The following is a 288,358-nucleotide window of genomic DNA, read 5'->3' as shown; positions in this document are numbered from 1 at the left end:
CCGAGAAGGAACTCAACCAATGTTTGCTCAGTGAATGTGCTGTGAACCCCTCAGACTGAGGATGAGGAGGGGCTGGGGTGACTAGAACTTCGGAGCTGTTGGAGGCTGGGGTCTTCGGGCACCCACGTGCCTGGAGGCTTGCCGGAGGGTCCTTGGAATGGAGGCTTCCTCTCTAATGCTTTTCCAACAGGCGGGGACCCAAGAGTGGGTAACGAAATCACTTCAGGGATTCACAACCAGAACAGCCTTTTAAGTGAAATGGACTAGAAGAGACCAGAGCTCATCCTTGGGAGAGGGTGACTTTCATTTCCTAAAACTTGTCTCAGCTCTGTGTGTGTGGTGTGTCTGTGTGTGTGTGGTGTGTCTGTGTGTGTGTGTATGTATGTACACCAGGCTTTCATATAAAATGCATTTTTTATTGTAGGTCCCAGTCAAAAAGGTTTGGAAAAACGCTGTTTTACTAATAGGCAGAAGACATTATGGAAAGAGCCTCGGCTTTTGAGGAAGTCTAAGGCTCAAATCCTGACTCAGACACTTACTAGCTGAGTGTCCTTGGGGAAGTTACTTGGTCTCTCTGACCTTCAGTTTCCTCATCTGCAAAATGGGGGTAAAGTAAGGTAATGTATGTTCGCTCAGCACCTGGCACAATCAAGGCAGGTGGTTTTAACCTTTTCCTTTTTTTTTTTTTTTTTAAGTCTCAGACCCATTTAGGAATCTGATGAAGGACCCTTAGCCCTGAAAAAAGAGGCTGTGCACAAAACATGACCCTACCCCCCAAACTCCTCCCTCCCCAAGAGCACTCACACAGTGGAGCTGCGATGACTCCTAGTGGACAGGCCCTGCTCGGCCCTCACCAGTCGCTGGTAGGAGATTCCTGTGGCCAAAAGAACAAACACAAAGAAACAGTTCACGGACTTACCTGTTCCTTCAGCAGCCATGGTCCTGCACCTCGCAGGAGCCTGGCACTGGAGAATCTGGCTGGGAGTTCCCGGATGAGGGTCAGGAGAAGGGGCAGATTAGGCCCATTGCCACCAGGGTCTTTAACAGTCTGATTCCCAGGCCCCACCCGCCCTGCAAAGCTTCACTCTTCAGAGACTGCGGGGCAGGGCCCCCTGGGAGGAGATGGAGGCCCCTGAAGCGGCCGGGTCTCCTGCTATCCAGCTGGTCCTGGTTCTGTCCCTGCAGACCCGGGCCCGGGTGCCCTCCTGCAGTGGGTGTGCCAGGCACCCCTCAGCTCAGCCTCAGCTCCGGCCAGCCCCCAGCCTCCCCCTCGGCCTCCCGGCCCCGCTTCCCACATGCTCTCGGGGGCCCCTCAGGGGCCCATGGTCCTGCCTGGCGCTGTCCCTCTCTAGGGCTGACCCTCTGCACCAAAGACCCCCTCCCCGCCTTCCCTTCTGGCCTCATCCACCTCTCTGTCACCTCTGATTCAAATGCGCTGAGAAGAAACTAGCCAAAGTTTTCCCTTTTTCCCTGCAACTTGACTCAATTCTGTGGCTGGAAAAGCACGTATTCAGTTCTGCGTCAACTACGGTGAGGCTGTCACACAATAGCTCGCGCTGCTCACTGATGAGGCTGGGATTCAGGGGGGCAGGCAGCCTCCTTGTTAGAGCTTGGACATCGTCACAGGGGCCCTGCCGGGTGTGGACCGGGGTGTGAGCTGGGAGCAGCAAGGCAGCCCCTCGGAGGAGTCAAAGCCAAGACTGGGGTTAGAGACGGCTGTAAACAGAAGGGCCGTGACTGTTGTTTAGTAAATGGCCGAACATTTCCAATTTGTAGTATTTCAACTTAGGGCCGAATTGCTTTGCTTTGGGGGCCTTTCATTTGGTGTGACTTCCATGTAACTGTCACATGTTTAGATGTTAATGTTACGTCTATTTTGACAGGAAAAGTCCCGGAAACAGGGATTACTATCAGGACCCAGGACGCCATCTGGTGGCCGCTCACAGACATGAGAGAGAAAAGTCCCCTCGTTGCCCCTTCAACGCCCAACAAAGTGCTGCAGGAGTGTCCCCCGCACCCCAGGTCTCCCTGCCCCCCAATCTCCCCGACCCCCAAAACACACAGAGAGAAAAGTCTTCTCTTGACCCGTCCACACTTTTCTTTTACCATCTAATGTTGTTAACGGGTAACCCACGCCCTGCTGACCAGCTGCCGGCCCCGCCCACACTCCCGGGGGTACAGTTGACCACTTTCTCCTTGAAACCTGCTCTTCCCTTTAGTCTCCATGACGAGGAACATTCTCTAACATCCTCTATCTCTCCACCTGCGTATCTTAGGATGCTTTAATGGTCTCATTTGGGGATTATGGCATCATTAGCGCTGGGAGCTGCTGTTCGCTTGATTTTGTCCTATTTTTTTTTAACTTGAAATATAGTTGGTTTACAATGTGGTGTTAGTTTCAGGTGTACAGCAAAGTGATTTGGATTCTTTTCCATTATAGGCTATTACAAGATACTGAATATAGTTCCATGTGCTACACAGTAGATCCTTGTTGTTTATTTTATACATAGTAGTTTGTATCTGCTAACTCCAAACTCCTAATTTATCCCTCCCCATCCCCCTCCCCTTTGGTAACCATAAGTTTGTTTTCTATGTCTGTGGGTCCGTTTCTGTTTTGTAAATAAGTTCATTTGTATCATTTTTTTAGATTCCACATATAAGTAATATCATGTGATATTGGTCTTTGTCTGACTTCACTTGGTATGATAATCTCTAGGTGCACTCACGTTGCTGCAAATGGCATTATTTCATTCTTTTTTATAGCTGAGTAATATTCCAGTGTGTGTGTGTGTGTGTGTGTGTGTGTGTGTGTGTGTATCACATCTTCTTTAGCCATTCATCTGCTGATGGACACTTGGGTTGCTTCCGTGTCTTGGCTACTGTAAATAGAGCTGCTATGAACGCAGTCCTACTTTTGACAAGGAGGCTCAGAGACCTTATGTAACCTGTCCAAGGTCATCAGCTAATAAGTGACAAAGCACAGGTCTTTGTTATCCGAAAGCCCATGTTCCTTCTCTCACATTTGACTTTATAGCTAAAGCAAGAATCATCAAACTTTTCTGAGTCTTGGTTGCCTCACGCACAAAATGGGAGTAATGTTGCTTTTCCCTCTTACTCCACAGGGCTGTGGTCTGGGTGAGATACAATCATGGAGCTTTGGGTGCTTTGAAAACTGCAGAGTGACTCACACATATGATGCTCACTGTCTCCTCTCAGGATGACAGACCAATTCTCTGCAGACAAGTATTATGGTCTGCACAGCTGGGTGGGCATAGAGTAAATACTCAACAAACATACGGGCTGAACCCAAGAGGGGTGTGGTGGGCAGGACCCGGAAGCACTGACGTGAGGTTTCCTGCCACCCCCAGATGGAGGCAGTAGGCGACCCTACTTGGGGTGGAGTCAGGAAGAAGGGGGAGGCCCTCAGGCTTGATAACCTGCCCGCTTCCTCTGCCACCCAGCCACATCAAAGTGGGATAAACTGTTTCCCTCATCTCCATGGCAACTGCCTCCCCAAGGCTCCATGGGTGGAGGGCCCAGCTCCCCAGGCCCCTTGTCATCTTCTCCCTGTGACCTTGCCAAAATCCATCTATTAAGCGAATACCACCCCAAACCCTACTGTCCCCAGCAATGGGAAATCAATATAGGCCAGCATTCATCCTCACAAACTGCTGACAGGGAGACATTCTTATACTCCCATTTTACAGATGAGGAAACTGAGGTTCCTATGATGTTAAGTGTCTTGCCAAAGGCCCCACAGCCCCAGGATTTGAAACGGCGATGGGCTAGTCCAAAGTACTGGTAACCACCAAGTGATTCAGCCCCAGCCTCTCCCCAAGAGCTTGTCGCCCGGGCCTCCATTCCCACCCCTCTCCCTTCCTCCTGTTGCCTCTCTCAGCTGGGGTTACTGGGGATGGAGCTACTCAGCAACAAGGCAAAACTATTACCACGTGCCTTTACAAAAATCACACCAAAGCACTTCCTAACTAGCCCACTTAAGGGTTATGTAAAAGGAGCTAATTTGCTTTAATTTACTACTTGCTATTCATGAGGTCTCAGGTTCTGTGAAGTTAGAGGTTCACTTGTGGATGTGAGATGAGTAATTTTTGCTCACTATAAAGGATAACTTCAAAGGTTTTTTCTCCCCTGTATGATGTTTTATTCCCCCATATAATGTTAACTAATTTTGTATCTAATTCTGCCATCTTTTTGTGGCTTAGATGAGAAATTTATTTCAGTTTCTCATACCCTCCTTTAAACTAGCCCTCCCACCTTGCTGGTCCCCTCAGTAACGAACTGAATGCGTTTTGACACAGGCTCGCTATACATTTGTATGAGTGCTAGGTTTTTTTTAAAAACTGTTTGAAAATGACTCTCTGACACAAGAAAGAGCTAATGGTTTCCTATTTCGGTTCTGCTTTCCCTGGAAGAGGCGGCGTTCCTGGCCTGAGCAGCCTGGCCTGAGCGTCCCCCTCCAGGCATTTGCTTCGGTCCCCAGCATACCTGAGCCCTCACATGGTCCCAGGGGCAAGGTCCAGGGGAAGACCCTCAGCAGTGAATGACCAGGGTGCCAGCAGCCCTCCCTGCTCTGAGTCCAAGGATCCTCACTCCATTTCCATCTCCAGTTGTTGCTCTGCCTGACTCTTTTCCCCCAAGCCTAGAACCCCACATCCCCGAGTCCGGGCCTCCCCACAGCCCGCATCTGCCCCTTGGTCCCACATCTGCTCACTGGGGGCTGCTCAGAGCTGAGTTCCTGCTCAGCTGCCCACAAAAACATCTCAAGGCATAGCGTGCATCCAGCTGAGGGGAGACAGCTGGTTCCACTTGAAACTGGGAAGCGGTCCCCCTGCACGCAGGTGACAGACAGCCCTCCCCCAGGACAACCTCGCCTTTACCCATTTCGAAGTAAACTCATTTAGATCTTTGGTAGAGACTGAAGGTCCTGCCAAGGCATTTGCATTTTAAATCCTTTCTGTCTCATTATAAAAAGGAAGAAAAGCTTTGCGTTCTTGTTAAAGGAATTCTGGTCACCAGCAAGAAGCCCAGAAGTGATCTAGATCTGTTTGTTTTGGGGGGTGGGTAGAAGGGAGCAAGGGAATGAAAGAGATTAAATTGGTTTGTTCATTTAGGGTGCCTTGGAAAGCTAGGTTGCCTGACTTGTCTATTCACCATGTGCCTCAGCACCTTTCCTAGTCCAACCCCTTCTCCTGAAGGCCTTCCTGATTTCTTAATTCTTCCACCCAAGTCTCTACCAGGAGGTAAGGTCCATGTAATGGGTGGACTTTGGCTACCCTAGCCTGTGCCTGTTCAGCTCTTCGTAACAACGGACAGCTGACTGGCTGGGGGAAGACAGATCAGCTGATTGGTTAGGCAGTTGATTGGTTGGGAGACAACAGATCAGCTGATTGGTTGGGCAGACAAATCAGATGATCAGTTGGGGAAGGAAGTCATAAGCCTCTCCAAAGGAATTTTCATATAAAGCTTCAGTCCTGCGCTTTCTAGGGCCCCTGAATTATTAGGGAATAAGATTTGGTACTTCTGTCCTGTGTGTATTTAATGCACATGATGAGACTTAGACACTCCCAATACTAAACAGGGTCTGGTGCATATACAGATTTAAAAGAAAAAAAAAAAAAACCGGGATTACAACATACTTAGTACTCGGCGTGGGGGTGGGGGGCTGCTTTTTTTTTTTTGCAGTACGCGGGCCTCTCACTGCTGTGGCCTCTCCCGTTGCGGAGCACAGGCTCCGGACGCGCAGGCTCAGCGGCCATGGCTCACGGGCCCAACCGCTCTGCGGCATGTGGGATCTTCCCGGACCGGGGCACGAACCTGTGTCCCCTGCATCGGCAGGCGGACTCTCAACCACTGCGCCACCAGGGAAGCCCCGGGCCTGCTTTTTTACTCAACACATTACTCAACATCTTTTCATCTCAGTAACCTTATTTTTATGATCTCATTTTTAATAAGTGAGGCGGATTCCACCAAATGACTTTGCTACGATATATTCAACTATGTACAATATTTAAGTTTTTTGGAATTGGCTGATTATTAAAAAGAATGCAGCAATGAACATTCTTGTAGCTAGGCTCATGTAACCTATTTTTCTTCCATTACTTTTATGGTCTTTTTTTTTTTAATTTTATGGTCTTGATTTCCACACTTAAACATTTAATCCGTCTGAAATTTATTTTTATGTTTGCAATAGAACTCAATTTTTTTTTTGAGATAGAATTTTAAACCCTTCCTTTTTTTTGGTCTGTCAATTATCTTGATTACCATTTATAAAATGACAATTGTTTACATCACTGATTTGAGGATGCTGCTTTGTCATATAATACATTTTTATACATTTAATCTGTCCCTTGCTATTTTATTTAGTTCCATTAATTTTCTATTCTTATACCAACAGTGTACTATTTTAATAACTATAGCCTTACAGTACTTTTAAAGACCTAGTAGAGAACTATCCCATTCTTACTCTTCCTTAAGCATACATAAGTACATAATAAATCCTACTGTAGAGCATTTATTCTGTCCAATAGACTTTATTTTGTTAAATTTTAAAAAATATTATTGGTATTTTTGACTGCAGTTACTTTTATTTCCATAATACCTGATGTTATTACAATATTGATTCAATCCAGCAATGTCTCTTAAACTTTTTATCCTTCAGTAAAGTTTGTTTTCTCTATGTAGGTTATTCACATTTCTTTATCTTATATTTTTAGTTGCTATTGTAAATTGTTTTTTTCCACATTATGTTTTCTTACTGGTTGATGCTATTATATAAGAAAGCTCTTAGCTACCTGATTACTAGTCTGACAGTGCTTTGGGTTATTCTCTTAGTCTTGACAGATAAGCAGTTGTTTGATCTCTATGTAATTAAAATTTTATCTTCCTGAAAGAGCAAATATTCTCTCTTTCTTTCTTTTTTTTCATGGGCAAAATACCTACAAGCACGAAGAGGAAGATTACTGACTTAATAATGGAAATGCGGCTAGTGGGTTGTTACCTTATTAAGGACCCTTCCATATATTAATAGTTTCCACATATTAGAGGGGCTTTGAATATCAGGAATGGATGTTGAATTTTTTTTTCATTTTTTTTTACCTTAAATATTTTTATTTGGAATGGATGGAAGTTGAATTTTATCAAACATTTCAGAGGCATCTACTGGGATGTTTGTGTGACTTTATTCCTTTGAGCTACTGATGTGATGAATTACTCTAATATGGGGCCACCTCTCAGTAAATCATACTTGATTGTGTTTTTCTGGCTCTACAATCGTTTTGTTAGACCTCATTTTCGTGTCTGCTATAGCACCTGCAATTTCTCAGGAACCACTTTTCAGAATCCACATATGGAAACTTGGACAGTACCTGGCCCTTTGCCCACACTTGTCGTGGTGTCCATCTACCTGTTTATTCCTGGTACCAGCCACCTTCCCCGGCCAGAACTGAGTCCATTCACACATGCATTCCCCTACGTGTTCCGGGGTAAAGAGAACAAACAAGGGCCTCTTGTCAACACTGTGTGGGCTTCTCTGTCTGACCTGGGCAGCCTCAGAGACCCCCTGGCTAACCAGAGCAGAGGTACAGGCCAGGAGGTGGGGTCTCCTTGCCCTGAACCCCTGCTCAGATACCCCTAAGAGTTCCTCCTTGAGTTACTCGGGTGTTTGCTGCCTTCAGCCAGCTGATGCTGATGCAGACATGGAGCACTAGAACCACGAAAAGGGACTCCAGGCTTGTGAAGCAGGCCACGGGCAGAGACGAGCTGGACGATATGAAGTGAGGGGGGTCATAGCCAAAGCCCAGTTTCAGAAAAGCTGGAAACCTCCTGACCGCATGGTCCCTGCCCCACGTGCGTGCCACCTCAACACTTACCTGGGGCCTTCAGTTCAGCATCAATGAAGGTGAGCAGTTCCTGGCAGATGCTACAGTAAGGAACGGGCCAGGTCAGGAATCGGTGGTAGGTTTTGGCTGCTTTCAGAAGGAGATCTGAGTCTGGTGGGAAGTGCGGAGTCTGGGATGGAGAGGGAGCGGCAAAGCAGAGAGGTCTGGGTGAGAGAAAGCTCACTGATATTCCAGAGCAGACCCTGCTCCTTTCTGGAATGTTCCACAAAGGGCACACTTTTCCTGGCAGCAGTGTGTCCCAGGACGAGGGCAGGCCGAATTGAAAGTTACCCACGGGAAGTGAGTTACAGATGGGCAAGATGGTGCCCAAGGATGTCTCTACTACAGGGGCCTTGTTTTCACCAAACCTAACAATTTACCAAATACACAAGAGGGCCTCTCTGAAAAGCTGTCACCTTGGAGGTTATCCTAAATGGTGCCACTGCTGCCACTCCTTTTGAGGAATGGTCTTCAACGCCTAAACTGCCTTTATTTAAATATCCTCACGAGAGGCCAATGTTTATTCTTTGAAGTGGACTGACTCAGTGTACTTGGAGTCATTTGATGCCACCGGTCTGGTGAACAGGGGGTGACGGCACTGGGGGAAACTGACCACTGCGGTACAAAAGGAGGTGGACGTCCCATGTCTTTAACAGAATCTCTCCTGTGGTTTGTGAAAGGGCTGTGACCGCATCCCCTCCGTGGGTGCCCAGATACTCCAGGCATGATGGCGTCCACGTGGAGTTACTGGAGGCCTCTCAAATGGCTCATCGGAAGCCATCAGAGGGGGTGACACCCACCTGAAGTGTCACTGGTGGACAGTTTCTCTCTCTGTGTGTTTATCCTCTGAGCTGTGAGGGCTCTGCCCGCTCCATGGAGGCTGTTCTTCCCTCTCCTCCCCAACCTCCCCCAGCCTGGCCCAGCCGGGAACTTACACAGAGGACAGTGGAATAGAAGAGCAGGGCCAGGGGGGCGAGGAGGTCATAGGTGCCCTTCTCTTGGACCTGTGTGGGGGACAGGAGGGGGGCAGGCTCATCACAGGTGCACAAGCGAGCACTGCTCTCTTCTCGATTCCTTTCTTTTCTTTTTCTTTTTTAAGTGAAAAGTAATATAATCACAAGACAAACATTTAGAAAATAGAAGTAAAAAAAAAAAAACCCCACGATATCCCCCTTCCAAACTCAGCCACAACTAATATTTCAGTGTACTTCTCCTTACACCATTTTTCTCTGTGTATTTTCCTCTGCAAAGTTGTAATCATTGGGTGCATATTTTTATGCTTCATGTCTTTTACGTGTAATATGATAAATGGATTTGTTTTGCTACATCATCTCTAAGACCATATTTTTCCCCCTCCTAGTTATACATTTATCTATTATTTGTATTGTAAATATGTTTTCCAGTTTGTTGTTGGTCTTTGAATTTTACGGATTGTTTTTTTATGTACATAAGTTACAAGTGTTAGCTTTTTCCTTTATGGATTTTCACTTTTGCATGCAAGGTTCATGTAAATATTCATATATGTTTTTTGTTCTTCTCTTGGAAGCTTCATTTTCTTAAATTTAAACCTTTAATCCATCTAGAGTTCTGTATAATATGAATTTGGAATCTCACTCCATAGTTTTGGAAACGTTTAATCAATTTTCCCTAAACCATTTAATAAATTTTAATGATGCAATTTTTTTTTTTTTTTCCGGCTCTGCGGGCTTGCAGGATCTTAGTTCCCCAACCAGGGACAGAACCCGGGCCCCAGCATTGAAAGTGCCGAGTCCTAACCACTAGACCACCAGGGAATTCCCCGCAATTTTTTAATATATTAAATTTTGTTTCTACCCTTGGATACTATCCATCATTTTTATTACCTATATAATACTCCTTCTGGTAGATCTCCATAATTTATTAGCTTTAGACACTTGAGATTATTTTCTTGCATTTTAAGTGCCTGTGCAGTGAAAATCTTTGTGCACACTCCTTTTTCTATAATTTGGATTATTTATCTTGGATAGAGCTCAAGAAGCGCAATGAGTGGATACCAGACTGTAAACATATTTATGATCTTCGAAATGTATCGCCAAATTGCTTTCCAAAATAATTTTGCCATTTATAATACTGTGTATGTATCAAAGTGCCATTTCACTACACCCTTCCCTGCATTGGTTATTATAATGTTTTTGCGAATTTGCTAGGCAAAAGCTGTGTCATTATGGTTTTCATTTACATTTATTTTACTATAACTGAAGCAACATTTTCCATATTGTTTAAAAGTTCTATTTATTCTTTTGTGAATCATCTCTTTGATAGAGCTCACCCACCACACCACAAACAAGCATGTATAGACACAATTTAGAATTCTTTGGTCAAAATACTAGTGGTCTCCCAACCTATTCTGGAATTCATGGGTGTTGAAGAAGCAGAGAAAGCCCCACCACCTCTGCTGTGCCTGGTGACGGCAGCAGGATCAAATAGAATTCTCCTTCATGGTCCTGAATAGACCATGTGTCCAGTACACTTGCTGCTTGGCCCCTTCTATAAAACCCTCCCCTGTTGCTATACAGTAGTTGTTCCTTTATATTTGGGTTGATAAGATAAGCACTTCAGAGGTGGTTTAGCTCTTCTGAGTTGGTCTCCTTGTGATCAGGGTATAAAAGCACCAGGTAAATGGTGGTGCCAGAATTGAAACCTTGGGTGTCTTGATAAACCAAGACTTTTTTCTTAGAGGTAAAGGGACAGCTGAGAAAGACGTGTGTTTTCCAACTCAGTCATGTATTTAAAAATAAAAAATAAAACATCTTTAGGGACTCGTGTCTGTTCTGGAACCCCAGCCCAAATCAGGTTTGTTTTCTTGTTTTTTATTTTTATTTTTTTTTGGCCACGCGGCATGCGGGATCTTAGTTCCCCGACCAGGGAGCGAACCCACGCCCCCGGCAGTGGAAGTGCGGAGTCCTGACCACTGGACCGCCAGGGAAGTCCCCCAGATCAGCTTTAAACACACTCTTCTTCTGAGTCATAAAAGCCTGTTTACTGAACTGTTAGAGGAGGTCTCGGTTTACCTCTCCAATCAGTTTTCTCTTTTGCATCTTTGTTCTTCTGCATCTTTTGGGGGAAAGGAATTCGGTAGCGCGTCCTCCCTCCCTTGTAGTCGACACCTTGACTTACAGGCAATGTCTGTCTTAAGAAGCAGCTTAAACTGGGGACCCTGGCTCACCCAGCACATGTTCATAGCAAAAGGACCACGCCCCTTCCTGAGGCCTTCAATCCACAAACACCACCGAAGCAGAGAACTCAGGCTGCCAGTGCCTCCACCAAGCCCCCCTGGTGGTCCAGACACCCCAGAACTGACATTCTGTGGGGACCTATTTCTCGACTCTGTGAGGCTGATCCCAGCACTGCCCTTCTAACCCAGGCCGAGCCCTCACCTCGCGGGTTTTCTGCAGGATCTGCTCCAGGAGGATAAGGAAGTGGCCTGGATCCCTGCTGACCAGCTCCTGCAGGCTCCAGCAGTTGAGACACAGCCCAGCTGCAAAGGGAGGGAGAGGCCAGGGGTCAGTTGTGGGTTGGAGGGAAGTGGCAATTCCTGGGGCTGCACTGGGGCCTTCGCTTCTGAAGTCAGAGTCTCCGGAAATTCTGGATCAACACACTCGACCCTATTATGCCCCATCAAGATAATGATAAGTTGCTTCTTCCTGCATAGACAGGAGGCTCAAGAGACACAGAGGGGGGCTGGGATCTCCCTCAGAAGCCAAGGACTGGCCACGACTCTGCTCCCTGTGGCTCTGGAGAGCACCAGCTTTCCCACATCCTCCGAGATGCAGGGAAGGGGCACAGAAGCAGAGATCGCCACCCCAGGACACAAGGCTGAGTCTGCAACAGCCATGGGACCTCCCGGAACTGCTGGGCAGTGGAGCCCGGGAAAGGGAAGCGCCATTCATTTCTATTTTGAAAGCTATGAGGAGCACTTTGTCACTCTGTAACTTCCCCAGACTTTCTTATTTTGTCAATCTCTGCTTCCCTGCAGTCAGCATGGGTAAACTCCCCCTAATTAAAGGGGCAGTCACAGAGGTCTGTGGTCTCTCTGTGTGTGTGTGTGTGTGTGTGTGTGATGGGGAATGAGAACAGTGGGGGTGGAAGTGGCCCCCTCATGTGCACGAGCTCCTTCTGAAGTGCTGCAGGCCCCAAGCAGTGTGTTCATAGGGTCACAGGTTTTAGTGAAATTTGCTATAGTCAGATATTTTTGTATTCTTTGACTTGATGGCCCCTCAATTCTAGAAGCTTAGTCTCATTAAAACCTGGGTAGGAGGCCAGAAGGAAGAAAACTGCCATTTAGTGACCACCTACTATGTACCTCTAAGGTACCAGGCCTTTCACACATCACCTCCATTGAATCTCCCATCCCCCACCTCGGGAAGGTGGTTCCTGCTGTTATTATTCTCATTTTACAGGCAAGGCAGGTGAGTCCTGAGAGGCTAAGGGACTTGCACAAGTTCCTACAGCCAGTGAGAGACAGTTTTAAGTCAGATCCGCTTAATTCCAGAGGCCAAGGAAAGCCTCTGAGAGGAGGTGACATTTGAGTTGAGACCTGAATGAGAAGGAGCCAGCTCTGTGTAGTTCTGAGGGAAGAATTCTAGGCAGCAAGTGCAAAGGTCCCGAGGTAGGAAGGAACCAGTTTTGTTCAAGGAGCATGGGTATCTATCTCGTGGGGTAGTTAGGGAGGCAAGTGAGATGCGGAAAATCTTTATGAGCATAAGGAGTTATTAAATTAATCTCTAGCCTTGGAGACAACTGCCCCAGCCTGCAGATATGCCTGTTTCTCAGTCCTGGGGATCATGGAACATGGAGGCCTCCTATTCCCTGAAGTTCTGCTGAGATTCTCCATTGTTCTATGGGGAAGAGGAGGATGGGGCTGTGGAGAAAACTAGAAACCAGGAAAACAGGAGAATTCTGGGGAGAACTGTCTATAAATATCCAGCTGCTCTTTTGAAATCAGCAGTGTGACATTTTTAAGCTGGTCCAATACCTTCTTCAGGGAGCTAAGCTTCTAGCACATGAGGAGGATGAGGAAGGCAGCATGGGGGAAAGGAGAAACTGCCACCCACCGAGGGCAACTCTCCATCAGGTGCTGTGCTGAGCACCTGCCCAAGTGAGGTCCGCGGAGTCACACACACAGGGTTGGAACCAGAACCTGCCAGTTCTGTGCCTGAACCAGTGCTCATCACAGCCCCTGAAGCTCCCTTGGGCCCCAGATGCGCCTCCCCGGCTCCCTGGGACCTACCTGACCAGGAGGTGGAGCGGCGGCTGAGGCTGAGCCCGTGCAAGCAGCGCTCCAGGGCGTGCTGGATGCGGTCCTCCGTGCACGTCGTGGCCCCTGGCTGCATCCTGAGTCATCGCCTGCATGGGTGACAGACGCTGGTCAGTCTGGAGAACCCCGGACTCGAGAAGCACATGGCCTAGCAGGGCAGCTGGCAGAGACAGTGGGCACTCCCAGCCGGTGCCATCAGCCAGCTGCCTCCAGGGCTGGACCCACTCCTGGGCTACTGGCAGTGCCGCTCAGAACGGCAGGACGGGGCACGCCTGTGGCCCAGCAGCACAGGCTACGGGAAGTGAGGGGTGGCAGGGGGAGTGGAGAGGTGCGGCCCTCCCCCACCTCCCCGCCCCCCACCCCTGGCAGGGGTGAGTGGCTGCAACAGCCCAGGGAGTGCCCGTGGCGTGACCAGACCCCAGTGCTGGGCAGGAGGACCTCAAAGGAAAAATCAGGATCACGTGGGGGACTTTCTCTGAATTTCCAGGCCTGCGTGCCCCACCCCTCAGGGATGGCCAGGGAGCCTGTTCCTGCTGACAAGGTCACAGAGCTCCCGCCAGTGTGCCGGGGGCTCTGATGCTCGGGCCCGGCAGGGGCTGCCTTCACACATGCCACACCTCCACTCCACCACACCCTCTGCTTGGGTGCCCAGGCCACAGGCCCCTGGTCCTTTTCTGCCCTCACCTCCACTTTGGCCATTTTTCTTTGCTGTCTCTGAGGCTTAGCAATGTTACCAGTTATTCAAAGACCTTGCTTGGCTTGGTCTTTCAAAGAACTCCCTTCTGGGAATTCCTCTGGGAACTCCCTGGCGGTCCAGTGGTTAGAGGACTCCACGCTCTCACTGCCGAGGGCCCGGGTTCAATCCCTGACTGGGGAACTGAAATCCCACAAGCCACGCGGCACAGCCAAAAAAAAAAAGAGAGAGAACCCCCTTCCTCCCCCCGTCCTACTGAGGAGAGAGCAGGGGTGTTTAGCTCAGGCTGGAGGGCTGCTGAGGAGGAGATCTAAGAAGGGGTTTTAGCACCAGGTGGGGAAACATGCCAAGGGCCACATTCTGAAAGCCTCCAGCAGGGCCAGCCCAGCTTCACAGTGATGTGTCAGGGATCCTGGGTCCCTCAGGAAGCTGTGACAGGTAGTGCAGTGCAGCAAATAAGCCTGGCCTCTGGCATCAACAGACTTGGATTCGAATCTCAACTCTGGTATTTGATAGCCATGCAAATGGGCAATTTCTTTAAACTTTTCTGAACCTCAGTTTACTGATCTATAAAATGGGTGTGACGATGGTGCTAACCCCCCAGGGCTGCTGGGAAGATTAAATGCCACAGTGGATGCACTGAGCGAGCTTTCAAGACACGAAAGCTGGGACTTCCCTGGTGGCACAGTAGTTAAGAATCCGCCTGCCAATGCAGGGGACACGGGTTCGAGCCCTGGTCCAGGAAGATCCCACATGCCGCGGAGCAGCTAAGCCCATGAGCCACAACTACTAAGCCTGCACTCTAGAGCCTGTGAGCCACAACTACTGAAGCCCACGCGCTTAGAGCCCATGCTCCGCAACAAGAGAAGCCTCCGCAATCAGAAGCCCGCGCACTGCAACGAAAAGTAGCCCCTGCTCACCGCAACTAGAGAAAGCCCGCGCGCAGCAATGAGGACCCAACGCAGCCAAAAATAAATAAATTTAATAAATTTAAAAAAAGAAAAAAAGACACGAAACCTCTCCTGTTACAGTCTTTGCCACAAGCCCACTTTCCCTTGGGAATTTCACTGCATTCACCCCGTGCAGGCAGACCCCCATGGCTGGCTGGTCAGGCCAGGTCATAGAAGGAAGTCGAGGAAGCAGTGGTCCAGCTCTGTGGAACAGGGGATGGACCAGGAAACCACAAGCAGAAGCACAGAGCTCAGAGCTGAGCCATGCAAACGACATGCAAAGAGCTAGGAAATCCTACCCCGGACCCAGTAGGCAAAACCTCCTACTTCCCCAGCCAGGGAGGAACCAGGCACCCAGAGAAACAGAAGCCCTTTGTGAGCTGCCCAGCATTACTTCACTTCGGTGATATCCCTGGGATGGCACGGGGGTGGGCACACGGAAAGCAGCGCACATGCGTTCATTCTTCCATGGATTTGCTAACCCCTTACTATGTGCCAGGCACTAACGACACAGCAGTGAATGAAGCAGGTGTGCCCCGTGGTAGGAGACAGAGACGGGGAACGATCTAACAGACAAAGAAAGAGGTCACGGCAGAGAGGGATATACGCTGAGAAGAAAGTGATGGTGCTGGGAGGGGGCCAAGTGGGGGGGCCCCCTCCAGGTCATTGGGAGGTCAGGAGAGCCTCTCAGAAGGGACATTTTAGCTGGATGAGGAGGCCAGGAGAGAAGTGAGGGGGAAGGAAGAATGTTCCAGAAAGAGGAGGTAGCAGGTGCAAAGGTCTGGGTGCAGGAATGGACCTGCCAAGGGCTGAGACCTGGAGCACAGGGCCCAGGACAGACCAGCCCCCCAGACCACCTACCCTCCTGCGGCTGAGGTGGCAGACTGAGATCAGAAAAACTTTCACTGGTGAGTCAGGACCATGGACCTTGGGTGTTTCCATGAGTGGCACCTGGATGTCCAAAGACGTCCTTGGGCCCTTCTAGGGCAACTTTCATGGTCACCTTAGGGCCTTTTGTGGGTCAACTCTTTGTGTGCAGTCCAGACGGGGGGTCTGTGGACCCTGAGCCACACCAGGCAGACATCAGGCCCCTCCTCCCTGGGTGTGCCGGTGCCCAGCACGCATGTGTGTCCCTGGGCGTGAACACTCAGGATGTGGCCTCGCCCTTCTGCCTGCAGTGGCCACCCAAGTGCAAGACCCTCTTGAGCTCGGTCCTGTGCAGGCTCAGGGCTGACGGCACCCACTGGAGGAGCTAGAAGACCAGGCACCTTCAAAAGGATGAGTTTAGAGCGTGAGTGGCTGGCCCAGACGTCATCAGCAGGCCTTGGTCCCCACAGGTTGATTCATCCCCGATCAGCCCCCGGGGCGGTGCTCGGAGGAGGAGGTGAGACCCAGAGAGCCTAAGGGTCAGCCCCGGGTCTGGGTGGGGCTGGGAGAATCAAGGCCAGAAAAAATCGACTAGGATATAAAGCAGGACTTCCGAAATCCCAAATGGCAGGTGAGGCACAACTCTTAAGCACAGAAGGTGCTCAATGACCCACCTGCTAAAGTGCTAAGAGTCACAGTGAGCTGTCAGGGCGGGGGGCCGGCAACCACGCTGGGGGGCTTGCCGGGAAGTAAGCGTTCACAACAGGTACAGCTGCCCACTCCGCGACCCCCGTCAATACAAGAGGACCGGGAAGAGAGGAGGGCTTGTCGACCATTCCAGAGGGTCCTCCTTTCTCTCCCCAAGGCCAAGGGCAGAGGGGCTTAAAAACAATCCCTTATTCAGATGGGACACCTGCCAGGAAGGGATGCTGCCATTTTGTTCTCAGCTCACTCTCTATCCAGCCAGCAAACGTACTTCTGGGCTACTTGGGAGCCATGGGAGGGCTAAGAGGAGCGGAAGGGGCGGCTGGGAGGCTCCCTGCTGGGTAAGGCAAAGATGTGAGCTCCTTGCGGAAGGGTGGAGGTGGCGGTAGATACTTGGATGAAAAGCTAGACTTGAGCTGTTTTGTTCATTCTTCACCGGGAGGGCCCCCAGCCGGGTGAGGGAAACGTAGCAGGAAGAGGCTGAAGGTTGGACCACCTTTGGGGGAAGCTGGAGGGAGCGTGGGCACTCTGTGGCACAGAGAGGTTAAACAACTTGCCTAAGGTCACACAGCTAGGAGGCGGCAACGCAGGGAGTCCGGCTCTGCCTGCCGCTCGGCACAGTCAGATGCAGTTACTGGGAGACAAATAAAACTAATTCATGTTTCTACCCCAGCGAGTGCAGTCTCAGTTAACTAACTTAATCAGGAGCCCTGCATTCCCAGTTGCTGGGAATCTTGAGCCCGCCATGTCTGTCTACGCCAGCTGGCCACTGCAGCCCTGCCTCCTCCAGAAAGAGGACCAGGGCCCACAGAAGCAACAATCTAGGCTGGACTGGGCGATGACCATGGTGGTTTGAGGGGCCCAGTCATTCTCTAGCTCAGAGCGAGGGCTGAACCCCGTGAACTAGGTTTAAAGATTCCTCTGCCCAGTCTCTGCTGCGACAGACAAGTTGGCTGTGTCACAAAGCAGGAATGAGTCACCCTGCCCTATTGTGTCGCAGTGTAACTGATACAAAGGCAAGATGCAAAGGCACATCCTCAGCCGACGTCACTTCTGCTGCAGCCCTCTCCTTAGAGCAGTGTCCTGGGGCCGCTGCGAGCAGCCTGCACAGGCTAAAGGCTGCTCCCCAGCACCCACCCCAATGCCCGTGGCCCACGCATCCTCCCTTCTCTGGGCCCCGAGCAACATTCCCATTTCCTGGCCTCAGTGTCCTCTGCTGTTCATTGGAGATGATCAAGACCTTATCCTCGGGCACTGGGCAGAGTTCCCGGTGTGCCCCCACCTCCCTGGCATCCTGAGGCCATCTAGAGCTTGCCCTGGGTCTTCAGAGAGGCTGGACTTGCCCAAGGCGCTGGGCCGTGGGAGCCGAGGGATGGGAGCCTGGCCGGGGAGCCTCAGCTGAGCTGTCCTGGGGGTAAAGCCAGCACCCCGTGGCTCGCCACCTGGCCCTCTGGCACACTCATTTCTGTTTGATGAGTCAGTCATCAGCTGCTTCTGGTGACTTGTCAGCAGAACCCCCGTGGCTTTGGGGCGGAGATGAATGGGGAAGAGGTGGCACCTCTCCCTCCCCAAGGAGGATGCCTTTTCTCAAAGCCTTGGTGGGCAAGGCCTGGTTTCCCCTGGCATCCCCCTCCCAACCCCCACTGCCACCTTACTAAAAGGAGCTCGAGTTGTGAAATTCCAGCTGCTGCCAGGAATGGGAATGCCCCCCGCCACAGTGGGGTAGTGTTGAGACATTCCACAACGGGGCCTGCTGCCACCTCCAACTTCCTCCTCTGAGCCAGTAAGGATGAGCCCTTACTGGGGACCCTGAACAGGACAGTGAGTCCTGGAGCTGGAGGGGGAGGGGGTTGGGGGAAGGGGGTGCCCAAGGGCAGAGGGAGACCGCCTCTTCACACGTTGACATGACCTGTGATGCAAGACAGGAGTTATCTCCCCTTCTGGTCAGGGCTAGTCAGAGGGGCAGGGCCTGCCTGGGTCCAGCTTCCTGATGCAGCCCCCCATGCAGCTGGGAAGAAAGCTTCTTTTCTTGGGGGACTTAGTGCAAAACGGCAGAACTGGAGGGTCCACATCTCCTAGGGAGGGAAGTATGGGCCAGGGTCTGGCAGCACCCCACACTGCTTCCCTGGTGTTCTGGAATATTCCAGGCCCATGCTTTGAAGACTCAGTCCCACAGGTGGACATAAGAGAAGCACTAAGGCATGTGGTCCCACGCTGACCCCACTCGCTTCAGTCCTGGGTCCCTCCTCCCTCTCCCCCTTCCTTTTGTCCTCCCTTCTCGGTCACCACTCTCCTCCTCGTAAGGCAGAATCTCTTCTACAAACTAATTTTTAAAATTTTCATTTCTAATACAGGAAGGATACACCAGAAACCAAAGAGACTGGGGTGAGATGGAGGGAGGGTAAGGGAAGGAGATGGGGGGTGAGGAGGAACAGCACTTTTCTGGGGATACCTTCATATATGGCTTTTTTTTTTTTTTTTCGGTACGCGGGCCTCTCAGTGTTGTGGCCTCTCCCGTTGTGGAGCACAGGCTCCGGACGTGCAGGCTCAGCGACCACGGCTCACGGGCCCAGTCGCTCCGCGGCATGCGGGATCTTTCCGGACCGGGGCACGAACCCATGTCCCCTGCATCGGCAGGCGGACTCTCAACCACTGCGCCACCAGGGAAGCCTCATATATGGCTTTGACTCTTAGAACCACAGCAATATTTTACATATCCCAAATGAAATAAATAAATCGACCAGGATATGGGGAGGTACGGGGGACAAAAATGGGAAACAAACAACAAATTGACTGTACTATAAATGATTAGCATAACCGCATTGAAAGGAATGGGGAATACAGGAACTGCCTTGAGTAACTTTGGAACGTAGGATTTTCACTGGATACTGTAAGGCTAAAGACAAAAAGAACCACATACAAATACTGTGCTCTAGTTACTAAATCTGTTTCTTATAGGGATGTGGGTTAAAAATCCTGCAACTTCTTCATGTGTATGCTAGGACTGAACAAATAAGTAAACAGATCACAGATAATGAGAGCCAGTTTCTCACTGTTGGAGAAAGAAGTTACAGATAAGGAAAAGGGAGAAGTCTAGACTGAACCACCTTATGGTGTTGGACTGGAATTGGAGAAATCAGTATCAACGCATGGTTTTTCATGCATATTCAGATAGATACATACAGAAGTGAAAAAAAGATGTGTGTGAGCTTGGATTAATATGCATACATATATTTTCTAGCTCTGTCTGCGGAGAGAGCCTAGAAACAACGACTTCCCAGTAACGATGAGCACACCTAGTGCCCAGACCCTCGTTTCTAAATATCATTCTCCAATCAAAGGAACCAGGGCTCCTTAGAGAAATGGCTGATTCTAGGACTGGGACAGGAAATATAGAAGTTAAACCTGAAGACCTGGAACATCTTGTAGAGTCAAAAAATAAGTCAGTACTTGAAAAAGGATGGGGAATGTCAAAAAGACATGGGGGCTTCCCTGGTGGTGCAGTGGTTGGGGCTCCGCCTGCCGATGCAGGGGACGTGGGTTCGTGCCCCGGTCCAGGAGGATTCCGCATGCCGCGGAGCGGCTGGGCCCGTGAGCCATGGCTGCTGGGCCTGTGCGTCCGGAGCCTGTGCTCTGCAACGGGAGAGGCCACAAAAGTGAGAGGCCCGCGTACCGCAGGGGAAAAAAAAAAAAAAAGACATGGGAGCCAGCTTAAAGGAGCTTCCAATGGCCAAAGCCAGGACAATTTGAACAACTCAATAATGAAAGTGTTGGATTATAATTCATAGGATAAAATAAATACCCATGAGTCTACACTAATGTCATAAATAATAAACTAAAAAAAAGTAAATGGAGGGAAAGGGACAGGTCTTCCTTGCAAAAGAATTCCAATTAGTAAATGCGGGAGGAATGAGAGAAATACAAAATGACCATTAGACAAACACCACGGTAATAATTATTGCAGGCAAGATCCACCAGTGGATGTTAAAATCTGTGGGTGAAAATCTGAGAGAAAATGAGAGATTTCATGGTCTCAGAGTATTTCCCCCAAGAAACTGATCAATTACAAAACAACAACAACAACAACAACAATAACTTCACAGTGGAGAAATCCAGCACTGCCTTAACTTCATGACCAAACTTAATAGCACCAATAATAAGACATATCAACATCACATATCCCCTGATATCCTGATATGCTGCACTGAATGGGACATAATATCACTTCTGTGGGATTCTTGCCAAAAATTCCTAACCACACAATCTAATCATGAGAAATCATTCAAAACTGAATGGAGAGAAATTCTATAAAATAACTCACCGGTAACTCACCAAAGAGTCAAGGTCATAAAAAATAAGGCAAGACTGAGGAACTGTCACAGACTGGAGACTAAGAAGACTCAAAAACTAAATGCAACGTGGGATCCTGGACTGGATTCTGGAACTGAAAGGGGAGGTTAGGGGGCTACTGGCTAAACTCTAAATAAGGATTTGTACCAATGATCATTTCCTGGTTTGGATAATTGTACAATGTCATATAAATTGTTAACATTAGGGGAAGCTTGATGAAGGGTATATACCTGGATCTATATAACCCTTCATATAGTTACATAGCCTTATATACCCTTTCTGTATCTTTCCAGGTGGTTATCCAAAGTTTCACTGCCCTTCATGAACTTGATTTAATTGTTATTTAATGAAGAGTCACAGTTCCTAATTACTGGTGGGTGGACCAGTACAGAGCTGGCTGCCTCAAAATCCCCTAACCCCATGTTCCTAAACTGGGGGTGAGAATCTCTGGGGCTTTCAGAGGGCCTCTGAGGGCCTTCTGGAAGAACGCTTAAACTGTATTTTCATTTTGATGGCAATCTAGGAAAAGTTAGTAGTTAATATATTCTGGAATATCTTGATAACACTATGACCAAATGTTACCATAAAATGTTGATGTATTTGCGTCTATCACCAATTTGGTGTCCCCTAAAAGGACAGGGCATGCCAGGTGTGTTCCTGGGGTCTGCGAGAGCTGAAGGTTGAGCAGAATGAGTTAATAAGTGGAAAATGTTTAGAATAGTGCCTGGTACATAATAAGCATTCAATAAATGCTATCTATTAGCTATCGGGGTGCCTTCTTAATGTATACATTTCAACTCCAGGTGGCTTTGAGATCAGGCCAAGAAATAAAACACTCCCTGGATGACTCTGATGCATAGTAGCGTTTTCTATTTTACAAATACACTCACACCCATATCCCCACCACACACATGCTAGACTATACACTAGACTATAAGACTAGGAAAGCACCTTAGAGACCATCTAGTACAACTCTCCCATTCTACAGATAGGAAAATGGAGGCTCCAAGCAATGAAGGACTTGTTCAGATTAGAAAGTGGCAAATCTCATATGATCCAGCAATCCCTCTCCTGGGCATATATCCAGACAAAACCATAATTTGAAAAGATACATGCACCCATATGTTCATAGCAGCACTATTTACAATAGCCAAGACATGGAAACAACCTAAATGTCCATCGATGGATGAATGAATAAAGAAGATGTGTATATATACAATGGAATTTACTCAGTCATAAAAAAGAATGAAGTCATGCTATTTGCAGCAACATGGATGGACCTAGAGATTATCATACTAAGTGAAGTAAGTCAGAAAGAGAAAGACAAATATCATACGATATCACTTATATGTGGAATCTAAACAGATTCACAGATATAGAGAATAGATTTGTGGTTGCCAAGGGGGAAGGTAGTGGGGGAGGGATGGATTGGGAGTTTGGAATCAACAGATGCAAACTAATCTATATGGAATGGACAAGCAACAAGGTCTTACTGTACAGCACAGGGAACTATATTCAATATCCTGTAATAAGCCATAATGGAAAGGAATATGAAAAAGAATATATATATGCATAACTGAATCACTTTGCTATACAGCAGAAATTAGCACAACATTGTAAATCAACTATATTTCAATAAAATAAATTTTTAAAAAAGAAAGTGGTAAATCTATAACTAGAATCTGAGTCTAGAACCCCAGGACAGTCATGGCACCCTCTGGCTTGGGTGAGAATCAGACACCACGGCCTGGCAGTGAGTGACCTCAGCTCCTCTCCTCAAGATTAATTTTAAATACTTTTTCAAATTTCTTCCAGAGTTTTTGGGTTGTGTAGGTATTCAACTTCTTCACATGTCATCTTTGTAAATTTAGGTTTTCTGACAGTATCATTCGAATCAGATTTTTAAATTTCTTAGCAAGAATCTGGATCTAGAACTCCTATATAATTTTTTTAGATATTTATTTATTTTATTGATCTATTTTGGCTGAGCCAGGTCTTAGTTGTGGCACGCGGGATCTTTAGTTGCGGCATGTGGACTTCTTAGTTGCGGCATGCATGTGGGATCTAGTTTCCAGACCAGGGTTCGAACCCAGGCCCCCTGCATTGGGAGTGTGGAGTCTTACCCACTGGGCCACCAGGGAAGTCCCTAGAATTCCTATATACTTCTTTAAGTTATTTTTTAATCTGTGATTTTAGCCCCTCTCTTAATCTGAATGTTGTAACATTACGTCTTCTTTTAAAATACAGATAAAATATTTGTATTTGTGTTAAATATTTTTACGCTGCATTACAATTCCTGAAATGATTATTTTTTTTTGAAATTTACAGTAAACATCATAACTATAATAATAATAGTTTTTTCTGGACAGTGGTTTTAAGTTTCATTTATTTCATTGCTTGCTGTTTTGTACCATGTCATCCCTATTTAAGAGTTCTTTATTTTAATTCATTTCTTGTTTAGCCAGGGTATTTCGAGTAACTCCAAGAACAGTGTGAGGGTGAAGTACTTTCTGAGACTTTATGTGTCCTGTGTTATTCATGGAGGCTCACTATGAATTACAGCTTTGCCAATTACAGATTTGGCATAATTCATCATTTTTCCACCCTCAAAATGTTTATAGAAAGCCAAAATAATCCACTGAAAAATGGCTCTCACAAAGAAGAGAATTAGGTAAGGTGGCTGGATGCAAATTAAAATAGAAATTAATATCGTTCAGTCATACAGACGAAAAACAGAAATGGTGTTGGAAAAAAAAAGACCCACATACATAACAACAAAAGAATAAAAGAAGAGAAAATAAACTTTTAAAATCTGCAGGATTTTAATGAAATAAAACTTTTGAGGGACACAAAGGAAGGCAAATAAATGGAAATACACACCCTGTTGGTAGACAGGCAGATTCAATACCATAAAGAATTAATTCAAAATGAATCAGAGACCTAAACATAAAGAGCTTAACCTACAAAACTCAGAAGAAAACAGGAGGAAAGCTTCATCACATTAGATTTGTCAATGATTTCTTGGAAAAGACACCAAAGCACAGACAAAAAAAGAAAAAATAGATAAACTTGACTACATCAAAATTTAAAACTGCATTGAAGGAAACAATCAAGAGAGTGAAAAGGCAACCTACAGAAAGGGAGAAAATATTTGCAGATCATATGTCTGACAAGGAGGTAATATCCAAAATATATAAAGAACTCCTACAACTCAACAACAACAAAGAAACCCAATTAAAAAATAGTCAAAGGGCTTCCTTGGTGGCACAGTGGTTGAGAATCTGTCTGTGGGGACATGGGTTCAAGCCCTGGTCTGGGAAGATCCCACATGCCGTGGAGCAACTAAGCCCGTGCGCCACAACTACTGAGCCTGCAGTCTAGAGCCCGTGAGCCACAACCACCGAAGCCCACACACTTAGATCCCATGCTCCACAACAAGAGAAGCCACTGCAATGAGAAGCCCGCACACCACAATGGAGAGTAGCCTTGCTCACTGCAACTAGGGAAAGCCTGCTAGCAGCAACAAAGACCCAATGCAGCCAAAAATAAATAAACAAATAAATTTATTTAAAAAAAAAAAAAGGTCAAAGTGGGACTTCCCTGGTGGTCCAGTGGCTAAGACTCTGCACCCCCGATGCAGGGGGCCCGGGTTTGATCCCTGGTCAGGGAACTAGATCCCACACACCGCAACTAAAAGACCCTGCATGCCACAACTAAAGACCCCCCGTGCCGCAACTAAAGAAACCGTGTGTTGCAACTAGGACCCACTGCAGGCAAATAAAAAGAAAAATGGTCAAAGGACTTGAATAAGCATTTCTCCACAAAGATATATAATTGGCCAATAAGCACATAAAAAGATGCTTAACAGCTCTAATCATTAGGGAAATGCACATCAAAACCACAGTGAGGTACCACTGCACACACATTAGCATGGCTATTATGAAAAACAAAATAAAACAGAAATAAGTGTTAGTGAGGATGTGAAGAAAATGGAACACTTGTGCACTGCTGGTGGGAATGTAAAATGGGGCAGCCACTGTGGAAAACAGTCTGGTGATTCCTCAAAATATTAAAAACAGAGTTACCACATGATCCAGCAACTCCACTTCTTGGCATATACCCAAAAGGATTGAAAGCAGAGACCTGAACATATTTTTATACACCCATGTTCACTGCAGCATTCACAATAGCCAAAACGTAGAAGCAACCCAAGTGTCCACCGTCAGATGAGTGGATAAACAAAATGTGGTCTATACATACAATGGGATATTATTCAGCCTTTAAAATGAAAGAAGCCCTGTTACATGCTCCAACATGGATGAATCTTGAGGACATTATGCTAAGTGACATAAGCCAGTCACAAAAAGACAAATATTGTATGATTTCACTTCTATGAGGTACCCAAAGTAGTCAAATTCATAGAGACAGAAAGCTGAATGGTGTTGCCAGGTTTTGGCGGAGAAGGGAACGGGGAGTTGTTTAATGGTACAGAGTCTTAGTTTTACAAGATGAAAAGAGTTCTGTAGGTTAGTTGCATAACAATGTGAAAAACAACACTACTGAACTGTACACTTAAAAACAGTTAAGGGGCTTCCCTGGTGGCGCAGTGGTTGAGGGTCCGCCTGCCGATGCGGGGGACGCGGGTTCGTGCCCTGGTCCGGGAAGATCCCACATGCCGCGGAGCGGCTCGGCCCGTGAGCCATGGCCGCTGGGCCTGCGCGTCCGGAGCCTGTGCTCCGCGGCGGGAGAGGCCACAACAGTGAGAGGCCCGCGTACCACAAAAAAAAAAAAAAAAGAAAAGAAAAAAAACAAACAGTTAAGATGGTAAACTTTATGTCATAGGTATTTTACCTCAATTTTTAAAAAGAGTAAAAAACAAAAGAAGAAGAATTAATCAACATCTCTGTGATATTACATAGGAATGTCAATTCTCTATCAGTTTCAGCCTAGAGAACGGGAGGTAAGGAAAGAGGACAGACTGCCTAGTACAGGGCGGCCGGTCCATGTCAGGTCCTGGGCTGGGGACTTCCACTTGATTGTCTAGTTTTGCTTTTTTTTTAATAGATTTATTTTATTTATTTACTTTTTTTTTTGTGGCCGCATTGGGTCTTTGTTGCTGTGTGCGGGCTTTCTCTAGTTGCAGCGAGCAGGGGCTACTCTTCGTTGCGGTGTGAGGGGTTCTCATAGCGGTGGCTTCTCTTGTTTTAGAGCACGGGCCCTAGGTGCGCAGGCTCAGTAGTTGTGGCGCACGGGCTTAGCTGCTCCGCAGCATGTGGGATCTTCCTGGACCAGGGCTCGAACCCGTGTCCCCTGCATTGGCAGGCAGATTCTCAACCACTGTGCCACTAGGGAAGCCCCTGACTGTCTAGTTTCATGATCATAATGACCCCATGGCATATTCACAGTTGTGTACAATTCCTGCAGTTCAGGGAGGGTGTGCCATTTATTTGGCCAAATTCCTGTGGTCATAGTTCTTATGGCCTGAGCTGGAAGCACATCCTAAGTTGGCCTGACTCCCAAAGCCCACATTCTCACCTACACCATGTTCATAGGAAGTTATCTCTACTGTGTTCTAGACACCCAAAAGGCTGAGTACGCGGTTTCACCTCGGTGTTATCATTTGAGGCTTCCCGGGAAGACACCTTGCACAAAAATTGCCTCAGTCCTCACTGTCAGTGATTCAATCTCCCCGGGTTAGGGTGGCTCACTTCCTCTGTCCTAGCTTATTTTTCAAGATATAATATTCCTGGAGGGACGTTTAACTAACAAACAGGTCTGTGACGGCAGTGACAGTGGCTAGTGGGCAGTGGAACGACTCTAGCGCCAGGAGAGGTAGGACATGTGCAAAGGTGGGTGGTGATGGCGTGGGACAGTAGGGAGCAGATGAAGCAGACGTGTGGAAAAGGGGAAGGAGAAAGATGCTAACACGTATGCATGTTAGATTGAAAGACAACGGGAGGCATCATGTTGCCTTTGTATGTAATAATTATAATAACAGCAGCTAATGCTAATTGAGGGCTTACTATGTGCCAGGCACTGTCTAGGTGCTTTCTATGAATTACCTCATTCAACCCATATGAGGTAGATACTCTCTTATCTCCATTTTCCCATTTTACAGATGAGAAGACTGAGGCACAGAGCATTCTCTCAGCTGGTTAAGTGAGGCATGTCCTTTCTTGGCAGGACCTAGGCAATTTATCTTCTCTGTGTACATAAAGGAAACCATAATGGAGCCAGAGATGGGCAAAATGAAATTACTGCCAAGATGGGGAACCAGAGAAAGACTGTAAGAATTTACCAAGATATAAACTCCAGGCAGCAACCAAATTCTATGGGCCCCTGGGCCAAACCCCCACACCTGGCACTGGAGGCTGTTTAATCTCGCCACCTTTCAAATTTAGAGCCTGTCTTGTTTGCCAGCAAATGCTCACGGAGTAATAAAGCAGCAAATGAATGCAAATGTAGAAACTCCAGAAAGGCCAATTACACATATACTGGCAGCTTTCTGATTTTTTTGGATGTGGAAAAAGGTTGTGGTTCTGACAAACTGCATTCCTTATAGCTGCTCACTTTCTGCAGAATCATTTCCAGTTTGTGAGACAGACAAGAATATTTCATAGTTTTGGGCAAAGAAGATTTTATGGAGCACTGAGACTTCCAGATAGATGCTTTGCCATTGGAATAAATTTGAGACAGACTGTCTAATTCATGATCTCTGACCTTGACTATCGTTTCCTCCCTCCCAGAGTGGAGACCGTTCACCATCCATCTTCCCTCCATTAATCCAACAGCAGGTGATTGTTCTCAGACACCAGCATGTCCATCTTCTTTAGTCTCTTTTTCACTCTCTTTCAGCTCTTGCCCAGTTATATAAGAAAAATCTCTCGCCTTCTCTCTCTCTCTGTCCCATTCATGAATACCATTTATTAGCTCTGGCCAGGCTATGATGAGGTGCCCCAACCCCTCCCCCAACCGTAGACAGTGTCTGAGAAAGCCAAGTTGGGAGCCAGGCGTTCCATGCATGCTGGCAGTGATAAGCCCCCTTCCACCTTGCAGTCTCAACGGAGACCACTGGGATGCCTGGATGTCCAGCCCCACCAGACGGTAAAGAGCACTTCCCCCACTCTGGGGTGGTGTCAGAGGAAGTGTAGTGAGAGTCAGGGCTTTCACTGGTGCCCAGCAGTAATGAGGTCACTTCCTCTACTCCATGGTGTCAATGTAATGAGGCACTCCTGTGCCTCCCAGCCAGGGAGGTATCGGTGGAGGCCTAGTGTGAAGCCAGAATTCCCACTCCATCCACCCAGCAGTAATAAGGAGCATCTCCTCAGTATCAGTGGAAGCTGAGAATGGAACCTGGATTTACACCCTCACCTGGCAGTAAAAGGGCAGTTCCCCCTCCCCACCCGCTGCCCCACTCTCCCTTTCAGGGACGTGTTGGAGAAGCTCAGCAAAGCAGAGGTTTAAATAAGATCCAGAGCCTTAAAACTCTTGTAATAAATACCCCAAATGTCCAGATTTCAATAGAAAATAACTAGTCATATCAAGAATAAGGAAGATCTTAAACTGAATGAAAAAATGCAATCAGTAGATGCCAACACCAAAATGACAGATGGTTAAAAATATCTGAAAAAGACTTTCAAGCAACCATTATTTAAAATGCTTCAATGAATGACTATAGACACATGAAAACTAGAAAAGTCTCAGCAAAGAAATAGAAGACACAAATAAGTACCAAATGGAAATTTTAGAACTGAAAAATATAACAACTGAAATAAAAAATTCAGTGGATGAGTTCAACAGCAGAATGGAGGGGATAGGACTTCCCTGGTGGCACAGTGGTCAAGAATCCGCCTGCCAATGCAGGGGACACGGGTTTGATCCCTGGTCTGGGAAGACTCCACATGCTGCGGAGCAACTAAGCCCATGTGCCACAACTACTGAGCCCATGTGCCGCAACTACTGAGACTGTATGCTGCAACTACCGAAGCCTTCATGCCTAGAGCCTGTGCTCTGCAACAAGAGAAGCCCCAAGCCTGCATGCAGCAACAAAGATCCAACGCAGCCAAAAATAATAAATTTTTAAAAGAATTTAAAAAAAAAAGAATGGAGGGCACAGAGGAGAGAATCAATGAACTTGAACACACAACAATAACATTATCCAATCTGAACAACAGAGAGAGAATCAAATGAAGAAAAATGAACAGAGCCTCAAGGAAATGTGGGGCTATAACAAATAGGTTTAACGTGCGTGTCATCTGAGTCCCACTGAGAGAAGACAGAGCTAAAAAAACTACTCAAAGAAATAATGGCTGGAAATTTGGCAAAATGCATAAAACTACAGATTCAAGAAGTTGTATGAATCCCAAACAAAATAAAGCCAAGAAATACACACCAAGATACATCATAGTCAAACTTATAAAAACTAAAGACAAAGGAAAAATCTTGAAAGCAGCAAGAGAGGAACAACATCTTCTCTTAGACAAAAAATAATTCAAATAACAGTGGATTCTTTATCAGAATTCATGAAGGCCAAAAGGAATGGAACAGCATTTTTCCAAGTGCTGAAAGAAAAGAACTGTCAACCTAGAATCCTATATCCAGTGCAAATACCTTTCAGGAATGAAGGGGAAACCAAAACGTTCCCAGATGAAGACAAACCAGGAGAATTTGTAGCCAGCATACCTACTCTAAAAGAATGGCTGAAGGAAATTCTCTAAACAGAAAGAAGATGATAAAAGAAAAATATCTTGCAATATCAGGATTGAAGAAAGAACGTGGCAAGCAAAAATCTGGGTAAATACAATAGACTTCCCTTGAGTTTTCTAAATTATGTTTGATGGTTGAATAACAACTTATAACACTTGTCTCATATAATTCTAAATGTGTGCAGACAATAAATAAATAAATAAATAAATAAATAAATGCAGAGTAAATATTTAAAACAATTTTATAATAAATGGGAAAAAGGTAAAGGGGCCTAAAAAGAAGTAAGGTTTCTATACTTTAACAGAACTGGTAAAATTATGACATAAGTAAACTGTGATAAGTTATGTATATAAAATGTAATATCTAGAGCAACCACTAAAAAAGCTATTAAGAGATACATATAGAAACATTATAGATAAATCAAAATGATTTCTCAAAAAAAGTTCAAGTAATCTATAGAAAGGCATGGGAAAAACCCAGAAACAACAACAAAAACACAGAAAAAAACCCCACGAAACAAATAATAAAATAGCAGACTTAAGCCCTAACATATCAATAATTACATTAAATTTAATTGGGCTAAATATACCAATTAAAAGACAGAGATTGGTAGTGGATTACGAATCATGACTCAACTATTTGTTGTCTATCGTAAACTCACTTCCAGATATAATGATACAGACAAGTTGAAAGTAGTAAATAGGTAAAGATATATCATTTAAACGTTTATCAAAAGGAAGCAGAAGTGGCTATATTAATATTAGATAAAGCAGACTTCAGAGGAAAGAAAATTACCACAGACAGAGAGGAGTGTTATATAATGACAGAAAGGTCAATCCACCGAGAAGACACAGCAATCCTAAACATGCTTTCATCAAACAACAGAGTTACAAAATCTGTGAAGGAAAAAATGATAAAATGGAAAGGAGAGATTGACAAATCCATATACTTAGAGACTTCAACATCCCTCTCTCAACAACTGATAGAACAACCACATAGAAACTCAATAACACAATCAACCAACAGGATCTAATCAATTTATAGAACATTCCACCCAACAACAGCAAAATATACATTCTTTTCAATTATCCATGGAACCTATACCAAGACAGACAATATCCTGGGCCATAAAACCAACCTCAACACATTTAAAAGAACTGAAATAGTACAGAGTATGTTCTATGACCACAATGAAATCAAACTAGAAAGCAGTAACAGAACTATACCAGGAAAATCTCCAAACACTTGAAAACGAAACACACATCTAAATAGTCCATAGATCAGAGAGGAAGTCTCAAGGGAAATCCAAAAATTCATTGAACAGAATGAAAATGGATATACAACATATCAAAATTTGTGGGACACGGCTAAAGCAGTTCTGAGAGGGAAATCTACAGCAGTAAATACATACATTAGAACTAACATATGGCCAAGCAACTGCACTCCTGCACATTTGTCTCAGAGAAATGAAAACTTATGTTCACACAAAAACCTGCACGTGCATGTTTACAGCAGCTTTGCACATAATATCCCCAAACTGGAAACAACCCACATGTCCTTTAGTGAGTGAACAGTTAAACAAATGATGGCACATCTATACCATGGAACACTATTCAGCGATAAAAAGGAAACAATCACTGATACACACAAAAACCTGGATGCATTTCCAGAAAATTATGCTGAATCAAAAAGCCAAAGATTATCTAATGTATGATTCCAATTATGTAATATTTTTAAATGACAAAATTATAGAATGGCCACAGCCTGGGAGAAAATATTCACAATCCATATATCTGATAAATGACTTATATTCCAGAATTGAACAAATAAGTACAGACACTTCACAAAAGATATCCAAATGGTCAATAAACACATGAAAATATGTTTATCATTATTAGTCATCAGGAAAATGCAGATTTCAAATCACAATGAGATTATACTATATTAGAATACCTAAAAGTAAAATGATTAACACTACCAAATTGGTGAGGATATAGGGCAACCATACATTATTGGTGTAACTACTCTGAAAATCAGCTTGGCAGGTTCATAAAGTTAACAAATACCTACCATTTTGACCCAATAATTCCACCTCTTTACCCCAAATAAATGAAAACACGTGTCGACAAAAAAACTTGTGCAAAAATGTTCATGGAAGTTTTATTCATAATAGCCCCAAGCCGGAAACCACCCAATCCATGAATAGGTGAGTGAATAAACCTATTTGGTGTATTCATATAATCCATTACTACTAGGTGATGGAAGGAATTAAAAAGAGCAAACTATGAATGTGTGTAACAACATGGATGAATACCAAAAACGTGTTGTGCAAATAAGCTGGACCCCCCAAAAAATAGATACTCTATGGTACCATTTACAAGAAGTTCTAGAACAGGCAAAACTAATCTATGGTGAAATAAATCAGAATGGTAGTTGTCCCTGGAATGTACAAGGAGAGACGACCAGGAATGGGCATGAGAGAACTTTCTGGGATGATGGAAATATTCTATATCTTGATAGGAGTTACAAGGTTACATATTTTCCGTAACCCATCAAACTGTACAATAAAACTTGTGCATTTCACTGTATGTAAACCATACCCCAATAAAAATGTGTTTTTAAAGACTCACATAATACATAAGTGTATAGAATAAACCTTGAAAGTTTTTCTTAGCCTGACCATCTACCTGCACCCCACTTTCCCTTTTCAAACACACACACTCTCCACTCAGTTTGGCCTGTTATCCTTCCAGTCTTGTTAATGCATTTACATGCCTATGTAACATACCCCATCCCTCCCCCCACACACATTTTTTTCTTACACACACAGCATCAGAGCATAGATGTTGTTCTATAAAAAATTGCCTCTGAAAAAGCACATCTGACTGTCATTACCTCCCTGCCTCTTAAAGCTTTCTAATGGTTTTCCCTTGCCTTAGGACAAAGTTCGACCCCCTAACCCTGCTAATAAGTCACCGGGAAGTCCGGGCCCTTCCTCCCTGGCCAGTCTCACACCCCTACCTTCCTTGTCCATTAGAGACTTCTTCCTGCCTGTGCTCCCTCGGCCTGAAACATTTCCACCATCCTCCTGCTTTTGATCTGGCTCTTTTTTTTTTTTAACTGTATCTTTTTTTTTCCCTCCTTAGAGATTCTTTTTTTTTTTTTAACTGAAGACTTACAATGTTGCATTACTTACAAGTGCACAGCAAAGTGATTCAATTATACATACATATATATCTATTCTTTTTCAGATTCTTTTCCATTACAATATGGCTCTTAGGCTGTTAATACACATTCTTTTGGTCCCTTCTTTAGGGAAGGCATCCAGACTCCCAGGCTGGGTTGGGTGCCCACCCCCTCCCACTCTGCTTCGCCTTCGCCTGCGCTGTAACTGTTTCCTCCGCTGGACTTTCAGCTCTGACGACAGTGGCTCGTCCACTATGCACACTGTTCCAACCCCAGCGCCTGGCGCAAGAGCCAGGCGGAGTCTCCCTGGACAGTTAGGTGAGTTTGCAAATGTGCTACAACCCAAAGCCCCACCCAAATGTGTAGCCATGACGCTGTGACCCTATGAGCAACAGGGGATATTCCTCAGGCCTCGAGGGGAAATCACATCTCTTGTAACTTCTCAATGAGTCAGTCATGTGAGGGACGTGTTGATCGAGTAATTCTAGCCACCCACGGTGTGGGGCAAGTTGCCTTGGAGACCTGCTTCCTCCTGTATGTCTTCTGCCAGAGGCCGAAGGGAGAGATTCAGGCCAGAACCCAAGCTTTCCAGGAGCTGTTCCCCAGGCCACAGGGTACAAATACAGGACAATTTATGGTGCTATTAATTTATTTCTTTCTGGACATTGTTCCCTCCCCTGGCTCTGTCCCCATGCTAATAAAGCAACCACCTTGGGGAAAGTTCGTGGCAGGAAAGTTTAAAACTCTGAGCTCCTGGACAGTTCCTGGCAGAATAGGTGGGGCTCAGAGCCAGATTTCAGCTGATGTAAGAAGATAAAGAAATGGTTATTTTTTTCTTCTTTTTTTTTTTTTTTTGCGGTACGCGGGCCTCTCACTGTTGTGGCCTCTCCCGCCGCGGAGCACAGGTTCCGGACGTGCAGGCTCAGCGGCCATGGCTCACGGGCCCAGCCGCTCCGCGGCATGTGGGATCTTCCCGGACCGGGGCATGAACCCATGTCCCCTGCATCGGCAGGTGGACTCTCAACCACTGCGCCACCAGGGAAGCCCTTTTATTCTTCTTTTTATGAAGTTTAACTTTCTTAGAACAGTTGTAGGTTTACAGAAAAATTGAACAGAAAGTACAGAGAGTTCCCATACACACCCCTGCCCCCCTTCCCCCCCAACCCAGGATTTCCCCTATTATTAATATCTTCCATTAGTGTGGTATGTTTGTCACAATTTATGAACCTCTATTGATACAATAGTATTAACTAAAGTTCACAGTTTGCATTAAGGTTCACTCTTTTTTTTTTTTTTTTTTTTTTGCGGTACGCGGGCCTCTCACCATTGTGGCCTCTCCCGTTGTGGAGCACAGGCTCCGGACGCGCAGGCTCAGCGGCCATGGCTCACGGGCCCAGCCGCTCCGCAGCATGTGGGATCCTCCCGGACCGGGGCACGAACCCGTGTCCCCTGCATCGGCAGGCGGACTCTCAACCACTGCGCCACCAGGGAAGCCCTAAGGTTCACTCTTTGTGTTGTACATTCTATGGGTTTTGCCAAACACAAAAATGTCATGTATCTACCATTATAATATCATACAGAATCGTTTCATTGCCCTAGAAATCCCCAATGCTCTCATCCCTTCCCCTCCCTCCACCCCTTAACAACCACTGGTCTTTTTACTGTCTCTACAGTTTTGCCTTTTCCAGAATGTCACGCAGTTGGTATTTTACATTATGTAGACTTTTCAGACTGGCTTCTTTTACATAGTAATATGCATCTGAGGCTCCTCCATGTCTTTTCATGGCTTCATAGCTCATTTCTTTCTATTGCTAAAGGATATTCCATTCTGTGGATGTACCCTGGTTTGTCTACCCATTCACCTACATCTTGGACATCTTGGTTGCTTCCAATTTTTGGCAATCAGAATATAGCTGTTATAAACATTCATGTGCAGGTTTGTAGGTGGACATAAGTTTTCAACTCATTTGGGTAAATATCTAGAAGCACGACTGAAAGACTTAGCTTTCTAAGTCTTAACTTTCTAAGAAACTGCCAAACTGTCTTCCAAAGTAGCTGTGCTATTTTGCATTCCTACCAGAAATGAGTCAGAGTCCCTTTTGCTCCACATCCTTGTCAGCATTTGGTGCTGTCAGTTTTTTGGATTCTAGCCATTCTAATAGGTATATACTGCTATCTCCTTATTGTTTTAACTTCCAGTCCCCTAATGATCTATGATGTCGAGCATCTTTTTATATGCTTATTTGTCATCTGTTTATCTTCTTCGGTGAGCAGTTCAGATTTTTTGCCTACTTTTTAAATGGGTTATTTATTTTCTTTTGTTGAGTTTTAAGAATTCTTTGTATATTTTGGGGCCTCCCTGGTGGCGCAGTGGTTGAGAGTCCGCCTGCCGATGCAGGGGATACGGGTTCGTGCCCCGGTCTGGGAGGATCCCATATGCCGCGGAGCGGCTGGGCCCGTGAGCCATGGCTGCTGAGCCTGTGCGTCCGGAGCCTGTGCTCCACAACGGGAGAGGCCACAACAGTGAGAGGCCCGCGTACCACAAAAAAAAAAAAAAAAAAGAATTCTTTGTATATTTTGGACATAAGTCCTTTATCAGATAAACATTTTGCAAATACTTCACTGTTTTTAATTTTAATGAAGTCCAACTCATCAAATTTTTCTTTCATGTGTCATGCTTTTGGTATTATATCTAAACACTCATTGCCAAGGTCATCTAGGTTTTCTCTTGTTATCGTCTAGGAGTTTTATAGTTTTGTATTTTGCCTTTAGGTATATGATCCATTTTGAGTTAATTTTTTGGAAAAGTTTAAGGTATGTATATAGATTCTTTTTTTTTTCCTTTTGTATGTGGATGTCCAATTGTTCCAGCACCATTTGTTTAAAAACTATCCTTTCTCCATTGAATTGCCTTTGTTCCTTTGTCAAAAATCAGTTGATTATATTTGCGTGGGTCTATCTCTGGACTCTCTATTCTGTTTCATTGATCTGTTTGCCTGTTCTTTCTACCTGTATCACACTGTTTTAGTTATTGTAGCTTTAGAGTAAGTCTTTTAGTCAGGTAGTTCAGTTCTCCTACTTTGTTCTTTTTCTTCTATACTGTGTTGGCTATTCTGGGTCTTTTGCCTTTCCATATAAACTTTAGAATCAGTAATTTGTTGGAATTTTGATTGGAATGGCATTTAACCTATAGATCAAGTTGGGAAGAACTGGCATATTGAGTCTGCCTATCCATGAACATGGAATATCTTTCCATTTATTTAGATGTTTCCTTACTTCATTCATCAGAGTGTTATAGTTTTCCTCATGTAGATCTTGTGCAAAATTTTTTGGTGCTAATGTAAATAGTGTTGTATTTTTAATTCCAAATTCCCATAGCTCATTGCTGGTACATAGGAAAACAATAGATTTCTTTGAATAAATCTTGTATCCTGCAACCTTCCCATAATAGCTTATTAGTTCCAAGAGTTTCTTAATTCTTTGGGATTTTCTACATGGGCAATCATGTCATGTGTAAACAAAGACAGTTCTATTTCTTCCTTTCCAATCTGTGTAGCTTTCATTCCCCCCCCCCCCTTTTTTGTCTTATTGCATTAGCTATGACTTCTAGTACAATGCTGAATAGGAGGAATAAGAGGGGACAGCCTTACCTCATTCCTAATCTTAGGGAGAAAGCATCTAGTTTTTCACCATTAAGTATGATGCTAGCTGTAGGGTTTTTGTAGATGTTCTTCACCTAGTTGAGGACATTCCCCCTCTATTCCTAGTTTGCTAAGAGAACTTATCATGAATGGGTGTTAGATTTTGTCAAATACTTTTTCTGTATCTACTGATGATCTACTGATGATATGATTTTTCTTCTTTAGCCTATCAATGTAATGAATTACATTAACTGATCTTCACATGTGGAACCAGCCTGCATACCAGGAATAAATCCCACTTAATAATAGTATATAATTTACATAACATAAAATTCATCATTTTGGGACTTCCCTGGTGGTCCAGTGGCTAAGTATCCATGCTCCCAATGCAGTGGGCCCAGGTTCAATCCCTGGTCAGGGAACTAGATCCCACATGCCACGACTAAGACCTGGTGCAGCCAAATAAATAAATAAATAAAATAAAACATTAAAAAAAATTCATCATTTTGAAGGGCACACTTCAGTGGTTTTTAGCATATTCATGATATTGTATGCCCATCAACACGACCTAAATCGAGAACATTTTTAACACCGCAAAAAGAAACCTCATACCTATTAGCAGTCACTCCCCATTCTCCTTCCCCCATCATCTGAAAGCCACTAATCCACTCTCTGTTTCTATGAATTTTCTTATTCTAGACGTTTCATAGAAATGTAATCATACAGTATGTGGTCTTTGGCATCTGGCTTTTTTCACTTAGCATGTTTTCTAGGTGCATCCATGTTGTAGCATGTAACAGTACTTATTCCTTTTTATGACTCAATAATATTTCATTGCATGGACGTGGTTATTTCTTAAATACTTCAATTTATGGACCAAGATTCACACTGGATACCTGGGGGCTAGCTGCTTCCAGTCCAGAGCAAAAGAAAAAGATGACAGGCATTATCCAGGTATACAGTTTTCCCTTCTGTATGAGGGATAGTAAGAAATGAACTTAGCTTGGAGTTTCCTCTGTAATAAAAAAGAATCCTGGGGCTTCCCTGGTGGCGCAGTGGCTGAGAGTCCGCCTGCCGATGCAGGGGACGTGGGTTCGTGCCCCGGTCCGGGAAGATCTGTGAGCGTGTGAGCCATGGCCGCTGAGCCTGTGCGTCTGGAGCCTGTGCTCCACAGTGGGAGGGGCCACAGCAGTGAGAGGCCCGCGTACCGCAAAAAAAAAAAAAAAAAAAAAAAGAATCCTGCTTGAGTCTCATGGGCTTGAATAAACCACTGTCACTACCCCCAGCTACTACCCACCATGGTTCCCAATGCCTGCCCGGCACTTGCACATGGAACAGTCCTTCAAGATAGACCTTCTTTTATCTCTATATACAATAAGGAAACTATAGGTCTGAGAGGTAAAGCCACTTTCTCAGGGTCTGCAGCAAGGATGCCAACTCAGGTCTGCCTAACACCAAAGCCCTCCTCAGCTGTCAGGTAACACCTAGAATTTTTTTACCTAAATGCTCCAATAGTGGGTATCCTTAACCTCATTATGCCCTAGACCCACTGGAGAAGTCTACAGACCCCCTCGTTCAGAATAATGTTTTAAACGCACAAAATAAAATGCATGGGACTGCAGAGGAAATTAATTACACTGAAATATAATTATCAGTTGTTTTCAGTAATCAGACTTTCAACATGGTAATATCTGTTCTTCTCATTACACGTTAAATAACAAAATGCAGCAGTGGGTCTAATCATTAGCATCACTTTGAAGTAATAAAAGGCATAAGTGATGTTTGTAGTACATAGAACAACTGCAAAGTGATAGGAAAACATCTGGATTTCTACTGGTGATCAGTTCACAGGTGCTACTAATAATGTAACTGGTTTGTTGCCTACGTTGTTCATGGCAGGAAACACTCAACTTCAGTTAGAGGTGGGTGACAATAAAGATGTCACATCTTTCCCAGCCAAGCTCACAGACCCTTGGGTGAGAGTCTCTGCTCCCCAGAAGCTGTGGGACCAGGAGGAATGGGAATGTGGGCAGGAGAAGAGGGAGGGGCCACGCCTCCTGCCCCTGCCCCACCCTCCCAGAACCTGTTGCTGCCCTGGATGTTGAGTCCCTGTGTGATGAGGGGTTGCCTTCCCACCCACTCTCCGCCCCTAGCCCAGAATTCCTCAAAACCACTTCTTTTCTGGGAAGCTCCCTAAACAGTGTTTCAGTTTCTTGGGCTGGTTCCCATCTTAGTCTCTGTCTTACCACTCGTATCTCTCTCCGGACAGTTTAATGCCTTTTTCAAACATCGCCCCTGGGAGGTTTGGGGAGTTTCTCATCTCTCATATAACATTTCTCATATGACTTCAGAAGGGCAGCCCCTAAGCTCGGTTCCCCCTGGAGAGGGGGAGGCCCCTGCTGCAGGCGTGGTGCAGAGGCACTGGGTGAGAGCCCAGGGCAAAGCCCAGCCAGGGGGGCTCCCTGGGCAGAGAGGCCTCGTCTCGTGGGGCTGCCTGCGGAGCGGAGAACAGTGGTTAAGCCACAGAACCTCTCCGGACCTCAGTTTCTCCATCCATAAAATGGGAAACGGGCCTCTCCATCATGATACCTTATGGGGTGGGGAACAGACAGCAAGAAGGCTCGAGTACACCCCCAAGCCAAGCACCGGGCATGCTCAGAGCTCACCCCTGACAAGATGAGACCCAGGAAAAACTCGCCAAGGGACACCAAGAAGCAGCAGCACTTTCTGGCACTTTAACCAATGCTCAATGCACAAAATGACCACAGGCCCCACCCCTGCATTTCTGAGACACAGCCAGGGAGGGGATGATCTGGGGCAAGGCCAGAGCCAGACCCAGACCTCCTCACCCCGTCCCGTCCCGTCCCTCCTCTTTAATCAAGGCATCCAACCTGGGGCCCCTGGAGAGTCCCCTCCAGGCCTCTGTGTCCCCAGAGAGATAAAGTGACTTCCGAGGACACCTCCAGCTCCAGTCTGACCCAGGAGGGATGAAGGATTTCCCAGCCCAGCCACATTGCCCCCGTGTGTCAGCAGCAGGAAGCTGCCCCAGCAGGTCCCGGTGGGCAGAGACCACTCTGCTTCCTGTCTAACCACCGTGACAAAGGTGGGGGACGGAGGAGAAGGGCAGGTGCGGGGAAGCCAGACTCCCCAGAAGCACGTGCCCGAAGTTACATACATCACCGAGATGCGGCACCTGTGTCCGTGGTTCCCTAGACCTGACTCGTCCCCGTAGCAGTGACTGGGGGTGGGGTGGAGGGTGGCGGCAGAGGGCGAGAGGGAGAGAGAAAGAGGATGCACAGGATGGGGAGGAATGTCGAGGAGGAGGCCTGGAGAGCCGGGTGGAGCATAAATGCCCTTAAAACGTCCTGAGACTGAGACGGATGAAAGCGGTTCGAAAACAAAAACAGAAAAGGCAGAATGTACACCAGCAGCCCCAATGTTTCCTGTTTTTCTAACAAATCACCAATGACTTCCAAGAAAAGCAAGCTGTGCTGCGCTCGGCCCCGGGCACAGCCGCAGAATTTGCACATCTGGCTGTGCTTCGAGAATGGTACCCGGGCACAGGATGTGGCAGAGCCACCCGAAAGGTCGCAGCTCGAGGACACTCGGAAGCGGAACGCTGCCTGGGAAACAGGGAAGCAGAAGATCCGTGGGGCTCAGAGGACCCTTTCGGAGGATGCACGTGGATGGGCTGCTCCCACGCAGGTCTGAATCCTTGAGAACTTCCGGTCAGGAGCATGTGGGGCGTTCCAGGGAGCAGACAACTCGAGAGCCGCAGGCTGCCATCCCTCCCCCACCCCTGCAGAGATCCCACTGAGCCCCACCAGAAACACCTCCCTCACCCCTTCCCCCCCCCGGAGGCAGGGCTGGGAAGGAGGCTACCAGTAGGGGCTGTGGATGGAGGAGGGGGGGCAGAAGTGCCCCCGCCTCCCTCTGCCTTCAGCCTTCACTCCTACTTGGCTGCTACTCCAGTGGGTAGACCCAATTCTCAGGTCGACACCATACACATACATATTTTGCTGAACCATTTGAAAGTAAGGTGCAGGTTGCGGATATCATGACAAATGAGCAGATATCAGCAAGTTCCTATGGTTCAAGCTAAGATTTTAGCATGCATCCCTTAAGGACAAGGACGTTCTCCGACCTGAGACCATTATCAGACTGAGCAAAAGAAAGACAGTTACACAGGTTCGTCTGCTCTGCCCCAGGGGTGTGTATACCCCTGCAGACCACCTGCTCTGTGCCTGACTACCCACCACCCCGGCGCCTTGGGGAGCCTCATCCGCCCAGGGGCTAAGAAGTGGGAGGAGGACGGCTGCCGGTCCTAGCAACCCTCTTACACTGGGAGTTTACGCTGGACAGGGTACAAAGCAGACATGTGAAAATCCACCACAGCCCAGTGACAACACAAAACGAGAATTCCTCCCCAGGGAAATAGAAGGCACATCCTAAGGTTGTATTTTCCAAAGATGGCCACAACATCTCCCATCCCACGGCCTCTTCTACAATGCAGCCTTGCCACTTCCCCAAGCAAGAGGTGGAATCTAATTCCCTCCCCTTAAACCTGGGCAGGCTTGTGACTGCTTCAACCGATAGATGACGGTGGAGGTGACACTGTGTGGCTTCCCAAGCTGTGCCATGAAGGTGATGCAGCTACTGCCTCAAGTACTAGAAGACTTGCACTTGGAGCTCTGAGTCATTGTGTAAGAAATCTAATTACCCATTTGGGGTCGCCATGATATGAGGAAGCCCAAGCCACATGGAGTGGCCACTTTGCAGGCACTCTGATATAGAGTTCCAGGCCCCAGCTGTTCAGGTCTTCCCAGCTGAGGCCTCAGACATCGCTGAACACAGACAAGCCATCCCCATTGTACCCTGCCCAAATTCCTGGCCCACAGAATCCATGAGCATATTAAAATGGTTAGAGTCTTCTACCACTCTGTTTTGGAGTAGTTTGTTACAAGCAATAGTATCTGGAATATACATATCCAGTGTAGACCCCACACCCTGACAGAGACCAGGCGACATGACCAGAAGCCACCCGACCATGTGTTCAGAAGAGCCCAGATGGGACAGCTAGAAAGCAAGCTACTCAGAGATGGGTGCAAGCCACCAGGCAACTAAGATGATCACAGCAATTCAGAGACGAAAGGGTCCTTAATGGTGTCCAACCTAAACTCACTTACTCAAATAGAAACTTCTCTTATGGAGTATATATGACCACAAGATACTTTGCTGGATGCTGTGGTAGATACAAATATGACTGATACACTGTCCTTCGTTTCAGATACTGAGTGACACTGACACCAGCATGGTGGCTGCCACATTCTATGGACTAGAATGACCAGGGCAACATGCCAGGCACACACCTGCCTCAGGACCTTTACACCTGCTGTTTGTTCCCTCTGACTGCAGTGCTGTGCTCCCAGGTGTCTGCTTGGCTAACTCCCTCACTATTTCTGGTCTTTATGTTACGCTCTTAACGCAATCTTCTGGTAAACCTCTGGCACCTGCTGCTTTATTTTTCCACCTCTCTTTTTTTTTTTTGCGGTACGCGGGCCTCTCACTGTTATGGCCTCTCCCGTTGCAGAGCACAGGCTCCGGACGCGCAAGTTCAGCGGCCATGGCTCACGGGCCCAGCCGCTCCGCGGCATGTGGGATCTTCCCGGACCGGGGCACGAACCCGTGTCCCCTGCATTGGCAGGCGGACTCTCAACCACTGCGCCACCAGGGAAGCCCTTTCCGCCTCTCTTATCACCAGCTGACACACTACTCATGTTACTTATTATATAAATAATAAACGATAACGTGCTTATTGTCTGTCTCTCTCCTCCAGCTCCATCAGAATGTCATTCCATGAGGACTTGGAAGAGTGCCTGGCACATATTTGCTGGATGAATGAACAAATAATGAATGAATAAGTGAATGACCAAGAGGTTTGAAGAAAGAAAACAGAAGAGAGAAGCACGTGGGATCGCACACTAGCTTGACTGAGATGAGGATGCTGCTTTCCTCGTATGAATCACAGAACTGAGCCACTGCAAGGCTAGGGATGGCCGCGTGCTTCACCTGGACGGCAGCTGGATGTCTCCTTAGAGACTTAGGTTAAAACCAGGCCACCTGAGAAAGCCTTGCTCCTCTGATCATCTCATCTCCTGGAAGGGCAAGGAAGCAAAGAGGAAAACTACTATTCCATCTTGTGGCTTTAATTCTGACCGAGAATAACGGAAGGTTTGTAAAATAGCAGTGAGGGGAAAACAGGGGGAAATGACCACCTCATCTCAAAGTTTGGACTAATCCCAGAAGAAAATGCTAGACAGTCAGACCCCCGTCTTAGACGCTAAGGAAGCAGACTCCTAAGAGGCCAGGAATCGGAGAGGATGGCTTAGCAGGGAGAGAAACTCAGAAAATTAAATTCTGAAGGCAAGCTACAGAGTCTCATGAAAGAGAAAAGAGGGGGGATGTCAGGGACCAGCGTGACTTCGTGGGGTGTGTGTGAAAGTGGGACGTGAGGTTCCCAAGAAAAATCACAAAAGAGTGACAGTGAGCACGTCACAAAAGGGAGGATTGAGAAAAACACAGAAGACGTCAAAAAGGGCCCACAGAGTTATGTCAGAGCCTAAACCTGGAGAGATTAGGCTAGCCACTCAGGAAAGATGGGGGCACAGTTACAGATGCAGGAGAGAAAGCAGAACTGCTCCGTGGCTATTTCCTCCATCTTTTTTCTCAAGGAGAACAGTTATCCTACCAGGAAGGATGGATCAAAGATGGTTTATGTAGTCAACAGCAAACATGTACTGAGTGTCTGTTATCTGAGGGTCTTACTAGGTACTGGCGGGGGGTGGGTCCAGAAATCTCAAGGAGTTCATGGTCAGAGGGGAAGATGGGCTTCTGAAGGTCACCAAGCAATGTGGTAGGACCACCAACAAGAAAAAAAAATATGAAAAAGACAGATCACCCAATAGAAAAATGGCCAAAAGACTTGAATAGACCCTTCACAGAAGAGGATCTCCAAGTGGCCGATAAACATGCCAAGGTGCTCAATTTCATCAGTCACCAGGCAAATGCAAATTCAAACCACGATGCGATGCTACTAGACATGCACCAGAATGGCTGAAAGGAAAAAGATGGAGAACGCTGTGCGGATGTGAAGCACCTGGACCCCCATGACTGCAGGTGGGGTGTGAATTGGTCCAGCCACTTTCCACATGGAAATCCGTGTAGCGGTACCCACCACAGCACAACCTACCCCATGACACAGCAATTCCACCCCCGGGTACACGCTCAAAAGACATGCACCAGAAAGTTCAGAGCAGCACCATTCAAAATAGCCTCCAACTAGACCCTCCCCAATGGGCGAGGCATCCCGGCAGAGGTTAACAGGGGACAGGTACGATGGAGGGGGGACAAGGTCAATTAGCAAGGCTTCTCCAAGAAGGTAACTCCCGAGATAAGTCTAAAGGAAGAAGCTGCCCTGGGATTCGGGCACGGGGGTGGGGAAATGGACAGAGGCAAGAGATGTGAGACAGCTTGGTTCCTGCAGGGAACGACCAGGCATTCAGAACTACTGGAGGATAAAGCATGACACGGGCATTGGGAGATGAAGATGCCCGGGCTGGGGTGTCAGACTGAGAATGGCCTTACATGCCGAGTGAAGTGCTTAAGGGTTTACTCCAGGGCCCTGTGGAGCTATTGCAAAATTTTCAATGGGTGAGTGTCACACTGGCCTTGGGAATTAGATGATCACACCAGCAAGGGAGTCGGGGGAGCCTGGGAGGAGAAGGGTCCGCCGACACAGAGGGCTCTGAAGTCAAATAGGGAGCCCGCTGCTTAAAATGAGTTGAGGATTGCAGATGAATATAAATACCTCTCAGAGTCATAAAGAAACTTGAGGTTGTGAAAGGGAACTGCTACCAATAATCTCTGAAGGATCAGAGAAAATGAAAGATGTATGAGACAAAGACGGAGGGTGAGAAAGACAGAGAAAGACGGGGACAAACCCCAGAAGAGGTTGTCCCAATTTTGGAAAACTTTAAAAAAGGTAGAATCTTGGGGCTTCCCTGGTGGCGCAGTGGTTGAGAGTCCGCCTGCCGATGCAGGGGACGCGGGTTCATGCCTCAGTCCGGGACGATCCCACATGCCGCGGAGCGGCTGGGCCCGTGAGCCATGGCCGCTGAGCCTGCGCGTCTGGAGCCTGTGCTCCGCAACGGGAGAGGCCACGGCAGTGAGAGGACTGTGTACCGCAAAAAAAAAAAAAGAGAGAGCCAAGCGTCTTCATCTGGGGGTCACCTCTCCTAAAATGCCGGAGAACTCTGCTTTTGATCCTTTAGAGCATGCCATGGTAAAAATTGTGGTAAAATATAAATAACATAAAATTGACCATTTTAACCATTTCAAAATATACAGCTCGGTGGCATTAAGTACATTTACATTGTTGTGTGACCATCACCACCATCACGTCCAGAACTTTTTCATCTTCCCAAACTGAAATTCTGTCCCCATTAAACACTAGTTTCCCACTTCACTCTTTCCCCAGCCTCTGATAACCACCATTCCACTTTCTGTCCCTACGAGTGTGACTACACTAGGTACCTCACAGAAGTCGAATCAGACAATACCGTCTTTTTGTGACGGGCTTATTTCACTTAGCATACTCTCCTCAAGGTTCATCCATATTATAACATATATCAGAACTGCATTCCTTACTGAGGCTAAATACTATTCCATTGTACGTACAGATCCTATTTTGTTTACTCATTTGTCTGTAGATAGACATTTGGGCTGACTCCACCTTTTGGTATAGGATGCCATTTTTTATTAACGGTTTTCAATAGGGCTTAGGAGGTAGGCTACTGCACAATGGAAGGGATAAAGAACTGTTACATGACAGTGGAGATTCAGAAAGATCTCAAACTAGTAAAGTTCAAATGTGGATGAGACTCATAACTGTCTTTCCATATCCATTCTCCCTTCTTCTATAGTAATATAATTTTTTTGAAAATTTAGATTATATTTCCCAGATTCTCTTGTAGTTAAGTGTGGCCATCTGATTACCTTCTGGCCAATGGAATATAAGTAGACGTTGATAAGTGTAATTTCCAAATCATGCTTTTAAAAGGAATAAGCATGCTGCCTTCTTCCTCCTTCTTCCTCTTGCTAGCTAGAATGCAGATCTGATGGCAACTGCTAGAGTAGCCATCATGCACCGTGAGATGAAAGCTACATGTTGAGGAAGACAAAAACAAGATAGAAGGAGCATAGGTTCCCAGCCTATGAAGTTGTCATGTAAAGTCTGGACCACTTATGCTCAGATAGTTACATGAAGGAGAAATAAAGCTCTATCTTGTTTAAGCCACTACCATTTTGGGTCTCTCCGAAATAACAAACACCAATATACTAACTAATATTTCAGTCAACACTGAGTTATCTAAGATGCAAAATTATGTTTTTGTTTGTCCATCACTGTGTCATTTAGATACAGCGGGTGGGATTTTCCTCAAATTTGTAGACTATGTTTTATGGTCTGACCTTAAATAGAGACTACATGATGTACCCAAAATTCCCTTGTAAAGCTGAAGTCATGCTCTAGAGAAGCAGCATACATTTCCCATATGGTGTGCCCACCTCTGTGTATCCCGCTCTGTGGGGAGCAGCAGTGACTGAGTTATTTAAAGGTCAGACATTCTTCAGAGCAAACTGGATTAACTGGTCAGCACTGAAGCAATTCAGGTTGAGAGGGTACTGTTTTGGTAAATGAATTAGAGATAATCTTTTATGGGTTGATAAGAAGGTACCATGAGAATAAAGTATGGGTATTACAAAACTCTTCCTCCCTAGACAAGATCAAATAATTTAGTGAAAAATTATGTCCTCCAAATGAAACTATGGAGATAATAAAAAGATCAGTGATTTCCTGGGGGAGGGGGAGCGGGGGAGATGAACAGACAAAGCCCAGAGGAATTTTAGGGTACTGACAATACTCTGTATAATATTATAATGATAGATATATGCCATTATACATTTATAAAACCCATAGGATGTATAATAGCAAGAGTGAACCCTAAGGTAAACTATGGACTTTGGAAGATTATGATGTATCAATGTAGGCTCATTCTTTATGGTTCCCAGGGGGAAAGTGTGTGGGGGGGTAGGGATAGACTGGGAGTTTGGGATTGACATGTACACACTGCTATACTTAAAACAGATAACCAACAAGGACCTGCTGCATAGCATAGGGAACTCAGCTCAATATTCTGTAATAACCTAAATGGGAAAAGAATTTGAAAGAGAATGGATACTTGTGTGGGTATAACTGAATCACTTTGCTGTACACCTGTAACTAACACATCATTGTCAATCAACTATACTCCAATATAAAATAAAAGTTTTTTAAAAAATGTAGGTTCATGCTTGGTTAAAAAAAAAAAAAGTGCCATTCCAGTGAGTGATGTTGATAATGGGAGAGGCTATGCATGTGCAGAAATCTCTGTACCTTCCTCTCAGTTTTGTTGTAACCCTACAGTTGCTCTAAAAAATTAACTCTTTAATTAAAAAAATAATAATGTTCCCACCTCCATCTACTGAGCAGGTCTTAGGAGTAATGCAGTCAATGGGAAGTAATCTCATCTTCAGAAGCACTGGATGGGGTTGGGGGAGGAGGGGCAATGGGACTCTCTGAGAGGACTGAGCTCTGGACCCAACCATGAGGTCAACCCAACCCCTCCAACATTCCCTCTACAGGAGCCTTGACGGGAACCCAGTAGGGATGAGGGCTGGCGCAAGAAGGGGCATTCTCAGCCGCTACACCCATCTCAGGGAGAATGTGGGACAGTGATAGCACCTGGGCCGGGGAGGGAGGATAAGGGGAATGGGAAGTTGGTGGTATTTCCTTCTGCATCCATGGCATCCAGTACTTGGCCCAGTATTGAGGGCTTGCTTCTGTCAATTCCCACACGTCCCCGCCATCTTGTTTTTCCAGCTGACTCAGGTGCCTTCTAGAACGACCTCCTCTCCCAACCCCGGAACAGCTCACATGCCTTGGACCTGAGTTCTGTAGCCTCACTCGTTCAGAAATGTGTCTTCCTGATGCCACACAAGGCTAGTCCCTGCTCAACTCAACTTCTCACCTCCCTTCTCAACCCCAGCCCTCAGGCCAACCTCTGCCACTTTCAAGTAGGAGGTTTGAGTATCAGATTCTTCAAGGGCTGTGCCCTTATTGTTTTCTTCCTTTGCACTTTACAACAAACCTCCCTACACAAACCAGGATTATCGCACCATGACCGGCAGGCTAATGTGTTGGTGGCACAGGTGTCCCTTGCACCTCTGCCCTGTGGGGGGAGGGGCAGCTCACGTTCTGCATCTTTTTTCTAATGGGTTCAGAGAAAGAGTTCACCACAGAAAACAATCTCAGGTCCTCAGAAGTCATGTAAAGAGGGTGAGCCCCATCTTTGGATCACCCACTCACTAGAGAGAGAACTTGGGAGTATTCCTGTCCCCAGAGCCAAGAGATCATGAGGCACGTTCCCAGACCTTTCCAGGTGCTTATGTTGGAAACTAGAGACAGCCAGGGGCCCTGGACACAGGCCTGTGTTCTTGTGGGTGCCATGCCGGTTGGTTCCAGGTTGGTGGGTGGGCCAGTCTCAGCCCATTTCTCAGGTGGGCACAGAGAGGCGCATCACTCTCCACCTTGGATGAACTCGGAAGTAGAATGGAAAGCTTCTCTCTCCTGGGGAGGCCTTTCCACGACTCTCTCCTTCCCCCAGAAGGCCTTCTTTCCTCCCCAAAGCATAACTCCCTTCCAAAAAAAAAAAAAAAAAAAAAAAAGGAAAGGAAAAAGAAGCTCATCCCTGCTTTGGAGTGACCGAAGGGAATCACTTTTCACTCTGATGGGCTGCACATTAGACTAGCAGGGCCACGATTGTTAACAATGCTTTAGAAGCTGTAAAGGGCAATGTGCAAATTAATAATAATTATCAGTCATCCTTAATTTTCTCCCAGTTTAAAAACTTGACCTCGTTCCACTTCACCCTTGGCGTATTCCAGGGTCAGCACGGCCAGGCGCCCCCTGGGATGTCTGAAGAATCCTCAGAAATCCTCCAAGCATTTCATTGCCCGACTCCCCTTAAGACACAGCTCCTGATTGCCCCACAGCCTGCCTGGTAGGCTGACAGGAAGCCCCTCTGCCTTGTAAACACCATGTTGCAAACAGACACTTCCCTAGGCTCGTGTAAGGCGGGGTCACCAGCCTGGGAGTGGCTTGTCCCCGGGCAGCTCCCCAGGGCTTCCCAGCTCCCTGACTTAGAGAGCTGCTGCCTTGAATCTGAGTAACTTGGAGGGTGGGACAGACGTTCCCAAGGAGGCAGGGCTTAGCAGCTGGAGTTTGCCAGGGGCTCCGGGGTCTGAAGCCCCCCAGAGGAGGACATCTGCCTTGTCCCGCCCGTACTGGAGTGCAAAGACACAGGGCTTTGCCCCTTCAGATGCCCACAGAATCCAGGGAGATGCCTGGAGGGTGCATCCCCAGAGGATGACTGAACCCCACAAAGATCTCAGACACCCAATCATTAGCCACCAGGGCTGACCCAGGCCTCCTCTGTACTGGCTGATGTACCAGGCAATCATTCATTCACCAGACACGAACTGAGCACCACCAGATGCTGGCCCTGCGGTGGGGAGCTGGCACTGAACAGGATGGTTGGGAAGTTTTCCTCATGAGGAGGGGGATGCGAGAGGTAAGAACACCCATCAGGTCTTGGGGGACCTGAGTCAGGCAGTCTGGCTGGAGGAGAGGGTGTGGATTCATGGAGAAGATACGAAGACAGGACTCAGCTTTGAAACTAGAACACAAGACCTTGGACTTTGGACTTTCCCTAGGAGGCGGGTGGCACCAAAGGCTTCTGAGTATGGTGACGAAGGGGTTTCTTTAGAAGAATCTCCTGGGGAAGCAAGGAAGAGAGCAGGGCCCGGAAGGCCCATGAGCAGGCCTACGGTGACGGTGACGAAAGCTGAGTGGGGTGGCCGGGAGGACTATGGGGAAATGAGAAGAAGCGAGCACCCCGGGGGAAAGGAAGCGCCATCAAGGCTGGCTGGAGAGTGGAGACAGGAAGAGGGAGGAAGGACTCAGAGGTGACTGCAACATCTCCAGACCAGGAGTCTGGTTTCACTAGAGACCCCCAAATGGGGAAGTCTGGAGAGGAAGCCTGCTCTGTGGATGAAGAGTTGGGCTGTGGGCGTGTGCTGATGTTGAAATGGTGAAAATGACCAGCATGGGCTTGGAGACAAGGGTCTGGGGTGAGGGAGCTAAGCACATCCAGGGCTGGCAAGAAGAGAAATGTGCAGAGGAACGCCAGGAGGTGCACACGGTGAGGAAGAGGCTCTAGGAAGGGGTGCTGGGCAGCAAATGCTACGGAAACTGCAGAGAGAGATGCAATTGGGAGGAGGCCATTGGAATCTGCCATTACAAGGCCACCAATGACCTCAGAGGAAGCCATCCAGTAGAGAAGCCTGGGCAGATGGAGGCAGGGCACCACCGTGAGCAGGAGGACTTTAGTCTCTGTGAGTCTCGCCATGACATGGGTACCATGAAGGAAGGAGCGGGTCCCCTCTCTGCTCAGCCCATCAGGGCAGCTCCTACTGATGTACTCTTGGACAGCAGACTTTGAAAACTCATGGGGTGTCAGAATATAGAGCCCATTGATCCAAGAGGGAACAGGCTCAGAGAGACAAGGAGGTGAGTGGGGGACAGCTAGGATGAGACAGCTCATCTTCTATCCCCATCCTGGAGCCTGAACATCACACCACAGCCCCCGTGTTCTCTTAAGCACATTAACAGGCCAAGGAGAGCTCTGAGTTTTGGGTTTTCTCAAAATGAAACTCCCAAGATGTCAGTACAGAAGTGAATGCAAGATGCAAAGGCCCACAAAACGTTGGCTCGAAAACCCCAAGAACAAGAGGCCGTTAATTCCCAGTGCAACCTGGTTGGGTAGGTTGGTCCTGAGAGTTTATCTGCGACAGCCACACAGGAAGGTGACTCTGAAGTAGTCTACTTCACCAGGTGTTGGAAGGAGTCAAGAACAAGAGACCCCCACCACCATCACAAAAGCCCCTTCTCCAGCACAGGATATGGGCAAGCATCCTGGTGTCCACTCATGATTCCAGGGTCTCACCATGGACGGCTCTGGTTTTCTAACCACCAACAGGCTCCTGCTCTGGGGAAACGGGCTGTGAAGTAGGGCTGTGGGATTCGTAAGGGAACTGCCCAGCTTTGGGATCTGTTTATTCAAGGCCATTGAATTTCTTAAATTCAAATTATGTTCTCAGAACAACCAATTTTTCTACAGCCAGTATGACACAGCCACTGTGATTTGGAGAACTACCAACTCTTAGAAATGACGTGATCTCAGTCTCCATTCTCATGGCTTTAGTTTCTACATCTGACAGGTATTTTCCCTGAATACTTCTCCCAATGGGGAACTCACTACCACAAGGCCGCCCATTCCATTGTTAATCTGGTCTGACTTTCTCCAAGATCTTCCTTGTGGCGAGCTGAGGTCTATTTCCTTATAATTTCCCTTCATTAGTCCCTTTTCCTTCTTGGAGAATGACCTCCACAGGGCAGGTCTTCACCTTTTCCAAAGGATGTTGCCCTTCAAACATCTAAAGATAGATATGACTTCTCCCTTACATCCTCTTCTTAGAGAAAAACATCTCTCCATCTGTAAACATTTTGTATTATGCCATCACTATCTTGGTTACCTTTCTCCGGGTATAAGGTGGTTTATCTGCATCCCCACTAAACGCAGCACCTGGCCTTGAACTGCTCTCCAGATGGATGGAAGCATCTAAGAGTGGAAATGGGCCTTCCCTTAGCCAAAGGGGGCAGAGAAAGTTGGGACTCTTGGGAATTACTGGCTGACTGTTGGAGGCCCAAGAATCAAAGATGACTCTCAGGTTCCAACTTGGGAGCACTGAGGTGCTAGGTGTGTACGTGGGAGGACTGAGGAAGAGAGAAAAGGAGAGGAAGGCTTGGGGGCTGGGAAACCAAGAATCCAGCAGTGGAAGACCTCAGACCAGAGTTGTTCTCCCAGCTTCCAAGGAACAGATCATTCCCAGCTCTACAAGCTATCCGCAGGGTGCAGGACAAGATGAAATGCCTCCAAACCCAGCACGTCACAAAACCAGTGCATCACAACCTGACAACGGCAGTACAGGAAAGGAAAATATAGGCCGACCTTACTTGCGAGCATAGATGCAAAAATCCTAAAGGGAATCGCAGCAAATCAAACCTAGCACTGTACTGAAAGAACAAAACACCTTGACCAAGTAGAGTTTATTCCAGAAGTGCAAGCAGAACAGAAGGAAGTTAATAATATAACATGTCATGCAAATCTATCTCAAAGTGAAAGAATACAAGAGTTTCCTAGTAGATGCTTCAAGTTGTAGTTGACAAACCTAACTTCCATTCATGCTTTAACAAATCCTTAGAAATGAGGAATTGAAGAAAACTTCCTTCACACGTGACACTTGACTTCAAGGCATCGGCTCTTAAAGAGCTGTGACCACATCAGTGAAAGAAAGCCTCAGGCTCACGCCGGTCCCTGGGCACGCGGGAGGCCATGAGAATATATACGGCAAAAATAGCAGCAGTGGCCGCCTCTCTGCTTCCTGGACAGTGTCTATTTGTGCGAATAGGCACAAACACGCACCTTCTCTGGTCTCATGGTCTCTGGCTTCTCTGGAGCCTTTAATCTAGCTCCCTGGTTGGGGGGCAGATCAGAGGGCTTCTTCTAAGGACACCACTAGCCAAAGTAATGTTCTTTAACCATCTTGGAAACGGACTGAATTCAAGACTTGACAATAAACCCAGAAAGCATGCATGTGGCTTGGGACCGGTCCCTGCACGGAGCCCCGAGATCACCCCAGGGGGTCACCAGTGGCCTCCTCTGCAGCCTGCATGTGTTCACTACCCATCATCACCCCACCTTGCCTCTGACAACAGCTGACTCCTGCGTGGAGCTGTGCTGGGTGTTAGCCAAAGAAATCAGTGAAGAGAAAGTCCTGTTTTCTAGAACAGAGGCTATTCACCTGGGTTCCGTGGTGGACAGCAGAGGTCTAAGAAGACCCTGAGGTTTTCTGCAAAACTTTGCAAGAGCGTGTGTGTGTGCACACGTGTGCCTTTTGCCAGGGGGCTAGGGGGTGGAGGAGATGATCTATCACTTTATCAGTTTTTCAAAGAGGCCCGTTATTGAGAAAGGGTTCGAAACTCTTCCATAAGAGCTGCAGGTGTGGATGTGATCTCCCCCAGAAAATGCACTGAGGAGGTGGGTGGCCTCAGCTCGGCTGCATGGAAATGGCTGTGGGGAGAACTGCCTGACACGAGTCAAAACCACCAAGCCATTCAGGAACAAATGCTCAGACCCAAAAGCCAGAGGTACGTCCGCAGAGACCTCGTGGTCTTGGGAAGAAAACTTGGGATGAAGAAGAAGGATGTGAAGGCTGAAGAGGTGACTTCTTAGAGAATACACAAAATCAGGGTTGCTTAACCCTGCAAGGACAGCAGCTCCAAGACAGACAAAATGAAGGGCCAGTGGACTACGCGGTGGTTTTCTGTGGATGGGCAAAAGAAAAGCACAAATGCAGGGGACTCCTGCGGGGAGCCCCGGCAGCAGCAACGAAACACGTTCTCTGGCGATGATCAGTGCAAAGGAAAAGGGAGGCGCCCCCTAACAGGGCTTATGGCCTTAATGTCGTGAAGCCAGACCTTGGAACATGGGGGAGGGGCAAGGAAGGAGGAGATGGGGCACAGGGGATGAGCCCCTGGTCTATGCCAGAGTTATCTCACCTGGTTCTCGCAGGAGAGGAGGACCCCACGCCCCACAGAGATGCCGAAGGGAATACCTGAGAGGGTGCACCCAAAGGGCGCTTAGCATGTGTCTGCTCAGTGTTAGGAATTATTTTTCTTAGCATTGCTATTTTCTTCTATTTCGTATCTCTCAAGTCTCAACTCGAATGTGACTTCTTCAGGGAAGCCTCTCCTTAACCCCCAAACTATACTGGGCTCCCTTTCTGTACTCTCAGAGGACCCCATCATTGTCACAATTGTTATTACGTGATATGTGTCTAGTGTCCTGCCCACTAGACTAATTTCCACGAGGGGAGGAACATTATCTGTCGCCCTCAGGATCCTCAGAGCCCAGCACATGCCTGGCACCCGGAAGGTGCTCCGTGCAGAAGTGCTAAGCCAAGGAACGACACGTTGGAGGTGAGGAAGGGGCTGTGGAAACCATCTCTTGTGCACTTGGAGGGAGACAGGGAAACTGACACCCAGAGACGTACACGGACTCACCCAGGGTCACAGGGCTGGGAGCGGAGGAGTCGGGCAGGAACGAGGTCCCTTGACTCCACAAGAGGCAGAAGCTGCCTTTAGTCATCACAGCTCAGCCCTGCCCCCCACGAGGAAACCACACAGACTCATTTGCCTAGGTCAACAACAACAGCAGCAAGACTGGAGGACACGAAAATGAAAAGTGCACCACTCCCTCCGGACCCCACCCTCTGCCCCTCACACCACCCTGTACTCGCATCCTCCACTGTTGCTACGCGGGGATTTCTCACCTGAGAGATCCCGGGGAGAGATCCTGCGGTGGTGATGGTTGAACAGCCAGGCTGAGCATCAGGTGGCTCTGGTGAGCCAGCCACCAAGTCACTGGTCAGACCCTGCAGGCCAGACGGGCCAGTGCTCTGGTAGGACATGAAAGGCACGGTGAGGACGGAAGGATAGGGTGGCCAGTGCTATGGAGTGAGGAGGGGACTGGGAAAGACTTTAAAGATGATGAGGTTGGAGCTGGGCATCCAAGGATGAATTCACGGTCCACTGGGCAGGCAGAGGAAGGGAAGGGCAACATGGAGGGAAGGAAGAACACGTGCAAAGGTACAGAGGTTTGCCCGAGCTTCAGGAGGTGAAGCAGGCAGGGTGAGCTGGGCTGGGGGGCAGGGGGCCTTGCTAGCCACGCTAAGGGTTACGGACCTCCTCCAGAGGGCAAGAGTAGCTCTGAAGGATCTGCAGCTGAAAAGCGACTTGCTCAGATTGGTTGCCTTACATCACTGTGGCAACAGGAGAGAGGCTGGACTGGGAGTTGGGGAAGGCTGGAGGCAGGCGTCTCCCACTGAGGACAAACTCTAAAGCTCAAGGCCATGTGCCCCAACTGCTAGACCCGCTAGACACAAGAAGGAGCCAGTGTCTGCTCTGTGCCACCAGGCACCCACTTTTTCCCATTCATCGGCCGGCCCCCACCCTCCAATCGCATGCACCTTGCTACAGCTATACCTCGCGTATCCGGAAGTCACTTAGCTGATAACCCAACTATCCATAACCTCCCAGCCACTAGCCTGGAAGCAAACAGAAAAGACCTGGAGACGGCCACGATTCAGGCCCCCAAAGTCATGCCCTACAAGCCACGATCTCCACAGGCACAGACAGGCTGCCACTTGGGCTGGGTCATCTCTGGTCATCAGCCCAGCTCTGGTGCTTCCTAGCAGTGCGGTCTCGGCCCCCAGTTTCCCCCCCACATGAAATAAAGATAACAGCTGTAGCGACCTCAGAGTGTGGCTGTGAAGATTAAAGGAAATGGAGAAGTACTTAGCCCACTGCCCAACACCATGAAATTATAGCTAAAGGGGGAAAGGACAAAAAGAAAGATGATAGAAGTTCTGCCCCGAGCAGACCCAAGGTACAATATGGCAGGTAGAACCATTTGATATTTTCAAGAAATTATTAAATCACATACCGTGTGCTAGATTTACAAAGGCAAGCAACACATTTTACAAAGATTTCCTTTAAAACTGGATATCATGGGGCTTCCCTGGTGGCACAGTGGTTGAGAGTCCGCCTGCCGATGCAGGGGACACGGGTTCGTGCCCTGGTCCGGGAAGATCCCACATGCCGTGGAGCGGCTGGGCCCGTGAGCCATGGCCGCTGAGCCTGCGCGTCCGGAGCCTGTGCTCCACAACGGGAGAGGCCACAACAGTGAGAGGTCTGTGTAACACAAAAAAACCCCACAAAAACTGGATATCATGAAAGGTTTTGGTGTTTAGAAGGTAGAGCTACTGGAAAAGGTAATGTGTGCAAATTCACTTACAAGAATGACATAATTCTGTGTGTACCTGTGTACATCAAAAGCATCCCCCCATATCTGTAAAACACACATCGTGTTTAACAGAATTGAATAAGATGCCATCAGTTGGACCTAAAGACTGTCATACAGAGTGAAGTAAGTCAGAAAGAGAAAAACAAACACCGTATGCTAAGACATATATATGGAATCTAAAAAAAAAAAGAAAGAAAAAAAAAGATCAGAAGAATCTAGGGGCAAGATGGGAATAAAGACACAGACCTACTAGAGAATGGACTTGAGGATACAGGGAGGGGGAAGGGTAAGCTGGGACAAAGTGAGAGAGTGGCATGGACATATATACACTACCAAATGTAAAATAGATAGCTAGTGGGAAGCAGCCGCAGAGCACAGGGAGATCAGCTTGGTGCTCTGTGACCACCTAGAGGGTTGGGATAGGGAGGGTGGGAGGGAGGGAGATGCAAGAGGGAAGAGATATGGGGACATATGTATATGTATAACTGATTCACTTTGTTATAGAGCAGAAACTAACACACCATTGTAAAGCAATTATACTCCAATAAAGATGTTAAAAAATTAAATCACTTTTTCGACTATAGGACTTCTCACAGACTCTAGTGTGCTAACGTGCTTGATAAATCTCTAAGGAAGAAATAGGGTTTCCTATTTCATGAACTTTTAGACAGGAGTCCTCTTCTTTTTTGTGGAACATCTTGCAGGACAGATGGAACAGTTTTAGAAACTCTGATTTAGTAAATAAAAAAAAAGATGCCATCAATTGTAAGATGCACCATTATTTTGTGTGCCATTAAGGAAGAAATATTGCTGCCTATTATAATGGTAAAATACCATTGATGGTAAGATGCATCTTGATTTCAGAATTGTTAAAAAAAAGCGAAAATATGTACATCTTCAAATTGATGGAATATCCTAATATGTAATATATGTTTGCTGTGGGAGTGTCTCATCTTGCCTTTGGGCAGAAGTCAGATGTAGTCTTTCCTTTGTCCGCCTCCCACCCCATCTATGCCAGAAGCTTAAAACTCAAACTTCACACCTCTCCCTTGAGCTGCTGGCGACCACCCTATCTTGCCCCTCCAGAAGCTTCCTCTCTTAAGAAGCTGATCCAGGCTTTCAGCCCACCCACAGACAAGCACCAGACAAGCCTTCTGGTTCATAGAGGTCCCACAGGGCTGGCCAGCTCGGCTTCTTGGGATGAGCCTCTCTGAACTAAGACCAAGTCAACACTATTTGAGTGCTTGTCTGAACCCAAGCTGGGGCCTCCAACGCTGGGCTGCCCAGGCAAAGGCGACTGGTTCTCCTTCTCCCACTTCTCAGCCAGTAAACTTGTGATCAACCACTAACCTGGGACTACGGAGCAGCCTCCAGTGTGGAGCCTCCCCATCACGACCCTTCCAGTAACCCCAAGCATGCTTTTCACCCAGTTAGCTTCCACTTGATTCTTCTCGAAAGAAACGAAAAGGGGTGCATGGGAGGGAGGGAGGGACAGGGAGGGGAGGCAGAAGGTCTTCTTCCACTACAGCTTGTGGAGAGAAGATAATTTGTCATCCCTCACCTAAGAGATTGGCAGGGGTCTTAAAACCCCAATGAGGCCCAGCATACAAAGACCCTGAGCTGTCCCTACCCAGCGTCCCAGCTAGTTATTCTCCAGAAAGCAGAGGAGGGTATCCTGAAGCAGGAAGAGAGAGCTGGACCGTTTGAAACTGTCTTCTCTGTCTTCCTGGACCCACACCGCGGTGGCCACACTGAGGAAGCAGGTAAGCACAAGACGTCCACTCCCTTGTTCTGCAAACACGCAGGGAGCGGCTCCCTGTGCCAGCCGGGCCCGGCTGGGGCCCCCCGGCCTCCTTTCCACACCACACAGGGTTCCCAAGCTACGGCACCAGCCCCATCACTTCAGGAGCTTATTCAAATTTTAGAAAAACACAGATTCCAGGCCCCACCCTTGGAAAGCTGTGCTGTAGGGGGTGCCTGGAGAATGTGTGTTTTAACAAGTGCTGGGAACCAGTGCCCTACTGGGTGGTCCCAGGCCAGGAGGAAGGGCGGTGTGGAGGAGAAGACAGAACGACCACACAGGCAGGAAGAGAAGGGGATCCAGACAGGACCCTGGAGGCAGACCTGGCCTACTTATGGCCCGCATTTCGCCTAAACCCTCTCCTCTCTGCAGGAGGCTTGTAACTCACTTGATACCACATCCTGCTGCTTTCATCTCGCCTTCCTTTTCCCTCTGAACAATCTCCTTCCTCCTACTGACCTGAACTTCTTGCTTATTTACCCCAGGCCTGGGATAGGCCAGCACGCACGCCCACGCGCACACACATGCACACACGCACACAGAGTCACACAGGGACACCCGGGGTGTAAACACGAATCCGCTGACAGCAGCCACTGTCTGGGGACCCGCGCTCGCTAGAGGTCCTGGTGGCTAAGGACCCCTTCTGCCAAGGCTCACCGAGAGAGCTCTCAGACGGGAGGGCAGACTCTTTGACCCCACGACAAAGGGCGGCCTTAAAAGAGGCAGCAGAAGGCTGTGGCCACGCTCGGACCGCACAGACACGGCCAGCAGTGGCTACTTAGATAAGGATGGACAGTCGCCGAAACGCCCTTCTATCTCCGGGATTACTGGGCACGCGTCTATGCGGATCCCGTCCCCGGCAGTGGACCCTATTCACGGAGCCAGAAGACAGCAGGCTCTGTCCAGCCCACCCGCTGCAGCTGATGCTCTGAGGGCGCACGGCTCCCCGACGGTCCGTGGGCAACTCTGTCTCGGCCTCGGGCCCCCACGCGTGCCCTCCGCGCCCCCGCGCCCCGGCCACACACCTGCAGTCCCCGCTGGGCGCCGAGCCCCTCTCCAGCGGCGACTCCCTGCGACTCCGGGTACGGTCGGGACCACCACGCCCGAGCAGGAGACGCGCGCGGTGAGTCCCAGCATCTATCCGGGCTCCGCTCCGACGGCGGGCTGGGGGCGGGGCCACGCCGGGGCCGGGCCTGCTCGGGACGGGAGCGGGGCGGGGCTGGCCGCCCAGCCGGCCTCTAGCGCCACCTGGTGGCCGGGCAGCGTAGGCGAGGCGCCGGCCTGACCCAAGCGTCCTCGGAGTCTGGCCCGAGCCCGCCGCGCGCCTGAGAAGCAGCCCCAGCTCTGAGCCCGTCTGCCCTCGGAAGGAACAGCCCTGGCAGGGGGCGGGCACGGCAGAAGGGACGTCAGCAACGAGCACCAGCGACCCCCCAGGAATGAGGTGAGGTGAGCCCGGGGGAGCGGAAGCGCGGCTTTGGCCGGGGCTGGATGGGTGGGCGGAGCAGGAGAGGGGCCTGGGGTGAGGGCTTCGGGGAAGGAGGAGAAAGGGGAAGCTCCGACGAGCTGCTTCCTTCTCTCACTGCGACCGAGCGCCCCCACTTCCTCCTCCTACTTCTATTTTCTTGGGGTGTTGTTAACATTTAAAATGTCTGCACCCCTGCTGTGCAGACGGGTGCCGTGACCCTCACCCTTCGACAGAAACCTTCCTAGAAATACCAGCCGATCCAGACTTTGCGCACTGCTGCTCCAGCCTCTGGTCTGACTTTCTCTTCTTCCACCACCAGTGGCTGTGACTTCAGCCATTTCTCGGCTCCTGAAGGCGGGTTGGGGTAGTCTCCAGAGTCGAGGCCCTTTTCTGGCCGCCCCCTTTCTCCCCACAGGCCACGCGGCAGATGTAGTTTTACCGGAGCTGGGAGAACTCTTCGTGGGATCCCGGAAGTCACTGCACTACCCTGTGCCTCCGTTTTCTCATTGCAAACTGGGAATGAGAAGGTTGGCTACTGTGCTGACAGCCCTGGAAACGAAAGAATCGCAGTTTATGTCAGAGTTTGCAAAGGGCAAGGCTGGAATTTCCATTTCCACTCTTGAAAGGGACTCTGTGTCACAATATCTGTTAGAGGCGTTCAAAATCGGCCACAAGATCAGCCGTTATTGTTGGTCAAAAGCCACAGCCCTACCTGAGGCGTTGAGAGATGTGAACGCCAATGATTTTTCTTTTCCTGACTCGCTAAATACCAAGAAAAAGCAACTTCCCCAAAAACATAGAAACAGAAAGTACTCTTGGACGAACGCAGAGAATTGATTCCAGCCTACAGTTAGAGATGGGAAGGCGCCCAGAACCATCTAGTACTTCTACTCCTCATCCACCACCCGGACCTTCACACCCACCATTTTACAAATAAGGAACCAGAGCCACAAAGGCTGTGAGAGGATGTGCCCGAGGTCATACGACTTGAGAAGGGTGGCCAAGGACTCTGGTCTCCCTTGTCCTTACTTTTTCCACCACAAAACAAGGAGAAGGGGGAAGATGGAGACAGCCCAGACATGGCCAAGTAGGGAAGAAGGGGTAGAACGGCTCTGGAAGCAGGAACTGAGTAGTGAGAATGACATGGCGTGTGCCAGATTGACGTGGTGGATTCTGAGAGCACTTTGAAAGCTACAGAGAGTGCTAGAGAAGTTATGGCATCCTTGCCTTCTTCCATGTCTTTGGTGTTCCTAAAACTGAAGGTGGAGGAAAGCCGAAACAGAGGTGCCCATTAAGGTTCACTACCAGGGAGCTGAGCATCCCATGAAGACCACTTGGTCCCATCCCACATCAAAAGTGGACATTCTCTTTCTCCACCAGCAGGTGTGACCCAGGTGTTAAGCTTGCCTGTTATCCACCCCCACCCCACCCCTACTGTCCCACTCAGCTCCACCTGTGTCTCCCTGTCCCAAGAGGGCAGACCAACTGGGAAATATAATCAGCACCTGACACCTATTATCCAGGACTTAGAACTACAGCCACCCAGGACTGGAGCAGGGGTCAGACACTCAAATGTCTCCAAGAGGCAAACAGCTCAGACTCAGGGACAGAACTGGGGAGATGTTGTTCACTTACTAGATTACGGCATTTCACGATAGTATTGTTGATGCTCTGTGCCTCCTGAAACAAACCCTATTGACATTTCAGTCCTTTTTTTTTTCTTTCTTCCAGTTCAGTAAGGTTTTCTTTCCCCTACACATCTTTTCCATATTCTTCTTATGAGTTTTTTATCTGGTGGCATCTCACATTGTATCCTTTCAACAGGCACACTTTGTGTATTAAACATTATAGGAATATTCTTCACTTCTGCCAAGAAATATGCATGCTCCCATGTCTCCCGAAGCACATCCCCCTCTTGGCCCCTTTTATTTTTCCACATTTGCTAGAGACATGATTACAAGGCATATTTCACTTTTACGCAATTCTGTTATAAGAAAAACTACTGCACAAATACAGAACATAGCAACCGACCCTTGACCTTGATGTCTGGGGACAATACAGTATGGAGACAATAGGGTGTGGAAAGGATGCAAATGAGGAGACCTCTGAAAAGCACCCCCCACTGAGGGGGGCAACTTCAGCTCACTGTGATCATGTGAGAATGCAGGGCTAGTGTGATCAGATTTTATAATTTGTAAAGAGAAACCAAAAACTGGAACTCTTAATATGAAATCTCCTGATTTTTAAATGCTGGAAACTAATTCAAAACAGTATTTTAAACTGCTTTGCAGGCCAAACCAGACATGACCTACTGACTTTCAGTTTGTGACATCTGTTCTATATTATACAGGTGGGAGCTGCACCAGCAAGACCTGAGTTATTCCCGTTAGTGTGAGCTAATTTGTTCCTACTGGCTCAGGAGATACAGTTTACACAAGGGGCCAGCACAGGGGGCTGTCAATGTTAAGAGTTTATTAATATTGTTCATCATATGAATAGGACAGAGGAGAAAAACCATATAATTATCCTAATGTGATGCGACCTGATGAAAACTCTTAGTGACTGGGAGTAAAAAGACTTTTTAAAGATGATAAATGTATTTATTCCAATTCAACAGACAGTGTGATACCTAGTGATGACCTGGAATGGATAATATAGTCCTTAATAACAGGCAATCCTATGAAAACGAGGAGCAAAACAAGAATGTCACACTGTGAATAGTGTCAACCATATTCTGAAATTCAAGAAAAAACAATGAGAAGAAAAATAAATGAGACATAAACATGGGAAGGAAGAGTCAAGCTTACTATTACTTACAAGAGATATGATTGTCTAGCTGAGAAATACTGGCTAATGGACTGAGGAACATTTAGAACTTATGGGAGAGCAGAGTAAAGTAGCTGGGCACAAAAATAAATATAAGACTTTCAGTAGTTTTCTGTACACAGCATTGACCAAATCGAAAAGAGAGCTCATTCATCCCAGCAGCAAAAAAGCCTGAGAATAGGAAATTCAAGGGACCCATAATAGCCCAAACAATCTTGAAAAAGAAGAAAAAAGTTGGAGGACTCAAGCTCCCTGATTTCAAAACTTAACACAAAGCTACAGATATATATCAGTGGAATAAAATTGTGAGTCTGGAAATAAACTCTCACATTTACAATCAATATTTGATGAGGGTGCCAAAACAATTCAAAGGGGGAAAGAATTGTTTTTTCAAAAATGCAAAGCAATTGGATACCCATATCCAAAAAAAAAAAGAAAGAAAGAAAAAAAAGCAAAGAATGAAAGAAAGAGAAAGAAACTGAATTCCTACTTCACACTTCACGTGGAAATTAACTCAAAAGGAATCAAAGACCTAAATGTAAGAGTTAAAACTATAAAACTCTTATAAGAAAACATAGGTGTAAATCTTCATGACGTTGGACCAGGCAATGGTTTTTAAGATATGACATCAAAAACACAAACAACCAAAGAAAAAAACAGATAAGGTGGACATCATCAAAATTTAAAACTTTTGTGCTTCAAGGACACCATCAAGAAACAAAAGACAGGAACTTCCCTGGTGGCGCAGTGGATAAGACTCCCTGCTCCCAATACAGGGGGCCGAGGTTAGATCCCTGGTCAGGGAACTAGATCCCACATGCATGCCACAACTAAGAGTCCACATGCCACAACTAAGGAGCCCATGTGCCGTAACTAAGGAGCTGGTGAGCCACAACTAAGGAGCGCTGGAGCTGCAACTAAGGAGCCTGCCTGCTGCAACTAAGACCTGGTGCAACCAAATAAATAACTAAATAAATATTTTTTTAAAAAAAGAAACAAAAGACAACCCACAGAATAGGAGAAAAATTTTTGCAAATCATATATATGATAAGAGACTTTAATCTAGAATATATAAAGAACTCCTATAAATCAATAATTAAAAAAAACAATTGAAAAATGAGCAACAGATAAGAATAGATATTCTCCAAAGAAGATATATAAATGACCAACAAGCATGTAAAAAATTGCTCAACATTATTAGTCATCAGAGAAAGGCAAATCAAAGCCACAGTGGAAATACCACTTCACACCCATCAAAAAGAAAGACTATAACAAATGTTGACAGGAATGTGGAGAATTTGGAACCCTCATGCATACACTGCTGGTGGGAATGTAAAATGGTGCAGATGCTTTGGAAAACAGTCTCACAATTCCTCAAAAGGTAAGCTACCATATGATCCAGCAATTCCACTCCTGGGTGTATACCAAAGGAAAGTGAAAACATGCACATGAAAATGTATGTACAAATATCTATAGCAGCATTATTTATTAGCCAAAAGGTGGAAACAACACAAATGTCTATCAACTGATGAATGGATAAATAAAATGTTGCATATTCACAAAGTGGAATATTATTTGACCATAAAGAGATGAGCCTTGAAAACATTATGCTAGGTGAAAGAAGCCAGTTACAAAGGAGCACATTCTGAATGATTTCATTTATATGAAATGTTCAGAATAGGCAAATCCATGGAGACAAATCAAATTGGTGGATGCCTAGCACAGGGATATTGGAGGAAAATGAGGGAGTGAATGCTAATGGGTATGGGATTTCTTTGTTGTGGTGGGAAAATGTTTAAAAATTGACTGCAATGATGATTGTGCAACTCTGAATATACTAAAAACTATTTAATTGTACACTTTAAATGGGTGAATTGTATGGTATGTGAATTATATCTCAATAAAGCTGTTACTTTTTTAAAACTATAGACTTTATTATGGGATACAAAAGAAGCCTTGATTAACAGAAAAACATTTTATGTTCTGGGATTGGAAAATGATACTATAAAAGATATCCATTCTTACCCGACGGAGTATATAAACGTAAAACAGTTCCAATCAAAACAAAGCTTTTGGTGGGAAGAGGAGAAGGAGATTGACAAAATGACTTCACATTTCATCATGAAGAATAATTGTGTGAGAATAGCCAAGAAACTTTCTCAAAAGTTCATTCTTGAGGGAGGAGTTGCCATCTGAGATATGAAGATGTCCCATGTACCACAGAATGAAAGAGATTACATTTCTAGGAATCAGTCTCACAAAAATTCTTGTATATGAGAAAGAGAGAGAGTGTGTGTGTGCACACGCACCTGTGTGTGTACATACATACATAGGCTTCTAGATAAAAATTGGCAGACAGTACTGATAAAGGAAATAGTTCCTCCCTTTTTAATAATACAGAAATACTGGTCAAAATCTACAGCAAAAAATTTAACTACAAAGCCAAACTAAAAACCAATAAAGTGACATCTCCCAGATGAACTGATGCAGGAAGTAAAGAGATCAATGGGGCCAAATTGATCAGTTAGAAACAAGCACAAGTATCTGAATGAATTTAATATATGATAAAGAAGATAGGATCATTTATCCAATAAATCAGCTAGGACGACTAATTAAACATTAGGAGAAAAAAGGCAAGTGTGGTTTTTGCCTCAAATCTTATACCTCCCCCCAGTCCTAATTAAAGATCCATATGTAAAAGTTAAAACAAGGGAAGTCCAGAAGAAAAAAAGGAAATGTATATATATCGTTGGAATTGTAGCTGGCCTTTTAAAAGTGTGATGCCAAAATCAGAAATTATGAAGGAAAATATTGATTTGCATATAGAAAAATAACTTCTGTACGTGAAAAATCACATAAACATTAAATTAAAAGGCAAATGATATACTAGGGCAAAATGTTTGCAGCGAGTATAAAGCATACCACCCTAAATGTAAAATACATTTTTTACATTAAAAAATTACATACCCCAAATAAAAGTGGTCTGAGCAGATTAGACAATTCACCAAAGATACACAAGTAGCTGTAAGCATGTGAAAAATGTTTAACTTTATAAGGAAAAAATGTAAATTTAAACAATGAGATATAAACTTCCATCTGACAACCAGGCACAGATAAGAGAAATTATATTACCCAGAGTTTTCAAACATTTGGAGACCCCAAATTCTCATAAACTTTCACTGTTAAGTATAAATTTGGTATTGAAACATATTAAAGTACATGTACTCTAAAGAGTATTCAGTAATTCTGCTTGTAGGATTTTATCTGAAGAAAAAAATAATTCATTCTTGTATGCCCAGGAATATTAATCATCAGTTTGCTTATAATTATAAGTGATAAATTATAAGCAAAATTAATGTTTAAAAATAGGGAATTCGTTTTAAATATGATTAATTTTACAATAGTAAAATATTGTGAGCAATTAAATAATAGTATTATAGAAAAATAATGACATGAAAAGCTGTCCATGAAATATTAAGTTTAAAATGTAGTTTCAAAATAGTATATAACTTTTTGACCTAAAGATTACATTTCTGGGAATCAGTCTCACAAAAATTCTTTTATATGAGAGGGAGAGAGAGAGAGAGAGAGAGAGAATGTGTGTGTGTATGTGTGTACATACATATGTAGGCTTCTAGATAAAAATGGCAGACAGTACTGCCATTTAGGAAATACTTCCTCCCTTTTTAATAATACAGAAATACTGGGTAAGGACTTCCCTGGTGGCACAGTAGTTAAGAATCCGCCTGCCAATGCAGGGGACACGGGTTCGATCCCTGGTCCGGGAAGATCCCACATGCCATGGAGCAACTAAGCCCGTGAGCCACAACTACAGAGCCTTCACTCTAGAGCCTGCGAGCCACAACTACTGAGCCCGCATGCCACAACTACTGAAGCCCGCAAACCTAGAGCCTGAGTTCCGCAATGAGAGAAGCCACGACAATGAGAGGCCCACGTGCAGCAACAAAGAGTAGCCCTTGCTTGCCACAGCTAGAGAAAGCCCGCATGCAGCAACAAAGACCCAATGCAGCCAAAAATAAATAAATAATTTAAAAAAATTTTTAAAAAAATACTGGGTAAAGTCTAACAGCAAACAATTTAAATACAAAGCCAAACTAAAAACCAATAAAATGAAATCTCCCAGATGGACAAACATACAAACAAAACAAAAGAAAACAAAATAGAATTCACACACACTACAAGAAACAGCAAGAAAGAGGAAAAAAGAAACATAGAGAAAGTGAGACAAATAGAAACCAAGCTAAAATGGTAGAAACAAGTTAAAAGATATCAGTAACCATAACAAATGTAACTGGAACAAGGTGACTATTAACAGTCAGAGACTGTTGGATTGGATGAAATAAAATCCAGTTACTTGCAGCTTATATTAATATCTGAGGTATGAAGACACCAAGGTTGAAAGTAAAAGGATGAAAAAAGAAATACCAAGCAAATACTAACTAAAAGAAAGGTGGTTAGTTGTCTTAAATTCAGATTAAAATAGACTTAAGTATTATTAGAGTAATACATTCTGGTCGTTTCATTCACCAACAGATAAATCTAAACCTGTACAAAACTAATCTTAAAAATCTAAATAATATATAAAACAGTAGTTAATTCAGTCTCATGGAGAAATTGAGAAATGTACCATCATTGTGGGAGATTTCAGCAAGCCTCTCTGAGTTATTACTACTTCAAAAGATAAAATGTAATAAAGCTGTAGAAGATTTGATCAAAAACAAACTGGATTTGATGAACACAGAACCCTGCACTCAATAATTTAAAAATGACATTCTTCTCAAGCACACATGCAGCAATGACTAAAATCATCACATGCAAGACCACAAAGCAAGTCTTCACAAATTTCAAAGAATTGATGTCATGCAGACCACATTCCCAGACCACAGTGCCATTAAGTTAGATATCAACAACAAAGACAGTTTAAAATTACCATAAACCTTGATATTTCTGAATAGCCCTTTGGTCAGAAAAAAAATCACAATGGAAAATTTTTTTTAACATTTAGAACTGAATGATAATAGAAAATATTACATATCAAAACTTGTGGGATACAGTAAAAGTGGTAAATAGAAGGAAATTTATAGTAAATGCTAATCTGAAAAGAAGAAAGGCTGAAATTAATTAGCTAAGTTTCTAAGAAGTTATAAAAAGGATAATAGAATAAGTCCCCACCCTGCCCCTAAAAAGAGAGATAAAAATAAAAGCCAAAATCAAATAGAAAACAGGGAGAACCAAATAAAACCAAAAGATGGTTCTTTGAAAAGACAAACACACATCTGGCAAGATAGATAAGAAATAGAAAGCACAGGAAAATAATATTAGGATTGTAAAAGGAGATGTAACTACAGACACAGTGAAGGTTATGAAAATTATAATATGATACAATTGTTCAATAACTTCATGCTAATGCATTTTAAAACTTAGATGAAATGGGAATTTTTTTCCTAGAAAAAGTAATAAAACCAACTTAAGAAGAAATAGAACGCCTACAATTCCGTAATTTATTAAAACATTGAAGCAGTAATCTAAAATCTTTTCACAAAAACAATCTCAGACCCAGGTGATTTTACAGGTGAGTTCTAGCAAACTTCCAAGGAATAGTTCATTCCAAATGTATACCGACTGTTTCAGACAACTGAAGAAGAAGGAATAGTCCCCAAGTCATTTTATAAGGGCACCATAACCTTGATATCCCAACTCAATAAAGATAGTAGAAAGAACAAAAATTACAGGCCAATTTTATTTGTGAATCTAGATGCAGAGATATTAGGAGGCTGAAAATGACTATGTATTATGACCACTTGGATTTATCCCAGGAATTGCAAGGGTAATTTGACACTAGAAAATTCTGTGGTGTCATTCATGATCTAAACAGTGTAAAAGGAGAAACATTGTGTAATTATCCGATTGGATACTGAGAAGGCATTTGGTAAAATTCTCAATTTATGGGGAAAAAAAAAAAGGTCTTAGAAAACTAGGAGTAGAACTTCCTTAACCTGAAATAAGGTATCTATCAAATACGTATAATAAACAAACAGTTTTAATAAGAAAATATTGGAAGCATCCTCTTTAAAATCAGGCAGAAGCTACAACATAGATGAACCTTGAAAACTTTATTCTAAGTGAAAGAAACCATTTACAAAGGACCCCATATTGTGTGATCCTATTTATATGAAATGTTCAGAATGGGCAAATTCATAGAGACAGAAAATAGTAAATTGGTGGTTACTTAAGGGTAGGATGGTTGGGAAAATGGGAATTGACTGCTGATGGGTATGGGGTTTCTCTTTTGGGGTGATGAAAATGTCTATTTTAGTAATGGTTGCACCACTGTGAATATACAAAAAAACATTTAGCTGTATACTTTAAATAGGTGAGTTGTATAGCATGTGAACTTTATCTCAGTAAAGCTGGGGGGTTTTTTGGGGGGTTTTTTTTTGGCGATATGTGGGCCTCTCATTGTTGTGGCCTCTCCCGCTGCGGAGCACAGGCTCCGGATGCACAGGCTCAGCGGCCATGGCTCACGGGCCCAGCTGCTCCGCGGCATGTGGGATCTTCGCGGACAGGGGCAAGAACCTGTGTCCCCTGCATCGGCAGGCGGACTCTCCACCACTGCACCACCAGAGAAGCCCTAAAGCTGTTTTTGAAAGAGTAGTTAATGAGTTATCGGATGTTGCCAAGAAGAGTAAATTTGAAATAAAAACATCTGGATTCAGAAAAAAAAGAATCAGGTATAGATAAGCAACAGGGATATACTGTATAGCACAGGGAATTGTACCCATTATTTTGTAATAACCTATAATGGAATATAATCTGCAAAACATGGACCCTTTTGGCAGCCCAATGAAGCCTATGGACCCTATTTCAGGATAATGTTTGAAGTGCATAAAATAAAACACATAGGACTCAAAAGAAAACAATTATATTGTATTACAGCTTCAATATAAATAAAAACAAATTGGAAATCTGATAACATATGTGCTTCCTTATTAATGTGCTAAATAACATGCTCCAGGGACAGAGATAATAGCTGGCATAATTTCAAAGTAGTGATAAATGTAAATGATATTTCTGCAACAACTGTAATGTTATCTGCAACAACTGTAATGTGATATAAAAATACCTGTTAATTTATTGGTGATAAAGTCACAGTTTCTGTTTATTGGCACCCCTGTGGTTTGTTGCATACATCCATTATTGAAGGAAATGCTTGATTTCAGTTGGCAGTGATTGAAAATGAAGATGTATATTTTTCCCCTCTAGATTCAGCAACTCCAGGTTAAGAACCCTGAAGTGTGAATGGAGACTTACTCCCACTAGAGGGTGCTGTTATTTTAGAAAGAGGAGTTTATGCCTTTAGCTGAGGGAGAGTATAAACTACCCATGACAGAGTCTCCTGCCCTTTTCTCTGCCCAGACCTCACAGCCTCAGACCACCTCCTCCTCGCCTTCCACCCACCTCCAAACCCTCACAGGCACACTGTGTTGACAGTGGAGGTATAACTCTTGGTGTAATTGTCTGTGACATACACAGAGGCTTCCTGGGCATGAACCACCTGCCAGCCAGCACTCAGAGGGGTTTGCCAACACAGTGGGTGCCACTCAAGGCTGCCTGGGTCTAGGTCCTTGGCTGTACTGATAGTCCTGACTCCAGGCCAGCAGGGCCAAAAAATAACCCGTAGGAATATCACAGTCTCTGGTTCCAGTGCCAGCTGCTCAGGCCCTGCCATCTATCCATCTGTGGCTGGTGGGGTGCCAGGCCTCACAGGGGCAGCATCTGATGAAATCTAAGGAGGACCAGTAGCCTTCTAAGTGCTTTCTGTGTAACATGTCATTTAATCCACTAACAACCTTAAAAAGTCAGTACTATTATTATCTCCACTTTAGAGATGAGGAAATGGACATCCAGAGGCTAAATAACTTGCCTAGATTCAAATGTTAGGTACATGGCAGGGCTAGGGTTTCTAAACCAGGTGGGCTGGGGTCTGTTCCTTAACTACTCACACTGCCTCTCAAATGATTTCAAAGCAGATAAAGTCAAGATAAGGACTTTCCTCAAAAAACATAAACTTAGAGTGTTTATCACCACTATATCTGCCTTACAAGAAATGCTAAAAGGAGTTCTTTAAGTCAAAACAAAAGGACACTAATTGGTAACATGAGAACATGTGAAAATATATAACTCACTGGTAAAATAAATAGTCAGATTCAGGATACTCTAATACTGTAATATGGTGGTGTGTTAACCACTTAATTCTAGTATAAAGGTTAAAGGATAAAAGTATTTAAGATACTGTGGCTACAATACTTTGTTAATGAATACAGAATATTACAATATGTAAATGAGGAAATCGAAAACTAAAATGGGGAGAGGGAAGTAAAAGGGTAGAGTTTTTGTATGCATTTAAAGGTAAATTGTTAACAGCTTAAAATAGACAGCTATATCTGTAAGATGTTTCAAGTAAGCCTCAAGGTAACCACAAAACAAAATCCTATAGTAGATGCATGCAAGATAAAGAGAAGGAAATCAAAGTATACCACTCCAAAAAAATCATCAATTCACAAGGGAAGACAGCAAGAAAGGAAGAAGAACAAAAGACCTACAAAACAGCCAGAAAACAATTAACAAGATGGCAATAGTAAGTCCTTACCTATCAATAATTACTTTAAATATAAATGGATTAAATTCTCTAATCAAAAGGAATAGAGTGGCTGGATGGATTAAAAAAAAAACCAGACTCTATTCTGCCTATAAGGGACTCACTTCTGCTTTAAGGACACGCATAAGCTCAAAGTGCAGGGATGGAGAAAGATATTTCATGCAAATGGAAACCAAAAGAGAGCAGGGGTAGTCATACTTATATCAGACAAAATGGATTTTAAGTCAAAAACTGTAACAAGAGACAAAGAAGATCATTATATAATAACAAAGAAGTCAATTCATCAAGAGGATTTAACAATTGTAAATATATGTGCACCCAACATCAGAGCACCTAAGTATGTTAAGTAAATATTAACAGACCTGAAAGGAGTAGTAGGAAAGAATACAATAATAGTAGGGGACTTCAGTACCCCACTTTCAACAATGGATCAATCATCCAGACAGAAAATCGGTAAGGAAACATTGGACTTGAGCTATACTTTAAACCAAATAGACCTAACAGTCATATACAGAACATTCCATTCAACAGCAGCAGAATGCAAATTCTTCTCAAGTACACATAAAACATTCTTCAGGATGTTATGTTACAAAACAAGACTTACCAAATTTTAAAAGACTGATATCATACCAAGTATCATTTCCAACTACAGTGGTATGAAACTAGAAATTAGTAACAGAAAGAAAACTGGAAAACTCACAGATATGTGGAAATTAAACAGCACACTCCTGAACAATCAGTGGGTCATGATAAAATCAAAAGGGAAATAAAAAATTAAAAAATATTGAAACAAATGAAAATGGAAACACAACCTGCCAAAAGTGATGGGATGCAGCAAAAGCAGTGATAAGAGGGAAGTTTATCGTGATAAATGCCTACATTTTATAAAAGCTCAAATAAACAGCCTAACTTTACAAACTAAGCCCAAAGTAATCAGAAGGAAGGAGACAGCAAAAATCAGAGTAGAGATAAATAAATTAAATAGGAAAGCAATAGAAAAGATCAACAAAACTAAGAGTTATTTTTTTAAAAAGATAAACAATACTGCTTAGTTAGACTTACCAAGAAAAAAAAGAGAGAGGACTCAAAATTATAAATGAAAGATGAGACATTACAGTTGATACTGCAGAAATACAAAGGCTCATAAGAGACTATGATGAACAAATTGGACAGCCTAGAATTCATAAATAAATTTCTAGAAACATACAACCTACCAAGTCTGAATCATGAAGAAGTAGAAAATCTGAACAGACCAATAACTAGTAAGGAGATTTAAGCAATAATTGAAAACCTCCCAACAAAGAAAAACCTAGGACCAGATGGCTTCATGGGTGAATTCTACCAAACATTTAAGGAAGAATTAATGCCAGTCCTTCTCAAACTCATTTTACAAGGCCAGCATTACCTTAATACCAAATCCAGACAGGGATACTACAAGAAAAGAAAGAAATTGAAGAAAACACAAATAAATGGAAAGATATCCTGTGTTCACGGATCGGAAAAGTTAATATTGTTTAAATATCCATAATACCTAAAGCCATCTATAGATTCAGTGCAATCCCTATCAAAATACCAATGGCATTTTTCACAGAAATAGAAAAAAAATACTAAAATTCTTATGGACCTGCAAAAAACTCCGAATAGCAAAAGCAATCTTGAGAAAGGAGAATGAAGCTGGAGGCATCACACTTCCTGATCTCAAAATGTATTACAAAGGTATAATAATCAAAACAGTATGGTACTGGCATAAAAACAGACACGTGGATGAATGAAACAGAGAGCTCAGAAATAAACACACACACATATGGTCAACTACTATTTGACAAGGGAGCCAAGAATAATCAATAAGGAAAGGATAGTTTCTTCAATAATAGTGCTGGAAAAGCTGGATATTCACATGCAAAAGAATGAAATTGGACTCCTATCTTACACTACACACAAAAAATAACTCCAAATGGATTAAAGACTTAAACATAAGACCTGATACCATACAACTCCTAGAAGAAAACATAGAGGAAAGCTCCTTGACATCAGTCTTGGATTTTTGGAAATTTTGGGATGATTTTTTAGATATGACATTAAAAGTATAAACACCAAAAGCAAAAATCAACAAGTGGGACTACATCAAACTAAAAAGCCCAGCAAAAGAAACAACAACAACAACAAAAATAAAGGACAACCTACAAAATGGGACAAAATATTTGCAAACCACCCATCTTTAAACGGGCTAATGTCCAAAATATCCAAGGAACTCATACAACTCAATAGCAATAAACAAACAATCAGATTTTTTAAATGCACAGAAGACTTGAATAGACATTTCTCCAGAGAAGACATATAAATAAATGGCCAACAGCTATATGAAAAGGTGTTCAACATCACTAATCATAAGGTAAACGCAAATCAAAACCACAGTGAGATGGCACCCCTCATCTGTCAGAATGGCTACTGTCAAAGAGACAAGAGATAACAAATGGAGAGAATGTGGAGAAAAGGCAACCCTGGCGTAATGTTGGTGGAAATTTAAATTGGTACAGCCACTATGGAAAACAGTATTCAAAAAATTAGAAATAAAAGTACTATATGAGGGGTGGGGGCAATGAGGAGATTTTGTCTAAGGGTACAAACTTTCAATATATGATAAATGTATTCCGGGAATCTAAGGTAGGGCAAGGTGACTATAGTTCTCAATACTTTATCGTATACTTGAAAGTTGTTAGGAGAGCAGAGCTTTAATTTTCTCATCATAACAACAACAATAATAGCAACAAAATGGTAATTGTGCGAGATGAAGGATGTGTTAACTAACCTTATTGTGATTAAGTATTTCATGATGTACATGTATCAGATCATCACATTGTACACCTTAAACTTACACAATGTTGTATGTCAATTATATCTCAATAAAGCTGTGGGGAAATTAATTTTTTTTAAAAAAGATACAACTCGGGCTTCCCTGGTGGCGCAGTGGTTGAGAGTCCACCTGCTGATGCAGGGGACACGGGTTCATGCCCCGGTCTGGGAAGATCCCACATGCCGTGGAGTGGCTGGGCCCGTGAGCCATGGCTGCTGAGCCTGCACGTCCGGAGCCTGTGCTCCACAACGGGAGAGGCCACAACAGTGAGAAGTCCGCGTACCGCAAAAAAAAAAGATACAACTCTTAGAGAAAAACGTAGGAAAAACACTTTGACATAAACCACAGCAAGATCTTTTTTGACCCACCTCCTAGAGTAACGGAAATAAAAACAAAAATAAACAAATGGGACTTAAAAGCTTTTGCACAGCGAAGGAAACCATAAACAAGACAAAAAGACAACCCTCAGAATGGGAGAAAATATTTGCTAATGAAACAACAGAAAAAGGATTAATCTCCAAAATATACAAACAGCTCATGGCGCTCAATATCAAAAAAACAATTCAGTTAAAAAATGGGCGGAAGACCTAAATAGACATTTCACCAAGAAAGACACACAGGTGGCCAAGAGGCACATGAAAAGATGCTCAATGTCACTAATTATTAGAGAAGTGCAAATCAAAACTACAATGAGGTATCACCTCACGCCAGTGAGAATGGCCATTATCAAAAAATCTAGAAACAATAAATGCTGGAAAGGGTGTGGTGAAAAGGGAACCCTCCTGCACTGTTGGTGGGAATGTAAATTGATACAGTCACTATGGAGAACAGTATGGAGGTTCCTTAAAAAACTAAAAATAGAACTACCATATGACCCAGCAATCCCACTACTGGGCATATACCCTGAGAAAACCATAATTCAAAAAGAGACATGCACCACAATGTTCATTGCGGCACTATTTACAATAGCCAGGACATGGAAGCAACCTAAGTGTCCATCGACAGATGAATGGATAAAAATGTGGCACATATATATAATGGAATATTACTCAGCCATAAAAAGAAACAAAATTGAGTTATTTGTAGTGAGGTGGATGGACCTAGAGTCTGTCATACAGAGTGAAGTAAGTCAGAAAGAGAGAAACAAATACCATATGCTAACACATATATATGGAATCTAAAAAAAAAATGGTACTGATGAACCTATTTGCAAGGCAGGAATAAAGAGATAGACATAGAAAATGGACTTGAGGACATGGGGTGGGAGGGTGAAGCTGGGGTGAAGTGAGAATAGCATCGACATACGTACACTACCGAATGTAAAATAGTTGGCTGGTGGGAAGCAGCAGCATAGCACAGGGAGACTGGCTGTGTGCTTTGCTATGACCTAGAGGGGTGGGATAGGGAGGGTGGGAGGGAGGCTCAAGAGGGAGGCGTTATGGGCTTCCCTGGTGGGGCAGTGGTTGAGAGTCCGCCTGCCGATGCAGGGGACACGGGTTCGTGCCCCGGTCTGGGAAGATCCCACATGCCGCGGAGCGGCTGGGCCCGTGAGCCATGGCCGCTGAGCCTGCGCATCCGGAGCCTGTGCTCCGCATCGGGAGAGGCCACAACAGTGAGGCCCGTGTACCGCAAAAAAGAGGGAGGGGATATGGAGACATATGTATGCATATGGCTGATTCGCTTTGTTGTGCAACAGAAACTAACGCAGTATGGTGAAGTAATTATACTCCAATAAAGATCTATTTTTTTTAAAAAGGTACAGTTTTCTGAGTCTAAATGCTGGCTCTGCCACTTTGTAGTTGTGGGACTTTGGGATAATTACTTAACCTCTCTATACCTCAGTGTCCTCCTTTGTGTAATGGGGCTGACAATACCTTATTTCATAGCATTGTGGGCATTAGAAGAACTAATCCCTGTAAAGTTCTTAGAACAGGCTGGGCGCATAGTGAATGATCCATAAGTGTTGGCTATTGTTATGATTTTCTGACCACTCCAACCTGCTGTCTGACTTCAGGCCTTCACCTGGGCTGTTTCCGCCACTGGGAAGGCTCTTCCCCTCTCTCTTCACCTGGCTAACACCTTCTCATCCCTCAGGTTTCAACATGATGTCACCTCCTCCGTGATGCCCCAGTCCCCAGTCCCCTGTCCCACCCCAGCCTTTGTGATATACTCCTTCACATGGCTCCTGTATTACTTGTAATGCTCATCTCAGCTGCAATCACATAGCTGTTTGTGTTATTGTTTACTGAATGCCTATCTTGTCCCCCTAGACTGTACATCTTAGGAGGACAGGAACTGTGTCTGCCAGGTTCCCACTGCACCCAGAATGCCTGGCATACAGGAGGTGGTCACCGAATGTCTGGTCACTGGACACACCATGAAGGCTTATGGCTGCAGGTGCACGGATGCCTCAGTGAGAAGCCATCTGGACTGTTTTCTGCAGAGCAGAAATACACAGAGTTACAGGCTTCTGACAGTTTCGTTTGATGATGGGAAGGCTTCTGGGCCCTTCAGCTGCCCTTTTAAGACCAGAGAGCCTGGGAGGGAATTCTTGAGGCGTCAAAACCTGTGTCGTAGATGACCAGCTGGCCCCGACACATCAATCGACAGGAGTGATGGAATGTGTACGGAAAGATGCAGCTGCCCTGCTCAGGAGAGATCCAGTCTTGCTTTGCTAAACCAGCTGAATTCCAGGAATACCAGCAGGGGGATTGGGTCATGTCTTACCTGCCTCTTGAGACAAACAAGCTGAAAGTTGGGGTGGGGAGGCGGGGGCTGGTGCCATAGCTGCCGAGAGAAAGGAAGGGCCAGGTGCAAGGACCGGAAAATGCCCCATAGCAGGTGGAGGTGGACGTAATTAATGGAGCTAGTGAGCAAGCCTGTACATGCCAGTATGTCAAAATCTTGTCCCCAGGAGCCCTGGGCTTGCTGGCCCCATCCCTGAGAAAGCAGAGCAAGAATAGCTTGAGATTGACATGCCAAGCAAATGTACAGCAGGAAATTCTCCTAAGCCAGGGGTTTGCTCAGAGGCCCTGGCCCCTGTGGCTAAAATCAGGATTATGTCTCTGCTGATTTACTTCCCAGCTGGGTTTTAGGAAAAGCCTCAAACCACTGGGTTGTGCCCGAGATTGGCAGGCGAGACCAACCTCCCTCCTCAGGCCTCCTCTTCCTGGACAAAGAAGGGAGACACTCAGAGGAAAGAGCTGCATCCCACAGCCTCCCTCTCTCTGGAACCCCCTTCGAGTCCCCACTCTGGTCCCAGACAAGTGTGTTTGTGTAGACTAGGGAAAAGCCAATGCCTTTTACAAGTTGAGCCCTAAGCAGATCGAGGGCTAGCTTTGCTAGAAATGCCCAAAGCAATTTTGACCCTGGACCAGTGGTTCTCAGTGGAGATGCTATTGTTCAATTGAAAATTTGTGGTGAAGTGGTTTTGGCTGTCACAGTGATGGGGGACACTACTACTGTTTAGTAGTCAGAAACCAGAGGTGCAGACATCTGCACTGCACACTGGGGACAATCACAACATAACTTCCCGTACAACTTTTTTTTTTTTTTTCCGGTACGCGGGCCTCTCACTGCCGTGGCCTCTCCCGTTGCGGAGCACAGGCTCTCGGACGCGCAGGCTCAGCGGCCATGGCTCACGGGCCCAGCTGCTCCGCGGCACGTGGGATCCTCCCAGACCGGGGCACGAACCTGCATCGCCTGCATTGGCAGGCGGACTCTCAACCACTGCGCCACCAGGGAAGCCCCGTACAACTTTTAAATGTCCCACTGGACATTCATAAAGACGAAAAAACATCTGTGCCCCGAGCCTAATTTTATTTTGTCTATGAACGCAAAGGATTTGTTTTGTTTTGTCTTGATTCACAATTTTAACACACATCAACATTTCCAGGAAGGCAACTTGACCCACAACTGCTGACCACTATGGAAAATCACGTTGCCCAGGGCAACGCCACTCAAGGTGTTTGAACCACCAGAGCAATACACCCCTATCAGGGACCATTTGTTCCCACGGTCTTCTTGGTAGTTCTATTCAGAGCATTTGCCCATTGAAATGCAGTTATTTGACTCTACCTGACTTTCTTTTTCTTTCTTCCTTATATTACCATCAGGGCATGGTATTGACACAGAGGAGAAATTATGTGTGTTATTTGTATTGTCTATAAATTTCATTTCAGGATGATAAGGGGGACTGTTACCAGATATGTGTAATAAAAAGGAGGAGGATGCTGTGGGAAAACACACACGGGCCTCACCGCCTCGGTTGGATGGCAGCACCTGAGCTGGTACGGATCCAACATTTTACCCAGACCATGCATTTTATTTGTACACATGCGCTGGTTTCTCTGGATAGGAGAGAACTTTTTTCCAGTGAGTGGCACCGATTAGAGAAATTTGCCGCACTGTAGGTGATATTACTATGTATAGTTCACAGATGGAACTGCAACCGCAGCTCTCCTTGCATGGTTTATCAAAGTCCAGAGTTAACCGTGCAAGGGACCCAGGGGGCCACTTTGGTTGTCCGAAGTGGTGCGATTGCGCCACCTAGTGGGCCATAGGAAAGTAGCAGGTCTGTGCTTGACCCTGCCGATGGATAACAATAATACCCCAGTAGTATCATCAGCTAGCACTTATGATAGCCTACCACGTGCTATCATTTTACATATATTAACTCATTTAATCCTACCATAATCCTAATGAAATAGGCACTGTTATCCCCATTGTGCACAGGGGGAAACTGAGGAACAGGGAAGGTAAGTCAATTGACTATGTCGGGTAGCTAGTGAGAGGCAGGGCTGGGATTTGAACCCTGGAGGCCTGGCTCTACAGTTGCTACTTTTTTTTTTTAAATTTATTATTTTTGGCTGCATTGGATCTTCGTTGATGCTTGCGGGCTTTCTCTAGCTGCAGTGAGCGGGGGCTACTCTTCGTTGCGGTGCGCAGGCTTCTCTTGTTGTAGTTGTGGAGCACGGGCTCTAGGCACGTGGGCTCAGTAGCTGTGGCGCACGAGCTTAGTTGCTCCGCAGCATGCGGAATCTTCCAGGACCAGGGCTTGAACCCATTTCCCCCGCATTGGCAGGCACATTCTTAACCACTGCGCCACCAGGGAAGCCCTACAGTTGCTACTCTTAATTACTGTGCTATGGCCTTGCAAGTGACTGCTCTCTTGGGAGACCCTAATCTGAGAGTCAGACTACTGAGTCTGCAGGGCTATTTGCAGCCATTTGGAGGATTTCCAAAAGAGAGGAAGAAGAGTAGAAAGTTAATACCAGAAAAGTCTTGCCTTTGTATGGGTCATGGAAATCTTGGTGCATAAGTGTGAAGAGGGTGCTTCACTCCTTGGGCAGATAGTAGGGCTCTGAATCCCCCAATTATACTGTAAGCTTCATGAGAACACAGACACGGTAAGTATTTTGTAATATAACATCTGTATTGAGATACAATTCACATACCATAAAATTCATCCGTTTAAAGTGTACAATACAATGCTTTTAGTGTATTCACAGAGTTGTGTAACCATCACCACAATCAATTTTTATCCCCAAAAGAAAGCCCACTCCCATTAACACTCCCCCCAACCCCCAGCCCCAGGCAATCACAAATCTATTTTGTGCCTCTATGGATTTGCCTATTCTAGACATTTCATAGTAAATGGAACCATATAATATGTCACCTTTGGTGACATTACTTTCATTTGGCATACTGTCTTCAAGGTTCATCAATGTTGTCGCATGTATTAGTACTTCATTCTTTTAATGGCTGAATAATATTGTATTATATGGATATGCAACATTTTATTTGTCCATTCATCAGTTGATGAACATTTGGATTGTTTCCACTTTGGGGCTACTGTGAATAATGCTACTATGAATATTTGTGTACAGGTTTCTGTGTGGACATATGTTTTCATTTCTCTTGAGTATATACCTGGGAGTTGAATTGCTGGATCCTATGGTAACTGTCTGTTTAACCTTTTGAGGAACTGCCAGACTTTTCCAATGGCTGCACCATTTTTTTCCATTCCCACCAGGAATGCATGAGGGTTCCAGTTTCTCCACATCCTTGCCCACACTTGTCATTATCTGTCTTTTCTTTTATAGCATCCTAGTTGGTGTGAAGTGGTAGCTCACTGTGGTAGGGCCATTGCTTTTTAGACTCCCAGGTCGTTGAAGCTGGATGGGACCACAGCAATCATGTAGCCCAATTTGTTCATTTTACAGGTGACACAGTGAATGTGAAGAGAGAAGGGACTAACCCTAGGGCACAATTAGTAAAGAAGGCAGTAATACAGCTCATATATTTTTTTTCTTTTAAGAAAGTAAACTAAAGCCAGCTGGACCCCCAAAGATGAAAGGCTCTGAATGATGTTATTCTCTAAAACCTAGGAGAAATTTCTGCAACTATAAAAATCAGAAGATGATGAATCGGTTTCAGTTGTGTGAGAAATTAATCAAAATAAGCAACTCAGGAATGAGGAAGACGTTTACATAAAATAACGAAGACAGAAAACCTGAGTTAACTATTAATGCAGTTTGAAATCTCAACAAATGTCAAAAAATAATTTTTGAAAGAGAAGACACATGATGTAAAATTTTAATAATGGCCTGAAGCTAGAATCGCAGTTTATGCCTGCAAACGTGCGCCCTGCAGCGGCGGTGAGGTCGGCGGAGGGTCTCCAGGTGCCGGCCGCGCGCGTGAACTCGCCCCCCTGAGCTCGGAGGAGGCACCGGGAGAGAGGGTTACTCTCTGCGCGTCCCGGGCCGACCCCTGCTTCTCGCCTGCTGAAGGTGGAGTTCCTTCAACCTTCCCTCGGGTCCTCTTAAACTTTTGTTTCAGGAGTGTGAATATCACATTTCCCTAGTTTTAAGTGGCGACAGTTCTCTATTTTATCGCTTCAGTCATTTCAGCGGTGACTGGGGGAGGCGTGTCACTCGCCATCTTGGATCAAGGGCGAGAGGACCAGTTTCGCGCGGACTTAAGGCGCGTCCTGGCGTGATGACAGTGGGGACCGAATCGGAAGTCCTCGGACAAGACTTCTCAGTCCTCGCCTCTCCCTCCCCCACCCTCAGCATCCGGCCAAAGAGAGATTCCTCCATCCACCAAAGCTGGAGTGGGTAGGATGGGTGCCTTCCTCTTGAGCATCCTTGGGTCCCAAATCACACCCATCCTGTTCTCCGCTGGAGCGGGCGCGGCGGGGCGCCGAGTGGGAGCGAGCGGCTGGGCTCTGCCCGGGGCGGGGTGGGGAGCAGGGAGCCGCGAGGGCCCGGCCGGCTTGACACCACCTGGCGGAGTCTCGGGGAGGAGTCTTAAAGGCGCGCGCTCTCCGCGCCCAGCGCACTCCAGCTGGAGCCGCCGAGAGCTCGCCTCCCTCTCCCGCCCGGCGCCTCGGGAGGTAAGTGCGGTCCGCCGAGCTGCAGTCGGGGCCCGGTGGCGTGGCCCGGGCCTCCGCGCTCGGGAAGCTTCGGCCGGGGTCACGGTGGCCGGGCGGCACCCAAGTTGTTTGAAGGCCTCGGAGGGCAGCTGGAGCGGCGAGCGCCTGGTAGGGGACGGAGGGGCGGCCGCGGGCCGGGGACGTCTGGGGGCGGCCGTCCCTGGCGATGATGCCGGAGAGTTACCGGCGCGCGGCGCACGTTCCAGCCTCGGCCCCGCGCCCCGCTCACTTGGCGCGCTCCGGCCGCGCCCCCGGCGAGCCCAGCCCGCTGGAGCCGCCACCCCCGCTCCGCGCCTTGCCGCACGCCCGGGGCCCCGGCAGCCCGCTCGCCCCGCGGTCGCGCCCGGTCACGCCGGCAGGTCGCGCTCGGCGGCCGGCCAAGCCCTCCCCGGCCCCGCCGCGCCCGCGCCCGCGCCCCGGGCCACCCCGCCCGGCCTCTCGGCGCTTCGCCCCTCGCCTTCCCCAGCTCCAGTCGCTCGCTATTTTCACACCTCCCGGTGCCCCGGCCCCGAAGCCTGATTCAGTGCTTAGTAATTAATTTGGCGTTTCAGAATGGTCAGCGGGCTGGATAATGGGCGCATTCATCCCCCGGGCTAATCTGAACAGAGGTGGGAAGAAAGGCTTTCACAGACAGAAAATGCCATTCGCTGAGCGCTCAAAGGGGCTGTCACTCCCTGAATAAATCGCCGCCGCGCCCGCCGGCTCCTCTGGCCATTTCCATACAGCCCGGCCCGCGCCGCGGACCCGCCGGCCTCGGCCTCGGCTCCCGGGAATCACTCACTCGACTGCCTTCGAAGGGAAAGTCGAGCGAGAGCGAGACCCAGGCGGGGCCCTAGGGGAAACGGGGAAGCAGGGGGTTCGGGTTAAGGCCGCAGGGGACAAAGAGCTTGATTAGAAAATCAAATGCTAAACTAGAAGGAGGCGCAGCTAATCCGAGGCGCGGACGTTGGAGCTGAGCTGGGAGAGCGTCCGTCCCAAACCCCGAGGTTCGCAAAAGAGGACCCGCGGCCCAGAGCCGTCCGCGGCTGCCTGACGTCACACAGCAAGCTTCTGGATCCCAAATTGCAAATGGAATCCAGTGCACAAGCCGAGATCGTAGAGACAGGGCCCGCTGGTGCAGTCCTGACCCTCACCAGACGTTTGATTCCGGGTTCCCCGCGACAACAGCTCTTCGCCTGCGGGGCTAGGGACGTGACACCGTGCCCTCCGCCGCCTCCAGCTTGCCACTCCTAATGGGACCCTAGGGTCTGCCCCGGAGCATCAGCTGAGCGGGTGACGGTGGCTTTATCCTCTGACCCCGAGTCGCCCCGGCGAATGTTGAGCACAAACGTCTGCTGGCTCTGAAAACTGGGGCCTCCCCCTGGCGGCGCCCCTTTCCCTCCTGCGAAGGAGGGTCATGCGCTGCAGACGCAGCCCTAACCGCGACGACGGCGCCCCGACGGCGCCCCCAGCCCGGCTGCAGAGCCTCGGGGTGGGCAGGGTGGACTTGGCTCTCTCCAGGGTGAAGCTCCTGGCGCTTGATTTTCCTGCGGTGGGGGGACTCACCGCGCGTCCAGCTCGCGGGGCCGATTTGGCCCTGGGCCCTTCCGCCTAGTGGGACCTTCCCGTCGGGGGAAGAGAAGGAGCTCTGGCCCTAAGGTCCAACCTCAGCGGGGTTGAGAGGCTGGAACAACAAGGGAAGTAGCTGGCGGGAAGAGACGTTTCTAGAATGGCCAGATGGGTGTCTGGGATCGAATCCCGGCCACTCACCAACTTCTGAGCAGTCCCTCCTCCCTTCTGAGTCTCAGTTTCCTTGTCTGCAAAGCAAGGATGAAATGAGATCACACTTGGCTCCAAGTGTAGGGCCCTCGGTGGAAGGATTCCACACACCACTCACAGCCCACCAGCAGCACGCTCCCCGGGCACCTCCCCAAGTATTCACCAGCACCTCTCCTTGGGGTTTAAGGACTCCCTCGATTTTTTCTCAGGCTGCTCTCACCTATGCTGCTTCTGGGTTCTGGTAGCCAACTCTCCTTGAAACCACACATTCTAAGAGCTGGAAGGGGCCTTTCAAAGATTCTCGGGCCATTGTACAGATGGGGATACTGAGACCCAAAGTGGCTGGCAGGTGTCATCCAGCTAGTCAGTCAGAGGACTTGAACTGGTGAGGATTTTCATGCAGAGGAGTGAATCTCAAACCCTGAGCATCAGGTCCCCCATCCCCACCCCCAAGCTTCTGTAGGCCATGGGGAGGGGCCCAGAAATCTACATTTTCCACGAGCTTCCCAAAGCCTTTCCACGCTGGTGGGACAGAAACTATATCTAGGGAAATCCAGCCCAAACTGGGCTCTTTCCTCAGCAGCCCTTTCCCTCCCAGGACCACAGTCCCCCCCACCCCCTGCTTTCTGTGGCTCATATTTGCTGGGCAGAACAGCCTTTACTGTCTCCCACCCCCACTGGAGGCCAGTGGTGGGTGGGGTGTACCTCTAGGAGATGCCTCGGGATCCCCTGAATGTGCAGCCTAGGCGGCGTCAGCTGCAGGGAAGCTGAGGACCCCGCCAGACGAGGAATGGTCCAAGTGGGCTGCGGGCTGACTGGGCGTTGGACCCCCAATCCTAGGGGCTCCTCTAACCAACGTGCTTTCACAGCTGGACCCAACTCTGTGCACGGCAGGCCCCACACAGACAGTACCAATGTGCCCAGAGGCACCCCCTTAGCCAGGCAAACCCGGCCCACGCCAGGGCCAGAGCAGCCCGTCCTGAGCCGTCTGCAGCTGTGCCAGCAATAACCCAGGTGCGAGCCGTAGCCCAGAACAGCCGACACCTGCCCTTCACCAGGCTGGGGCTCAGAGGAGAGAAGGTGTGAAGGGGCACAGGGGGAAGGCCTGGAAGAGTGGAAGAAAGTGGGGGGCGGGGCGGGGGAGAAGCTGTTAGGAACAGAGGGGGACCGGGGAGGGGACGGGTCCCTATTTATGTAAGCCATTTGTAGCTGCGGATTGTAAAACTGGTCAGGATTCTCTGGAGTAATTCATAGTGTTTGGACAAGACAAACATTGTTCTGCTTTAAACAAACCTCCAGAAAGGTCAGGCTGGTTCATCCCTGCGCTGCGAGTTGCTGAGACTATCCAGATGATGAGAAAATCAGATCCTAGCCGAGGGGGCCCAGGCAGAAGGCAGCCGCCTCCTGAGCCCTTTGGATCCAGGGTGAGGGCACCCAGCCCAGGGAGGGTCCTTGGCTCCGGCTGCAGAGGCCTGGCTCCCACTCTGCAGCCAGGAGACGTGGGGTGTGTGTGTTGTGTTGTGTGTGTGTGTGTGTGTGTGTCACAGGTTAGGGTATGTCGACGATGCCAGGATCATCTGAGTTCTTGAGCAAGGCCAACGTGACCTGCAGTGTGAATCTTCTTCATGTGGGTGGAGAGTTACTGGGAATCAAAGGCTCATGGAGAGAGAATTCGATCCTCTGACACCAAGAAGTCTCCGCTCCTTCCCCAGGGACACCCTGTGTGGGCCCCTCGGTGTTCATTTAGCAAACATTTCTTGAGTGTCCACTATGTACCAAGCTCTGTGCTAGGTGTTGGGCAAATAGTAGTGAGCAAGAAAGATGTTACCCCCAGTCGTGGAGCCTACAGTCTGCCTTTCCCTCCCTCCCCCATCTTCCCCAAGAAGAGAAACTTCTCACAATTTCCCTTCTAGCCTCTCCACCACCACCATCGCCTCAACAAGCTCCCTGGCTGAGACCCAGCAGACCAGTTCCCAGGCCAGGCCTGGCAGCGAGCAGAGCGTTCTGTAAATGGGAGCTGCCATCCTGATCGTGATTACGACTGTGGTCGTGACGATGGCTGTGGTTGTGATTATGGCTGTGACTGTGATTATGGTTGTGATTACGACTGTGGTTGCTGTTATGAGACTCCACTCTTGAGGGATCTACCTTGACCCCAAGCTGAAGTGGATACTTTTTATTGATACTTATTATTCATGCTTGTTGACTTATTATGAATATTAATTGGTAATTAGGAAAGGATTATTGATGTGCATTAACACCAAAGTCCAGTCTTTCTGTAGTGCTAGTTGTTGCCGTCCTGTACATGAGCTTCTGTTGCCCGGGGCAGTTTGTCATCCTCTCAAGAGGGTAGCATCCCTGTCGTAACCATGGTGATGGTGGAGGCACTGGGTTAACTGGTTCCACAGGACTTTATGAAAATTATATTTGTCTAGGGCTTTGGACACTTCAGGGTCTTTTGTATATGCTTTGATATCTATGGAAGAGATGGAAGGAAGGAAGGAAGGAAAGAAGGAAGGAAAGGGACAAATAATTTGACCATCCACATTTTTCAGAAGAGGAAGTCAAAGCTCAGAGGGGTGAAATGACTTGCCCACTGTCAGTTCAGGCTGCTATAAACAGAACAACATAGACTGGCTGGCTAGAGCAACAGATGTTCATTTCTCCCAGTTCTGGAGGCTGGGAAGTCCAAGATCAAGGTGCCGGCCAATTTGGTTACTGGTGAGGGCTCTCTTCTTGGTTTGCAGATGGCTGCCTTCTTGCTGTGTCCTCACATGGGGGAGAAACAAAAAAATTTTTGTAATTAAATTTAATTAAAAAAATTTAGATATAATTGACATGTCACATTATATTAGTTTCGTGTCTCTTTTATAAGGACACTAATCCTATCATGAGAGCCCCATCTTCATGACCTAATTACCTCCCAAAGGCCCCACCTCCAAATACTATCACATTCGGCATTAGGGCTTCAAATGAATTTGGGGGGAGGGACACAACCATTCAGTCCCTAGCAACCACTGTCACAGAGGTGTGAAGGTCAGGAAGTGTGTATGCTTGGAGCACAATCCAAGCCTGCACCACCCTACCGCCTACCAAAGCAGCTCCTGGCAAACAGATCTAGGGACCTGGGATCCCTGGGAGGCCTCATAAGCCAGGTGCTCAGCCAGAGGCAAGGAGGTAGCTCCCTAGGCTAGGTCATGTCCATCCAGCCTTGTGCCTAGTTTCTGGCATCGTTCTGGGGGCTAGCATGGTGGTACTCCCTGCCTGATGGTAGCATCGGTGGAGGAGAAGTCACCTCCTTCCCTGCCACTCCTACTTTCCTGTAATACCTTATTTTAGTTCAATAATCCATGCACTTACTCAATCTGTTTGGAATCAATAGTCCATGTCTGTTTTCTTCCCGCACCGCCTCTTGGAATTAGTCCCCTAAGTTTTCTCCCTGTGTGACGTGTAGACCAGTAATACCTCATTTTACTGACATGTGGGGAAAACAAGGTGTTCCACGTAATTGACTTTTGCAGATAACAGAAGCTTACTCCTTGAAGCATAGAAACTTTTTTTGGTAATCATTTCCCCCTCCAAAATCATGAATTTTTTGTCACTTCCCTGGTGGTCCAGTGGTTAAGACTCTGTGCATCCAATGCAGGGGGCGCCAGTTCCATCCCTGACTGGGGAACTAATATCCCATGTGCGCAGAACAGCCAAAAAACAAACAAAACAAAATCATGATTTTTTTCCCACCTAATTTAGCAGAACTGAATTTAGCAGGTGTTCCCTAGGTGTGGTTGAAGGGGTAACCCAGGATCCATTCTGAGGAGTCATTCAGAAGACGTCTTTTGGAGTATCGGCTCCTGGGCAATTCACTCAGCCTCCCTGCCTCAGTCTCCTTACTTGTAAACAGGGGAGCACTGGACGGATGCTCTCTACGAGCTGCTCCCACACTTTCCTAACTCCACTGGGCTCTCAGACAGTAATGCCCTTGGTAAGTTGGGTGGTTGCAAGACCTGCCCTGACCCCTGGGTGGTGGCTGGGATGAATTCTACTGTCAGCTGTCACTTCTCAGTGTGTCAGTGTCCCCCAGTCACCCATTCCCCTAGGATCCTGGTCTGTGGCTCTCTGTGACCCTGGAAAAACAGAAGATGCCTGACCTCATAAACACTTCTAAGTGAAGAACTCTGGCTTCCCTCCAGACTGAAATCCCCGGATATCATGGCAACTCTTCTCTCAAAGGCCCGGGAGACTATTAACTTGCTTCTGGACTGCATTCTGAATTGTAAAGGGATGCTGCAACCCTGGCCTCCAGAAAGGGGGGTTTATGCTACCTTAATACAAACGGCAAGCACCTGGCAAGCTTATGTTGGAGGCACTGAACTCAGCCTTGCAGGCGGTAAAGAACAGGGCGATGTGGTCACACAGCCCATGGGAAGAAGACCCAAAGGAAGACTTCAGGAATGTTTCAAAACCCCACTGTTAGCGCTCCCTCTTTTTGTTCCTTTCATTTAACCCAAGCTCGCCTTTTAAGGTTTGCAAGAGACCCGCTGAATCCTGGCATTCCTAGGATTTAGTGGTGTATTAGTTCCTATGGCCACTGTACCAAATTCCCACGAACTTTGGTGGCTTAAAACAACAGAAATTTATTCTCTCACAGTTCTGGAGGCCGGAAATTTGAAATCAGTATCACTGGATTAAAATCAAGGGCTGTGGTTTCTCCAGAGGCTCTGGAGGAGAATCAGTTCCTTGCTTCTTTCAGCTCCTGGTAGCTGCCAATATTCCTTGGCTTGTGGCCACATCACTCTAATTTCTGCCTCTGTCTTCACGTGGCCTTCCCTCTTCTACTGTTTCGGATCTCCCGTTCCCTCCCCCTTATAAGGACGTGTGATGGCATTTAGGGCCCATCCAGAAAATCCACCGTGATCTTCCCATCTCAAGATCCTTACCTTAATCACATCTGCAAAGACCCCTTTTTGCCACATAAGGTAACACTCAAATGTTCCAGGAATTAAGAGATAGATATCTTGGGGGGTGGGGAACATTTTTCAGCCTACTGCGGTTGGTCACATCAATTGTCCATAATTTTGTGCTTTGATTAATTTTAATGAATCTGTAGTGCACTCCTATTCTGTGCCAGGCAGTCTGTTAAACACTGGGGATTCAAAGGGAAAAGACACAGTTCCTGTCTCAAGAAGCTCACGGATTCTTCAGGGAAACAATATGATATTAAGAGCCATAGGAAAAGCCTCCAAGGCCTTGGAGGTACCCAGAATTCATCATTAAGGGTTCAGATTCCTTATCAAAGTCTACAAGGCTCTGCATACTCTGGCCTGTATGGACCTCTCTGACCTTACCTCCCACCACTCCCCATCTCACTCACCAAGCCCCCACCAAACTGACCTTCTTCCTGTTCCTTACACAAGTCAAGCTCTGCCTCAGGACCTTTGCACTTGCCGTTTCCGTTCCCTGGAACGCATGGTCCCCCTGTCCCCCCACCATATCCCCAAAGCTCCCTTCATCAGTTAACTCAGCTCTACTGGATCCTTCTCAGAGAGCCCCCCACCCCCAAGAACCTTGTCTAAAATCCACCTCCTCTCCTGGCACTCTGTCACCTCCTTTGCTTTATTTGTGTTCCTAGCTCTTATCACCACCTCCACAAGCATTTTGAGATGTGATGACCAGAACTTCCCAGAAGATCCTAAACCCAAATGCATCCTGTTCTTATTGCCCGTTGTCTTACTTTTTTGGCCTTAGTAAGACATTGAGCTAAATTTCAAGTGGATCAGGATGGGGCTGGGGTAGGGCTTCTTCTAGGAGGAATTTGTAAATGAAAAGAGCCATTTTTCATCTGTCACAATGACATGTGTGTGTGTGTGGGGGGTGGAATGTGACCGAGTGGCATTTAGTGGACAGGAGTCAGGGATGCTGAATGACTATTCTGCCCCAAATGCCAACAGCACCTCTGCGGAGAAACTGTCTTAAGGAAAGAGTTTGTATTTAGTCCTAAAATAGTATTTTTCAATTGTACTTGATAACCTTTCACCCTAGAAGAGTATTTCAAATTATTTCTCCCCCAATACATCACCTTCTGCTAAACCTGTCTGTGTCCCACGAACCACCTGCACAACTTCTAGAGATCCTGCAATTCACCGTCTTCCTCCTAATGTCACTCCAGGCCCACCTCTACATTTGCTGGTTTCACTGAGGGGACACCCTCCTTCAGATTTTGTGTAAATGTTCAGTGAGCCAAGCCCCAACTCTGGGCTCAGAGGTCCCCCACAATTTTCCCCACCCAGAGAATCATCCTTTTATTTGCACCCTTTGTTTCCTTCCTCCAAGACCAGTCTTCCACCCATGACAAAGCTTCCCCAGACGGTGACCCATTTTCTTTATTGTAATAGTGTTCAGGGTGGGACCTTGACAAAAGCTTTGTGCAAATGAAAATAAATTACATCTGCTGGTTCCCCTTATCCACAGGCATTTTTCACCCCTTCAAAGAGCTCTGGTAGATTAAAGGATTTGGTGGATTTGGGGTTTGTATGGGTTTCTCTGCCCAACTCTGGAATCCTCAGCCAAGAAGCCGGCAGTAGGGGAGGGCCTGAGCGAAGATGCAGTTAAACAGCACTGACGCAATGGACAAACCCCCCAGGAAACCTACATACTATACCCGCTTGCTCTTACATGCTCTAAAACCCTTTCCAGAACAGTCGCATCTCCTGACATTCCTATCGAGGAACCTGGGATCCCTTGAGCAATCTCCATGAGGCTGATCAGGGGAGCTGGGCTCTCAAAGCCTCGAAATGAGAGGAGGCCCCTAAACTCTTCCGGGGTGAGTGATCTGAGGATTATGAGTAGTAAAAAAAACCAAAAAAATCCCAAACACCCTCAACCATCATATATTGAGCATCTACTCTGCCAGCTTCTTTCTTTTTACAGGTGCATCTTTCTAATCACCCTGTCAAGCCTATAAGGTAAGTGTGATGACCCCCATTTCACCGTGAGAAAACTGATGGGTTTCCTCCTCGATGGCTGAAGCAACTTGCTCAGGGTCACACAATTAAGTTTTGAATTGGAATCAAGGTTTGTCGAAGTCAAGTTCTTTCTGTTTCCGAAAGTAACACAATCAATCCAGACTCCATTGAACCTTCTGGGGAGGCCAGGTGCCTGCATCAATTTCCTCTGCTGCTACAATTTCCAGTCTATGTTGGAAGTCCTGGGAACCACTTCATTTACTGTGTGTTCTCTTAACTGGACCAGGTGTGCTCAGAAGCACAGTCAAGCCAGGTCACAGCTCATACTTCTGGTAGACCTGGATCCCCTGTCTAGAGATGGCTGAGACCCATTTGTATCAGATAATGTCAGCCAAGCCCGTCTTGCCCCCAGGTGCTGACTAAGAGCTCCAAATCCTGGAACCAGACCATTTCAGTTCAAATCCCTGCTCTTCTATTCATCAGTGATATGAGCTTCAGCAAATTACTTTCCTTAGTCTCAGTTTCCTCCTCTGTAAAATGGAGCTAATAATATCCCTATCTTATAAGGTTCTTACAAGGATTATGAGTTCATGACTGACAAAGTGCTCAGAAGAGGGCTTGGCACACAGCAAGCCTTATATAAATATTTGACTTCAGAAGTAAAACCCTCACGCAGTGGTTGAGAGTCCGCCTGCCGATGCAGGGGACACGGGTTCGTGCCCCGGTCCGGGAAGATCCCACATGTCGCGGAGCGGCTGGGCCCATGAGCCATGGCCGCTGAGCCTGTGCGTCCGGAGCCTGTGCTCCGCAACAGGAGAGGCCACAGCAGTGAGAGGCCCACGTACCGCAAAAGAAAAAAAAAAAAAAAAAAAAAAAGAAGTAAAACCCTCAGTCATGCCCAAGGTGAAGGTCCCTCAGGTCATCTCATTTCTCCAAAGCCCGGACTCTCTTCCTGTCCTCCTTCCTTGCAAACCATTAGCCTGTGCCATCTGGTGCCCGCCCCCCCCATTATGGGATGTTCCCTCCCCTGCATCCTCACCCTGTTCACTGGTTGTCCCCAATCCCCAAGCCGCCTTCATGCTTACCCCCAAGCCTGGCCCTCCCCTGAGGCCCCACTCACGCTGTTCAGTGGGGCTGTTCTTCACCCACACCACACACACCCAGTGCCCAGGCAGGGGGAGCTGTTTTCCTCTTCAATCCCCATTATTCTTTCCATCTTCATGAAAACGATGGCAACCCCTGCTCCTTTAAGGCCAGAACCACACAGTTGTTCCCCCATCCACATCTCATCCATGCCATCTCCTCCCCATTGAGGTCACTCTTCTCTTTCTTTGAAGAGGTTGATGCCGAAAGCTCGGCCTCTGTGCACTGGTGCCGAATCGAATCTCAGAGACAGAGTTCTGGGTGAAGTAGAAAAGAATAGCTTTATTGCTTTGCCAGGCAAAGGGGGACATAGCGGGTTCGTGCCCTTCAAGAACTGTGTGTCCCAACCGGGGGAATATGGTGGGGTTACTGGTTCAAGGGTGGGGTTACTGATAAGGATCAGGCTCTGTGCAGGGCCTGTATTCCTTTAATCTGGCCTCAGGTAATCTGATCTCTGAAGAATGCTTCATCAAGTAGTTAGCGTCTTCCATTTGTTGGGGGTTTAGTTCTGCAAAAGAGCGAAGATATTGTTATGTGTATCCCTTGAGGCAAAACCAGGAACCTGTCCCAAGGCTGCACTATTTTTTCTTGACTGCTACCCCCTTGTCTCTGCATCCCCTCCCTTCCCTGATTAGCAACTGTTTGAACCTGCCCTTTGAAACTCAGAGGTCATGGAGGCTGAACAGAAAGGCTCTCGTGCCCAGGAGCCCCATAGGGTGCTGCTCGGTTTCAAGATCAGCATCTGGGTCAGCAAGCCCAGATGCTGGTCCTGAGGATCTTTTAACCCTGGTGGGCAGGCCATCTGGTCAACCTCCCCATCTTCAGACACCTCCCCCTCTGCTTCCCAGCAGAAACCCTCCTCTTGCCCTTGGCGGGTCTTGTCATCACCCACAGTTCAGCTTTGTTCCACCTCTGGAATCCTCGGTGCAGGCATCCAGTTTGGGACCATGGTCTCCTCAGTTATTCCCACCTCATCACTTCTATCTTTCTGACCCTCTAGACCAGCTCTGTCTAACAGAACTTTCTGTGATGATGGGAAATGATCTTTTTTTTTAATTAAAAAAATTTTTTTTGTCCACACAGAACATGGGATCTTAGTTCCCTGACCAGGGATTGAACCTGTGCCCCCTGCATTGGAAGCATGGAGTCTTAACCTCTGGACCACCAGGGACATCCCAATGGAAAAGTTCTTTACTGGCGCTGTCCAAGTCAGGGGCAACGGAGGAACTTAGCTTTACATTTTATTGAATTTTTACTCATTCAAGCTGAAATGGAACATGTGACATGTAGTTATTGGCTACTGTCTTGAACAGCATGGGCTCTGGACCCCGGCCTCTCTGTTTCTTCTCCCATCAGTGGCCTGTCGTCACCACCTTATCTCTTGAGCTTTGTCTCCATGGTCCATCACATCAGCCACATTGCCCCTCTGTCCCACCTCCTGGAAAAAACATTCAACTCTGGATTAATCCAACGGTTCTGCTTTCTCCAGGTCTACACAGGGGCCGCTGAGCACTGCTGGGGCATGACTTTGCTGGGTGGCATTCTCTCTCGTAGATGGTCACCAACTGCAGTAGGTCTTTGAATTCTGCCCAGCAAGCATTATCCCCTTCTCCATAATGACCCAGTCAAGACGTCCTGCCTTTCCAAATCTGCTCCCTCGCTCTCAGCGGGTGGCATTACTTCCTATTCTTTTGTAACAAGAGATGCTTTCGGACCACCTGACCAAGGCTAGTTTTATCCGTCTTCAACCTCCTTTGGCTTCCTATCAACATTTAGGCATGTTCAAATAGCCTTATCTTATAAACAACAATAAAAAAATCCCAACCTTCCCTCAATCCCATGTCACCTTCCAATCACCCTATCTCTTTCCTGCCACTTGTTTTCACACTTCTGGAAAGTTGTCTACCCTTGCTATCTCCACTTTCTCACCTCCCGTTCACTCTATAACCTGGGGCGGTCTGGCTTCTGTCCCCACCACTCCTCTGCCACTACCAGGCAAGGTCACCAAGGACTTCCTTGTAGTTCAATCCAAAGTACTCGTTCAGATCTTATCTTGACCTTGAAGGCATGCGACACCGCTCACTGCCCCTCCTTCCTTGGAACTTGCCTGTTGTTGTCTAGGACGCCTGAGTCTCCTCGTTTTCTCCCTCCTACTCTGGCTACTTCTAAGTTTTCATGAAACGGCCACATTCTTGTCTCCCTAAGGCGATCCTCAGGCTTCCCACGTAAGGCTTGGTGCCAAGAACGCGGGCCCCGCCTCCTGATTGCATTCCTAGCCCAAACACCTGGGAATGTGTTTTCTCACCCAAGAGCCTCACTGTTGTGTTTTGAAACACCAGTCTGTACTGTGAATCCCACAACTCAGAGCCTGACACGCCTTTTTGGGTGTGTATTTATAACCCCCACTTTGAGAAGCTCTCACCACACTTGGACATCTGTTTTTTTGCATTTGTCCCCTCAAAGGGCAGTATGCTATAGGGACACCGACGAATTAGAAGGCGTCAGGAGAGGCTGCAGAGTGGTTGGCAAAGTGTCCTGCAAGAACTCATTAAAAGAACCTGGGGGTGGGGAGGCTTCCCTGGTGGTGCAGTGGTTGAGAGTCTGCCTGCCGATGCGGGGGACGCGGGTTCGTGCCCCAGTCCGGGAGGATCTCAAATGCCGCGGAGTGGCTGGGCCCGTGAGCCATGGCCGCTGAATCTGCGCATCCGGAGCCTGTGTTCCGCAACGGGAGAGGCCACAGCAGTGAGAGGCCCACGTACTGCAAAAAAAAAAAAAAAAAAAGAACTGGGGGACTTCTCTGGTGGTCCAGTGGTTAAGACTCCACACTTCCACTGCAGAGGGCACGGGTTCGATCCCTGGTTGGGGAACAAAGATCCCGCATGCCACACGGTGTGGCCAAAAAAAAAAAGAACTGGGAACATTTTACCTAGAAGAAAGAAAACTGAGGGATGATAGATGGCTGATTTCCAACATTTGAAGAGGTGAAGAGTTAGAGCCTTGGTCAAGGCGGCTGTGTGGAATTGGAATGGAACCAACTGTACAAGTGGCAGGGAGGAGGGTTTTCCCAGAACGTTGTGGACCTCCACGATGCAAGGTGACAGTCCTACCCACCAGGATCCACCGCGGAAGATAAGCTTAGACCTAAGTGATCACAATAAAAGTGGAAAGTGCCCCACCTTGCATACACGCATGCTTCCTGAAGACCACTGACCTAAGCTCAGCTGGCGAGGTGCACCCCAGGGAGGATAATTTCGAACTTGCTGCCACACAAGGTCCATCAAAAACTCTGGGACAGAAACAACATAGCAAGAAGAAGGCTTCAGAACGCTGGGCAATCCAGTCTTGAAGATACTCCAAAATAGACCAAGTTGGGTGGGCAGTGAGTGGGGTACCCCAATGTACCTCTTTCAGACCCATCCTTGTCAGGGTGTCTTCCTGACTTGTGTTTTGTTGCGATGCCATTGGCTTACATTATGGCCCATCACAGAAACTCTCCGAGAGCTTCAGGGATGGTGAGGATGTTTGCTTGTTACCTCACACTGTGTTCTCTTTATGAGGCCCCCCAGGAGAAATTCCTGTCTGATTTTAGTACCAAGAGTAGGAATTCTCTTGAGTAATAGGTCTGTTTTTATCTCATGGACACTTGAAATTGTGTAACTGACATAGTCTCCTTTTCCCTTTGGCTGTGGGAAAGCTTAGGGACAAATTTGTGGCCCACTCCCAGAAGATGAATAGGGCATCCCAGGGACTGTTTTACCTTTATTCCCATCTCTACTTTGCCTTCCCTCTTGGATTTTCTTCTCTTAGCTCTCCTTATTTTACTGTACACAATCAAGAACAGACAAGCAAAAATAAACAAAAATCACCAGTAATCTCACTATCCAGAGATACCCACAATTAGCAATGTTGTCTTTTTATGCTTATTTAAAAAAAAATAAAAATGAGAGTATACTGTGCCTAGTGTTTTTTGGGGGGCATAGTGTTTTGTAATTTCCTTTTTTCATTTTATAATATGTCACAAACGTCTTTCCATGTGATTAAATGTTCTTCTTTAAATAACTTGAAATTTCTATGAAAAGCTAGCAATTTAATACTACCAATTAACATTTCTACATCCCCTTACTGTGTGCCTGGCTTTATGTACATTCACATATAAATTTATATGACAGTACACCCATGTAGATGATCTAAGTACAATATTTATGTACACATATTCTAAGCTATAATATTCATATGTGTTAACTCATTGATGCTCACAACCCAGTGAGATAGAGATTGTTGTCACCCTTTTACAAATGAGGAAACCAAGGCACAGAAAGATGCAAAACTTGCCAAGGTCACACTCTGGCTCCAAAGCCTGTGCTCCTTAACTGCTGTGTTGCCTTTCAGTATGCCATTGGGATTTCACAGTCCACAGGGTTAAACATTAAAAAAAAAAACAAAAACATTTATCTCCTTCCACCTCACTTTCTAATTTATGTTATTTTGCCTTGTTTTAAGTGCCTTGTAAGTCACCTGAAATCCCCCTCTGCCACAAGGCAAGGCATAAATAAACAGTGTAGAGAATGGTACATGGCACAAGAAGGCAAAGTTAAAATGTTACCCCAGGGTAGGGGATGAGTCCAGGCTGTCCTGCAATGGAGTGGATTTCTTTCTTTGAGCTGCGGTGAACTCCCATCCCTGGAAGTTCACCGCAGCCCAAGGGTGCAGTGAACTTGGGTGGCTGTCTCTCAGGGAGGCTGGGGAAGGCCGAGGTCCAAAGAGACTGAGCTGGGCCAGACTAGCCCTGAGGCCCCTTCTTAGATTCCCAGAGTTTATGAGAATACCAGTAAGACAAAATGAGGCACTCAATGGAGTGAGTGCAGCAAGTCAGCTGTTGGGCCAGAACCAGGACCCTGGGCTTTCAAGCCAGGTCTATTACTAGCTCACTCATCTAAAAGTAACAACCGCAATTCAGTTCCAAACTCTCAGCCCTGTGTATTCTTTCCCCAAAGTGCTTTGGCTGCTGCTGCAAGATGGTCAAAGGATGCTATTACTGTCCTCCCCCCTTTCGTTAAGGTGGCAGAGAAGGAGGCAAGGAGAAGCTGGGTGGCCCCGAGGATGCCCCATGAGACTCGAATTGGGTGGGATTATCCATTTGACAAATGTGGAGAGGAAGGAGCCAAGTTTCTATGCCTGAATTTGATGTTTACTAGCTGGCAGATCTTAGGCAAGTTTCACCTCCTGAGACCTCAGTTTCCTCATCTGCAAAATGAAGCTTAATACCTACTCTGCAAAGCTGTTGTGGTCTCCCACAAGATAGTATGGGCCACAGCACCCTTAAACACTGAGCCAGTAAGTACCTACAGGGCTGCCTCTGGATCTGGGGAGGGCTAGGCTGCCCCCAGCCTGAGCCTGACAGAGCCGTGTGGGAGGGGCGTTGGCCAGTGCCCAGGTGCTGTCCCGCTTTTTTCCCTCTTCACCCTCCAGCCCACCACAGCTCCCCGGGCAGGAAAAGGGCCGCTTTCCCGACAGATAGGCCCACCGCACGGTGACAACTGTGGGGGTGGAGGGGGGCGGGGGAGCAGCTCTTTCTCTCCGGACCCCAGGGGCTTCGGGCGGGAGGGGTGAGCCAGCGGAGGCTCCATCTTCCTCGGCTCTTCCTTACGATCCCGGGCTGTCTGCCCACGGGGCACGGCCCTGTGCGCGGTGCCACCGGGGCCATCAGTCCGGGTTAGAGGAAGGCCCGACCCCGGCGCAGCAAAGAAAACAAACACAGATGTGTTTGCCTGGGACCAAGAGGGAGTAAATCGCCCCCTCCCCCCGGCCTGCGCGCTCCCCCGGGCGTGGGGCCGGCGGAAACCTGCGGGGCTCGCCGCGCAGCGCGGGGCCGGGGCTACGCGGACAGACCGCGGCCGGCCCCTCCTCCCTCCGCGGGGTGCGCGCCGGGCCCAGCCCCCTCTCCGGGGTTTCCCCGGGCGCTCTCCTTGCTTTCCCTTTGTCTCCGCTTCTCCTTCTCGGGCGCCCCGGTTCCCACCCGCTCGTGTCCTCGCTCTCTCCGGGTCCCGGGCCGCTTCCCTTTAACTTTCTTCTTTCCCGGGGTTAAAACTTTGCTAGCGAGCGGGCGGCTGCTCGCCGACGTTATTGGCCGGCGCCCCGCCCGGCGGCCCCGCCCCCCGCCCCCGCGCTCCCCTCCGCCCCCCACTCCCTGCGCGAGTGGCGGCGGCGGCGGCGGCGGAGCCTTCGGGGGCGTGCGTGCGTGTGTGAGTGCGCGCCAGCCAGCGGGAGTGTGTGTGCGCCCCGGGCGCGGGCTGGGCGGCACTCGCACCGCGGCGGGAGCGCCGGGAGCCGGGCGGCCGCGTCGTCACTCGGGCGGGAGAGGCGGCGGCGGCGGCCGGACCGGGGCTGGGGCAGCGGCGGCCGCGCCGGGCATGGAGCTGGCAAGCCCGCGCTGAGGCAGGGCGCTCCTGCTAGCAGCCAGCGAGAGGCTCTCCGCCGTCCGGCGCGCGGGCTCCCCGGCCGGGGCCGGGCAAACTTTTCTTTCTCTTTTGCCCTCTCCTGAGGTAAAGTCCCGAACGTGGACTCGCCGGCGGGGGTGCGATCTGGGCCAGCTGAACGGGACCCTGGGCTGCGGGAGGAGGGGGCGCGGGCCGTGCGGGCTCGGGGGGGCCCACGAGCTGTCCTGCATCCGAGTTTGGGGTGCTGGCCGGCCGGCCGCGGACGGACGCGGGCCGGACCCTCGGGCGACGTGGAGGCGGCGGCGGGGAAGCCGAGCGATGGCCCGCGGCCCCGGCTCGCCGCCGGCCGGGAAAGAGAGGCGCGGGTGGTGCGGGCTTGGGGCCCCCGGATTCGCCTGCCCCCCCGGGACGCGGGGGAGCGAGGCGGGAGTTCGTTCGGCCGCGGGCTTGGTGCGGGGGAAGCCGGGCATTCGCCCGCGTCCCCGCTCGCCGCCCCGCCGGGGGGTGGAGGGCGCGGGGCGGCCTGGCTGAGCGCGGCTCCCCTCTCTCCGCAGGCGCCTTCTGCGGCGGGCGGACCGACTCCTCGGCGCGGCGGGGCCGGGGCAGGCTGGACGCAGCATGATGCGCGCAGTGTGGGAGGCGCTGGCGGCGCTGGCGGCGGTGGCGTGCCTGGTGGGCGCGGTGCGCGGCGGGCCCGGGCTCAGCATGTTCGCCGGCCAGGCGGCGCAGCCCGACCCCTGCTCGGACGAGAACGGCCACCCGCGCCGCTGCATCCCGGACTTTGTCAACGCGGCCTTCGGCAAAGACGTGCGCGTGTCCAGCACCTGCGGCCGGCCCGCCGGGCGCTACTGCGTGGTGAGCGAGCGCGGCGAGGAGCGGCTGCGCTCCTGCCACCTCTGCAACGCGTCGGACCCCAAGAAGGCGCACCCGCCCGCCTTCCTCACGGATCTGAACAACCCGCACAACCTGACGTGCTGGCAGTCCGAGAACTACCTGCAGTTCCCGCACAACGTCACGCTCACGCTGTCTCTCGGCAAGAAGTTCGAGGTGACCTATGTGAGCCTGCAGTTCTGCTCGCCACGGCCCGAGTCCATGGCCATCTACAAGTCCATGGACTACGGGCGCACGTGGGTGCCCTTCCAGTTCTACTCCACTCAGTGCCGCAAGATGTACAACCGGCCGCACCGTGCGCCCATCACCAAGCAGAACGAGCAGGAGGCCGTGTGCACCGACTCGCACACCGACATGCGCCCGCTCTCGGGCGGCCTCATCGCCTTCAGCACGCTGGACGGGCGGCCCTCGGCGCACGACTTCGACAACTCGCCCGTGCTGCAAGACTGGGTCACGGCCACCGACATCCGCGTGGCCTTCAGCCGCCTGCACACGTTCGGCGACGAGAACGAGGACGACTCAGAGCTGGCGCGCGACTCGTACTTCTACGCCGTGTCCGACCTGCAGGTGGGCGGCCGCTGCAAGTGCAATGGCCACGCGGCCCGCTGCGTGCGCGACCGCGACGACAGCTTGGTGTGCGACTGCAGGCACAACACGGCCGGCCCGGAGTGCGACCGCTGCAAGCCCTTCCACTACGACCGGCCCTGGCAGCGCGCCACAGCCCGCGAGGCCAACGAGTGCGTGGGTGAGTGGGGCGCCGCGGGGACGCGGGCGGCGGGCGGGGACCCGGGCGGCTGCTCCCGGGCCTCGCAACCGAAGGTTCCCGAGGATCGCCCGCTTCGTGGATGTGGTGGGGATGGTGGGAGGCGCGTACCTGGAAATCCTGCACCGCGGAGCGCAGAGAGCTCGTCCGCTCGCGCTCGTGGCGCCGGCCGTGGGCGCTCGGGTTTGCGTTCACTGTGCTGTGCGAAGCCAAGATGCGAGGAGAGGGCTTTGCCGAAAATTTGCCGACCGGTCCTCCAACCCCAGATCCAAAGGCACACACTCTTTGCCTTCCCCTCAGTTTGGCGGGACCCTGGCGTCCACCTCCGCCCCACCCCCCCTCCCCTAGGGCTGCAGCTGCGCGCGCTGTTGGCGACCCCGGCCCGGTTCCCGGGAAGTTCCAGCTCCACGACCACAAATCCCTTGGGAGATGGCAAAGGGATTTGCAGTTTGGGGCCAATTCGGTACACGACGACTATCACTCCTGCGTCCTCCATTTATCTTTTATGGTTTGAAAATAGATACATTTTTTTCTTTTGGACAGCGTGTTTGTGTTAGCAAAAGAATGATGTGATTTAAATTAATTACTATCTACAGATTACAAAAGAGAGTTCACTAATTATTTTAAGCTAATTCAATTCCGCTCCAAAAAAGAAGTATACCAGATTTTTTTTGTTGTTGTTATAGTCAGGGTTCGGTGAAATTAAACAGTTCCGAATTAACTAAGGGTCCAGATTCTCGATTTCATGGGGTTTCAGTTCCTGAAAGAGAAATCTGACAAAACCAGCACTGGTGGATACTGTTGGGTCGGAAATGAGGCTTTAAAAAAAAAAAAAAAAAAAAAGGATCCGTTCTGTTTTTGAATCATACGACTTTGCTGCTGTAGAAACTCTGAGGCATCAGTTTCTCCCCAGGAGGACAAAAAAAAAAAAAAAAAAAGGAGGGGAAAGGTAGTAAGACCATACTCTGCTTTTCCAGTATGAGATGTAAATGCCCTGTTGGGTGTTCATCTTTCGTGGAATATAGATGTTTCCTCCCCCTCCCCCCAGCTCCACACAGCCGGTGTGAGTCTCTTCAGTTGCTTCGGCCTCTGAGGCACATTACAAAGTTTGCTGGTCCCCACAAACACACGTTTTGAGGTCTGGTTCTGATTAATTGTGTCATGTTGTTGTCGAATAGTTTGTGCCTCATGACTGTGGATGTAGACTTTTGGAATGGAAAACATGTTTTGGAGAAGCCCGGTCGGCACTGAGGCCCAGGCAGGCGTCCTGGTCTGAAGAGGGCTGTTCTCCTGTTGCGTGGCAGGGCCTCCATCTTTGCACTCCAAGTGTACGCTTTTGCAGACCTAACTGGCCTTCCCCCTCCTTTAAGGGACGGAACTGGTTGCCTGTTGGAAGAGACTTTTCAGGATTCGGTGGCGAGATAGTGGTTACACCCCGGCTTAGTCGTCTTGGAGAATTAAAACTCCTTTGATCTGCTCCATTCCTTCAGAACTGTTGGTTTTTCCCATTTCTTCTCCCCTTTCCTCTTTTCTTTTCTTCCTTTTGTGCGTAAAAACCTTTTATTGACATTTAAAAGGCCTCCCAGGGTTTTGCTATCAGTTTTAGTATGTATGTGCATATGAAAGATAACTTCTCATTGTCACCAGCAGGATCTGATTGGAAAAAACACAAGTGAATACATTGAGGCAGATAAACTGGCTATGAAGGTAGCATTTTACTGGCTTGAAGATTCCTCTTAGCAGGGGTGGTATTGTTCAGATACCACCCACCCCCATCTCTCCCTGTCAGTTTATGTAACCCGCAGTTGTTATAACAATGGCCATGTACTTGAAATAATTTCTATAGTCGAGGATTTTGTCTTTTGACCAAAGCACTAACTCTGTGCACAAATTGGATTGGCCGGGGTTTTTTTTTTTTAAAACCAAATTGAGCAATCAACATATTAACTAACGTAATTAGTAAGCCTTTTTGTTCAAAAAGTTTAATTAGGCCTAATAAGTACATAATCTACATGACAAATAATCGGCTAGCAATATTTTCTGGTTTTTACTGAAGTTATTTTAATTCTCAGTAGTTAAAGTATCTTTAAATCTTGCCAATTATTCAGTCATCTCATAAAAGCCAAGCCAATTCAACGATGTTAAAGTTATTTATAGTTTCCTTTTTGAATAGATGTTCTGATACCTTGTAGATATAGCCTCGGGAATGTCAGGTTGAAGTTCCCATAAAGTCTTAATTGAAGTCTTAGTGATTTTTCCATCATTCCGCAAAAGAGAAAGCCAGCAAAGACAATTTAGAAGTGATTTACAATTAAAGGTCGAGCTTTTTATGAAAAGGCCCTGAAGTGGAGATATGTGAATGAATTAGTATTTGACAGGTGTTCTGAGACACTACAGGGCACTGTGCTAGGAAAAAGCATTAATGAATCCTTCAAACACTAACTTTTGTACTCTCAGCGGCTCAGATTTTTTTCCCCAACATAATCCCATCTTGTGAATTTCACACTGTTGACATATTAAGTCAAGCTACCCAGATTATTTACAACTAAGGCAAAGTATATTTTTAATTCTCAAAATGAGTTTTGATTAAAAATGAAGCATTATCACTGTCTTTGCCTTTCTAAAATAATGAGACATGACATAATAAAGTGGCATCGTTCCCTAGGTTAACCCTCTCATCCCCGCTCCCTCCCCCAGTCCTAAAACTTGGGAAAAAATCGATATTATTATTTGACTAAATGGTTCTACACAGGGCTGAGGTGCTTTCGGTTTACTAAGAAATGCATACATCCTATCGGTTTTCTTTGGTCCAGCTTTCTTTTTGGGGTTGTTTCAAGGTTAAGTTCTCTATGGAATAAACATGAACTTTTGTAAGGTCCAATTTTATTTTAAATGCAATTTTGGACTTCTTCCGGAGAAGAAAAAACCCAAAACAATATGAAAGAGAAGACTATGTATAACGTTACGGCCTCGACAGCTCTCCGTGGAATAACTAAATACTTTCTTCCGCCCATATGTATCAGCAGTGTTCACATGCTCTTATACACATGTGCATTTATATTCATTGTGTAAAGAAGCATCCATGCATGGTGGTGGGGAGTGTACGTTCAAGAGAAAATGCATGAACAGTTTTAAACCACCTGGGTTGCTAGGCCCTTTTACCCCTCTTCCTTTTTTTTTTTAAAGAGCATCTGAAGACCATATTGTGTTTCATAAATTATTGACATCAGTTTTAATCAGTGTCCCCCTGACGTCGGAGCTGTGTTAGTATTTAGTGCCTGATGAAGCATGCTGTTTAATCTTACTGTGGGGATGTCAGCATGAACCCCTGCCTGGTTTGTGACAGGGTGAGCTTATGAAAACTCGTTTTGCGACTCACTCTATGGCTTTGCGTTGCCCAGCTGAAACCCAAAACCCACACAAAAGACGTCTCTGCAAGATGAGCACCGTGCTGGGCTGGCCTCCTATGGTCATGGGTACCTGCAACATAATGCTCGTAATTGTTTAAACATGGCTTTGGGAAGGGGTTCCTCAGGCTGTAAATGGCTCTGGTGCTTGGGCCTACCATCACCTTCCCCGGCAGGAGAGGGAGGTTATATGGGAGGCGTTGCCCTGAGAAATCTAATGCCCCGATAAAGACTCTTGCAAAATCAGAAGGCTAAAATGATTTGCTGCTCAGTCTGGTACATAGGGATAGATAAGTGAATGCTTTTATACTCCTAGTAATTATTGTAATTATTGTCATAATAATTACATAATGTAATAATAATGTTAGTTATGATTAACCCTTGAGGGCTTATTTTTTGCCAAACACTCAGATTAATTTAGTCATTTAATCACTGTGACTATGCTAATCATAGGCCCTATTATTGTCCTTATTTTACAGAGGAGGAAACCATAACCGAGAGATATTAAATGGTTTACCCAAAGCCATATAGCTAGTAGGTGGTGGAGCTAAGACTCCAGTCAGATGCTTTATGCCTGGTTTTATTGCATCCTCTGTGCTGCCTCCCCATAGAACGGATGGATGGATAAATGAACGGCAGTTACATGTACAGGCCGACCTAAGAGATATTGTGGGTTCAGTTCCAGACCACGGCAATAAGGCAAGTCACACGAATTTCTCGGTTTCCCAGTGCCTATAAAAGTTGTTCAAACCATACTGTAGTCTGTCAAGTGTGCAATAGCATTATGTCTAAAAAAATGTACATACCTTAATTAAAAAATACTTCATTGCTAACAAATGCTAACCATCGTCTGAGCCTTCTGAGAGTCATAGAAGTAACATGAGAGATCACCGATGACAGATCACCATAGCACACATAATAATAAGGAAAAAGTTTGAAATATTGCAAAGAATTACCAAAATGTGACACAGAGGTATGAAGTGAGCAAATGCTGTTGCAAAAACAGCACCAATAGACCTGCTCGAGGCTGGGTTGCCTCACACCTTCAAGTTGTAAGAAACACAATATCTGCGAAGTTCAGTAAAGCAAAGTGCAGTAAAGTGAGGTCTTCCGGTAGAGGAGAATTCGAGGAGAATAGTCAGAACAGCCTATTATTTAGCAAGCTTGATACCTCTTGCTAGAATTGGAGGTGTGTTGTATTGCATGACGTTATGCCATATGATATCATATATCATACTCATATTTATTATGTTCATACATACTTAAATATGAAATTGTATATAAGAAGTCGTCCTTGATTGTAGCCATCAGGCCTAGTGGGAGCTGGGAGTTTTTAGGAATGTAAGTGAAGAGGGTTTAAGCACCTTTGTGTGGGTTCTCAGCGTGCACAGGTGTTGCTGATGGCCAAGTCTTTGTTTCTTTTCTTTTCTTTTTTTTTACTTTTTGGCCGCACCCTTCCTTTCTTTTCTTTTTTTTACTTTTTGGCCGCGCCGAGCAGCATGTGGGATCTTAGTTCCGAACCAGGGATCGAACCTGCACGGGAAGCGCGGAGTCTAAACCACTGGACCTCCAGGGAAGTCCTGGCCAAGTCTTTCTTGATTTCAGGGCCCATGATCCCTCTCAAAGGTGGTGGAACAGAGCTCGTAATCAGAAAATCCTTTCTAAGAAGCCCTTCTCCTTTGTCCCTAGTGTTCAGTATCCCGTTGTTTCTCTGGAACACACTGAAAAAAGTCTAGGAAGTGGCTAGGGAGTGTTGTTGTTAAAGAGGGGGGTTTAGTGGCGTATCCTGGTTGCCGGCGTGGTGCTGGTAGGTGCCGGGCATGTGTGTCAGCGGCACAGGACTGTCATTTATCGCTGTTGGCCCCATGGCAGCTGGAGTGAGGGTCTCTGCTGGGGTCCTCATTAGCACCTGGTGGGCCCGGAGGCTGCTCCCCGCTCTACCCCGAGAAGCCAGACAGAGCCGTGTCAAGGTGCACCTTCTGGGGTGCGTCTGTGCCTTTCCAAGGCTTTGCCAAGGTCTCCTTTGGCCCTGCCCAGACTTCTCCCTGACTTCCTTCTCCTGTAGAAAAATGAGATCCTCGGAAAAGTATTTGAGACTTCATGGCCAGAGTAAACATTGGAAAGGCAGTGGGTTGAAATTCAGATGTTCCCTGGAAGGAATCCCCTCATTTTCTGCTCACAGCTGGTATCGATATTTCCTTCTTGAGATGAGTTGTGCTTTTCATTAAGTAAATTTTTTGTCTTGGGATTAAACCAACATTGTATTCTTAATAGACTTTTATGTTTACACTTCAAAAGTCCACTGGGTTGTTATTCGTGTTATCTTGATGGCTTCCACAGCGTCTGCTATGCACACTGGCCTCACCAAAATAAATGGCTCTCTAGGGAACTGGATTATAAAACGGTCTTATCTGTCGATGCTCTAGTACGGGTATTTTTGTGAGCCAGTATTTTTTTTTTCTTCCTTTCAGAAGTGATAATCATACCTTGGGTTTCTGCAGTGCCTTTCATTAGAGGAAGACTGGAGGTCTCGGAGAGCTTTTGAAATGCTCAGGTTTTAAGCCTAATACTTGCAGAGTGGCCTACAGCATTTTGCCTGTCATCTGGAAAGACACACATCAGCCCTTGTGGTCTCCGAAGCCTCGGAAGATGTGGCGTTGGTTTGGGTGGCCCAGGAGTTAGAATGCCTGTCCGGGGGGGTGTTGGGTTGCATCCTGAAGGCAGACCACAAACCCCTACTAAGTGCCAGGCATCGTACTAGGTGCTTTACATGTGCCTTATGTCAGTGAATCAGATTTCCATGAAGGAAACCTTTCGAAACCCGATGTCACTGCCACCAAAGGGCAGTTTTTACACAAACAAAACTGAATGTAGACGGGGTACATCTTGGCTCATTCAGTGACGCTGTTGCATACACAGAGAGCAGGGGGTATCAGTGGCACTTGTTTCGGGGGCTGATCACATAAAATCCATGTCCTATTTTAACCATCTCCGAGGGATGGTTCCGAACGATGCCTGAAATCATTGAGCTGCCTGCAACAGTCCTTGGACACAGGGCTGTTTGCCTCCACGCTGTCTGCTGTCTTGAGGTTTGATGTGTACAGCACGTGAGGAGTTCAGGATCGCATTTCTGTGGTCTTATTCCAAAAATGTAGCTCTATTATAAACTCAGAATTAGATTTTCATTTGCCTTTGGAACGTTATATAATTTATGTGAATTTCCCCTAAGTCAGAAGGCAGAGACCCATTCCACTTGTCAGTTCCTTGCCTGTAGAGATAATACTTCCTTCCCATCCCCAGCTCCTGGGAGACCTTGGCTGGGTGTGTGTTCAGCCCTGACTATATTATTTTGTGCCAGTTCTACTCTCTGACAGAGAGAAGGGACTGTGGTCATGGGATGGATAAGTGAAATGCCTCTTGTCTGAGCCTTTTCCAACATTTAAGCGCCTGCCCCAAGCCTCCTTTGCGATGGATGTTTCTATCTGCTGCATCCACTGGCATTCAGAGAACAAGGGAAGATGTCATCAAGGGGACGGGTGTACCAGTAGTTCAGAAGTAGTGCCAAGGGATGGAGAAGTGTGCTCTCCCTTTGCCTCTGGCGGGGTCATTCCTGGAGATCCTGAGTCTTCTGCCATCAGGGTCATTGTATTAGCTAGAGGTAAGGTTAATCACATTGCAGTGCGTTTGTGCATATAAAGACAATCCAGAAGGAAGATTTCCTTGTAGGTATGGCGGGCTTCTAGGTTATTTGAAGGGGTGAGTTTTTCAGAGTTCAAAGTAAATTTGTTGGGTGAGAACCTTGAAAGGTAGAAAGTAACACTGAGAGAAACAGAAAGGTCACTATATCAACTGATAATCAATGAATCCTCCCAACTCAGCCTAGAAGGAGGCTCTAGAAGTCTGTCTCTTTGGGGGATTCAGGACTAGCCTATGTAAGATGTGTGAGGTATCAGCCTTCTGTGCAGGTGGTCCAGTTTTAGTTGAGGGCCCATTCATGCCCGTTCCTGGCTGGTGCTATGGCTAGATTTTCTAAATTTTCCCCAGTCCTTTACTGCCTCCAGATAAGAGAGATTTTTGGTTGTCATGTCCAATTTTTCACACATTCCAGAGGCTCCACACCAAAGTTAGACAATCTGTAGGACCACAGGCACCTTTAAAGGGGCTGGGTTTGAATAAATGAGTCTTAGGTAACAAGGAAATAAGGTAGATTCTCTTTTAGTTTACTGAGCACCAATATGTTGCATTACGTTCCATATTTGATGGCACATCCCAAAGGAATGGACACTTCCCGCTGCCTGATTATGGTTGTTGGGGCTTCTGATTTTGTCTGTTCCTGCTTGGAGTGGCTGTGGTGAGTACTTGGCAAATGCATCACCCCTTCCCAATTCTGAAACCAGGGCAGACATCACTAATCAATCACAGCACTCTTTTTCTCCTAAGTCCAGAAATAGTCTTAGGGTATTAGACTCCTTTTCAATATAATACCCTAGGCAGCCGTTACTCCTTAGAGTTAGCCTAGGAGATAAAAACTAAGACAGTTTTGGTCCCGGGAGACCTTCCCCTGCTCCCCCAGCCTGCAGGCAGAGAAGTACACTGTAAGTGGACGTTTCTGGAGCAATCAGTGGTCAGGTGACTCTGTTGGGTCTGGGGATGTAAAGCAGTGGGAAGTGATGCCCTCACCACAGGTGGGATGCAGTCTCATCGGGCCTGAGGCTGTTCCCACCCGAGAAGTCAGGCCCTGGACCCCACACCAGGTCTGCGTGGCATCGGGAGACAGAACTCTACACAGGCAAGGGCTCTGCTTACATTTGGGCTGACACAGAAAGTGCCGAACAATAACAGCGCCAGTCCCAGCATGAAAAAGGAAACACATTGTGTTTACAGATACGGAGCTTGGCCTCTGAAACAAGAAAGTACCTTTGGATCGGGTGCCCCAGGGCAGGGCTGTTGGACAGCGGCGCCCCTGCTCTGAGCCCTGCGGCCAACACGTTTCCTCTCCCCTCAGCCAGACCTCAGAGGTGGGCACGTTGATCGAAGCCAGCTCTTTCTTCCCAGACCCAGCCCTGTCTCACTCCACAGCTCAGACCTGGGGAGAATTCATTGTGAGAAAGTGCTCGACCTGCCCAGCTGCCACGAGGAAGGAAATTGCTTCTCACTCCAATCCACAGAAACCCATCGTGCTTAAACCAGGAGTGGGGGCAGATCTGCCATCATTGCTACCCAGACATGCCAGGGGAGAATGGGACTGGACATCCTCTGCATTTCTCACCCTAGTTTGTTGTTGGAACCGAGGTGAGGGAGATGTTTCTTGTTTTATTTTATTTTATTTGTTTTTTTGTATTTTGGCCACGCCGTGCGGCACGCGGGATGGTTCCCCAACCAGGGCTCAAACCTGGGCCTCTGCAGTGAAAGTGCCAAATCCTAACCACTAGGCCACCAGGGAATTCCCTGTTTCTTGTTTTAAATCGAAGGTGTCTGCAGAAGAATGTGACCCACGTTGAAGTGAAAAGCAAGTTCTGATTTTCCTGCTGCATGGAAATGGTTCAGTTCTAAAATCAAGATCAGAGAGCACAGCGTTCTACTTAATAATATATGAAATACCAAGATGTGTGTATAATTAGGCATTATGGTTGAGAGAACCCACCTCCAGCTTCAGACTGCTTGGGTTGAAGTCCTGGCTCCACCCCCGCAGTGTGACCTTGGGCGTGTTTTTGAAATTCTCTGTGCTTTCAATGCCTTCTGTGCCCTGGGGGGCTCCACTGAAGACCACGCTGGTATATGGGGTACAGTGCCGAGTGAGAGGGGCCCTTGCATTGTGCTAGGGAGGGGGCTCAGAAGAGGGGCATAAGAAGGAGACCCCCGAGGCAGGGTGCTCCTTCTAGACTAGGGGCTTTCTTTTTTCTTGTTACTTTTTAAAAAAAATTTTTAATTGAAGCATAGTTGCTATACAATATTATATAAGTTACAGGTGTACGTATAGTGAGTCACAATTTTAAAGGTTATATTCCATTTGTAGTTATTATAAAATATTGGCTATATTCCCCATGTCGTACAAGATCTCCTTGTAGCTTATTTTATAACTAATAATTTGTACCTCTTAATCCCTCACCTCTAAATTGCCCCTTCCCTTCCCTCTCCCTACTGGTAACCACTAGTTTGTTCTCTATACCTGTGAGCCTGCTTTGTTTTGTTTTGTTTGGTTTCGTTATATTCACTAGTTGGTTGTATTTTTTTAGATTCCACGTATAAGGGATCTCATACAGTATTTGTCTTTCTCTGTCTGGCTTATTTCACTTAGCATGATGCCCTCCAGGTCCATCCATGTTGCTGCAAATGGCAAAATTTCATTCTTTTCTATGGCTGAGTAATATTCCATTGTATGTATACATATATTTATTCATTCATCTGGTGATGGACACTTAGTTTGCTTCCATACCTTGGCAATTGTAGATAATGCTGCTATGAACATTGGGGTGCATGTATCTTTTTGAATTAGTGTTTTTGTTTTTTTTGGATATATACCCGGAGTGGCATTCCTGAGTTATTGGGTAGTTCTATTTTTAGTTTTTTGAGAAACCTCTATACTGTTTTCTACAGTGACTGCACCAATTTACATTCCCACCAACAGTGTACAAGGGTTCCCTTTTCTCCACATCCTCGCCAACACTTGTTATTTGTGTTCTTTTTGATGATAACCATTCTGACAGGTGTGAGGTGATAGCTTATTGTGGTTTTGATTTGCATTTCCCTGATGATTAGCGCTGTTGAGCATCTTTTCATGTACCTGTTGGCCATCTGCATTTCCTCTTTGGAAAAATTAGACTTGGGGTTTTTTTTTTTTTTTTTTGCCGTACGCGGGCCTCTCACTGTTGTGGCCTCTCCTCTTGCGGAGCACAGGCTCCAGACGCGCAGGCTCAGCGGCCATAGCTCATGGGCCCAGCCGCTCCGCGGCATGTGGGAACCTCCCGCACCGGGGCACGAACCCGTGTCCCCTGCATCGGCAGGTGGACTCTCAAGCACTGCGCCACCAGGGAAGCCCAGACTTGGGGCTTTTTATCAGCACCCTCACTACTGCCATGCTCTCTTCTAAACATTCTGCAAATATTATCTTGTTTAGTCCTCATAACAGCCTTATGAGGTGGGTTCTATTATGAGTATAATTAAGTCAATTTCTTCACTGAAGTATAACATAATGTATAGAAAAGCACACGAATGCTTAGTGCACAGGTCAAAACTTTTCATGATGTAGACACACCTGCATAACCAGCACCCCAGATGCTGCCCTGAGTGCCCCTCCAGTCACCACGCCCCTTACCCACCATGTGTTGAATTGACTGTTTTTGAACTTCATGTAAATGGAATCATATTCTGGCTGCTTTGGCTCAGTAGTACATTTGTGGTATTTATCCATGGGTAGTAGTAGTTTTATTCGTTTTCATTGCTATGCTGTAGTGTTCCATGATACCCATGTATAAATTTATTTGTTCCATTTATGGTGGATATTTGGGTTGTTTCCACATTTTAGCTATTAAAAATAGTGCTGCCGTGGCTGTACTTACTCATGTCTTTTGATGCCTATTTGAATGCATTTCTGTTGGGGATGTGTCCAGAAGTGGAATCTCGTGTCCTAGGGTAGGTATCCGTTCAGCTCTAGTACATTGTGTTTATCTGTTGGTCACACGTTTTGTAGAAAGCGGTTGTACACATTTACATGTATACACCATTTTACAGGTGAAGAAATGGGGGCACACACAGGGTACATGTCTTGCCCAGGGTCTCATAGCCAGCAGTGGTGGAGTTGGGGTTAGAATCTAGGCAGTGTGGTTCTGGCGTCTTGTTTTCCACCACTGTGCCTGGCTGCCTCTCTCTTTCACCTGTATATACCCTGTCAAAGAAAACTGTTAATACTGGGGGCAAAGGTGACTTTGGGTCAGTCCCTTCACTTGTCTGGGCCTTGGTTTTCTCTTCTGTAAAATGAGGGGTTGGGCCACGAAGACCGTCTTGAGCACTCACATTTCTGTGCCCCAGTGGACACACCTCCTTCCTGAGGACTTTTCCCAGATACGTTACCCACCCCTTCCATTCCCATCTCCACCAGAGGCAGCTCTACAGTGTGAGCAATGTTATTTCCCACCACCTCCATTCCATTGGGATGCCCTCAGGAGACTGCGCAGGCTCTGATTGGAGGACTCACTTGGGCCTGCCCTTCAAGACTTCCTGGAATTTCCTCATCTTTCACTCACCAGCTTTTACACCAGGGAGCGGGAGACATGGGACCTTTGTTCCATCTTTGCCCTCTGGCATGTCAGCCACCCAGCCTTCTCTCTTCAGTCATGCGTGTTCAGCTGAATGAGTGTTCACAAAATCAACTCACTTGTGTAACTAGCTCAGCCATCAAGAAATTAGATATTTCCAGAAGGCCTCCTTATGCCTTTCACACCACCACTGCATTGTGTAGCCACCATCTTGACTGCTAACACCATAGATTCCGTTTTGCCTGTTCTTGAACTTCACATCCATGAAATCAGACTGTGTGTTCTCTTCAATACCTGCCTTCTTTTGCTCAGCAATATTTCCTAATAAGTAGCCTTAATCATAACTTACCCTCTAGTCCTTTTTAGTTTGATGGATGAGCGCAATTTCTTGGAGGTACTGATCCTTATGCTTGTTTTGTCGGCTCACCTTTGCTCATGGTGAATGACTTTCCTCATGTGTTTGGCACTGACTGTGAGCTTTTCTTTATTTGGGATTTTGTGGAATTCCCACGGGTCTCCGTTCTGGAAATGTCCCTTCTGAGTGATTTTGCATTTGATTTTGCCAGACATCCTGGAGGTATCATTGGCTTGGGACTGCTTTTTCCATTAATTAATTATCTCAGAAATTCCTCTATCAAATGAGGAGTATGTATTTGGCCTCCAATCATTTTCAGACCTGCGGTTTCATTTTCTCACTGAAGTCTCTTTCTTCCTTTACTCAGGAGTTTTGGGGGACTTCCCTGGCGGTCCAGTGGTTAAGAAGCCGCCTCCCAATGCACGGGATATAGGTTCGATCCCTGGTTGGGGAACTAAGATCCCACATGCCGCGGGGCAGCTAAGCCCACGCACCACAACTACAGAGCCCACGTGTGTGGGAGCCCGCACGCCACAACTAGAGAAGCCTGTGTGCTGCAGTGAAGATCCTGTGTGCTGCAACTAAGACCCGACACAGCCAAAAAAAAAAAAAAAAAAAAAAAAAAATTTTGGGTAGAGACACATTTTGCTGTCAGATTTTTAGTCCCCTTTTCACTTAGGGTGCATTTGGAAGGTCCAGGCTTTTGACACCTGGATTACTGACCCTAACGGGTCTCCCTGCCTCTATCCTTGTCCCCCAAGCTTCCAGTCTGTTCTTACTGGTAGTTCCCTCTGCCCAGATATCCCAGTGGATGGCTTCCCTGTCTCCTTCAAATCTTTGGTCAGCTGTCATTCCTCAGTGCAGCCTGACTATCCTATTTAATGATCCTAAAATAGCCCCCTCATCCATGTCTGTCTGTCTCTTTCAAACACACACACACACACACACACACACACACACTTATACTTCTCATCACCTTTATCCTGCTCTACTTTCTCCTTTCTTCCCCCCACAATGCTTATCTCCTTCTGACATACTACTGGGTTGGCCAAAAAGTTTGTTTGGTTTTTTCTGTAAGATCTTACGAAAAAACCAAACGAACTTCTTGGCCAGCCCAATATTTAATTTAGTTATCTATTGTGTTTATTAACTATCTTCGCATCCTGCCACTTGCTCTGTTCTAAGGCACTTGTTGATTTACATAAGGGCAGGAATCCTTGTCTCTTGTTCACAGGGAGCCTGGCATATAGTAGGTGCTCATTAAATATGGTGAAGAAAAAGAATGCAGGGCCTCCTTTCTAACTCCTGGCCTTTTAAGACCCAAGGTCTCATCTGATGTGTGCAGGTGTTAAAAACTCAAGCCCAAAGCCATTAAGGCCTGTCTCCAGGTCTGATAGCCAGTCTTCCTTTCCCCTTATCTCTCTCCTCCTTCCCTTCCCTCCTTACTCACAAACACCCCATGGTTCCTCTAGCACTTGGGTATTTCCTTTTATTGCTTGTGAGATATACCATGCATTACATATTCTTAAAAATTATTTTCATCTAGTATTTCTGCAGTGGTCGGGCTTCTGCATTAGCTCAGTATACCTTGTTGCCAGAACTCAAAGTCCTATATTTTAATCTTTGTCCACCTGGAATTAATTGCGACATACGGTGTGAGGTAAGGATCCCTTTTTTTTTTAAGAAGATGTTGGGGGTAGGAGTTCATTAATTAATTAATTTATTTTTGCTGTGTTGGATCTTCGTTTCTGTGTGAGGGCTTTCTCTAGTTGTGGCAAGCGGGGGCCACTCTTCATCGTGGTGTGCAGGCCTCTCACTATCGCGGCCTCTCTTGTTGCAGAGCACAGGCTCCAGACGCGCAGACTCGGTAGTTGTGGCTCACGGGCCCAGTTGCTCCGCGGCATGTGGGATCCTCCCAGACCAGGGCTCGAACCTGCGTCCCCTGCATTAGCAGGCAGACTCTCAACCACTGCGCCACCAGGGAAGCCCAGGATCCCTTTTTTTTTTAGCAAACATTTAGCCAGTTATTCAATGACAGTTACTGAAAAAAAATTATTCTCAGCCATTTGAGATGCCATATTATTAAATGCTTAAGTATTATATAAACTTGGATCTATTTTCTAGATTTCCCACTTTGTTTCACTGATCTGTTTTCCTTCCACTGCCTATCTGTTTGGATAGTGCATTTCATTTCTGGTGTGCTCAGCATTTACTCATTTATTCTTTTTCATTTGTTCTTTTTGGTTATTCTCATTGCTATTCTTATGTATTTATGTATGTATGCATGCATGTATAGGCTTTAGATGAGTTTATCAAGTTTCAATACAAACGCCATTGGTAATTTGGTGGCACTGTAGTTAAAATGAAGTTGGTGATAGTTGATAACTTTTTTTTTTGCCACACCGCGCGGCATGCAGGATCTTAGTTCCCTGACCAGGGATCGAACCCGTGCCCCCTGCAGTGGAAGCACGGAGTCTTAACCACTGGACCACCAGGGAAATCTCTACATTTTAAAAATTGCAACCGTAATCAACATGATTGTTGTACTTAATGATTTCATTATTTAAATGTCTCCGTTAGGGTTGTTAGGATACCAAAAGGGTAGGATGTTAAGTCTAAATAAAATCATAGATTGAGTGTCTTCTGGATAAATTTTTAAAACAGTATTAGTTGAAATTCAATAAATTGCACATATTTAAGGAATGTAATTTGGAAAGTTTGACGTATGTATTTACCTATGAAACCATAACCACAGTCAAGATAAAGAACATATCCATCAGCCTCAAATGTTTCCTAATGCTCCTGGGTAATTCCTTGCATACCTTCTGCTGTTTCTATCACTGTGCTTTCTATCATTTTATATTAGTTTGCTTTTTCTAGAGTTTTATATAAATGGACTAATATGGTATGTATTTTTTTGTCTGGTTTTCTTCAGTTTTCATGATTATTTTGAGACTTATCCTTGATGTTATGTACCTCAATAGTTCACTCCTTTTTACTGCTGGATAGTAGTCCATTGTATGGAAATACCAAAACTCATCTATTCATCTGCTGATAGACATTGGGTTGTTTCCAGTTTTTGGCTTTTACAAGTAAAGCAGCCATGAACATTCTTGTACACATTTTTGCACAGACATATGCTTTCATCTCTCTTGAGTAAGTACCTAGGAGCAGAATGACTGTGTGATATGGTAGTATATGTTTAACTTTTTAAGAAACTGCCAAACTGTTTTCCAAAATGGTTGTACCACTTTACATTCATACCAGCAGTGTGTGAGCATTCCAGTGTCTCCAACTGCAGTTCCTCAGCGGCATTTGATACGGTCAGTCTTTTTTAATTTTAGCCATCTCAGTGGTTATAGAGTAGATAACCTTTACAATTTTAAGTCTTATAATCCAGAAGCATTGAACATTTTCATTTATTCATGTCTTCTTTTATGCCTTTCTGTAGCGTATATAAATTTCTTTATATTAGCCTTATACTTTTTTTTTTTTTTTTTGTGGTACGCGGGCCTCTCATTGCTGTGGCCTCTCCCGTTGCGGAGCACAGGCTCCGGACACGCAGGCTCAGCGGCCATGGCTCACGGGCCCAGCCGCTCCGTGGCATGTGGGATCTTCCCGGACCGGGGCACGAACCCGTGTCCCCTGCATCGGCAGGCGGACTCTCAACCACTGCGCCACCAGGGAAGCCCTAGCCTTATACTTTTTAACAGAAAATTTATTTCTGTGTATTTATAATTTTTATTACTATTATGAAAGGAATTTTTTCCTTTCTCATTTTATTTTCTAACAATATTGCTGACATATAGGAAAGTTGTTGATTTTTATATAAGTATTTTGCAACCTGCAATTTTACTGAACTCTTTTAAAATGAATTCTCATAGTTTTTCCATTCATTCTCTTCTCTCAAATTTCTTTCATATTCAGTTATAGCCCACAAATCATGAATATTTTAGCTCTTTCCACTGCTTGGACTTTTATTTTTCTTGTTTTATTGCATTGGATAGAACTTCAAAGTAATGGTATATAATAATGGTAAGATACACCCTTGTGTTGATCCTGACTTGAGTGAGGATGTTTCTAGAGTTTCATCATTATGTTGTTTGTTACTAGTTTCAGATAGATCTTTATTGTGCTCAACAGAATGACCTCTATTCTTGGTTTACTGGGAGGTTTGCTCCTTTTTGTTGTTTTAAATCAAGAATGTGTGGAATGTTAACCCTTTAGATATCAATCAAAATGATCATATAATATTTCCCCTTCATTATATTAAATAATGAATTACATTAATTGTTTTATAAAATTTTTAATAGCTTTATTGAAATATAATTTACATACTATACAAGTTACCATTTAACACATACAATTCAGTGGTTTTTAGTGTGTTTATAAAGTGGTGCAACCATCACTAAAATTAATCCCAGAACATTTTTGTCATCACCAGAAGAAACCTTGTACCCATAGCAGTCACTTTCGATTCCCTCCCTCTTACCATTGTCCCAGCCCTAAGCGACCACTAGTCTACTTTTGATCTCTATGGATTTGTCTATTCTGTACATTTCATATAAATAGAATCATACAATATGTGGCCTTTTGTGACTGACTGATTTCAACGAGCATAATGTTTTCATGGTTCATTCATGTTATAGCATGTGTCAGTACTTCAGTCCTTTTTATGGCTGAATAATATTTCAGTGTATAGATATGTCACATTTTATTTATTCCTTCTTCAGTTAGTGGACATTTGGATTGTTTCCACCTTTTGACTACTAGGAATAATGCTCCTATGAACATTGATGTACAGGTTTTTGTATGAATATGCATTTTCATTTCTCTTGTGTATGTACGGAGGAGTGGAAATGCTGGGTCATATGGTAACTCTATATTTAACTTTTGAAGGAACTGTCAGACTGTTTACCAAAGCAGCTATTCCATTTTACATTCTTACCTGTAATGTATGAAGATTCCAATTTCCCCACATCTTCATCTATGCTTACACTCTTTCTTTTTGATTATAGCTGTTCTGGTGAGTGTGAGGTGCTATCTCATTGTGGTTTTGTGATTTTCTAAATTGGAACTATTCTAGCATTCGTGGAATAAAGTTTATTTGGTTATGTATTATTCTTTGCTAATATTTTATTTTTGATTTTTGTATCTGTTCAAAAGTGTAATTTGTTTGAACTTTTTTCTCCATATATTGCCTTTTGTATCAGGGCTGTTCTGACCTTATAAAATGAAGTGAGAAGTTTCTATTCTCTTCTATGCTGTGGAATCATTTAAGTAGTGCGAGAAATAACTGTTCCTTGAAGATTTGCTAGAATTAGCCCATCTGGGCCCTGTGCCATTTTTGGAAAGAGTTATTTGATAACCATTTCAGTTTCTTCCATGCTTATATGTTTATTCAGGAATTTTTCAACTGCTTTCTGAGTCAAATCTGGTAATTTATTTTCCAAGAAAATGATGATTTACCCAGATTTTCATTTTTTAAGCATAGTTGTATATAGTAATCACTAAAAATGTTTTTTAAAACTTTCATATATGGCTATGTCACCGTTCTAATTTCTAATAATGAAATATTTATTCTCACTCTCTCTTTGCCTAGATTTCTTTGTTTGACATTTTTGAAAATGATGATAATAATACTTGATAATATCCGTTGAACACTCACTGTGTGCCAGGCCCTGTGCTGAGTACTTTGTATGCACTGTCTAATGTTCAGAATCTTGACAACTTTGTGAGTTGAGTACTATTATTCACATTTACAGGTGGTTAAGAAGTTCAGACATTTAACTTGCCTGATGTCACACAGTTACAAAGCCCAGAGTTGTAATTCAAACAGGATTTCTCTACTATTCTCAGTCAGAGCTCTTATATGCTATTTTAGTCTGCCACTTACTTTTTTTTCTTTTCTTTTTTTTTTTTTTTGCGGTATGCGGGCCTGTCACCGTTGTGGCCTCTCCCATTGCAGAGCACAGGCTCCGGAGGCGCAGGCTCAGCGGCCATGGCTTACGGGCCCAGCCGTTCCTCGGCATGTGGGATCTTCCCGGACCGGGGCACGAACCTGTGTCCCCTGCATCGGCAGGCGGACTCTCAACCACTGCGCCACCAGGGAAGCCCTGCCACTTACTTTTTAATGTTTTTTTTAAATTGTTTCTAATTTCTGTTTTATCTTTATTAATTTCTTATTTAGGCTTTTGTGGTCCTACTAATATTTTTAGTTGAATGCTCAGTTCAACTAATATCGTTATTTTTTTCTTATTCCTATTTAGCAGTACAACAATTTAGGCAATGACTTTTCATTTCTATAGTAGCTTTGACCACTTACCCTTGGTTTTGATTTGTACTGCTCTCATTGTCACTATTTTTCCAGTGACTGTGTCATTGTAGTTGTGATACTCTTTTTGTTTCTGGAGTTATTTATGAATTGGCTTTTCATTTCCAGGGTATTAAGTCCTCAAAATATGTATTTTGTTATTAATGTCCAATTTCATTTTATTGCAACTAATAAAATTTTTGTTTTGTTTCATTTTTAAATAATCTCATGTGTGTACCTAAGGTCACTTCTGTTGCTATTCCATGGGAACTGGAAGAGAACTCTGTTTTTAGGGTACAGAGTTCAATATATTTATTAAAATCGATCTTACTGATTATATTCTTCAGATACTCTGTATCCTTGTTTTATTTGTGCCTACTTGGAGCAAAAAGACAATATTAGTGGGAGACTGACATACCACTCTAAGTGTTTAACAAATTAAGTGACAAAGTCATCCAAACTTTTAAAAATTAAGAGGTGGGCAAAGCCATATAAGGCTTTGAACACAAAGTAAAAGCAGGGGTCACAAAATAGTATCTGAAATGTAGAGTTCTGAGCAGAATGCATTAATAAGGTAAAGCTGGTTGTTTTATACTGATATCAGAAAAACTGCACCATATCATGAACTTGAATGGAAATCACCTGGGCCTTGGTTTCGGTGGTGAAAAGAGATGATTTTTCAGCAGATGATTCCTAGTCCCTTCCAGCGCTCTCATTCCATGAGGACGGTTTGGGGTTCCCTCCTCAGTGGTGCCAGGAAAGGAATTAACCGGGAGTTAATGACTAGAAGCAAAGAATAGAACAGGATGATTCCTAGTTGAGACTGGAGCAGTTTGAGCTGACAGCTGGGGCTGGGTTTATTGCTTTGGCTCATTCCTGTCTTTACAGGAGCATCTGCCTCATTGCCTCTTGGCCTGGCAAAGGAGATGTGCTAAAATAGAAATCAGTCTGCAAGGACAAGATGGTGAGGCCACAAGGACTCCCTGACATGGGGTGCCACCTCCTGTAATGAAATATGACCCTGATGGCTGGGTTTGGCTCTGGAATATGCCCCCTTCCCCCACCCCCCGGGAGCTCTCAGCTCTAGGAAAGAGCATTTCCATAGACAGCTACCTGCAGGAACGGGCAGGTTACCCAGCTCCATGCCTGCCTCTGTGTTCCCTCATCCTCTTGCCAAGAGATGATTAATTCATTGAACAAAGAGGGGAAGGTGAAGAGAGGCATGTGTTTCACAGGATACCAGGACCATGAGAAAGGCTGAAAATTAATGAGTTAAGTATCTAATTTAAGAAGTTAGGGAAAAATGAATAGAATAAGCCAGAACAAAGTGGGGGTGGGGAGGAGATTAAAAACAAGAGCAGAAGTCAATGAACTAGAAAACAGATATTCAACAGAGAGAACCAAAGCCAAAAGTTGGTTGTTTGGGAAGACTAATAAAATAAACAAATATCTGGAAAGATTGGTAGAGGGGAAAAAAGAGAAGGCACAAATAAACAACATTAGGAACGAAAAAGAGGCATAACTAGAGATCTGGCAGAGGCAAAAAAAAATAAGGTAATACTATGAACAACTTTATGCTAATAAATTTTAAAAGTGTAACCTCTAGCATCTTGATCCAAACCCTTGAAGTATTTCTCATAGAATTGTAACTAGACGACCTACATCACAGTCTTCTATGGAACCAAATCAAAAACAGATAAAATAGACTTCATCAGAATTTGAAACTTGTGCTGCAAAGGACACCATCAGGAAAATGAAAAGACAACCCACAGTATGGGAGAAAATATTTGCAAATCAACTCTCTGAAAAGGGTCCAGAATATATAAAGAATATAATATATAAAGAAATCTTAGAACTCAACAACAAAAAGGCAAAATAAATTTAAAAACAGGCAAAGCACTTGAATAGATATTTCTTCAAAGAAGATATACATACACATGGCCAATAAGCACATGAAAAGATATCAACATCATTGGCCATCAGAGAAATATAAATCAATACCACTTCACACCCACTTGGGTGGCTAGAATCAAAAAAAGAATAACAAGTGTTGAAAAGAATGTGAAGAAATTGGAACTCTCATGCATACACTGCTGGTGGGAATGTAAAGTGATGTAGCTGCTTTAGAAAATAGCCTGAAAAGGTTAAACATATGAGTTACCATACAACCCAACAATTCCACTCCTAGGTATATACTCAAGAGAAATAAAAATACGGATCCACACAAAAGACTGTACACAAATGTTCACAGCAGCATTATTCATAATAGCCAAAAAGTGGAAATAACCCAAATATCCATCAACTGATGAATGGATAAAGTTTGGTATACCCACACAAAGCAATATTACTCAGCCATGTGAAGGAATGGAGTACTGATACATGCTTAAACATGGATATACCTTGAAAACTTCATGATAATTGAAAGCCAGTCATAGAAGACCACATACTGTATGATTCTCCTTATATGAAATGTCCAGGATAAGCAAATCCATATAGGAAGCAGATTAGTGGTTGCCAGAAATTGAAGGGAGGGGTGAGTGGGGAGTGCCTGTTAAATGGGTGTGGGGTTCTTGTTGGGGTGATGAAAATGTTCTAGAATTAGATAATGGTGATGTACAACCTTGTGAATTGTACACTTTGAAAGGGTAAATTGTACAGTATGGGAATGATTGATATATATATATATATATATATATATATTTTTTTTTTTTTTTTTTTCGATATGCAGGCCTCTCACTGCTGTGGCCTCTCCCGTTGCGGATCACAGGCTCCGGACGCGCAGGCTCAGCGGCCATGGCTCACAGGCCCAGCCGCCCCGTGGCATGTGGGATCTTCCCGGACCGGGGCACGAACCCATGTCCCCTGCATCGGCAGGCGGACTCTCAACCACTGCGCCACCAGGGAAGCCCGGGAATGATATTTTTATTTTTAAAAACTTGTGTGGAGTGGGAATGTTTATTAAAATGTATATTTCCAAGCATTTCTCTGGATTAATGAAGTCACATCTCTGGGTGTAGGGTCTAGAAATCTGCAATACTTTAGCTGAAACCAGTGCACAGGGAGGTTTAAGAATCACTGTCCACTTTTACTTTTAGTAGAATTCCCATTAATAAATGTAAAAAAGAGTGATGGAAATAGAAAATCACTCCTTGGGAAAAAAAATCCCTGTAATAGTCATAGAGAATCACAATGTCTGCTACAGTTACTGAGTGAAAGTATGATGAGACATAGAAAATTTACATAGTGTCAAAGTATCTCTCCACAATCTTAAAAGGAAAAACAGTAACTGTATAGTGAAGAAATCGGGCAGACATCACTTTAACCAAGTTATCAGAACTAAGAGAACCAATAATGGGACAGACTGACATCATGTGTCACCCAATACACACTGAGAGGGAGACAGCATTGCTTCCATGGGATCTTGCTAAAAATATGTAACCTGAATTTCATCCTGAAGAAACATCAAATAATCCCGAACGAGAGCCATTCTACAACGTAACTGGCCAGTACTCTTCAAGTGTATCAAGGTTGGGCTTCCCTGGTGGCGCAGGGGTTGAGAGTCCGCCTGCCGATGCGGGGGACACGGGTTCGTGCCCCGGTGCGGGAGGATCCCACATGCCGCGGAGCGGCTGGGCCTGTGAGCCATGGCCGCTGAGCCTGCACGTCTGGAGCCTGTGCTCCGCAATGGGAGAGGCCACAACAGTGAGAGGCCCACGCAGAGTATCAGGGTCATTAAGGACAGAGCAAGACTGGAGGACTGTCATATGCTGGAGGAGAAAAAGAAGACAGGAGACCTAAATGCAATGTCCGGTGCTGGATCAGATCCATCCTGGACCAGAAAAGGACATTAGTGGGGCAGTTGGTGAAGTTTGAATAAAGTTTATAGATTAGGTTTCAGTTTCCTGGTTTTGATCATTATGGGACGGGTATGTAAGAAATTAACATTTGGGGGAGCCAGGTAAAGGGGACACAGGAATTCTTTGCACTGTTTTACAACTTTTTTGTAAGTCTAGAATTAATTCAAATTGAGAAATTAACAAGAAACCACCATCCTGGAGTGTCATGATTCTCAGTTTGAAAGGCATTGGTGTAGCAGGAAGATTTCTGGCTTTGGAATCAGACAGGCCTCAGCTGAATACCCTTACCATCACCTGCCATCTAGATCTTGAGCCTCTCAGCGTCAGCCTGTCATCTGAGAAATGGGATTAATCACGTCTGTGCCCTAGGATTGTTGGAGGGTTCAATGAAAGGATGTAAGCAAAATACTAAGTACGGCCCCAGCCTGTATCAGCTGCTCAGGAAATGCCAGCCCTCCCCCGCGGTTCAGAGTGATTCTCCCACCCAATCAGCCTCAAGTCCTTCTCTGGACTTGGAGCGAGAGAATCGTTCCTCTGGGTTGGGCTGTTTGGCCGGGCAGGGAGTCTAAGCACCCTGGCTGGGCACCTGAGAAAAGGTGTATCACGGGAGGAGGCTGGGGGTTTGACCAGGGTTGAGATGGGGAAGGAGTCGGCCTGGGGAGCTTTCTCACAGGCTCCCCTTGGCAGGCTGCTTAAAGTTACACCAACTTCAAACACAAAGGGTTTTCAGACACAAAGGAAGGCTCAACCTGGCCAGTGCCAGGCCTGGCTTGGCATTCGAATTTAGAAATCCAAGTCCTCAGAGCTCACAGACAGGCCAGGCCAATCCCAGTAGCTCTGTCCCCACTCCAGGAATGCCAAGAACCTTCCAGAGAGCTCCCCTTCCAGGCCTGCTCCCATCATTGACCCCCGGTCCAAATTAATTAGAGTAAAGTAAGAGCTGGTTCCCTGCAGGCGTTTATTCTGCTGACAGCTGAGACCCGGCCACAGGCCCAAAGGTGGTGCCCCTTCCACCTGCCTCCATCTCTGACTCTCCCCACTTTGCAGCATGTGGGTGGGTTGTGCTGGCGTGGTTTTCTTAATGGCTTATTTTAAAATAAAACAAAGCAGGTCGTGTTAGTTTCCCATTGGGTCGGGAACTTTGGGTAGTTTTTCAGTCCCTGTTTTTACATAGAATCCTCCGTGGTCTGTCACTTGGGTCCCCCACCGGTGAGCCAGAGTTAAAGGCACGATCAGAGAACATTGGAAGGACTGAGGACATTTTAAATGTGCTCTCCCTGTGACCCGGCAATTCCACCTCTCTATGCCCACCCTAGAGAAACACACAAGGGCACAGAAAGGTACCTGCAAGTGTTTGTCCCAGATTTATCTAGATCTGCATCTCTCTGTGTCTATCATATCTATCTTTCTATCATCTATCCATCTATCTATCATCTATCTTTATTATTTTAATCTCTATATATCTATTGTATATATCTAATCTAGATCTATTTCTTCCTTCCTTCCTTCCCTCCCTCCCTCCCTTCCTCCCTTCCTTTCTTTATGTCTGTTTCTACATACACACACAGAGACAGAGAGAGAGAACACAGCCTGAATGTCTATCAGTAAGGAAATAGCTAAATAAACTGGTCTATTCACACCCTAGAATATAATGCTGTGGGTAAAATCATAAATGTATGCATGCGCCCAGGGACAGGACTGCATAATATACAGTATGATACCACTTAGGTATCAAAACAAGATCCTGCCTCACCCGTCTCTGAAGTGTGGGTACCTCCTCCTCCTCCTCTGTCTAGCCCTGTCATAGCTCTGGCGCTTTTGGAATAGCACTGGTTTCAGGAAATTTGTGACTTAATTGAGTTTGTTGTTATTATGTGGATTATTAATTTCATTTATTAAATTAATGAAGAACCAGGCCCAGAGTTGATTCTTTCTTGGTGCTGAACTGGACAATGTCATTGGTGAACTGCAGCCTGTGGGCCTGTTGCCTGTTTTGTCAATAAATTCTCATTGGAACACAGCTACGCTCATTGCTTACAAGTTGTCTGTGGCTGCTTTCGGGACAACAGCAGAGTTGAGTAGTTGCAGCAGAGACCCTGCAGCCCGCCAAGCCTCAAATAGTTATTATCTGGCCCTTTCACAGAGAAAGTTTGTTGAACCTCATCCTAAACCCTTATCCCAGACCACCCCATTTCTTCCACGACCTGGGGGATATTGAAAGGAATTGGCCCTTCCCGCTGCCGCTGTGTAACTCAGTGGGGTTTGGAAGAGCTGTTTGTAAAAGCCCAGACTAATGGACACTTTATTATGAATTAATCGTTACAAAAGTCACTGCCTCCCCTCGCCTCTCCAGCACACACAGCCCTGCAGCAACGCCTTATCCAGTGTAGGTCCTCAGTGGGCATTAGCTATAGGGACTTCTGAAATGCACTGTTTCCTAGGTAGCCCCCTGAAGCAGACTCGATCCCTCCCCCAAGGACAGGCCTTTGGCTGTTATCTTTGTGTCCTCAGGGCCCAGCAGGATGCTGGCACATAGCGGGTGCTTAATAAATTTATAGTGGATAAATTATCAATGAAAAGTGTTAAAAAAAATAGTCATCTTCAGTCTCTGGCCCCTGGGGTGGCCTATTCTGAGTGCATTCAGCAGAAATTAAGGAAATCTGTTCCCCTAAATGAAATGACCAAGCAAATGGCTCACAGGGCTAGTGCTTCCTGGGTAAAAAAGAAGCGTTTTGCCTCCTCTCCCTGGGGGCAGATGAAGGTGGAAGCAGGCCCATCTTGCCATGAATGCCTTGGCCCCCCCAGGTCCAGGACACACAGGCCATCATGTTCTTCAAGGCTGCGGCCATGCTTTCTCTAGGGACCTGTGGTCACCTGCTTGCTTTAGCAGGGATCTCCATCAGGCACCTGACATCCTGATGTTTTAGGCCGGATATAGAAAATGTGAGGCTGCCATGAGAAAGGGGAACCCCGCTGGATGGGAGCTAAGGGACTGACCACGAACGAGTCTCTCTCCCCAAGAAGCTAGCAACTGGGGTAGTCTTTTCAGAAGGGTGTTTGTCCGATTCCCAGGCTACTTTCAACAGCAGGGTGGTTATCTAGAACAATGTGCCCCACAGAGTGACGTCCCTGATGAGCTGACATGTCAACTTCGGAGGAGTCACTTACTCAGACCTCTCCGGAGCCTGGAGACACTGCTACGTGTGCCTCCCGCCCAGGTCTGTCCCACCTGCCTCGCGGGGACATGGCTTCTGCGTTCTCTTGGAACAGGGATGGAGGGCACAGTAAGGGGGCGGCGAGAGAAGGATTAACCCCTCCCCCCCGTTTGTTCTATAATGAGGATATTCATCTTGCCTTGTGGTGGGGGGGGTCTTTCATTGGGATGAAAAAGTTTCCTGTGCAGTATTTATCAAAAGAAAGCGGAGGAGAGAGAAATTCTTTGGAACTAGAGTGGGAGAAGGAGAATACACGCTGAATATCTGAAATGAGAGCACCAGCAGGGTTTGGCGAGGGAGGAGGGAGATTCTGTCAAGTGGCTGGGGATTCGGGGGCTGCGTTTCATTCCAAGCGGCGGGCCCGGCCTCGAGGCAGCAGCTCACGGCCCCCTTCCCCAGGGACCACCTCCAGCCGGGCAGCACACAAGAGCTTTGGGATGCTAATGGCCCTTTAGGAATGCTAAATGGAGCATTTCGGTCTCCACGAAGGGGCAAAATGAGCGGAGAAAGAAATTTTAGTTTTGAAGTTTCCTTGGGGGAGGACCAGACAGTGAGGGTTTAAATGGACAGCGTACAAGTTTGATCTGTGCTGTGAAAAACGAAGAATCAAGGGCACGTGTCCTCTTGGCAGCATCGTGGTTGGGTTAAGTGAGTACCAATGCGGATCAGCAGAGGCTGGATCCGAGTTTGCTGGGTATCAGCTAAGGACCACTGGGTGGGTGCCCGCCTGATCTGAGGCCCTTCTCCTTGCCTCGCTGCATTCATGCAGCCAGTCCCCCATGCATGCACATGTTCTTTCTGCCCATTCCCTCACTTATTCATTTTCTCATTCACTCATCTGCTCATTCATTCATCTGGCCAATGATTAGTTGCTGAACGCTGTGTCCAGGTATAACAGGGAAGACCTAAATCGGACTCCACGATGGATCTGTTTCCTTGACTTTAACCTTTGCTTTTCATTGCTTTTGTTATTAAAATCATACATAATGGCAGGGAACCCTGCCCCTCTGCTGTACCGCTCTGACCCTGACCACCTGTGGATGGCTGCAAGAAAGAAGAAATTAACACTTACTCTCATCGAGGCTGGTCATTCCAGGAGATGTTTTGCAAGACCGATGGCCCTTCTACTTTACTTCCTCACCGCCTCTCCCTCTCTAACTCTGTAAAAGAAACTGGCATCCAGACCCCGATAAGATGGTTTTTTGGAGACACTAGTCTGCCATCTTCTTGGGTCTGTCGGCTTTCCGAATAAACTCGTCTTCCTTGCCTCAGCAGCTTGTCTCCGATTCATTGGCCTGTCGTGCGGCAAACAGAGCGAGCTTGGACTCGGTAACACAGGCAGTTCTGAAGGCTGCAAAAACCACAGTGGACAAGCAGGGTCTCTGCTCTCGTGAAGTGAATGGTCTATGGGAGAGGCAGACGGTAAAGAAGTAAATGATAGGAGATCATGGCAGGGAGTGCGTGGAGGGCGGCGCCTGGGGAGGCCTCCAGAGCAGGAGCCTTTGAGCTGAGACCTGAGTAAGAGGAGGCAGCCTTGCGGAGATTGGCGGTAAGAGAAGAGAGAATTCGGGCAGGAACTTGCCATGTTTGAGGAGCAGAGAAAAGACCAGTGGGAAGGAAGGGGGTGGGGTGGGAGATGAAGGCAGGAGAGCTGCCATCAGATGGGCTTTGCGGTCAGAAGCCTGGAGTTTATTCTGAGGACTGTGGGAAGCTCTTGGAGGGTTTCAGGTAGCTGCTGGGGGAGAAGGAGGGCAAAGGAGAAGCAGGGAAGGGACCTGGGCTGGACAGTCCGATGGCTCTGAACCAGGGGCTGCTCAGCCTGAGGTGGAGAGTGGAGGGGGGGCAAGTGATGCCGGGGCCGGCGTGGGGCCAAGGAAGGGCATTCTCGTGGCTCGGGGCACCGTCCAGAGGAGGAGTGAGGCCATTAGCCCAGCTCATCGGGAACATGCTCGTGATGACGGAGTTTGAAACAGGCGAGCACTTAACCCAGCTTGCCTAGGCTCTGCCCAGAGTCCAGAAATAGGATTCCCACCCCATGAGAAGCAGCTGCTGGGGCCAGAGCCCGCAGGGCACACTTGGTAGGAGCAGTTATCAAGCATTGATGGAGCCTCTTGCTGAAAGTGAAGGTCAGGGTGATCCCACCTGCAGATCCAGCCCACAGCCCCGTCCAACTCTCTCTTCACACCTCAGCCCCTGTTTCTATCAGACACCCCCTGCCCTACAGGGCACCTGCATGGGCCAGTAGGGAGGGGCTCAGGGTGCTTCGTGGAGCCTCAGAATGTAACTTGGACAGGTTCTCTTCATTGGCCTTTCATCAGTTTCAGTGTGGGGCACCTGGGAGAAAGAAACTGCTCAGCTGCACTTCCCTGGCGGTCCAGTGGTTAAGACTCTGCTTCAAATGCAGAGGCCCCGGGGTTCGATCCCTGGTTGGGGAACTAGGATCCCACATGCTGTGTGGCGTGGCCAAAAACAAACAAAAAAATGCACAGTTCTCGATGAGATGTGGGAATACTCGGAACGCCTCTGCTCTTGGCCAGATGGTTGTTAAGGAGTTAGCCTGGTCCTAGTGCCCTGGGACCCTCTCTGAGGTCAGTGAGGATGCTTTGACCCTTTGGGTCACTCGTGACATCAGGAAAGCATGCTTCAGGCAGGTGAGGAGCGTGGAGGGTAGACGGGAGGCCGGGAGAGCTCGCAGCAGGAAGGCTGGGATCCAGGAGAGGGGGCAGGCTGGCCTGGGTCAGCGGCAGAAGGGGTGGGAAGGAAGAGTTGTGGTCTTTAGAAGAGGAACTGCTAGGATTTGGGGCCAGTCCAGTATCAAGGATGGAGAAGCTGGCAAGACAGTCCAGAGAACTCGGACAGAGCAGGGTGCTTGCTGCGGCCGTCAAGCAAAGACCCTCTGAGATATGATAGGTTTTGCCTTCTTTCCCCACCTGCTTTTGGCCGTGCTGAGCGGCCTGTGGGATCTCAGTTCCCTGACCAGGGGTTGAACCCAGGCCCTCGGCAGTGAAATGGCAGAGTCCTAACCACTGGACCTACCAGAGAATTTCCCAGGATTCTTTCTTCATACAAAGTCTCATGTGGAAACACAGTGTGGAAACCGTGTAAAAGTTGAGCTGCACTGGTTGAAGGAGGTGTTGGTGAAGGGGGGGCTGGGGTGTATCATTTTCATTTCCCCTCCCCCGCCATTCCGCCCTCCCAAAGGACCGAAGGACGTGTAGGGCCCTGGGGGATACAGTTTGTAAAGTGTGGCCCGCCCGGGAGCAACTTATACAACCGTTTAATTTTGACCTCACTGAATTTGCTGCGTAAACAGCAGGCCCTGGGGTATGTTGGCTGAAATAATTTCATCACTTGATCCTCGATTTGACGTGTGACTGGTTTGATTGCGCACAGATCCCTGGCGACCCTCGAGTCTGTTTCCTAGTGATTTCCCAGGGATATCACTGTCTTGCTTGCTCTTTGCTTTTCTTGTCGGGGTAGGATCTGCTTTCCAGGGGTAGTAGTGTGACCTGTCCGCCTCTTTCTGGGTGACCCATTTTCACTCTTCTTAACACATCTTCCTGCCTTCATTGATTTCTTGGGTATTTTCCATTCCAGAATACTTGGCCTGCTGTTCCTTCCTTGTTTTTACAGTTCACCTGCTGATTGCAGTTTACAAAACATCTCCACGAAGCCATCAGGTGGACAGGCAGGCTCAGGACCAACTTGCCATGATCAGGTTTGAGAGGACCTATGTAGGAAAATTTTCTGGAAAATTACACACGGCCCCTTTAAGTGCAACACTTTTAATTTCATCTTAATCATTTTGAATAACAGTCTTTCTGAAATGCATCTTATACTCATCTGCCTTCTTGGACAGAGGCCCCCCAAGCATAATCTAGCTTTTCTTTTTTTTTTCTTTTCTTTTTTTTTTTTTTGCGGTACGCGGGCCTCTCACTGTTGTGGCCTCTCCCGTTGCGGAGCACAGGCTCCGGACGTGCAGGCTCAGCAGCCATGGCTCACAGGCCCAGCCGCTCCGTGGCACGTGGGATCTTCCCGGACCAGGGCACGAATCCGTGTCCCCTGCATCGGCAGGCCGACTCTCAACCACTGCGCCACCAGGGAAGCCCAATCTAGCTTTTCATAATGACTCAAGTCATCTGCACAGATGTCGTTTATTGCTTTATGTTGAATGCAGTGTACAGAAGCGTGTTGGACCCTAAAAGGTCCTGGATGGCCAAGTCTGTTATGTGTGTATGTATGTATGTATGGCTGCGTTGGGTCTTCGTTGCTGCGCGTTCTGTAGTTGAGAGCGGGGGCTACTATTCATTGCAGTGCGTAGGCCTCTCATTGCGGTGGCCTCTCTTGTTGCAGAGCACAGGCTCTAGGGCACACGGGCTTCAGTAGTTGCGGCACATGGGCTCAGTAGTTGTGGCTTACAGGCTTCCGAGTGCAGGCTCAGTAGTTGTGGCACATGGGCTTAGTTGCTCCGCAGCATGTGGGATCTTCCCAGACCAGGGCTCGAACTCGTGTCTCCTGCATTGGCAGGCGGATTCTTAACCACTGCGCCACCAGGGAAGCCCTGGATGGCCAAGTCTTAAGAGTTAGCGTTGTATGTTAAAAGCCTCACTTTTCTGATCCATAAAATGGGTATATTTATACCTGACTTACAGGATTTTTGTGAGGATTAGAGCCCGTATAGGATACTTGACCCATGGTAGGCACTCAAAAAAAAAAAAAAAGAAACATAGCTTAAAAAAAAAGGATAAAGAATGGCAACAGGGACTTCCCTGGTGGCACAGTGGTTAAGAATCCACCTGCCAATGCAGGGGACACTGGTTCGAGCCCTGGTCTGGGAAGATCCCACATACAGTGGAGCAACTAAGGCCTCGCACCACAACTACTGAGCCTGTGCTCTAGAGCCTATGCTCCGCAACAAGAGAAGCCCGTGCACGCAATAAGAGTAGCCCCCACTTGCCACAAGTAGAGAAAGCCCGCGTGCAGCAACGAAGACCCAACGTAGCCAAAAATAAAATAAATAAATTTATTAAATAAAAAGAAAAGAATGGCAAGAGATGCTAAGGAGGCTAGATGTTTTCCGTTGTGAAAACCAACTTACTGGTTTTCCATTTTACTGTGTTTGACCTGATTTTGGTTTTTGAGCCCCAGGTATCAGGAACCCCACCCCAATCCCAAAGTGTTTGTCTTTAAGGAGTTGAGGGCAAGTGAATGTGAGAGAGGTTGATGGTGTAGTGGCTTAAGAGCCCACACTTTGGAGTCTGACTGCCTGAGTTCTAATCCTGGCTGTGTCACTTCCTGGATGTGTGGCTTTGAGCAGGTTTCTTAATTTCTCTGTGTCTCAGTTTACCCATCTGAAAAATGGGGATAACAGTAGTACCTACCTGGCAGGGCTATTATGAGCATTAAATTTGGTAATACACATAAAGCAGTTATCAAAGCACTTGGCACATAGTAAGGCCTCGGTATTATCATTCATTGTAATGCCTGCCTACTATGTGGTAATGCCTATCTACTATGTGGTAATGCCTACCTACTATGTGGCGGGCCCAGGCCCCACTGGGTAGAATATGAAGGTGTCTGAGGCATTGTTCCTGCCCACAAATAACCCTGGGGGAAACGGAGCCGGTCCGGATTGAGGAACTCATGCAGGTATCTCAAACGATAAACAGAATTACCATGCAACCCAGCAATTCCATTCCTAGGTCTGTACCCCAAAGTATTGAAAGCAGGGAATCAAACAGAATCATATACACTGAAGTTTATAACATTATTCACTATAGCCAAAAAGGAGGAAACAACCCAAATGTCCATTAGTGGATAAATGGATAAACACAATGTGGTGTGTATATATATATATATATATATATATATATATATATATATATATATATATAAATAAATATATATAATGGAAAGTTATTCAACCACAGAAAAGAATGAAGTCTCGGGCTTCCTTGGTGGCGCAGTGGTTGAGAGTCCGCCTGCCGATGCAGGGGACATGCGTTCGCGCCCCGGTCTGGGAAGATCCCACATGCCGCAGAGTGGCTGGGCCCATGAGCCATGGCCGCTAAGCCTGCGCGTCCGGAGCCTGTGCTCCGCAACGGGAGAGGCCACAACAGTGAGAGGCCTGCATACCGCAAAAAAAAAAAAAAAAAAAAAAAAGAATGAAGTCTTGACACACGCTGTAATGTGGATTGAACCACAAACATTCCGCTAAGTGAAAGAAACCAGATACAAAAGGTCACATATTATATGATTACATTTATGAGAAATATCCATAGAGACAGAAAGCAGATTAGTGGTTGCCAGGGGCTGGAGGGAGGGAGGGTAAAATGGGAAGTGACTGCTTAATGGGTATGGGGTCTCCTTTGGGCGTGTTGAAAATGTTTGGAACTAGACAGAGGTGATGGTTGTACAATATTGCGAACGTTCCAAATGCCACTGAATTGTATACTTTAAGTGGTTCATTATATATTATATGAATTACACCTCAATTAAAAAAAGATTCATGCAGATGGGAAGACCCCAGAAGATAAGTCCAAACCTCCAGGGATGTGTGCCACTCAGTGAGTGTGCCTGTGAGCACTGAGGCCCAGGGAGGGGAGTGAGTGGCAGGGTGGCAGAATGACATTGGTCAGAGGAAACAGGACACACTGCACTCAGAGTGCATGTGTGTCAATGTGTATGTGTATATTTATATAAAATACTAGCCATTCGGATCAGGGTAGGATAAATAAGGAAAAACTATATTTTAATGCGGAAGATGTCAATTGAAAAAAATGCACAACCTGAAAGTTGAGAATTATGTTTTTTTTTCGGTGGACTGTCTAAGGATTTAAGCCCAGAAGACATCCTCTCAGATAGTTCTGAGTGACTGGTCCAAAGAGGTAAAGGAAGACTCAGGATATATAGGAGTTTTTGCAAAAGAAACCCCAAACAAACTGGTAGTCGGAACATCAAAAGATAACTGCTAATTAAAGAAAAACAGACACCTGAAGTTAATGAATTTAGCACTTTTCTATGCACGGGAAGATGCAAGAGTCTGGGCTCATTGAAATCATTCCTTTGATATGCACCTTAACCATCTAGGGCCAGTATTTTGTTTTTTAAAAATAATTAATTAATTTATTTATTTATTTATTTTTGGCTGCGTCGGGTCTTTGTTGCTGTGCGCTGGCTTTCTCTAGTTGCGGCGAGCGGGGGCTACTCTTCGCTGTGGTGCGCGGGCTTCTCCTTGCGGTGGCTTCTCTTGTTGCGGAGCACAGGCTCTAGGTGCGCGGGCTTCAGTAGTTGCGGCACGCAGGCTCGGTAGTTGTGGCTCGCGGGCTCTAGAGCGCAGGCTCAGTAGTTGTGGCATGCGGGCTTAGTTGCTCCGCGGCATGTGGGATCTTCCCGGACCAGGGCTCGAACCCACGTCCCCTGCGTTGGCAGGCGGATTCTTAACCACTGCGCCACCAGGGAAGTCCCCAGTCTGCTGTTTTTCTCCAGTCTGAATCCCCTCATGGTGCACAGTCAGAATGGGGCAGGTGGCTGCAGTGCCTGATGGCTTGATAGCCGCAACATCCTTTGTTTACTGATATGGCAGGTAACATTCTTTTTCCACAGTTTGTTAACTGCCAAGTGAATGGTACCAACAATGGGCTTCAGGACACGTGCCACCGACAACATAGGGTGTCACAGTGCTTTTTTTTTTTTTTTTAAACTCGTCTACTCTTGGATACTTCTCAGTTTTGTTTTGTTTTTAATATTTATTTATTTAGGCTGCACCGGGTCTTAGTTGGCACGCAGGCTTCTTAGTTGTGGCATGCGGGCTCCTTAGTGGTGGCACACATGCGGGCTCTAGTTCCCCGACCAGGGATCGAACCCAGGCCCTCTGCATTGGGAGCATGGAGTCTTACCCACTGGACCACCAGGGAAGTCCCATCACAGTGCTCTTTGCAGGACCCCAGGTTGCTCATCTGTTTTGTTGTCAGCTAGCCAGCCTTCAAGTGGGGTAGTCAGGAGCGGGCAACAAAGGTTTCAGAGAAAGTCATATTCAAAGCATAAAATGGAGAAAATTTATTTGCCACTAATTACTCTGCTGCATTTACCTTAATTGAATCACCTTAGGTTGCTTTGCACTGAGGAAAGACCACCCGGGCCAACCAGGAGAGCCTCCCAGTTCTCAGGGAAGTGGAGAAGGCCTGGGAGAAGCCCTGGGAGGGCTCAGTCTGGGTGACTGAGTTCCCTTTCCTCGAACATGGAAGACTTGAGTGGCAGTGGGAGAATGGGCTGTGGAAGGTGGCGGATTCTAGGCAGGTGAGTGCGGTGAATGGTGATGGCCCCAAGGGAAAAGGTGGAGCTGGCAGTTTCAGGGAACATCCAGTCAGTGAGAGAGTCCAGCTAGCACCTAGGCTGGGAGTGGGAGAGCAGTAGGGCTGGAGCAGAGAGGTGGCAACAGGCAAGATGGTGCAAGATGGAGGCCAGGTTAAGGAATGTGGGATTTACCTGGGCAAGTGGTTGTCACGTGTCAGCAGGCATCAGAGTCACGGATGGCTGGAGCCCTCCCCAGGATTCTGTAGGTCTGGGGTGGGGCCTCAGAATTTGCATTTCTAACAAGCTCCCAGATGATGCTGGTGCTGTTGGTCTGGGTACCGCACTTAGAGAACCAATGACAGGCAGTGTGGAACCAGGACCCATTGTTAGTAGGGGATAAACTTGGGAACCACTGGTGACCACTGGGTATGGCTGTGAGAGCAGTAACTTGTTAAATCAGGTGGTTTTCCTGCTCAATCAATCTCAAGTCTCAGTAGATCTTTAGCCCCCATATGTTCAACCTGCTAATGAAAAAAATCTTCGAGGTCACTGTTATATTTTGACAACCACAGACTTTCTTGGTATGAAGTTTCCCCAACTCCACATTAGGGGCTCTAGCCTCACAAGAGATTTTTTTTTTTTTTTTTTTTTGCGGTACGCGGGCCTCTCACTGTTGCAGCCTCTCCCGTTGCGGAGCCCAGGCTCCAGTCACGCAGGCTCAGCGGCCATGGTTCACGGGCCCAGCCGCTCCGTGGCATGTGGGATCTTCCCGGACCAGGGCACGAACCCGTGTCCCCAGCATTGGCAGGCGGACTCTCAACCACTGCGCCACCAGGGAAGCCCCTCACGAGAGATTTTTATGTCCCTTCCAGGGCTGGAGAAGCAGTCTAGAAAAATGTTGTTTCTGTGCTTAAAGTGCTGAGACATTTGAACTCAGATCCTTTCTGGAAATGTCAGTGATTATTGGGTCAGAATGTTTCTCGAACTTTGGACACATTTTTAAGACCCCCAGCCCCCACCCAATATCCTCCTACAGAAATACAGCTTCTCCAGGTGTGCATCTAACGCTTGCTTCTTTGCAGCCAGCCGAGTCTGTAGCTAAGGGAAAAAGCCCTCCTACCCTTGGTTTCAAAAGGTTTTGAAATGCTAATTCGTAGCCCTGAAATATTCTGACAGCCTTATTCAGGGCCATCAGGCACCTTGATTTCTTACAGTAGTATGAAAGGTAAATTGCTGCTACCCAAGAAGTCACCCTGCTTTTCATGAGAAAGCTCAGGAAAATAGCACATAAAATTATGTGCAGGCATTACATTTCAGGTATCACGTGATGAGGATATCTGACACCCAGTATATCCGTAGGTTTGACAGTGTCAACTCATAGTAGAAATCTAATAGATTTGCCAGCATTGCCTTTCTGTTAGAAAAAAGATACAGGGTTGTGACGAACATTTTCAGAATTTGTTCCACGCCTATCTAAAATCCAAAAGCACATCTTTTTGAACTTCTACTTTTCTATTTCAACTGAGAAATTCTGTTCCAGAGATGAGGCTATCAGGGCCTTTTTTTGTTTTAAAGGAAAGACTCTAATTTTCATGCATCCTGTAGCCTTTTATAGATGTCATTAATGCCTTTTATAGATGTCATTAATGCCTTTTAAAGCTTTTAGATATTTTGCCACAAAAAGTACAAAATGGTGTTTCTTCATGGTCCAAGCTCAAAGGCGGGATTTAGTCCACAATCTAAAGGTTCCATGCTTTGCTGTGAAGGAAGTTAGCCTGTGTGTTTAGTGGAGTAAAGACTCTCTCTATATATATATTTTTAATATTTATTTATTTATTTGGCCGCGCTGGGTCTTAGTTGATGCATGTGGGATCTAGTTCCCTGACCAGCGTTCGAACCCGAGCCCCCGGCATTGGGAGCGTGGAGTCTTACCCACTGGACCACCAGGGAAGTCCCAAGAATCTCTTTTAGCCAAGACTGAAGGAGCCATTGTCATAGCCCAGTGCTGATGGGAATGAGAGAAATCCATCTGGTCACTTTGCCCAGGGGTTTCCAGTATGATTTTTGTATTTTTTTTTCAGTCATTAATGGGATGTAATACAGAGCATCCTGAGTTACAAGACCCCTCATTTGGCTGTTTCTTGTTCAGGATCTAGTGGGTAGTTGTGGTTTGTTGCTGCCCTCGGTTGAGTAGGAAAGAAGGGTTATATTGTCTTGTAGGGTTGTAGAAACCAAGTCATTGGGGAGGAAAATGAGTGTACTGAGTAAATAGTCCTATTTACCTTGCTGATTACAGTAATGGGTTAGGGATGTTTGCATATAAATCCATGCATGCATCCATGCATCTGTGGATCCACGCATCCACCCGTTTCCTGCCTAGCCTTCTCTCCCGGCTACTCCTCCTCTAACTGTCCTCCACGTCTAGGAGTTCACCCCAGAGTTCTCTCCTCTCTGTGTGCTACGCGTTCTCTCTATAGGTGACCTCCTCCTTTCTCTTGGCTTTACAGCAAGCCATGTAAAGCCTCTCAGTTTTACCTCTCTGGCCTGGCTTCTCTTCCAAGCTCCAAACCCCACCACCCCTTTTTCTCACCTCCACTTGGCTATCTAATAGGGATCTCAGGTTGTGCAGACTACATAGGAGAGTTATCCTCAGTTCTCAATTCCTGGGAATTCCCTGGTAGTCCAGTGGTTAGGACTTCGTGGTATCACTGCCCAGGGCCCGGGTTCAATCCCTGGTTGGGGAACTAAGATCCCATAAGCCGCGAGGTACAGCAAAAAAAAGAAAAAAAGAGAAAAATCTCAATTCCTCTTTCTCTCTCACCCCACACCCTCCAGTCAAGTCAGCGCTGAGTCTGATCAGTACTTTCCAAAATATTTCTAAGCCGTGTATTTCATGTCATCTCTCAGGCTATGCCCAAAGCCTCTTCCTTGTTCTCCTGCTTCCTCTCCTGTCCTGGTTCGATCCATTTCTACAACTGCAGCAGGGAAAATGTGAACCCCCTGCTTTAACCCCTGAGTGGCTGCCGTGGCACTGCCATTCAGACCCCTTCCCTGCTGGTGTGATGCCAGCCTGCGTCTGCTTGTGCCCTCCCCTCACTGCAGCCATGCTGGCCTCCCGTCTTTAGACTCGCTGAGCTCCAGCCTGCCATTTTCTCTCTCCCTTTGGCTGTTTTTTCTTATTCCTTGGATTTCAGCTCAAATGCCTTACTCAGAGAGGCCTTCCCTGACCCCCACGCACCCAGATTGTCAGGGTGTCTCGTTTTCACCATCTGAAATTATCTCATTTTCATATTTGTTCATTTGATGCCTGTCTCCTGACACTAGACTGAAAGTGCCATCAGGGCAGCCGCTGAGTCTACTTTGAGGTCTCTGTGTCCTCGTCCTGGGACTAGGCCTGGGTGCAGCGTGTGAGCTCAGTAAAAATCTGCGCTAACCGAAGGAAGGAAGGTGTGAATGGCCATTAGCAGGACGCTGCGCTGGGCGCCTGCCAACGTGTGGATTGTGCCCAAGTGCTAGGGAAGTATGTGGGCATTTAAACACTTTATTATTTACTGCCAAGTTCCAAGAAAGGCATGAGAGCTGGATTTAAACAAATCATGACAATATACACAGTTGACCATAAATGCACAAACTTCTCATTTATCATGTTGCTAATCCCAGCTTCCCTGCTCAGTTATCTACCTTTAGCCTGAGATGATGTACATTCGTCTGTGTCTGGAGAAAGGGAGAAAATATATACCTGTAGAGGAATGCAGTAAAACAGACACCTTAATGTGGATGTATGCATGAGACCTTAAAAACGGGTAAAATGCTGTAAGATATTTTATTGTCTGATTAAGAAAATCGCTTGTTGTATTAAAGACATCACAAGCTTGCACTGATGTTGGTTGCATTCCATGTAGCTCAAACAGAGGAAATGCAATAGCAGATATTCAGAATCGTTGAATCGAACCCATGCATCGTAAGTCAATAGTCTGGAGAATGGAGTGTTGGCAGGGTTGCAGATGGACATGGCAGTGACTCTTAGGGTTTTCATTATAATAAAGACGTTTGTTAGCGGAGTAAGGCACGTTCGAGTGAATCACATGCTGCGTGCATTCATTCACACACCCACTGTGCACTGGCACACTGCCATCTGAGTTGCCTTCTTCTAAGATTCTGATTCTCCATCCCAGTCTTTTACAGAATCACGTCCAAAGTCTTTTGTGTGGAATTGGAAGCCCTTTCCAGTCTTTCCCAAATGCCCATCTTTCTAACTTCATTAGCTACCTCCTGTGTCCCACTGGGCTTGCGCTGCACAGGCCCCCTCGGTCCTGGGTCTGGAGTTCTTCCAGGCGGCTCCGCCTGGCTAGCCCTTCAACAGGAGAGATGCGGGAGGGGGAAGAACGTGATGTCCGTGGCTCCTCAGCCAGGATGCTCCTGCCCAGGTGCTAGATCCTCTGGTGCAAACCCACTCACTTGCTTGCCTCCATGGAGCTCAGATTATGTCTCCCAGCACAAAATCTTTTTTTTTTTTTAACATCTTTATTGGAGTATAATTGCTTTACAATGTTGTGTTACTTTCTGCTGTAAAACAAAGTAAATCAGCTATACGTATACATATATCCCCATATCCCCTCCCTCTTGTGTCTCCCTCCCACACTCCCTATCCCACCCCTCTAGGTGGTCACAAAGCACCGAGTTGATCTCCCGTGTGATGCAGCTTCTTCCCACTAGCTATCTGTTTTACATGTGGTAGTGTATATATGTCCATGCCACTCTCTCACTTTGTTCCAGCTTACCCTTCCCACTCCCCGTGTCCTCAAGTCCATTCTCTACGTCTGCGTCTTTATTCCTGTCCTGCCCCTACGTTCGTCAGAACCTTTTTTTTTTTTTTAGATTCCATATATATGTGTTAGCATACGGTATTTGTTTTTCTCTTCCTGACTTACTTCACTCAGTATGACAGACTCTAGGTCCATCCACCTCACTACAAATAACTCAATTTAGTTTCTTTTTATGGCTGAATAATATTCCATTGTATATATGTGCCACCTCTTCTTTATCCATTCATCTGTCGATGGACACTTAGGTTGCTTCCATGTCCTGGCTATTGTAAATAGAGCTGCAATGAACATTGTGGTACATGACTCTTTTTGAATTATGGTTTCTCAGGGTATATGCCCAGGAGTGGGATTGCTGGGTCATATGGTAGTTCTATTTTTAGTTTTTTAAGGAACCTCCATACTGTTCTCCATAGTGGCTGTATCAACTTACATTCCCACCCATAGTGCAAGAGGGTTCCCTTTTCTCCACACCGTCTCCAGCATTTATTGTTTGTAGATTTTTGATGATGGCCATTCTGACCGGTGTGAGGTGATACCTTATTGTAGTTTTGATTTGCATTTCTCTAATGATTAGTGATGTTGAGCAGTTTCATGTGTTTGTTGGCAATCTGTATATCTTCTTTGGAGAAATGTTTATTTAGGTCTTCTGACCATTTTTGGAGTGGGTTGTTTGTTTTTTTTGATGTTGAGCTGCATGAGCTGCTTGTATATTTTGGAGATTAATCCTTTGTCAGTTGCTTCATTTGCAAATATTTTCTCCCATTCTGAGGGTTGTCTTTTCATCTTGTTGATGGTTTCCTTTGCTGTGCAAAAGCTTTTAAGTTTCATTAGGTCCCATTTGTTTACTTTTGTTTTTATTTCCATTTCTCTAGCAGGTTGGTCAAAAAGGATCTTGCTGTGATTATGTCATAGAGTGTTCTGCTTTTGTTTTCCTCTAAGAGTTTTATAGTGTCTGGCCTTACATTTAGGTCTTTAATCCGTTTTGAGTTTATCTTTGTGTATGGTGTTAAGGAGTGTTCTAATTTCATTCTTTTACATGTCCCTGTCCAGTTTTCCCAGCACCACTTATTGAAGAGGCTGTCTTTTCTCCACTGTATATTCTTGCCTCCTTTATCAAATATAAGGTGACCATATGTGCATGGGTTTATCTCTGGGCTTTCTATCCTATTCCATTGATCTATATTTTTGTTTTTGTGCCAGTACCATACTGTCTTGATTACTGTAGCTTTGTAGTACAGTTTGAAGTCGGGGAGCCTGATCCCTCCAGCTTTTTCTTTCTCAAGATTGCTTTGGCTATTCGGGGTCTTTTGTGTTTCCATACAAATTGTGAATTTTTTTGTTCTGGTTCTGTGAAAAATGCCATTGGTAGTTTTGATAGGGATTGCACTGAATCTGTAGATGGCTTTGGGTAATATAGGCATTTTCACAACGTTGATTCTTCCAATCCAAGAACATGGTATATCTCTCCATCTGTTTGTATCATCTTTAATTTCCTTCATGTGTCTTGTAGTTTTCTGCATACAGGTCTTCTGTCTCCTTAGGTAGGTTTATTCCTAGGTATTTTATTCTTTTTGTTGCAGTGGTAAATGGGAGTGTTTCCTTAATTTCTCTTTCCGATTTTTCATCGTTAGTGTATAGGAATGCAAGAGATTTCTGTGCATTAATTTTGTATCCTGCTACTTTACCAAATTCATTGATTAGCTCTAATAGTTTTCTGGTAGTATCTTTAGGATTCTCTGTGTATAGTATCATGTCATCTGTAAACAGTGACAGTTTTTCTTCTTTTCTGATTTGAATTCCTTTTATTTCTTTTGCTTCTGTGATTGCTGTGGCTAAAACTTCCAAAACTATGTTGAATAATAGTGGTGAGAGTGGGCAGCCTTGTCTTGTTCCTGATCTTAGTGGAAGTGGTTTCAGTGCTTCACCATTGAGAATGATGTTGGCTGTGGGTTTGTCATATGTGGCCTTTATTATGTTGAGGTAAGTTCCCTCTATACCTACTTTCTGGAGGGTTTTCATCATAAATGGGTGTTGAATTTTTTGAAAGCTTTTTCTGCATCTGTTGACATTATCATGTGGTTTTTCTCCTTCAGTTTGTTAATATGGTGTATCACATTGATTGATTTGCGTATATTGAAGAATCCTTGCATTCCTGGGATAAACCCCACTTGATGATGGTGTATGATCGTTTTAATGTGCTGTTGGATTCTGTTTGCTCGTATTTTGTTGAGGATTTTTGCATCTATGTTCCTCAGTGATATTGGCCTGTAGTTTTCTTTTTTTGTGACATCTTTGTGTGGTTTTGGTATCAGGGTGATGGTGGCCTCATAGAATGAGTTTGGGAGTGTTCCTCCCTCTGCTATATTTTGGAAGAGTTTGAGAAGGATAGGTGTTAGCTCTTCTCTAAATGTTTGATAAAATTCGCCTGTGAAGCCATCTGGTCCTGGGCTTTTGTTTCTTGGAAGATTTTTTTTTTTAACATCTTTATTGGAGTATAATTGCTTTACAATGGTGTGTTAGTTTCTGCTTTATAACAAAGTGAATCAATTATACATATACATATGTTCCCATATCTCTTCCCTCTTGCGTCTCCCTCCCTCCCACCCTCCCTATCCCACCCCTCTAAGTGGTCACAAAGCACCGAGCTGATCTCCCTGTGCTATGAGGCTGCTTCCCACTAGCTATCTATTTTATGTTTGGTAGTGTATATATGTCCATGCCACTCTCTCACTTTGTCCCAGCTTACCCTTCCCCCTCCCTGTATCCTCAAGTCCATTCTCTAGTAGGTCTGTGTCTTTATTCCCGTCTTGCCCCTAGGTTCTTCATGACCTTTTTTTTTTTTCTTAGATTCCATATATATGTGTTAGCATACGGTATTTGTTTTTCTCTTTCTGACTTACTGCACTCTGTATGACAGACTCTAGGTCTATCCACCTCACTACAAGTAACTCAATTTCATTTCTTTTTATGGCTGAGTAATATTCCATTGTATATATGTGCCACATCTTCTTTATCCATTCATCTGTTGATGGACACTTAGGTCTTGGAAGATTTTTAATCAGTTTCAGTTTCAGTGCTTGTGATTGGTCTGTTTATATTTTCTATTTCTTCTTGATTCAGTCTTGGAAGGTTTTGCTTTTCTAAGAATTTGTCCATTTCTTCCAGGTTGTCTATTTTATTGGTGTATAGTTGCTTGTAGTAATCTCTCATGAAACTTTGTATTACTGCACTGTCAGTTGTTCTCTTTTTTCATTTCTATTTCTGTTGATTTGAGTCTTTTCCCTTTTTTTTTTGCTGAGTCTGGCTAACGGTTTATCAATTTTGTATATCTTCTCAAAGAACCAGCTTTTAGTTTTACTGATCTTTGCTATTGTTTCCTTCATTTCTTTTTCATTTATTTCTGACCTGATTTTTATGATTTCTTTCCTTCTGCTAACTTTGTTTTTTTTTGTTGTTGTTGTTCTTTCTCTAATTGCTTTAGGTGTACAGTTAGGTTGTTTATTTGAGATTTTTCTTGTTTCTTGAAGCAGGGTTGTATTGCTATAAACTTCCTTCTTAGAACTGCTTTTGCTGCATCCCACAGGTTTTGGGTCGTCGTGTTTTCTTTTTTTTAAATAAATTTATTTTATTTATTTATTCTTGGCTGTGCTGGGTCTTCGTTGCTGTGTGCGGGGTTTCTCTAGTTGCGGTGAGCGGGGGCTACTCTTCGTTGTGGTGCACAGGCTTCTCATTGCAGTGACCTCTCTTGTTGTGGAGCACAGGCTCTAGGAGCATGGGCTTCAGTAGTTGTGGCACGCAGGCTCATTAGTTGTGGCTCACGGCTCTAGAGCACAGGCTCAGTAGTTGTGGCGCACATGCTTCATTGCTCTGCAGCATGTGGGATCTTCCTTGACCAGGGCTCGAACCTGTGTCCCCTACATTGGCAGGCAGATTCTTAACCACTGAGCCACCAAGGAAGCCCCATGTGTTTCATTGTCATTTGTTTCTAGGTATTTTTTTATTTCCTCTTTGATTTCTTCAATGATCTGTTGGTTATTTAGTAGTGTATTGTTTAGCCTCCAGGTGTTTGTATTTTTTACAGTTTTTTTCTTGTAATTGATATATAGTCTCATAGCATTGTGGTTGGGAAAGATACTCGATACAATTTCAATTTTCTTAAATTTACCGAGGCTTGATTTCTGACCCAAGATATGGTCTATCCTGGAGAATGTTCCATGAGCACTTGAGAAGAAAGTGTATTCTGTTGTTTTTGGATGGAATGTCCTATAAATATCAATTAAGTCCATCTTGTTTAATGTGTCATTTAAAGCTTGTGTTTCCTTATTTATTTTCATTTTGGATGATCTGTCCACTGGGGAAAGTGGGGTGTTAAAGTCCCCTACTGTTATTGTGTTACCGTCCATTTCCCCTTTTATGGCTGTTAGCATTTGCCTTATGTGTTGAGGTGCTCCCATGTTGGGTGCATAAATATTTAGAATTGTTATATCTTCTTCTTGGATTGATCCCTTGATCATTATATAGTGTCCTTCTTTGTCTCTTGTAATAGTCTTTATTTTAAAGTCTATTTTGTCCGATATGAGAATTGCTACTCCAGCTTTCTTTTGATTTCCACTTGCATGGAATATCTTTTTCCATCCCCTCACTTTCAGTCTGTATGTGCCCCTAGGTCTGAAGTGGGTGTCTTGTAGACAGCATATATACAGGTCTTGTTTTTGTATCCATTCAGCCAGTCTATGTCATTTGGTTGGAGCATTTAATCCTTTTACCTGTAAGGTAATTATCTATATGTATGTTCCTATTCCCATTTCCTTAATTGTTTTGGGTTTGTTATTGTAGGTCTTTTCCTTCTCTTGTGTTTCCTGCCTAGAGAAGTGCCTTTAGCATTTGTTGTAAAGCTGGTTTGGTGGTGCTGAATTCTCTAGCTTTTGCTTGTCTGTAAAAGTTTTAATTTCTCCATTGAATGTGAATGAGATCCTTGCTGGGTAGAGTAATCTTGGTTGTAGGTTTTTCCCTTTCATCACTTTAAATATGTCCTGCCACTCCCTTCTGGCTTGCAGAGTTTATGCTGAAAGATCAGCTGTTAACCTTATGGGGATTCCCTTGTGTGTTATTTGTTGCTTTTCCCTTGCTGCTTTTAATATTTTTTCTTTGTATTTAATTTTTGATAGTTTTATTAATATGTGTCTTGGCATATTTCTCCTTGGATTTATCCTGTATGGGACTCTCTGCGTTTCCTGGACTTGATTGACTATTTCCTTTCCCATATTAGGGTCATTTTCAACTATAATCTCTTCAAATATTTTCTCAGTCCCTTTCTTTTTCTCTTCTTCTTCTGGAACCCTTATAATTTGAATGTTGGTGCATTTAATGTTGTCCCAGAGGTCTCTGAGACTGTCCTCAATTCTTTTTTTTTTTTTTTTTTGCGGTACGCGGGCCTCTTACTGTTGTGGCCTCTCCCATTGCGGAGCACAGGCTCCGGACGTGCAGGCTCAGTGGCCATGGCTCACGGGCCCAGCTGCTCCGTGGCATGTGGAATCTTCCCGGACCGGGGCATGAACCCGTGTCTCCTGCATCGGCAGGCGGACTCTCAACCACTGTGCCACCAGGGAAGCCCTGTCCTCAATTCTTTTCATTCTTTTTTCTTTATTCTGCTCTGTGGTAGTTATTTCCACTATTTATCTTCCTGGTCACTTATCCGTTCTTCTGCCTCAGTTATTCTGCTATTGATTCCTTCTAGAGAATTTTGAATTTCATTTATTGTGTTGTTCATCATTGTTTGTTTGCTCTTTAGTTCTTCTAGTTCCTTGTTAAATGTTTCTTGTATTTTCTCCATTCTGTTTCCAAGATTTTGGATCATCTTTACTATCATTACTCTGAATTCTTTTTCAGGTAGACTGCCTATTTCCGCTTCATTTGTTTGGTCTGGTGGGTTTTTATCTTGCTCCTTCATCTGCTGTGTATTTCTCTGTCTTCTCACTTTGCTTAACTTACTGTGTTTGGACCCTCCTTTTTGCAGGCTGCAGGTTCGTAGTTCCTGTTGTTTTTGGTGTCTGCCCCCAGTGGGTATGGTTGGTTCAGTGGGTTGTGTAGGCTTCCTGGTGGAGGGGACTGGTGCCTGTGTTCTGGTGGATGAGGCTGGATCTTGTCTTTCTGGTGGGCAGGACCGCGTCCAGTGGTGTGTTTTGGGGTGTCTGTAGCCTTATTATGATTTTAGGCAGCCTTCTCTGCTAATGGGTGGGGTTGTGTTCCTGTCTTGCTAGTTGTTTGGCATGGGGTGTCCAGCACTGGAGCTTGCTGGTCGTTGAGTGGAGTTGGGTCTTAGCCTTGAGACGGAGATCTCTGGGAGACCTTTCACCGTTTGATATTATGTGGGGCTGGGAGGTCTCTGGTGGACCAATGTCCTGAACTCGGCTCTCCCACCTCAGAGGCTCAGGCCTGACACCTGGCCAGAGCACCAAGACCCTGTCAGCTACACGGCTCAAGGTGACTGTGGAGATTTAATCTGCTGCTCCTGAGGCTGCTGGGAGAGATTTCCCTTTCTCTTCTTTGTTCGCACAGCTCCTGGGGTTCAGCTTTGGATTTGGCCCCGCCTCTGCGGGTAGGTCGCCCTCTGGTGTCCTTTGGGAAGTCTGAGGTCTTCTGCCAGCGTTCAGTAGGTGTTCTGTAGGAGTTGTTCCACATGTAGATGTATTTCTGATGTATTTGTGGGGAGGAAGGTGATCTCCACGTCTTACCTCTCTGCCATCTTGAAGGTCCTCCTCCCAGCGCAAAGTCTTAGTGTTTCATTGGAGACACGTAATAAAGGCATATTGGTTGGATAAAGGCCAAGGTAAAAAGGGATTGATGAGCTTATGTTAATACCTCTGGTGTGAATAGAGTCAGATTTATTCCCTAGTTAAGGCCTTTTTCTTTTTTTTTTTTTTGCGGTACGCAGGCCTCTCACTGCTGTGGCCTCTCCGCTGCGGAGCACAGGCTCCGGACGCACAGGCCCAGTGGCCATGGCTCACGGGTAAGGCCTTTTTTAATAGGCCTTTTCTTACTCTAGAGCCTTGGGAAAGAACAGTGTGTCAACCTCAAGTTTTCAGAGGGTGATCTGAGATGCAGGAAGGGGGAGTGGCTGTTTTCCAGATCACGTGGCTGCAATACAGACAGATGCCTAGTTCTCTCTCTGGCTGATGCCCCACATGTGGACAAGTACCCACCTCTCCGTGACTAGAGGCGTAAGCGAGTCTGCCTTTCAGAGTAGGACACTGACTTTTCCTATCTTCAGAAACAGCCTCTGACAACAAGGTCCTGCTGTGGAGCACAGGGAACTATAGTCGATACCCTGTGATAAACCATAATGGAAAAGAATATGAAAAAGAATGGATATATATGTATAACTGAATCACTTTGCTGTACAGCAGAAATTAACACAACATTGAAAATCAACTATACTTCAATAAAACAAATAAACAAACAGCCTCTGGCTTCCCAGCCTGGCTTCTTCCACTGCTTGCGAAGACCCTATACCAAGAGCTCCACGTTGATGGATTTCACAATCCTTTAGGAATTTTAGGCTGCTGACACTTTTTTCAACTGTTAAATTTGAACCTCTTAGACGCCAAAACCTCACTTCCTCTCCCAGGAAATTTCCTATTAAAACGTTTGAAAGGGGTATTCAACTAGGTTATAGTTATGGGAATTTTTTAAAAAGTGAGTGGAGAAATCTAGAAAAGAGTGGATATATGTATACGTATGACTAATTCGCTTTGCTGTACAGCAAGAAACTAACAGAACATTGTAAAGCAACTATATTCCAATAAAAATCACTTTAAAAAAATAAAATGGGGGCTTCCCTGGTGGCGCAGTGGTTGAGAGTACGCCTGCCGATGCAGGGGACACGGGTTCGTGCCCCGGTCCGGGAAGATCCCACGTGCCGCGGAGCGGCTGGGCCCGTGAGTCATGGCCGCTGAGCCTGCACGTCCGGAGCCTGTGCTCCGCAATGGGAGAAGCCACAACAGTGAGAGGCCCGCATACCGCAAAAATAAATAAATAAATAAATAAATAAATAAAATGGGATAATAATATGGACAAAAAAAAAAGAGTGGAAATTAAGTTTTTGGGACATTTCTTTCTGGTCTTCTTGAAAGATAAGTTGAATTTCCACTTTACTGGCTTGTTACTCCAAAGCAGAAGAATGAACATTCTTTTTCTTTCATATTTCATAATTAAAAAGCCCTCAGCAGACTCTGCATATAAACTGTTTTGGTTTGAGTATGGATTAATCACTTTCACTTTGTTACAAACAAAATAATGGAGCCAAGGAGGTCATTTCCTTTTTGAGAAGAGTTTGAATCTTCTGCGTGGCATCCTTCCTGAAACTTCTCACGTTCTCCTTGTTGGAGGTCTTGCCTTGACTGCATCTCAGGAACCTAGCTTCTTGTCACCAACAGGGATTTGGGGACAGAAGGACCAAAAGGCATCTTTTTTTTTTTTGGCTGCACTGTGCAGCATGTGGAACTTCCCCGACCAGGGATCGAACCCACACCCTCTGCAGTGGAAGTGCAGAGTCTTAACCACTGGATCACCAGGGGATTCCCCAAAAGGCATCTTGAAGTCAGAATGTCTATAATGGAAAAGAATCTGAAAACGAATATGTATGTATATACATATATACGTATATACGTATATATATATATATATACACACATATATATAACTGAATCACTTTGCTGTACGCTTGAAACTAACACAACATTGTAAATTAACTATACTTCAATAAAAATGAATAAAATAATTTTTTTAAGTATGAAATAAAAAAATTATTAAAGGAAAATACTACTCTTAATTACTAGCATGAATTCAATCCCCCCCAAATATTAAGGATAGTGACAAAAATCACTTATGTAGTAATGAGGCTTAATGTGTTGCTTGTAACAGATGAACATTGATTCTTTTTTCTTTTGTGGAATATTAATAAACATATTAACAGGAAAAATAAATGCATGAACTCTCGAAAAGCCAAAATAATTCAGGTATTAGCTCTTAAGCTGGAACCAATTTGTAAAAATGCCAGTAACTGCAGGAAAAGAGTAAGCCTAAGATAGGTACTAGAGGTTGAATATTTTGGTTTTCTTTACAGATGGTCATAAATAAATTACTTAACATAGAATAAAAAAAAGAATGTCTAAGAATCCAAGCAGAAGTATTGCATGAGGCTCCCAGTTACTCCTGAGGAAGAAAGACTGGTGAGGTTGACCCCTGCAACGTTAAGAAAATGTTTGAAGTTTGCTCCCTTATTTATGGCCCTAATATGTTCCACCATTGCCTCCCTGGCCGAGTGCACCAAGACCCTGTGTCATGCCACCGGCAAAATGGACCATCCTCCTGGGAAGGGATTGGTGGGTAACCCAGACAGAAGCCGGCAGCCTTTCGGGAGAAAAGAGTGAGCTAGTCTAGCTATGTTCCCACACACGTGGTCGAGAGCTTTTATGGCCAGAGCACATGGGGAATGTTATACTTGCATCTTCTTAGTAGGCTGTGTGGTCTCGTGGGCTTAGAGGTGGGATTTCTCTGCCAGAATGTCTAGGCTTGAACCTTACTTGTGTCACGTACTAGCTCTGTGATGTTGGGCCAGTGTCTCAGCTTTGCTGTGGCTCAGGTTCTCCTTCTATCTATTGGAGGTGATAGTAATGCCCCCCTCAGATGGTTGCTGTGAGTTAAGTGAGTTACTGCTTGGGACAGTATTTGGTTCACAGCGGGCGTTCAATAAATGTTGGCCGTGAGACTTCTGGGTGGATTTTACTTGAGCCGTTGGCTAGGACGACTCAGAAAATTTCGTCTGTGGTGGTTTCCCCCCTTCCAGAAAGGAGGTTTTGTCTTAACTCACTTCACTCTTTAGAGAGGTCACAGAGACAGGGGGATTGACACACTGCAATCCCGGCCCCTTTAGCCTGACCCCCTGAAACTTTGGAAAAGTGCCTTGTGATGAAAAGTTGGAATTAGAGCCTAAATCTCTTACCTCCTCATCCAGTGTGTTTACCACTGATCTGAGCTGCCACGGATTTGGAGCTCACTTTTAAGAGAAAGGTGCTTTGTGTATCACTTTGTGGAGGCTAGACCCACCATTGGGGCCTCGCAAGACTTCTGGGATGCCCTGTTTCAAAATGTTCCTGCTGTATGTGACAGCCACACTGCTTCCCCTGAGAGCTCTCCTGTGATCCCCTGCTTACCCCGCACCCCACAGACCTCAGCTCCTCCAACCTCTTGGAACTTTCCGTATGGAGAGAATTGCCACAAACCACTATGGCTGTAGGGCTCATGAACCCAGCTCTTTTCCACCTCCGTCAGCTGCCTGAAGGAGTCTGCTCTCGGGGGACACAGATCTCATTTTGATGTGACAGGGATTGACTGAACACTGATACCCTTGGACGGAGTGATTTTTCTTTAGTATTTCTCAAGCATGTGAAGAGCAGTCACTGGAACCGCCACATTAAGCTCCGGATGTGGTCCAAGGTTTGCTCTAAGCCTGTTTTGATCACTTTTCTAATATAGTGATATCTTCACGTTCTCACTAATTAGACTTCGTAATCCCTCTGTTCTACTCTGTCTGACCTTTATCTTAAATTAAAATTTTTCTGTGAGGTGGGAAAACAAACAAAGCCCCTTTGAGGTGCCTGCGAAGACAAAAATGTATTAAAATGAATGATAGTTTCTATGTCCGGCACTGTCATACCTCACAGAGGCCCAAAGACTTTGCTTAGCCCCGACTCTCGGTCTAAGGATGTGCCCACCTGCTTGCCAGGGCGGAGGGAGACCCCCATGCATGCCCTCCAGCCAGCAGCCTGGTGTGGAGGTTTGGGGGCGATGCGGCAGTCACACGGGGGCCGATTTCACTTGTGTTGTTTTCCCTACACCCTTGAAAGGGACATAAACTGCAAACATATGTCTCCAAAGTCACGTCTGGGCCTTGTTTCCCTCCAGAATTCCTGAGACACTCTGAGTCCCGGCTTGAAATCTGAATGGATACTGAGGTTTGACCAAGTGGTGGGGTGTGAGAGGTCGCCTTATGTGGTCCCTCTGTGTCACAGCCCCTAGAAGAGGTTGCCATTTCAGCATCCTCCCTGAGGAGAGATCAGAGAACCTGGAGAGGCCTCGGGGGTGGGCGTGTGTGTGGTCTGAGCAGACAGGCAACCCTGAAAGATGGGAAGGAAGCCAGGGCAGACCCGGAGCTGTGTGCCATTCACCCAGCCAAGGTCTGTGTCTCTTGGCCCCAAGGGGAGCACCTTTCCATGTGACCCGTCACTTCCTGGGTGTCTGCACCCTCACCCCAGCTTTCCAGCTCTCCAGCCTCACACCAGCCACCTCCCAGTGGCCCTGGAGCCTGGGTTCTTTGCTGTTTTTTCAAGCTAGCACCACACCCTTGGACTGTCTGCCAAGAAGGACCATTGTTCATGAGAATTCCTTGCGAGTTCCAGCTAACCCTTAGATGCACTGTTCTGGGGTTGGGCCCTGTGTTATTCCTTGTCTTTTCTAAGCCCCTCTCTTCCTGACTTACCTTCTCCGCAACGTGGCATCTCATCAAGCCTCCTTTTGTTGTCCGAAAAGCTTTAAGAGGCAGGCAGGGGTGTGGAGGTGAAGCCCTCCAGGGAAACCTAGAGTGGCTGCTTGACCTGGGCTCCACAGCAGCTCTGCAGTCAGGCAGAGAAGGGTGTCAGGTAGTTTCAGGGGACGGGTCGGTGCGGAGCACCACGGAATGAGTGGCAGGGGTGGTGGTGTGGGAACAAGAGGAAGGTTAGGAGTGAAAACCAATCTTTCCCCCTCCCAGAATTGAGCTGATTAACCTGTAGAAATGGAGGCCCTGCCAAGCCCAACTTCCCTGTTTCCAGAAACCTTGACACAGAGGCCCCGTTTCTGGCAGAAGCCCGTCCTCATCAGAGGAACCAGCAAAGCAGCTGCTGTGATTTTCTTTTTCCTCTCATTTCTGGCAATCCCGAGTGGGACTGTTTACTTTTTTCTTCCCCTTTCCTTCCCCACCCTCCCATAGCAGGGAGTTGGTTCTGGTTAATGTTGAAGATCATAACATGATTACCCCAAAGTCTCATGAAATTAAATCACTTTTCTTCAAAGAGAAAGGGGTGGGGGGACCGTCTGGCTGGTAGGCCAGCGAGGGACGAGCGGATATTGAAAGCAGGCTGGCAGCGGCGCTTTGCTCGGGAGGCCGGGCGAGGAGGAGCCTGCAGTGGCCGTGCACAGGGCCCGGCTCTGCAAACAGTGGCCTGGAGGGGCCAGCTCTCCCACCTGGGTCCCCGGCACCTGCCTCCCGAGTGCAGGGAATGGGGGCGGGAGAGGCCGAAGGAGCCTGCGGGCTGGTTCAGAGAGCTGAACCCAAGAGTGAGTCATCTGGGAAGAAATTGAACTCTTAAAGCAAGCCCCCATGAGGCTTCTCCATCACCTCCTGCCCTGGGAGTTCATTAGATCAGGGCACGGATTTGAGGGCAGCTTTCCCACCGGGATAGCCTGGGATGGAAATCTCAGTCTTCTCAAGGAAGGTGCTGATGTCCCATTGGTGTTAGGCTGGGGGCACGTATGTGTCTTTCCTTGGGTTAGATTTTCACAGACTCGTGACACTTTAGGGGTGGAGAGGATGCTCCAGATTATCCAGCATCTGACCTCGCACTCACTGCAGGAATCCCCTTTGCATTTAACCCCAACGAGGGACGCTCAGGCTTTGCTTCATCCCCTCCAGTGGTGTGTGTGTGCCCTCTTCCGAGGCCAGTTCTTGGAGAGAGATTCTGGGAATTGCACCTGTTGGTTCGGGTGTGCCTTCCGGGAACATGGGGCTCAGTGGTCCAGGGTGATCAGGGGCTGACACCAAGTAGGTGCTTGGCAAGTCGGTGCTTGCCGTGAACGTGGCCGTGGCCTTGTCTTCTGTGTGCCAGCCTGTTGGGGTTCTCAGTTTTCCTTGGTGCACTGGGTTCAGCTTCCTCACTCCCCACCCTGGCTGTTTTCCTAAGCTGGTTCTCCCTTATTTTTCATCGGTCTTGCAAGGGAAACAGGAAAGAGGGAAGCCATTTGGAAACAGGACCTGGAAGACTCCTGATTCATGTTGCCAGGGGCCCAGGACCCTGAGTTCTTTGTTCGGGGACAGTGACCAGCCCGAGAGGCCCAGGAATCGGTGGAAATGTTGAGTGAAGACTTCAGGAGATTGGTCTGCTGGCACCGAGAGCCAAAGGGCAACGATTAGGCACCAAGTTGAGCATCAGAGAGAAGGCAGTGGTGCCGGCTGCTCGCTCATTGTGGTGCTGTGGTGCTGGCAGTGGTGCCGGCTGCTCGTGGCATTGACGTTGAACCAGCACAGGAAGGAAGGAGGCTGGCGACGGTGGTGCCATGTAAGTTCAGCAGTTGCATTTTTCAGAAGGAATAGGGATGGACCTCGGCCAGCTCACTCCGGTTGGAGCTTGGGCCTGTGACTCATTCCCATCAAGGGTCACCGAGTGTCTCTCTGCGCGCGGCCTTGGGCTGAACCCCTCACCTGGCCGGCCTTCTCAAAAATGTGTCATTCTTTACGAGGCCGAGCCGTGGAGCTGGTGAGTGGGTGTGTACATCAGTGGAAATTCATCTCCAGTGCTGGAAAAACAACTCCAAGTTCATGACTCGTTGGCCTCAGAGGTGTGACTGTTAAGGAGGGAGCCGACTTTTTTGTTTTGCACCAAACAGAACTGAGCTGACAGGTCCAGAGGAGTGTCCTGTCCACTGGAGTGGTCCCCCCAGGAGGAGTCACACTTCTTCCACTGGCCCGGAGAGCCGTTGATCGGCCCCGTGGGGCAAAGCCAGTTTCGCACCTTTATAGTCACAGTTAGTCCTTATCCAACAGCAGCATCACCCAAGCTTGGTCCCTGAGCCCGTTCACTAGATTTGACACCCAAAGCTCGGGGCTGGATGTGAAAATGCTGTCCAGATCCCGGGGTTGAAGCTGCTGCCACCTGGGTTACTCAGAAGCCCCGAGGGCAGCTCCCTAAGACAAGTGTTGGAATAAATGAGCAGTCCCCACTCTGTCTCCCCCAGCCTCCAAGGGTCTTACTCAAAGGAATGTGTGATTGTAGAATCTTCCAGCTTGTTAAAAAGGCCTCACCGTGTTGTGGTCGGGCCCAGTTGGCTTGTGTACCAAGAATCACATTGAGGGGCAGTGTAGCACAGTGATTAAGGATGTGGACTCTGGAGCTGGACGGCCTGAGTTCACATCCCAGCCCCATCACTTAACGATGGTCATGACCTTGGGCAAGTTATCTCCTCTCTCTGTGCCCTAGTGTTTCCATCATATAAAATGAGGCTCTGTAGGAGGCCTATCTGGTTGGTATTAGGATGAGTTGGCCTTGGTAGGTGACTCAGAGTTCTCGGGTTGAAGTTAGGGAGACCCCATGGGCTGGGCCATCCCTCAACCCCAGAGTAGCCCTCAAGGTGATGCCAGCAAATCCTGGGGCCCCTGAAGGTATTTTAGAAACTGCTGGTCAAAGAGATGAAATGATTCCCAGGGTCACTCAGCTGGCCTCACTCACGGGAGCTGATGGGGGCACCTGACACTGTGGATGATGCCTGACCCCACTGTGTGCTTTTTTTTTTTGCGGTATGCGGGCCTCTCACTGTTGTGGCCTCTCCCGTTGCGGAGCACAGGCTCCGGGCATGCAGGCTCAGCGGCCGTGGCTCACGGGCCCAGCCGCTCCGCGGCATGTGGGATCTTCCCGGACCGGGGCACAAACCCACGTCCCCTGCATCGGCAGGCGGACTCTCAACCACTGTGCCACCAGGGAAGCCCCGCACTGTGTGCTTTGATTCTCGTGAGGGCCACATCGTCCATGAATGAAAGGGGTCCTTCATATCAAAGTGGAATGGAATCAGCCCCGGTGAGAAGCCTGCAGAGTCCCCTGTCCACCCCACCTCACGTGCACATGCACCGGCCTCAGCTGGGAATTCCTTTCAGGCATAGTGATGGGAGTGCTCAGACCCATCCCCTTTACTTTAGACTAGTTCACAGTTACTCATCCTTCAGCGCATCTAACAAATAGAGTCCAAAGTGAATACACAGCACTGTGCGTTTTGTGCTATTATTGGTGATTCAAGTGATTTTTTTAGGGTATTTTGACAATCAGTTATTTTCATCTCCTGTGTGACTTTATCAACCACCTGCCACCATCCAGGGCAGGGCTTCCCTAAGCTAGGGCTCAGGTGTCGTGGCTTCACACTGTCAGAGGTGCTTTCTTGCTGGGGAATGAGGCTCGCCTGCATTTGTTCTAGGAGATCCGGTGTGGACCCATCATATTTTCCCGAACGGTGGTGATTTCAAGTACCCGAGTCAGAGTTTTGTGTCCCAGGTGTGGGTCTCAGCGTTTTGCTCACATTGCATAGCACTCGGGTGGGGGGCAGGCGGCATTTTTGAAGCTGAAACGCTGGCCACACTGCTGCTTCTCCCCCTCTTTCCTGGAAATGCTGCCTGCTCTGTTCTGCAGTAGGCAATGATCAGACAGTTGGGTGAACAGAGGATCGGCGGTGTTATCATTTTCTTTCCTGTTTTGGGCATCTTGGAATTAACAAAGGGAGAGACAAGAGGAAAGAACTGATAACAGCTGGAGATAAATTGTCTCCGAAATGTGGGCAACCAGCCCCAACTCTTGAGTTGGAAACGGGAAAAAAAAAAAAAAGAACAGAAGTGGAAGAAATGATGTAGATTTTGGCCAGGAAGGGGCACAAGGTTTGGCCTCCATGCTGTGTGAGGAGCAGGCCCAGGAGAACATAAGTTCAGATGCATTCGCGGTGACGGGGAGGGCATCCAGAGGCAACAAGGTACTGGAGGTGGAGCACTGGGCTGGGAGTCAGAAGACTTGGTTTCTGACTCAGGCCATACCACCAGCTCATGTTAGCATTTTGAGCAGGTCACTTCACCCTTCTGAGCCTCAGGGGCCTCACCTGTGAGATGGAGATAAGAACCACCAGCTCCTTCATGAGGGAGAAGACGAAGACGACGCACTTTATTTTTAAGGTGTTATGTGAATACTAGTAATAATAATGACAGTGTATCTGGTAGAAACAAAGTGGGGAAAGGCTGGACAGATGAGCTTTAACGGCCAGTAAAATATCCAGGAAGATTGGGAAGATGGCGGAGGGGTCATTGGAGGAAATCTAAGGCAGAAGGAATGATGTATGAACCACCCATTTCTCTGGTCTTAGACAAGTCATCCAAACCCTCCCCCATACAGGAGAGCGGGTGTGGCAGGGCTGCGGCAGCCCCGCCATGGGCTGTAGGTGGTTAATATTTGTGGAGGCTTTTGGGGCCCTGGGCTTCGTGTGAGGAGTGTGGAAGTCATCCCAAGGAAGATGTTTTCCATAACAGGTTTTATTATCATTACTCAACTCCGCATGCCCATCCCCAGACAGTGGTTAGGCTCTCTTTGTCAACACTCAGTATTCTGTTTGTACTTTTGCCCTTCCCTCCCTCCCTCCCTTCCTGTTTCCCTGTGAACCCTTTCTTGGGGGTACATAGAAACTGACTTAGGAGGTCTGGGGTACATCCAGCTGGAAAGAAATTACACATCTAGGGATGCTTCTGGTGGCTTCTGTGGTCTTAATGGCTCCCCAGCGTTCCCACTGCCACACACCAGCCTCAGGCCCTGGGAGAGGAGACCCGCCACCCAAAGCAGGGCCTGAAATGGCAAAGCAGCTCGTGAAATCCTTTGTGCTGCTGGAAGTGAGGTCCTGATGGAAGGGCCTCCCCTGCAGGCCCCCACCGCCTTGCTGGGGCTGCTCACTCCTGCTGAAGGATGGTGGGGCTAGCAGGGGCCCGGGGGTGAGCCAAGGGCGACTGGGCGCCCCCGCCTCCTCCTCCCCCTCCCCACCCCGGCCGCCTCTTCAGTGTCTGAGACGCTTCTCCTCGAGCTCTGGTCCTGTTCCAAGGCCTCCGAAGAGTGCCCCGCATAGTGAGGCTGGCTGGGGAGCGTGGCTTCTCCCACCGTGTTCATGGCTGCAGGGTAAGCAGTGTTTCTTTTTCCATGAACACCATCCCCTTCCCCTCACACCTTCTAGCTGCTTCTGGGTGGTGAAGGAGTGGTTCCCCCAGGCAGCCATGACCCCTGGATCTAACTGAGGAATCCAGTGACCTTGATGACTAAACCAGGTGGCCCTGCTTGACCTCTCCGACCCCTTTGAAACTCCCCACCCTTGGCCTCATGACCACGGTCTCTCCCCACACCCCTGCTCAGGCCTGTCTCTCTCCCTCCTTGTCGCCCTCGTTCCTTAACCCCTGGGTGTGTCCTGAGGTCAGTCCTGCTTCCCACCTAGCCCTCCATACTTCTTATTGCAAAGACTCCATTTATCCTTAGAGCTGAGACAGAAATGGTTCCAAATTATCCATCCATGTTCTGGCCTCTCTTGAAACATAAGAAATTGCTATCTTGAACTTAGAACATTTGAGATCTCATCCATAAACCAAAACGTACTTCCTCTGTGGTCTTCTCCATTTTTGCCAACCAGAGTCACCCAGGAGCCCCATCTTGGTCTTTGACCCCTCAAGCAATCCCCTGATCTTGTTGATTATCTCTTTGTAATGTCCCATCTGCACCTGTTCCTCTCCCCTCACACTGCCATCACCCAAGCTCTGTTTACCGGACATGTGACTACCCCTCCCCCAGCTAGTCTCTTTACCTGCCCCCCCCGGCATCCCACCCCCTGCATCCCACCAAATCCCCCGGGCCCCACATCCACACTCACAGTCATAAAGCACCTCCTTCCATCACGAGACATCAACGAGGAAGCAGACGTGCTGGCACAGAGTTCTAGGGCTCAGCCTGCTTTTCTCAACGTTTTTACTCCTTTGAGGAGAAGATGGATGACAGGCTGGTAAAGTTATGAATGGCAGGAAGCCGGGGTGTTGGGGGTGGGATGGCCATAGGGGAAGTCCTTTAATGTCCCACAGTGGAAGGCAGGAGTTGGCTGGATAATCAAGTAAGTCAGATAAACTTTTAAATATTTGATTTTAACTTCAGACCTGTAAATGTACGTCCATTTGCCAAGCTTTTGATGCGAGGCCAAGACGTTTTCTTTGAGGGTGCGTCTGCTGGTCCTGCGTTCTTTCTGGCGTGGACGTTGCCCGTGGTACCTCGTCTCCAGTTTCATTAAAGTGAAGGCATGCCTCAGAGAAGCTTGTGCAGTTATCTGAGTTCAGCATCTCCTGTTTTTTTATAACTGCTCCCCAGTCTTTTCCAAATATCTCCTCCACAGCTCAGTTGACAGCACTTCTCTTGTAAATGTAGCAGCTTACTTTTGGTGAGTCTTTCCAGTTGAGCTGTTCTCGGCCCTTCTCATGCTGTTTTCAGTGGGCGGGGAACCTGCACATCTGGCCGGTGAGAACCAGGCCACCGTGAGCGGCACTCACCTTGCCGTGGACGCTGGTTGGAGGCTACGCTGGCGAGTGCACTGAGTCGAGATGGGTCATGAGAGGTTTTCTGTTTTCTGTTTGGATGACAACCAACTGAGACAACCTGCTCAGATGGAACATCTGGGGGATAAATCTGAAGTCTTTGCCATGGGTCTAAAAAATTCTTTGCCATAGGTCTAAAAAATGAATGGCATCATTACATTGTGAGGGATACTTATGTTATCAGGGAGACTTAAGTATTTTAGTTGAAGGAAAGGTTGATGTGAGTCACCCATGGGATGTGGCTGCCCAAGGAAGCTAATGTAATCTTCGATCACTGGCCGTCTCCCCAGTACCTGTTCATCCCTCTTCCTCTCTGTACAGCCATGCAGCCCTGGGGAGATTGTCCATGATTTGTCTGATCCAATCTGGGTGACTCCATCCTTCTTGGTACATAATCCATCAACACAAAAAATTGCCCTGCCTGTAGGAATTGGTTCAGGAATGTACAGGTGATCTGGTTTGGTCTAATGAAGCATGAGAGGACATTGGCTGGAGGCATTTTTAAAATAGGTTACTCCTGTTTCTCTTATCCTCTTCTGGAGGAGATTCTGGAAGCTGGCCCTCTCTCTTACCTTGGATGGTGTGATGTGTGGTTGTGAAGCCCGGAGCTGCTGCATCTTTTTTGTCACCATGAGGGAAACCCACCCAAGGATGATACTGATACCACAAAGGCCAAGAGAACAGATAGAGGAAAATAGTCCCTGATGACATCCCTGAATGAAACCAGCTCTACCTCCTGACCGTTCAGTCACCCAAACCCATAACATTCTCTTAAGCCATTTTGAGTTTAGTTGAGTTGGCACATGGAGAATCTCAGTTGCCATGGAGATGAGAGCCCTTGCTTCCTACAGGGGTGACACATATGTGTGGAATATTGCATTGGCTTCTGGGCCTTGGTCTTTTAGATGCACATTGAGGAACTGTGTGCAGAGTGGCTCATAAAGAGCTTCTAGGCTGGGGAAGGGATATGGAATCCAGGTTTAAAAAGCATATACAATGGGGGTGACAATCCACTTTTATGTATAGATTCCTAATAGCACTTCTTTAAATGGAAAGCTCACCACATACATTTTTTGAAAGGATAAGGTTTTGTAGCAACGCGGAATTGTTAGCTTTTCGGGAGAACATGTGTTGCATGAGACAAGATGTACTTGTAGCCTCCAGGAACATGCCGGGAATAGCAAGAGAACGTTTTCACAAAGGCATGGGATGATTTGAATGAAAAGAAGCTGTCTCGTCTAGTCATTTTGTGGGAGGGAAGCCCAAAGCCCAAACTGTCATCATTCTAGTGTAGAAACAGCCACCAGAGTGTTGCTTTCACAAGACGCTGTCAGCGTGTGGCCCTTGAGGGAGCGGGGAGTGACTTGTTCTGGACATCTCCATCTGGGGGGTAGCATCCCTGGACCACTGGCTCTTCTTTTCTGCCACGCTACAGAGCATTGGTGGGAGGAGACCTCTAAACGTCCTACAGTTCATTCCTCAGGCTTCCTGTGGGCTTCTGTGGCTTTGGTCTTGTTCTCTGCGCTTTGATGCTTCCTTTAGAGCAGCGTGGCTGCTTGTATCAGGGTGCTGTGGAGACACACGAGAGGGATGAGCTATGTGACCTGGAGAGGGACCTCCTGTTTAGCTGAGAGCTTGGTTTCCGTAGCACAGAGAGCTCAGCACACACTGTCTCAAGCGGAGCGGATGTTTATTTCTCTTTCACTTAATTGCTTGGAGGTAGGGGGTGAGCCAGGTTGAGCAGGCAACTCTGCTCCATGGCATCATCCAGGACAGGACCCAGCCTTCTGTCTCGCTGCTCCACCTTCCTGTGGGGTGTTGCCCTCACCTTCATGGTGGGAACCAGTCCCCCAGCACCCTGTCTACATACCATTTCCACTCAACTCCCAGCTCGTCAAACTCTGTCAGATGGCCACACGTAGCTGCAAGGTATTCTGAGAAGCAGGGTCTCTAGCTGAGTGGCCATGTGCCTCCATGACAAAAAAGAAGGGGCACAATGGGTACTGAGGGCAGTTGGCTTCTCTGCTACAGAGCCCCAGTTCCTGCATCCACAGGGTCCACAGGAGCACCCACAGTCCCTCCAGCCCTTGCCTCAACCCCTCTGAGCCTCAGTACCTTCATCTGTGAAATGGGAATAACAAAAAAGTGCTGACCTCAATGACACATGGGAAAGGACTTTGCCCAGTGCCCACGCATAGTTGGGTACTCAGAAGGGAGCTGCCATTACGGCTGTTTTTATTCAGCCAATCAACAAATAGGTTTGGAGTGCCTACTATCTGTTCCAGGTTCTAGATATTCATCAGTCAACAAACCTGACAGAAGCCCAGTCCTCGGGAGCTCACATTCTAGTGGGGTGATAGTGGTGTCCAGTCGGGGAGAATTGTCAGCTCTTCTAACCATTCTCCTTCCTGGCTCTCGCTGTTACCAAACACGGTGTATCCAAGTCAGGGCTCCTTGTAAGAGTCTTCCAGGTGGTTTTTGGCAGTTAGTAATAGAGCCCACGTGAGATGCATTTCTGCTGATACTTTATTAAAGCCATTTCATAAAAACCGGGTAGCACCTCATTTGTATTCATTTAAAAAAATCACTATTTTCCTCATTCTTTTTATGAGGGCTATTTTTATTTTTTAATGGTAGCAAGGGAAAGTAGGTGTAAGGAGATGAATTGTCATGGTATTTCCATAAATACAAACAAACAAACATTAAAATCATTCAGTTACTATTTCTTAAGCATCTGTCTCATGCATTAGTCTCTGTGCTAAGTGATGGGAATACAGTGGAGACCACCACATGGGGCCTGCCCTCATGGGAGTCACACTCTAGAGGGGCATGCATGCCAGCAGTTACAGTAGAGGGTGATAAGTGTCACAGGCGGGGTTAGAACAGGCACTGGGGAAGTAGGAAGAGGAGGCACCTGGGCCAGTTGTGAGGCAGGATCAGGGAAGGCTTCCAGGAGGAAGTGAAAGCATCATGAAACAAATCATCACCATCACCATCTTCATTATCACCATCGTTGTCATCACCATCATCACACTCACTGTCAACATCACCACTATCACTGCCATCATCACTGTCCTCCTCATCACCATCACCATCATCATCACCATTGTCACACTGCCCGTCATCATCACCATCATCACTGTTCTCATCATCACCATCACCATCATCACTGTCCTCCTCCTCATCACCATCATCATCATCATCACTGTTCTTATCATCACCATCATCACACTCCCCATCATCATCACCATCACCATCATCACCGTCTCACCCTCCCCATCATCATCATCATCATCACTGTCCTCTTCATCATCACCATCACCACCACCATCATCATCATCACTGTCCTCTTCATCATCACCATCATCATCACCATCATTATCACTGTCCTCTTCATCATCACCATCACCATCATCATCATCACTGTCCTCATCATCACCATCACCACCACCATCATCATCATTACTGTCCTCATCATCACCATCACCACCACCATCATCATCATCACTGTCCTCTTCATCACCTTCACCATCATCATCACCATCATCATCATCACTGTCCTCATCATCACCATCACCATCACTATCACCATCATCACTGTCCTCCTCCTCATCACCATCATCACACTCACCATCACACTCACCATCACCATGGCAGCTAGCATTCATTGAGCATCTTCTGCATGCCTGGCACTGTGCTCTTTGCAGGCATTGTCTCATTTCATGTTCACTGTCACCCTAAGAAGTTATTATTCTTACTTCAGAGATGGGGATAATGAGACCCATACAAGTTAAGCAGCTTGACCAAGGTCACACAGTCAGTTTGTCAGTGTCAGACTCAGCGTTCAAGCCCAGGCTGTCTGCCTCAGGGTCTTATTTGACCCTCTACGCTCAGAGGACGAGCGGGAGTTGGCCAGGTGGGATGGGGTCAGGAGCATTGCAGGGAGAGGGAGTCACAGGCACAGGGTGCAGAGACGACAGAGAGCTGGGGGCAGTGAGGACTCACAGAGGCTCTGTGTGGCTGGATGAGAGATGGGGCTGCACGGAAGGGCAGGGTCCAATCCGCAAGCCCTTCTTGGCCGTGTCTGGCATCTGGATTTTATCTGATGACAGCAGGCGGAAGGTACTGAAGAGTTTTAAACGAGAGGGCGTCATGACTGGCTTTGTGCTGTGGAAGGACCACTCTGGTCGCCAAGTGAACAGTGGAGCCGAGGATGGGGGGACCAGGGCAGGGAGATGGCAGTCGGGGGAGCGTCTGAAGTTGTCTACCTGCCACATGCCAGAGTCCTGGGGCTGAAAGAGGGGGCACCCCTCTGAGTAGGCGGTCGTCCTCAGAGTCCGTCCAGGTGTCCTCCCCCACGCTGGGGAGTCCCGGTCGCCATTCTCCTTTCTCAGGGCAGCGGCCCCTCCCTTTGTATGGGGCTCTGGGCCTGTGCCCTGTTTGCCCAGTAAGCTTTCCAATGAATTCACCATCTGATGAAGAAAGCCATAGCTCTGCCTTTTATGTAACTTCCTTCGTGAAGGCTGAGGAAAGGGTCCACATTAAGCCAGACTCGTGCTTCCTATAGAGTTGACCGTTTTGAGGATGGTGACCTCGTAGAACACGGGATAGAAGGATTTAGATCCGGGTACTTCCCTGCTACTCCTGTGCTGTGGTCATGTGACCCTTGAACCTGGTCCTGGGTCCAGGGAGAGGGCAGCACGTCTGAGCCCCTCCTCTGAAGGCTGAGGGTCTGGCCCGGGAGGAGCCAGCAGAGTCCCCGGGGTCCCAGGTAATAATGACGGCTCCTTGGACATCCTGCCCCAGGGAGCTTACCCTCTACCCAGGAGCAGATGTAGCAACCCCCCCCACTGCACCAGGAGGCTGCACGAAGCCACTTTGTCCCTTGCTGTCTGCCACTGTCCCCTCTACCCTTGAGGTTGCAGCACGGCTTTGGCTGACGCTGCAGGAGCATGGAAGCTGCTGTGTCCAGAGCTGAGGGCTGCACAGCCTCGCTGGATGAGTGAGCAGAACCCCAGCTCCGTCAGGCTGGCGTTGGTGGTGAACAGGCAGCCCCAGTGGGAGGCAGGGGGAAGGGGACAGCTGAAGGCCGTGCCGAGGGGGTCCCGCAGGCCCCAGGTGGGTGTCCATCTGCAGGCCGGCCTCAAGAGCCACCTGTTCTACAACTTGAAATTTCCTGGCGTCCTGCTCTTGAAGATTTGGAGGGGTCTCTAGTAAGTTGGGGTCAGGAGTTCTGGGTCCCAGGCCAGGCTATATCCTGGCTCACTGGGTAATACTGGGCCAACCCTTCCGCTCTCTGGGCCTCAGCTGCCTTTTTGAGAAACAAAGGGTTGGCTGTAGAAGTCCTCTGAGGCTCTCTGGAGCTCCTAGCACTCCAGTGACCATCCTAGGTAGGTGCCCCCAGACAGATGGATGGACAGGCTTCTGCTCGGACCCCTTCACCACTCTCGAGGTGAGGGGGTGATGCACATTTGAGGACTGAGACCTCAGGGCGGGCCCACAAGCCTGGACCACGTTCAAACGTCGCAGATGGAGGCTTTTTCTGCTTCAGTTACCCTCTTTGCAGGTTTTGGGTTTTCAGGCCGGCTGGCAGCTTGGCTGAGCCATGGTGACTGTTTCTCAGCTGGCTGGGAGCAGAGTGGAGGACCTCAGGGTTGCAAATCTGCTCTTGTCCTCCCAAGAGTTTGAACGATTTCAAATCCAGAGAAACGACCTCTCTCCGGGTTCCGTGTGGCCAACCATCATGAAACCCTCTCTCGCACCTGTTCACCCTGCAAAGCGGGATGTGTCTGAATTATTTTAAACGGTTGGGTTTACTGATTAATTTCTCTGCAGCCCCATGCCTGGATCTTGGGTGGCCGCCACCGGAAAGGTGGTGACAGATGTGGAGTCGGGGCCCCCAGCCCGGGGGACAGGCTCTCCTCCGTTGTGGAGGACCGAGAAAACCAGGCACGAGAAGTCCGATTTGTGCTCCAATTCTTTATAATTGAATTAATGCACATAGTTGGGTTACTTTCCAGTTTTATGCCTTGATAAACACATTGCAGCAGCCAGTTCTGATGATGATCCTTCCTTGTCGAGAACACACACTGGAATGAGATTTTTGCCGACGTCTGTCTCAGATGCTCCTCCTTCCATGTCCCTGGTGGGTTGCTCGCTGCTGGTTGACCCTGAGTGTTAATCGCCCCCTCTGGGAAGCCCTGCTGTGTCACCCCCCTGCCTCAGCCACGCTGGGACCCTCTCCCTCCGCTCACCCTAAACGCCACAGCGCCGGAGAGGGGATCTCTTTTCACAGCTACAAGCCGCTTGCCTGTGATCATCTTGTTCCAGTTGGGGGTTTCATCTCTTATCTATCTATCTATCTATCTATCTATCTATTTATTTATTTATTTTTTTGCGGTACGCGGGCCTCTCACTGTTGTGGCCTCTCCCGTTGTGGAGCACAGGCTCCAGACGCACAGGCTCAGCGGCCATGGCTCATGGGCCCAGCCGTTCCGCGGCATGTGGGATCCTCCCGGACCGGGAAATGAAGCCGCGTCCCCTGCATCGGCAGGGGGACTCTCAACCACTGCGCCACCAGGGAAGCCCTCATCTCCCTTTTAGAACCTGGCTCCCCCCAACCAGCCTCCTGCCATTTCCGGCAAACACTTGTTAGAGTGACCAAACAGATTTTTTGTAACGCTAACAAAGCTATCTGGATACAGGCACTAGTTACTAAGCAAAAACGAACACTGCTCCCTTCTGTGCTGAGAAATCCTGCAGCCCACGTGCCCGCCCATCCTTTTGAGGCCCAGTGGGGAGGTGGGCATTTGAGGACACGGTGGGGACCTGCCCAGGCCACAGGATGGGCCAGGGTCGTGAGCAGAGGGTGGTGGTAACACCTGCCTCCTTCCAACGTCAGGCGCTGATTCATCTCGTAGGAACCGGGGGCCGCTGCCCTAGGCTGACTTGATTTCTCTCCCTTTCCCAAGCAGGGAAGGACTCGGTCGGGGTCACTGAGCAAGGAAGTCACTTAATGTCTCTGGCCGTTGATGAGCCGGAGGTTGGGCCTATCGGTGCTGGTTTAGGAAGGCGGATGGTGTGCGAGGCCCGAGGCCCTGGGAACTCACTGGGGCTGGCTTCTTGCTGCCTGCCTTCTCCGGCCATCGGCCATTTCTGCCCGGGGACAGAAACCAGGCCAAGTGCCTGGGGAACATTTAGCTTTTTGTTGTGAGGAGGAAAGAATTAGAAAGTCAGATGCTCCTATGCATGGGAGCCAAGAGAAGGGGGCAGGGAGGCTGGTGGGCCTGGCGGAGGCTCAGCCACACCGGGGGCGGGGGAAGGGGTACTGGCCCATCTGGGGGGTGGTGCCCATCCTGAGGCTGCTGCGGGGAGGGGGGTGGGGGTCCCTGCTCTCCAGTGGGACCTCAGCCCCAGTCCAGTGGGGCGGGGCTGACCGAAGGGAAATGGGTTGAAAAAATGCCAGCTCGAGCAGGGCACTTGATGCCAGGCGGAGGAGTCATCGGTGCCAAATTAAAGGTCTCTGGAGTGTTGGTTATGTCTCACTTTCTATAATAACACCTCCTTTATTTGGCATTATCAGAGCGTGAGCTATTCTTCCTCAGCGACTTTTCTAAAGCACGGAAGCGCCTCCCCCAAACTTTAAAAATTGAGCTATTTTGTGTGTCAAGTTTTTTAAAAAAAAAACTGTGCTAAATTACCCATCACATAAAAGTTACCATCCTAACCGTTTGTTTTTGTTTTTTTAAATAAATTTATTTATTTATTTTTGGCTGCATTGGGTCTTCGTTGCTGCGCACTGGCTTTCTCTGGTTGCAGCGAGCGGGGGCTACTCTTCGTTGCGGTGCGCGGGCTTCTCATGGCGGTGGCTTCTCTTGTTGCGGAGCACGGGCTCTAGGCGCACAGGCTTCAGTAGTTGTGGCACGCAGGCTCTAGAGCGCAGGCTCAGTAGTTGTGGCACACAGGCTTAGTTGCTCCGCGGCATGTGGCATCTTCCCGGACCAGGGCTCGAACCCGTGTCCCCTGCATCGGCAGGCGGATTCTTAACCACTGCGCCACCAGGGAAGCTCACCATCCTAACCCGTGTTTAAGTGTACTTTCAGTAGTGTTACGTGCATTCACATTGCTGAGCAACCATCACCACCATCCCTCTCCAGAAGTTTTGTCACCTTCCCAAATAGAAACTCTGTCCCCATTAAACAATAACTCTCCATTCCCCTCCCCCAGCCCCTGGCAACCACCAGCTCTCCTTTCTGTCCCTATGAATTTGACCACTCCAGTATGTCATAGGAATGTATGAATGGAATCATACTGTATTTGTCCTTTTGTGACTGGCTTATTTCACTCAGCATAATGTCCTCCAGGTTCATCCATGTTGTAGGAGGTGTCAGAATCTCCTTCCTTTTTAAGGCTGAATAATATCCTCTTGTACGTTCATACCACATTTTATTTATCCATCCATCCGTCGATGGACACTTGGGTTGCTTCCACCTTTTTGGCTACTGGGAATAGGGCTGCTGTGAATATGAGTGTACTCAAGCTTTCTTTTACAAATTAAAAAAAAAAAAACTTAAAATCTTTTTTCTTCTTTCAGAAATATATTCATTTAAAACTTAAAAAAAATGTAGACAAGTTAAAAGAAAAAAATCACTCATAATTTCATAATCCAGGGAAACTTTTGGTGTACATCTGTGTACATTTTATTTTTATTATTATTTTTTTTTTTGCGGTACGCGGGCCTCTCACTGTTGTGGCCTCTCCCGTTGTGGAGCACAGACTCCGGACGCGCAGGCTCAGCGGCCATGGCTCACGGGCCCAGCCGCTCCACGGCATGTGGGATCTTCCCGGACCTGGGCACGAACCCGCGTCCCCTGCATCGGCAGGTGAACTCTCAACCACCGCGCCACGAGGGAAGCCCTGTGTACATTTTAGTATATGTACTTCTGTTTCACATATTAATATATATACACATTCAATTTCTAAAAACAGGATTTTATATTCAAACATAAGCTATTTCGTAACTTGCTTTTTTAAACTTACTGCTATCTTGATTCTGGCTGCAACATAATTTTCACAATTGCTGAGCATTTTAGTACATGAATGTGCCACAAATTCCAACCAGTTTCCTGCTACTTTTCCAGTTTTTCCCTGTTACCAGCAGCCTGCGACATGCATCCTTGGAGCCAAACCTCTGCACACGTGTTTTTTTTCCCCTTAATAAATAAATAAATAAATATTTATTTATTTATTTATTTTTGGCTGCATTGGGTCTTCGTTGCTGCACGTGGGGTTTCTCTAGTTGCAGCAGGCGGTGGCTACTCTTCGTTGTGGTGCATGGGCTTCTCATTGTGGTGGCTTCTCTTGTTGCGGAGCACAGGCTCTAGGTGTTCAGGCTTCAGTAGTTGTGGCACGTGGGTTCAGTAGTTGTGGCTCATGGGCTCTAGAGTGCACGCTCAGTAGTTGTGGCTCTTGGGCTCTAGAGCGCAGGCTCAGTAGCTGTGGTGCACGGGCTTAGTTGCTCCACGGCATGTGGGATCTTCCCGGACCAGGATTTGAACCCGTGTCCCCTGAATTGGCAGGTGGATTCTTAACCAGTGAGCTGCCAGGGAAGTCCCTGCACACGTGTTTAATTCTTTCTTTGGAGTAGATTCTTAAAACCACAGTTGGTGGGTTAGAGGGTGTGCGTGTTTCTTCAATCTTTTGAGTCATGTACGTGTATTGGCAAATTGCTTGTCAGATGAGTTTTGCTTATCTATATTTTCATCAGCAGCACTGAAGAGGGTTTCCCCATACCCTCACTGACACTGAGTATTGTCCTTTAAAAATATCTTTGTCAATTTGAATGGTGAAAAACAGCATCTTGGTTTAAAAAGCATGCATTTCTTTGAACATTTTTTATTTATATATCTGTTAGCCAGTTGCATTTCTTCCCTGGGGAATTGCTTACTCATGGCCTTTGTGTATTTTTTCCATGGGGTGGATTAATATTTTCTTATTAATTTGTAAGAATCTTTGTATATCAAAGATGTAAATTGTTTGTTATATCAATTGCAAACAGTTTTACCCCAGTTTGCCGTTTGGCTCTAAGTTTTGCTTTTAGTGCTCGTTGATACTAAGAAAAAGCTTTTTACTTTCATATAGAGACATGTCTAAGTGTTTTCTTTTTTCTTTTTTTTTTTTGCGGTACGCAGGCCCCTCACCGTTGTGGCCTCTCCCGTTGCGGAGCACAGGCTCCGGACGCGCAGGGTCAGCGGCCATGGCTCACGGGCCCAGCCGCTCCACGGCATGTGGGATCCTCCCAGACCGGGGCACGAACCTGTGTTCCCTGCATCGGCAGGCAAACTCTCAACCACTGCGCCACCAGGGAAGCCCTAAATGTTTTCTTTTTAACTTCTGTCTTTGGTGTCATTCTTAGCAACGTACAGTGTTACAGATACTCATCTACATTTTAGTTTATTCTAGCACTTTCATAGCTTAATTTTTCACACTTAAATCTTGAATCCATTCCTAAAATGATCTGATGTCTAATGTAAGGTAAAGAATTCAGCCTTACATTATCTGAACATTGTCCTTTTCCTGTTGGTTCCATACACTACCTATGTCATGTGTTAATTCTCACATATTCTTGGTTCTGTTTCTGGAGTTTTCTGTCCAGTGATAGGAATCTATGTTCTTTTGCCAGTTCCACACTGTTTTAATATTTTAATTATTTTAGGGCCTGATTCCCACAATTATAAAATTTCTTTGGCTGTGCGCTTGCATTTTATTTCCAAATGAACTTTAGAATGATTTGGTCAACTTGGAAAAAATTCCTCTGTGATTCTGATTGAAATTGCATTAAGTTTATAGATAAATGCTGAGGGAACTGGAATTTTTATAAAATTGGATCTTCTCACCTGGAAGTTCAGTTTGTCCGTCAGCAGTTCACATGGTTTTCTCATGTAGGTCCCTGCACATTTCTTAAGTGTATTCTTGGGTATTTTGAATTGTTTGCAGGAAAGGTGAATGGTATCATTTTCCAGTTATTTTCTAATTGTTTGCTGTTGGTGTATATAAAAGAAATTGATTTTCATATGTTTATATAGTAATTGGTCTGTTCACTGAACAGAGAGTCTCTCTTCCTGGTTTTTACAGGTAGATCATCATAGCACCTCCATAGCATCTTTTGTCTCTTTCTTTCCAGCATTTCTGCTATTCAGTCTCTTTTCTTGTCTTGTTGCATTGGCTACACTATCCAAAACAACTTTAAATAGTAAGGATGGTAGCAGGCATCCTTGTCTTTATTCTGACATAAATGGGAATGTCGCTAGTGTTTCAAATTTCTCTGCCTAAAGAGTGTTAAATGCAACCTAATCTTATTTTGATGTTTCAGAGGCATTATTAGTACATAATTAAAAATCATCCTCTAATACAGTAATATCACCTGGGGCAATGGATCTTACTTATCTATTTGACTTGTGGGTCCCAAACTTCTACTTTTCTCTTACCTTCATTCTCTTTCTTTAGCTTTACTGACTTACTGAAACTTTCCTTGGATCTCTCCCCTTGTTCCCAAGCTGTCTGTTATCAATTATTTCTGCTGTCACTGGCTCTGCTTCCAAAAGTTATCCCTCTCCCCTTCTTTCTTTTTTTAAACCATTGTTTTGATTACAGTCATAATCCATGAGCATGGAATAACATTCCCAGCATTACAAAAGTAAAAATTCAAAAGCAAAAGTTTTAAGCACTGCAATAAAAAGTGTCTCCCTCTCACACCAAATGCTTGTTCACTCCAAAAAAGGCAATGTTTTGTATCCTTACAGATATGTTTGATGCATGTACCAAGAGATATATGAATATATATCTTTGTATTTTTAATGCAAATAGCAGTACACTATTCATACAATTAAGTGCCCTTTTTCACTTAATATGTTGTGACAATATTTCCAAACCAGCACATATGGATCCCTTATTATGCCACTGAATGCAGATGATATAATTTATTTAGATAGTCCCTGATGTACCTAGGTTTTCCCAGTCTTTTGCTATAACAAAAACAGCTACAGTGAACATCTGTATAAATATAAGCCTTTTCTCTCCTTTCCTGATTTTCTGCTCTTAATTGACTTACTCTGACCCCGTCAGGAGAGGAAATAGATGAACTATTCAACACTGAATGTAAACTGAGAATAAATAGGTTCTGAATGAGGGTCTGATGAGTCTGTTGAGCAAAGTGAATAGATTTTAGTCAAGGACTTGGTATTGTTTGTTGTGACTATGAAATGGATGTTGTGCTCATTTTTTAAATTGTCACCCGGCTTTGTTTACTTCTGAGTTTGCCAGTTAAATCATCCCTCCCACCCCCATCCCCAAAGATGAGGTCGATCTTGACCCAACCAGGATGTGACCTGCATCCACCATAGTTGTCATTTATTCTCAGTTTCATCAGCATTATATACGGGCAAGATGAGCCTTACCTGGCCATGCAGCATCCCCAACGATGCAGCTGGGTGCCCTGGGAGGCACCTGTGCAGTTGGAGAGTCGCAAATCACAGGGCGCTGAACCTTGAGTGATGCGGGATGAAGGGGAAACTGTGGAGTATGTCTTGAAGGATGTGGGAAGAGTCATTGCAGAGTATCCCACCTGATGCAGCAGGTGCAAACAGAGAGACTCAGGTGGAGCCAGAGCATCAGGCAGGAACCTCATCTACGAAGACATGGGGTCGGAAGATGTCTTCACAGGACCTGGGTTGAAGCAGCTTGTGAGATGATGCTGGGTGTTTCCAGCCACACCTGCACACAACGAAAATAAGCACCATCCATCACTGGGATGTGGACCAGGGAGGTTTTAGTGAGATGCTGCTGGGGATCGAGGTCGTGGGGGAGATTAGGGTTTCCAGATGGATAAGCAATTCTTCTCTCACTTTTCCCTCAGGCAGGACAGCTTTCGTTAACCACTCATATTCATTTCTTTCTGGTTCCAAAAGCAGTGAGTGCTAATTTGAGAAATTTAAGAAAATATAGAAAATACAAAGAAAAAAATAATCTGAAATCCCGTCCTCTAGAGAAAAAACACTGATAACATTCTGGCATACATTCTTCTGGTATTTTTTCCTATTCCTTTATACATGAATCTTTAAGTGGAACAGAATTATACATACTTTTTGTAATCTGTGCTTTTTATTTGCTTCATTGGAAGTTTTTTCCATGTTTTTAAATATCCTGTGACTTTTCAGTAGTCTCACACAATCTCACTTTATGAGAACTATAGTATAATTTATTTAAAACCAAGTCCCTATTATTAGATACTTAGGCTGTTTCCAGTTTTTTCCTCTCTCCCTCCCTCCCTGACTCCCTTCCTCCCTTCCTTCCGTCCATCCATCCTTCCTTTTCCACCTAGAAATAATCACCACTAACATTTTGATCAAAGTTCTTCAAGGGATCTTGCTGTGTGTAATTTTGCATACATTTAACTCCATGTCATTTAGTAATCTGCTTTTGCTACTCAGCGATATGTCATAGATATCTGGTCAAAAGAAGCTCTACATCATCATTTTAATGGCTTATTGTGTGGATTGCTAGCATTCACATAAACAACCCCCTTGATTTACCTTATGATGCAAATAATTTTTTCTAGTGTGATATGTGCCTTTGAATTATGTTTGTGGTTTTTTTAAAATATAGAGGTTACTTTTTATATCATATCAGTACTTTGTTTCATGAGTTTTGCCTTTGTCATTCTACTACCAAGCTAAAACTTGCTCTAGCCAATCTCTACTACCCCAACCTCTTTGTTTTAGTTCATGCTGTTCCCCCTGTCCAGAGGGCCTTCCCTACCAGTTTCCAGCTGTTGAGATACCCTGCCTGTTGTTCAGAATCGATCTCAAACTCCTCTTTCTCCATGAAGCCGCCTTGATTCTCTGTAACCAGACATTTGCTCTCCGTTAAATGCATGATGTCCCACCTGCATTCTGTACATACCTTACTTAGGACATTTATCATATTCTGCCTTGGGCTTCCCTGGTGGCGCAGTGGTTGAGAGTCCGCCTGCCGATGCAGGGGACACGGGTTCATGCCCCGGGCCGGGAAGATCCCACATGCTGCGGAGCGGCTAGGCCCGTGAGCCATGGCCGCTGAGCCTGCGTGTCCGAGGCCACAGCAGTGAGAGGCCCACGTACCACAAAAAAAAAAAAAAAAAAAAAAAAAGAACAAACATATTCTGCCTTATGGTATAGTTACGTTCCTGTAGACTATAATCTGTCAGAAGGCTACAACCATCTCCCACGTCTATGACCCCAGCATCATGATCTCAGTGCTTGGTGCATAGTAGGGCCTCAATAGTAATTGCTAGATTGGATCAAGTTGAATTTGAGTGGACCAACAGAGAGCAGGTCTAGTTCAGGGAGTTGGCTGGAATGACTCTTAAGCAAGACCAGACATGGGTTACTTTTAGTTCCTTTACTGATTGCGGAATTCTCCATATTTGTGGTGTATGCTCCGAAGAGGAACTCATTGTCCCTAAGAATTGCACATTTATATTTGTTGGCTTTTTGCATCAGCCAGTGCCAACCCAGTGACATCTGGCACGTTTGGCAAGAGGCCTGGCCCTTGGGACACTGTTTTGAGCAAACAGTGATTGAGGAGCAGGCCGGCCGTGTCTAATCCAGCCCATGGCCCATGACAGTGACCTGGCCAGGTGAGTGGAGAACTTAGCCTTATCTTATGTAACACAGATCAAGCCTGGATTTCATCACGAGCCCTGGCTAGATGGGAGACTTGGAGACCCAGCCATGTAAGACGTTGAGATCCCTGCTGTGTCTTCTCGTTGGGGGTTGTGACCTGTCCCTAAAACATAAGGCGAGATAGTACATATGACAGGTGCTCAGTTTCATTAGTCATCAGGGAAATGCAAATTAAAGCCACAAGGCACTCCCACTACATAGCCACCAAAATGGCTAAAATAAAAAAAGAGACTACCAAGCGTTGGTAAAATACTCTGGTGGCAGGAGTATAAACTGGTCTAATCATTTTGGAAAACTGTTTGGCTTTGTCTACTAAAGCTGATACGTGTACACCCTGTGACCCAGCAATTCCACTCCTAGGTATAGAATCATCAGAAATGTGTACATATGCTCACCTAGAGACATGCTAGAATGTACATAGCAACACTATCTGTGATAGTCCCAATCTGGACACTAGCCATAAACCCCCATCAACAATGAAATAGAAAAATCAATTGTGATATATTATTTAGTGGAAGGTCATACAAGAGTGAGTGTGAATAACTCACAACTACATGCAGCAGTCATGAAAACACAATGTTGAGTAAGAGAAGTCACACACATACTATATGATTCTACTGTGTCAAGTGAAAAAACAGGGAAAGCTAATGTATGCTGTCAGGATATTGGTTACCCTGGTTGAGTGGAGGGTAGTGACTGTTGGGGGGCTTCTAAGGAGGAGGGTGGTGTTCTGGTTCTTTGTCTGGGTGCTGATTACACAGAGTTTTCAGTTTGAGAAAATTCCCGGAGTTGTATGCTTATCTGAGCAATTTTCTGACAAATACTGTATGTCAGGAACAAGTTAAAACGTAATTGACAAGGGTATATACCCCCCCAAAGAATTGAAAGCAGGGACTCAAATCGATATTTGTGCCCCTATGTTCATAGCAGCGTTACTGACACCAGCCAAAAAGTAGAAGCAACCCCAGTGTCCGTTGATAGACGGATGGATAAGCAAAATGTGGTCTATATATATAATGGGATATTATTCAGTCTTAAAAAAGGAGGCAATTGTGACACATGCTGCAGCTTGGAGGAACCTTGAAGACATTATGCTGAGTAAAATAAGCCAGACACAAGAGGACAAATACTGTACGGTTGCACTTATATGAGGTGCCCAGCATAGTCAAATTCATAGAGACAGAAACTAGAAGGATGGCTGCCAGGGGCTGCGGGGACAAGGGGGGTTTGGAGAGTTACTGTTTCATGGGTTTCGAGTTCCAGTTTGGGAAGGTGCAAACGTTCTGGAGAGGGATGGTTAGTGATGGTTGCACAGCATTATGAATGTATTTAATGCCACTGAACTGTGCACTCAGAGATGGTCAAGGTGGGCAATTTTATGTGGTGTGTATTTTACCGCAGTAAAAAAAAAAAAAAAAAAAAAAGATGCAAATAACGATTGACAGTACAAAGCTGGCTTAGCTGAGGGGCCCGTGAGAGGCCCAGGAAGGGAGCTCTGAGTGCAGAGGGGCTTGGGAAACTGCTCCTGGGGTGGGGAAGGCCTGACATGACCTTGGAGGTGGCAGTAGGGTCAGAGCCGCCGGGCAAGGAGGCTGACATATCGAAACTGTCACACTGAAGGGTGCTTGTGCCAGCCTGAGTGAAACTTCTCTCTTGCTGGCACATCTGGCCCAGTGTCAGCCCCCACGGCGCCCGGGTCTGGCCGTGTTCTGACCTCAGTGTAGCATTCCTGGTAGGTCCTGGAGACTGGGAGACCTCAGAGAAGGCGATCTGGGCCGTGGCAGGGCAGGATTTCCCACGTGGGCTTTATTCTGTGGAGTGAGAGGTTGGAACCACAGTCCTGACGTGACAGCCAGGGCCTGCTGCCCACAGGACATTTCAGAGTCAAGTTCTTCCACCCAAGGGCTGGACCATGCCAGGCCCAGGCCCCGGTCACAGTGAGTGCCTCCAAGTGGGACAGGGCTGTGGTGACCCATCACTGGGTCTCACTGTGGGACAGAGGCCCTGCTGACTGTGTGGGCGGCCAGAGACCCAGCTTCTGGTTCTGAGCTGGGGGGCCCCCTGGGGGCAGAACTCCTGCTTCCTGTCTGGGCCAGAACCCTGGGGAGCTATGGGCAGGTGTTTAGTTTTGAGTGTCCGCTTTGCAATGGGAAGGCGTGGTGATAACTCATTCACCAGCAGGGACAGGGTTCTCAGAAAAGCTGCATCCCGACACCTGGATTTCTGGAGCCAGCCTGGCAGGTCAGCTCAGGTCACTCTCCCGGTCCCAGGACAGCTGCCTCTCCACGGCCTTTTCTGGGGGGTTCTCTGGAGCCAGGGGTATGGCATTGGTGGCCTGGAAAGGCTTAGGAACACTTCTGGAATACAAAAGAACGCACTCAGCCAGCAGGTGGATGTAGGAGGCATAAATCCAGAATAATTTTTCCTGCTGAGACGGTTTTGTTATAAATCTATGGAAATGTGGGAGGTCTTCGGTGCTCGTGTTATTATCCCTGGCTTCTTCATGGAAAGTGGCTGGGGGTGAGGACTCCATGCTAAGGAGAAACAGGATTTGCACCTAAAAGATTTTTTTTTTTTTTGGTTCCTTGGGATCTGGTATCTCTCTCTCTCTCTCTCTCTCTCTTTTTCTATTCATCCTGTTGATAGGGAACAGATAACCTATCTCTGGTTCTTTAGGAACTGTGGGAATCCTCCCCTTACCCCCCCCAAACGCATGAGTCGGGTAGAAAAGGAGGCAGCCCAGAGGTGGAGGGGAGTGGGTTGGAGAGAAGGAAAAAGGAAAGAATGAATGGTGAGCAGATGAGCCCTTGTGTTCTGATCAAAGCTGGCTAGTCTGGGGGTGGGGGAACCGATAAATCTTCTAGGCCATTGTCTCCCAAAGCGTGGTCTCAGGCTGCAAGAGCAGCACCTGGGAGCTTGTTAGCAATGCAGAGTACTGGGCACCTTCTCAGACCCACTGAATCAGAACTTGCATTTTAACAAGATTCTCCATGTGATTCATATGTGCCTTTAAGTTTGGGGGGAACACTAACTGGGCCACATTTCCTGGCCCAGAGATGTGAAATGGCTTGTCTGTGAGCCCACTGGTGGTTAACCGCAGAGATGGGACTTTCTCCCTGCTGTTTAGACGAGATGGGGCAGTAGTATCTCACATTTGGTGCTAAGGATTCCGCACCTGGATGAATCCATTTGCATTTTGTATCTTGGGGACAAAAGTTTTGAAGTTGGAGACCTGCCTCTGAGTTAACACACAGAGCTGAATACCCTAAGGGCCTTGGGCTTGGTTTTGATCCTTGATTTGACATCCAGTCACTGACATTTCAAAACATGCTTTGTTCTTTCATCATCATCATTACCAACACCACTACCATCATCACTATCATCACCGCCATCATCATCATCATCATCACCATCACGATCAACATCAACATTATCACTACCACCACACTAACATCATCATCACCATCACCATCATCATCACCACCACCACCACCAGTCACCATCATCGTCATCATCATCACCACTACCACTATCATCATCATCACCATCACCATCACTACCATCACCATCACCACCACCACCATCACCATCATCGTCATCATCATCACCACTACCACTGTCATCATCATCATCATCACCATCAACATCAACATCAACATCATCACCACCACCACCACCATCATCATCACAGCACTGACCCTTTATCAAGCACTCACTGGGATCCATGCCCTGCACTTAACACGCAGGTTACCTCACCTGTCACACCAACCGTGTACTAATCTCATTTAAAACTGAGGAAACTGGGCTTCCCTGGTGGCGCAGTGGTTGAGAGTCCGCCTGCCGATGCCACGGGTTCGTGCCCCGGTCCGGGAAGATCCCACATGCCGCAGAGCGGCTGGGCCCATGAGCCATGGCCGCTGAGCCTGCGCGTCTGGAGCCTGTGCTCCGCAACGGGAGAGGCCACAACAGTGAGAGGCCCGTGTACCACAAAAAAAAAAAAAAACTGAGGAAACTGAGGCTCAGAAAGATATATAAGTAATGTGCTCACAGTCACTCGTCTGTAAAATAGAAGAGATGGAATTTGGACTGGGGCCCATGTGACTCCAACATCACACTTATTTACAAACTCAGGAGGTTAGGTAAAACTGTAGTATGTTTTTGTATTTGTGACATACTCCAAATTCTGTGATTCTGGGGCAGAAGTTATCCTGTAAGTGCCAAATTTGTTTTGTTATTATTACCATATGTTAAAGTGTATCAAGACATTTTATAATATAAACACAAATGTCTATGTTGGTTTAAGTTTCCAAATGCATTTTAATTGTATTTTAATTACAGACTGAAATGGAAATTCTATATATCTCAGCTAGTTGAGAGAAAAGAATCCTAAGTGCTCAAATAAAATGTGATTTATGCTGTTGCCAAAAAAATTGTGAAGGACATGTGAGTACTATGTCCCTAGTTATGACTGTTTCCAGATTATACATTTTAAGAGAAAGAGAAAGTTGGGGGTCTAGGGGTGGGGGGGGCCCTGTGTGAACATGGAGACATTGGATTAGATTTATGACCCGTTCAGCTGGACATCGATGCCCAGGGTGTGACTGATTTCTCCCAACTTCTCCACAGGTTGGGCTGATTGGTTTATTGTATTTGTAGCCTATGGTGAGGTCGGTTGGCAAACTAAGTCCTTAGGCTTGATACCAAGAAACATTTGGTGAACTTGCATTGGGCAGGGTTCTTAGTTGCAAATAACAGAATCCACTACTCAAGCACAAAGGGATTCATTAAAGAGTTTAGATAACTCTCAGAATTGTTGGGAGGGCTGAAGAAAAGATTCTAAGTGGACTTTCAGGGACAAAGACCCCAAATCTCTCCCAGAACAAGCCACCAGGGAGCCACAGTTTCTGCCACAATCAGGAAGTTGCAGAACCAGGCAGTGGAGGCATTGCTGCAGCCCCAGAACCACACCTCCCCTGCACTGCCCACCCCATGGAAGGATGCCCCCTGCCCTGGCCCTCTCCCTGCAGATTCATACGGGAGCCTAACTGGCAGAGCTTAAATCACACACAGGCCTAGCTGCAAGGGAGTCAGGGAAGGGTTCCTGTTCTCCAGCCCCTGGCTGTGGATCAGAAGATACACAGCCACCACCTTGGTAGCTTTGCCTTGAAAGATAAACAGAAAGTGTCCAAGTCTGTCACTTTCTATGTTAAATTTGAGAACTTAAGACATTATTCAGTAAACATAGCAAATAGACTGACCCAGAGTGCCCAAGAGAGCAGGCCTAGGGTAGTATGGAAAACATTCTCAGACCCATCTCCAAATCTCAACCATCCCTCTTTCAAGGCTCTGTGCCACCTCCTCCAGGAAGCCTTCCTCCCAAGGTGGAGGTCTCTATCCTCTGCATTCTCAGAACACTTTATCTGCCCACTCTCTAGGAAGTTATGATATTCTCCTTTATTTGATAGTTAATGTGCTTCCGAGTTTTTTCTTCCATGTCTTTCTTTTTGACTTTATTTTTTAAATAAGAGAATATTGCTGATACAGTACCTTTGAAGTACCTTTCATTCTCCTATTTAGTTCCATTAAACTCCATTCCTCCCAGAGACAAATTGTATAGTTGATTTGTCTTCCCATGGTTTTTCAGCTTTTACTACGTATAAGTATCTACACACAATACAGAGTGTTGTTTTTTGAGTTAATGAGTTTATCTAACTGCTAAATGTATCATTTTATAACTCGCTATGTTTTCAAGATGGATCCATGTTGCTTCATTGGGCTCTACTTCATTTTTAAAAAAATTAATTGATTACTTTATGTATTTTTGGTTGCGTTGGGTCTTCGTTGCTGCACACAGGCTTTCTCTAGTTGTGGCGAGAGGGGGCTACTCTTCGTTGCGGTGCACAGGCTTCTCATTGCAGTGGCTTCTCTTGTTGCGGAGCGTGGGCTCTAGGCACGTGGGCTTCAGTAGTTGTGGCACACGGACTCTAGAGCACAGGCTCAGTAGTTGTGGCACATGGGCTTAGTTGCTCCGCGACATGTGGGATCTTCCTGGACCAGGGCTCGAACCCGTGTCCCCTGCATTGGCAGGCATATTCTTAACCACTGTGCCAGCAGGGAAGTCCTACCTCATTCACTTTAAAGGTTATGTGATATGACATTTTATAGACAAGCTACAATTCATTTATCCACTTCCTATTGATGGCCATTTACCCTTTTCCCCTGTTTTCTCTTATTATAAACATTGCTGCAATAAGCAGCTTTGTCTGTACTTCCTGGAGTCATGTGTGGGATTTTTCTAGGATGGACACCAAAACCCATAATTATTTGGCTCTTTCCAGCACTACTAGATGCTGCCCAATAGCTGTTCAAGATGATTGCACCAATTTCCGCCAGCTCTACATGGAGGATTTCATTTCTCCCTGCCGTAACTAACACTTGGTATTGTCAGACTTGTATATTTTTGCCAGTCCAGTGGGTGTATTGTTTCAATTTGCATTTGCATCATTCTTTAATTTGCATATGCCTGCTTATTAGTGAGGTTGAGCATCTTTTCATATGTTTTTTTTGGCTGTTCAGGTTTCCTTTTCTGTAACATGCATATTCATAGCTATTGTGTGTATGTGTGTGATCTATTGGTTTGTCTTTTTCATATTTATTTGTTGAGTTCTTTATATATTCTGGATACCAATCCTTTGTTATGTGCGCTGCCATTGTTTTCCCCCAGTCTGTCGTGGTCCTTTTCTACTTCTGTCCTTTGTATCCTCTGATGTGGTTTTGCCACATGCAAATGCTTGAATGAGGGCAGACTGATGTTTCCCTACTGGGTGCTGCCTGACTCAGAACCTCAGTGTCTATATCAGTGAGAAAACCTGAAATCCCTTTAGGAGCTGCCCCTTGAGGTAGGTAGGGAAAGCAGAATTCCTTTCCCTCCTTCCCACCCCCTACAGCTTTCTCTGTCTAGGTGTATTCATTTTCCAGGGCTGCCCTAACAAATTACCACAAACTGGGTGACTTAAAACAGCAGAAATTAATTTTCTCACAGTTCAGGAGGCCAGAAGTCTGAAATCAAGGTGTTGGCAGGTTGATTCCTTCTGGAGGCTCTGAGGGAGGATTCGGTTCCTGACTCTCTCCTAGCTTCTGGTGGCTGCTGGAGACCTTTGGTATTCCTTGACTTGTAGCCACGTCATTCTGGTCTCTGCCTCTGTCTTCACATGGCCTTCTTTTCTGTGTGACTCTGTGTCTTTTCCTTTTCTTTCTTATAAGGACACCTGTCATTGGATTTAGGGCCCACCCTAAATCCAGGATGATCTCATATCAAGACCCTTAACTTTGTAACATGTGCAAAGACCCTGCTTCTAAATAAGGTCATATTCACAGGACTGGGAATTAGGACATGAACGTGTCTTTGGGGGGCTATTCAATCCACTACATCTCAGAGAACAGCTAGGTTAAGCGGTTAAGATCAGGGTGTGTGTGTGTGTGTGTGTGTGTGTGTGTGTGTGTGTGTGTAAGAGGGTGCAGTGTTGGGAGGATATAGGAGATGAAAAGTACATGCCCAGAGGAGCAGTATATTCTGTGAGGTGCCATTCCCCAGAGAGGAGTGGCCGTACATGTTGGACATCGTAGTTTATCACATTTTCTATCTGTTCAGAGTCCCAGAAAACAGGCAGTGGGTATAAAGGAGGATGCCCCCTGGCTGAGCATCAAAACCTGGCCCACAACAGAGCTGAGCAGGTGGCCACACCCCTGCAAAAGTGGGCTGAGACGGGACCCAGCACAGGCTACTCTGACCATTAACAGATATCGAACTTGTCCAGATCCTGCCCTTTTGAAGATCAAAGAAAACAAACAGGACCCATAGAAAATACAGAGCAGAACCAAGGGAAAAAAAGAGTACCATTGATCGACCTTCGTTATTTGTGGATTCCTTATTACCTACTTGCTAAAATTTGTTTGTACCCCCAGAAACAGTCCTCACGGCCCTTTCACAGTCACCCTGGGATGAGCAGAGTGGGGAGGAGTCTGAGTCACCCCGAGGGCACATTCCCAGCTGAGGTTGCACAAGGCTGCGCACGGCCTTCCTGTTTCAGCTCATGCTGTAAACAAGCGTCCTTCTTGCGGTCTACTTGGTGCCACATTTTTTGAATTTTTGAGCTTTTTGTTGACGATTTCACTGTTTAAAATGGCCCCCAAGTGTAAGGCTGAAGTGCTGTCTAGTGTCGTAAGTGCAAGATGAGCCTCACGGAGAAAATCTGTGTGTTGAATAAGCTTCCTTCAGGCATGAGTTACGGTGCTGTTGGCTGTGAGTTCCAGGCTAATGACTCAACTATATTTTAAATAGGTGTCTTTAAACAGATACACACATGCAACAAGGTTCAGCATTGATGGATCTACAGTAACGCTGCGGCCAGAGGCTCGTAGGAACCTAACGCTGTGTTTCCTTTAGGAGCAATGGTTCAGTGTTTGCACATTGAGTGTTCCCGCAACCTTACAAAGCGTGACCACCGTGAAGAAGAGAGTCAATTGTATCTGAAAGAGCCCGCCTCTGAAAAGGATCAAACCATAGGATCTAGGAGCAAATGTCAGGAAGTTGGCACCCTCAGATGGCAAGAAGATACTCTCTGTGCAGCCAAAGCCAACACTCCTCGGTCGGGGACAGTCTGAGATTAAAAGGCAGCAGGATAAGATGGACGTGGAGATGGAATATAGGGAACGATGACAAGAAAACTGAAATGTTCATTGCAGGATCCAAATCCGTTTAGCATGCATTAAGGAGAAAAAAAATGTGTCCAACAATAGATGAGTTAAAAAAACTCTCCTATGGGGCTTCCCTGGTGGTGCAGTGGTTGAGAGTCCGCCTGCCGATGCAGGGGACACGGGTTCGTGCCCTGGTCCGGTAAGATCCCACATGCCGCGGAGTGGCTGGGCCCGTGAGCCATGGCCGCTGAGCCTGCGCATCTGGAGCCTGTGCTCCACAACGGGAGAGGCCACAACAGTGAGAGGCCTGCATAACGCAAAAAAAAAAAAACTCTCCTATGGCTATAAAGTAAAATGTGTATGATTCAGCTATTAAGATATTGTATAATAGTATATATAATATAATTAAATTACACTATATCATATTACTTATTGACTTAAAAGGAGTAAGGGAAAAAGAGAGTATTTAAAATAGTATAAGCATATGATAATTCTTAATTTTTTAAAGATGTATATGTACTTATTTATAAAGGTCTGGGTGACTATATTAAGGTATTTAGGGTAGGATAAAGGTTACTTTTAATATATAACATGCATATGTTTCTGTAGTGTTTGATTTATTGCAAATAAATGTATTGGGTTAATTAACTTGGGTTAAAAAATTAAAGCTGGGAAGCACTTCATCCTCTGTTATCTCTTGGTTCCCGCTTGATTGACAGTTATTTATCCCATGGCTGAACCATCTGTGTCTGTGCCCGTCTCCCTCTTTAGACAGTGAGCCACTTAAGGGGGCAGTCTTTGTATTTCTAGAAGCCGACACACTGGGCAGCTCGTGTAGGATGCTCAGGACATTCTTCCTGGGGGAGGAGTCCCCCCCTCCCCCCACCGCATCCTCCTGATGCTCCAGGCTGCCTCGGCCTCAACAGCCCTCCCTCCCTCCGCCAGCCTGAGCTTCTTCCAAGTGGGAGCACCTGGGTGGGTCCAGTCAAAGTGGGAAGATGAAGAGCTAATGACTCGAGCTCATTCATTCTGGTGACCAGAAGTCGTGTAGAGGCTGCTTCAAGGCTTTTGAGAAAACCTTTGGAGTTTCGGATGGAGCGTGGGAATTGGAGGTAGTGTGGTGGGATTGGCCAAAGGTCCCCTGTGTTGGTGTCAGCTCAGCACACCTCCCCAGGTACCGGGCATCCTGCTCACCTGTCCCAGAGCTTCCGAGAGAAGGTCATGACCTTCAGCAGGAGGTCATGCTGAAAGGGTGTCCTTGTCCACAGAGGTTGCTGGAGCTGGACAGATGCAGCTGAAATCTGGACAAGGGTTTGATAAATGCTCTAAATGCTCCCACTCGTGTGTGCTGGAGTTCAGTTAAAAACTGGCTTCACAAACACAGTCAGGAGGCCTCTGAGGGAGAGAAGGCAGGCGGGAGTGAGGTCTGCGTGCTGACTCATCGCCTCCCGGGGTGGTGACACACGGCTCTGACATTTCCCGCGGCCGCAGCCCCCAGAGACAGCAGGCCTGGCTGTGCTGAGGTTCTGGACCCAGCAGCCTCTGATGGAGTGATGGAGGAGAGCCGGCAGGGCAAGTGGGGGCCAGGTACCCACTGGGTCCTAAGCCCTGGAGGGGCCCCTCTCCTCCTCTCCCTGGACAGTGGGAGAATTTTCGTCTCGTAAACAAAACAAACAGGGGCTGATGGGTGGAGGCCCCAGGGACAGGCTGGGTGGCCCTTCCTTCAACCTCTGCACTTGTTTTTCCGGGGGGCAGATCGTGGAAGCTTCTCAGAGGCCTGGAAAGCCGCCTGTGGGTCTCATCATCTTATTTGGATCATCTTATTTGGTTAACCGAGCGCCATGGCCTCTTGGTGCTGGCGAGGGCTCTGTTGTTTTTGGAGAAGAGGCTATGAGCCTTTCAGACCCTTGTCCGCACAGGCAGGCGGCCCTGCAGAGCTCAGAGCGAGGGAGCAGGTGCTCCCTGGTGAGGGCAGGCCGTGAGGTGTGGCGGCAGGGCCCCTGCAGGGTCGGGAAGCATCCCTGAGTTATGACCCACCTGCCCACCAACTAGCTGTGTGGCCTCTGCGGTCCTGCACTTCCCTGGGCCTTGGCGGCCCCGCTTTTGCTCCATAAGGTCCAGCTGGATGGTCTCCGGCATCTCTGCTGGCTGTCTGCTTCCCTGAACCATTGCAGGGGCCGCCGGGATGGTGGAGGCTTCCTCCTGAGCCCCACTCCTCCCCTGCCCCCCTTTCTCTAACCCATCTCTCCGACTTTCCCCTATTTTATTTCCGAAGCTGAAATCCCAAGCTGTGCTGTGGAGGCGAGGAAGACGGTGCCTCTGCCTCAGCTTGAAAACCGGGGCCAGGAAACGTTCCCCATCCATCACATTCTCGTTGTCACGTTAGAAGGTCCCAGAAGGTCAGCTTCCAATCGCCCCTCAGTACAGAGTCTTATTTGTATTGCCTGGGGGACTGCCTTTCACAGGGCTGGTGGAAAAATACCCCTGGTCCTCCCCAGAAAAAGTGTTAGAAATGTATTATTTTGAAGCTAGACAAGAAGTAGAAGCTGAGAGAACATTCCAATATATTAAAATACGAGTATGGGATATAAATATTTTTAAGTGTTGAGTACATCCTATTTATTTATTGTCGATGGAGGATATCTTGTCTGCTTTCGGGAAGGATTTGTGGCCGAGGTGCAGGGGGTGGCTTTTGATATGAAAATGTGTTTTGTGGCTCCCTGAATGGGGTGTGGGAGAGAGGCTAGGGCGGCCCCCTCACTTGACAGAGGAGGGGCCTTGGTCCAGCCCAGCCAGGAGCCACACTGGGGAAGCTGCAAGGCCTGAAAGGGTGCTTTTCGGAAAGTCTGGATCAGACATGATGTTATAGGAAAAAATGCAGCGTCTAAGGAAACAGCGCGTGAATAGAGAGAAAGCCGGGGGACAGGGCAGGGAGGCGGAGAGGACATAAAGCAGATTGTCATCCGGAGCCGAGGAAAGGCGCTGCCTGGCAGCAGAGGCCGGGCTGCTGCCTGGAGGGGAAGTGGTAAAGGGCTCTCTGCTCCCCGAGGGAAGGCCGGGCATCGGGGTAGAGCGGTTGCAGAATAGCTGGTGATGCCAGGAGTCAGGCTGCACATTTCTGAAGCATGAGAACTGGCAGAGCCTCAGACAGAGCCACTGGCCTTTGGTCTGTGCCCAGAGGAGTGACTGTGGCCTTGGGAAGCCTCCCTGTGCAGGGCTTGTTGTCCCCCTTGACCCACAAACCTTTGGGGTGGGGAACAGGGTCCACAGAAGGGAGCCATCTTGCCCAAGACCCCCTTTGGAAGGGACTGAGAGGGCTGGGCTCTGCCCCGCTTTGTCCCCTCCATGTTGCAACTGAAGAGGGGTAGGTGTCACATCTCAGGCTGCAAACAGCTTCCAGCAGTTTCTGAGAGCGAGGATCATGGGTCATACCCCCGGCTCCAAATCCTGCCTATGCCACTTGCCAAGTGACCAGGGTGGGTGGGCAGGTTAATCTTTGTGCCTCAGTTTCCTCACCTGTACAAGAGGGTTAATAATAGTGCCTCCTTCAAAAGGATGTGAGGATTAAGTTAATTCTTTTTAAAAACAGCTTTGCTGAGGCAGAATTCACATACCGTAGAATGAACCCATTTGAAGTACATAGTTCAATGGCTTCTAGTATATTCAGAGTTGTGCAACCACTACGGTCAGCTTTCGTCACCCCAGAAAGAAATACAGTACTCACCAGCTGTCACTCCTCTTTTTCTCCCATCCATCAACCCCCTTTCCCAGCCCTAGGCAACCACTAATCTACTTTCTGTCTATAGATTTGCCTATTCTGGACAAATTTCATATGAATGGAATTATATACTATGTGGTCCTTTGTGACTGGCCTCTTTCATTTCCCATCCTGATTTCCAGGTTCATCCGTATAGTAGCATGTATTAGAACTTCATTCCTTCCTACGGCCAAGTGATATTCCATTGTATGGACATGCCGTATTTTATTTATCTGTTTATCAGTTGATGGATATTTGGGTTGTTTCCACTTTGTTGGCTATTTATGAACATTTGTGAATAGATTTTTGTGTGGACATGTGTTTTCATTTCTCTGGGGTATATACCCAGGAGTGGAATTGCTGGGTCACATGATAACTCTATGTTTAACTTTTTTTTTTTTTTTTGCAGTACGCAGGCCTCTCACTATTGTGGCCTCTCCCATTGTGGAGCACAGGCTCCGGATGCGCAGGCCCAGCAGCCATGGCTCACGGGCCCAGCCGCTCCGCGGCATGCGGGATCCTCCTGGACCGGGGCACAAACCCGTGTCCCCTGCATCGGCAGGCGGACTCTCAACCACTGTGCCACCAGGGAAGCCCTATGTTTAACTTTTGAAGGAACTGCCAGACTGTTTTCCAAAGTGGCTGCACCATTTTACATGCCCACAAGGAGGAATGCAGGAGGCTTCCACTTTCTCCTTATCCTCGCCAGCACTTGTTAATATTTGCCTCATCCGGGTGGCTATGCAGTGGTATCTCATTGTGGTTTGGGTTTGCATTTCCCTAATGGCCGGCGATGTTAAACCTCTTTTCATGGGCTTATTGGTCATTTGTACATTTTCTTTGGAGAAGTGTCTGTTCAGATCCTTTGCCCATTTTAATTGGTAAGTTAGTTCTTAGATGTGCTTGGAGGAGGCTTGTGGAAGTTATTGTTAGGGAGAGTCCCCAGGGCTTGGCATGCCAGACTCCTCACCTACCTGTGAGCAGGATTTTGGGATGGAGGGGGGATGGTGACGCTGCATAAATGGCCAGGTGTGCAGTAGTGGGTGGCTTTCTGTTTTCTTCAAATATTCCCCCACTTGGGGAGAGGCTGGAACATTTGCAACTTGCCATGGGCCAAATACCCACCTGCCCCTTTCTAATTGGGTTTTCCCACATCCCTCTGGCAGGGCACCTGGCTGCCCACACTTGCTGCCTTTGGCAGTGACTTCCTTGCTGCTCAGGTTTTGGATTCTGTTCATCCTCAAGCCCCCAAGAGGCTGCTGGTAGGGGTATTGGCAGCGATGGGAGCCCCATCAAGATGCCCCGAGTCCTGCCCTATCCCCCTCCATCACATCACGTTATCCCCATGCTGTTGTGTACCAGCTGCTGGCTGCTCAGGTGGCCGCTGGGCCCTGTATAAGCTTCCCTTTTCCTTTTCTTCTTTCTTAAAAATACTCAGGTTTTTCTGAGAGTTGATCCATCCTTAGTGATCATTTTTCTTTTTTTTCTTTTTTTTTTTGCGGTACACGGGCCTCTCACTGTTGTGGCCTCTCCCGTTGCGGAGCACAGGCTCCGGACGTGCAGGCTCAGCGGCCATGGCTCACGGGCCCAGCAGCTCCGCGGCATGTGGGATCCTCCCGGACTGGGGCACGAACCCGTGTCCCCTGCATCGGCAGGCGGACTCTCAACCACTGCGCCACCAGGGAAGCCCCTTTGGTGATGATTGAAGTCAGGTTTGGTTTGACCTCAGCACTTCAAGTACATCCTCTGTGCCTCCCTGGAGACCTGTGTGAACCTCAAGGGAGGAGCCCATCGGGGACCTTAAGGATTAAGCCCCCAGGCTCTACGTCATCCCAGGTGGTGGGACCAGGAGGGAGATAGGTCCTGTTTCAGTACAGGGCCACGTAGGGCTAGGGGAAATCAGGACACCAATGGTCCAGATGGACACATCGGGTAGAGAGCTGGATGTCGTAATTAAAATTCCCATGAGTGAACCAGGTCCCCACAGCCAGCTTGTTAATGACCCCACTGGTGATAAAACTCCTGTCTGCTCCTAAGGATGGTTTTCTCCTTCTTTTCCTAGAGGCCATGTATATTCAGATTCTAGTTCCCCGTGGCTTTCACTCCTTTTCCCTTTGAACTAGCACCTCCGCAGCGCTGCAGTGCTGGGGAGAGTTAATTTTTCATTCCACAGTATAATATCTGACAATTGTGCCTCATCCTATTTTTGGTTTCCTCCCCCATCTTCTCTGTTCATCCGTGCCTATTCCAAGCGTGCTTCCTCTTTGATTTCCCCCCGCTCCGTTCAGGCCCTCATTTTCTCTCTGAGACCTCTCAGCATTTTTATGATCACGATCATTCTGGCATGGGGATAATTTGTGCTCGCTCACGTGTGCTCGGCAGAGGCTCTGCTGCCTCCCCCCACTCCTTCTTGTGCCTGTGAGTCATTCAGCTAGCACCACCCCCCGTCCCCTTATAGGAATGCGGTCTGTAGCATCCCACCCCTCTGGTCCGCCACACCAGGACCCAGCCCAGGATTGGCAGTTCTGGTCAGGAACCGTTTTTCCCTGGACACTTTGGAACAACTGCCTCTGCTTTCACAAAACATCCTCCCCTCCACCGCCCCAGGCTTTTCTGCTTCCCCACCGGACGCGATTGCACCTACTTCCTCAAACCAACCCTCCTGTGTGTGACCATTTCCAGACCTTTCGTGGTCTCAGTCACCTCCCCTGACACCTCCTAACGTGTCAGTGCCTCTCTTGATTCGGCAGATCTGGAATACGACCGGCCCCGTCAGGGTCAAGGGCGTGTTGTCTTTCTTGTTCTGTATGCGTTTGGGTTCCTAAGGAGTTTCAGAATTACATTCTTTTAGCAGCAACACTCACTCTCCCCACACCCCGAAATCCCCTCAAGTTTGGTTCATAACTAGCAAATGGTGACTTCGACGGGACAGTGGCTTTTATTTCCCAGTGAGCCTCCTGATCAGACTGTGAGGATGCTGTGACCTTTGATGGAGAGCAGGCGAGAGGGTGGGTCCAGGGGAGCCTTACACACCAAGCAGTGGTCGGGTTGTCAGGGCATAACCCCAGCCTCCCAGTCTTGTGCTGTTGTTTCTGATTAAACTATTTGTTTTACTTACTCATGTTACAAAGGCAATGCCTGTTCATGGTAGAAAACTTGGAAGACAGAGACTAGGAAAGGAAGAAGGACATGCAAGGGACAGTTAATCCCATCAGCCCGAGTGACTGTTGACGCCCCAGAGGATCTGTCACCTTGTTAGACCCTTATCGATGCATCTATGTTTCTGTAATATGCAGTCATACTGCTTTTTAGTTAATATGTTGTTGCTGTCTTTCTATGCTGTTGAATAGTCTTATACTCTGTAGTTTTGTGTGGCTGCATGGTATTGGTATCTGTGGATGTACCACGACTTAATCAGGCATTAAAGTTGGACTTTGGGGCTGTTTTCAGATTTTTTGCGCTCTAAGCTTTACTGCGTCGAGTATCCTTCTGAGTGGATCTTTGTGCCACTCTCAGTGTTCCCTTAGGATAAATTCCCGGATGTGGACCTGCTGGGCCACAGTAAGTACATGTTGTATCACATGTTGTTTTAATACGTGCTGTGTCATAGATGTCCCCCAAATCATCCCAGTTTATAGCATGTGGAGTGCTTGTCCTTATTTACTCATATGTAATGGGCACCAATTACTCTAAAATATGTTGGCCAACCTGGAAGACGAAAAGTGGTATTTGATTGTTTTAATTTGTATGTCTTCAAAAACTTACAAGAAAGGTTGAACATTTTCCCTAAGTTTATACTTTGTGGATTACCTATTGGGGCATTCATACATTTTTCAGTAAGAGTTCATCTTTTTCCTTAATGTACTCTTTATATGCGAAAGATTGTAACTTTTAGTCCATCTTTTGTCTTATAGATATTTCTCTCAGGTTGTTACTGATTTTATTGTATTGAAGTTTTAAAATTTGTGGTGCTTTTTGACATCAAGTTTAAAATTGTCATATAGTCAGATACATGTTTTGCAGTGTTTGCTTTTGGTGTCATCCTGTAGAAAAGCAATCTTGACCCCAAGAGTATATAACTACTTACTTTTTCTTCCAGTAATTTTTGCAGCCTCATTTCTTACATGCAAACTTAATCTGTCTGAGATACCTTGGTAGAAGGAAAGCGAGTAGAGTGTAGCTATTATACTTCCTGGATGGTCAGCCAGTTGCCTCAACACCACTCACTACCTAATCTGTCTTTTTTGCCTCAACTTTCTCCCCGTTTTTTTGGATATAAACAGATCTTATTTTAGACTTTCTATTTGATTAGTTTTTCTTCTCTATTCTTATGCCAGTTCATTACCATTTTGACTCTTGGGGCTCACGATACATTTTAGGACTTTGGGAGGCTTGGTGATCTGTACACCAGCACCAAGAAGCAAAGGATTATTCATGTTGTTGTACCAAGTTTTTGAATATACTTACAATCACCAACCTTGCTGGTGAGAGTAAACCATCTGTAGTTTTTTAAAGCTAGTCTCCAGGGATCCTGAGTATGGTGACTTTGTCTTTTGAGCCAGCGAGGGCTTGGGTGTGTTGGCAGCGCTTGGTCCCCTGCCCCTCAGCCGCGCACAGCGCCTGATCCCCAGGAAAGGCGAGTCGGCATCACCCTGGGTCCCTCAGTTCCCACATCTCATAATCACATCCGTTTTTCTTAAAAATCAGCAGTCCCACTCTGCTGACTCATGTTCTCTGACTCTTAGATGCTTTTCTTCCATAATTGGGTGTGCCGGGCACCATCCTTGCTTTTTCCTTCCCGAGGTAGGGAATCCAGGGTGGAGATGTGGTGGAGGACATGGAGGTCCAGCGAGTGAAGGATGCCCCTTCCCCGCTCCCCTCCCTGGGCCGTTGCCCTGACCGTCGGCAGGACATACCGTCCCCTGGTGCCCTCCTCCCAGCAGCCTCTCTCCGGATTCCACTTCCTGAGCTGCAGGGAGCTTGTGGGTGGAAGCCTGCTGGGTGGTTTGCCCAGACTCCCAAGAGCTCCATGGCCACACCTTGGGCAGGGCCTAATGTGGGCCTGGGCCACACTCCGACCACGCTCAGCCCTGCTTTCTTTTCCGACAATGATGCTGACGATGACAGTGACCTCGGTGATGACCGGGCAGTAGCCGGATAATGAAGAGGAAATCCTGCAGAGGCCTCCTGTTCACAGATCATAGTTTAATGACTGAGCACCACCCTGTGCCCTTAACAGTGAGAGATGTTGTGGGGAGTTAAAGAAACCTGCTTTTACAGTGCCTGGTCCTGCTAGCTACAACCAGACCCTGGGACCTGGCTGCTGCGGTGTGAACCCTGACTCTGCCTCTACTGTGATACTCAGACAAATGACTTCACTTTTCTGTGCCTCAGTTTCTTTATCTGTAAAATAGGGTTGTAAAACGGGTGATGTGAGGATTAAATGGGTTGGTCTATGTGGACGTTTTCCAGCACCTGGCACATGCTTCGTGTTTACGGTTAGTATTATTGTGGTAGTTGTGTATGTGCCTGTCTTTCCTACACTTCTAGCTACTGCAGGCTCTGTGAGAGCCTTTGTCCTTTATTTTTATTTTTTTGTATTTTAAAAAACTTTACTGAAGTAGAGTTGATTTATAATGTGTTAATTTCTGCTGTACAGCAAGGTGATTCATATATATATACACATTTTTTCATATTCTTTTCCATTATGGTTTATCACAGGATACTGAGTATAGTTCCCTGTGCTATACAGTAGGACCTTGTTGTTTATCCATTTTATATATACTAGTTTGCATCTGCTAATCCCAAACTCCCAATCCATCTCTCCCCCACCCACCCCCTCCCCCTTGGCAGCCAAAAATCTGTTCTCTATGTCTGTGAGTCTGTTTGTTTCATAGATAAGTTCATCTGTGTCATATTTTAGATTCCACATATAAGTGATATCATATGGTATTTGTCTTTCTCTTTCTGACTCACTTTGCTTAATTGGATAATCCCTAGGTCCATCCATGTTGCTGCAAATGGCATTATTTCACTCTTTTTTATGGCTGAGTAATATTCCATTGTGTATATGTACCACATCTTCTTTATCCATTTATCTGTCGATGGGCATTTAGGTCGATTCCATGTCTTGGCTATTGTGAATAGTGCTGCTATGAACATAGCGGGGGCATGTATCTTTTCAAATTAGAGTTTTGTGTGGGTATATGCTCAGGAGTGGGCTTGCTGGATCATGTCCTCTGTTGTTTTTTGTATTTGCCATCACACAGCCTGCCACAGAGTGATGCTCAGCAAATATCTATGAATGATAACACTGATGCCAGTTATTGGCATCCCTTAGTGTGCCAGGCTCAATCACATTATCTGATCCAATCTTCGCAAAGTGTTTAAATTAAGTGTTACATCTGTTTTACAGATGAGAAGGCTGAGGCTCAGGGGAGTCTTAAGTCACTGGCCAGAGGCTGTCCAGCTGACAAGTGGCAGGGCCAGGAGTCGTCTGTGGTCAGCCTGGTTCCAGAACAGAGTCAGGGTGAAAGGATGGGTGATGGATGGCACAGAGGTGGGGTGGCGGGGGGCGGGGGAAGGAGCAAGGGAGACACGTTTGAAAGAGGTCGAGAATGATGTTCATTGAAGGAATTTCATAGGATCTAGTGAAGTGGGTGTCGTAGGGGTGAAGGGCTAGTGGGCAGTCAGGAGGGGAGGTGTGTGGACCTCACGTCGTTTGGTTTGCTTGGGAAGTGAACAGCGAGGGGTGTGCAAAGAGCTTGGCATGACAAGGGGCTTGGACAGTGACTTTGGCCCCCACTTGGGCTTGTCTGGCTCGGGAATGGGGGCTGTAGGGGGGTGAGAGGATGGAGGACAGCTCAGAGCTGGGCTCAGACGACTGACAGGAGATCTGGGGTCAGACGGGAAGGCGGGAGCCACAGGAGGCAAGCTCACACGGGGGGAAGGAGGGGACATCAGGGTGTCCCAGCCCCGAGAGCTTCACGCTGCAGAGGCCACAGATCTCAGCTAGATGAGGAGGCTTGTGCTTAGGCAGTGCGAAGCCAGGGTGGGTGTTTGGGTAAGGCTCGGAGGGGCTCCTTTTCCCCTGGGGGAATGGGGCCATGTAGCAGGCTGCGTGCATCCCACGTACACCCCACGTACACCCTGGAGGAACTGGACACGGCAGCCACAGGTGCAGCAGGTAGAAGGAGGGCAGGCAGGGGGACAGGGTCAGAGTGGTGGGCAGGGGCTGGGTGATGGGAGGCCAGAGAAGGCATTTGGGTTTCATTCCAAGTGTGGAGGGAAGCTCAGGGTGTGTGTGGAGCTGAGAGGTGATCAGGTCCTGTTTGCATTTTCGTAAGATCACCTGGCTGCTTTGGAGGAATCAGGGGCGAGGCCTTGGGGGTTTCCAGGTGAGAGATGATGGAGGCTTGGGGTGTAGAAAGGATGATAGGGAGAAGTGGACACGTTTGGGACCCATGTCCATTTGGCGGTCATGCCACCAGGACTTGGCAGGTTGCTCGTGGGAGCAAAAGGAAAGAGAAGGACCCGTGCATGAGTCCTTCTCAAGTGTTTGTGTGACTCCGGAGCTTGGTGGCACTTGTCAGAGGATGTGGGTCCCATGCAGAAGGGCGAGAGTACTGGTTTCTTTGTCCCCGTTTTGTGGCACTGGGAACATCGTGCAGGCTGGGGAGCAGGATGTTAGAGGGGGCAGCAGATGCAGAGAAGGAAGACCAGACCTTGTCACCCAGTTTCTCTGGCTGTGCTCAGCCTCCACTGGGCACGCTTGACCTTAAAAACCACTGTGGGCTCCAGGGGTGGAGAGGCAAGTCTCAGGGACCCCAGGCTTTCTGCAGCCCGGCCCTGGGGAACGGTGGAAAGTCTCCTGAGAAAACGTGCCACCAATGATTTTTTGATGAGTGAGACAAGAGTGGTTTGGGGCGGAGTTAATTTTCAGAATCAGGAGGAGAAAGCCCAAGTTCATCGAAGGGTATCCCAGCCTGCCCTGGCCTCTGTGGTCCAGCAGCAGGAGCTTCTGATCCAGTCCACCCACTCAAGCACTGTTCCTGCGGTTCACCGATGAAGTGGAAGGATGTCTAAGGATGGGCCGTGAACATGATGTTCCTGGCCATTGGCCCTGGACCGAGGGAGCCAGCGGGAGGGGAGTGGAGGTGAAGGTGGCTCCCTAGCCTGGCATCTCAACTTGGCCATGAATTTTCCGCTTGTTCCCAGTGCAAGGCAGAGGAAATACTCCTCATCCTCTCTCACATCCCCCCACCTTAGACTCTTGCTATGGGACTAATTTTCTCCATCTAAACCTAAGGCTGCACCTGGTTTTCCTCGGATTCAAATCTTGGGAGGAGGTAGAACCCAGGGGCCTTGGCATGCCTGGTCCCTTTGGTATACCACCAGGGAGTCCTCTTACCCATACCACAGAGCCTCTAGAATGTTCCATTTCCACCCTCTCCCCAAGGCTGTGTGGCTGACGTTTACGTAAACCGAGCACAGAGTCGTGACCAAACTCAGAATCTTCCTGGAATTTCCAGGCACTGAAAGAAATAGAATAAAACAACCAAAATCCCATTTGACATTTTCAGAGATGCTCTGGACCAGAAGGAAAAGAATCTAAAACTTAACCAAGGGCTTGCAGCCCTGTCTTGGATGCTGCCCTGTGAGACTCCAGCCAGGGCTTGGTTTCTTCGCTTTGAAAAATCAGGGTGCTGGCTCTGTGATCCCCCAGCCCCTTCTGGCAGTAACGCTACCGGATGCCACATAAAGCGAGGGCCAAGGTGAACACCCTGTTACGTCTCTGCAGAACTCAGACTTGAGGAAATTGAAAAACACTCCAGCCAGCGTGGAACAGGGTTTACACTGGGTCCACTGGAGATACCATTCAGGGGATCACGACTTGTAAGGCTCCAGAGCGGCCAGGGAGCCTGAGCCTCATTAAAAGGCACTTTACCTGGAAGACCCCAGGAAGCCTGTCCTTGAGGAGGGAAGAGCAGAGTCAGAAATGAAGGTGGAGGGCTTCCCTGGTGACGCAGTGGTTGAGAGTCTGCCTGCCGATGCAGGGGACACGGGTTCGTGCCCCGGTCTGGGAAGATCCCACATGCCGCGGAGCGCCTGGGCCCGTGAGCCATGGCCACTGAGCCTGCGCGTCCGGAGCCTGTGCTCCGCAACGGGAGAGGCCACAACAGTGAGAGGCCTGCGTAACACACACACACACACACACACACACACACGCACGCACGCACGCGCGCGCAAAGGTGGAGCCGTGTGGGCGGGCGCAGTGGAAGGAATGCCGAATTGTGAGTTTCAGGTGTGCCCCGGGGTCCCCGCGCTGCTGCTCTCTGGTTACTTTCATTCCCCTGGCCGCTTTTCCTCTCTGGGAGGAAACGGTCCCTTCAAGCCCCAGCATGGAGTGACCTTGTGAATTTCACCACGGCTAAGGTTCTCTTGGGTCTAAGCTTTGTGCGTAAGCAATCAGGAAAATGCAGATGAAATCAGGAACGCCCCCCCCAAACAGCGTCATGCTCAGCGTCTGTCTCCCCCAGTCTCCAGTGACTTCAGGTCTTTGGTGCCCCCATCTTCTACACCATCACCTTCCTACCATGCGGCATGTTTGGATGCTCACGTGTGGCCTGTGACTGTGGAGTCGCCCCTCCTGCCTGATCGACGGTGGCTCCAAAGATGCCAAAATGTAGAAAAGTGTGCATCTCAGATTGTCAGAATACAGAAAATCTCGGTCCAACAAGAGTTGGAAGCTGTGACTTCACTGGGCCAGCAATGGGGTCTACCCCTCCTTCAGTGACCCCGCTGCTTGGGGGGGTTCTAGAAGAAGATGCCTCATTTGTGAGCAGGTTTATATTTGTGCTGGTGCTCAGGGTCCCGGGGAAGTTATGTCTTTGTGCCTGAAAGCCATCGGGGGCTGGCTCGGACACCCACAGTGGGGGCCTGGGGACTCCTGGGTCAGGCCAGTCGATGGCTGTCTCTGCTGTTCCCTATCTTGACATGAGTCAAGCTAGCAAGTTTGGATTTCTCACCTCTGGGAGGCAGGGGCTGGGGTGGGACAGACCTGGGTTTCCTCCCCGCCCTGCCATTCCCACAGGTCAGCTCTCCGTGTGCTTGTCCCCTTGGCTATAAGACAGAGGTTACCCTGAGGACTAAGGGACGTGGCAGGGAGACCCGTGCCTTGCTCACAGGTAATAGCTCACAAGGGCCATGTGCATCCTTCCCTTCCTTTCCTAGGTTCTGGGGGAGGTGGTGACAGATTGGGCAGGTGCCCGTCCTCCAGGAGTTTCTGATCCTGTTTGGAGACCTGTCTGTCCCCCAGACTCATAGCTGGGGTGGCCACCTGCCTCCTGGGCAGGCCTCCCACTGCTGCCTCCCAAACTCAGCCACTTGGGGCTGAATCCGCCTGCTGCCCCAGACCTGCCCCCACTCTGGGTTTCCCCTCGGTCCCTGAAGACCTCAGGGCATCCCAGATCCTCCCCCTTCTTCACACGCTGACGTCCAACGCCAAGGCTGCTTAACCACCCCTACAGCGGGCTGTCCTTCCCCATTCCCCATTGTCCCACCCCGATTCAGGCCCCCAGCCTGCACCATCCCACCCAAGTTTGCAGGGCCTTGTGACACAGTGGTTGTTCTCACCTGTCATGGCCACGTTATCCCCATTATCTTAGTGTCTTGAACTCTTTATTTTCCCATTAATATTGAATCTAGGCTCACAACCACTGAGGAGTTTTCTCTGTTCTCCCTCTGCTTGGGGCTGGGCTGGGTACCCCTCCTCTGTCCCTGCTGGAATTCCTTGTGTGTTTTCCAATTGTGGCCTCCTTGCTGTGCCTCCAAACTGCCAGGCACACTCCTGCCTCAGGACCTTTGCACAGGCTGCTGCTTCTCCTGCAGTGCTCTTCCCCTGTGTAGCTACATGGCTCACGTACCAGCTGTCACCTACTGGGTGAGGCCTCCACGACCATCTCTGTGGTGCTCGCAGCACTGCTCTCCGACACCCTGTCCTTTCCTGCTTTATTTTCCTTCATAACAGTTACCATTTTCTCACACTCCCTACGATCTCTCGTGTGCCTTGTGAATTGTGTCTCCTGAATCCCTGGTGGCAGGGATTTTGTGTGTTCACGGCTGACCCTGTGCCTGGCACGGTGCCTGGCACGTGGGCTTTCAACAAATATTTGCTGAATGAATGAGTGACGTGCATTTAGCCCATGTTTAAATGGTCCATTTTGGCTTCTCTACTAGATTCTGGCCTCGGGAAGGGCCGGGCCTTGTTGTGTTTGTTTTGGCCATCATGTATCCTTGATGCCTTTTTGATGAATGATTGTTGCCGCCTCTGTCGGAATTCTCTCTCTGAATAGAATTCTGAGCATGCCACTTTGGTCTTTGAAAGGCTAACTTTTTGGGTGGTTTCTGTATACCCACCCAGTCCCTTGGCACCTAGCCACGGCTGGGGACCTGCTTCCCTCACCCCCAGCACCCCACACTCACACTCGGGGCTCATCATGCTCTCACTTTGCCCACTGATAAAGCTGTGTGCTTTCATGGACGTGATACATTCCCACCTCCAAGCCTTGGTTCCTGCTGTTCCATCTGCTGGGAATGCCCTTGCCCTTGGCCTCCTGGCAAACTCCTAGGCATCCCTCACTTGCTTTGAACCCTTCTTTCCGGTGCGTCCGTCCCCCCAGCAGGGGCCCACTCCCTAGATCATGCCTCCCTCCTTTGCTAGAATATGAACTCTTCAAGCCAGCTACCACATCCCGTGCCCCTTTGTGCCCTTGGGCCTGGCACAGTATCTGGCATGAGGCTGACCTGCATGTTTAGTGAATCAGCAAAGAAATGAATGATGCGTCCACATTGATAACACAAAGCTCCGTGTGACTGAGGGTCAGAATGAGTGTGGTCCCACCCGACTCCTGGAGTATTTTAATTATTATTATTTTTATTGACGTATACTTGATTTACAGTGTTGTGTTAATTACTGCTGTACAGCAGGGTGATTTAGTTATACATCCTTTTTTAAAATATTCTGTTCCATTATGGTTTATCATAGGATAGTGAATATAGTTCTCTGTGCTAAACAGTAGGACCTTGTTGTTTATCCATTCTATACGTAATAGTTTGCATCTGCTAATCCCAACCTCCCACTCCATCCCTCCCCAAACCCCTCCCCCTTGGCAACCCCTAGTCTGTTCTCTATGTCCGTTTTTCTGTTTCTGTTTCATAGATAAGTACATTTGTGTCATATGTTAGGTTCCACGTGTAAGTGATATCACACGGTATTTGTCTTTCCTTTTCTGACTTACTTCACTTAGTATAATCTCTAGTTGCATCCATGTTGCTGCAAATGGCATTATTTCGTTCTTTTTTGTGGCTGAGTAGTATTCCATTGTATATATGTACCACATCTTCTTTATTCCTGGAGTATTTGAAATGCCATTGGTTAAGGGATCTGGCTGAATCCCTGCAACATTATAAATGCTCATAGCCAGAGAGGAGTTTCCCTTCTCCCATACTGCTGACTACACGCTCACCACCAAGAGGGGTGCCAGCTTCTCCCAAGCCCTGGACAACTGTTTAGTCCCTTCCTGTCCCCCAGGAGCCTCTGGTACTGCACCTCTCCAGTGGGGAAGTCGGAGTCCAAGGGATACAGCGAATTGCATCCTCTGGGGGCCTCTGCGAAGGCAGGTGCAGGCACTGAGCTGGCAGCTGTGGTGTCTTTCTGTGCCGACTCGGCCTTTGGGGAGGTGGTCTGGCTGCAGTGCTCACTCGCCGGGCCTGTTGAGTCGTGTGCCCACCTGAGGACCTGGTGCCAAAGGCCCCGGGCAGCCCAGCAGGGGCAGGGCCATCCCCCCTCATCCCCAGGACTTTGGCTGTGTCTGGGCCTGGGCCTTAGGTTTATTCCACGGGTTTCCTCTGGACTCCAGGTGACCGTGGGGAGCCTGTGAGCTGGGCCCTGGCTTCCTAGTGAATGTTTTTAAAGCCCCACCAATCCCGGAAACAGAGATCTCCCTAAAATACGTTTACCAGGACCTCTTTGTTCCCGAAAAGAGCTTTCCTCTCTCCCTCAAATGACTGATTTCTTGCCAGCCCCTCCCTGGCGACTGATCACTGTGTGCACACTGTGTGCACACCCTGCTCCCTGGGCTTTGCACCGCTAGGGGTGGCACCCACCTCTCCCGTGGACCAATCTCTCTGGATCACATTTGAGAAACAAAGGCTGGACGATCAGGGGGTCTCACTCCTTGTCTTTTAAAATTACCTGGGAGCTTTTAAAATCCACCCATGCCAGGGCCACACTTGGACTAATTAATCAGAGTCTCGGGGGGTGGGGAAACCACACTTAAAAAACACAGCTTTCCAGGTGATGGTGATGCGCTGCAGAACTGGAGAACCCTCGGAATAGATGATCGCTTTCCTCCAAAACCCAGTTATTCCTTCCGTGCAGCCCTGTGCCCTCAGGGGTCCCCGTCGGTGCACAGATGCTCGCGCCCATTGCCCTGCCTGGACTGTTCCGGGTGTGAGGGGAGCACGCACGCCAGTCCCTACATCACAGCGCCCAGAGGTTAAGCCTGAGGCCTGGGGTCTTTTTCATGGTGTCTGCTTGCTGGGTCTTTGCAGACCTGAAATGAACCTTGCCAGGACCGCTCAGTGCTGGGTCCTGAGAGAGGTGAGAAAACTTGTTCCAGGACTTGACAGCCGAGTCTGGGGGGCTCCAGGCTCAGGGGCTGCTGTCTCTTGAATGGGCACTGCACCCGCATGCTCCCTTCCAACACCTCTAACCCTCAAAGCCTGAACCAAACCCTCCCAGTTCTCCACCTGGACACTGGTGACCCCATCCACTACAGGGACCCAGGAGAGCAGGATGTCCCCACTACTGACTCCCCCTGGTCCCTCCTCTATCTCCGTCCCCACTCCTTGACCTTTGCCAGGTCTTTTCATCTCTACCCTCATCACCCACCTGATCTGGCCTTTACTCATCACCAGAGCACCGCTTGCATCAGAAAGTGTGTGACAGCTGCTACCACCTGGGCCTGAATGTGCCCGGGCCCCAGTACACCTTTGCCTACCTCTGTGCCTGTCTCCAGCCGCTGCCCCCATGCAGCCTTCCTGCTGACAGACAGCACGGACATCCTTCTCACGCGTGGCTGCTTTTTGCTTCTGAGCCTTTGCACATTCGCCCCCCGCCCCTCCCGCCCCACCCCCACCCCCCACCCCGACTTCTTGGAAGACTTAGCTTGTCCCCTGCTCGCAGAAGTAGGTAGTTCCTTAGCAACTCACAGGGGCCAACTGTTGATACACAGTCCTTCCCGACGACCATCAGACTCCCTCCTGATCCCGAAGCAGAGGATTCCTTGGAGTCATCATACTTCCTCCTGGGTGGTACAGACCCCCGGCACTGCTGGGTTACATGGAGTCAGTGGAGCCCATTCTGTCTGTGGAGACTAGACTGATTTGTCCTGGCACCATGGTCCCATCCACAGTTGAGGTTCCGCAGGCCCCTGGGGTATTCGCTTGGAGCCCTTGCCTGTAGATCACGCCCCTGGCAATCGATTTGGCTTCCAGAGTTTACATGGATATGTGCATGCAACCCTTCTCTTCACTCCCTCCTGCAAGCTCTGAGCCTGTTTCTTCACATCTTCCTGCTGCTCTGACCCATGCTGCTTTCTGGAATCTCCCTAGAGCCAGATCCCCCTGAGGAGAAGCTATCATAGACCCTGGAAGGGACAGCTTTCCCTGAAAAGAGGGGCAGGAACTTTTCCAGCACCAGGCCACCGGCTGAGGTCAGTGGAATAATCACTCACCTCCGTGCTACAGTCTTTACAAAACCAAACCAACCGAACCGGAATGTATTTTTCTCCGAAATAGTTAAGAGGATAATAACACTGTTACGATAAGAGGATGCTGTGATAAATGCCTCCAACTTTATCAAATTGCAACACTGTGCTTTTTTTTTTTTTTTTTTTTTTTTGCTTTATCCCTTTGTTTAAAAAAAGCATTTGGTCTTGATAAAGCCCCCACGTTCGCCCCCGACTCCAGCCTTGGAAGCTGGGGGCGTGCACTGTGGGGTGAGGGTGAGGACCCAGAACCAGCGGGCAGGCGCTCCCCTCTAGCCCTGCCTTAGAGAAGGCAGGGTCCTTCTGCAGGGGCGGCCCAGCCCCCTCTAACCCTTCCTTCCCAGCTCATCCCTGCTCTGCTCCTCACTTGTGGGCAGAAAGTGGGCAGAGTGTGTGCAAAGGGAGACCCCATCTCTTTAGTGTGCAAAAAGGAATGTACGTGGATGGTAAGAAAAAATACAGTGACTCCTGGCTCCATCTAATTCTCTGCTTCAGGGGTCAGGAGAGAGGCCAGTGGTCCAGACTCCCCATGTTGTTTTATATTTTTCCTGTACCATTTCCTCTGCCTGGAGAGCTTGCCTCCCCTCCGCCATACACCCAGCTCCTATCCATTCCTTCAGACCTAGCTCAGATGACACCTCCTCCAGGAAGATTCTCAGCCGGCCCGCCGGAAAGCATCTCTGCGTTTTCTAAGCCCTCTTTGCGTGTAATCGGTGCCAGGCGTCTGAGTCTCATCCACGCTTTGTCCCCTTCCCACCAGACTGTAGGCTTCTGGAGGCCAGTGACAGTGTCTCCTGTTCACTTCTTTTATCCGCCCCCCCCCCCACCAGCCCAGATCAGTTATGACATGAAACTGGAGTGCAGGGAATGTTTGCTGAGCGAATATTTGTTTCCTGAGGGGTCCCCAGCACCGAGAGCAGATCCTGCACCTGGTGGGCAGAGCATGAAGATTTATTGAGTGAGTGAATGAGTGAATGAATGAAGGAAGGAACACTCAGAGGGCCCTATCCCTGGGGCGGGCTTGTCTCCACTAGCAAGATTCGGTGAGCATTTCTGGCATTCAGACCTGGACCTGGATCTTTCCCCGAGTCTGATTCTGGTAGGAGTTGGGCGTTGTGGGATGCCTGGGCCACGTCCCTGTGGTTCACTCACAGCGGCCCCCTTGAGGTCCAGCTCCCCGTCCCCTCCCAGCCCACCCTCCCCCACTCCCCACAATGAGGCCAGTGGCCCCCTGAAGCCACAGGGCTTGCTGGTTTGCAGGAATCCCGGTGTGTTTTTTTCCCAGTGAGTGACTTTAAACCATCTTTAAAATGACTGCTCAACTCACAAACCCCTGCAGGTGCGTTTCTGGGGTGATTTGGATCCTGCTAGGCATTTCATTCCTTTCCCTGAATTGCTCGTTATTTCATTTGCATAAATTTCAGTGGTGAGATATTGCCCCAGGCCTGGGAAGCTCAAACAGACCTCATGATGGGGCAGCAGAGACGAGCAGCAGGGTCTCGATCTGGCCGAGACGTGTGTCTGCTGATTTTCTCAGGCCAGGTCCTCAGCACCAGCTCCTGCAAGAGTGGCCGAGGAAGGAGGCTCAGCCCCGGCTGTCCCTGACCTTGGCCTGTCCCGCTCTCTCTGCACACGGTCACCCAAGGCCCTGCCCGGGAGGGAGGCAGAGGCCAGATGGACCCTCGCTCCCACCTGGGCCCTGGCATCCCTGCCCCATCAGTCAATCCATCCACACCGACTTATTGAGACTGTCATACTGACGGCCAGGAGCTGGGTACTGCCGCCGGGAGACGGCGGAACGAAAGACGCAAGGAGATAAGACCCTTGAGTGGGGGGCAGTGCGGACAGAACGAGGCAGCTGTGTTCGGTGCCAGGCCCGGGGCCGGGCTGTCGGAGCTTTGGGGGCAGTGTGGGGGGTTGGGGGGAGAGAACTCGGGACCTGGAGAGGGAAGCTGGGGACTTGAAGAGGGTCTTGAAGGTTGAAGAGCCAGGAACCCTGTAGGACTGAGTTTCCCACCAGGTGTGCCCCAGGCGGCGGGTGGCTGGGAGCCCCGGCTGGCCTCCCACGGATGGGCAGACGCGTCTGGGGCTCCAGCCCCCTCCGGCACCTGACTGTCCTGTTTCTTCAAGTGGCATGTGGTGGAGGCGTTTGAGCGGCTGCTCTGGGTCAAGTGTGTGGCCATCACAGAGGAGAAGGTTCAGTCAGAGGGCGGAGTCTTCAGAGGGAGTAAGTAGGGTGGGCGGCGCTGGCACCCAGCTCGCGGTGGAGGGGAGTCGTGGGGTGACACCAGCACAGGGATCGGGGAGGTGACGAGGAGCCTTGAACGCCGCACTAAGGAGTCCAGACTTGTCCTTTAGGTTCTGTGGAACCGGGCAGGTTTCTGATCAGACAAGAGGCCTGATAGAAGAGCCACTATAGACCCGTCGGTCAGGCAGTGGGTACAGGAGAAAGCGGGGTGGCAGGAGCCCAGGCCTGACACCACGGGGGTGAGAAGTGAGCAGAATGAGGGCAGAGGGAGACCCCCCCCACCATGGGCAGCCCCGACCTCTCAGATCTGCCACCGGTGCCCACATTTATCACCTTCCCCAGGGTTCAGTTTCCACTGAACCCAGGCTTTGGGGTCAAAGGTGAAGCTGTTGCAAGGTTGGACTTGGCCTTCACCTGGCAAGGTCCAGGTGCAAGGCTTTCTGGGACCGAGCAGATTCCAGTTCCAAGAGAAACGGTCCACGTTACACCTCAGGGCGTCAGTTTCCCAGGGATTCTCTCGCTCTGTCCAGAGGCTCACTGAATCCCGTGTCGCTCTGTGTTTGCCAAGAGTCTCCAATGCACCTAGCATGCTTCTATGCCCAGCAAGAGAATAGGGAAGGAGGAAAACACGGCCCTCGTCCTCACAGACTAAGCATAACCACATTCAACGGAATTTAAATAAAACATTTTTGGACTGTGACACACAGTAAAAATACATTTACCATATGAATCATGACCCACTACCTCTATCCATCCATCCACCCGTCCATCCAAAATAAAACTTTAATGAACGCTGGCTATGAGCAGTCCACCCTGATATTTCCTATTCGCTTTTGTTTTTGTAACCCTGTCCCACAACCCACTAAGCCCATCTCGTGATGCGCTGACGGGTTGTAACATCAGCGTTTTCGGCGTCTAGGAGAGTTGCGCACTTCTTAAAAGACCCGTCTGGCGGGGCGGACTGTGTGTGCTCTGGGTCACCAGGAAAGGGAAGGTCCTCGCCGGACACATGGTGGCATCCTGTCCATCAGCGTATCTGCACTGCATATGGTGGAACGGACACCCTGCCTCTGAAGGCGACGGAAACAAGTACAGGATGGAATATTTTTTAAAGAAACAAACGAAAACACAAACTTAAAAAAAAAAGCACCACTGAGCTGGCAAGAGAATAAAGGCACCTGCTGAGGCCCACAGAGTGAAAGTGGGATCATGGAGGTGAGTACAGAGCTGTCTCTGGATGGAAGGTGTAGGTCAAACCCTCGTGACCTGGAGCCTCGGCTTCGTGGGACTCAGGACCAGAGATGCAGGCAGGGAGTCTAACAGGAGATGCACATGAAGCTCAGACCCTGTAGGGCTACACTCTCGGTGTAAAGGCCCACGAGACACAGGCCTGCTGTGCAGAGGGGAGAGCCCAGGAGACCAGACTGTTTTGACCTTTTCATTGGATGGAGGGGAAAGATGGTCTCTCCAGAGAATTCATAACCCCACACCAGCTCCCAGGTGGGTTTAAAGCCCAAATTCATGACCCCGGGCAGGTCAAGGAGGATGGTGACTTGCACTAAGGAATGAAACAGAGAGATCTGGGGGAGATTTGGGAATTCGAAAGTAAGCAGGAGGCTTCCCTGGTGGCGCAGTGGTTGAGAGTCCGCCTGCCGATGCAGGGGACACGGGTTCGTGCCCCGGTCCGGTAAGATCCCACATGCCGCGGAGTGGCTGGGCCCGTGAGCCATGGCCACTGAGCCTGCGCGTCTGGAGCCTGTGCTCCACAACGGGAGAGGCCACAACAGTGAGAGGCCCGCGTACCGCAAAAAAAAGAAAAAAAGTAAACAGGACTTGGTGATGGATTAGACTGTGCGTTGAGGAAACGGGAGGTGACAAAGGTGCCTCCTACGTGTCTTGCTTGCCTTGGTGGGTGGATGACAGCATTTTGTCTTGGAAGACAACTGGATTTGGGAGGGAATATGAAGACTTTAATCTTGGACCACGCTAAGTTTGAATTGCCTTTAAGAGGTCCGAGGTGCGGGGCATATAGAGTTGGATATACGTATCCGACGCTCAAAGATTTCTGGACCAGAACTATAAATCTGGGAGCCGTCTCTCCAAGAAGATGATCATTGAGTGGGCGAAATTATCAAGGGAGATAGAATAGTCAAGTGAGAGGAGAGAAGGCCCACTTCTCCTGGAAGAGCTCCAGCTTTGACTCAGGGCAAGCCTGGAAGGGAGACAGGTCGAGGAGGAGAAAAGCCAGGTGTGGATGCTGCCGTGAATATCCAAGAAAGAGAGGGTTGCAGGGGAGACGTGGAGAGGGCTGTCAAAACTGCTGAGAGATCGGGACTTCCCTGGCGTCCACTGTTAAGGCTCTGCGCTTCCACTGTGGGGGGCATGGGTTCGATCCCTGGTCGGGGAACTAGGATCCCACATGCCTCGAGGTGCGGCCAAAACAAAAACAGAAACAAAAACAAAAAAACTGCTGAGAGGTCGAATAGGAGAGATGGAAACATCGATTGCATTTGCAGTATCGCAGTTGTGGGTGGCCTTAGCATGGGTGTTCCCGTGGGACAGGGGGACAAAGAAGGCAGATGGAGAGTGAGAGGGAGGTGAAGCGCTGGCGAGCTGAGCTGCGAAGGCCAGAGGGAGGACGGCTGCGGTGAGATGTGGGCTGGAGGGAGGGCTTTCGAGGGGGAGGGATATGAGCATCATTGCCAGGAGGATGGGAGGACGGGGCGGACAGAAGGGAGAAGCTGAGTATCTGAGAGAGAAGGGACTCCTGATGGTGTATGTTTCCTGCAGAGGCACCAAGGGTTAGGGTCCAAAACGCAGTGACTGGCTTGACGCAGCGGGAGGAGGGAGGATGTCGGCCCTGATGGAGGGGGCTTCTAGGTTGGGGGCAGTGGGTTGTGAGAGTCCTTGCTTCCATCTCCTCTGAGAAGCAGGAGGTGAGGCCACCGACTGCACGTGTGGAGGTGAGGAAGGAGATAAGTGGGGGCTGGAGGTTTAAAGACAGTGGGGAGTGTTTGGAAAAGGGACTCATTCCAAGGGGTGGGAGAGAGGGTTGACCTGTCTCTAGGGCCCATTCATTCATCCATCCATCCATTCATTCATTTGTTATTGACTTGACAAATATCGCTGTGTGTCGACTCTGTACCAGGCACTGTGTTTTGGCCCTGGGGATACCTCGGTGAACAAAAAAGGAAAAAAAAATCCCTGCCCTCATGGAGCTTACCTTTTAGATGTGGGAAACATAGTAAATGAATGAATATGTAAAGCATGTATGTGCTGTAAGATGATATAATAAGCAGAATCAGTATGTAAAGTATGAGACTGCTGGTGGGAATATAAGTTGGTGCAGCCACTATGGAGAACAGTATGGAGGTTTCTTAAAAAACTAAAACTAGAGCTACCATATGACCCAGCAATCCCACTCCTGGGCATGTATCTGGAGAAAACTCTAATTCGAAAAGATACGTGTGCCCCAGTGTTCATAGCACTATTTACAATAGCTAAGACATGGAAGCGACCTAAGTGCCCATCGACAGATGAATGGATAAGGAAGATGTGGTACATCTATACCGCAGCCCCCCTCTGTTGCCCTCACACCTCATGCTGCTTTGGGTTCTTACCTTGCCTGTTGTTGTGTCTTCCACCTGCCTGCCACACTCCACCTCCCTCCTCTTCTTGCTGTGATAGAATTCTGTGTAAACAGAGAGAGAGGAGAATCTGGAGATGGGACCTTCTGGAACTAAAGAGCATCCTTCTTAGTGAGAAAAGTGGTGACCACTGTTTTGGCTGCTCAGAGATTTTTTTTTTCCTTTTGTATTGTTCTTGGCTCTGTTCTAGATGGTTTAGGTTCTGGAGAGGAAAGATGGTCACAATGAGAATCTCTTAAAACTCTGGGCACAAACCATGTCAGGCCACTGCTAGAACAGTCGTACCTTAAACCGCAGGGGCCCTTGGAGAAGAGCCGGCCTTGCTTCTCGAGGGACAGGGTCTCCCCTGAGGTGACCCCATGTGTGAGCATATTGCTCTCTGCTTTTGTTTCTGTCTCCCCATGAGGAGCCCACGCAGGGCTCTGACCATCTCTTAACCTGTGTCCCTGCATCTAGATCTTTTATGGATGCCTGGAACAGTTTATCAGAAGGATAACGGTAACTTCAGGTACTGGGCCCTCTGCGTTAGCTGCTCTTGACAGGTGGGCACCATTATTGTCCTCATCCAGGTAAGGAAACTGAGAGCGCTTAACAAACATGCCCACTGTCAAGTACACGTGCTAGCGTGTGACAGACGGGATTTGACCTCCTGCACCTCACCCTCCTCACCGTGTTTTATGAGCCTTATCTCATCTGATAAGGGGATGCTCATAATTACTGTTCATTACAGATGGGCAAAGCTGGCCCGGAAGGATGCAGGCGTCTGGCCCAGGTGGTCCATGTGGAAGATTCGAGCAGACCCCGAGCCCCTTCTTAGCACCCCAAGCTCCTGCCTCCATGCTGATGAGACAAACGGGTGAAACCCAGTCTCAACCCGGCCTAATGAATCCCGGTGTGGCAGCTTGTTTGCATTTGTTAGTTAATTCGTTTTCCAGACAGAACCACAGACCAGTGTCCCTGCCTCCTTGCCAGTGTGTCCATCCCGGGGGTCTGACAGCCACCCCAGGCCGCCTCCAGCCCCTGGCTCAGCTGAGGCAGCAGAAGGGCTGGTGGCCAGGATGAGGGGCCTGTGTGAGGACAGCGGCCTCCCCCGGGGGCCGAGGGGGCGCCCAGCTCCCCGGCTGGAGCAGGCGCATGAAATCCGAACTCTGGAGGGAAATTTACTGCACAATAAAGGAAGAATGCCCCGCTTTGGGGACAATTAAAGCCACATTACTGTGGAATTACAGAGGACGCCTGGGGAATTAGCCAAATCCAAAGCAGCCAGAAGCGCCAGGGCCAAGAAATGTGGGATGTTTACATGCAGGTCCCCCTCCCACTTGTACAAGAAATCTGTCTGGTTCCCAAACCCCCTAATTTTAAGGCAAGAAGAAACATCAAAAGACTTTACCTGAGGGGAACTATCGTCATTAAACAACCTTTGCCCAGCCCAGCCTAGCTTGTGCCTTAAATAGTTCTCTTCTGGTTACAAAGCCAATCAAATCACTGGTGGAAGTCCAGGGGGCAGAGCTAAACCCCACCGTTTGCAGCTGGGAAAGCAGGATGATGCCAGGATTCCGAGCTGGAGCCAATCAGAGTTCCCTTCCAGTTCCCCTCTGGGAGCCATGGGGGCTCAGCCTGGAGCCTCGACATCCTCACCTGTAAAATGGGCATGAGAGGGCCTGACTCATGTGCTCTTTGTGAGATGTCAGGTGGATAAAGTATGTAAGATCTGGGACCTAGTCCTTCACTTTTTTATTTTGTGACTTTTGTACATTGTGGGGCGTTTTGAAGAGCAAGTAGGTTTGTGCTAGTTTTCCATCCGCGCCTCCCGTGGAGAGGAAGTGGGGGGTAAAGAGATGGTTTCTTTCTTTTTTTTTTTTTTCGGCACGCGGGCCTCTCACTGTTGTGGCCTCTCCCATTGCGGAGCACAGGCTCCGGACACGCAGGCTCAGCGGCCATGGCTCACGGGCCCAGCCGCTCCGCGGCATGTGGGATCTTCCCAGACTGGGGCACGAACCCGTGTCCCCTGCATCGGCAGGCGGACTCTCAACCACTGCGCCACCAGGGAAGCCTGGTTTCTTTCTTTTAAAAAAAATTTTATTGAAGTATAGTTGATTTACAATGTTGTGTGAATTTCTGCTCTACAGCAAAGTGATTCAGTTATACATATACATACATTCTTTTTCATATTCTTTTCCATTACGGTTTATCACAGGATACTGAATTTAGTTCCCTGTGCTCTACAGTAGGACCTTGTTGTTTAGCATCCTATATATAATAGTTTGCATCTACTAATCCCAAACTCCCCATCCTTCCCTCCCCCACCTCCCCTCCCCCTTGGCAACCACAAGTCTGTTCTCTATGTCTGTGAGTTTGTTTCTGTTTTATGAATAAGTTCGTTTGTGTCATATTTTAGATTCCACATGTAAGTGATATTATATGGTATTTGTCTTTCTCTGTCTGACTTACTTCACTTAGTATGATAATCTCTAGGTCCATCCATGTTGCTGCAAATGGAATGATTTCATTCTTTTTTACGGCTGAGTAATATTCCATTGTATATATGTACCACATCTTCTTTATCCATTCATCTATTGATGGGCACTTAAGTTGCTTCCGTGTCTTGGCTATTGTAAATAGTGCTGCTATGAACATAAGGGGGCTGTATCTTTTCGAATTATAGTTTTGTCTAGGTATATGCCCAGGAGTGGGATTGCTTAATTTTTAGTTTTTTGAGGACCCTCCATATTGTTTTCCATCGTGACTGCACCAATTTACATTCCCACCAACAGTGTTGGAGGGTCCCCTTTTCAGGGAGATGGTTTCTGGAGTCACTAGTCGGGCAGCTTGGGCTGTCTAGGGCTGGGGCCCCTTCTGGAGGCCTCCACACCCCTGCACGCGCATCCCTCACCTCCATGGCATGCCTTGAGGGCAGTGTTGCTGCTCCACAGATGAGGAAGTAAGGGGGACACAGCTTAGTAAGGTGCCAGGAGGGACTTCGTGATCCCTGCCTCGGGGGAGGTTGGGAAGAGTCATGACAGCTGTGGGTGTCTGGTGCTACTTTGGTGCATAGACACAGCTCCAGGAGACTCCCCTGTCACAGTCGTAGTGGCCAAAATGCTTCTCGATGGCCAGGTGGAAGCCATTCCATCTTTTGAGTACCGCCCTCAACTCCTGCCTCCTGCCCTCTGCGCCCCTCTGCCTGTGCGCTTCATCCTTCAGGCCGTGGCCTGGCATTTGTTCTCTGGAGCTCCCAGGGCTCCCTCACCCCTTCTGGACACATCAGTGCTCTAGCACTCTCTTTCCTGCCCACCTGGGGGTGAGGCCTGAAGGAGGGGACAGCCTTTTGTGTTAACACTGTGGGACTCAGTCCTGAAGCCAAGCAGCAAAAGAGAGTTCAGCCACCTCCTGCCTCCTGTACCCTGCTGGTTAGCGGGGCTGGAGTTCCCAAGGGGTTTTTGACACATCTGGGGGACCCTCAGCAGCCATGCCCTCTGGGTGCTGAGACAGAGCGGTGCAGCAGAACCTCTCTGCTTGTTAGTGAGCTAGGCATTCGGCCACACTATTGGCACTGAAAACAATTGGGAGGAGGAGACAGAAGGGGCTCCCTCCCTTTTCCTGTAAGGGCCAGTCTCTTGTGTGATTCTTCCTTGGGAGCCTCAGCACAACAGAGCCAGCAAGCCACTGGGATGGATTATTCCTAAATCCAGGGGAGATGTTTAAAATGCTCAACAACAAGAACTTCCTGGCACCAGCCGTCACAGAGATGCCAGCTGCAGACAGCTGCATTGGTGCATTTCTGCAGAAGATCGGTCTGCCCTAAAGCCTTTGAGACCCCGAAAGAGTGGCTGGTTTTGAGCTAAGCCCTTGCTGTCCTGCTGTCGTTGTGCTGATCCGAGAGCCCTTTCAGAAGATGCTCAGCTGCGGAGCCGTCATCTGTCCACGAGGAAGAGGTGGCTGTCATCCCCGGGCTGTTTTACCGAGCTATAGCTGATAACATGGGCCCTCATTTCAGAAGGACCATTTGGATTTGTTTTCTGCAAATAAATCCCCCACGTTTGCTGGAAGTTCTTCTGCTGTCTCCTTCTGACTCAGGATCATTTACAGACTGGAGGATTTCTCAGGACACCCCTTCCACTAACTCACACATAAGAATGTTAATGGGCTTCCCTGGTGGCGCAGTGGTTGAGAGTCCGCCTGCCGATGCAGAGGACGCGGGTTTGTGCCCCGGTCTGGGAAGATCCCACATGCCGCGGAGCGACTGGGCCCGTGAGCCATGGCCGCTGGGCCTGCGCGTCCGGAGCCTGTGCTCCGCAACGGGAGAGGCCACAACAGTGAGAGGCCCGCGTATCGCAAAAAAAAAGAACGTTAACAAGTCCAGTTGGAGCCTCAAACCTGGAAGAATCTCCCAAGCCCAGAGGTGGAACTGTGTCTCCGTTTAGGGTTGCTGAGTTGGAAGGGACTTCACCTGGTTCGCCCTCCTCCTCAGAGCCAGAGTCTCCTGTACTGTGTCCCTCTACTTGAATGCCTCTACTTGCCTTGAAACAGCAAGATCACTCCCTCCTGGGGGCGGCCCATTCTAGGTCAGCTGGAATCAGCTGTTCCCTGTCACTCCCTCTGTCCTGTGGTAGGCCACCTACATCCTCCAGTGACCTGGTGTTTATTTAAAGTCTTTAATTGTGATCTCATCAACTCTTGACTGGTGTCTAAACAAATTATACCCACTGGTTTGATTAAAATAACTGGATTCAGAATTGGGGTCCAGAGTTTAATCGGTTCTACCACAAAGCATGTTCTGATGAAAATGGACCTTTTTGGGTAAAGAGTTTGAGCCATTCTGATCATAACTGCCTTCTCCTCCTGTTTTTCCCTGGACGGTGGCGAGATTCGACGTGGGATCTTTGCATATGATATTGGGGCATGCTGAGGACCACCGGGCCCCTGGAGAGCCTCGTGGGGACAGCGCGGTGGCCTGTCTGCTCAGCATTGGTGGTGGTGTCCATCAGGAGCACTTTCTGGGTCATGATGAGACAGCTGGGGACCTGGGACCCTTTGCTGCAGTGCTTGCATCTGGACTCCTCAAGCAACAAAATACAAAGAAACTATAAGGAACTAAAAATAACTGCACGAATGCAGAGCTGGGGCAAATTATGGACAGTAAGATACAAAAAGACCAAAAGAACCCAACTGCCACTTCTGAAGAGTGGGGAGCAAAAGCAGGGCACTGCACAAGCCCCCTCCACACAGCACCCCCAAAGGAATGGGAAGACTACCTAAGCCACCCCTCTGGCCCGACCCCTGGGCCCATCCCCACCCTCACCCCATATGAGGAACCGGCCTGCCCTCCCTCTCGGGGAGCGAGCAAGGGCCCTTGTTACTTGTTTTCCATCCCTTGTGCTACAGCATGAGTCCCAATAAAGCCTTGCCTGAATTTCTTTTTCCTTTTTAACACCTTTATTGGAGTATAATTGCTCTACAATGGTGTGTTCGTTTCTGCTTTATAACAAAGTGAATCAGCCATACGTATACATATACCCCCATATCTCCTCCCTTTTGCGTCTCCCTCCCACCCTCCCTATCCCACCCCTCTAGGTGGTCACAAAGCACCGAGCTGATCTCCCTGTGCTATGCCTTGTCTGCATTTCTTGTCTGGCTTCTTATCAAATTCTATTGATTAAGGAGGCCAAGAACCCTGGTCGGGGTTCAGATGGGCAGGGTCTTTCCCTTCTCTCACATCTCCACGTGGTCTCAGGCAGGGGATTTCTGTTCTCACGGAGCTGATGGAGAAAGAGAAGTGGTTAGGGCAGGACAGGCTGGCACAGACCACACAGGAACTGGAGAATCAGACAACCCTTGGAGTTCAGAAAAGCCCAAACAGTCCCCTTCCCTCCTGGTCCTGATGAATCGAGGGACCCTCTTAACCTCTTCCGGGATTTTCAGGTGCCAAGAAGATCAGAGCTACCTTTGATAAAAAGCTGTTGTGCTGAATCACATATCTTGGGCAAAGCACAAGTTTGATGGGGATCCGGAAGGTGACAGGGATAGGACCACCCTGCAATACTTGGCACAGACTTTCACTCAAAAGGGCTTGTTGAAATTCCAATTGAACTGGGCGTCCTGTGTTTTTATTTGCTAAATCTGGCAACCCTCGTTGGAAAGTGCGTTAGGAAACGAGAAATAACGTTTGTGTTGACCAGAAGGGGCCCACGGGGACCCCGGCTTCAGCCTCTCCCCATCCATCCACGAACTGGAACCTCCATCTCTTGGGCTCACACGTGCAGTGTCGCATCCCTGGGAGCAGTGTAGGCTGCAGCCGAGGCTGGTCTCCGGAGCTTCCAGCCCAAGTCAAAGTTAACTGTAGAGTTGAATTCAGAAACTGGTCCAGCAGAGAAGTGCACGGCCGTGGCACGGTGGGGAAGGAAGTGGGAAAGGTATACCGGGAATCGCGTGTTTTGCTGCCTGGTGTCAGGGGAATAGAATCGGCTGCAAGTCATTAAACCGCCTTGCTGCCAGCCGCTGGAGTCTGCAGCCTGGCATGTACCAGACTCGGCGATGGGACCCATTACAGATGGGAAATGACCCCGGGGAGTAGGGGCCAGGCTTGGCTGGCGCGGCCGGCAAATCATCCCTCATACGTCTGTTTAATAAAGTACTGGGACAGTGTACACCACCTCTGGGGAACACGGGTTGGAAGGCAGCCCCCGTGCTGCTAGACAGGCATCTGGGCAGGGTGGGGAGGCCACAAGGAAAGAGAGTCTCACGCAGCAAGCAGAGCTGCTGGGGGAGTTTTGCTCACCCTCTGCGCCTTTGAAAAGTCTCGGCCTTGGGGACTGAATTCCAGCAACCACGGGGTTTATCGGGCTTCTTTCTGCCCACGGCCATGCCACCTCACAGCACTGGAGGTCTGGAAAGAGCTCCCTAACGAGTTCCAGGTCCTTGGCAAGGTCTCTCTGCCTGTTGGGGCCTCGTTTTTCTCATTTCTTCTGCGACAAGAGGGTAAACTAGTAAAACTTGGAAACCCCCAGCAGCCCTTCGGAAGATGACATCTCCTTTCCCTACTGGGCTGGTGGATCTTGGGCATGGCCGAGGGTGTGGTGGTGAGGTGTTCATGCAGGGCCGGCCCTGTTAGAAGGGAGAAGCGAGACTCTTAGTCTCTGGACCTTTCTTTGGAAACCAATACCCCTGAGGGCAAGGGAGCTGGCATCTTGTAGTCAGTGGGTGGCCGCGGAAGGTTCCAGAACAGGGTAGTGACAAGGTGAGAGGAGGGCTGGAAGAGGGATCTGGGGTTGGGGGTGGGGTGACTGGGGTTGGGAAGGCCACACAGTGGGCCGGGGCTCAGGTCCCGGAGGGAGCGGCCCGGGGCGGGGCCTTGGGAAGGGAGGATGTGAGGCGCTGGGCTGCAGACAAAGAACTGAGACGGCTCCTCCCGGCTCACCAAAGCGTCCCCGGCATTTCCTCCACCGAGAGAAGGATGTTTGTGCGGCAGGAGCCCTGAGTTATCCCTCGGCAGCAAAAAGCCTGGGAGACGCCTTCGGGGGAGGTGCAGCGGCCAAAAAAGGGCAGGGGAAAGAAAAAGCTACGATGTTTACAGAGGAGAAAAAGTCCGTGGAAAAAATGACGGAGAGGTCAAGCTGATTCGGGGGATGGCCCTGTGCGGTCCCCTCGGGAGGGGCCGGTCGCCTGCACAGACCTCGGGGGAGAAAGCCACCAGGCCTCTCACCCTGTGACCCCGCATCCCGCCCTGGCCCCAGCCCAGCCCACGAAACGCCCCCTCCCGTCCGCTCACCAGCCGCCTGTGCACGGGGATCCTGTTCATCCGCCGTCTCACTGTGAACTGGAGTTCACATTTCTGCTCGCAGACCTCAGATGTAGTCCACTCCCCCATCCCCCATCCCCTCCCCCCCCCCCCCCCCCGCCCCAGTCCCTGCTCCAGAAGCCCAGGAGGGTCTGGCTGGGTGGGGACGACAGCTCCCAGCAGCTCTTTTGTCTGCTGTCTTGACAAAGGGGCCGGGACTTTCCCAAGCCCCACAGGTGTGAAGAGCTTGTTACCCTGGTGTTTGTTCAGCCCTATTAGTGGCCTGAAGGACTGTTGACAGAGGGTCCCTTTGTGTGCAGGCTCGGCTAAAGCTCTCTAAGCCCTTGACAAACACAGGCCACTTCTCTCCCGGGACTTTATCAGGAACCATCTAAAGCCTTGCTTGGCTGCTAGGAGCTCCAGCCTCCTGGACGGACACCGGGGACTGGGTTTTGAAAGCATTTCCCAGTTTTTCTTTCCTTTTCATTTTTCCTACCACCTTGATCCACCTCTTGTCCATTCTGTTTCTGATATCAGAGATAAAGCACAGGTCTGGAGTCAGAGATTTTGTTTTCAAGTTGGAGCTTAAAAAAAATAAAGTGTTGTGGCTTTGCAGGCCTTCTGTCTCCCAAGAGGAGGTGCCATCAAAGAGACTTCCAGAGAGGTCGGTGGGCCCCTCCTGTGAGAACTTGGCTTCAGGGGGACTCTTAGCCACCCCCAGGGAAGTTCCCTCTGGCTAACTACCCTCCCGGAAGTCTTTTCACCAAGGTCCCTCCATCAACCCACCACCCAACCCACATGCCCCGAGGTGGACCACCTTCTCCCTCAGAATGGTTTCCTCTGCCCAGTACCCTGGAGGTTCAGTCCTTCTGGACCAGGTGGTCAGCACTCCTATCAGCTAGTCCCCTTCTGAGGCTGCTCCCCTGCTGAAGGCCCTCATCATCCATCTCTACCTTGAACTTGTGGAAATCTGCAGGATGACCCCTCAGGGCTGTGGTTCCATCATATGCCCCGTCTCTGACCTGCCCGCCAGCTGAGAATGGTCTTAACTGTCCTTCCTGCCATCCTGCCACCCGCCCCACTCAGTCCCACACCTGTGGCTAGTTTGCAGCTGGAGCACACTCCTCCTGAACTCCTGAAAGCTTCCCTGCTGGCTAGAATCTGCCCCTTATCTCCAGGAGTTTTGGTGTCACGCAGCCATAGACTTTTAGGGCCAGGGAAGAACTCAGAGATCATCAGACCCAATGTCCTCATTTTCCAAAGAGAACACGGAGGCTCAGAGAGGCCAAGAGGGCTTTCCGGGGGCACACACCTGGGTGAGCCGCAGAGCCAGGACTAGCGCTTAGGTCCCAGCTCTCCCAAATCAGGTCCAGTTCTCTTGCTTCTCGTCCTTGCAGCCTTGTGATGTTGTATCAGTTGTGTGCCATTTGCGTTTAATCATAACTACACTCACGTGTGAGACTCTAGGTCCTTGCCTTCACACATCTTTTTTCTCCTCTGCACGTTCTGGACCAGTGGTCCTCAAAGTGTGGCCCTGGGACAGGCAGCATCAGCATCATCTGGGAACTTGTGAGCAGTGCAGGTGCTCAAGCCCCACCTACAGCCTACTGAATCAGAAACCCGTGGGCCTGGGGCTCAGCTGTCTCTGTTTGGGCAGGCAATTCGGTGATTCTGTGCACCCATGTTTGAGAACCATCCCATGGTGGGGTCTTGGGAGGGGATTGGTGGCTTGGATTGAAAACCAGAAGTGGAGAGAAGGAAGAGGGGGGCATCGTCTTGAAAGGGTGAAGTGCAGTGATATCAGCCCTATACCGGCTGTGCTTCCCAACTCAGGCAGGCACATCGAAGGAGCTCTGTTAATATTCGTTGAATGAAGAAATGAACAAGCAATCGTGCGAAGCCTGCAATGTCGGGGGGTATCATTGGTGGCCCCGTCTTATGCCTTGAGGTGTCACGTCTTTCCTCTCGTGTTCTCTCTGGAAATTCCCTGGAGTCCCATGGCACATCCTCAACTCACCTGGGCACTGTCACACCCAGCATGGACTTGTTGACTTTTCTTCTAGACAAGCGAGTTGTCCAGTTCTCCTGGCCATGTCTAGGTGGTGCATTCCAACACTATTTCAGATTGAAGTTGACACAAGGCACTCCACAAATGATTGCAAGCCCTTGAGCCTTGGCTGGAACCAAATGGCTCCTGTGAGATGCTTCTAGTGTCTTAGCGGCCGCCCAGTCTCCCTGGCTCACCCCAGCTGGTCACCACTGCGTTATATGGGCAGCTGATGTCTCTGGTGACAACCTTTAAGCCCTATTTTCAGGGGGAAGGGGTAGTCCTTGGAGTGAAGTGACAGTGACAGCAGCATTAACCAGACTTTTTCATACCAGGTATCTCTGTAAGGGTGGGGACCACCTCTGTCCTGCCCACTGTTCTATTCCAGCACCTTGCCTCGTGCTTGGAACGTAGTAGGTGCTCAGTAAATATCAGCTGAGTGAATAAATAAACCCATGAGCTACCAGATTTGCCATTAGTAAAATGAAACCTATAGTCGGGGATTTGACTGTTTTGCAGATTTATCTACATGAGCGATCATTTCTCTTATGCCCAGCTCACCTGTAAGACATGAAAGGGTAGGGGCCCCAGAAATGCTTGGGTGGGTCCTGCCTCAGCCCCTGTCCCAAAAGGAGCCCTCTGAGAGCCCAGTTCAGTGTCCGCAGGTGCTGGCGGGAGCCAGGTGTGTGGGGAGCGGTGACATCTCAGCCCGGTCATCTCACTGGACGCTGAAACTGAGCTCAGAGAAGCCACCACTGGGGCGGAATACTTAACATTTATAAACAAGGGTCAAACAACTTCTAAATAAACAGTATACCAAGTAGAGTAGCAAAATAATAAATAAAAGGAAATACAAACGGCCCCAAACTCTTAAAAATAACTCAAATATTTTTGTTAGTCTGAACTAATCGTTTCAGAAGTTTCTTTAAACCAGACCTCTCCCCACTGCTCCATCACGTACGCCCCACTGTAAACTCTCCCCTTTACCTCCCCGTGGGCTCTCTCTCCAAAGTGCTTCCATTCCCACTGATCTCTTTTCAATTTAGTGCCAATTCCACCAACCTTTGCTGCTGGTCTGTGGACCACCAGTGGCAGTGCCTGGGTGCCTGTTAGAAATGCAGACTCCCAGGCCCCCGCTCTAGCCCTTCTGAATCAGAATCTGCATTGGAACAGGTTTCCTAGGGGTCCCATCTGCATGTTGCAGTTGGAGCAAGGCCAGCAAGAATATTGGTCTGTGCTCTGGTTCTCTTCTCAGGCCCTGCCTTGTCCACCTGGTCCCAGCAGAATGGCCTCTCGACCATCAGTCCCTACAGCTCTGGGCACAGTTGGAAATTCCAGGTCTACTATGTGGTTCCCAGACGGCTGTCCATCTCCCTTCTGAGACAGAAGCACCCTGAGGGCAAGTGTCTGTCTTGTCTGCCGCCATATCCCCTGCACGCACACACCAGAATCTGGTCCTTTTATTTATTTTTATTTATTTTTTTGGCCGCCCCGCACGGCTTGGGCGATCTTAGTTCCCCGACCGGGAATTGAACCCGTGTCCTCGGCAATGAAAGCGCAGAATCTTAACCACTGGGCTGCCAGGGAATTCCCAGAATCTGGCCCTTTTAAAGGCTTCAACTGGTGTTTGTTGAAGAAACAAATGTCTGTCACTCCCTGGGCAGCATTTGAAGCTGCTGAGTTTGCTCTTAGAGGTAGCAGCAAAGGGTGTAAAGCTTTGCCTATCCTGCGGGGGGGGGGGCAGATTCACGATCTCTCTAACCCAGGCTTTCTCCAAATTGGCGCTATTAACATTTGGGGCGGGGTAACTCTGGGCTGTTCTGTGCCTGGTAGGATGTTCAGCAGCATCCCTGGGCTCTGTCGCCGAGATGCTGGTAGCACCTCCTTTGGCAGTTGTGGCAACCAAAAATGTCTGTAGAGACATTGTCACATGTCTGCTGGGGGACAGAACTGCCCGTGGTTGAGAACCGCTGCTCTAATCCCTTACCCAGAATGTTCAGAACATTCTGTGTGGTTGAGGAGGTCTTGTGGTCCTCACCCGGCAGCCACAGACTGAATTAGCAAAGGAATTGGTGAGGGAAGCGGCCCCTGCCCCGCACCCTGTAAGCTCCCGTTGTGTCCCCACCCGCCCCGGTGGACTGGACTTGTGGAAATGCGTCACTGATCACGGTAGGTCTGAGAGCTGCGCTTTCCCGGGCACTCGGGCAGCCCAGGGCTGGGGGCTGGTTTCTTGCCTACAAAGCCCCCAAGCCTGCAGATGGAGCAAATGTGGGCCAGTTATGTGGGGAGGTTCGGCTGCAGATATAGAAGTCCAAAGTTCCCTGCTGGGCGGCAGAACTAACCTGGGTGACCTTCTTGAAAGAATTGGCCTAGAAGGCAGGGGAGGATGTTAGGATCGATCCTGTGTGCGGGGAGGGGGGGCAGGGCCCTGCACCAAGCCCAGAGCTCTGAGGGGGCCCATCGCCCAAGGCCCGTCCTGTTGCACAAGAACCCCTGAGCCACATGAAGTTTAGGGGAGTCAGGGCCCGAGTTGCTGAGAGACACGGCCAGGATCCGGCTTAGCAACGTCTGCCGATTCTTTCCGGGCCTGGGAGAGCCCTGGCGGGATTTGGGCTTAGCTCATCAGGCCTTTCAGGAGAGGGCCAGCATCTGTGTCTGGTAAACTCATCAAACCAGTGGATGCGGATTCAGTCCCCATTGTGTACGGGGTCCCAGGAGGAGTCCAGGGCATCCTAATGTGGCTTCTTCTCCTGCAGTCTGCTTGAGCAGACAGGAGCTAAATCAATGAGTTAAAGCAGCAGGACAAGTTTAAAGTCGTTCAAAGCAAAAAAAAAAAAAAAAAAAAAAAAGTCACAAATGCCACGAGGCTGTGCCTTGGTGGAGGGTGGCATCCTGGCAGACCACACAGTCCTCCATCTGTCCTACGTTTCTACCTATCTACCAACCTAATCTGTCCACCCACCCACCCGTTCATCCATCCACCCATCCACCCATGCACTCACCCATTCATCTACCCATCATCTGTCTATCCTCCCACCCATCCATCATCCATTTATCCATCTACTCAGCCACCCACTCCTCCATCCACCTGTCCATCCATCCATCCATCCATCTTCTCTCTTGCTTTCTTATTTTTGCACTCTCTCTCTCTCATTTGTATAATGAAAATATATCGAGGTCTGCTCTGGCCTGGAGGGTATAAGGGCAAACACTGTCGCTGTCCTCCAGGAACCAACACGGCTGAGGGGAGCGTCTGTCCCGTTTTATCTAAGAGCTGCTGCTGCGAATGCTCATCTGCCCCTCCCTCTGTGAGACTGGGAGCCCCTGTCTCCGTCACGGCCTGTGGCACAGGACCTGGCACGAAGCCGGAGCGCCTGCATGTGTGTTGCTTGAACTCCCTGGGGGTAGTGAGGGGTTGGACAATCCAGGTTTGTGGGAGAAGTTCGTAGACGCTTAAGGAATGGTGGTGACGGGCATATGTTCAAAGAAGACTTAGAGGACCTTTTGAGGGGAGAGGAAAATCTCCCTGCCAGGTTCCTGGTTGGGGGGATGGGGAGCTCGCTTCCGTCTCTCCTGACCCACCTTTTGCCCCTGGGTCTGAAATGCAGCCACGCGTGATGTGTCCTTGGCGATCCCCACGTGACAGCTGAAGGGGAGGGCACAGAGCTTGGGGGCCAGGCCAGATCAGCTCCCTCTGGGTGGCTGGGAGACCCCTGGACAGGACGCGGCACCTCGAGGGGCTCCTTACAAGCTGTGCAGCCCTCTGCCCTCCCTCCTCTCCCGGGCTCACCTCTTCGTTCCCTTTCCTTCCCGCCTTGAAATCTGATCATGAAACTAATACCCAATATTTTTGCCTCCAAGAGAGGCAGCAGATAAACAGGAAGGCGTGAGGGATTAAGGTGTCTTTCCAAGGAAGGGGCAGGGGACAGGCTGGGAGCTGGGCGACACTCTGTGTGGAGCCGAGGGATCCAGATGTGAGCTGCTTTGCCTGATGCATTTTTCCATTTGTGCAGAGAAAATAAAACAAAGCGAAAAGAAAACAAGCCGTAAAATACTTTGCAGAGGGCTGAGCGTGGGCAGTTGCCACTGATGTCCCCTGACAGCTCCAAGAAGAGGGGGACAGGGTGGGGGCGGGGGCGGGGGGAGCCCTGTCTTTTGATGTTCGGCCTCTGAGCTTTCTTTTGTGTGACCAGTTGTTTGGGAAGAGCTTTTGCTGGTGTAAGGTGCTTATGGAAGAGAGATACCAACCAGAGGTTCCCCCTGGGGTGGGGAAGGGGGTTGCTGAGCTCCGAGGAGGGAATGGGGGAACAGCTGGACTGACTTGACAGATGTGGATGCAGGTTTAGCGTCTGCCTCCGAGAAGGGTCAAAAGATGCAGCTACTGAGGCCTTTCCCGTACCCGAAAGGCCTGAGGAAGTGACGCCCCGGTGATTCTTCCAGATCCCTGTGACTTCTGTCCTAGTAGGAAAGATCCAGATTCTAAGCTGTAGTCTAGGGCCAGCTGTTCCTTCCAGTGATGTGGGTCCTTTCCTCTGGGGCAGTGGGCCAGGAGCCAGGAGACCTGGGTTCTTGCCCTGGACCCCTGTTTACTGGCTTGGTGGTCCTAGGTCGCTTGATCCCTCTGAGCAGCCCCCTCTCACCCTAGGCTGGCTGAGTGATTCCACAGTGACAATGAACTTGCATCTTTCCCTGTGCTGGTGGGCAGGGCGTAGCTGAACTTTCTTTGCACCTGATTGAACTCAGCCCCTAGGGCCGGAGGTGATGAGGGGATACTTGTAAGGCTCTTGGGAGTCCATTCTCTGGCTTAATTTGGCTTCTGGATGCTTCTTCCAGACTTCAGGCATAAGCTGAGGTCTTTTCTCTGGTATCACACACAGCATCTCCTCTAGAGCCCTCATCCATCTCTACTCGTAAACTCTGTGTGATTTGGAGGGTGATTCTAGGAAGAATATTTAAAGAAGCTTATCATAACATCAGAGAGAAAAATTAAAGAGGCAAAATTTTTTTAAATCACAGGAGGTAATATGTGAATAAGAAACTGGTAAAAATATTTGCAGCTTGGATATAAAAAAGACAAATGGTTTTTAATCCATTGTCTATAAGAGCACTAGACATCGTAAGAAAAACCCCCACCTTTTTTGTAATTTGGGCAAATGGCATGAACAGGCAATGCATACACACACAAAAAGAAATATAAATAGAAAAACAAACACATGGAGAAATGTCCAATCTCACTGGTAATCAAAGACATGCCATGCAAATTAAAATTGTGTGTGTGTGTTTTCCAGATGAATTGGCAAAGGCTAAAAAAAAAGAATGCTGATACCAAATGCATATTGTTATTCTTTTCTAGGGTGTGGAGAAATAGGAACTCTCATATCCTGCTGGTGGGGGAGTAAACTAGGACAGCGTTTCTTGAGGGCAATTGAGATCCCGAGTTAAGAACACCAAAATTTAACCTGGCGATTCTGCCCTGAGAAATTTACCGTACGACACTCATCAGAGCAGAGTACAGATGTGCATGTTCAAAGGTGGTTACCACTGTGTTGTTCGTAATAGTGAAAAACTGGAAATAACTGCCCAACCTGGGAAGACCCTGCTTTTAACTGCATCAGCTTCTGATTCCAACGAGCCCATTTCGTGTATGCATACAGTGGAGGACTTTCAAAACTATGAAGGACATTATCTGACATAAAAAAATGTTCATCATTATGAGAAAGTTGGCTTGGAAGCGAGAGGCACAAGTATTATCCACGTGTGTAGGAAAGAATTAAATAGCTCCACAGCTGAGCACATGTTAATTAAAGCCTGCAAGGAGAGACCCGGCATTAACAGCAGTTGGTGGAGATTTGAGTGTGGGTTTTTTTTGTTTTTTTTTTTTTTTACCTTTCTGCTTTTGTTTTTCAAGTGTCTGGTATTAAGCGTGTATTTCTTTAACAATTACATAAAATGTGATTTAAAACAAGCTTGGCACAAAAGCAAGGGCAAATCGTGTTGTAGAGTGAGCGAGATTAGGCCAGATTTAAGCTGGAGTCAGAAGCCTAAAGAGGAAGCAGGGAACAGTGTCACAGGGTGGTATGAAGAGGGCTGTGTAGGGGCTGTGCTGGATCCCTAGGGAGCTCAGACCCCCACTGTGTGCAAGCCAGGCTGGCCAGAGGTGAAGATGAGCCTGGATGTGACATTGAAACCAAGACACGGAGGTTGAGAAGGATGCAGGCCGATGAGGAGGGGGCTTGAGAGCAGAGGGTCCAAGGAGGCAAGGCACAGCAAATGCAAAGCCACAGAGGGGACAGGTGAGGGGTCCTCACACGTGGCATGCTCCAGAAACTGCCAAAGTTTGATACAGCTTGAAGCATACGAGGAGAGAGGGGGATGATCAGAATGACAGCAGTGGGGGGAGAAGCAGGACCCGTTTATTCAGAGCCCGGGAGGCCGTGTTAAATGATTTAGATTTTATTCAGTGGGGAGCCCCTGAAAGATTTTAAACAGGTGCTGGACATCTTCAGCTACGTGCTTAGAACTCCCGCTCTGCTTAGAGTGTCGGGAGCTTGGAGGGCTCAGCTCAGGTGACAGAGGGGCCAAGGCCTGATGGATGGAGAGCAGTGAATGGGTTTGGGGAAGGTGCCTTAGGGTCCACACAGAGACCCCAAAGCAGAAGCCGGCAATGTGGATTTGGGAGACAGGAGCACAGAGGTGGGCACTGCCGTGAGGGGTGAACAAGGCAGACTGGGGACAGCGTCAGAGCAGAGGGAAAAGGGTTGCTGAGTCCAGAGGAGTATGTGGGGAACAGGCAGAGGGAAGCAGGATTAGTCTGGACGAGGACCGGGGGGATGATGCTAAGGGCCTGTCCAGAGGACCCAGCAGCCAGGAGTGTGGGCCACCACGCCGTGGGAAGTCATGCAAGTTGATGGTGGGAGGGGAGACGGTGCAGCGGGGCCCCGAGCCCTCAGTGGCAGGAGGACGCGTGGGAAAAGGAGAGTCCAGCCCAGTGGCTGGAGCTCAGGGAAGTGGGGAGCGTGTGCGGGTAGAGGTGCTGCTCAGAAGCAGTGCAAGTGTCTGCTCCAGCTGCGGTGATAAGTTGGCAGCCACCAGGGTGCTTAACCAACACACGTTTATTTCTTATAATTCGGAGGCTGGAGTCAAGAGCAAAGTGCGGGCAGGGTTGGTTTCTCCTGAGGCCTCTCTCCTTGACTTGCACCCCTGCCATCTCTCTGCGTGTCCAAACTTCCTCTTTATAAAAAGAGGACGCCAGTCAGGTGGGACTGGGGTCCACCCTTATGTCCTTATTTTAATGTAATCATTTCCTTAAAGGCCCCATCTCCAGGATAGGTCCTCTACCAAGATGTCTCCCAATACAGCCCCGTTCTGGGGTTCGGGCTTCAGCACATGAATGGGGTTGGGGGACACAGTTCAGCCCACAGCAAGCAGGAGTGGGGCGCCAGGAGGATGCCAGCCGCATCTCCCAGCTCTGACTTGTGTGATGGGTGTGTGGGCCGGGGGGAGTGGGGGTCGTTTGAAGGAAGTGAACCCTCTCCACTGGAGAGGGAAGCAGCCGGCTGGCGACGGTTCAGGTACTGCCAGGTGGTCAATACCCGCTGATGAATGCAAACAGGGGAGCCAAGGAAAAAGCTCCCGGAAGAAAGGCTGCCTCAGGGTCGGGCAGTGGAGGAGGGGCAGCTGGGGGGACGGGGTCTCCGGCGCCCCTCTTGACTCCGCTCCTGACCCGCGTCCCTGTCTCCCGTAGCCTGTAACTGCAACCTTCACGCCCGGCGCTGCCGCTTCAACATGGAGCTTTACAAGCTGTCGGGGCGCAAGAGCGGAGGCGTCTGCCTCAACTGTCGCCACAACACGGCCGGCCGCCACTGCCACTACTGCAAGGAGGGCTACTACCGCGACCTGGGCAAGCCCATCACCCACCGCAAGGCCTGCAAAGGTAGGCGGGGCGGGCCTGGGCCGCCCCTCCCTCTCCCCCCGCCCCTGCTTCTCCTCCTCCGGTGTTTCTTTTTTCTAGTCCCCACGCTGAGATCATCTCACGCACGCACGCACGCCTCCCAGGTATCTGAGGTGTAAGTCGGAACAAAGGGGCAGTGGAGAAACGGCTCCGGGAGAAGAAAGGAGGTGGGGTCCCCGCGAGGGTGCAGGGCTCCCGGGCCCCGCCCCGCCCCCTCCGTCGGCACAGGTGCGCCGCATACCACAGGGCGGGGGTCATGTTCACCGGGCTTACCGTCGGCACAAAGGACTCTCTTTCACCAAAACCAAGCAGATGCATTTCTTTGGATGTGTGCGCACCGCTCCCCCCACCCCGCCCCCCGCCTCCAGCCCCCGACACTCACACAGATGCGCACCTTCACTGTGATGTCGGCAACTGGGGGCCTGGGGGGGCGGGGCTCGGGGGGCGGGGCTCAGAAGGAACATTTAATCCACCTGCAAATAGTTTTACTTCTCAGGACAAAAAATTAAAGGGAGATGGGGGACTCTATGTTTTGTTCACTGAAGCAAGCAGTAATGTTTTAACTTTCTGCTGTTTGTTTTCTCCCACTAACAAAAATGAAGCGATGGTCAGATGACTCAGAGGACTTGATGAAATGCCAGGGAATTCAGTGACATTGGGGGAGGGGAGAAGTGCTCTCCCCCCACCCCCATTTGCTTTTGGGAATTCCAGGAACCAGGACTCTCCGGGTCCAAAACATGAGGCCTAGCGCCACGGCTTCCTGTGAGCATGGCTTCCCGAGAACATATTTATCTCCGAGGGCATGGCTGGGGTCCTCACATGGGCCTGTAAAGACCCTGACGCCGGAGAGACACAAGCCATGGGAGACTTAGGCCCAGATGATGAGCTGCAGCAGGGAAACCCTCCTATGGCTACTGCTTAGCCTTGGATGAAGCCAAAGTATCATCCTCTTAACAGGAAATCCACCAGATGTTGGGCACTTGTGTGCAGGGCCGATTACATAATTCGTGGACCCCGGTGCAAAATGAAAATACGGGGCTTCTTGTTCAGGAATTGCTAAGAATTTCAAAATGGCAAGCAGAGTTTCAACCAAGCGCGTGCCCTTCTGAGTGTGGGGCCCATGAGCCGGCCCTGCTTGTGCAGGACGCTGTTCTCCAAAAAACAGGTTCCCAGTCTGTCTCCTAGAGAAATCCCTTGGATTCCAAATGAGCAGAGATGAATAGGATGGCTTCCAACACACAAGCAAGCTCTCCTTCCAGATCTGTGGACTTAAGGCTGCCTCTGGTGGTTGCCGAGAGAAATTTAAGCGTAAAGGTAGCTGGGCTGTTTCCACATTAAAAAAACAACTGATCAGGTGAGAATCCCCCAGGAGCCTTTGAGCAGGGACTGAGAAAGTGACCTGGGCAAAGGGATCCAAGAAACGTCTACGGTGGCAGGAAGGCAGGGGCACCATGGAAGGAGGACTTTGGGTTTTCAGAGAATGTAGTTGGAAGGTAGCCAACGCCTTGTGCCTAAGTGTTTGTTGTCTCTCTTCTACTGAAGAAACTGAAGTCAGGGTCTTGTAAACAACTGGTTGCACATAGATTTCGTGGGGATTTGGCCAAGAAAATTTAATCAACAGGGGCCAGTCGGGTGGGCAGCCCTGTGCCCGCGGATGAGAAGGTCTGGGCTGTGTCTGGAAAGGCAGTGGTCACTTCCTGCCACACCAGTTTCTTCTGTCAGAGCAGGAAAGGCATGTCCCCTGGAGAGTCAGAAAGGAGCAGAGCCTTGGTCATCTTGCCATCTGCCTGCTCTCCCTTTCTTCTGTTGCCGTGGGGAGGGATGAGGGCCGTGTGTGGCCCTTCACTGCTGGGAGCCAGCTGTCAGGAGGCCACGGGGTCCTGGGAACCTGCAGATCATCCTCCAGGGCTCTGCCACTCTAGTTAAATGGTGTGGAGCTGCCGGCTTCCTTTGCTGGTTTCCAGGAGGGACAGATGCAGGCAGATGAGGGTGTGGTCCTGTCTTATTTCAAATGCTTTGGCCAGCCTCGGTGACTGGGTCCTTTCTCCCAGCCCCGGACAGCAACTGCTTTGGTGGTAACGCTGGGAGAAGAACCCATGGAAGAGGAGAGAATGTAAGGATGGAATCTGCTCAGAAGGACACTCGCTTATCCTTCTGGGGAAATGTGGCAGGAAAGGGTGGGACTCTCAGTGCCTCCTGATGGGTGAGGAAAGACAGTGCTTCAAGGATCCTGCCTCCTGATTGGTGAGCCAGAGCATTGCCTGAAGGGCCCTGCTTTGTGACTGGTGAGAAAATACGATGCCCGAAAGATCTGCTCTCTGATTGGTGAGAAGAAGAATGTGACCTGAAAGGTCTTGCCATTTCATTGGCGAGGAAAGTCATCTGTTGAAAGTTCCAGCTCTTTCCCCTCAGCTCTTTTTTTCCTGGTGTCAGCCCCTTAGGGGATGTGGGAACTTTGAATCCACAGTTCCCCCACCAAAGAAAGACCCTGAGATCTTGGTGGGAACCAGCTGTAGGAGTTCAGATGCCGGCAGGGGGGTGTGTACCCTTGAGATCTTCAGACAGGCGTCTCTCCATCACCGCGCCCCCGAGGAGTCCAGTGTCTTGTCTTCCCAGGGCCAGATGGTTTAAGGAAATGGTTCCCTTAGTGGAAGCATTTGGTCCCAGCATTTTGATCTCAGATGGTTTGCTCTCAGGGGCTTCCAAAATCATGTAGATGTGGAGTCACCCCCAGCCCTGGCCCCATTGTAGCTCTCGGGTGAAGGTTGCACTTCTTTGCTCTGTTTCAGATGCATTTCATGGGGGACATGGGACAACCAGCAGTGCCTCTTGACTCAAGTTGGCCGTTGACCTGAGGGTGCTTGGGAATGGCTACTGGGGCCCCTTCACCCCCACCCCCGACCCGACTTCCCAGGGTCCGGGAGGAGCCCCGGGCAGGGGCTGAGGCCACCCATACACTGCTGGTGATTGGCTGACTCCCGACCTTGTTCAGTTGAGAGCAGGGGTGGACCCAGACACGGACAGCTTGGAGCAAGGGTGTTCCATCCCAAACATCATAATGCCGTTCCCCCATTTGCGAAGTTTCATGGCAACAAATTTGTTGGGTACTTTCTCTCCTCCCCTAGCTTACCAGACTGGGGCTGGCAGGGCCGGTGCACACAAAGGGCTGTAATCAACATGCCCAGGGAGCAGGCGGCTGCACTCTCCGCTATTCAGCGCGATTTCACAGCACTGGGAAGGCCTCATTATGGCGTGGGCTGTTGTCCTATACAAAGTCAGACGAGATGAATTTCTCCCCTTTCTCTGCAGAAGGGTGTGTGAATGATACTCGTTCTGGAATCTGTCAAAAGATAGGCGGTTTTGTTTACCATTTGTCTTCTTTATGGACTTGGGGGCTCTTTCTCTTTAGAGCCGGCAAAGAAGACGTTACCATTTAACCATTTCAGCCATGCCTTCCTTTAAATGATATTAATTTATCATCTCCCCAAACTATCTGTGATGGATAAAGACATTCCAGGAGCCTCCCGTGAACCGAATTGTGAGGAGAATGAAGAAATTACCCACCGCATCTAGCGCCCCCGCTCAGAGCGGCCTGCTTCTTTCCCTGGTTGACCTGCCCCCTTCAAGTCCACAGTCACCGTGGCTGATCTCAGGCTGCTGAGAAGGTGCCCGAGTCCTCAGAAGATGTGGGCGGCAGTGGGCAGAAGCCTGAGATGGTCCACACCAGCTTTGCCAGGGCTTGCTTGCCGTTCCCATCCACCCCTGTTTCTTCCAGCAGCTCTGCCAAGGGTTGGGGAGGAATCGAGCATTTTGGGCCACGCCCTGGCCTCCCCAACCACTCTGATGTGTAGCCAAGGCTGAGAACCAGGACGGTGGGAGAAGAAGAAATGAGTACAGTGACCTGCTCTTGTGTTGAGAAAGGGGATATTCACAGGTGACCTAGGATTTATTCTTTAGAGGGGAGAGCCTTATGTTTTAATGGCTCTCTTGATGAAAACTGGGCAGAGGGGGCTGTGTGTTTAAAATTGTGAAAATTTAAATCTTGCTGGTAAGGCTGGGAGCTTAGTTATACAGCCTGATGCTCCAGTGTCCAGATGAAGGCTGGGATTGGACAGTCATTACTGCTTCATAGTGTGTGTGTGTGTGTGTATATACATGTGTGTATGTCTAGATCTGGTGGTCTGAGGATTTAGTCACTGCACAGCTAGGAACCTGGGACCTCCACCCCTTCCTGACTCTAAGCTAGTGTCCATGCAGTGGACAAAAGCCTGAAAGCCTCAGAGACGCCCTTCCAATGTGTGGGCATCACATTTCCTTTTCCTAGCATCATCTTGGGAGGTACAGGGAAAAGGCTTGGTCATCTTGGCAGGAAGCTTCTCAGTGGCTGGAGCGGCTCCCAGAGGGCAGAGACCACAAAGCCAGCACCCACGGGGAGAGAGACAGTGAGAGGAGAGGAAATCCTCATGGAAGGGCTCAGCTCCAGCTGTGGCCTGTGTTGGTGCAGGCTTCCTTGTTCCCTGGGAACGTGGGGGTCAGAATCCTGATCTCCAGATTTGCTCCAGGCTCAAAGCCCGGAGAGCATCACGCAAGTCATGGGACCTTCCTGGACCTCGGTCTCCTCATCTATAAAATCATATTCAGATTTACGGCCTCTGAGCCCCGTATAGCTTTGACGTTCCACATAACACATCCTCTTTTTAAAAAAAAAAAATCATAAATTAAAAAAATTTTATGGGTCCCTGATCCAATAGGACAATCTCTTGTGTAAGTGAAGTTTGTGACCCGGGAACTTGGAAAAGCTGGCAGAGCCAGGAAATCGGGTGGAGGTGGTTTTCTCCTAAGGTCTTTACAAATGAAGAGAATCTCCCATCTTGTGACTTGGCCCTTGCGGTGCCCTGCTCTGAAGTGGGGTCTTTCAGGCCCAGCCCTCCGTCTCATTCCCCTGGGCCTACTTGGCCAGTTTCTTTACCTCCCTGGGTGTCAGTCTCCTTGTTTGTGAAGCTTGCTCTCATCCTGATTTTACATGAACTCTCCTAGAGGATCCCCGGGGTCCCCGGTCTGAACAGAAAAGCCTCCTGATGTTTGCAGTCCCCCAGTTAACAGGGGCATTTTACTTGGGAAATACCTTCTGCTACCAGAAGAGCAGCAGGTTACCCCAGCCACGGGCTAGGGATGAAGAGCTTTTAAAAGCATGGAACTTGGAGTTATTGAGACCAGGGTTCAGATTCCACCTCAAGGCAAGGTATTTAGTCTTTGGTGCCTCAGTTTTCCCATCTGAAAATGGGGATAATAATAGTCCCTCCTCCCTCCTAGGGTTATGGTGTCGATTAAAGGAGATGATGCAGAGGAGGTCCCCAGCACATGGCGTGCACGCCACACTGGTGAGCTGTTATGATTATTAGTACAAGTGGAGAAAAAGAGAGTAACCAGAGCGCCAGCCATTGCCAGTGTGCACACCAAGTGGATGGAGACCATTCCTTTGGCTCCCCGTGGCCTTAGTTCTTTCGGTGAGTGCGGTGCACAGGACAGCCGGCCCCTCTCACCTGAGAGTCTCAGCCCCGGGGTGTACTTGAAGACCGATTCCCACCAGAGACTGGGCAGGGCCCCAGGGATTTGCCCTAATGCCGTTGCACACCCTTGATAATGGATTTACACGCTTTGGGAGCAAAATTGACAAACGACTGGAACGGCAGAGATGGGTGCCCGGCAGCCAGCAGGCGGAGGCCCTGAGCGGAGAAGGTGGGGAAGGGCTGTGTGCATCCAGACGCAGTTCTGAAGGTGCTGCTAAGAAAGACCTGCAGCATCTGAGGGGCTCCCGATGGGTCTGGGGCTGAAAGGTGGATGCGAGGCCCCAACTGGTCCTCACTGTTGGTCATCAGGTGTTCCAGCACCTCCCCCACTGCATCGTCCAGCCCCTGCCCGCCTACCTGAGCCTGTGCATGCAGACAACACACACACACACACACACACACACACACACACACACACGGAACGACCTGTAGGACCTGTGCCTTTTGCCTCAGCTGTAAATCAGGTGCAGGAAGACTATAGTTAACTAGATCACGGAGGGTCGTAATCCAGTTTAGGATGATGGGGCTCCCTCCCCCTTTCCACTTCCTGCCGTCTGCACCTTGATCCGAAGGAGAGGTCGTGCAGCTTGAAACATTTCTTTTGTGCCTCGTTAGCAACTGCTGGGAGAAAGAAAAGCGGAGCCTCGGAGGAGGAGGCGGACCCAAACAGCTGAGATGAAGTTTGTGGATTATCTGTGGATTTAAATTATCCTCGCCCCCTCATTAGCACGGAGAATTTAGGAGTGGGGAGTGATCATCGTCAAGGTGGCCAGTGACCTTGGTTGTGAGGGGAAGGTCTTTGCTTTGTGCCCCTCCTACTTTCCTCCAGAGTCACAGGGTCCGTGAAAGGAGCTCTTCCCCGCGGAGAGGGCGGCACCTCGGCCCTGAGCGTGTGCATTGATTCAGCCCACGTTCATGGATCGCTGCTCCACGCGGAACTGGGGGTACAGTGGTGACCAGGACAGACACGTACCCCTGGAGCTTGTGTTCTGGAGGGAGGTTGATGATAGAGAAGAAAAAGTAAGCAGAGGATGATTACAGATTGGGGTGAGGCACATGGAGGAAATAAATAAGGTGGAAGGACAGCGTGTCCCGGGAGGACCTCTGGGGATGGGATGGACTTTGAGATGAGACCTGGGGTGTGAGAAACAAACAGCCATGGGGGCACTGAGGCAGGAGCAGTACCATTGCCTGGAAGCAGGTAAGGGTTGGAGGGCTCTCTGTCAGAAGGGAGGCGACGAGGGCAGGGAGGAGGGGGCCGTTCCGAGAGCAGTGGGTGCCACCGGAGGGCTGAGGGTCAGGGACTGGAGTGATGCGTCTGGCTCACCTTGTAAGAAGCTCCTGCTGTGAGACATGCCGCAGATGGGAGAAAACATTTGTGCGTCGCATATCCGACCCAGGACTTGAATACAGGCTGTGTAGAGGCCTCTCAGAACTCCACGATAAGACAACCAACCACTGAGCTAGAAAGGGGCAGAATACTTGAACAGCTACTTGGCAAAGATCCAGGGATGGCCAATAAATACCCAAACCATCATTTGTCTGCATTAGGGAAATGCAGATTAAAACCACGGCGAGATGCCACCACCCGCCCATTAGAATGTTGAAAATAAAAAGTCCTGACAGTCCCAAGCACTGGCGCGGGTGTGTAGTAACCGGAACTCTCGCACACGGCTGGGGAATTCAGAATGGCACAGCTGCTCCGGAAAACAGTTTGTCAGTGTCTTACAAAGTTAAGCATAGACCTGCCATAATACTCAGCAATGCCTCCCCTAGGTATTTATCCCAGACAAACGAAATCTGTGTTCACACCAAAACCTGCACACGGATGTTGATAACAGAGTTATTTGCAACTGCCAAAAACTGGAAACAACCCAACGAATGCTTCAGGGCGTGAATGGACAGCCAGTGGTGCACCCGTACTGTGAAATCCGACTCAGCAATGCAAATGGATGTGCTGTCGATTGACACAGCAACATGGGCGCATCTCAAATTCGTTGGGTGTAAAGGAGGCCTATCTCAAAAGACTACCTACTGTATGACCTCACTGAACATACGGTACCTCCATATATTTTACATACAGTACATCCCAGAATAAGATGGTCTGCAAAGCTGTAGGGACCGAGAATAGATCCTGGGTTGCCAGGAGTAGGGATGGGGGGCTCACTGCAAAGGAGGAGTGCAGGGGATTCCTGGGAGAGTTGGGCTGTTCTGTGTCCTGAGTGTGGTAGTGGCTGCAGGACCCTGTGCATGTGATAAAGCCCTAGGACTGGACACCACAAAAAGCGAACTTGACCTGTGTGTGTGAATGAAATGCTGCTGCTGATGGTGATGACGAGCTGCTTCCGTAGGGCTCTGTGATGCTGACTTTGGACCTCCTGGTCCCCTGTCTCCCATTCCTCATGGCTCTGAGCTCACAAAGGGACCAGTCCCCCTGAGGTCAGCATTCACTCCTCCTCCCTGCCCCGCCCCCAGCCCGCCTCTCAGAGCCCCACCCACTGTCTGCACCATACCCGAGGCCCTTCCCTTCTGGAGTCCCCAGCCACCTCGGCCAGCCTCCACTTTCCTTTTCTCTCGGGGTCCATCCTCCTCACCCCGTTGGGGAGCAGGGAACACCCCTTAGTGCCTGACGTGTGTCCTTCCCCCAAGCGCCACCTCTGGGGGGTCCCACCAGGCTTCCCCAAAGAGGCCCAGCACACATGCAAGAGATATGGGAAGCCTTTGGATCTGAACTTGATTTTCTCTGGAGATTCTGGCCCTTTCTGTCTTCACGCACAAACTCTCACCGGCGCAGAGCATGTGGCTCTCCCTTCCCCTCCCCCCACCTATCCCCCCCGCCTCTCCCCCACAGCAGCAGGAGCTCAGCCTGGTCCACATAACAGGGCCCCGCCTGCCCCCGCTTTCTTTGTGGATGGTGTCTGTTACACAGACAAGCGTCACTCCAAGCAGAGAAGGGTGTTTCACCCTAACCCAGTGCCACGGGCAGAGGAGGACCTTGGGCCTATAGGCTGTAGACCTTGGAGTCCCAGGGACCCCCTGACTGTCTCTAACGATGCTCGCTGACGGACGGCAGTGTCCCAGATTCAGGGCCAGGCGGTTTCTCTCCCTAACGCGCTCCTCTGCAGCCCCGAGGCCTTGTGGGCACCGGAAGGGGTGTTTCCGTCAGACCCCGGCTGGGCAGCGCTGCCTCCAGCACCTGGCGTTTGGCGCTTCTTAAAGGACGGGAATGGCAGGCTCCCCGCACGCATGGGGCGGGCGAGGACGAGGCCGCCCACGGGCAGGGCCCCTGGAGAAGCTCACGGTTCAGCCTCGCTCCTCTGACCCAGTGCCAGCCTCCCGCTCAGCCCGGGCACCCAGCGCGCTGCCCGCCTGACGCCTGCGTGGGCCGCCCTTTTGCAGATGGCTCTCACGTTGAGGCGTCAGTGAGGTACTGTTGTAGAATCTGAGCTGGGAGGGACCGTAGCCATCACAGAGGTCCTGATATCTGCTGCACCGGCCTGCTGGGGTGTCAGGGGCCCTCAGAGATGCGGCCTACCTGGAGAAAGCTTCCATCCCCCAGCAGAGGCAGCGACTTCCACAGGGGAGCCGAGGCGTGAAAGGGCCCCCAGGCTGGTTGGTTGAGTGACAGGACGGTCTGCCTTCTCCTGAGGCCCGGGACGCGCCTGGGCAGAGCCCCTCGGGAAGAAGACGCTTTCCCGAGGCTGAACACAAGCGGTGAGTGTGCTCAGGGGCCCAGAACAATGTACCGCAGGCCTGGAGCTTAAACAACAGACATTTATTTCTCACTGTTCTGGAGGTTGGAAGTACAAGACCAGGGTGGCCGCAGGGCTGTTTCCTTCTGAGGCCTCTCCTTGGCTTGAAGACGGCCGTCTTCTCCCTGTGTCCCCATGTGGCCTCCCTCTGGGTGTGTCTGTGTCCTCACCTCCTCTTCTTATGAGGACACCAGTCATACTGGCTTGAGGCCCACTCTAGTGACTGAATTTTACCTTAATCACCCCTTTAAAGAGCCTGTCTGTGAGTACAGTCACATCCTGAGGGACTGGGGTTAGGACTCCAACATTTGAATTCTGTGGGGGGGCATAATTCAGTTCATAACATGAGTTCACAACTGGCTGGAGGCCTGGGTGTGGCCGTGAAGACATCTGAGGTGAGGTTTGGTGCTGCGGTTGTTCTCTCTCCCCCTCCTGTCTGGAGCTGCTCCAGAGGGTCTGGGTGCCAGGCCCACGCCCCTCTCCTCCACACGCATGTATCCTGGGATCACTGCCATTTGAGGGCCCCTGGAGCCAGGTCCTCAGGAAAAGTAGGTAGATGTCCTGTTAGGAACCCAGGATGGGTTTCCAGAGCCAGGGCTTGAGCTGCAGTGGAGAGGGCCCAGCCGCAGGCATGCCTCTCCTCCTGATGGGAGCTGTGGGCCTTCAGGGATCCAGGACAGAGAGCGTCAGAGGGACCAGGAAAGGCAGCTGCTCGGGACCAGCCTCCAGGGATCAGAGCTGAGAGGGACTCTAGCCATCACGGGGGTCCTGATAACTCCTCCAGGTCAGCTTTGCAGGGGCTCTCGGCAACCCTGGTACACTTCTCGTAGCTGACGACCCGAATCTCAGAGAGGAGATTCTGGTCCAGTGCAGCAGGTCATGGTGTCGGGTGGGGTGGCCCACGGGTGTGGAGGCAGGGCCTGGTGTGTGCCTGGCAGCAAGAGCACTTTCCTAGACCCCTGGGCCAGGACACTGCAATGGACTGTGGCAGTCGGGGTGACAGGCCCGGGGACAGGCCACTACCCTGGATCTTAGCCTGTTGAGTTGGAAGCAACTTCAGTGCAAGTATAGACCTCCTGCCTTAGAGATGAGTCACCCGAGGCTCAGAAAGAGTGAGGCACTAGCTCAGGGTCACACAGCATTACTGGCAGGGCAGGGTCAGACCTGGGTCTCTTGACACTCATCTGAAACCATCTGTGTGTCCCGAGCTGTCCATTTCTGGCCGATGACCCAGAGCAAGGACAGTCTGTCTTCTCCTCTGGAGGAGAGGCCCTCCAGCCTATGTGTTCGTGAGAAACCTAATCCGGCCACCTTCTCAGGGCCCTGGGCTTCCGCCTGGTCTCACCTTCCTCTTCATGGAAAAACCCTCCGGTAGATTGTTGCCCAGGACCAGGTGCTGCCTGCTGCGTGCACACGGGTGACCTGCCGGGGAAGGGCCTGACCTCCTCCGTAAAGGAGTTGCTGACTTCCCAGGAAACGGGAGTCACCAAATGGGCTTCTTGTGGCAGAAGACATTCTGACCCAGACCTCGTTCTCGCAAGAATCAGAGAGGCTCTCACTTTGTCCCCTTAACCAGACCCCCTGCCAAGGAAAAGACTTCCCCTTACCTCACATCTGCATCCTCCCAGCTCAGCTTGCCCCCATCCGCTCCCCTGCCCACTGTGGCGCTGTGTGTGCGTGTGTGCGTGAGAGCCTGTAGGAATCTATGTGTGTTTGTGTGTCTGGGTGTGTTTGGGGATTGTAGGGATACGGCAGGATCCCTTTGGCTTTCTCTCCCTAAGGACCAGGGCTGGGGCCTCCTATGTGGGCAGCTCAGGCCCCCTTCCTATGACACTGCCAGCTGGATTCCCTGGTCCAAGGCTATAGAGGACCCTCTGTGGGCTGTTGTCATCCATCCGTTCTCCTCACACCTTGAAGCTCACCTTTCTTTGCACAGAGGGTATAACTTAGGCTTTCCTTATTCATGGGCTTTTGGGAAAAGTCTTTACTTTGGGGCCGTTTAGCTTGGAATTGAGAATGAGTGCAATGCAAGTCTCTGTGTTGGGGCTGCATTCGGCTGCACGTAAGGGATGTCACCTGGCCTTGGTTTTAACAGAGAAGTGTGTATTTCTCCTTGCAGAACAGAAAGCGCAGAGGGGCAGTCTAGAGGGTGAGGCCCCTCGGTGATGTGCTCAGAGATCAGGCGCTTTCTGTCTCCCAGTCCGTGGCCTCCTCTGTGTGGTCTTACTGATTTCACAGGCTGGTGTGAGGACCAGAAGGATTACATATGAGAGAGTGGATGTGCTCAGGTGTTCCCAGGTGTCCGGGTGGCAGGCCGGTGCTGCAGGAGCACTCCACCTCTGGGGATGGTCCCACCGCCCTGGAGGTGACCTGAGTAGCCTCCTGAGGCCCCCCACCCTGTGGGACCCTGCTGGCTTCTCTTCCTGGAACAGTGATTTTCGAGGAAGCACAGTCAGCCTTCTGCCTCTGTGAGACCAAGGGCCAGTCGGTCAGAGTCTTTGCAGAATCCTGGGAGAAAGATGTGGAAAGTGCCCTCTCCTTTAACCAAAGGATGGCCCTAAGGATGTGCCTGCTCCATGAAGCAGACACTCTGCCTTGCCATCACCCAGGGTGGCCCTCAGCTCTGCTGACCTCAGCTGGTGCCTGGCTCCTCCCCGGCAGCCCAGCAGCCTGGGGAGTTAAGGGGTCACCAGCTTCGAAGGGCCTCGGGTGAGGGCGATGCACGCTGCTCCCCCCAGATTCTGCTCTGGGCTGGCTCCTGCCTCGGTAAAGATGACCTGGGCCTGTGGGTGACTTGGCTCTGACTCTCCAGTGACCAAGCAACCTTTGGTGATCTCCCAGCCAAGGCCAAGGCCCAGAAGTTACTGGCACGCAGCTGTGCTCTGTCAGCACGGAGGGGAGGACGTTTTGGCCTGGGTTTTAGGATTACCAGCAGGCTTGCGAGGCCAACCAAGCGAGGTCAGCCGGCAGGAGCCTCGGGACTCCACATCTGCCTGGTGCCCACAGCCGCGGCAGGGGCTTGGGACGCCAGGGGTCCTGTGCTGTGGCCCTCTGCTGTCACCAGGCCAGCTCAGAGACGCTGTCCGTGCCCCATCACCCTTCCCATCACAGGGATGGACCTAAGGTCAGAGGTCATCTCCCACCATCCTCTCCTCACATTATCATTCACAACGTGCATCAAGACTGAGTGAAGAAAGGGAAGAAGAAGAAGAAGAAGAAGAAAAAACCAATAGGAAATGAACTTGAACTTAGAGTAGGTTTTAGACAAGTTTCTAACAGAAGGATTTGCTGCTGTCTACAGGGGCAGGACTGGGGCAGGACTGGGACAGTTCCATGTCCTCCCCCAGGCCTGTGGCCCCTGCCATCCTCTCACCTGACACGGAGCACCCCGCGGCCGCCGGGACCCCCCACTCCCAGAGTTTCCGGAAGCTCTCACGTGTCCAGACACAACTTCGACAAACAATTCCTCACATTCCTCTCCTTTCTGCCCCCTCCCCGCTCCTTTCTCTTCCTAATTCTCCTCCTCAGCCACTCCTGGGCCTGCTGGGAGAGGCCACATCTTCACCCACGGCCTCCTGCCCCACGCCGAGCAGTGCAGCTGGGGAGGTGCTAGTTTAGCTCTTCGGGGAGCTCTGCTTTCACTTATTCCCTAGCATATTTTTTTCCCATTGGGAAAAGAAACAGAGCAGCTCTGGCACCAAGTGAAGTTGCTGCAGGATGCGCTCCTGCAGACGACTCTCCTCCCGCTCCAGGCTTCCCTGGGGAGGGGGAGTGGGGAGGCAAGAGGGACCCCAGGGATCCGGGGAGAACTTTGGCCTCCATCCTGCCCCCGCTTCCCTACCCGCGCTGAGTCCACTGCCTAGGTCCAGGGAGGCAGGTGACCCGTGTCTGCAGGTCCCACAGTTCTTGCCCGAGCATCACGGAGTTGGTGGCAATCTCAGTCCACTAGCCTGCATAGCAAGACACCATAGACCGGGTGACTTAGCCAACACATATTTCTCACAGTTTTGGAGGCAGAGAAGTCCAAGGTCGATGTGCCTGCAGATTTAGTGTCTGATGACAGTTGCTTCCTGGTTTGCAGACCACTGCCTTCTTGCTGTGTAGAGAGAGAGCTTTTCTCCTTCCTCTTCTCATAAGGGTGCTAATCCCATCATGACCTTGTCTAAACCTAATTACCGGGGGCTTCCCTGGTGGCTCAGTGGTTAAGAATCTACCTGCCGATGCAGGGGACACGGGTTCAAGCCCTGGTCTGGGAAGATCCTACATGCCGCAGAGCAACGAAGCCCGTGCGCCACAGCTGCTGAGCCTGCGCTCTAGAGCCCGTGAGCCACTGAGCCCGCGTGCCGCAACTACTGAAGCCCGCACGCCTAAAGCCCATGCTCCGCAACAAGAGGAGCCACCACTGCAGTGAGAAGCCTGCGCACGAAGAGTAGCCCCTGCTCAATGCAACTAGAGAAGGCCCGCACGCAGCGATGAAGACCCAAAGCGACCATAAATAAATAATTAATTAATTAAAAAAATAAATAAACCTAATTACCTCCCAAGGGAAGGGCCCACCTCCTAATGCCATCACATTGAGAGTTAGGGCCTCAACATATGAATCTGCAGATGGGGACACACTCAGTCCATAATAGGGGGGATGTTCCTTCAAACTTCTCTGGCCATTTCCTCACTGGGATTGGGTCCTTGGGACACAGGGAGGGAGCCTCAGGGTGCAGTGTGATAGGGTGGGCAACCCCAGCTCTTTAGCCTGTTCCAAATTAGGAGGAGGGGTGTGGGGTCCAGCAGCGGCTGGCCTAGGAATCAGGGCCTCACGGCACCTCCCAGCTTGGCCATTCCTTTTCTGCAAGGTCCTGGGGGTTCCTTCACCTTCGAGTCTTCGCATTTAATGGGGGTCTTTACATGATCGCTGGGACTCTTCCTAGCGCTACAGTTGATGGGCTTTGTGATCCAGAAGCCTGTGTCTCAGACTCTGCCTGGCTGCAGATCAGGGTGGATGGACAGAGCAGAGTGGAGGCTGCAGCCTGGGGGGGAGGTCACACCCCCTCGGTGACTCCCCTGACCTGGCAAACCCCAGGGCTCCATCACGCCCCACTCTGTCCCTCCCACGCAGAGGGTCAGGAGCTGGCTGGGGCGGAGGAGTGACAGGGCACAAGGCAGCCTGTGAGGGGCAGGCGTACCCCCAGTTCTGACCCCTGCACTCACGCTCAGCCCGTGGGGGGTTCGGAAGGGCTCCCCCACTTGACCCTTGCCCCCAAGACGGTCCTTTCAAGTCGGCCCGTTCTGATTTTCATTCCCCTCTTTCCAGGTAGGCAGGTGGTCCGGCATCAGAGCTTCTGGAATGTGTGCGGGCTTGGCTCCCCCAGCGTTGCTCTTCCCCTGGGATGGGGTCCGGGGCACCACTGGGTGGGGAGGACCCTGGGGGGAGGGTGTGCTCTGGCCACTCCCCACCCTCGCCCCCGCCTCTGACCCCCCTGCCGTGTGTTCTCCACAGCCTGCGATTGCCACCCTGTGGGCGCCGCTGGCAAAACCTGCAACCAGACCACGGGCCAGTGTCCCTGCAAGGATGGTGTGGCCGGCATCACCTGCAACCGCTGTGCCAAGGGCTACCAACAGAGCCGCTCCCCCATCGCCCCCTGCATAAGTATGCCAGGGCGCCCTTCTCCTGCAGGCTGGGGTGGGGTGCGGGCTTGGGGCTGGGGGGCCTTTCCTGGACACGGGTCACCCACATCCAGTGGGGGCAGTGCTCACTGAGGTGGCCCTCTGCACTCGGGGAGCCCGTGTGAGGCCCCCAAGGCTGCGGGGGTCTCCGCAGAGCCGGCCCATTTGTGGCTCTCTGTCCTGAAAAGACAGAGTCTCCTGCTCCCAGGGTGTGGGGTGACGGGGGGAAGCAAGCCCCTCTCCTCAGCCCAGGTCCTGTTCCCATGTTCCACCTTGACCCTGGGCCTGGGCCTGGGTTGGGGGGCCTGGGTCAGGGGCTGCCACTGCTGCTGCGGGAATTCCAGGATCCCCAGCCCCTGGCAGATTCAGAACTGAAAGGACGGGCTCCACAAGGCCTTTGAGAGAAGCCGGCACGGCCCCCATGCGTTCTGTGAGGGTCCTAGAGGCCCTGGCAGGCCAGCTGTCAGGCCCCTTAGCTGCTGGAACTTGGGGAGGGGCGTGAGCAAGATGGGAGGGGTCGCTCAGGGGCCTTGGCTCGGAGAGTTTTAACACCTTACAACTGGTAGGATGGCGCAGGTGTTATGAGCTGGATTAGCCCTGGATGGAAGTCAGGCCTGGTTGGGTGCTGGCCCCTGGCCTCAGCCTCGTTGAAGCCGTGTGCAGGGCTGACCCGCGCCCAGAAAGGAGGGGGAAGGAGGCATGAATCCTAGCCTACTAGGCAGACACCAAGGATAAGGCTGTTTTTCTGGAGCAGGGGTTAGCACGCTCTGCTCAGGGATTTGGCCCACTGCCTGTTTTTGTGTGGCTCAGTGGGGTTTTGGGTTTTTTCTTAACCTTTTTAAAATGATTGAAACAAACATTAAAAGACTACTAGTTTATGACATGTGAAAATGATATGAAAGGAAAAGTTCAGTGTCCATAAATAAAGTTTTATGGGACCCAGCCATGCCCACTTGTGCCCGTGCTACCTGTGGCTGCTTTGGGGCTCTAACGGCAGAATTGAGTAGCTGCAACAGAGACCCTACGACCTGCAGGACCTAAAATCTTTGCTAGCTGGCCCTTGGCAGGAGAAGTCAGCCGACCCCTGCTTTAGATTTTTCAGCGTCCTGTAGCTCTGGGTGGGCACTGGCTTCTCAGGTCAGGCACAAGGGGCTTGGAACAAACAACCTGAGGCAGAAGCAGGAGGGTGGGGACCCCTCAGCCCGGCAGCTGCTTGGGGTTCTTGGAGTGACCCCCCTAGATCTTGCAGGGAATGTTCTCACACCGGGCAGGAGCCTTAAACCCCCAACACCTCAGCTGCCCGACTTGGGTGCGGCTTCACGTCCAGGACACGACGAGCTGTGTGGGTTCCAGCAGCTTTTCTGACCAGTTCCTACATCAGGAGATGTTTCCTTGTTGGCAGGGGTCCAGTAACAGCGGATAACCTAAATTCAAGCCACGGGAAATTGAGCTTGGATCCATCCAGGGCAGAGAAGGTTGAAATGAGTTTTCACGACATCTAATTGTCAGGGTCTCACAGCTTGCAAGAGTCTTTCTTTTCCGTCCATCCAAAAAGCTGCACAGTGAACATTTTTAGAAAGCTGGGAGGAAATTAGCACCACCATCTGGGCTTATGAAAACATGGAGGAAGCAAGTGAGGTCTCCCTTTTAAAGGGCGTCAGGAGCTGTTGGGTTTCCCAGAAATGGCTGAAACCAACATTTCAAATCCCCAGGGGGAAAGGCCTTGAAATTGGAGCTGATGTTTCAGAATTAAGGACAGAAACCTTGGGAGACTGGAACTGTCACTTTCCAACACGCTCTGTACCCTCTCCCTTCCTCTCGCAAAGGGCAGGCTGATGCTGGGGAGAGCATTCCCACCAAGGACCTGAAGACCCGGGTCTCCATCCTGGGATTTCTGTGAGCTCTTTCTGCCAGCATCGGGCTACAGGTGCCCAGACAGTGCCTTGGACACTTGTGTCTGATTCGCAACAGCTCTGGGAGCCCCGGGGCCCTCTGCTCACGTCCCAGAGCCGGGCCTAAGGAGCTGGGCTTGGGCAGCCAGGGTACCTCCATGGCCACTGGCCCCAGCCCCATTCCTGGACTTGTAAGATTAGGCTGGGCTGTCTGGATTTCCCTCTGGAATGTTCCTGCTGGGCCAGGTAGCTCATGAAGGCTTAGAGAGGGCCTGGTACAAGGCCCGGCTTCTTAATGAGCTGCTGTGACGGGGCACCTGCGGCTTGTTGTCGCTGATAAAATCACCTGAGAGTAAGATTTGACTCCGACTCGAGGGCTGGGTCTTCTGCCTGTTCCTTCTGAACGTGCAGAGGCTGGCTTCTGTGGGTGACCCTCACGTTTGCCCCCAGGCCCGGGTGTTCCATCTCGACCCCCCAAAGCCTCAGATCGCAGCTAATCTAGAGTCTGGGGGTCCGAGGGAGGCCTTACCCCCAACAGTCAGATGGTGGCCAGAACCAGTGGGATTCGTGGAGGCTTCTGTGACCCCCCCTGTTCACATGGTCACTCAGCAGGGGAGGTGAGTCCCTGTCCCTCAGGGACTTTCGGTTCGTGGTTTGGCCTCGTCTAGAAAGAGGAAGCCGGAGACATGAAGCCTGGGTCTTCCCAGAGTCTGGCTGAACTTCCTCACCTTGTCTGAGCACCGGGCGGGAGCTTGTAGAGAAGCTAGTTGCCGTTCTAGGTAGGAGAGGAGTGGTCACAAAAAAGCACATGCTTCTGTCAGGCCCTACGTTTTTCTGTATTGTCAGTCTTTTCTGCCCACCGAGAAAATGCCTTAGCTTGTGAGATGTGAGATGTGAGCCCGGGGAACTTGGGCCAGGGGTGCAGGCCCTTCTCTGCACATGGAAGACACCTCCCAGCCCCTCACATGCCACCCCTGCCATGGACCCCTTCCCCACCAGTGAGTCAAGGTCAGACCGGGCCACGCAGCCCCATCGTGATGAGCAGGGGGCCTGGGGACCCCTCTCTCTGCCCCAGGGGCCGAGGTGAGTCAACAACACGCAGACAGCAGAGGGGTCAGGGTCCTGCCTTCCCCTCGCTCCTGTCCCTGCCAGGCGGAGGGACAGCTTCCAGAAGAGAACAGGTAGGGTGCCCGGGCCCTCACACCGGCTTTCCCTTCCTCCCTGACCATCCTCTCCTGGGGTGAGGAGTGGGGCTGGGAGGGAGGGCCCAGGAAGGTTGGGAGGAGTCTGCACTGTGCTCATTCTTCTCTAACATGTTCTTATTGTTTCCCCTTCCTCCCATCCTGAACCCCACAAAGAGATCCCCGTGGCACCACCGACCACTGCAGCCAGCAGCGTGGAGGAGCCCGAAGGTAGGCTTCCCCCTTTGCTGCTTTCCTGCTTTTGCCATGGGGTGGGGTGGGGCCTGGGGAAGGGGGTTAGAGGGACCAGACTCCTCTGAACCACCATCGAGGCGCTGGTTGGTATGAGTGGTACCCCTGGGCTGGATTGAGGATGATGAAGCCACAGGGCATTTTTCTGCGATGTCCCTTCCAAGAATGGTGCCTAAGGCTAGCCTGTCTCCCAAGCCTGGGACCCTCAAAGCCACGTTCCTCCTGCTCAGCCAGTGAGGGTAAGAAGCTGCCTTCCAGCCCAGGGCCACCTGAGCTGGGGGTGACTCCTTTCGGGGTTGCAGAGAAGGAAGGAGATGGGTGGTGGGGATGAAAAAGGCATTCTAGAGCATTGGGGTCCATAAACAGAGTTGGGGAGAGGGCATGAATTGGGACAGGAAGAGACTCACCCCCTCACTGTCCCTTCCTTCTAACTGAAATCAAGAGTTTCCTGGGGGAAAAAAAAACAAAAAAGACTTTCCTGGTGGTCCAGTGGTTAGGAGTCCGCACTTCCACTGCAGGGGGTGTGGGTTCGATCCCTGGTCAAGGAACTAAGATCCTGCATGCTGTGTGGTGGGACCTAAAAAAAAAAAAAAAAAAAAAAAAAGAGTTTCCTTTATTGCAAAGATGGGCCACAAACCATAGCCAGGCCAGCAACATCAGTGATTTGGCCACCAGCAGAAATCCCAGCCATTTTCACATCACGTTAGAGTTGGTGCAGCTATCATGGAATATTATTTATGCTCACTAAATTGCTTCAGAATGATGGAAGTTACTAGACCTGCTGCTAGATCCTGATTTATAATCATTAATAAAGAAACACATACATTACGTAACTGTACCATAAACCTGGGGTTTTGGAAATATTTGGGTTAAGTGTATTTCAGTATTGATTAGTTTCCTTTGTAGTCCTATGGATTTTATTTCTGCATTTAAAAACATTACTGTGAGAAAGTAAAGGTATCACTGTGACGTCCGTGGACGTCCTTGGTACAAGAAGGGTCACCCAGTCCTGGCTTTGGGTACAGAGAGGGCTCGGAGCCTGACTGGAGGGGGCACCAGGAGAGCAGGCCATGCTGTACCCAGCGCCCTGGGCCTGCGGTCACATGGGGCTTTTGTGTACTGGTACTTGGAGTAGGAGTGGGAATGGGGGGCAGGAATGGTGACAGTGGGGCCCTGCAGGGACATCGGTGTCAGCTCTGGGAACCCCTTTGCTCCTCCCCAGATCCACCTGTTGGGGAGGTCTGTGCACCCATGTGGTCACCTGAATACTTTAGTTTTTAAATTTTTTTTTTTTTTTTTTTTTTTTTTTTTTTCGGTACGCGGGCCTCTCACTGTTGTGGCCTCTCCCGTTGCGGAGCACAGGCTCCGGACGCGCAGGCCCAGCGGCCATGGCTCACGGGCCCAGCCGCTCCACGGCATGTGGGATCTTCCCGGACCGGGGCACGAACCCGTGTCCCCTGCATCGGCAGGCGGACTCTCAACCACTGCGCCACCCGAGAAGCCCCTTAGTTTTTAAATTTTTAAATTTTTATTTTTGGCTACGTGGCACAGCCTGCATGATCTTAGTTCCCTGACCAGGGATCGAACCTGCGCCCCCTGCAGTGGAAGTGCAGAGTCTTAAACCACTGGACTGCCAGGGAAGTCCCCACCTGAATACATTAGAACAGACTGGATTTTTTTTTTAATATTGGCCATGCCCTGGGAACTTGAGAGAAAACAGATTCAGAACTTGGATGTGCACCATCACCAAACAGCCCTCAAAGAGGAGAGGATGGAAAATTTCAGGGAGTGCTGGAGGCTACACCGGGGAAAACCAAAGATATTTTGGTCTTGGGTTGTTGGGCAGAGTCTTCTGTCACCTTTGGTTGAGCCCCGGGGGACACTTACAGGAGAAATAGTGCTGGGAAGGGGATGAAGGAAGCAGCATCACGGGTGCCTGGGAGGCAAGATGAGGAAGCTCTTTGGTAAAAACACAATAAAAGCAACAGCCCAGTTAGTTCATCTCGGGTAGAGCAGTTTTGAAGCGAGAAGACATTTCCAGTTAACGTAGTCGCGATTCTTGCTTCCTTGCTGTGACATGAGTCCCATCAGAACTCACCGGGGCTGAGAATACAGCTCATCCAAGACCAAGGCATATCTTCACCCTCTCTCTCTCTCTCTCTCTCACCTCCCATTTTTCTGGTCCTTGCAACCTTGTCTTTAGGTTTCTTGCAGTGGTTTTGGCTTTTTCCTTCCACATTAGAAATGGGCAAATGGAAACAAAAATAGAGGAGAAGCAAAAAACAACTCATGAGATTTCTGTACACACCACAAGAAGCTGGTATAAAACATGCAACGATCTCCGCTCAACCAGACAAAAGATTCCTGGGCAACTAACAAACACTTGTAGCCTTTTTCTTTGAAAAGTCTTTATCAACTCAGTTAACTTTCCTGACTCCTTTTGATTCTGTCACTGTTTATTTCCTGTCTTCTTTCTGGACGTTTAAAAACATGGTTTAAATGGATGCAAACAGTAAATGAACACCCTTTAACAAAGTGCTTTCTCCACAGAGGGGCTAAGTGAGCAGGTGTGATTCTTGCTGGGCTGCTGTGTCCTTGGCTAGACCCTTTGTGACCTTCTCTGGGTCTCCGAATGGTCAGGATCTGTGATGCTTTTTCTGGAGAACTCGGGCCAGGTCTAGACTGCGGGCGCTGGGACTCTGGGGTCTGCCACCACAAAGAGGCCCTGCTCTCATCTCAGCAGGAGGGACGTTGTGGGCAGGAGGCCAGGGGGCCCCCTGGGAAGCGGGGCCTGGGAGCTCAGTACTTCCAAGCCTGTCGATTCTTGCAGTGTTTGCATAGGGAAGGCCTCCGTGCTGGGCTGCCTGAGAAAAGCTTGTTTACTTTTGCCTGCGGAACAGAGGAGAATTAATAAACCAAGAATTTGTCCTGAAAGCTGATGGACATAACCTCACCCTGAACCCATCCCCTTGAAGGGCCAGCTCACTCCGGGAATGCTGTCCACCTGCTCGCTAAGCTGGCTGGTACCCCGTCTTGGGGCAGGGAGGCGAGGAACCCTGGGGCCAGGAGGCAGATGGGGCCACTGGCTCTAAACCTATCTACTTGTGGTTGTAGAGACCTCCACCGCCTGCCTTCCCTTGCCCTGCATCAACTCCGAGGTAGCTGTCCGAGTTCGGTTTGTGGCGGGCATGTTGTTTGGTTTGTGGGGACCCCTAGGTTTAGCAGCAGTACCGTCTTGGAGCCGGGAGATCTGGGGTTGATTCTCCCCTGGCTGTGAGGCCTTGGACAGAGCAAAGACTTCTCTTTTCTGCTTCCTTGAGGGATGAAGGGGTGGGACCAACGGTCCTGGGCCCTCCCCGCCCTGCTTCTCTTGGGAGGATTGAACTTCTCCTGCTAATAAGCTTTCTGCTTCCTTGTAAATGCCTGCTTGCGCCCCTCCCCCCTCTGCTGACCAGCTTCTTCCACGGGCCTTGCAGGTCCTCATGAGCAGAGACACGCAGGTAAACAGTTAACACCTGGCTGGGGCGGGGCCTGATGTATAGCATTTGCTGCTTTCCCTGGTGTAAACGGCTCCCACGTGGGAGCCCACGTGAGCCTCCCCGGAAGACGGAACGTAGAAAGCCTGAGGGAGGGAGGGCCGCCTCTGCGCGGGGCCAGAAAGCTGTTGACTTGAGCTGGCTTCCTGGGCTGGAACGAAGGGATGCGGCTGTCGTCCGAGTGGAAGCTGGACCCAGGATGCAGGTACGAGAGCGAACAACCGGCTTCTCTCCGCCGCCCCCACCTGGGTCTGGGGGCCACCCTCTGGCCCAGTTGCATTCACCCCCTTTGGGGCCCCGAGTGGTGCCCTTTGCCAGCTGCTCCAGTGGTCCAGCGGGGGGTAGGGGTGGCTTCTGAGGCCCCCCGGCAGCCGTTCGGGGGAGCCTGTCGGCTGAACCTACGGGAGCCGCCCCGCCTCAGGTGCTCCTAGGTGTGGGGTGGGAGTGGGCTGAGAGATGTCACCTCTGGGGGCCTCGCAGCACCTCCATTTTTTTCATGGAAGACAATTGGGTTTTTATAGACCTGCTGCTGGATAAGCTTGGATTGTTCTCATTTTAGGCTTTGGTTTTCCAGGGTAGGGGGTAGGTTGGGTGAGTAGAGGAAACGAGCTGATAAGAGTTGAACGCAGTACTGGCCGAGTGTTCGGGCGGTGGGGGTGGGGGGAAGGGCACTGAACTGGGAGTTCTGCCTGATCTTGTTTCCTCCCCTGTGAACCGCGGTCATGATAACCCTGTGGTGTACGGTTGTTGTGGGGATTAAATGAGATGCTCTGGGTAAAGCCTTTGGTTCAGTGGCGGGTTTATCCTAAGTGCTCAGTAAAAAAGCAGTGGAGGGTCTTCCCTGGTGGCGCAGTGGTTAAGCATCCGCCTGCCAGTGCAGGGGACGCGGGTTTGAGCCCTAGCCGGGGAAGATCCCACATGCCGCGGAGCAACTAAGCCCGTGCACAGCAACTACTGAGCCTGCGCGCTAGAGCCCGCTAAACCACAACTACTGAAGCCCGTGTGCCTAGAGCCCATGCTCCGCAACAAGAGAAGCCACCGTAGTGAGAAGCCTGTGCACCACAACAAAGAGTAGCCCCCGGTCGCTGCAACTAGAGAAAAGCCCACACGCAGCAATGAAGACTCAATGCAGCCAAAAATAAATAAAAATGAAAAAAAAATTTTTTTAAAGCAATGGAACGCCATGGAAAATACAAACACTGCAGCGTATAGAAGGGTTGAGCTGAAGTCTCTTAGCCCCTCACCAGGGATGTGGGTTTGCGTGAGGACAGGTGTAGAGAGTCAGCCAGAGGGAGGGCTCGTGAGAAGAACTTGTTTGGGAACAGGTGGGGCTGCCCAAGGCAGAAGATGGCCTCCTCACAGACTGTAAGACCCTGTTAAAGACTGGAAATCAATTCAAGGGCTTGACTTCACAATAGCCAAAAGGTGGAAACAGCCCAGTGTCTACCTTTGGGACAGAATGGATGGTGGCAGGATGGGTAAACTCCATGGGGTATATCCAGACAATGGAATATCAGGCAGCCATAAAAAGGAATGAATACTGACACATGCTATAACTTGGATGAACCTTGAAAATACTATGCTAAGTGAAAGAAGCCAGACACAAAAGGCCACACAGTGTATGATTCCATTTATATGAAATGCCCAGAATAAGCAAATCCAGAGACAGAAAGATTAGTGGTTGCCGAGGACTGGGAGGCGGGAGGGATGGGGAGTGACTGTCTGATGGGTACAGGCTTTCCTTTTGGGGTGACAGAAAATTCTGCACCTAGAGAGTGGTGATGGGTAACATTGTGAATATACTTAATGCCACTGAATTGTACATTTAAAAATCATAAATTTTATGTGTGTTTTACTACAATTTTTTTTTTTTTTTGGCGGTACGTGGGCCTCTCACTGTTGTGGCCTCTCCCGTTGCGGAGCACAGGCTCCGGACGCGCAGGCTCAGCGGCCATGGCTCACGGGCCCAGCCGCTCCGTGGCATGTGGGAATCTTCCCGGACCGGGGCACAAACCCGTGTCCCCTGCATCGGCAGGTGGACTCTCAACCACTGTGCCACCAGGGAAGCCCCTTACTACAATTTTTTAAAAGTTGAGTTTTTGAGGTCAGAGTGCAAGGGTGCAGGGAATCTGGTTTGTTTGGGGTGGACTGGGTGGAGAGCAGGAGAACTGGGGAGAGGGTGCTGGGGCTTGGGCAACCGTGGGGGACATGCTTGCCTTCCTGACCTCTTGCTCCCTGGGAGACTTTTGAGGCTGGGGGGCCACTTAGTACCTCCCCACTTCGTCTCCAAGCAGAAATAGTTCAGCCAACATGGGGGAATGGCGGACGCCCTCTGTTGCCTTCCAGACGTATGGCAGTGGCTGTGTTGCCTAGTGTTACGTTGAAAAGGTCTGACTGCACAGCCTGCATCCTTTTAGAGTCATCTGAGGAGGATGTGGTTCCCTGGGTCCCAGGTAAGGGAGCCATTGGTACTCCCGGTATAGGAGAAAGGGACCTGTGCATCCATGGCGGGGGAGCTAGGATCACCGACCATAACACTGGTAAGCAGCTTGTGCCACTTGTAAGAAGGAGGTCTGTTAATTGACTGAGTGCTGATTGGTTTTCAAAAAATGGTGTGACCCAGGATGTAGGGCTGTCCGGGATCAGCTGTATGAATAAATGGCTGTCAGCTAAGTATTATCCCGGGAAGTGTTTGGACCAGACCCATGAGTAAGGATAGATCGATTCTGGCTAAATGAAGGAGGAGATGACATTTATATAATGCTTGCTATGTGCTCAGCACTCTTCCTGATGCTTAGCCATTTAATCATTTCTTCCACCCAGGTGAGGTAGATACTGCTGTTACCCCATTTTACATAGGATAAACTGAGGCACAGAGAGGGCAGTGAGCTGCGATTCCAGCCAAGGTCTCCTGGCCTCAGAGTCTGTGACTGACCTTAACCTCCCCATCATCATTCTGCCTCTCAGTAGTCATGCTGGTTGGTCAATTTAGGGTAATTTAAAAATATATAAATATATATATATATATACACACACACCTGACTGCATGGTAACATCCTACCAAGAGAGAAGACAAACCTGTGTGTCTGCAGGGGACCTGAAACCAAGGTAGAGATGGAGGTACAGCCAGTTAAAAGCCACTGTCTTCCACAGGTGCCCGTTAAAGTGGCCCCTGGGAAGGAGGGTGGTTGGCTAGGGGCGCTGGCGTGGCTGAGGCCACAGGGTCTGGGCTTGGGAGAACCAGTTAGCAGTGACCCGTCCCTTTGGTCACAAGGCAGCCGAGGGAGACGGGCACATGGATCAGCTTATACGTGAAAACAGGTGGAGGATGGAGGTGGGAAGGGCCTCTCTGCCTTCCTCAGAGCCTTGTGTCATTAACATGTGCCTGTAGAGAACCAGCTGAAAACTGTTAAAACTGGTGAGAGAATTCTGCAGGGGGACCATTACAGAATCAACATACAAAGGTCAGTAACTTTTCCTATGTATCAGCAATTACAGAACCATGTCATAGCAAGTGAAAAGCATAGAATGGGATATCTGGCCTGTAGTTAAGTGTTCGATGAATGTCAGTTTTTTAATGATAATGGAAACAAACTCCCAATTAGAACAGCAACAAAAATATCAAATAAACAGAAATAAATGTAGCAATAAAAGTACAGATGGTATTTTTTTTAAAGGGTAAAACTTTCCCAAGGGACAGTAAAGATCTTACCATGTTCCAGAAGGGCAAGACTCAAAATTGGAAAATGTCAGTTCTCCCTGAAATCTGTAAGTTTAACATAATTCTACTCAAAACATCTCAATTGGATAGGATGTGATTCTTAATAGCCAAGAATGTTTTTAAAAAGAGGAGTGATGAAGGGTGACTTGCCCTAACAGATTTTTTAAATATTGTAAACAGGATATTTACGTTAGTGTGATCCTGGCATAGGAATAGAGAAATCACGAAAGCTGAGTAGAAAGTCCAGAAATAGACTCAAATATAAACATAAGAACTTGTGTATGATAAAGCTGTGATCATAAATCAGTGAGAAAAAGGATGAGTCCATTGGTAAATGGTGCTGGGAAAATGGCTATTTATTTTAAAATAATAATACATTTCTACTTCATGCTGTGAACTCATAAATCCCAATGTATGAAATGTATCTTTAAAATGAATTCTTGGGACTTCCCTGGCAGTCCAGTGGTTAAGACTCTGCGCTTCTGATGCAGGGGGCGTGGGTTCAATATCTGGTTGGGGAACTAAGATCCCACATGTTGTGGGGTGTGGCCAAAAAAGAATAATAATTAAAAAAATAAAATGAATTCTTAAAAGTTCTAGAATAAAGTATATCAGTATCCGTGTAATCTTGGGGGTAAAGAAGGCTTTCTAGATAGGATACAAAAGCAAGAAATCATAAAGGGAAAGATTTTAACTAGATAAAAATAGAAAACGTCTATACCTCAAAAATCTCTATAAGCAACATAAGGCAAACGAAAAGCTGAAAAACATAAATTTTTAACATGGATGACCAAAGATTAATATCCTCAATAAAGAACTTTTACAATTCACTGAAAAAGAGATCCTAAAACAAAACTGAGCTGAGAGAATGAACTAGAAATTCAGAGAATTTGTACAAACGGCAATAAGCATCTGAAGTATTACACTTACTAGTAATAAAGAAATAATATTAACAAGAATACCATTTTAAAAACCTTATTAGGGCTTCCCTGGTGGCACAGTGGTTGAGAGTCCGCCTGCCGATGCAGGGGACACGGGTTCGTGTCCCGGTCCGGGAAGATCCCACATGCCGTGGAGCAGCTGGGCCCTTGAGCCATGGCCGCTGAGCCTGCATGTCCGGAGCCTGTGCTCCACAACGGGAGAGGCCACAGCAGTGAGAGGCCCGCTTACAGCAAAAAATAAATAAATAAATAAATAAATAAAAATAAAATAAAAACCTTATTAAATTGACACTATTTAGAAAACAAAAAGTAATTCCCAGTGTTGAAAGGGTTAGGGAAACAGGCATTCACCTGCTCTGGTGATGGGAGGGCAACGTGGTGCCAAGTTTATGAAGGGCGATTTAGCATCATGTATCAAAATGTATCTTTAGCCTCATCCTTTCACTTCTAGGAATTTAGCCTAAGGGAATAGTGATGTGTCGCAAGACTTTGCTCCGAGGTAGCTTATTGCAGCATTGATCATAATAACAAAAGAGGGAAACGACTAAATGTCTTTCAGTAGCATTTTAGTGACTCACTTATGGGATATCCATATAATTATGTTGTAGGAGAATTTTTGAATATGAAATGAAAAGATACAGTATATTTCCAAAGCAGATTATACATCTTATTACACACGGAGGGTCCACTTTGGTGAAAAGACTGGCTTACAGAGCATTTCAAAGAAACTATTTCATTGTGCTCATATATTCCGGTAGTTCTCAGCCTGGGGCTGTTTTGCCCCCATGGGACATTTGGACATTACTGGAGATACTTTTGGTTGTCACAACTAGGGGGAGGGTGCTACTGGCATCTAGTGGGTTGAGGCCAGGGATGCTGTTAAACATCCTGCGTCGCACAGGGCAGCCCCCACGGCAATGAATTATCCAGCCCCAAATGCTAATAGTAGTGCCGAGGTTGAGAAACCCTGGTGTATTTTTACAGGATGACATCCATGTGCTCTCTCCAAAAGTATTAAGGCAGGATGCTACTGCTGCATTGGACCCGCTCGTTTATTAGCTATGCATCATATTGAAGTAGATGCCGCTGAGGGCTTAGAAAGTGAAGTTTTCTGAAGTCAGCAAACGTTTCCTGCATGATCACAGGAAGTGCTGTGCTCACATATAGCCAAGTGTTTGCCTGGTCCTTTTTCCATGGTGAATTTTAGCCCAACCTAATACGACATTTATCCAAGATTCTGAGCTTTACTATATATTACTATATTTTCAATTAGTGTATTTAATTGTTTATTAAAATTTTTATCATGAAAAATCTCGGAGCAGTGGTGAGAATAGAGTGGTTAGACCTCCACATTCATACCACTTCGATTTAACATCGTGTCCCATTTACTTCAACAATTTTTTTTTTTGCTGAAATATCTTCCAAGAAAAGCTTAGACGTTATGACATTTCACCCCTAAATATTTCAGAATTCCTCTTCTGAAAAAGAACATTTCTTACATCTTCTCAACAGCATTATTAACACCTAACGAAACTAACAAAAATTCTTTAATATCATCTGATGCCCAGTCCACCTTCCAGCTTTCTTGGTCATCCCCCAAATGTCTTTTACAGCTGGTCTACTCCATGGTTTAATTATTAAAGCATTCTGCAGTCGTGAGCTACACAAGGTATTATATTTAGAAGCGCATCAGGGTCCTCGTGGTGGGGAGGCTTGGGCTGCTTCTGAGGCTAGAACGCATGTGGAGTGATGTGTCGGATGAAAATTGCTACCCAGGTGTTACCTATCACCATTGTTAACTTCATGGTCTAAAGGAAAAGGCATAGCCACGTCTGGCCTGAACTTTGGGCTTTGGGGCTGGGGGTGGGGTGAGAGCTCTGGGCCTCCTTTAGGGGAGTGTCCCCAAGGAAGGGGCACCTCCACAGCAGAGGGGACAAGGGAGCCAGTCACCATCATAAATCCTTGCCACTTCCCTCCATGGGAAGCAGAGGGTGCTGGAGCTAAAAGCCGATCAGCTGTGACTTCAGGTAGGTGCCAGCGGGGCCGGAGAATTCTCGGTTGTGGCGCTGTCTTCTGTGTTTCTGGTGTGGCACAGCATTCTTGGCCTGTCGCCGAGACGGTTGCATTCATCAGATGTGCTCTGGGGGCAAAACAGCCTCTGGTTGTTAAGGCCGGATTTCCTGACATCAGCCCAGTTCCCCAGAACCCTCCGGGAAAGGAGCAGAGGCCGAGCCAGGGCACATGGAGGCTCTTCTCGCGAGCGGGACCTGCCCGCTCCACCCGCCCTGGCTGGAGACCAGACGGATGCGTATGTGTTAGGTTGGACCAAATGGAATTGTCATTTTCTTCGACCATTTGTGACCCACAGAAACGGCAGTTTCACATGGTACGACTTGTGTTTCCATCCACTCAGCCAGGAGACCCTGCTCTGGGCAGCCTGCATGAACCAGTTTCTCCCTCTGTCTGTCAGTCTGCCTGCCTGCCTGTCTCGCTCTGATTTTCTAGACTCTCTCTGTCTCTGGGTCTTCCCTCTGCCTTTGTCTCTGTCTCTCTTCCCCACCACCTCCTTGTTCCCTCGCTTTCCCCATCTCCTCCCCCCTCCCCCTTCCCTTCCCTCCCCTCTTTGGGGCTTGCACAAAGGGCCAGGGCAGAGGTCAGGCTGGGGTGAGCAGGGCCTGCGGAGAGCCACTGGGGGCCTCCCCCGGGGAGCACAAAGGAAGCCATTTGCATGGGGGGTTTCGGGACCGCATTGTTCCCCTGTGGCTGGGCTTTTGCAGGTGGAGCTGCCACCAGCCTTGGAGGAGGATAAAGGGATGAGCTGGGAGGCCAGAGAAGCCTGGGGGAGGAATATTTAGCCCTTCTGGGAGCTCTTCCCACCGGGGACTCAAGGGGGATGGCAGATGGGAATGGGGCAAGTGACAGGTGTCAGTGAGAGAGAGGATTGGAATCCCCAGGACCCGCCCTGTGTCACGAGGATGTCACAGGGTCCTTGACTGCAGAGGCTGGGGGTTGGGGGCGTGCAGGCTGCAGAGCTAGGCTGAGGCAGGGTGGATGCCGAGACCCCATCCCCACCCTGCAGGGTGGCCCCCTGCCCAAAGCTGTGCCCGGAACCTCCCTTGAGATTCCTGTCCAGGTCGTGGGCTGGGTGCTGGTGGGAGTGGACACACAGTAACACACTGTGCTGGCGTCACAGTCCGTCCCCTCTCTGGATTGCTGTTGGGCTCGGCCCCTGCAGAACCTCAGATGCCACTGAACTTAGTAAAGACCGCCACCCCCAACCCCAGAGGTGGTCCCTTTGATTTATTAAATACCTGCTGGATTTAAGTCTACTCCAGACTTGATAATAATAGTAGTGATGCATTAGTCCACTTGGGCTGCCGTAACAAAAGACCGTAGAATGGTGGCTTAAACAACAGAAATTTATTTTCTCAAAGTTCTGGAGTGTGTTAAGTCCAAGATCAGGGTGCCAGCATTGTTGGGTTTTGGCAAGGACCCCCTTCTGGCTTGCAGACTGTTGACTTCTTACTGTGTTCTCACCTGGCGGGGAGAGAGCTCTCTGGTGTCTCTTCTTTCTTTTTTTTTTTTTTTTTTTTTGCGGTACGCGGGCCTCTCACTGTTGTGGCCTCTCCCATTGCAGAGCACAGGCTCCGGATGCGCAGGCCCAGCGGCCATGGCTCACGGGCCCAGCTGCTTCGTGGCATGTGGGATCTTCCCGGACCAGGGCACAAACCCACGTCCCCTGCATCGGCAGGCAGACTCCCAACCACTGCACCACCAGGGAAGCCCTGGTGTCTCTTCTTATAAGGGCCCTAATTCCATCCTCATGGGCCCCACCCCCATGACCTCATAGAACCTTAATTACCCCTCAAAGGCTCCACCTCCAAACACCATCACTTTGGGGGTTAGGGCTTCAACATGGGAGTGTTGGTGGCACACAGTTCCATCCATGGCAAGTGGTAATGACAGCAGGTGTTAAATGCCATCGTTAAGAGCAGGGATTTTGAGTTTTTCATGACCCTCCCCCCACCCTAGTGACCCAGTTAAAGCATCCTGCAGGCCACTTGATAGCTTTGGGCTCAGTCTTCTCAATGAAATGAAGGTGTTGGGCTAATGATCTATTCGGCCCCTTCCCACTCAGTGTTTCCAGGTCCCAGCTAGTTGGAAGGCTGGTTGGGAGACTGTGATCGTGGGGCCTTATGGTCGTAGAACCCGGGTGGTTGCCTTGGGGGCTCTTTCAGGGCTGTGTTGAGGGGACCCTGAGGGATTTGGACCAGGAATGGTGCCCAGACCCAGGGGAGGGAAGGTGAAGAGGAGAATGGATGGGGGATGTTGTCTGCTCACTATGCAGGCGTCCTCCCTGCTGTGGACATGGACCTTCAGTGTTGGAAGGACCAACATGGCCTTGAGGTGGACGAGGCTACCAGCTGCCCCCTACCACCTGATACGCAGCACAGACTGTCCCCACCCCCCAACCTACCTCCTGTGGAGCAGGACTCTCTTGCCGCCTGTCCCGCTGCTCCTAAAGCTATGGGTGTGGCTTATGAAACTAGTCCTACTCTGCCCTGAGGCGTGACCACACAGATCAGGGGCCTTGTGTCTTTTCCCCCCAGGGCAGGGCTTTATCTCAGTTACAGCAGTGGATCTGTATCTGGGGAGGCGCAGTGGGGCACTGGCCCCTTCCAGTTCCTTCCGTGGGAGAGGTCAGCTTCTCCCCAGGGAAGATGATGGCCAGTGTGATTTGCACTGTTTTGTGGGCTCTGCTCAAGAGTAAAGTGTGTTGTAGGATCGAGGAAAGGAGAGAGCTGTTTTGTTTGCAGAGGTTGGAAATGAATCGGGGTCTGAAACGAATTTATCCTGTGCTAAGAGGTGTCTGAAAATCGGTGGTGCACTGGGGCTGGCACACACCTGCTCCCAAGAGCTGACTGTCAGTATCTCTTCCCAGCTGTGCTCAGGGCATCCTGCTGGCAGTTTGAAATTGGCTGCGCTGGGAATATTTACACCTTGGAAATTGGCACAAGCTACAAATCAAGGCTTTTTCTTCCCAGAGAGCAGGTGGTTACACGTTTCTCAGCCTTTCTCCTGAAAGGCATCCTGGGAGTGGAATTTTGTCTCTTGATACCAGTAGGACACCTAGAGATAGCTCATCCGATGTGGCCTCCACATTTGACAGATGGGAAGACTGAGGCCCAGAGGACAGCGACCTGGCCGAGGTCACACAGTGGGTGGATGGCAGAGCCTAGGTGAGGACCCAGGTCTCCCATCACCCAAGTTTCCGTGGGCCATAGTGCCTCAAGCCAGCATCCTTTCAAGCGGTACGCTGTGGAGAGAAATCAGACACGGGGACTTGGACAAGATTCCTCTTGCTGAAGAGAGGTGAGAAATTCCTAAGTGTTTGGGGCAGCAGATTTAGTGAAAGCTGCTTTAAAATTTCCTCCAAGCCAGGCTGGGTTAGATTTCCACTCATGGCCACCCTACCCACTCCCCCGGCAGGCGGGACACAGCCTTAGTTTCCTGGCATTCCTTCTGTCCCGTGAGGTCACCTCCTTCAGTCCCAGGGTTGGAAAGTTGTACTCCAGCATCTAAAATCGCCCTGCAGGCGAGGACATCTTCACCAGATGGAGAGACCTCTGAGAAGGTGGCGGTGCTTTCAGGCCCGATCATCTAGGATTGTCTTGGCTCTGGACTTCATCCCTGTCCTTCCTCCTCTTTGTGGCAAAGGTATTGCTGTGGATGGGGGAAGAGGTGCAGTGCCAGCCGTTCATTTGGGTTGTCAGGGGCCCCAAGCCAGGGATCCTTGTGACATGATTTATTGAGAGGATGTTCTCAGGAGAAACTAGTAAGGGGGTGACGGGAGCAGGCCAGGGGAAGAAGCTAGGAAAACGTGCGGGTTCAGAAGTCTGGCCTCAGCCTGTTTCCATGGGCGGTCTAGACAGTGAATCACCCCAGAGAAGTTGTCCTGCTTATAAGCAAAAGGGCTGGGTGCCTGCCCACGTAGCTGGCCACTGGCTTTGGAGTGCTCACTGGGACGGGGCGTGTGGATGTTTCCAAGCAGAGCAGTTTCCATGAGCCAAGGGCAGGCCTTCAGAGGAAGGGCAAGTGTGGGCTGGTGGCCGCCACCTCCCACAGCAGCTCTAGGTGGGGGTACTGGTCCGGGAGAGGGGCTCTGGGCAAGGCACCCACCACGTCTGCTGTGTTTGTAAGTTATTTGGGGGCAAGGCAAGTTTTACTGGGATTTGGGGACCACCTGTGGATTTCTGTTTTGTTCACTCCCCAACAGCCTATGCTGTGGAAAGGCCTGGTGGTTTTTTTCTGGGGCCCATGTCCTCCCTCTGACACCAAGCCAGTCACTTAGTAAAGACAGTATTGAGATCTCTCTCGTATCTCTCTTCGCTGCCATGTACACACTGCTGCTGCTGTCCTAGGTCAGACTCTCTTTACTTCTCACCAACGCTGTATTGGTCAGGGTAGGCTCTGTAAGAAGCATCCCGACGGTCCATCGCAGGTGTTCCTGGCTGGGCGGCTCCCTTCCAGGCAGTGAGTAGGGGCCCGGGCTCCTTCAGTCATGTGGCTCTGCCATCCCCTGGGGCCTTGGAGTCATTGGTTTGGAAAGACAGTGCCTATGGGAGCCCTTTTCCGGGCAGGACTGAAAGCGTCTGCATCGCCTCTACCCACGTCCCGTGGCCGGACTCGGTCACACGACCACACCTCGCACAAGGGGGTCTGAGTAATCTAGTCTCTGAGCCCAGGAGGAAACTAAAATGGGGTCTGGAAACGATATACAGTCTTCGCCATAGACCTTTTGTTCACTCTGCTGACTTCGGGGTGTCTGTGGCCACCTGGCATCAGGGTGCCACAGTTAACTGGCATCAGAAAGTGATGGTGAACTCTGAGGGCCTTTTCTCTATGTAGGAAGCCGTTTAGTGCAGTCTTTGCCCGGGGTGGGTGGCCATCCTGCCCGACAGCTGCCCAGGTTGGGGGGTAGCCCACCCAGGGAACTCAGCAGAGGCGAGACCTCATCGGCACTGGCCTAACCAGCTGGGCTCACCAGCCAACCAGCCACTGGGGTGGACACTGCAGGGCCACCAGCTTCCCTCTCTTTCATGACTTTCCCAGGAAGCCCAGCTTTGCCTCCTTCCCCCGTGCCACTGAATCACCCTTCAGCGCCGACAGCAGCTCCAGGCTGTGTCCACTGCTGGCTCTGGCTGGAGAAGCGTATCCATAGCCAACTGGATCCCCGTTGGGACAGCTTTGTTTCCCCTGCCGAACACAAAATCCCCTGTTCACTCGGAGAGCCGACAAGGGGACCCTGTGGGGCCGGCCCTGTGGGAGCAGAGAGCAGTGAATGCAGCGCCCCAATGGCTTCAGCTTATTAAAGGCGGATACACAGGCTAACCCTGCCCTCCGAGCGGGAGACAGAAAGGAGGGCACAGAGCTGTTACAGCGGATTAGCAGCCGCAGACTGACGGAGGCAGGTGCAGCCTTTTCTGCAGTTTGGAAGGGTTTATGAAATACTGATCCCGTGCTCAATAAATCCTTCCCTTGGCCTCATCCGGGCTACAGCCTGAAAATGGGGATTTCTTGTTCAGCCAGGCTTGGGAGCGGTTTTGAGTCTCCCACCCCACCCCCAGCTCCTAGCATTCCTTGGGAATTCCGACATGAGGATTTGTGCACTTGTCCGTTTATACATTTTCTTTTTCATTCATTCATCAGATGCACATTTCCTGAGGGCCTGGTTTGGGGGCTGGGGTTCCAGAGATGATGGAACGTGGAGTCCTGAGTTCAAGGGACCACGGTTTACTAGGTGAGAAAGATGCCCGACTAGATGATTCTAAGTCAGACGGTTACCTGTTAGAGCAGAACCAAGTGTGCCTGTGTTAGCAGATACCCCCGTGGCTGTCTCCAGGCTTCCCAGTGTCAGTCTCTGCTAAGAGCCTGCTGGGTCTGTTCCATACCCATTCAAAGCCTCAAGTCCCAGGTGGCTCGTCACCCCTCCGGATGGGCTGCTGTTTCCTGATGGCACCTGAGAGCAGATAAGGAGAACCAGCGGCAGAGCTAGAAGTTTGGGGTCCTCAAGCAAAACCTCTGGAAGGTCCATCTCATGTGGCAGAACTTGCATCTTGGAAAGTGGCCGAACTTGCATCTTGGAAAGTGGCCAGGGGCTGTATTCCTCTGGCTCTGATGAGGATTTGGTTTCCACGTCTTTCCCTCATAGAGGTGGGGACCCTGCCCCCATCTGTCCCAATCAGACATCCCTCATCCAGCTGGGCAGCGCATCTGCCAGCGAGCAGAAATCTCTACCTGTGTTCTCCACCGGGCTTTGCAGGCTTCACCTCCTGCAAGCGTTTGGACCTTTGACAAAAGATGTTGGAACTTGTTATGTGGCTCCGGGTTTCAACGTGCACGTTGTAGTGGGGAGAGAAGGAAGCGGGTGGTTGGGGCCTCAGGGCTACGGGAAAGCCTGACGTCCAAGGGTGGAGGCACATGAGATTAGAAGGTTCTGAGTTAACTTGTCCCAGGGCCCAGGTAGCTGTTTCCCAGCTTCTACCAGGAGCTGGTGCTTGTGGGTGCTGGGAACACAGCTGAGGGGTGCCTCCCACAAATATGGCCTCGCCTGCAGGTGAGAGCTGGTTAGTCCGTTGACCACCAGAATTGTACGGGAAGCTTCTCCCAGTGTGAACTTCCCAGTGGCGGGTCAGGGCAGCCCTGGAGGGATGTGTGGGAATCACTGCCTGGCTCGAGCCCCTGAGACACACCCTTCTCTGGCTCCGATACCCTTTGGTCTGTGGACGGTGGGTGCGAGTTCGGGCAGCACAGGCTCAGAGGGTGCCCTGTAAAATGGTGAGACAGATTTGGAGCTCCGGCTGGGAACCTCGTGTCTGGGGGGCTCCTGGAGACAGAAGAGTAAGAAACAGAAGGCTGGTATAAAAGATGACCTTGGCTGTCTTGTTAAAACCTAGACATGGGGCTTCCCTGGTGGCGCAGTGGTTGAGAGTCCACCTGCCGATGCAGGGGACACGGGTTCGTGCCCCGGTCTGGGAAGATCCCACATGCCGCGGAGCGGCTGGGCCCGTGAGCCATGGCCTCTGAGCCTGCGCGTCCAGAGCCTGTAAAAAAAAAAAAAAAAAAAAAAAAAAAACCTAGACATGTCCAGGTGGGGAGGGGAGGGCAGGGCAGGGCAGGGCAGGGGTGAAGTCCACTGGCCTTTTGATGACCATGATCCTCTAGGCCCTGCAGTGGCTCTTGGGGAGGACAGCCGTGCCTCTGCCTGGAACATGAAGACTCCAGCACCTTCCCTGGGGGATGTGGGCTCTATGGTGACCCGAAGTATATCCAGAATTCTTTCCTTCCCCAAAGCAAACGTGGTACCTTCGTTCTCCACTTGAGAGGGTAGCGAGTCTGGACTTGACAGGAAGGGTCTCTGTATCTGCTGTGGTTCTTGCATTTTTGTGGAATGAGTGGCCCCCATAAATACGGTTTCCAGATGCCATAATTCGTTATAATGCCACGTAACTTTTTTTTAACCATTTTGGATGGAAATCTTTCCCGAATGTATTGCCAGCTTTCCTGCCATATTAAGCAATGCACATTGAACGTGATTTAACTTCTCAGGATGATGCAGCCATTGCAAAAAAAGGATTATACTGTAAACAAGCTTTTTCAGCCGTTTTAGGACTGTTGGCCTCTATTCAAAATGGTCCTTAGGTATTCTACATCTGCTTTTCATAGTTTTCTGCCTCTTCCTTGCTCTCTGCTAGCCATTCCTTCTTCCTGCCAATGGGTAGCTCAGAAGTTCCCCCCACCTAAATATAGGTCCCAGTGTACCATGTTCTGGGAATGGTGATAATGACATTTATTATCCGTGTTTATAAATAAAAGATAATTAAGCTGTGAATGAAGATCTAAAGGGATTTCCTTTGTGATAGTTACTTGGCTGCTTCTAACCTCTTCCTTCCTGCTTCTCACCTGTATCCCAGAGAACTGAAAGAAACAGACAGGGGACCTCCAGGTAGGTAGGGTTTTACCGTCTGGAAGCATTTCCACACTCAGCATAGATGTCCGTAAAGTAAAGAGGATACTGGATTTGCCTCTTCAGTTCTCACATCAGACGGCTGAGGAACAGAGAGGTTAAGAAGTGGGACCAGCATCATGGGGGTTCAGAAAGCCATGTCCTTGGAGTTTGAAGGAACCAAGAAGCTTGGGAGGGAGGGGCACTTCCCCTGAAAATCTTGAGGGCTGATCTGTTGGTTAATCAGGTGGTTGGTAGACTTGTGCTGGGCTGTTCCAGACAATGGATCTAAGGACGTCTTGGGGGCGGGGGGATGTCACAGAAGCAGGTGAGGCTCAGGTGATAGATGTCCTGTCCAACCCTAGGGTCAGTGGTGGGGCTGATTCAGACGGTGGGATGGCAAAGGGAGGTGCAAGGGTGAACTGCCTTTTAAGACCCTTTTCAGCTCCCAGAAGGTGGATTCTATGGCCTGTGTCCAGTCTGTCAGTCGGTGGCAAATGACAGAATAAACCAGGAATGGGAAGAGTGTGACAGTTTTCCCGCTGAGCCACGAGAAGCACCTGATTGAGTTCTGGGTGCCTTGGGTGCTGAGGTTGATTAGTAATGTCTGCCGTGAGCTTCGACAGGGAAACTGGAAGCGTGCGTGCTGCCCTTTTGCTTTTCCTGCCTCCACGCTTGCTCCCGGTCAGCATCTCCTCCGGCAGCCATCGTGTTTTATTCTAGAGACAAGTTGCTCCTCATCAGGCCTTTCAAACTAGGACTCCAGAGTGTCATACCAGCTCTCCTCCTTTCCCTCCTCCTCTTCTCTGCCCAGGCTGTCGTTCGTTTCTAAGGGCCAGAAGCTCATCTGCTATTTTGGTGGGGAAGTACGTCAGAAACAGTTTTGGGAAGAGGAGTCTAATCCCTGGGTGCAGCAGCTTCTTGACTGCAGTCTACCTGCTCCTGCCTTCCTCTGGCAGCCTGTGATCACAGCCACATTTCCTAAGGGCGTGGCTGGTGGGAGGAAGGACAGAGGGGGCATGGTGACGGGAGCTGGCTCTTTGGGAAGGGCTGTGATGGGAGGATGGCTGGGGGAGGGGGCAGTTACACAGGGCTTATGCCTGAGGACAGGAAGCCAAGAGGATGGTCCCTTGAGAAGGGGCATCCCCTGCATTGGGGTGGGGGGAGGTTAAGGCTCATTGCTCAGTCATCAGGTTGCCCATGGCTTTGGGGGCAGAGACCCCTCTGGGTGGCCCTGACCTAGAGTGAGGAGTGGTTGGTGATAGGGAAAGTGTCCCCAGTGGCCATGACCTGGGACAGTGGACACTGTGGTCCTATTTTCTCATGTGTGTGATGGAAATGGCGGTCCTAATGCTACCTACCCGGCCTCCTTACCGGTCATTGGGGTCGTGGGTGGAAAGTGCTTTGGCCGGAGCTGCCCAGGTGTGTACATCCCCGTCCCAGCTGTTCGTGCTGAGCTCCGGTGTGAGCTCATAGATTGGACACACCCGCCCTCTGAGGCTGAGGCGGGGTCTGCAGGCAGGGGAGAGGGGACCCCAAGGCCTGCGGAGCTGGTGGCAGAGCAGGGCCTGGGACCATCTCCAGGGCAGAATGACTTCCCTCAGCGCAGTTTACCCCAGCTGGGAAGGACTGAGGATGGGCAGCTGAGGATCAAGAGAAGATTCTGGATGGCCAGGCACTGGTTGAGCCAGCCGAGGTCTCCCGCCCCGAGTCGGGAGGGCTTTTGCAGTCCCCAAGGCTCTGGGCAAGAGGCTTTAATCTAATTACATGCTTTATTTGAGCCAATTTGTTTTCCAATCCATCTTGTTCAGCAAGAAGAAAGAGCGTGCTGGGGACTCCTGGCACCTCTTGTACCAAGTGGGTCAGAGGAGCTGCTGTCCTCACGTGGCCGGTGCAGCCCCCCGACCTCCCCAGCCCGGCCACCCCACCCCCAAACAGGCTGCAGGCAGCCCTGGCCGGCAGGGAGGGAGCTTGGGTGGGTCGACCGCTTTCACCGGCTGCGGGAGGGGAAAAAGCCCGGCTTGCGGGTCCCCCTCATGAACGCCCAGCCCAGCCCAGCCTGCCTGTTCCACGCCCCGCTCCACAGCCCATGCCCTTTGGGGGTCCCAGTGCTCCAGGCAGGACAGAAAGAGGAGCGGCTTCCGAGGCAGTGGCCTGGGACGAGGCTGCTCCTTCCCACAGGGCCCTCCCCACCCAGCTCAGCATCCCTGGCTTCTCCAGCAAGGGCTGCCCTCAGAGTCCCAGGCCCGGGATGTTCAGTCTGCAAATGTATTTTCATAATAAGGCAGCAGATTTCGAGTCTCTGTGATTAAAGTCCAAACAAAACACCAAAGCCCCTCAAACATCCCTGGAGAGGGGAAGGTTTGCCGGCTCCCGCTGTCCTCCCCAGGCGAGGTGCCGTTCTCGCCAAGCTGCGGCTTTCTGTGTTTCGCAGCATTTTCCAAAATTCTTTTTCCGCCCTTCTGAATCCTGCTTCAGGCCTTTGCTTTCCTGCTGTTTACACAGACTTGCTCCTCTGGGCCTGGGGTCTTCCGCCCTTGGACTGGGGGAGGGGTGCGGGAATTGTCGGGGCCTCGGGTCACTTTGCCACACGGTGGGGACAGCTTTGTCCCCCTTTTATTCGACAAATATGTATTGAGAGCTTGTAAGTGTCCTGGGCCCTGGGGAGAGCAGTGGACAGGGCAGTGGCCCTGGCCGTCAGGGAGGGAAGCAGACAGTAAACAAACAACGCTGAAAAAATGTAAAACTGCACTGTGACAAGGTGCTAGGAAGGAACCAGATACCCTAAAGATGAGTGTGCTTTTGGGAACAGCCAACCATCAGTTGGTACATGCAATACATCGACTGAGAAATTGAAAAACAATTTTTTTTTTAAATCGGTATGCCAGGAATATAGTGAGATTGGTTTTCTTGTCATGGCTCCTGAATTATAGGAAAGATAATGACAGCTAACATTTTTTAGTTTGTCAGGCTTCATCTCACTAGAACATCAAAGGATTACATGTTCTTACCCCATTTAATAAATGAGGAATCTGAGGCTCAGAGACGTGCAGTCACAAGCCCAAGGACACACAGCTTAAGAGTCGAGAAGCCAGTGTTTTGAGTTCCTCTGTAGCCTACCTGCCAACTGCTCCCCCATCCCACAGCCCTGAAGCCCATCCGTGTTCCCATCCATGTTTTGAGATAGGCCATTCCCACCAGTGTACCAGATTGTATCCCAGGGTCCAGGGGGAGGCAGTCTGTCCCATGGACACTCCACACCCCAATGCAAGCTGGCAAAGACACTTAGAAAAGCCCGCACATCCAGAGGTCGGGATGCTGCTTCCAGGTGTCAGCTGCGAGTCCCGACAGAGGCATCCTGATTTCTGATGCCACTCAAACCCTCTCCAGCCCAAATCATGCCCTCTTTGTTGTCAAAGATCTTAGCAGATTGAAAAGATGCCTGAGCACTTTACCTGGCCTTTCTCACGGGTGTCACCAGAATAATCATGAGGGATGCTGTGTCTTTAGTTTGGGGAGCCTGATTTGTAGGTCTTTCTGAGCAGTCTTGGTATCTCACAGGGCATCTGCATTCAGCTTGTTTTACACTATGTTTGTGGCCATGGGGGGACCCAGAGTTTACGTTCCAGTGTGTTCCTTGGGTGTTCAGTGGTGACCCATCCTGTGCCAGGTGCTGGGACCAAGGTCCGATTCCCCACTGGGTGAGGGGGCAGACGGGTAATTCTGGACCATGGCATGGGTTCTGAGAGGGTAGAGGGTGCCCCGCTGTGCTTGGGGGCCTAGAGGAAGGCCACACAGCGAGATGACCCAGGAGTGGGCTCCAAGGAAGTTTGCCGAGGGGACTGGTGCTCAAGGCCAAGGCATGGTGGCTGAACCTGTGAGTGGCCCCCTGCAGAGCCTCTGGCTTCTCCAGTCTCTGTGGGGTTAGGTCTCCTTCTTTCCAGATCCTCTGCGCATAATAAGGTTTACCCACTTTCACTCACATGGAGGAGAAGACGTTACAGAGAATGGAGTAAATGTCCCCAGACTGTGGGCCTCGGGCAAAAACAAGGTCCTAGCTTTGGGCCTGATAACCTCTGCATCCAGGCACCTTCTCCCTCTGCCCGGCTCTGGGTCCATAGTATAGCCCAAGAAGAGATCTTGGAGGCAGACGTGCTCCTGTTGGGAGACGGGGCTCCGTCGCCCAGATCTCGGTCAGTTTTATAGATTCTGCCGAGGACCACAGCCGGGTCACTCCATCTCAGGTCTGAACTCTCCTCCTCACCTCACGAGGCCCCACCTTTCCCACTGCTCCGCCGTCATTCACCCCCTCTTCGCGGTCACTGAGCTGGGGCCTCTGAGGCCGCCTGGAGCCCAGCACACCCTGTTGGCAGCCCCTTCTTTTTTTTTTTTTTTTTTTTTTCCGGTACGCGGGCCTCTCACTGTTGTGGCCTCTCCCGTTGCGGAGCACAGGCTCCGGACGCGCAGGCTCAGCGGCCATGGCTCACGGGCCTAGCCGCTCCGCGGCATGTGGGATCTTCCCGGACCGGGGCACGAACCCGTGTCCCCTGCATCGGCAGGCGGACTCTCAACCACTGCACCATCAGGGAAGCCCAAGGCAGCCCCTTCTTATCCTTCAGGTTCCAGCTGAAAGGTCATCTCCTTGAGAGACCACCCCCAGCATCCCTTACCTGTCTCACCGCACCAAGGTTATTTCCTCCTGACTCCTATGAAGGGGCAAGACAGTTACTATCGGCACCACTACCCCATGTTACTGATGGGGAAACTGAGGCTTGGAATGGTTAAGGGCCACAGATCAGAGCGTGGGTGATGGGATCCCTTTTTACAGGACACAACTGCTTTCCCTGGAGCCCTTTGCAGGTGACTTCCGCTCACACCCTCGGGGCAAGAAGTGAGGGACATGGCCATGTGAGCCACAGGGGAGTCTTTGAAGAAGATTTGAAGTAGGAAACACTGGGGTTTGCTACTTGGGGAAGAAGAAAGATGGATACTGGGGTGGCCTCAGCAGATCTGTCAGACCCAGGCCTGATGGTGATGGAGCTGTCACAGCGGGGGCCCTTTAGGAGAAAGTGAGGGGGAGGGGGCCCTTGGTGGCTGCGACAGCGTGCCGTCCTGCAGGAACTTGCCTCCCCGCCGGCTGGCACGGCAAGGCGAGCCGCGTGGGAAGCTCTGAGTGAAGGTGGCCGCACTGGGGAGGAGCAGAAAGAAAGGACAGGGCTTCCCTGGAGGCGACCCAGGCCTGGCTAGAACCCTTGGGTGGCTTTGCATTACATTGAAACAGACTCCAAACCTTATCCGGCCCCACCTGGGCCATCTGGCTGGTGTGCATTTTCATCTCTGTTCCTCCCCAACCTCAACTCTGTGCGAGGCTCCCCGGCCTGCATTCAGCCCTGGACTCTGCCAGGCTCGATCCTGCCTCAGGGCCTTTGCATAGGCTGTTCTTCCTGCCGGGAACCCTCTTCCCGCAGATCTTCTTGCCCTGCCTCCCTCGCACTGTTTAGGTCTCAGCGCTGTGTTACCTCCTCAGGGAGCTTTCTCGGACCCTCGAGAGAGCAGCACCCTGTCTCCTAGCCATGTCACCACACACACAGTTCACTGACCACTCACGCTTCTTTTGTCCCTTGGTATTAATGTTTGTGGAATTGGGAGAGGATGTAAACAAACAAACACGCACACATGCACACACACACCACCATCTCCTAGGAAGATGTAGCCCTTCCTAGGAGTAGAAGCCCCATGGATTAGGAATACAAATATCACCTCACTGAATAGGGATGTCACCTCATTATGGGAGGCCCCCCATCCAATCCCCATCCTCACTGAAGAAGAGACTTGCCTCAGAATATTTTTAGTGTTTTTCTCTTTTTTTTTTTTGCTGTGCCATACGGCATGCGGGATCTTAGTTCCCCGACCAGGGATTGAACCCGCGGCCCCTGCCATGGAAGCACGGAGTCTCAACCACTGGACCGCCAGGGAAGTCCCTGTTTTTCTCCTTTTAATACAAGAATGGTATACGCATTATAGTAAAATTAAATACACAGACAAGACAAAGCAAGAGTATAAAAACCAGCCACACTTCCTCCACCCCACATTTTGGTGCACAGTATATTCTTCTAGAATAAAATTCAAACCCCTGCCATGGTTGAGAAGAACCCAGGGACCCCCATGAGCCATGCAGCCTCATCTCTGGCCGCCCCTCCCCTCCCCCAGCTCCAGGCCCCTCTTCTGTTGGTTCCTCACACCTGCCTGGCTTGTTCCTGCCCTGGCTGCTTCACAGAGCTTCCTCCTTGTCCTCCTAAATGTCGCCTCCTCAGCTGTGCCTTCACATCTAAGGAGGTCTCCACCTGACCCCCATCCCCATCCTCTACCGACGCATGCTGGCCTTTGTCTTCATTTTGTGAGTGTCACTCTTTGCTGAGTGTGGTTACACTCCTATTATTGACATGTCCCCTCCTGCTATAAAGCCACCCTGACTGTTCCGTGAGCCCCAGGGTACACCCACACCTCCCAGAACCAGCCACGTGGAAATCTTGTAGCAAAACTTAAGTGGATGAAGGGGTGATAAATTCCTCGAAGTCGGGGTGCTCCAGCAAGGGTGTGTGTTCTCCAGGGTTTTGACCTTCGAAGCCAATTGCACTCAGGAGAGTTGGTATTGATTTGTACCCCCAACTGCATTGTCTGAGTGTGTGTGTGTGCTTTACCACTTCCCCAGGCAAAAGCCCTACATTTCTGTTGATTTTTTTAAATAAATTTATTTCTTTTATTTCTTTTTATTTTTGGCTGCATTGGGTATTCGTTGCTGTGCACGGGCTTTCTCTAGTTGCAGCGAGTGGAGGCTACTCCTGGTTGCAGTGTGTGGGCTTCTCGCTGTGGTGGCTTCTCTTGTTGCAGAGCACAGGCTCTAGGCACGGTGGCTTCGGTCATTGCGGCGTGCGGGCTCTAGAGTGCAGGCTCAGTAGCTGTGGTGCACGGACTTAGTTGCTCCGTGGCATGTAGGATCTTCCTGGAGCAGGGATCGAACCCGTGTCCCCTGCGTTGGCAGGCAGGTTCTTAACCACTGCGCCACCAGGGAAGTCCCCTGTTGATTTTTTTAAAAAATATTTATTTATTTATTTATTTATTTATTTGGCTGCACTGGGTCTTAGCTGCAGCATGCGGGATCTTTAGTTGCGGCATGCAAACTCCTGGTTGTGGCACGTGGGATCTAGTTCCCTGACCAGGGGTTGAACCCGGTCCCCTGCTCTTAGCTACTGGACCACCAGGGAAGTCCCTCCTGTTGATTTAAGTTGCGTTTCTTTGCTTATTTGAGGTTGAGCCTTGTTACATCTCCGTGTCCGCTTTCTTCCATCTTTTGTGAATTGCCTGTTTGTCTTCTTTGAATGTTAGGGTGCTTGTCTTATTGATTCAGAAGAGTTCTTTATATATTAAAGACACCCACCCTTTGCTCTCTATGTTGCAAACACTTTTGGCTTTGCTCCCAAAAGTTTTACGAGGTACCTCATGCCCGTCCTTGCTTGGGGCTGCCTCATCTGGGGTGACCTTGGCCTTTCTGCCCCAGAGCCCAGAGCTGAATGGACGTCATGCCGTGGAGGCAAGGAGGGCTGGGAGGTGACGGGGCGGGTGAGACCAGCACAGGCCTGGAGAGACGCGTGGGCACTCGGGAGCTGCCTGTGGATCCCGGCTCTCTCCTGGGCAAAGTGCTTGTGATGGGGTTTCTAAGAAGGTGTCTCAGCAGGGGGAGTGGGTCAGTCACCTACAGCCTAGGACCAGGAGGTGAGGGTTGGCTTAGTGGGGCGTGCCTCCTCGATCCTTAACTTGCTCATTATGAAACCCACGGAGACCCACTGTGTGTGAAAGTGACACACATGGAAAGCTGGTCTCTGGCCTGAGGAGTTCCAAGTGGCTTTGTGGCTCTGGGTCAGGGAAAGCCAGGACTCTCTGGGCAGAGTGGCCTCACCTGTCATCTGTCACCTGCTGGTGGGCAGGGTGGCCCAGCCGAAATGGACAGAGCCGGCTGGGTGTCCTTCCTGGTGCCACCCCCTTGAGCTCTTCACCTGGAAGGGTTGGGGTGAGGGGTTCCAGGAGCCCCTCCCCTGTGCCCAGCCAGCGGAATCCAAACCCCCCCCAGCCTCCAGGTCTCCGCCCTGGGAAGGACCTCGGTGGCTGGGTGTCCCTCGTTCTTTATCCCCACTGCCCCACCTTCCCGAGCCGACAGCCCAGAAGCAGAGAGGCTGGGGTGCTGCTGGGAGTGAGACCCTGGCCAGCTCCCCGCCCTGCTCCAGGGGAGGCACCAGATGCAGCGCCCCTGGCTCCGACCCGGGGACGCTGGGCCCCGCCTGCCATATGCTCGGAGCCCAGCCTCGATCGGGCGAGCAGGCTCGCCCAGCAGGACTTTTGGCACCTGGGGCACAGGAGGCAGAGCAGAGGGCAAGCTACCCAAGGTGGAGGAAGAGGAGGGAGGGGCTTGGCCACTGGGATCGGGCCTGCGGGGGGGCCCCCTCTCGGCTCTTGGCTTCGGGTTGGTCAGGGGAGCAGGTGGGGGAATAAAGGGAGGGCTGGCTGCTCCCGGGAGGAGCCCGGATGCCAGCCAGCCAGGATGGGCCTGCTGCGAGCCGCAGATGGCGGCCTCGGGTCTCTGCACTCTCCCCGGGACAGAGTGCATCCAGGTGGGCAGCCAGGCGGTGCCAGCGTCCGTCCCTGGCAGCTCCCCTCTCGTTGGGGAGGAGGGTGAGATGGAGGGTGACCCTGGTGCAGGGGCCCCAGCAGATCTGGTATTACCTGCACCCTCAATTCTAGCCCCACAGGGTCTCCTGAGAGAGCAGGGGCAGCTTCCTGCTCACCCCTTCCTCCTCTGCGGGGGCCCTGGGTCCAGGGAGGATGGGGACCTTCGGGGCATAAAATATCGGATCCGATTAGTCAGTGAGGCTGACCAACTGGTCCACAGGGTGTGTGTGTGTCTAAGCTCATGCCAGCGCTTATTTAAGATCAAACCATATGAAACTGCTTTTTTCTTTTAAAGTTGAAGAATGATCGATTTTAGGCACTTTTATGTGGTTCATCCTATTGGTGTTCCTTCTTTTTCTGTTTTCTAACCAGATCAAATAGCATGAAACATCCTTTCAATGTTTACATGGAGCCAGCCTCTGAAACCATCTGGATCCAGAGATTTCTTAAGATTCTTTATCTATTCAGATTTGATATCTCTTTAGTTCACTTTGGTCCCTTATGTTTCCCTAAGAAGGAATGCATTTCATTCAGATGTCCAAGATTTCAGTCTAAAGCTGTATACAATAGCCTTGTAATTTATAAAATCTTCTTTAGATTGTGGTTACACCCCTTTCTCATTAGTTCCTAATGGGTCTGTTTTCTCTCTTTCATTCATAGTTAGACATGACAGTGTGTGTGTGGGTGTGGGTGTGTTTGTGTTAGTTTGTTGGTTTGGAGGCTTTACTGAGAATCAATTCTTGGATGTGTTTATAAGTTTTGAGTTTTTTTCAGTATCCTACTTTATTAATTTCTACTCCTGTTGTTATTAAATCTTTCTTCCTGCTTTCTTTGGGTTTTATTTTCCTTATTTTCTAAATTCTAGAATTGAATGCACTTTATTTATTTTCATTCTTTTTTGTTTAATAATAATATTTATTACATTGTGGTCAGGAAATGTGGCCTGTGTAATTTTGGCTCTTTGGAATTAATTTAGCATTCTTTTACTAGTTATGTGTTTTTGTCTGTTCCTTTTTGTCTTTCTCACAGTTTTTTGCATAACGTGTTTCAATAACATGTTATTCCACACAAATTTTTTAATAACTTTTGAACTTCTTTGTCACCTAGTGACAAACTTAAAACTTCTTTAAAAGTTGTAAGCTTTTAAAAACTTGCTTTATTTCGTTGTCTCTCTTAAACAGTCATTTAATATTTTCAAATCAGTTTTTCAGTAGAGGTGTTGAATCCATTTACATTCATTGTTTTGCTTTGAGATAGTGGCTCTTCTGTGATTTGAATTTATCACAGTTGCCTATACCCTGTTTCTTCTCTTCTCTGGTGTTTTGTGGTTATCTTTGGGTTTTTCAAAAGCACTGTTTGATCTAATAGCTCTTATTTATCAGAGTCAAGCATGAAATAGCATCTTTTGTGTTCTGCTTACTTAAGACAAAAAGTTGTATTCCCCGCCTCATTCTCAGTTTTTTTTTAATATCATCTAAAGTTGCAGATTAAATTTGTATACTTATTTATACATTCCTATACATTGTCTGATGCTCCCTTTCAAACATTTTAAAATTATTTTGATCTTTGCCTTCACTCTTAGAACCAAATTGGAAACCTCTATGTCTGCTGGTTTCCGTGCTCATCACCAGTGTGTTCATTCCATGACTTTCCCCTCTTACATTCTTATTTTTGATCCATTTCATAGCTGGTTGGATAACATTCTCCAGTGTTCCTCTCAAAAAGGATACATGGTTGAAACCTTGCACACTAGAGAATGTCTTTGGTTTATTGTGACCTTCATACATAGAAGACAGTCTAGCTAGGTATAAAAATCTTGGATCTCAACGTTTTCTCTCCTCACAACCTATAGACATTGCTCCATTGTCATCTGGCCAGCTGCTTGTTGATTTTAAATCTGTATCTATTTTTTCCTCATCCTGGTATTCCATATGTTTTGCAAAGATGTACATGGGTGTGTTGGTCTTTTTTCCTTGATTTTTTCCAAAAATTCAGTTCATCCTTTCCTTCATACGTAGGTTGGCCTTCAGCTCAGGGATCCTATCTTTGGTCTCTGCTGCAGTTTTCTCCCAATTATATGCCATCTCTCCACTTTCCCTCTTCTATCCCTATCATTTTCTCTTTCACGGTTTCCACATCTTTCTCCTTTTCCTCTAAATTTTGTGAGAATCTCTCCAATTTACTCTCCATGCTTCTGAATCTGTCTTCTACAGTATTATTTCTCTTGATTGCTTCCAAAGTTGATTTTAATTGTGCTCCTAGGCTTTTAGGTTTGGGTTTTTCCAGCTCTTCTTCCTTTCGTGTGTCACCCTTTTTGTATCATCACGTGGCCTTTTCAGCTCGGCCTTGTTTTCCCGTATGGCTTTTTCTCTCCTACTTCATAGAGACTGTGTCTTTTTAGAATTTTTTTAGTCTGACACACCCATTCAGTTTCATATCGTCTACGGCTGTTTTTGAGCTACGGCGACAGTTTGAATAGTTGTGACAGAGACCGTATGGCCTGCAAAGCCTAAAATATTTACTGTTTGAGACTTCGCAAAAAGATTTGCAGATCCCTGGCCTAGCGTGACAGCTGGATTCCCATTCCAGCCCCACGCTGGATGGCAAGGGAATGCATCCAGCTCCCTCTCCAATTCCTAATCCCTCCCAGCCTTTTTCCTCAATTCGCTTCTGCTCTGTGGAGGTGGTGTCCTTCTGTCTCCACTGCCTAACTTTCTTGTTCTCTGCATCAGTCATTTAGATAAAAACGTGAGCTCACGTACCCACTGCAAACACAGTCCTTCCCGTCCATCCATCCCCTTCCTTAAGCCTCCCTTCTCCGGATCTGGCTCCACCACGGGGCCCCCACCCACTTCCTGCCCATTCTTTCTCCGGTTGTTGTCTCCCTGTCATGTTCCCTTTTTTTCCCCAGGATTTTTCTGTTCATCAGACAAAGAGCTCTGTCCTGAGGTAAAACCTGGACAGGTTTTGCTTGTTCTACCACCATCTGCCTTTAATTAATAGAGATTGCTCCCAGATTCCAGCGTTGGGTCATCTGTCAGTTTAGTTTTTGGCATTAGTGTGAATTTTCTTTTCTTTTTTTTTTTTTCATTGTCTGTATAGCTATTTTGGAACAAAACAAGGAGAGGAAACGTGGGTAGCTGCAAGTAGATGCCATCTTGAAGGAGTCAAAGATGCATTTTAAAGCTGTGTTTGGTCCATCTTGAGGCAGTCTCTGTAGCTGTGTGTGTATTTGATGAAAGAAGAAAATGCAGGAACACTTTCCTTATCCAGGGACCTCTTGTCCAGTGACCTCAGTTCTCTGGAATACACCCAAAGGGTCCGCACGCAGCCAGAGAGCTGCCATGGTGTCCGTGCTCTGCAGGTTATTCACTGTACCCAGAGGAGAGCAGTTGAGTCTCTCATTCCAGGCCTGTTGACCCGTGCTTTATATACAGTTCGAATAACCTTAGTCTTTCTGTTTTCCTAGCTCACAACTAAATCAGAATCAGCAAATCGGAAGGGAGAGGGGACAGTTTACAACAAGCACACTGACCTGATGAGAATTGCTGGCTGACAGAAAGGCAAGACATAAGACCCACATAAAAAATAAACAACCACCACAACAAACCAAATACAGCTGTAAATCTGCACATGTTGAGGCTGGCACCATTGCCCGTAAGGGCGAGCGGCTTGAGGTTGCCCTATGACTCCAGTTTGAGTCAGCCGTCACCCCTCTGAGCCTTTCCTCTGCCAGCCTGGGTCCTCCATACAAGTCTTGGGTGCAGAGACTGTCTCCACCATCCCACCAGCCGACTACAGTCGGCTCAGACAGTGGTTCTAACCCTGGTTGCACATTAGACTCACCTGGGGAACTTTAAAAATCTGGACATGCAGGCTGCCCCCTAAACCAGTGAAATCAGAATGTCTTGGGGGTGGAACCCAGGCATCAGTGTTGTCCTAAAGCTTCTGGGTCATTCCAGAAGCCTGGGTTGGGAACCAGGCCCTTAGGAGCACAGGCAGGGTTGAGAGCAGTGCCACATGCCTCTTCAGTGCCCTGTGAGTGGCTCTCGTTATTGAGGAGCAGACTTGATATTCACGGGGGCAACTGTGATTTGTCACGTGGGGTCTGGAGCTGGATCTAACTAGGCAGTGATGGATGCCACACATTTGAGGATGGTTTCTGGCCCAGGTGGATACTTGGCTCTGAAAAGAAGAGCTGTGGATGCTGCTAGGAGAGAGTGATGGAGAGGGAAGGGAGGGCTGGGGGTGCAGGGCAGGTCCTCCCAGGGGCCGCCTCCCCTCCAGCCCGCAGTGCACTTGGGCCTGGCACCCTGGCACCTTTCTCAGCTCTGCTGTCCTGTCTGAGGATGGGAATCACGGTGCCTTCCTCACCCGGCTGCCTGGAGGCTTGGAGGAGCTGACGTGCTGTTAGGGGCTGTCTCCAGGGCTGAGTCTCCACCCCACAGAGGAGACAGGGCAGGTGATTGACCGGAATGCAAGTACTGACGGGGGCCAAAAAGAAAAATAATGAGAAAACGATGAGAGTGAGTTCAAGGCCGTCCCTGCAGTGACGTCACCAGCATCGCTGGCATTCCACTTCTTTCCTGAGTGGAAGACAGCAGGCAGGGATTCCCGCCAGCTTGCTGGGGAACGCCAGGACTTAGGTACGGCCTGGGTTCAGCCCCAGTAGTGGCTTTGCCATGAGCACCATCTGCCCCTGGGATGGCAGAGATGTGGCCGAGAGCGGCCGTTCCCAGCAGTGAAGTGCAGTGCCATGCGGGGTGGGGGGGGCAGTGCCACTGCCTGTGGGTTTGGGCCACTTCACTCACTGTCACCTCGTGTGTCGACCTCTCGGGCTTGGCCCCAGTGGAATACAGGCCGCTCTCCCTGGATGCCCCAGCCCCTGCCTTCCACGAGGTCCTGACTCCAGTAAGCCACCCAGCTGGCAGGAGGGGCTGGTACTGTGGACTCTGTTGCCCCCGGGCAGGGCATCTGGGTGGGTGGGGGGAGGACTCTGACCCCTGGGGGCAGCAAGGGGGGCTGTTTTTCCCCACTTCCGGAGACTGGTTCCTAGTGGGGTGCCCCAGGAAGCTGGCTGGGGGGGCAGCAGAGGGCTGCCAGGCCTGCGGCTCCCAGGGCAACAGGATGGAGCTGTTTCAGCTTTAATTAGGACCTTGAAGGAGGCAGCCACCTCCCATGGGCCAGAGGCTGACTCTGGGGTGATCTCTGAATATTCCCTGCAGACCTAAGTGATGGTCTGGGGGGACAGGTGGCCTCCTGCCCTGGCCTTGTCCTGTGCTTCCACACAGATCACTCCTCACCCCCACCCTGGCCTTGGTTTTCCCCTTTGCAGGATGAGGGGCTGACACCTGCTCCTGGAGCGGTCGCGCGTGTGCGTGCGTGTGTGTGTGTGTGTGTGTGTGTGTCCCTCCCCCTTTCTAGTCCCCTTGCCAGGACACACACCCAGCCTGTTTGCACCGTCACTACTCCTAGAACAGGCTGGGCCCTCTGCAGCCCCGGGGCTGGCCTGGCTGGCGCTCCGTGTCTGGGAGTTGCTGGAATGCTAGGCGTTGTGCATCCCCAGCTCTGAGCTGAACGCCTCATTCTTATCGAGGGAGAACCCGTCTGTGTTTACTGAAACTCAGCGTAGCATAACCACGAGTACAGTGATCTTGGCATCTCAGACTCGAGTGCAAGGCCCAGCCTCGCCACTTGCTAGCTGTCTGGGATGCACTGGGCAGGCGGCCTCTGTTTCCTAGTCTGTAGAATGGGAATAATGCTCGCAGATCAAAGAACGGTTGTGAGAATTCAGTGAGCCAGCATGTTGAGTGGTGGTGCAGGGCTGGCTGGAGTGATTTATTGGGCCTCCGTCGTGGGCTGGCCATCACGCCAAAAGCTGATGTGTGAACACAGATCTGGCAAAGGAATTGCATCACCTTATCTGAAGAGAAGGAAGAGCTGGCAGGGAGGGGGCCCGGGGGGACCTGCGTTGGAGGTTTGCATCTGCTGGGCCGACAGAGGCCACCCCCAGGGGAGGCAGGCCCCAGGGCGTCACACATCCTGCGCGGCTCACGCTGGGACGTCCCCGAACTGATACCCGGTGGACGCGGGCCTCTCAGCAGCAGGGCCCATTAGAACTGAACTCTTCTTCGTGGGGCATTTTATTTGCACACTCCAGTAGAGTGGACACCAAAGGGGTTTTCTAATGCTTCATGGGCTGCTAATTTCCTCTGTGACCTCTTTTGTTGGGGCCTGACCCCAACCAGAGGCTGCTCGCCACGGAAGCCAGCGCCTGACACAGACCCGGGGTGCGGGGTGACAATGAGGCCTCTATTGGCTTTCATCAGGCTCCGGGTGCATCTTAAAAACGGGGAATTTGTGTGGCGCTCCAAAGCCCTGGGTGGCACAATACGGGAGCCCCCCAGAGTCCCTCACGGAGGCCGGGGGGCCGGCGGGGGTGGTCAGGCGGGGGCCCTTTGTCCCAGCGCCTCTCGAGAAGGCCAGGACGCCCTGAATGGCCGCCCGCGCGGCCCGGCCCCTTGGGTATCACAGGCTTCTGGGTATTTAGGGAGGTGGCCTCCCACCCGGCCTGGCAGCCTATTCTTCGCCCGCCTAATTAGGTTTTGTCTGTGCTCTGCCCTCCCCTGCAGACTGTGATTCCTACTGCAAGGCCTCCAAAGGGAAGCTGAAGATTAACATGAAAAAATACTGCAAGAAGGACTACGGTGAGTGAGAGCCCCTTGTCTGGGGAGGGGGCGGGGGAGGGGAGGGCACCACGTGACCAGCGAGGGGCTGGGGTTGGGGTGCAGGTGGCCCTGCGTGGGTGTTGCTCACAGAGACCGGACGGGAGCCGAGTGGGATGGGTCCCACGCCCAGGAATCTCCCAGCTCTTCCCCCTTGGCGGCAGGTGGTGTGAGGGGTCATAGGCGTGTGGGCAGGGTTCTCCCCCTGGCCCTGCAGGGAGGCATCCCGGCCAGTGGGGCCTGACAGGTCTGGGATTCCCAGGCTTCACTCTTACCCCTGAGGGGCCGTGTGGCTGCAGACCAGTCATGTTACCTCTCTGGTCTTCAGTGCCCTCATCCGTACTTATGGGCATTCAGCCTAAGGCTCTGTAGCTCAAAGAGAGGTCCTCCGGGCATTGGAGAAAGGGAGGGAGCTTCCATGGTGTGTTTAAAATGCCGATTCCAGAAGCCAGCTCCTTCCAAGGGTTGACTCCACAAGGTGGAGCTGGGTCGAGAATCTGCATTTAAAACGGCTCGCTGGTAATTCTGAAGTTTGAACACAGCCTCGGGATCCCTGAGGGCCTTTTCCAGCTGGGAGCTGGGGGGCTGCAGAGATTCCCTGTCACTGAAGGCCTCAGGCTCCCTTCCTGGGAAGAGGGTGTCCAGTCCGTCCCCCAGTCTTCCCCGTGCGCCATCCACCCTGGCACTGGCGGTGGGGACCCCTGCACCCCTTCTCCAAATCCGCCCTCGCCAGCCCTGCCCCGCGCAGTGAGGAGCTGGCTTTGTGGCTTCTGGGCCCCGAGGGTGTCCGACCCTGCTGGAGGCCTGGGCTGGCCAGACACCACGATCCAGCTGCACTCCCCTCAGGATGAGGCCGGAGCGGCTGGTGGGTTTGGCGTGTCAATTCCGAAGCGGCCACGCCGTGGGCATCCTGTCCCGGAGCCCTCTGGGTCCACAGTGAATTCCTAAAAAGCCTCTTTTAAGTGCTTGCATCCCAAGGCAGTGCAGAAACTTCTGACTTTCACGGGGAAACCAACCTTGATTTTGAAAACAAACGTCGAGGTGGTGTAAAGATAAAGGGAGTGTTGTCTCTGACCCAGGGTGACAGCAGCCCCCAGAGGCCCCAGGTGGCGTTGGATGAGGCTTGTGTGGTCCATGCTGCTGGCCCGGGACCCTCAGCGTCTGCCAGGGACGGGAGGTGGGACTCGGGTGGGAGGGCCTAAGGGTCGTGCGGTGTCCCAGGCTTAGGGCTGGGGGCCCATCGAGGCTGTCCAGGCCCAGAGAGCCAGGGTTACGGAGGAGAGCCCTGGGCCTGTCACTCTGCCACCGCTGCTTCCTCCCGACCCAGAGCAGGGGGTGGGGGGTGGGGGGTGGGGGGTGGGTGCGGGTGCGGGGGAGGAACAGGTGGGCCGCCTGGGGGGAGGGTGGTTTGAATTCGGTCTTGAAGCATCCTCTCTGCAGACGCTGGGGAAGGGGCCTGGGAGGAGGGGCGCCGCGCAGACTTTGTGTGAGGTGTTGACTGCAGCTCCCCCTACCCCCGGAAAGGGAAGATAGGACTTTTGTTTACAGTTACCCAAAGGGATCCGTTTGCCCCCTGGTTCCGTGGGACTCATTTTGTTCTCTCTGACTTCTTTTCCTCCGTTGAATTCTGCCTCCCCTACCCCTGATGTTGTGGGGGACACTTTGGCCCCCTCTGAGCTCTCCTGTCTCCTGGGGGTACTGGCCCCCAGCAGCAGGCAGGTCCCTCTTTCTGCAGGAGGGGGCCTGGCCCCCTCTTGTTATATTCCCAGAGGGGCCCCCCTGAGCCCTGCTGCCACTGTGGGCCCCCCCAGGGAACGAGGGCGGTGGTGCAGGGGGCTCGGCCTCTGGCCCCCACCTTGTCCTCTGCTGCCTGACTCCGTCCTCCCTTCCCCGCACCTGACTTCCTCCTGGATTATCCGAGGGAAGCTGGTGTCCTAGGTAGGGCCCCTGGTCCAGCTGGCTGAGGTGACTTGCCCAGCAGAGGCCCAGCCTCCCTGGCTGCCTCTCCGCCATCACGTTTATCCCCAGGGCCCCATGTGTCCCAAAACCAAGAGGGGTGAGCAGCAGCCCGGCATGCCCACCTTCCCAGGCTTCACGGCGGCTTCACACCACCTTCCCCCCCAGCTCCTGGCCCTGCACTGCTACTAGCACACTGCCCAGGCGTCCACGTTTCTGCTGCGGGGCGAGATTTGAGGAGAGCAGATGCAGGAGAGAAGCGGGGGGCCCCCGTAGAGCGCTGACGGGGTCCGGAGCTGTTGGGCCATCAGCTTTAATGTCCTCATCACTGACCCCCGGCCCACTGCCCCAAGGCCAGGACTGGCACTGCCCCTGCCCATCCCCCAAAGACTCTCGGAGGGGCGTTCTGGTCCCTAGCACCGTCCGTGATACTCTTGGGGTTGCCTCGGAGTTGGGGAGCAGCCCACCCCAGCTCAGCAACCAGGCCTGCGTGTTCAGGCAGGAGACAGGACACAGAGATGCCAGGAAGGGGATCACAGGGCCTTCGGGGCAGGGCTTGGCAGACCCCAGCAGGGTGGGGGCAGGCGGGGAGAGGCTTGTGGAGGGAGGAGTGACTGGCACCCACAGGGGCTGGGCAGGGGCCCACGGGGGCATCGGGGGCTCAACCCGGCAGCAGCCGCAGGCCTTGCTCTGAGGCCGGAGGCCAGGTCTCCCACCGGGGTCTGCGGACCTTGTGGAGAATCTTCCTCACATCCTGCTGGGCCCCTGAGCCCCTGGATGAGGTGTGAGTGGAGGTGTCCCTTCCACGCCTGAGCAGACCTGGGGCAGGTGACCAGGAGGATGGCCCAGGAAGGCTGGGGAGGGAGGCTACAGGGGCCGCATAATCCCTGCTCTCGGACTGACACCCCGGCAGGGAGCCAATTAGGAAACACATTTCCTTCACTTTACAGCCAGGGCACTTGGATGTTCTAGAAGCTGCTAATGAGAACCTGGTGGGGGTGGGTAGTGAAGAGCAGGCCCCAGGCCCTCTGAGGCCAGCTCGGGAGTCTTGAGGTTGTACAGCTGGAGGACCTGGGTCTGGGTCTCCGCTGAGCTGGGCGGTGGCCAGTGGGCAGGAGGCCGTGGGGAGCGGTGGGCAAGGAATCACCCAGGCTGGCTTGGGGTCTGCTGGTCCTGCCCGTGTTCCCGGTGAGACAGGGCCCAGTAGGTGGGGGGAGGCCTCAGGGCCGAGCCGCTGTGTCTCTCTGCTCTGGGGAGACCCCGGGACAGGGAAGGGTAGCTGTTCCAGTCCCATCTGTAGGGAATGGGGCACTGGCCCCAGAATCCGGGGGCAGATTCCACACTTGCTGTGTGACTTTGGACCAGGCTGGGCCTGTTTCCTGATCTGTCCCGTGGTGGTGAGATCAAGGGGACACGACGTCCTTCTAGACGTGGCAAGGATGGTGGCCTCACCGGGCCATCTCCGAGGGGCAGGGGTCCGTGGTGGTGCTGTCCTTGACAGCCCCCCTCTCCTGGGCCCACCTCAGTCCTCTGTTGCCCTCTAGGGGAATCCGGCTCACCTTGCAGATGCTGAGGGAAGCGCTCGTGGGAAGGCTTGGGGCGGGGCAGTTGCACATGGAAGACGGTGTTTATTATTTCCTAGCGTGTTAGCATTTCCTGCTGACTTTCCAGGAAAACCTAGCCTAGAGGGGCCCTTCCTCGGCATAAATGCTCCCGACAAGCGTGCATAGGTGTGTGCATGTGTGTGTGCGTGCATGAGTGTGCACGTGTGAGCATATCCACGAAGCCTGCATCTGCTCGGCAGCGCCCACGCAGGCAGAGCACGTGTGTCCCTCCTGGAGTCGCTGGCTCCGCGGCGCATCTACCCAGAAGCCCGGGGCTCCAGAAACTTGGTGTGTACAGAGTCAGGCAACGGGACGCAGGTGACGCTGTCCCCGGGGCACTTACTGTAGGGATGTTGCACCTCTTGGCCGAGGCCTGGCAATGACTTCAGGCCGAGACACCCCTCGGCTGGTGTGGGGAGTGGACTTTCTAACCCCTGGCCCGTGTGGAAGAGGGGCCGGCCTGCCCCTGCCCCTCAGCCTCCCTCCCCCGCTTCCTCTTCGCTGGTCCCTGTGCTCCTTGGGAGGCTCCACCATCTGGTCCCCGCTCACCTCCTGGTGTTTGCGTGACCTCCCCTCGGCTCCCGTGGCCACTCTGCGTGGGCACCGCACACACGTCCCAGGAAGTCCTGCCCCCTCACACGGCGTCCCCACCTCAGCCAGTCCCTCCTCGGACGCTCATTAGGCGCCTGCTGTGTGCCCCATCCCATCCCGGGTGCTGGGCTTACAGAGATGGAGGAGACACAGGCTCAGCCCTCCAGGAGTTTCCGGAATCAGAGGGGAGATGCACACACAAATGACAGTATGGAAGGGAGACGTGTGGCCAGGGTCCGGCCTGGGGTGGGACGAGAGTGGGGCCTGGTCCCTCCTCCAGGGAGGGTGTGGAGGGAGGGCTTCCTGGAGGAGGGAGCACAGGTAGCCGGTGCTCACGGGGCAAAGCAGGGCTCCCAGGCAGAGGGAGCAAAGTGTCTGAGCACAGAGGGAGGAGCCGGCTGGGGAAACGGGAGAAGAGGGAGTGTGGAGGTGCTGGGTGCAGGGCTGGAGGCCAGGGAGGCTGGGAGAGACGCTGCTGTGGGCCTCGGCAGCCGGGCTCAGGTCTGCGTGCAGGAGCCACTCTGAGGCCACCGAGAGCCAGTCCCGCTCACGTTGGCACACGGGGGCTGCCACCCGTCTCTTCTTCCTCACTGGGATGCAGAAGCGGGGCGGCAGGGGGAGGCGGGAGGAGACAGGCAGCTCGCATTCTGAAAGGTGAGATCATCTCACTTTTGCCAGTTCTTGGAAAAAGGATTCGTTCCCAGAAATGTTTATTAGTCACCCCTTTTGTTGAAAGACATTTTGGCACCACCAGATGGAAAATCAGAATGCTTTTCATAAGATGATTTGTCTCGAGCATTCCTCCCGCGATCCCTCAAGGATGATTTCTGAGGATACAGCTCGAAGCGGAAGTTCTGTTGGCATCTGTGGGAAGGAGCTGGGTTCGTGGGGTTGTGTGTGTGCACAGGCGTGCACGCGTGGGCTTTCCTGGGGGCCCCGGCAGAGGCGGGCCTGGGGACCTAAGCGGACCCCGCCCCCGAGAACCCTGTACCTCCTGGGGCAGTGGAAACCCCAGAGAAGAGGCCTTGCCAGGCCGGTGTCTGTCCCTGCCCTGCCGGCCCCGGATGGGCACCTCACAGCCTTCATTCTCACCCTTAGCGAAGCCTCAGAAACACCTGTGAGGGAGGGCTTTTTATTCCTGCCGATGGGATGCTGAGACTCAACGAGGTAAAGGACACGCCCCAGACCGGGGCCTCCGAGGCCTGAGGTCCTTGAGCTCCCAGCCCGCCCCCCGTGCCAGGGCGCTGAGCCTTGGGCAGCAGAGTGGGTGCGCCCCCCTTCGAAGGCTCACGGACTGGTTTCCCCACGGGACCCTTGACTCTTGGCTCCTGAGAAGCCGCAAAGACATCTCCGTGGGGAAGAGCAGAAGTGGTCACCGTGGTGTTGGGGTGAGCGTCGGGGAAGTGGGGCTGTCAGAGACGAGATGGTGGGGCGGAGACATCGGGCACAGTGGTGGGGTGGGCGTGGCCATTCAGCCGTGGGCTCGGGCCCGTGCGGTGGAGGAAGGTCACGGGCGGGTCTGTGATGGAGGCTGGGGAGGCCGAGCCGGCAGTGGAGACGATGCTGGTGGTGGAGTGACCGCAGATTCCCATGGAGCTGGTGTAGGTGGTGGGCACGGCCCTTGTGGGCTGTTGTCTGGCTGCTCAGGCCGGGATGAGGTGAGCGGGGGTGATGCGGAGAGCCTCACAACTCAGGCCTCGACAGGGACGTGGGGCCTCTAGGCAAATGACGGCCTCTCCCGCCTTGACACCCCGTGCCCTTCCTTTTCTCGACCTTGGGGTCAATAGCTATTCCTGATCAGGATCAGTCCCTTCAAGTACGGGACACGGGGCAGGTTATCAACCCCGTCCTGGGGGCCTGGCTCCCGTGTCTGCAGCGGGCCGTGACTTCAGGGCCTGGGGGTGGGCAGATGGTAGAGGGGCACCCTGGGGGCTGTCCCCCTCAGGGCAGTTAGCAGGGGCCGGGAGGCAGCTGGTGGTGATGGCTGGGAGAGGCCAGCTGCCCCCGCCCCTGCCCCAGCACTGTCCCCAGCTCCGGGAAGCAGGATGCAGCCCAGCTGGCAGCACGTGGCATGGTGTTTCAGGGGCTCACTGACCCTTCCCCGGGGGGGGGGTCACTGGCCCCCTGGGGATCCTCCGATTTCCCCAGCCAGATGTGACCTCCCCCCTCAGAGTGCCAGCCCCATATGGAGGCCAGATGTGGAGCCGGGTCGGCGTGAGTCAGCCTGAGGTCGCAGAATGCGGGTGACCACCAGGTTGGGCAGGGAGGGCCAGTGGGCCCCAGTGACAGCTCGACAAAGGCCCCTGAGCCCGCAAGGCGCTGCGCCGATCGGGGCCTCCTGCCGCGCGAAGGGGATGACGGGCCGCAGCCCTCCCCATCCCCACAGACGGGAGCCCAGAGCCTGGGCCTCCAACCTCTGCCGCCCCAGCAGCTGCAGGGTGCCAAGCTCCAGAGGGACCTGCTGGCGCCCCGTCTGTCCCCCTCCCTGGAGCATCCTCTCCTCTGAACATCCTGTTTTTAGAAAGGAGGTGTGGGTAGGGAAGGCTGTCTAATGGAAGGTGTCTTCTCCCATCTCACAGACTGGGACACCAAGGCTTGGAGTCGGGGGTGGAGGAAGGCGGGGATCTGTCCAAGGTGCCCGGGGACACTGGCCGCCTTCCCCTACAGACGGCCAACACTTGTCCCCACTCACCAGCCACCTGTCTCCAGGATCACAGAGCACTTCTCCCACTCAGGTGGGGCTCGGATGGGCATCTTTCCCCAGTGGGATGGATCTCGGGGGTCTTGACACCCTACTTCCCTGGGGTTAGAGCCTTTGGCACGAGGACCCCAGTACTGTCGCTATTCCTGGGGTCTTCCCACACCTGCCGCTTTACCTGCTTGTGTGAGGCTCAGGCTGACAGGAGGTGGGGATGCCCCGAGTGTTCCACAGCCTCTGAGCAGCCTGGGTTACCTGCGGGGAGGCGGGCCTGGCCTAAGGTCAGAACAACTTTTCAGAGGCTCGCGAAGGGTCACCCCCGGAGTGGGCGCCTCCACCAGCAGAGCTCTGGTTAGGATCCTGGTTTGGCCCCTGTTTCCGGGCCTGAGGCCCCTTCTCTGGGTGTTCTTGGGGAAGCAGCTTACACCCGTTGAGGGTAGTTTGACCCTTCGGAGCCGAGCGAGTGCCGTGTTCAGAGGGTGCAAGGCGACCAAAGTTGCTGCTGGACGCCCGCCCTCCAGGACAGGGCTCCACGCATGGTGTCCTGGGTGCCAGCCCAGCGCGGGATGGGGGGCTGCTCTGTGTAGAGGGTTTGCTGCCAACGGCTGTGGCAGAACCGGTGCGCGGGGGCCCCGCTGAGGAGTGGGTATGAACTTGCAGCCAGGATGTGAGCCCTGGAGGCGCGGGGTCTGGGCCGAGGCCACGGCGGGGAGGCTGGATCTCTTGCCTGCCCTCCTCCAGAGGCCGAACCCCACTGCTGATGGGAACCGACCTGGGGGACTTCCCCAGCCCCACCGTCGCTGTGTGTGTGTGCGCGCGTGCAGCATGGGGGGCAGGTGTGGGTGGTGGGGCATCTCCTGAGGCGTGTGAGGCCCGCGGGGGAGGGCGGGGAGCCTCGGCCATCCTCCAGGGTGGCACCGTGACAACTGGGGCCGTGCCCATGATGGGTGTGGGCACATACACCGGATCAGGAGTTGCCTGGGCTGTTTCGGTTGCTTCTGGCTGGGAGGGGGGCACCCGGGGCGTTCTCCCTCGGGCTGATTGCAGGGGAGACCAGCCTCCGAGAGGAGGGCACCCCGCTGGGGCAGGACAGGGCCCAGCTCCACTCTCCTGCCTGAGCCTCTCGCAAAGCCGGGCGGCCAGTCTCCTGAGCGCATCTCGCCTGGGGGCCGGGGGTGTTGGCAGGGTCAGACCAGGACCATCTCCTAGGACAGAGGGCCAATAGCCTCCCCGGAGCCCGGCTCTCTGATTCCCAGGTCTCCTGAGGGCCCCTCCTCCAGGGAGCCCCCGGCATCAGACAGTCCCAGGCACCTCACCCCCTCCCCTCCCCAGAACAGAGCCCGAGCACTGGGACCCAGCAGGGGAAGCTGAGGCTGCCTCTGTGTTGCTGGTGGTCTCAGAGAGAGGGGCGTACCATTGCTTCTTTGGCTTAGGAGGGAAAGGGGGAGCCTTCACCAGCCCCGAGCTGGGTGTCCGCACTTTACTCAAGGTCTGAGGTGGGGCCTTGGTGGGCGGGGCAGCCCCGAGGCTCCTGAGGACTCCGACTGGGGGGGGTCTGACCACAGCACGCCTCCAGCCCTCCACCGGGCGGGGCTGCTGTGCCCCACCACCACCCCCGCCACCCCCCGACCCCGCCACAGGTTAGCATCCCCGCGAACAAGGCTTGGCCCTGCTCGGCCGTTTCTGACCTGCACGGGGGGCTGGGAAACATGTGATCAGAGCTGCACTTTATGAAAGCAGCTGCAACTCATGACACGCTTTCCGTGCCGGGAGATTTATGGGGCCGCGTGGTTTTAATGGTTTCTGTGGGGCTAGTGTCCTCCCCCACTTCGTCCTGGCTGCTGTCTCAGAGGCAGATGGGCGACAAGCCTTCCCTGGCTGCACGGGCCCAACAGGAAGGTACGGCTGACCACCCAAGCCTCCTTGGGAAGGGCAGCTGCTGGGAAGCCCCCGGGGACCCATGCCGAGCAGCCCATAAATCTGGGAGACCTCCAGGAGGCAGGAAGCCTCCGTGCAGAGGTGTCCCAAGCTTGAGGGGAGAGGAGACGGGTGGCCCCCTTCACCGCCATCCCCCCATCCCCCTGGGGTCTGAGCCACGGCCACTGCCCCAGGCCCCGCCCAGCAGGTCATCCATTCCATCTCGGGCTGCGCCGGCCGATGGACGTGCACTAACTGTGTACTCCTCGCTGACCTAGCAGCCGTCCTAGAACCTGGCTGGCCAGGAGCTCTGATCCCAGCGGGACATCCCCGAGACCTGCAAGCGGGGCGTGGGCATCAGTCAGCCCAGTGCCGCTGCCTGTCACAGACTGTCCAAGGTGGTGGCAACGCCAGGTCCTCGAAGGGCCCAGAGCTGACAGACTCTCGGTCTCCTGGACCGGAGCTGGGGAGGGAGGGAGGGAGGATTTGAAAGAACAGGGGCTCTGGACTGAGGAGGGGGCTGCCATGGGGCCGCGTGGCCCCCTTTGGAGGAATCCAAGCCCCGATGGGCCCTGGAGCTCCCCACTTCTCAGCTTGCCTTTGCCGGCCTGGTACTTTCCCAGTGCTGGGACTCGGTTGAGGTTGAGGCACCCTGGGAAGGATGGCCAGAGAGGTCTGCGCCTATGGAAGGACACACTGGGGCCTCGGGCTGAGCCACGAATGGGGCTGAGAGGACCCCCCGGGCTGGCTGAGGCCTCCGGCCTGCCTCCCAGCCCCCTGCCCCGTGGCCAGAACCAGCCCGGTGCTGGCACCAGCTGTTCTCGCTGGCCCTGGCCTCCGGGGGCTGGCCCTCAGTGCCTGCCCTCCCCTTTGGAGTCATGGCTCGCCCTCGAGGGCCAGGCCTCTGCCTAGGGCTGGAGAGGTGCATGCCCCTGGTAGCCAGGAGGCTGGCTGGAGGGCGAGCAGGGGCCATCACTCCTCACGGCCCTGCCCTGGTAGCCGAGGAGGGCTCCTGGCACAGGAGGCCTTCCCGTGAGCCCCGGAATTGCTGAGGCGGGCAGCTGCTCAGGGCTGTCTGCAGCCTCGCCAGAGCCCCGGGGCCCGCTGCAGGGAGGTTTTCCTGCAGAAACTGGCAGCCCAGGGACCCCAAGGCCAGGAGACTAAGTGCAGCCTGGCCCCTGGGATCCAGGGGCTGACTCCTTGCTCTCCGGAGGCTGCGCGCACCCTTGCTTTCCTGTGGGCGCCCGCTCCATCCTGAGCCCCTCACTGTTTGGGTGAGCAGGGCTCAGAGGGAGGGCGGGCAGGCATGTAGGGTGTGGACCCTGAGACAGGGACGTTGATCCCGAGTGCGGGGGCCCCAGGACGTGTGGGCAGGCTCCCCTCCGGGCCTGTCGGCCTCAGCCACTCCCTCAACTGCGCTTTAGTCTGGCCCCGGTGGCTTTGTGCAGGGGGTGGGGGGGTCTCGGCACGCCCCTTACCGCCCGGTCTGATATGGTCTGATCTCACCGTCCGTCTTTCTGAGGGTCGTCTCATCTGCCTCGTTTCTGAATGAGGGATGGGGGATCCTCCCTGTGAGGCCAGCTTAGGACATCGGTGCCGGGATGTGGGGCTTAGGACTGAGGGTCGTTGGCCTGTAGTGAGCGTCGTGTGGGTGTAAGGGGCACACCCTAGGGGACCAGGGGCCCACGCCGCCGCACCAAGTGCCCCCCCAACCCCGGTTGGGCGGTGCCACAGGCCCCCAGGAGACCCCGGTCATTCCTGGCTCCCAGGCAGCAGGGCATCAGAGGTGGCCGCCGAGCCCTGCATGCTCCCCAAGGGGGCCGAGTAGGTCTGCCTGAGGTCACAGTTTCTATGTGTATTTTGAGTATTTTCAGCCGTGTGTGCACTGCGGGGACTTGGCCTGTGCACTATGTGTGCAGCTCATACTTGGTGGGCTGTGTAATATGCAGAGGCGTTGCCAAGGGCAGCGGAAATGTGGACTTTTTCCAGTATAATCACATGAATCTACCACCACCCGCCCCTGCCCCCGGCCCCGTGCCGTCCCAGCCGGCTGCCAGGGCGCTGGAAGGAGGACAAGGACCAGTGCTTCGTCCCTATCGACCTGTGTCCACTGCTTCGGCCCCTGGATGCTTGAGGACAGCAAGGTGTCCAGGGCCAGATCCCCCTCCGGGCTGCGTCCTCAGTATTAGGTGGGTCCCCTTTGGGCTGGGGAAGCAGGGTGGCGGCTGCTCTGGATGCCCTGCCAGGGGGAAGGTGGGGGGAAAATGCAGACCAGGCAGGGAAGGTGGGTCCTACGGGGAAAGGTCACGTTCCTACAGGGCTGGGGAGTGAGAAGGGCCCCTGGGGGGCCAGCCCTTGTCCAGATAGCTCTCTGGCCTCACCAGCTCTGCCTTCCCACCTGGCCCTGAGCTGAGGCCCAAGATCCCGAGTCTCTGATTCCAGTGACACGAGTTTGCTTACGCTGCCAGAACAAAGTACCATAGACTGAGGGGCTCCAACAACAGATACTCATTTTCTCCCCGTTTTGGAGTTTGGAAGTACTGGATCAAGGTGTCGTCAGGGTTGGTTTCCTCTGAGGCCTCTCTCCTGGGCTCGTAGGCAGCCGTCTCCTTGCTGTGTCTTCACGTGGTCCTCCCTCCGTGTGTGTCTCTCTGTTCTAATCTCTTCTTATGAGGACTCCAGTCATATTGGATTAGGGCCCACCCTTTATAACTTCCTCTTAACGTCATTAAGAGGTAATTATCTCCAAATACTGCCACATTCTGAGGTACTGGGGGTTAGGACTTCAATGTATTAATTGTGCCGGCGGGGGGAGATACACAGTTCAGCTCTTAACACCAACAGATGATCAAAGCCACGTTCTCCCGGGGCCCGAGCCAGAGGTGCTTTCTGCAGCATCCTTGTCGGCCACCCCAGCCCACCCTGGTTGGGGGGACACTGTGGCTGGGCCGGGGGTCTGAGGTCCCGCACAGGCAAACAGCTGCATCCTGGGGGAGGAGGCTCATTCTGTATTCAGCTCAGTCCCAAGGAGAGGAAACCGGGGCTCCCGGGGATGCTGGGGGCGGCTCCCCATTTGCTTAGCTGAGGGGCACGCAGTTGCCACGGTGACCTCTATCTGCGCACACACAGCCCAGCCGCTTCTCCAGGCTGGAGGGCTCCCCACCCCCACCTCAGAGTTCACACTGAGTGTTGAGTCCCTTGGTGACAAAAACATGGAAACGGTTGCCATGGCAGCCATTCTTTGGAGCCCTCAGACTGGAGTGCAAAGTTGAGGATGCCCAGGAACAGCTGAAATGAAAATATGGGAAAATCCGCCACTTCCCTCGCCCCAGAAGGATGAGTCAGATGGCATTCGATGGAGGGCCCAGCCGTCCCTGCTCCTTCCAATCACCCCGGGCTAAGTGCGGGCACAGGAGGGGAACGGGGAGGGCCTGGGGAGTGAAGGTGGCAGAGTGGCCCCCAGAGACCTTGAGAGAGGCCGGCCAGGCCAAGCTGTGGGTGGGCTCAGTACCCAGAGCGAAGTTCGCAGGTGATGACCTCTTGGCATCCCTGGGGACATGTCCTCGTGGCTGGAGCACACCTTGTCTCGGTCTCTTCACCTGTAATCTGGGGAGACAAGCTCCTTTCTCAGGCGGGTTTGGTCCACGATCTTCAGCCTGTCCAGGGGTATATAGGACGTGCTGGCAAGGGGAAGGCACCATGTTCTGACCGTGGGGAAGGAGGCCAAGTTTCCCTTGGACAGGGGTTAGTACAGCAGAGACCTCTGCACTTACCCCTGGAATGGGTGTGTGCCCCCAGCACCACCACCAGAAGTTCCCCAGATAGGCTCCATGGGGCTCTGGTGCCTTAAGATGCACCAGCCAAAGGGTCCTGCAGTCAGAGTTGTTTGGGAAGCCAACACACGCGTGTGTGCACACAGTTTGTACATTAAAGGCTCAGAAAAGTCCTGCACTAAGGCGACTTCCTTTGTTTAAGCCAGTATTTCACATGTTTGAGCAAAATCCCCCCCCCTTAAAACAAAAAAGTATGTCCTCCTTTTATGAAGTATCTCTTAATATCCTGCAGAAAGAACATCTGTTAACATTTACTAGAGCATTGATTCTCAAAGTGTGTTCCCTGGATCAGCAGTATCTGGGAATGTGTGAGGTGTGCGGTCCTGGGCCCCAGTCCACGTCTATTGAATCAGAAATTGGGGTGAGGCCAGCAATGTGTTTAACAAGCCCTCCAGGGGATTCTGATGCCTGCTCCAGCTTGAGAACCCCTTCTACTCAGGGAAAGAGTAGCAGAGAATTGAAAGGGAGGGGAAGGGCCTGAGGACCGGGAGAGGGTCAGGAGGCCAGGGAGATAAGGCAGTCTGGCAGGGATGGGAGGCGGGCAGTACAAGGATCCTGGACTCTGGAAGAGAAGCTGCAGCCACCCTGAAGGGCTGTTCAGCGTGCACTGTACCTGGGCACTGACACTCCATTCTGGTTTTCTGAGATTGGATCAAGGGCAAGGTTGTATGTCTAGGGGTGTCATGAGGCTTGATGTTAAGTGACGGGGCCTTTGGAAGTGCCCAGGGGGTACCATCGGAGGAGGTTTCCCCGAGCCTGTGCCGAGGGGCCAGTGCTATGCTCATGGAGGGCACCTGCCCCAGCAGCTGGATTCTGCCCAGAGTTCTGGGGATGTGGTCAGTACCTACCCCCAGCACCTTCCCGGACCCTAAAGGGGCTTGTCCCCAAAGACAGTGGTGGGTGGCACCTTCAACACAGGACATAAGGCTTCCTGGAAGAGCGGCCTTGGCCCCAGTATCAGCTTCGCCACCACATACCCATTCCCCTGTCGGGTACGCCGTGCAGTCACTTCCCAGCTCCGGGTCTTCTTTTCCTTCTCCATCAAACAGGCCGCCCCATCCCCGGCCCTCCTGGTTGCAGGAGCTCGGGGTCCAGGCGGCACCCGTGGCCCACCCTCCTGCCTGTGCTTCCTTGCAGCCGTCCAGATCCACATCCTGAAGGCAGACAAGGCAGGGGACTGGTGGAAGTTTACGGTGAACATCATCTCCGTGTACAAGCAGGGCACCAGCCGCATCCGCCGCGGTGACCAGAACCTGTGGATCCGCTCGCGGGACATCGCCTGCAAGTGCCCCAAAATCAAGCCCCTCAAGAAGTACCTACTGCTGGGCAACGCGGAGGACTCGCCCGACCAGAGCGGCATCGTGGCGGACAAGAGCAGCCTGGTGATCCAGTGGCGGGACACGTGGGCGCGGCGGCTGCGCAAGTTCCAGCAGCGCGAGAAGAAGGGCAAGTGCAAGAAGGCCTAGCGCGGGGGGGGACAGCGGCGCGCCGGGCGGGCTGGGCGCCGGGGTCGGCGAGCGGGAGCGGGCGACCCGCCACCGCGGCGGCGTGGACTTGGCCCGAGAGGGCTTTCCTGGCTTGGGGGAGGGTGGGGGCGGGGCCGGCGCGGGCCCTCGGCGGCCCCGCCCCCGGCCCCGCCCTACCCCGCGCGCGCCCGGCCCCGGCGGCTTGAGGACGAGATTTAGCTACCTCACGGGCTCCCTCCAGAATAGAGGCGATCCCCCCGGGGCCGGGGCAGGCGGGCGCAGGTGGGCCGCAGCGATGGGTAGAGAAGGGCACACGAGGAGAACTGTGAACCCCCAGGCCCACCGCCCCCCTGCCGCTACCCCCAACACAGAAAATCCCGTCCTGTACCCACACCCTTCTTCGCGGGAATTCCCCCAGGAACCCTGCTTGGGACATGCGGGGGTGGGGGGCGGCAGGAGCCTATCCCAGCAGCCTTCCCCGGGCGGCCTGTGGTCTCCACCGCGCCGCCTCGGTCCCCCCCGGCTGGGAAGCCCCCGCCCAGCTGACAGGTGGGCCCAGGGCCACCCCTGAGAAGCCCGCGGAGGTGCCTGACGGAGGCGGCATCGCGAACGCGAAAGCTCCCAGAGAGTCTCCTTTCTGGCAAGCTGGCAGCGGCCCCTTCATGACATTTTCTGGCGAAGGGGCACGGGCAGGGTTCACGGCAGTGACGCTACTTGTGTGATGACCTCAGCTCCCACAAGGCCCCGAGCAGTGTCCACAGCTGGGCAGGGCCTGGAGTAAGGCCGTTGCGCCCGGCGGGGGAGGGGGCTGGCCGGAGGGGGGAGAGGTGCCAGCGCGCCTGAGCCGCGGGCTGGCAGGGGCAGGAACTGCTAGGGTGCTGGGTCCCGAGGAAGCCGTAGCCAGTGCCTGCTGCGGCCCTCACTCCTGGCTCCCCCAGAGCAGGGACAGAGGCCGCTAAGCTGGGGAAGCCTGCTGGGGCCGCCCGCCGGGGCTGCCCACCTGGCTGTCCTGGTACCGCCTGGCAGCACCTCGCCCACCCCTTTCTGGCGGCCCCCTCTGTGGACGCCTCCCAGGCCCCCGAGGATGGCCTCCCACGGGGCCAGCGCCTGTCGCTTGGGGGCCCCCGCTGCACCACCCGCACACTGCAGTCGAGGCCCGGCTCCTCTGCCAGGAAACGGGTTTCATCTTCCCTGCTGGAGCCTGGCCGCTCAGAAGGGTCACACCAAGGATGAACC

General features: G+C 49.6%; 2 protein-coding genes across 3 annotated transcripts in view; one reads left to right on the top strand and one right to left on the bottom strand.

The window, feature by feature from the left end:
- The window catches only part of PIK3R5 (phosphoinositide-3-kinase regulatory subunit 5), a gene marked incomplete at both ends in the record, with an annotated part of 22,593 nt that extends 9,326 nt beyond the window's left edge, over window positions 1-13,267 (bottom strand). For both annotated transcript variants that reach the window (XM_079724757.1, XM_079724758.1), the window contains 5 exons: window positions 805-874; window positions 7,887-8,025; window positions 8,831-8,899; window positions 11,312-11,412; window positions 13,165-13,267. In XM_079724757.1, coding sequence (XP_079580883.1) covers window positions 805-874; window positions 7,887-8,025; window positions 8,831-8,899; window positions 11,312-11,412; window positions 13,165-13,267 — 482 coding nt within the window. The remainder of the gene's footprint in view (window positions 1-804; window positions 875-7,886; window positions 8,026-8,830; window positions 8,900-11,311; window positions 11,413-13,164) is intronic.
- Window positions 13,268-97,354: 84,087 nt separating this feature from the next.
- NTN1 (netrin 1) lies at window positions 97,355-287,122 on the top strand (the record flags this gene model as incomplete). Its single annotated transcript, XM_079724970.1, has 6 exons — window positions 97,355-98,429; window positions 220,890-221,078; window positions 235,913-236,062; window positions 239,330-239,383; window positions 272,965-273,039; window positions 286,794-287,122. Exons 1-6 carry the CDS (start codon window positions 97,412-97,414, stop codon window positions 287,120-287,122), a joined length of 1,815 nt encoding a protein of 604 aa, XP_079581096.1. The 5' UTR covers window positions 97,355-97,411.
- Window positions 287,123-288,358: the final 1,236 nt, after the last annotated feature.

This window comes from Hyperoodon ampullatus, assembly GCF_949752795.1.
Source record: "Hyperoodon ampullatus genome assembly, chromosome: 19".
NCBI classification, from domain to species: Eukaryota; Metazoa; Chordata; class Mammalia; order Artiodactyla; family Ziphiidae; genus Hyperoodon; species Hyperoodon ampullatus.
The sequence above is the reverse complement of the archived record's forward strand: the minus strand, read 5'-3'. Positions and strand labels throughout refer to the sequence as shown.